General features: G+C 43.3%; 22 protein-coding genes across 33 annotated transcripts; 9 read left to right on the forward strand and 13 right to left on the reverse strand.

Moving 5' to 3' along the window:
• Positions 1-1431: 1431 nt before the first annotated feature.
• Positions 1432-11858, forward strand: pah (phenylalanine hydroxylase; the record flags this gene model as incomplete). The annotated part of the gene is made up of 12 exons (XM_083691994.1): positions 1432-1533; positions 4964-5147; positions 6523-6611; positions 7104-7171; positions 7608-7804; positions 8097-8232; positions 8810-8879; positions 9241-9297; positions 9425-9520; positions 10341-10474; positions 10598-10713; positions 11025-11858. The coding sequence occupies 12 exons, from the start codon at positions 1432-1434 to the stop codon at positions 11066-11068; spliced, it is 1293 nt and encodes a 430-aa protein (XP_083548120.1). The 3' UTR covers positions 11069-11858.
• Positions 11859-12510: 652 nt separating this feature from the next.
• th2 (tyrosine hydroxylase 2) lies at positions 12511-15836 on the forward strand (the record flags this gene model as incomplete). Its single annotated transcript, XM_083691812.1, has 12 exons — positions 12511-12741; positions 12829-13003; positions 13230-13318; positions 13467-13534; positions 13649-13699; positions 14107-14252; positions 14546-14681; positions 14781-14850; positions 14948-15004; positions 15193-15288; positions 15377-15510; positions 15677-15836. The coding sequence occupies 12 exons, from the start codon at positions 12511-12513 to the stop codon at positions 15834-15836; spliced, it is 1413 nt and encodes a 470-aa protein (XP_083547938.1).
• A 3936-nt stretch (positions 15837-19772) lies between these two features.
• Positions 19773-29227, reverse strand: nup37 (nucleoporin 37). Of its 2 annotated transcripts, XM_083691949.1 has the most exons (10): positions 29185-29227; positions 27816-28013; positions 27413-27537; positions 25165-25237; positions 24558-24652; positions 21002-21092; positions 20490-20671; positions 20327-20377; positions 20106-20199; positions 19773-19966 (listed from the first exon to the last, which is right to left on the reverse strand). In XM_083691949.1, exons 2-10 carry the CDS (start codon positions 27969-27971, stop codon positions 19853-19855), a joined length of 981 nt encoding a protein of 326 aa, XP_083548075.1. In that variant the 5' UTR covers positions 27972-28013; positions 29185-29227; the 3' UTR covers positions 19773-19852. The 2 variants fall into 2 exon arrangements, with proteins under 2 accessions (XP_083548075.1, XP_083548076.1); XM_083691950.1 differs by lacking the exon at positions 29185-29227 and having other exon boundaries at positions 27413-27530; positions 27816-27942.
• Positions 29228-29956: 729 nt separating this feature from the next.
• parpbp (PARP1 binding protein) lies at positions 29957-38812 on the forward strand (the record flags this gene model as incomplete). The annotated part of the gene is made up of 10 exons (XM_083691743.1): positions 29957-30106; positions 30503-30733; positions 30870-30974; positions 31552-31722; positions 31871-32025; positions 33597-33774; positions 33864-34045; positions 34247-34328; positions 37129-37330; positions 37946-38812. 10 exons carry the CDS (start codon positions 29957-29959, stop codon positions 38269-38271), a joined length of 1782 nt encoding a protein of 593 aa, XP_083547869.1. The 3' UTR covers positions 38272-38812.
• Positions 38813-38979: 167 nt separating this feature from the next.
• pmch (pro-melanin-concentrating hormone) lies at positions 38980-40633 on the reverse strand (the record flags this gene model as incomplete). The annotated part of the gene is made up of 3 exons (XM_083691867.1): positions 38980-39029; positions 39334-39451; positions 40385-40633. The coding sequence occupies 3 exons, from the start codon at positions 40631-40633 to the stop codon at positions 38980-38982; spliced, it is 417 nt and encodes a 138-aa protein (XP_083547993.1).
• An 8113-nt stretch (positions 40634-48746) lies between these two features.
• igf1 (insulin-like growth factor 1) lies at positions 48747-59610 on the reverse strand (the record flags this gene model as incomplete). The annotated part of the gene is made up of 4 exons (XM_083691769.1): positions 59555-59610; positions 58025-58184; positions 50339-50520; positions 48747-48806 (listed from the first exon to the last, which is right to left on the reverse strand). The coding sequence occupies exons 1-4, from the start codon at positions 59600-59602 to the stop codon at positions 48747-48749; spliced, it is 450 nt and encodes a 149-aa protein (XP_083547895.1). The 5' UTR covers positions 59603-59610.
• A 6197-nt stretch (positions 59611-65807) lies between these two features.
• washc3 (WASH complex subunit 3) lies at positions 65808-69064 on the forward strand. The gene is made up of 7 exons (XM_083692423.1): positions 65808-65954; positions 66326-66424; positions 66680-66745; positions 67032-67166; positions 67354-67470; positions 67566-67630; positions 67838-69064. Exons 1-7 carry the CDS (start codon positions 65904-65906, stop codon positions 67929-67931), a joined length of 627 nt encoding a protein of 208 aa, XP_083548549.1. The 5' UTR covers positions 65808-65903; the 3' UTR covers positions 67932-69064.
• A 151-nt stretch (positions 69065-69215) lies between these two features.
• On the reverse strand, positions 69216-72323 carry dram1 (DNA-damage regulated autophagy modulator 1). Of its 2 annotated transcripts, none has more exons than XM_083692422.1 (7): positions 71729-72323; positions 71077-71144; positions 70661-70806; positions 70437-70491; positions 70159-70217; positions 69971-70063; positions 69216-69869 (listed from the first exon to the last, which is right to left on the reverse strand). In XM_083692422.1, the coding sequence occupies exons 1-7, from the start codon at positions 71857-71859 to the stop codon at positions 69825-69827; spliced, it is 597 nt and encodes a 198-aa protein (XP_083548548.1). In that variant the 5' UTR covers positions 71860-72323; the 3' UTR covers positions 69216-69824. The 2 variants fall into 2 exon arrangements, with proteins under 2 accessions (XP_083548548.1, XP_083548547.1); XM_083692421.1 differs by having other exon boundaries at positions 70314-70491.
• A 265-nt stretch (positions 72324-72588) lies between these two features.
• On the forward strand, positions 72589-89778 carry gnptab (N-acetylglucosamine-1-phosphate transferase subunits alpha and beta). Of its 2 annotated transcripts, XM_083692214.1 has the most exons (21): positions 72589-72766; positions 73089-73174; positions 73315-73434; positions 74516-74566; positions 75042-75250; positions 76044-76108; positions 76330-76464; positions 80474-80635; positions 80911-81090; positions 81463-81633; positions 81899-82022; positions 82193-82405; positions 82499-83610; positions 84099-84298; positions 84504-84723; positions 84815-84928; positions 85077-85162; positions 85310-85408; positions 85548-85715; positions 86905-86995; positions 87834-89778. In XM_083692214.1, the coding sequence occupies exons 1-21, from the start codon at positions 72635-72637 to the stop codon at positions 87903-87905; spliced, it is 3810 nt and encodes a 1269-aa protein (XP_083548340.1). In that variant the 5' UTR covers positions 72589-72634; the 3' UTR covers positions 87906-89778. The 2 variants fall into 2 exon arrangements, with proteins under 2 accessions (XP_083548340.1, XP_083548341.1); XM_083692215.1 differs by lacking the exons at positions 86905-86995; positions 87834-89778 and adding an exon at positions 86540-86894.
• Positions 89381-96984, reverse strand: chpt1 (choline phosphotransferase 1). Its single transcript, XM_083692216.1, has 8 exons — positions 96563-96984; positions 94079-94226; positions 93685-93826; positions 93448-93532; positions 92775-92906; positions 92318-92476; positions 91931-92056; positions 89381-91657 (listed from the first exon to the last, which is right to left on the reverse strand). The coding sequence occupies exons 1-8, from the start codon at positions 96800-96802 to the stop codon at positions 91541-91543; spliced, it is 1149 nt and encodes a 382-aa protein (XP_083548342.1). The 5' UTR covers positions 96803-96984; the 3' UTR covers positions 89381-91540.
• Positions 96985-98020: 1036 nt separating this feature from the next.
• Positions 98021-127293, reverse strand: mybpc1 (myosin binding protein C1). 6 transcript variants are annotated; one of them, XM_083692254.1, is made up of 33 exons: positions 127048-127293; positions 122244-122270; positions 120637-120693; positions 118414-118503; positions 117209-117253; positions 116289-116330; positions 115670-115711; positions 114558-114668; positions 113962-114110; positions 113733-113850; positions 113574-113625; positions 112779-112835; positions 110183-110346; positions 109784-109916; positions 107024-107148; positions 106799-106904; positions 106448-106614; positions 106132-106297; positions 105658-105764; positions 105406-105542; positions 105127-105286; positions 104787-104891; positions 104398-104586; positions 103652-103786; positions 103191-103358; positions 102743-102831; positions 102408-102603; positions 101985-102124; positions 101555-101714; positions 100671-100807; positions 99972-100158; positions 99135-99173; positions 98021-98153 (listed from the first exon to the last, which is right to left on the reverse strand). In XM_083692254.1, exons 1-32 carry the CDS (start codon positions 127067-127069, stop codon positions 99157-99159), a joined length of 3600 nt encoding a protein of 1199 aa, XP_083548380.1. In that variant the 5' UTR covers positions 127070-127293; the 3' UTR covers positions 98021-98153; positions 99135-99156. The 6 variants fall into 6 exon arrangements, with proteins under 6 accessions (XP_083548380.1, XP_083548382.1, XP_083548381.1 ...); XM_083692256.1 differs by lacking the exon at positions 118414-118503; XM_083692255.1 differs by lacking the exon at positions 112779-112835.
• Positions 127294-132677: 5384 nt separating this feature from the next.
• On the reverse strand, positions 132678-134751 carry LOC310820569 (transcription factor Spi-C-like). The gene is made up of 5 exons (XM_083692271.1): positions 134674-134751; positions 134329-134416; positions 133906-134027; positions 133667-133769; positions 132678-133501 (listed from the first exon to the last, which is right to left on the reverse strand). Exons 1-5 carry the CDS (start codon positions 134674-134676, stop codon positions 133020-133022), a joined length of 798 nt encoding a protein of 265 aa, XP_083548397.1. The 5' UTR covers positions 134677-134751; the 3' UTR covers positions 132678-133019.
• A 3404-nt stretch (positions 134752-138155) lies between these two features.
• LOC310820789 (uncharacterized protein) lies at positions 138156-142206 on the reverse strand. Its single transcript, XM_083692575.1, has 2 exons — positions 142107-142206; positions 138156-139455 (listed from the first exon to the last, which is right to left on the reverse strand). The coding sequence occupies exon 2, from the start codon at positions 139261-139263 to the stop codon at positions 138478-138480; it is 786 nt and encodes a 261-aa protein (XP_083548701.1). The 5' UTR covers positions 139264-139455; positions 142107-142206; the 3' UTR covers positions 138156-138477.
• Positions 142207-143281: 1075 nt separating this feature from the next.
• On the forward strand, positions 143282-147568 carry atp6v1e1b (ATPase H+ transporting V1 subunit E1b). Its single transcript, XM_083692029.1, has 10 exons — positions 143282-143367; positions 143470-143531; positions 144369-144434; positions 144926-145035; positions 145538-145604; positions 145727-145816; positions 146019-146087; positions 146234-146328; positions 146484-146571; positions 146773-147568. Exons 2-10 carry the CDS (start codon positions 143499-143501, stop codon positions 146833-146835), a joined length of 681 nt encoding a protein of 226 aa, XP_083548155.1. The 5' UTR covers positions 143282-143367; positions 143470-143498; the 3' UTR covers positions 146836-147568.
• Positions 147569-148277: 709 nt separating this feature from the next.
• On the forward strand, positions 148278-152820 carry ada2b (adenosine deaminase 2b; the record flags this gene model as incomplete). The annotated part of the gene is made up of 9 exons (XM_083691868.1): positions 148278-148533; positions 148658-148877; positions 149000-149210; positions 149411-149538; positions 149785-149875; positions 150025-150133; positions 150383-150540; positions 150659-150861; positions 152693-152820. 9 exons carry the CDS (start codon positions 148278-148280, stop codon positions 152778-152780), a joined length of 1464 nt encoding a protein of 487 aa, XP_083547994.1. The 3' UTR covers positions 152781-152820.
• A 22-nt stretch (positions 152821-152842) lies between these two features.
• Positions 152843-158866, reverse strand: LOC310820499 (putative polypeptide N-acetylgalactosaminyltransferase 8). Of its 3 annotated transcripts, XM_083692160.1 has the most exons (11): positions 158604-158866; positions 156944-157187; positions 156229-156395; positions 155914-156097; positions 155607-155804; positions 155326-155440; positions 154953-155138; positions 154293-154430; positions 153870-153965; positions 153604-153771; positions 152853-153450 (listed from the first exon to the last, which is right to left on the reverse strand). In XM_083692160.1, exons 1-11 carry the CDS (start codon positions 158800-158802, stop codon positions 153316-153318), a joined length of 1830 nt encoding a protein of 609 aa, XP_083548286.1. In that variant the 5' UTR covers positions 158803-158866; the 3' UTR covers positions 152853-153315. The 3 variants fall into 3 exon arrangements, with proteins under 3 accessions (XP_083548287.1, XP_083548288.1, XP_083548286.1); XM_083692161.1 differs by lacking the exon at positions 153870-153965 and having other exon boundaries at positions 152843-153450; XM_083692162.1 differs by lacking the exon at positions 154953-155138 and having other exon boundaries at positions 152846-153450.
• A 4084-nt stretch (positions 158867-162950) lies between these two features.
• On the reverse strand, positions 162951-170684 carry LOC310820288 (dual specificity tyrosine-phosphorylation-regulated kinase 4-like; the record flags this gene model as incomplete). Its single annotated transcript, XM_083691869.1, has 14 exons — positions 162951-163219; positions 163371-163555; positions 163720-163849; positions 164037-164097; positions 164212-164384; positions 164492-164573; positions 164699-164837; positions 164999-165139; positions 165327-165463; positions 165576-165739; positions 165858-165972; positions 166204-166356; positions 167349-167429; positions 170607-170684. The coding sequence occupies 14 exons, from the start codon at positions 170682-170684 to the stop codon at positions 162951-162953; spliced, it is 1908 nt and encodes a 635-aa protein (XP_083547995.1).
• A 2368-nt stretch (positions 170685-173052) lies between these two features.
• rad51ap1 (RAD51 associated protein 1) lies at positions 173053-176623 on the reverse strand. Its single transcript, XM_083691770.1, has 9 exons — positions 176543-176623; positions 176386-176432; positions 175948-176092; positions 175069-175172; positions 174784-174858; positions 174505-174642; positions 174133-174414; positions 173877-174014; positions 173053-173753 (listed from the first exon to the last, which is right to left on the reverse strand). The coding sequence occupies exons 1-9, from the start codon at positions 176557-176559 to the stop codon at positions 173626-173628; spliced, it is 1074 nt and encodes a 357-aa protein (XP_083547896.1). The 5' UTR covers positions 176560-176623; the 3' UTR covers positions 173053-173625.
• Positions 176624-188530: 11907 nt separating this feature from the next.
• fgf6b (fibroblast growth factor 6b) lies at positions 188531-190814 on the forward strand (the record flags this gene model as incomplete). Its single annotated transcript, XM_083691870.1, has 3 exons — positions 188531-188870; positions 189376-189479; positions 190614-190814. 3 exons carry the CDS (start codon positions 188531-188533, stop codon positions 190812-190814), a joined length of 645 nt encoding a protein of 214 aa, XP_083547996.1.
• A 5073-nt stretch (positions 190815-195887) lies between these two features.
• fgf23 (fibroblast growth factor 23) lies at positions 195888-197094 on the forward strand (the record flags this gene model as incomplete). Its single annotated transcript, XM_083692574.1, has 3 exons — positions 195888-196122; positions 196220-196323; positions 196654-197094. The coding sequence occupies 3 exons, from the start codon at positions 195888-195890 to the stop codon at positions 197092-197094; spliced, it is 780 nt and encodes a 259-aa protein (XP_083548700.1).
• A 2390-nt stretch (positions 197095-199484) lies between these two features.
• Positions 199485-203002, reverse strand: tigarb (TP53 induced glycolysis regulatory phosphatase b). Of its 2 annotated transcripts, XM_083691948.1 has the most exons (6): positions 202932-203002; positions 202496-202533; positions 202035-202156; positions 201235-201312; positions 200771-200881; positions 199485-200521 (listed from the first exon to the last, which is right to left on the reverse strand). In XM_083691948.1, the coding sequence occupies exons 1-6, from the start codon at positions 202961-202963 to the stop codon at positions 200108-200110; spliced, it is 795 nt and encodes a 264-aa protein (XP_083548074.1). In that variant the 5' UTR covers positions 202964-203002; the 3' UTR covers positions 199485-200107. The 2 variants fall into 2 exon arrangements, with proteins under 2 accessions (XP_083548074.1, XP_083548073.1); XM_083691947.1 differs by lacking the exons at positions 202496-202533; positions 202932-203002 and having other exon boundaries at positions 202035-202385.
• Positions 203003-203827: 825 nt separating this feature from the next.
• On the reverse strand, positions 203828-215093 carry ccnd2b (cyclin D2, b). Its single transcript, XM_083692442.1, has 5 exons — positions 214615-215093; positions 213495-213710; positions 211218-211377; positions 209241-209389; positions 203828-207675 (listed from the first exon to the last, which is right to left on the reverse strand). Exons 1-5 carry the CDS (start codon positions 214807-214809, stop codon positions 207514-207516), a joined length of 882 nt encoding a protein of 293 aa, XP_083548568.1. The 5' UTR covers positions 214810-215093; the 3' UTR covers positions 203828-207513.
• Positions 215094-227571: the final 12478 nt, after the last annotated feature.

Genomic DNA, 227571 nt, shown 5'->3' on the forward strand with positions numbered 1-227571 from the left:
GAAGTAAGGCTTTATCATGACTATAGTTCTATTATAATATAATCTTATACAATGCATCCGAATATTAAATATAAATATATAAAACGTATGAATAGCCCTTTCAAATTATGGTTATATAGTTCATTAAACGTGTTGTTATTATTGATAGCCTGCTTTAGGCTATTATTTTTACCTACTAATATCTACTGTTATTACATTATGATTAGCATCATCATAATTATTGCCATCGCAAAAAAACGTCAGAGGAAAGTGACGGTAAGGGGTGCACTACACCTGAGATAGACCCTCTATTACAAATGTTGCCACTGTATAACGTCTATATTTTGTGAAACGACCAAGAAGGGCAGGTATGTGGTTCATTGTCCTTACCATAGGTGCTGGAATAGTCTGGAGTTAGAATGTGGAATGGCAGGTATGTGGTTCATTGTCCTTACCATAGGTGCTGGAATAGTCTGGAGTTAGAATGTGGAATGGCAACACAGATAATTGTAAACATCTCATGAATAAAGTTGAATAGCAGTGACAATGAATTCGCATTATCAACATCATTAAATTAACAATATCAATTTAATCTTGAATTTCATTTCAACAACTGTTGCTTGTGAACACCATGTTATTATATTGTTTGTATCTGCTGATTTATGATTTCATATTGGACTGGAAAAGAGTGACAAAAGGGTAGGTTAGAAATTAATTGCATTTATCTGTTTTGAATATTTTAGCTTTTCGTAGAGGGCATAATTCAAGGAGGTGTGCTGAGTAGGGAAACAACTCCCTTTGGAAAGAGGGGGTCATGTTTGGTCATTACTACGGAGGTCATAGTGGAAAGGTTAAAGGTGGGAGAGCTTTGAAGAGATAAGTCCCTTGGAATGGAATTGTCATGGGTTATAGAACCACAATTTTCACACACGCATGCACACACACACACACACACACACTTATACAAAATTATGCTGACCTATTAAAGGGTTAGGGTTAGGGTTAGGGTTAGGGTTAGGGTACGTGCATGTATGGGTTGAGTATGTGAGTCATATTATGCATAGTCAGTCGTGAGGGAGAAGAGTGAGCAACATGTGTTTGCAGTTCGAGAGATCAGAGAGAGAGAGAGAGAGAGAGAGAGAGAGAGAGAGAGACCGAGGAGAGAGGCAAAGGGTCACCACACTACAGAAGGTTCACTTTAGGAAAGCACAACCATGTCGATCAGTGTTTCATAAACAATCCACTGCTGAAGCTACAGGATATGAACTCTCCCCACTAAAACACCCCTCGGCCCCCCCTGCAGCATGGTGCTTAGACAGAGAGACATGCACTTGTATTTTTCCATACGCATTGTACAGTTATTTTATGTTCTGTGGAATGTGTGTTGTTTGTGCCTGCCCAGTCACATTGCTCTTCCTCCTCTTCTCATATCTCTCCCAGAGAAGAGGTTCCATGTACCTGGAGGAGCAGACCAATAAGGTGGGGGTGCTTTCCTGCTTCTTCTCCCTGAAAGAGGAGGTTGGGGCGCTCGCTAAGGCCCTGAGGCTGTTTGAGGTAAATCCCCCCTTCGCATTCATAATATGCACAGATAGTATACAGTACACAATACAGACACACACACACACACACACACACACACACACACACACTCATGCATAACAACATAGCAATACACAATACACATACTGTACATATAGACACTAAAAACAGCAAAATGTCCCTCACTCACTTTTTTCAGCTCAAAAACGTCTGATTCGACTATCACTGACACAGAAGTGTGAATCACATTACATCTATGATTTTAGAGATCCAATAGTCAAGGACCAAAAAAGCCAAGAAAGCTTCTCACATCTTATACCTTCTGCAGACCAGAAGTAAATTCATCATCAACTGGTTGTCAGAGGTAATAATCCTGACCATCACACAGAGGAAGATCAGACAAGACGTTTACGACGTTTACCTGCCATTTGTCAGTCAGACAGACCATTTAAAAAAACCTTCTTGCTGACTTACCCAGACCTTTCCTCTTTTCCTCACCATCTAATAATTTACAAGGCACTTAACGTTTCATGAGACGGTCTGGTTTCAGTTAGCCACAGATGGTTAGGGAAGCCACTGACCATCCTGCATCCCAGGGACCAGCCTGATGGAAGGACCTGTGGAGAGGAATATAAAGTACCCAGCAGGAACACATTGCACCCTGCTGAACTTCCTGGAGTACTGGAGTTACAGTAAAACTGTAAAACCTCGCTCACACTTTTTTCAGCTAAAACATGTCTGATTCGACTCCTACTGGCACAGAAGTGTGAATCACATGACATGTATGGTTTTTGCCAGGGGGTGTGGAGGTGTGGAATGTATTGTACTTGCAGTGGTATTGTAACTCTCTGCTCCACCATTGCTATACGCTTTATACAAGGACTAGAACTGGACAGGAGACTGGTCTTAAGAAAGGCTGATATTAAACAGTCTCCACAGTCCCTATTGCATCCCTATGTCCTTGTTTTACTTTACTGTACTACTAATATACTGTTCCCCCTGAGGAAGAAATAATGAAACTTTCTGCCGATAGAGATCTTTTCAGAATTCCCAGAATAACAATTAGCTCACATTTAACAAGGCAAAAGTTAGAGGGATGTTTTTTCAGAAAGCATTGTTTACATATCATTAAATATGGCCAAATATCACACCCCCTAGATAGTGTTATTACAGTACCCAGGGTACCACACAGTTAGAGTAGCCTACTATAGTATAGTCAACGCATCAGTACAAGCTACCACAACTTTGAACTCTCTGTGATGTACATTCTGTTCAGAGTTATGGCCTCTGTAGGGAATTAGCTGTCTGGATTATACACCGTAGTGTGTGTGACTCCAAAGCGGAATAAGATGAAGAGCTTTTAGAGGCATGACTCCATTAAGGATAATCTATCAGTGTTAGTTTGACATGTGTTGGGTTACATTGACCACTTTATTTTAAGCCAGGCAGTGGGTTGGCTATTCTGTTTGTGAAATAATCAAATAGTGCGTTGGAAATCACCCATCAAGTCCTGAATCAGGTATTCAGTTACTTGTATACTGCCACTGCATTGATTTTGCCCAAGTAGTGTTGTGCCACCCCCGGAAGGTCAGCCTGTATCAAGGTACATGTTTTTATTTTCTGTTGACTCAATGGACTACGTGCTCCAGGGCATTGCTGATTGGCAGCACTTTCATTGTGTAACCTTCAACAATTAAGCGATTTATCAAAGTTCAAAGTTTGGTGTCTAAGTCAAAACTGTTCAGATTGGAGTGTTCTGTTTTTAAAATGTTGAGAGAGAAATAAGAGAGAGAGAGAGAAAGAGAGATAGAGAGAGGTGTGTGTGTGTGTGTGTGTGTGTGTGTGTGTATGTGTCTGTGTCTGTGTGTGTGTGTGTGTGTGTGTGTGTGTGTGTGTGTGTGTGTGTGTGTGTGTGTGTCACAAATCAATACCAAGTATCTGCCAAGTTCTGAGAAACATGAGAAGCTCCTCTGGACCTATGGGCTGCCATTCCCCAGATCCACCCCCTACTCCACCTCCTCTCCTCACCGCCACACTCCTCCGGCAAAAAACCTCCCCACCAAACCCTTTTTTTTTTGTCCAACCATCTCCCTGCCTCCCCCCACCTCCCATTCTATAAAACAGGCCATATACATCCAAACCATCAACACACCCCTTTCCCTCGGACAACCCTCCTCTGTAACAGTAACATCTGGATCCCCCTTTGTCATCCCTTTGTCACCGGATGTATAGGATCACCTGGACAGTCTGGGAACGCAATGTTCCCTATGTGAAGTGCAGTGAAGCATCATAGCTTTGCTCACGTCCAACTCTGCACTCTTATTAGGGTTTGAGGTACTGAAAATGACCAGCACTGCACTGTAACTGGAATCACAACAAAAATAATAATTGGATGATTAACTTAAACAGTCAAGAGGAATTTAAGCGCAGTTGCGATCTCTACATCAAGCTGCTCTGCTCACTGTTTATCCGCCTGAGAGCACATGTGACCTGGTCTTGTGTGGAAGTCATGTGAGGGGTCAGCTTCTCCATCTGTAAGCTTGACATGACCACACCAACATTTCTGACCTGAGGTGTACGTTCCTACCGTTCCAACACTCACCAGGGTTAAGTGACATCTCTGAAGAGAATGGCGCCCAAACGGTTCTGTGTCCCTATTGGTTAAGGGGCCATATTTGGCCCAAATAAGCTGACTCATTGTTTTGTAAGTGCTGGGGATCCATATGGCCTTCATAGCGCCAATGTGGTGGAATGGGATCCAGATGGAGAGGGAGAAGGGGGCCCAGCCCTGCCTCTCTACTGGACCTATGGCAGTGAGCTATTCCTCTCCCTCCCCTTCCCCACAGTTACATAAATAAACAAAAACACATTTTAATTATAATTACCCCTTTAAGAATGTTGTTTGTCTCCTGGAACAAGCCACTCAAGTCTCTCATAGATAGAAATATTGGAATTGATACATACACGTATGTGCACACACACAATTTCTAGCAAAGGTCTCTGGAAAACATTACCTGGTTTTGTTTGGTTTCTAAATTAGAGGTTTTTTGGAAGCTTCTCAACTATTTTGGAAAGTGATGCATACTGTTGTGAGCCTGTTCAGTGCTAGAACAGTCGGACTCTGGTTAGTTCTATAACAGCCTACAATCAATTAGCTGAGCTGTTATGACCCCAGGGCATGGTAGACTCCAGAAAGTCTGCCAGCTGACCTTGTTTAGACATGCACTTAGCGCCCTCTAGTGGTAAAACAAAAGGAGATGTTAGAGTCTCGTTTTTTCTAGAGGGGATTTTCAGGGTACAGTAATCATTTTAAGGTGGTTGAAATCAACTTGATTTTTTATTTTATTGTTGTTGTTTTTTTAACGTAAGGAACAAAATAGTGTACTAATCCATAGCATGGAATGGACAGTGTTTTAATAGCCTCTCCTGTCTCTGTGAATGGCAGGAAAAGGGGATCAACCTGACGTACATTGAGTCTCGCCCCTCACGAATGAACAGCCAGGAGTTTGAGTTCTTCATCGACGTGGACTCCAGCTGCTCACAGGCCTTGGATGAGGTCATCGCCGGCTTACGCACAGAGATCAGCGGCCACGTGCATGAGCTCTCACGCAACAAGAAGAAGGACACAGGTGTGTGTACAAGGGCGTGTTTGAGACCGCAATATATGCATAGCAAGATGTTGATCAATCAAATCAAACAAACTAGGACATTTTACATATATTCAAAATCATCATGAGTATTCTTGTTGTTGTTGTTGAAATATCTGTTTGAAGAGTATTTTACAAGCTTAGGATAGTTACTTTTTTTTCCTCCAAAACATATATACTCACTATTATTTTCCAAATTCAAGATATAGTTTTGATGATATTTTGCTCTGGTTTTACATATAAGAGGGAGATAGACAAAGCCAGTGTGTCACATGCATTGAACTCCGGGCGGCGCTTTACCAGACAACCAGCCAGATGTGGTGATGGGTGACCAGTCGTCGCCACGGTGACTGATGGCCTGTCTCTCACCCCCCCCCCCCCCCCCTCCTTTATTAGTTGTTTCCAGAATGACATTAGTTTAGTTACTGAGGACCAACAGGCCTGTACAGAACAGAGGTTCAGTGTCGCCATGCCCCCCCCCTCCCCCCACCCACAGAACAGACAATCTCTGTCACAGGCTCGGAGCGGGGAGACCCTAACAAGGTCATGGCTCACCCAGGACACAGGCAGACAGGCAGGCTGAGACAGACAGGGCCACCACGGAGCCTCCCTTGACCCCAGCCTAGCCTACGGTCTACCGGACAGGGTCAAGTGGATCTGGAGATATTTATGGCCTGGGATGCAGACAGCCTGTTTTTAGAGGAGACTGGTAGGGGTCTATTGTTCGCTGAGCCCCAGGCTGGACCACACTGCCCAAATGTAGATTAATGGTTCGACCACAGTGTGTCTGACTGTTATAAATCCACATGATTCAATGGATGACCTCGGCTGCTGCTCTGTTCAGTGTCAACGTTTCTCCGTTCCACAAAACATCCTATAGGCAAACTCTCCACAACACCATCCACGTCCATATTAATTTGCGCTCTACTTGTTTCCATCAATCTACGTTGTACAGTTGTACACTGAACACAAGGCAGGCTGAGGGCACCATTAGAGAGAATGAGAGAGAGGGACACAACAAGAGAAGGCTTTTTGGTCCTCTCCATTCATGTTGCTATCAAATAGTTGTGCTCTTTATCTCATGAATTTGATCCAAAAATCATTATTACTGTAAACTGACTTCACTTTGCCATCTACTGGTCTGAATTGGCTCCATACAACTATTTTACAGCTCAAATTCTGATTTGTCAAATAGCTCCATTGCAAACACTTGATCAAGACATGTGCATTAGCTCTACAATTACTATTACCTTTCTGAACATTATGAATTATGATATCACATATATCATATTCAGTTGTACCACTGCAGTTGTTATAGTCATGTGAACTGGATGATGATTCATTCTCCCCCCTACAGTCCCATGGTTCCCCAATGACATCCAGGAGTTGGACCGCTTTGCCAACCAGATTCTGAGCTACGGGTCGGAGCTGGATTCTGATCACCCAGTAAGGACCAAGCCATTTATCTCTGTCTGTTGACAACATGTGTGGGTGGGTGTATGTGTGTGTGTGTGTGTGTGTGTGTGTGTGTGTGTGTGTGTGTGTGTGTGTGTGTGTGTGTGTGTGTGTGTGTGTGTGTGTGTGTGTTTTGAACACGTGTTTTTTTATGACAGACTCACACAAAGATGACAGCCCCACTCGGAATGGAAATTGTCCAGGCCCACAAATTGATTTCATTGCTTTAATTGGGCCCCTATAATTATAGATAATTGCTCCCTTTTGCCACCGCCATTAAAGTGAAATGTATTCATCATAAGCAGCAAACACTGTACAAAGGCTTCATTTGAATATGCATTTCAGTGCTCCTATTAAAGTGGGAGTGCATAATGCTGTCAAAGGGCACAGGGTTTAGTCCCAGATCTCCACTCTTTGATTTGTGACGCTCTGCCACTGCTGGCAAGATCTAACATCGCTGTTTCTTTTTGTCTCCCCCATCAGGGCTTCACAGACCCTGTGTACAGAGCCAGGAGGAAGGAGTTTGCTGACATTGCCTACAACTACAGACAGTAACTAACTAACTAACTAACTAGAGCCTACATTTCTACCATTTCTCTAACAATAGCCTATAAACGTGCACAATGAAGCTCCACTCGCGGTGCACCGTGGTTCTCTCCTCCGGCCCATTTCATTCCCCGCTTTGCCTTTTATTGAAAATTACCACAAACAAAAGGAGGACAAATGACAGAGTGGAAGTGGTGGATTTGAAGCCTCTGGCTTTGTTGGAATAATTGAGATGTATTATTCACCGGCACTACAAAGAGCACCAGCCCCAATGAAACGCCCACAGAGAGGGCTCACATTTACATAGCAGTGGGATCGCACTGGTCGCCCACACCCCTCTCTTCCCCATAGCCAGCCACTGTGTGTGTGTGTGTGTGTGTGTGTGTGTGTGTGTGTGTGTGTGTGTGTTTTAACACTACGTCTCTCTATTTTCTATCTCAGTGGCCAGGTCATTCCCAAGGTGGACTACACTGTTGAGGAGAAGGCCACATGGGGCACGGTGTTCACAGAGCTGAAGACTCTGTACCCGACGCACGCCTGTCGTGAGCACAACCGGGTGTTCCCCCTGTTGGAGAAGTACTGTGGCTACAGGCAGGACAACATCCCCCAGCTGGAGGACATCTCACGCTACCTGCAGTGTAAGAGGACAGACAGCCCCATCGCAGCTCCACTACCACCATGCACGAACCCCGGCATGAGTTTATGACCCCAATTTTACCAATAATGTTGTTTCCGTTTTCCATATTGTTCTAGCTCTGGATTTGGAATCCTTATACAATCCATTCCACTTTGGAACTGAGAACCCTCTGTGTTCTAGTGACTGTGGGAAGGGAGCAGAGCATGTCTAAGTGCCCCATTTCCTGTTTGTCTAGCAGTATCCCATATACACTCATACACTCACATGACGCACTCCCCCTCTGTCTGTTTCAGCATGCACGGGCTTCCGACTGCGCCCCGTTGCTGGCCTGCTCTCCTCCCGTGACTTCCTGGCTGGTCTGGCCTTCCGAGTCTTTCATTCCACACAGTACATCCGCCATGGATCCAAACCCATGTACACACCTGAGCCGTGAGTATCAATCCCTATCACACCATAAAGCAACTCTCTAATGACACACTATACCCCATAAACTGGAGTACTCTATTTGAGGAAGAGGATGTGGTTTAAGACTGTGAGGGAGACAGATGGTCATCTACAGCAGAAACAGGCTTGTGGGTGATTTTAATGTTCATACAACGGGTTGATGAAAACAAGCATTGTGATTGGCCGAGAGGCGTTCAAAGCCGTGATTTAATAACGATAATGTCACGATTACATCACCTATTATGATATTCCTACGCCGCAATAGATTTGTGTATCACGTTCCCTTGACAACATATCATAAAAAAGTGCAGGGCAGAAACCACCACAGTCTATCAGCGCAGGGCAGAAACCACCACAGTCTATCACAAAATAAATAAAATAAATCATTGTTTTTTTGTCCCAATTTTTGGATTTCTTGTGTAAGTGTTAATAATGGGCATTATTGCTTGAATGTAATATTATATATAAATAATACAGAGCACAGTGTATCGAATTTTAAAAAGAGCAGTCAATGATATGCTGTAGGCATTGACTCTGTTCCCATCTCTCTCCATACATGTAGGGATGTCTGCCATGAGCTTCTGGGACATGTTCCTCTGTTTGCTGACCCCAGCTTTGCCCTGTTCTCACAGGTAAGCTCCCCACCGGATTCATCCTAATGCATGTACATCAGTATAAATCAATAACTGCTAGTGTAGTTATTACTACAGTAAAACATATTACCCATTGATGGAGTGGGAAAGGACGCTGTCCTGTGGAAGTTCAACTGCAAACACAGGCATGCTTCGCCGAACAGTAGATACAATACACCAGGTTTCTTCTGATATTGTCTTGACAAATGTAATCTAAATAAAAATCTTTTTTTACTCCAGAATATTTTTGTCTGTGACACTGAGCAATACCCTGAAGCAGGTACACTGTATCACTGTATCATCTTACATCTACTTACCAGAGACAATATTGTTGATGTTTATTTGATTCTGTTCTGAACAGGAAATTGGTTTGGCTTCCCTGGGTGCCCCTGACGAGTTCATTGAGAAGCTTGCTACCGTAAGTTTTGAAGACTTTTCATATCTTTCACATGAACGACAATTACAAGTTGACTGTGCACTATGATTGCCCTTATCCAGAAACAGAAATTCATTGTAGCCCTCGGCTACCTTGTGTCTGTCTCCAGGTCTACTGGTTCACAGTGGAGTTTGGACTCTGCAAGCAGGGCTCTGAGATCAAGGCTTATGGAGCGGGCCTCCTCTCATCATTTGGAGAGCTGCAGGTAAATGGCCTGTGATGAAGTGTGTGTACTTCTGGTTGGAACCACTCTATAGCAGTAAGTGTTTATCACTATGGCTATTTTGGGGTTGAAGGCCAGGAGTCCTCCACCTCCTCTGTATGTTTCCCTTTCAGGTAGACATGCACTATAGCTCTGTTACAGGGGGGGCTGGTGGAGGTAGAAATTGGAGGACGGGCTCATTGTTATTCATGGAATGGAATGAGGAATGGTATCAAACATGTGTGTTTGGGACCATTCCGCATTACAATGAGCCCATCCTCTGATTTCTGCCTCCAACAGCCTCTACTGCTTTGTTATGTCCATGCACTCCAAGCACCAGCCTCTACGGCTCAAACCCACCTCCTGCAGACCATCTGCGGTTGTAAAAGCCTCTGGTCTGGCCCAGTGGGCTGTCTGGCAGTGGGTTAGTGGTCCATCTTGGGCTCAGGTTAAATGCGTCACTTGGGGAGAGTGGGGTGGTGTGGGGAGTGGGTTAGTGGATCACTGGGGAAGTGGGGGAGATAGAATGTTTTGTTACCACGGTCATATGTTACATCAGAGGCTGTCAGTAAAGGATGTGCAGTTTACTGAATCATATCAATGTCTCATGCTGTGACCGGATTCACACTGCATTTCCTGTGTATGACCAAGACTTAATGGCAGCCTGAATTTCACTGAGGAATTTAAAGGACTCTCCCTCATACCTCAAAACACACCCATTGTTTGATATTGTGGAGTCATTTATACAGTAACAAGGTCACTTTCATATTACTGAAATGCATTAGTTGGGATGCAGGAATCACATGTGATTGTTGTTTTCCAGTACTGTTTGACAGACGAGCCCAACCTCCAACCCTTTGACCCTGAGAAGACCAGCCTCCAGAAGTATCCAATCACAGAGTTCCAACCTGTTTACTTTATTGCCGAGAGCTTTGAGGATGCCAAGGAGAGAGTGAGGTAGAGACAAACCCCTTTATGTTACAGGTTAATGCCCTCCATTCACATTCACGTGTGATATGATATCCCTTGCTCTCATTTATTGCAAATGTTTAATAATAATATTATATTTGTTTACAACAGGAAATTTGCAGACACCATCCCCAGGCCTTTCTCGGTGCGCTACAATGCCTACACCCAGAGTATTGAAGTCTTGGATAACACTCAGCAGCTGAGAAACTTGGCTGATAGCATCAGTGGTGGGTAACACATTAGTAGTTCTGTGAACCTTATTTTTTGTGTATTTTATGCAATTTGAAGTAGTAACTCACTTAAGCTACCACAGCAAGACTAGACCCAGACACTAATAATATCTAATAATGTCACCAATACACAGAAATAGATTTGAATGAGAATCTTTTTTAAGTCCAACCATTAGCCTAAGTGACTGGAAATAGCCAAAGGAGTATTGCAATTAAATCCAAAGGAACTGAATAGATAAATATGTCTGTGAAGATCCCCTTTAGACAAGATACCTTAATGTACCGCTATCATGTTTTATTTACTTCAGGGGAAATCGGGATCCTGTGCAATGCCCTGAAGAAGATGGAGTAAGGAAAACACTTATCGATAGCTTCGCTGAAGCGCACAATGATGGAATCTCTCTTTGTACTTATCTGCATGCTTGTCCTCTGTAACATTTATTAATTGAGATATTAAATATTTTACTGTGCTCTGCTGCTTCTATATTAGTTGTCATTCAAACAAGTTATGCTAATATACACAGGCTACTGCAAATCAGATAATTACAGTAAATAGTCATTTTAAGTAGAACATATAAATATCGAATATGTACTATTCGCAGTAATCACACGAATGCTAGCCTACTACTCTCATTGTAAATATAAGCTCCATAAAACAAATATAGACTCAGACTATTAAAACGAAATATTCGATGAGCGTTAGATTTATGTCAATTAATTGAATTGTGTTAACTGTTACAAGGAAAAACAATTCACCTGCATATATTCCAGATATCCAACTGTGCCGCATTCATTGACAGGTTAAGTGGCGTAATTTTCCAAAACCAGCTGGGACCGATGCATATAATAACGAGCTCTTTGAGCCTTTGAATATTATGCCTACTTCAGTTGTTTATAGGCTCTCTGTAGCGTTTAAATTGGCTTTTATTAACAAATGAATACTTGTGTATTCACTGTGTACGTAGAACACAATATAACTATGCAATGTGTATTTCAATAAATTGTTAGATAATGTCACATTTTATGTGTTTGATTATCCTTCGATTATTGATCTCTGAGGCTGCCAGGTCCACTGTTTTTCTATACTATGATATCTCTTACATTACCCGTTTTTATGGTATAGTATGCATGAAATGTGTTGTAATTAACTTGCCTAATAAATGACTTTACTGTATATTCTTTGTCATAATTCGGTCATTCAATACTTTAAAAAAAAGTATTATTATTATTATTATTATTATTATTATTATTATTATTATTATCTGAGAACATTAGGCTGGCCCACTTTAAACAGGGCCTTTACAGTACCCTGGACAGCACTCGATGACCGATGTTACCCGTTTTATCATGAAATTATGTAAGTGGAAACGTGGGCTACCTATAAAGGTCATGGAATGAAAAACATTAACATCTATAAATGATATAATTCAGCCTTATCTTTGTTGTCTATAGGCTACACGAACCTATTTCTATTCGCTTTTATTAGCTATTCTATTCTATTCAATTATCTGTTTTTGTACCTTAGAAAAGAGAAGCGATATCATGACGCATAACACCTAAAATCAGACGTACGTATTTGCGCAACTAATTTCCATAAGAAATTCTGGTGGCATGGTATATAAACAATTCTCCCGGCTGATGGCACAGATTCGAACACACCGTTGTGCCTTGAAGAGCCTCAGTGTGTGTCCAGCATACTCGCCATTTAGAGCAAATAAATCATAGCATACACATATCAAATATCAAATATCAAATATCATCTAGAAGAGAGTCAACAACACCCAAGGAACTTCGATGAAGACAGAAAGTGCAGTGTCAAACGTTCCGTTCACCGGCAGAAAGCGGAGCCTTATCGAAGATGCCAGGAAAGAGCGCGGGAGCGGCTCTTCCGCCTCTCCAGGTCCATCAAGATGCGGGGACAGCTTTGTGTTTGAGGAGAAGGACGGGACTGTGACATTAAACATTATTTTCGCACTTAGCAATGAAAAGAGTGGAGGGTTTTTTAAAACTGGCAAAGTTTTGGAGGTAAGCATGCATGTTAATTTATTAATATGGGTTACCTTGCAAGTTTCATATTGAATCGAATTTGATATCAAGAATTGTGCCTTCCAGACGTTTGAAGCCAAGCTTCTGCACATTGAAAGCAGACCAGGGAAGAAGTCCAAAAACAGTGTGACGGATTTGGAGTACTTTATGAAGTGTGAAGTGCATAGCTCTGACATCGACATATTTATAAACTCTCTTAAAAGAGTTGCTGACGATGTACGCACGATTCCAGAGGAAAAAGGTAATTATTATTATTATTACCAATTGATTATATATGTATTATTATTATTATTATTATTATTATTATTGTTACTAATATTATTAGCATCATCATCATCATAGTAATCGCTGTTGCAGTTGTTGATAGCACAATAACACTAATTGATATTGCATACAATCATATTCAGCAATTATAATATTATTTGTTATTATATTATAATACTATTTTTTTCCTCCCCATATTTTAGTTCCCTGGTTTCCCAGGAAAATCAAAGATCTGGACAAATGCAATCTGATGATAACTAAATATGATCCTGATATGGACCAGGATCATCCTGTGAGTATTTCTTTTCATGCAAAGTAACCTCACCATTTATGTGACACTGATAAACAAAATGAATGGCTACTGCACCATATCTACAGACTTAATTGGAGTAAATATACAATAAATAATAATCAATAAATAATCAATCTCTATTTTACAGGGGTTCAGTGATCCAGAATACAGAAAACGAAGATCTTTCATCTCTGAACTTGCCTTCAATTTCAAACAGTGGGTTGATCTCATGGTTATTGCATTAAAAACATTTTAATATTGGTCTCATTCAGTCAAACAAACTGATGTTGAAATAACAGTTAATTAATGCATCTTCTGTATGTTTTACAGGGGGGACCCATTACCAAGAGTAGAGTACACACCAGAGGAGGTGGCCACATGGTGAGATTCATAGTTGCACATCAGGAGAGGCTGGTGGAGGTAGAAATCGGAGGACGGGCTCATTGTAATGAGGAATGGTATCAAACACGTGCGGTATCAACACCATTCCTCATTCCATTCCATCCATTACAATGAGCCCGTCCTCGGATTTCTACCTCCACCAGCCTCCCCTGTTACACATATGCCATAGATCCGTTTTCTCCAACTCCTTGTGGACCTGGAGAGCTACTGATGTGTGTTAGCTCTAGTGCAGCGCTAGTGCATGTGTGTTAGTGCTGGGCTAGCAAAAAAAAAAAAAGCTGTTCATGACCAAAGCTTCAGACCCCGGGGGGGGGGAGAGGAATGTGTCTATCTTAAAGACGATGGAGATGTGAGGAGGGGGTCTCAATGACTCTGGTCTTGTTCAGGAGAGAGGTGTACCGGACCCTGCGGAGCATGTACCACAGCCTGGCGTGCAGACAGTTCCTGGATGGTCTTCAGCAGCTGGAGAGGGAGTGTGGCTATGGGGAGGAGAGCATTCCCCAGCTCAGGGACGTTTCAGCCTTCCTCAAAGGTGAGAGACGGCAGTTTGTCAAGCTGCGTGACCAGCCTCGTCACGCATGAAACACCGGCTGAGGGGAAACCCAAACCCTGCACCTGCACGCTAGCTTTTTTTTCTGGAGTGTTTCAAACCCTCCTGGTTGTTTTGAGACTGAATGCTGTCTTGTGTCTGGTTATTTTCATGTACAATAGTGTCACAATAGCCATGCCAGTGTTGCTGGGGTAGTACATAGTGAACATGTGAATGTGGCCATTGTGAGTGTGTCTGACAGTGCTGTTCTGTTGTGTGTGTTCTGGTGCGCTCAGAGAAGACAGGCTTCCAGCTGCGGCCCGCGGCAGGCCTGCTCTCCGCCAGAGACTTCCTGGCCAGCCTGGCCTTCCGGGTGTTCCAGTGTACCCAGTATATCCGCCACTACTCAGCACCCATGCACTCCCCTGAACCGTAAGGCAACGAATGCTTCAGCATCTAGCATGATTATTGAACTGTATATCTGTGTGCACTTACATATGTATTCACTACTGTTTCAATTCGATCCCATAGGGATTGCTGTCACGAATTACTTGGCCATATTCCGATGCTTGCAGACAAAGAATTTGCCCAGTTTTCCCAGGTAATAATATCTGCACTTTCAATGTTGTCATTGTGCAGTAGTAGGCTTATCAAATGTGTATCTCTGCATGGCACTCACAATTCTTTGTCAATTCCAGGAGATTGGTCTTGCATCACTTGGAGCGTCGGATGAGGATATTGAGAAACTCTCAACGGTAAGAGCCAACATTTGTGCTTTAATAATAAAGAAAATTGGTTGCCGAAATGTAATCTGGATACTGTATTGTTAATAATGTGCCTGCACTGCCATCTTGTGGTTAAATAAAATACTGCAGAATGTGATCAATGGCTTGATGCCCTGCTATGGGGTTGGTTGGCTCATCCCTTGTCCTTACCCACACAGCTGTATTGGTTCACGGTGGAGTTCGGACTCTGTAAGCAGGACGGAGCAGTGAAGGCCTACGGAGCTGGCCTCTTATCCTCATATGGCGAACTCATTGTAAGTTGGATTTATTATTTTTTTAGGGTTCTCTATGCTATGCTCATTTTCTGAGTCTGTCACTAATACTCTCTGACCTCTCTTTTAGTATGCTCTCTCTAACGAGCCAGAGTACAAGTCTTTCAACCCTGAGGAGGCTGCTCTCCAGCCTTACCAGGACCAAACCTACCAGCCTGTTTACTTTGTGTCCGAAAGCTTTGAGGATGCTAAGTTAAAGATGAGGTACACAACTGCACAGTACATGTTGTGTGTCTATGTAAGCACGTGTGTGTGTGTGTGTGTGTGTGTGTGTGTGTGTGTGTGTGTGTGTGTGTGTGTGTGTCAGACTTGTGCTAGGTAAACCCCACTGCGTAACGTGTATTAAGATGTGTGCATCTCTGTGCTGCAGGCGGTACTCCTCGTCCATCCAGCGGCCCTTCTCTCTCCGCTATGACCCGTTCACCTCCAGCCTGGAGGTTCTGGATCAGCCCAGTAAGATTCAGAATGCCCTGGGTCAGATGAGAGAGGATCTAAAAATCCTGTACAGCGCCCTGGAGAAGCTGGGCTGAGTCCACATTGAGCCAGACCATGATTGATACACAATACAGCCAGAAACCCCATTTCGAGCCTCTACATGGATGGATGTCAACTGAAAAGCACAACATAATATATTTATTTACCCGAGTCATTAAGAGCCCATTGTACAGTAGGTGTATTCATTGATATGTAAAGTATAAATGTAATGTGAAGAGAATCATCAAAAGGAATAAATCTATTTATTTTGAAATATTTCTCCGAAAGAGCTTCGGTCCAATCCGAATAGGTCAGAGTGAGTGGGTGAGATTGAGAGATGTAGAGAGAAAGCACTAGTACTTGTGTGTGAGACAAAGTGAAAATGTAGTCCAATGTACATGCGGCTATGCTGGGAGAGAAAGGATGCGACGTCGTCTGTGTGTGTATTTGTGATAGACAGAGAGGGAGAAAGAGGGCGGGACCTCTACAATATACTGCAAAGCCATGTGCTTCTCATTCCCAAACCAACTGTTTCCATTTGGAAAATTCTTGGAACCCATTTGTCGTCACGTGTTATTAAGCAAAGGGAAGGAGCTAATTATGAATGATTTAAGTATCACGTTTCCTCAGCTGGCCGCAGCCAGAGCCAGTACTGAGGCCCAGTGGATCAGAGCTGGACCCGGTCACTGGGACCTCACAGCAGAGCAGAGTGCGGTCAGTGGGGCTTTACAGCTGGCAGACACTATCTTTCTTTCTCTTTCTTTCTCTCTCCCCCTCCCCCCCCCCCCTCTCTCTCTCTCTCTCTCTCTCTCTGTGACATTTCCTCAATAATTTAGCCTGTGAGGTTTCAGAGGGTGTCTTTCCATATCGATGACAATGCGTCTGTGCCTCAGTTCCCTTCTAAAGCTTGAACACAAGTCAGTCCATCTACAGTGACCATAAAACATTATGATGAACACAGTGGCTGTGAAAGCCTCCAGCCACCCGATGTGGGAGGCCTTCCTTCCCTGTGATTCCACTGTAAATCAAGCTCCTTCACTCTCTCTCAGAGAAACTCAAATCTTGTGTTTGCAGTGCGGAGGAAATGGTGCACAAGAGGGGAGGACTGATCTACCGCTTGACTGGAGTGCAACAGTGCACACATCCACTTCCTTCAACTAAAGTCCAACACTTAATAATTTCTAGCGTCTCATCTTACATGCAGCGCACTCAAATCCACAAATCCCTCCGAAACCGCTTCTGGGATTCAAATCTGCTGAGCTCCAAACAAAAGTGTGTTACCATGGCAATAAGATAACCACCATGGGTTCCAGCAAAATTCTTGTGCCTCAAATACTACCCACAAATCCCAAATGCTGCATCATCCTGCCTCCAAACGTAAGTGTTCCCTTTGCTAATGTCATGGCCATCATTACCTTGGCATGCCCGCCCTCTCCAAGCTCAGCCGAGGGTCATAGGGTTCAGTCCTCCGGGCTAAACACACAGATAAAACAAAAGAGCACATAACTGTCTGTGAGACATTCATCAGAAAACATGCTGCCAAGTCCAATGATTTCCTAAGAATCACTTGGGCACTGACAACCAAGATAAAACAATACACGTCAACGTGTTCCAATGATTTAGTGTACGCATATTTATTCTGTTGTGGCATTCTACACATTCATCCAGGTCAGTGCAGATTCACTTCAGAGTACGGACTGTTTTCCACACCATGAAATAAAATCCTCATGGGAATAAAAGAAAGTATTTTGCCTCAAAGAATATAGCCTACTAATCTCTTCCTTTGTTTTCTCTCATCTCATACTCCTCACTGCTTGCATTTCTTCTTCTCTTCTTGAGCCCCTGGCTTAACGTGAGCGGGCTGGGGAAGAGCTAGCTGAAGGCACCGATGTCTGAAGTGGTAGAGGAGATTACAGAGACAGCAGTGGAGAGTTCACACCGTCTGATTTCTCTTTGATCTCTTTGATGGTCTCTTGGTTTGTTATCACATCACCGCAGGAGATGAGGTTCGATGCCAAGCGCTACCCGCCCCGGCCTTGTTCAAAAATGTGCAAGATAATAAGTGGTCATAGGAGCACTCATGACGATAACAAAGGAATTGGTTTCCCGACATATCTATTTACAAACCAATAAAAGCTTTAAAAAATTAATTAAAAATAAATAAATAAAAATGCCTCATGTTCTAAAGGGCTAAAAGAGGACGAAGCAGCAAATCAATGCAGGCAAGGGCCTTCAACCTGCTTATCTGTCTGTAGTCTGCCACCAGGTGGGGCTCTTGAGTCATTTTGATTCGGGGAGAGACAATATTGATCAAGAGAGACTCATGACTCACATTTCTAAGAAAATCTCCTCTCACTTCGCAATGCTAATTCTCTCTAAAAGAGGTTATTATACCCTTTGGAAAATGGTCTGTGTGTGCGTAGAGAGATGTGGCAGCGTCTAACTCTGACATTGATTTCTCTGTGTTTCATGCAGCTGTTCCAGCACAACTTGGGTTCAGCGCTGCAAATGTACGGTGGAGACCACAGTGGACTTGTTCAAACAAAGAGAGTGGACCTGGAGAGCGGTAGCATGTTATGATTGTAGATGGTGGTTTGTGCGTGCAGTCCAAGAAACATACAGGGCTGTCTAACGGGTTTGAAAGAGTGGAGGTCTCCCCCCCCCCGCCCCCCAGCCCCCTCCCCTCCTAATACCTGCCCCCACTCTGTCGTGCAGAAACATCACTGCACAATCAAACCCACTGTTTCAGCCTCACACATACATTAATGGAGTACAATAAACCGCTCTGTTACTTCCCTAGACACGCACCCAACTCCATCCAAAGCTGCACCCTTGAACTGAAAAGTACATCTGTGGAAAAAAGTGATCAGTTCTCACTTAGAATGATTCATGAATACATCTAATGTGTGCCCTCTGTAGTTTCTAACATGTATAAGGGCCTCATAATGCAGTAAGTGGTATTCTTACACATGGGCCATCCAACATGGTACAATGAGTCCTTGTTTTTTTAACACCGAACACTACAGGCTCCCATGCTCCACCTCAGCATCACTGATCATCCACACCCTCTCGGATGATGATGATGATGATGATGATGATGATGATGGGGTGTGTGGCTCTCCTCTTTTCGCTGCGTACTCCTCTTCTCTGGTGAGACCAATCAGTCATCTCCACTGCCAGCCACTAGTATCTGACCTGAAAGGACCCTCGATTCCCAGTTTCCTGCGCTTTTCGTAGAAAAACACTTTGAGCCCTTTTTTTTTTCCGTTTCCTGCTCTTGTCTTCTCTGGGCTTATGGAGGGTTTGATGGAGCGGAGCCAGGTCGGACCACAGATGTCTCCCCCTCTCTGAGGCTTCACTATAGGCAGGTGGAATAGGACCCATAGGGGTTAGCTGTGACTGGGCGTAATGTATCTGTTGTGGATTGTGGGTGTGGGTTGTGGGTGTGGGTGGGTGGGTGTGTCTGTCTGTGTCTGTGTGTGTGTGTGTATGTGTGCGTGTGTACGCAAGTATGCGTGAGTGAGTGAGGGAGTGAGTGCGTGCGTGCGTGTGTATGTATGTGTGCATGTGTGTATACGCAAGTATGCGTGAGTGAGGGAGTGAGTGCGTGCGTGCGTGAGTGTGTGTGTGTGTTTGTGTGAGTGTGTTTGTGTGTGAGAGAGAGAGAGAGAAAGAGAGCAGAGCACCTGTAGAGTGATCTTGGTGTTGACCAGGAGAGTGGTGTGCTGGCACGGTTCAGCTCACACATTCCGGTGACCTGCGGCTCACCCTGCGCCGCTTGGCAGAACATCAGAACAGAGGACTGATACAACGCTTCTGAGAAAGAAAAAAACGCTTTTCACAGAAGCCAGCTCGCCTCTTCTGTTTGTCTGGGTATGACCTGAAGGGCTGGTCTGATATAAAGAACAAAAGTCCAGGATGTCTCCAACTCGCACGGAAGTCCACTCAATCAAACAGACACGACACATGAAAAAGGAATAATTTATCGGAAATGTACAAAATAGAAATATCAGACCCTGTCAAACACTTTTCAACTGTTGCATTGTCATCCAATCCGGAGGTACTTCAGCGCTTACATTTCAGTCATCCAAAAAGAGAGCTTTCGGTCTCCACCAATCACGCAGAGTGGGAGTGTCCTGTGCCAGCTAAGCCCTGCCCCCACCATGGCCGATCCAATCATGACTGGCTGCAACAAAATAATCATACAATAATGTGAGGCCCAAGCAGAACATAACATTATCCCACACTCTTCCTCAACATTACCTCAGACTGACTCATAGTCAATATTGACCAATTGTCCCACACCCAACATACAGCTCACTGACCTGTGGGTGGCCCAGGTGATGCACTAGCAGCTGGCTGCTTATCTTCCCTGGACATCCAGTGGTGGAGAAGAGATTCTCATTGGCTCGAGACCATCTGTGCACGGCAATAGAATCCATAATTACCACCCTTGTCGTCATCATCGGTACTATAGTATCATCATCATCATGTAAGCATAATCTGACCATCTATCTGAGGGGTAAAGCACGGACAAAGTTCTTACCTGAAGAGCTGGGCTCGATCTGCATGGGCAGGTCTTTTCTCTTGTGGGTAACTACATGGAAACAAAGAATTAGTGCAGCCCTTCATACAGCAATCTTCATACAGAGCACAATTAAACGGTCCCAAATGCCAAAAGATAACCATTCATCCCATCTCCCACTCACCTGGAGCGGGTAATGTCCCAGATGACCCAGTCACTTCCGGTCACGGCGCCAACCTTGATTGTGTTGGTGAGGCACCAGTCAGCTGACATGAGTGGCGACTGCCCACAGTCCAGAGACAGAATGGCCTGCTGGGTAACGAGGTCGTAGAAGCGAATCGTCCCCTTCTTCTCTGCCACCATCAACTGCAGAGGATAGATGTGAGTATCGGTGCAACCAGGAGGGAATTTTCTGGAATATCTCCCAGCACAATGGACTAAACATCATCTTGAAGCTACAGTACAAATGCTTTCTGGACACTCAACCAAGGTCTCTTGACATGTCAGTTGATTCACCAATACAGTAGTGTGAAGAGTAAACCAGGGGAGGCTGGTGGAGGTAGAAATCAGAGGAAGGGCTCATTGTAATGAATGGAATAAGGTGATGCCGTTCATCATTCTGTTCCATGCATTACAATGAGGCTGTCCTCCGATTTCTACCTCCACCAGCCTCCCCTGGTATGTACAGTACGGTACCTTGAAGACCTCCTCGGGATGCCAGCACACACTGATGCCAGGAGAGCGCAGTCTGAATGTAGTGGTGTCATTACCCTCCAGGTCCCAGACCCTGTAGGGACAAACATGACCAACCTGGTGAAGAAAGGCTCAGACAGGAGGGTGAGACAGGAGGGTCAGACAGGAGGGTGAGACAGGAGGGTCAGACAGGACACTAACAGCAGATCTGATATTTTTAGAGGAGAGCAGTAGGAGGGCAGATCATTATGTCAAATTTGAATGAAAAATAAAAAAACAAGCCCTTGTTTCACGAAAGAACATAGACAGGAAGTCTGGCATTTAACAAAAACAGGTGGGTTTGTAGACCAACCAGGGCAAGTCCAAAACAAAATTAATAAGCTCTCATTTAGCTGCAGAGTGGGCAAGCAGCACAAAGTACTAAAAATAGCTTCCAGAGTCCAGCCACCCCCCTGTGTGCAGAGACGACGGAGGGACGCCTTGGTGTTGACAGCACAGAAAACAAAGGATTACACACATTAATGGCAGCTAAAAATATATAAATAAACGCATGCTGGCTGTTTTTACTCTCCAGCTAGCAGTGGTGTTTTTTTTATTTATCTCTGCATGTCATTTATCTCAACTTCTTCCAGTTGCGGCCAGGAGATGCGCAGAACTCCCAGTGCTGTACCTCACCTCTTCCAGGGGAAAAAAGGGATCTTGCATCTAATCTGGCCCTTGAGCTGTGAAGACAGACAGGCCTTGCGCTGGGAGAGAAGACACCAGGCAAAGCTGCACATGGAGGTCATAAATCATTTGCAAGGAGAAGACTTGCTGCCCCCTGAGACCAGGATCTAGGGTTAACCACATCTGAATCCCTCCGCACACACAAGCCTAACACGTTCCCTGAACGAGGGGGGTTAACACTTGCAAGGGTTTCTGGGAATAATAAAAATCTAAATAACACGATTGGTAACGATGTGAAGGTGTTGATTGATGAGGCCATGCAGAAGACATCATCTAATAAAGCCCCAAAGTACTGCAAAGCCCGTCTAAATGTCAAGCATGGAGTTGGAGAGATTAATGTCCTCAGTGGTGCAGCTGAGAGAGGATGTGCCCCATTCCCAGATGAAGACCTCAGTAAACACTCAACATTTCCCTACGTCTCCCTACAGGAGATAAAATACTGTCATGTTTCTCCGGGCTTCTTGAACTTGCAATGTGCAGGGTGCAGACCCTCCTCCATGGAGCGTGAGTGAGGTTGAAACCCTCAGACCACACCACACAAACAAGACAAACCCTCCGCTCAGACCACTAGCCAAGCTGAGTTCAATCGCACGCTACACCACCACCGGCCAAACCGCGGTGAACCACTCTGCCCTTCACATGAAGGGGAGGGGAAAAAAAAAACGGCCAACACAACGTAACCCTTGCTGAACGAGGTGAAAGGCATGGAAACACACAAACAAGACTCACCACTAGACTGACAAAGCACCATATAATTGCAGAACACTACAACTGACACAGCATCAAGCAATAAAACCCTGCTTCCATGTACAATAGAGTTGAAAGGCTAGACAGACATTTGAAGTTATGTAGATCTTAGTGAGAAAACAGCGGCCTTGGCGTTTGGTCTGTCAATGTTTTCCCAAAAGCGGAGGAAACGGGAAATGTCGTGTGCACTGTGTGATGTGATTTATCGGAGAGAGCAGGGTAAATAACCATGGTGACTCTCCAGGGAGTGAGGGTTGAGCAAGACAAACAAGAGCCCCGCCTCAGTGCCTCACAGGGGAGTCCAGGCAGAGGTGCGAGCTGTTTCCCCCTTCCACCACATCAGCATCCATCTTAATCGGACCTGCTCAAGTGTCTTTAACAATAACATTATCTTTAAACATCAGACATTTGGACTGCTGAAATAATTATCTCGGCCATTAGTCATTTTTATTGCATCAGCTTGCTCCTCTCACCAGGAGCCTGTGATGGGATCCCTGAGCACTGACCGAAAAAAAGGAACTACTTCCAAGCGCGTGAGAACATGTTCAGAAATGAACTGAGGGATTAGGGCGGTGAAAAGTGAACACGGGGTCACAGGTAACATGCTTAACTGACAGGTGAGCTGAGTAGATAAAGCCTTGAACTGTCACGATGATTTCTCATCTAAAATGTACAATGGATTATCTCAAAGTAGGTTACATATGAACAGATTTACACAGAGCTATGGACAAACTGTTTAGATCCCAACCAGCAGTAGCAGCAGATGTGTCTCACTTTTCAAGTTCATGAGCAAACCCAGTCAACTCTAAATCCCCTTGTGTGACCTGTATTCTCCTGGTTGGTCTGTAGGTGGCATATTCAGACATGCTTCTCTGTTCATGGCAATGAAACCAGAGCTGGTCACACAGACCAATCTCACTCATTGGAACAATAGAAACACATACATAGTGTAGGTACTGAATATCCCTGTCGGCTAACATTCTCTCGCTGTGTGTGTGTATGTGTGTGTGTGTGTGTGTTGACAGAGCACAGTAGAGTTATAGCAGAACAACCTGGCAAAAGCAGGGATGACAGGACTAGAGACGCACACACACAGGCAGCAAGCCGCAGATTCGCCTTTTCATTCCCATTCCTATCAGTGGTTGGGTTTGTGTGGGCTGACTGGAAGGCCCTCTCCTGTTAACTTGATCTTTCTCTCGTTCCGCCTCTCTCATCCTGCATCCCATATTTGTCTCAACGTGACAGAATTTAAATCTTTCTGCAGATGGAGCGCACGCCTGTTTTCTCTGGCCAGACGGTAGAGGGAGGCTGAGCAAGCGGAGAGCGGATGTTTCTTACAGCAGAGCTTCATCCCCCTGCTCCGGCCTCATCCTCCCCCGGAGCCCTCATCCTAACCAACATCTCAATGAGTCAGGCAGGACAGGAGATTGACCAGATACAAACCTGCTTGTGATGAGTGGAAGACCTGTGTTGTGTTAGCACTGTAAAAGCTGCAAACCTGTTTCATGGTCTCATTCAAGGACTGAACTGTACCTGTAATTGTATGAGACCATCATCGAGACACAGTCTCTACAGCTTCAGCTGGCTGCATATACAGTAAGATATTACATTCATTGAATGATGATGAAACGTTGATATAAGATAAAATACACTTTAGGGTTCTTCTGACCACAATAACAACACATTACAGGTGTGTCTGCGGGAGAACAAGCCCAGTAATTTAACAGGATGTGTCCCTGAGGTTACCTCTGGCCACTGACGCACTCTTTCCTTCCCCTACTGATTGAAACCCAACTTTGGGGACCTTGTTAATAGTCACCCCTAGGAGAGGGAAAAAAAAAAAACTTGGGCTAATTGGATTTCCATATTTAACCAATTAGTTAGAAAAGCTTGAGAAGCAGTGGTGTGCCTACGCACAGTAACACCGGGGCGTGTTGTGCTTAGCGTCGGGTTTCACTGTGGAAACACGGTCAGGACTTTCTGCACCATTAACCGAGAACAGAACACAGAATCAAGAGCAGGGGAACACACACACTCGTATTCTCAGCCATATTGAACAAGAGGAGGGGAAAAAAGTGTTTCTGACCTGCAAGTGTGGTCATCACTGACGGAGGCCATTTGTTTCCCCTCCGTGGGCTCGAACACTATGTGATTGATGTAGCTGGTGTGGCCCTCCAGTACCTAGACAACACAGAAATATACACAAAAACAAAACTAGTGAACATAAACAAATGCGCGCACACACACACACACACACACACACACACACACACACACACACACACACACACACACACACACACACACACACACACACACACACACACACACACACACACACACACACACACACACACACACACACACACACACACACACACACACACACACAACCAACCAACTGTCAGTGTTAAATATGAATGTCTTTACTAAGGGAGAACTGGACACCCCGACAGGAGCAGGTCCAGGTGATCTAGTTCAGAGGGTACAGGTGATCTAGTTCAGAGGGTACAGGTGATCTAGTTCAGAGGGTACAGGTGATCTAGTTCAGAGGGTACAGGTGATCTAGTTCAGAGGGTACAGGTGATCTAGTTCAGAGGGTACAGGTGATCTAGTACAGTGGGTACAGGTAATCTAGTATATGTGATCTAGTACAGAGGGTACAGGTGATCTAGTACAGAGGGTCCCATTACCTTGACTTCATGTTTATTCTGAAGATCATATGTCAACAGTCTCAGTTTCTTGTCGGCTGCTGCAGTGCAAAATCTGGAGAGAAAGAGAGCGATACAAAAATAAACAAAGAAAGAGAACATCAAAACAGCAACTTACCAGAGCCCATCTTACTCAGACACACAGCCATGTCTATGCATGTGTCTACAGTACACTGCAGGCTGGGCTGACACCTTTGGATGAGAGTTTGTGTGTGTGAGAGAGTGTGTGTGTGCGTGTGGTAAAGACTTGGACATCGATCAATAGAAACACTGCCAGGGAGATTCTAATTGCAAAGATAAACAGGGAGAAAAACAAGATTCCTCACGCCATTTGAGCATTTCTCTGTTCAGAAATGAAGCAGAGCCCGAGAGAGGACTTTCCCTCTAATCAGCCATAGCACTGTATATACCAGCGGCTGCAATTATTCACACAATTACACTAACTCACTTATGACAAGAAAAACACACATATCGCAAGAAAAACAGACAGCATTTCACACATTTTCACTTGCAGGAACAGATGGATTTTGGCATGATGTCACGACACACACCCAACATATTCTCCTGAGCATACATAGTGCTAATACAGGAAATTATATAATGTTCTATACTGAACTGTAACTGACACATAGGAGTGACGTATGGAAGACCTTTTCTTCAACTTTGTTGACCCTTTCTTTCTTCATCTCCATTGTTTTGAATGGCCAATGCACCGTCAAATAAGCTCTCATCATACCTGGACCCAAACATGCAACATAGTACTATATTGAAGTAAATACTGAACAACAGAAGAACAGGTGCTGAGGGAGACCATTTCAGTGAAAGATTAGCAAATGGGGTGAGCTGATGCCGGTGAGGTGTGAAGAGGACTAGGAGAGATTTCCAGCTGCATGGAGCCCTGTACATCACATGGCTGGCCTGGTAGAACCTGGCACCCTCCCAGCACAATCCCCCCCCCCCACCCTCCTCTCCAACCCCCTCTCCGGCCCCCGGCATGCCCATGAGAACACTGCACTTTTCCTGGAAGGCACGGCTACGTGCAAAACTAGGGGAGGGATGGAACTTGAGTGGGGGAGCCATCAGCGCAATAACATGTGCGCACGTCACACGGCGGCCCCCAGGGCCCTGCAGACTTAACCACAGAAGGCCAGGAAGTATCACTGCCTTTCCCTTTCAATTAAAGCAACTTGAAACATCTCCCATAGGGATTGCCGCATTCACATCGACCATTCCAATTAAGAAGAAACCACTGCTTTCTAAGAACCTTGAAACCTATTTTAAAACAATCAAACCATCTGGATCAGGGGAGGGTGGGCTCATTGTAATACATGCATTACAATGAGCACGTCTTCCGATTGCTACCTCCACCAGCCTCCCCTGGACTAGATGTAGGACTGCTGCATTGCCTGCTGTTGCTCTACAACCACACCCTCTTATCCAGGTACTGTAATTACTGTGAATGTAAATGTCTTCTCAATAACTCACCTCGTCAGATAAAGGTTAGAAATACAGCATCTCCCCAAAGAATGTAAGAGTGGCGCTGTGCCACGCTGTGAACTTGGCAGCGCCACTATGTAAACATTTCTAGGCAAATTAAATGATACATTTCGTAATGATAAAGTATCTTTGATCGCCAACGATACCGTTGTTAAAAACGAAAAGAGCAAGTGAAAGTGTTATGATATTCCTCAGTGAATTCAGCGTTTTAGTGGTATTTTTTGCGCATTTTGACATGAATAAACACGCGTCAGGTTTTGATAATACAATCAAGCTTTTACTACCACTGTCACTGTGAAGTGCTATAGTGAGATAACTCAACAGGTGGCAGGGACAAAGGGAGGAGGTGAAGATGCAGCAGTTTTGAAGCAGGTGTGAAGGCAGGTTGTGTTGTTAAAATCACAGGTGTGTGAGGAGAAAAACTGTGCAGGTACAATATGGTCTGTTTGGAGCAACTATATACACTCACCTAACACTTTATTAGGAACACCTGTACACCTTCTCATGGTGGAGGTGGTGTAATGGTGTGGGGAATGTTTTCTTGGCACACTTGGGGCCCGTTAATACCAACCAATCATCACTTGAATGCCACAGCCTATTGGAGTAGCTCCGTGAGTGTATATAACATAGAGAGCTGACTGGATTTGACTCTCTTTTCCAGAGAAGGTAAAGAGAAAACGGGTGTACAGGTGTACTGGAAATGAAAAGGACTGAAGAGTGTGTGATGCAGTACCTGATGAGTGGGGGGAGCTTGTCCAGCCGGGATTCGGGGCTCCAGGCGAGTGCATCAACTCGCAACGCATGATGGAAAACCCACAGTGTATTGAACTCAATTCCCTCTACTTCCATATCTTCCTCCTGCAAAAAAGCATTGGTTCATATTATCACATCAAAACACCCCAACAACAGGGTTCCCAAGAATGTGTGGAGACTGGTGGAGGTAGAAGGACGTGCTCATTGAAATGCATGGAATGGAATAAAGAATCGCAAACACACGTTTGATACCATTCCTTGTAATGCATGGAATGAAATGGGGAATTCATTCCTTATTCCATTCCATGCACTACAATGAGCCCATCCTCCAATTTCTACCTTCACCAGCCTCCCCTGATGTGGATCTGGTGTAATACACTCACCTGAAAGCGGCAGCTGGCCACAACCACATACTGGTTTCCTCCATAAGCCAGGAGGGAGGCGGCCGAGCCACTGTTGAAGGGGCTGAACTCTACCACATGTACATAATCCTCACATGGCACTGTGTAGCTGGCACTCCGACTCGAGTCCTCCTGCATCCTGGCAAATCCTCTGTGCGCGCAATTATTTGACTTTACCACCTGCATCCGGATTGGAGAGGAGTGGATATTTCATGTCAATTTCGGAATGACTGGACACAACATTTAGAACAAATGATGGATGTCAGACTAAATCAAAACTTGTGTTGCATCTAAAGTACGGACATGACACTTTTGGCTCATTTGCAGGCACACTAACAAAGACTCATTTGGGGGGACTCATGAAGTCTCAGCAGTGTATTAGTGTACTGTTCAGATATGTCTCTGCTTAATCTCTATGGTCACTGAGGTCTAAGTACTGCAGGGTGTGACAATCAATCAGGTACGGATATGAGGTCATTGGGACTGCTCCAATAGCAAAAATCTGTCAAACAGACCCCTTCTTGCATTTCCACAAGGAGAGTTTGACCAGACAAACACAAACGTGTCCAGTGTTTCCAGGCGGATGTGGTGCAACACCCCTCTCCCCACCCATGTGGGTCAATGGGCCATCCAGATAGAAGCTGTGTCCATTTTGTGAAACGGACTTAGGTGACATCATTATTGCTGCTATAGTGACATCATGTATTGGAGTTCAAAAGGAGTGATCGACACATGGATCCACCGGCCAAGTGAGGGAAACGGCACACACGTTATATATATATATGTATATATATATATGTACAAAAGCTCAATCATCTAGGCTAATCTACTCTTCTCTAATAATCAATATGCCTTCAAACCATTAGCTTAGAAAAGATTAATGTTTTCAAATGTCCACATGTGCAAGCTAGCTAGCAACTGCTTGGTGTGAAGAATTGGCAAGTGTGTGACAGCACCCACTAAGTCAGTGCCTTGACATCTGTCAATAACCGGCGCATGTGGCGTTTGTGTCAACTGTCATCGTCAGGAAGGGGGCTGGCTACAGAGCAAGCTTGCTGGCTTTATTAAAGTGCATTCGCTTGCTCATATGAAACTTTGAAAGGAAACTGAATAGCTACCGGCTGAACATCTAGGCTGTTAAAGCAGATCAATTCACGATTCATTATTGGTCCTAGGCTAATTCCTTGACAGCTAGCTGGTAAGCTAGCTACAACATGCTCTGAACCATAGTTGTAAACTAGCCAAAAGCAAGCCGCCTACGGACTTTGGCGATCCAAATTAAGGCAATGCTTCCTTTGTCTGTTGCATAACATACATCAAAAAATAATGTTCTCAAATGTAATAACCATACCTAAGCCCGCCTTTCAGTCGTGTGTGTGTGTATACGCGTGTGTACGAATTTGAGCTTTGCTAAATTCATATCCGGGTTGGGACGTACCATATCGTTTCAATTTGAAATCCTAGGGGGAGAGCAGAACCAAATGGTCAATAATGTTGACATATTATAAGCCACCACAAGCCTAATTATTATTATTATTATTTTAATAATACGTATTTTCATACTCTGCCATAATAAATTGCAACTTAAGCCAAAGAACAATCTTTATTGTTCATATGAGATGACAGCCATGGTTAGTCATCCTAACATCTAGGCGTGGTTAATGACCATACAGCGTGTCATTGGTCAGAGGCGTAATTATGCCGGAGATTTAAAATTTCAAAACATCAGCTGCGTGTGGTGAGTGTTGATGTTACTTGTAGCACCGTGTAATATCGTAACAGTACATTCAATACGCTAGACACTTTTGAATAAGGTAATATTTGTGTGCTACTTTGTTCTATTGTATTGTTCATGTTTCTATTTTGCCAGTAGGCCTATAGTTGACTTGCTAGTCTGGTCGGCCTTGTTATTTGTAGCCAATGTATTACTCGCAGCCGTTGCAAGATGATAAAGAGGAGGAATTGCACAGATGGGGTGAACGCTACACTAGACTATAATAAAATTAGCAGTTTTGTTGCTTGATAGTGTGCTAATGTTTATTTGTAGAAATATATTTTTAAGTTTAAAAATAATAATAAATCAATTATATATAAATATAAATTTATTTTGTGTTATAGCAACAATGGAGACTTTGGAGGACAGTCTGAGGATAATGGTTAGGACCTTCAGGAGAGAATGCCACCGCATTCTCGAGTCGGAGAGGACTACCATCCATGGGGCAGATGGAATGTTGATGCTTTTACAGCTTGCCATTGCAGAGGTTAATAAACAGGTAACAATGATCAGATGGTTAATTCTCCCTTTTCACTGACTGGGAGTTTAACCTGGGTCTCTTGCTACCCAAGAAATGTTATACTGCTGAGCTAAAGCCAATATGCATTAGCTCTTAGGCGTTAGGGTTAGTCCTCAGGCAAGGTTGCTAATCACAAGCATAGTTCCGCTGAACCATCTCTGCTCTCACTCAGCTCATTCGACATCAATACTGTCATTATGTTCACAAAGCAATGACATAATAAACATTTCCTATTGTAACTCCCAAAGAAACTGCACATTTTCTATTAGACTAAAGGATAATCCTCCGTCTTTGAACTGTGGTTGACTTCCATCACAGTTCGATGAACAGTCATGACTGATGCCCCCCTCTGCTTATGCTCTCTCTCTCTGACAGGAGTGTGGAGAGTTCAGCGTGATTCTGAGTGATGTTCTCATGGCCTGGAAACACTTACTGTTAGACAAACTTCACATGCCCCATGATGACTCCCCTCCAGGGAACTATGACCTCATCCGGCAAGCATACGACTCCTTTTTGAAACGCACCAACACTGTGGACCTGATTGATATACACTCTATGTACAACCAGCTGAGAGTCGACCCGGATCCTGAGGAGCCCCTGAGCACAGTGAGTAGACCTGATTGAAACCAGAACGATGGAACATGACTGGGAGTGTTTCGGTAACTGTTTGAAATCAGCTGCCATCTCAAAGGCCAGTTGCGGCCAGTTAACTGCCAAGTCTGTGTTCATTTTGTTTGCCAAGGTCCAGCTGCTCCAGTTTCTGTCAGGTAAAACCGAGAACTATGAGGTGAGGGATTTCCAGGTTCCATCTACTCCGTCTAACAAGTCAAGGCCCTGCAGCACACAGGTAAAAGTCCTGGCTCATGTATAAATCAGTCTACAAATGAACCTCATGAAACCTTTTCCCCCCTCTCTCCACTCGCATAAGAGAGTGGTTTGTCCAGAATATAAAATGTTGGCTCATGTCATTGTGCAACAGAGGAACTTTGTGTGTTCCTTCTCATTTTTCTCAGTCTGGCAAGGATTCATTCATCTTCTCTTTCCCACTCTTCTCAGCACTCGTTCAGCCTCTGGAATCTGTCTCGCTCTTATTAACAGGAACATTAAATCATATCACTCAGATTTAAGAGCAAAATGTGAATTCAATTACCAGGCTGATGTTTTAAAATGCAACACAACGTGGGCTGAGACGGGGGGGGGGGGGGGGGGGGGGGGGGCGAGAGAGACTGCAGCCCAGTCTCACCTCCAGCTGCTCTGTCATCTGGTGATTTATGAGTGGGTAGAAACGGGTTGCTACTGTAATACCAGCTAGGGTGACAAGGTTTATGAAATATTGGTTTGTGAAGATGGTGTGAAAGCTGAAATGGGGCTGTGTGGTTGGTGCCATCAGCTGGTACTAAAGGTTGTTTTTAAATCTGTTATAGGTACGGAAGGTGGTGAGGAGGGTGTTCTGCTCCTATTTGGATCTTCTGGTCAACTCCAAGAACGACATGGCCCTCGCACACGTCCTTGACACTCCCAGTCGCTCACTCGGGCGTACAGCTTTTACAGACCTAAAGCATGAAGCGCACAGTAAAAACATGTCACTCTTCTTGGTAAGAAATGCAAATGGTGCCCCAATGCTTTCAGTATGTATCAGTTGCACATAATGACACTGCTGTATGGCTTTGTTTTAAGATGGCTTCAACAAATGAGTTAATCAATAACCGTGACATGACCTGATTGCATGTCATTACATTTCAGGCTGTGACCTCATTTGTGAGGGCCGTCCAGCTTGGAGGAAAGGGATATGCCCCTGCTGAATCAGACCCCCTGAGGAAACATCTGAAAGGCCTGTCTGAATTTGTTAATTTCACAGACAACCTGGAGGAACTCCTGGGAGAGAACCCTGACGCCAGGTACTGTCTCACCCTTCTGTCTCACCCTCAACCATGCCCAGTCCCAGCTTTGGGATTGATACTTACGATCAACCTTTAAGTGATTCCCCAATCTATAAAACCTGCCTGCCCCCACATATTTAAAAAGCTAAAAAAACACACACTGTAAACATGTTGTTTCGCCAGTGGTGTTCTTGGGGAGTTGACCGGTTTTTGCCCTTCTGTCTCTGGTAGCTGACTCTTCCAATTGTGAGTGCATGCAGAAACGCAACAGCTAATGTCTGACAATGCAAGTCCATTTCAGGGGTAGGGGTTATATTTATTGTTATTATTAGGGAGGATGTTTGGAACTTCGAACTGAATTTCGCTGCGGTGGCAGATTTCCAACAAGCTTAGGCCCTGCTCCTTTAACCTTGTCATCAACCCCACCTGCCCCACTGCTGTGTCCAGATCTTATTTTCCTCCCTTCAAATAACCCCCTAATGACGTCTGACTCAGGTCTTCATGATAACATTTGAATTGCTAAAACCTGTTTCTCTTTACTACATCAAAGTACAATTTTGTAAAAGTCAAAAGATAATTTGTTCCTTCCTTGGTCTGATCACTTAGTTGAATTATCATCAAACTTTGAGATTTCCTTAATCACTCTCATGACCTGTGTGTTATTGCAGATCATTTGAGATATTCTTGATCAAGCATTTGGCAATGCAACAAAAGTGGTTATCAGAAATTGTTATGTAATGGATTGGGGGAGCTCTTGCTCTGACAGCTATTTACTCTCCCTGGTTCACAGTAGGGACTCCAGCTTAACTTGATTGTAACACATCATGCATGGCATTACAGTGGCTGTAGAATGCATGATATTAGACATTGTCTCAATTTCCCTGTAGCAGGCTCTTCTGACTGTATGTGTTGCTGAGGGCTGTGTGGCCCTTCTCTGATGAGACAGTGGATGATTCCAGCCTTCCCTGTACCCCCACCTCCCCCTTCACACCCTCAGCAGAGTACTGTATTTCCCCACACAAACATCTTCTATGGAGGCTTCAGGGCCTCTTGTTCAGCTAACATCTGTTTTCCCAGATGATTCTGTTACTGGGTCTCTCACTCTCTCTCCTTCTCTCTCTCTTTCCCCCTTTCTCTCCCCCCCCCCCCCTTCCCCAGAGGAGCTGGGTCAGGGATTCATGACTGCTCATCCCCACCTTACTACAATGTTTACACTCCCTGATCTTTTCACACACAGAAACATATTGCAGCACCGTGCACTTATTTCATGCTCAGTGATTAGAATGATTCTATACAAAGACAGCAACTAGTACTACTTCATCCATTTGGTAATGATCAGTCGGGTGTGTATCTTCTTTCCACTCAAGGCCTTTAAGCCGTATGGCACAAGTAGCCTTGGAGGCTTAGGGGTCTCAGTGGTGTAACAGTGGTTACTTATCCTCCTCACCTGTAACCTATAAGGTGTGAGTATTTTTCTGTAAGCCTTTATTCCTTGATTGGACCTCTGTGATGTTTATCTGATAAAACCCTGATTAGACCTTAAAAATCTGAGGCTATAGAGAAGCTTTCAATGTCCTATCCGTCCACAGTATCGCTGGAGCTAGACTGGTATCCAGTATGAGGGCAGCTCTGGTGAAGGGGCGGAGCAGTGAAGATGTGGTGTACACCGCGGCCGATGAGACTATGAAGGACCTGAAACAGAGAATCTCTCAGCTCCACCTGAGCCTAACACAGGCAGCAAACAGAACCGGCATCAGTCCAGCCAGGGTAAAAAAATAATAAATAAAAAAAAACACATAATATTCCTACCCCTTTTTTCTTCATTGACATATTACCGTGTTTGTGATATGTTCTAGCCCAGAGCACATGCAGTTAATCATGCCACTGCGTACGGAGGTCGGGAAACTGTGAAGCTCCTGATGGCATTGCTTGATGAGGAGGCTTTGGCCCCGCCTTGCAGGAACAAGGCAGACCTGCTGTCTGAGGATAAGGCTGTCCTCAACAGAGCAGAAGGAACCTGCATCCTAACACTTTTCCAGTAAGCTTGATTATACATCTTTTACGAAGCATCTACACTTTTTTCCGCAGTGTTTATACTTTTAATGAGTTAAGCAAGAAAGGTTGTGCGCTCTTCATCAATGTGATGAACTTGATTTGCAGATGAGTGGCTCTGTACAGCTTTCCTAACCTGAACTCATAAACAGCTTCTCTCTGCCTCTGATTTCTCCTGTGTCCTCAGATCCCCCGAGGCTTCCACTGGAACGTCTCCAGAACCCTTGAAGAAACGCATCCAGAACGGACAAGACCAACTCAAACCCAAGGTATTAAACTCCCCTCTCCCATAAAGCACGACCAAGAGACCCAATCCAAAAAACATCAGTTAACCCAAATTTAATCAGATGTACAAACATTGAAAATAATGTCTTTACGTCCTGTAGTTTCTCCCCAGTATTATATTATTTATTTTCTTAGCTGACGCCCCTCATCTTAACTGGCTTCCACCATGCACATTTGTACAGCTGTGTTTTTGCTCCCAGTGTTAGTCCAGTGTGTTGCTTAAATCTAGGGTATAAAACGACTCACCTACAGGGGATTCAAACCATCAACCTCCTGATGACATGTTTGTTATCCTAATAATCATCGGGGCTCCACCCTCTTTATTCCATCAGCAGACACCGGTATAAAGACACTATACACCGTATCTCCATCAGGGGAGTCTGGGTGAGGTAGACGTGGAGGACAGGCTCATTGTAATCAATGGAATGAGAAATGGTATCAAACGCTGTCCCGTTCACATTATCTGGCTTTGCAAATGGATTGATATGAGAGACTGATGTAGAGTCTGGAGTCGTTTGGTGGTTGCAGCCAGGGCAGCTGTGGGCTGTGGATTTGCTTCTGTGTACAGTTTTATTGCTTCAATGTGTAGTTGAAGAATTGTTTCAAGGGAGACCTCATTCTAAAACTGTTTGTTAACAAATACATTATACCTCAAAAAGTTGGCCATATGAAAGTGAATGATGTCCGGTTACAAAACTGCCTACTCATCATAAAATGCTGAACAATATGGCAGTTTTAAAATTAAAGGTGTTGGGTTGTTCCTTCAACATGAAATAAACAGCTTAAACCCCTTTCAAACATGCATGCTAAACACATTTTGCGAAATGGCTTCTTTATTTGATTGCGCTAGCAGATGTCACTTTAGCTCCCCACAATCTGGCCGTCTTCCTGTTTGAGTGCGCTGTAATGGTCCCAGGGCAGCTCACCGCTTCCTGAACTCAGCGGGCGGAAGCTTTCTGCATCAATTTCACTTTGAAGACGCCATATCAGTCGCGTAACTCGACTAGCAAGGGAAACTTGAAATGTTATTGTTTCCTGTTGTCTGCTGAATGACTTTATCTCAGACCTCTCCCAACAGTTTCATCATACACTGACGTCAACTGGCACACGAAAAGATACCCAGATTTAGTTTCTGCATTGTGGCTCTCTCTTTCCATGCTTTTTTGTCTTTCAGGCATGCATCAAACTAACCAAAGCAGTGAAATCACTGCATATTTGGTGATGTTAATTATGTTGTGAATTGTATTTGAATGAATGCCTGGTAATTCGAGTATTTGCAAAAAAACGGGTCTGTTACATAGGCTGTGTGAGTAAAATACAGATCCCAAGAAATTGCTTGCACCTGCTTTAGCTAGACGTCTACAGTAATCAGGGTGGACTCAGTCAGGTGACTGCAGTGTTACTTTTAGCCCAGACATTTGGTTGCCAGGTCAACCAGTCTGCAGGGGTTGTGTTAGGACAGCCCCCACAGGAGTGCCCCTGTCGTCCTCCTCCTCCATCAAGGGAACGAGGTCCCACCATCCCACCTGCTCTAATTGGATTAAAGGCCCACGCCAGCCAGTTTTGCTTCCTGACTTTTCTTGAAAGAAATTCTCAAAGAACGGAAGCACCGAGTGGTGACGTTAGTCATTCAGAGCTATTTTTTTCTTTTTCTTTTTTTTTTCCAGGCAGGGGATCCTACTGAGAGCAAGGTCTCTCTTCCAGAGGAGCCCTGCTTACAAACATGGAACATTCAAAATGACAAACATGGAACAGTTCATTAATTAAAGTCAAATCAATTACATCAACAATTTATACTAGTAAATTAAAACAGATTTGTGAAAGTAACACCAAATATAGCTCGGAGTAATTCTCAATAAAATGTGTTGAAAGGTTGTTTTACTCCGTCGCAAAACAGCTGGTGATGGATTTGGAGGGTTATATTTGACTAGGCGCTAACTTTATAAACAGGATAGCCACGTCACACTTCAGAGCTCTGAAATGTCATGCATCACAGGATGTTATAAACCGCTTCAGGAGGAGCTAAGAAAATAGAATTACACAAAATACTATTACTTTTATCTAAATGGCAATTTTCTGTCTTGAATCATTGTGCAATAACATTGTTCAGCACCAGGATGTCATATACAGTATCAGCAACAACAAAAAAAAGTCAATGACTAATGTTGGCCTGAATTACTACTTTTTTTTTTTTTTTTGTACCCTGCCTGTCATTGTGTTGTAATAACCTGCCCTCTCTGTCATTCTTTCTGGGGTTCGAGGTGTGTTTTATTAGCATGCAACAAGGGCAGCATGAAGCTGACATTTTTAGCTCCATTATTCAAGCACCTTGTCTGAGGGTTATTGTTGTTTTAGGTGCTCTTTTGAGAACTTCTTTGAACAGCCTTCTCTCAGGCTTTGATCCTGCCTTGCTTTACAGACCCACCCAGCTTTGCACACTATTTTTTCCCCCGGATTCCTCCTCCCAACTGCGGCCCACTAGCCTAGAGGGAGAAATCATTGAGTCCTGATAATCCAGAGCAGGGGTAGATCAAACAGGGGATGAAAGGAGTGGATCATTGTGCCCCTGAGGCAGAGATTGAGGCCCCTGGAGGTCTTGGACTTAATTTAGGCTGTCCTGAGAGCAGTACCCACTTTTTAATGGGCTACTAAGGTTCAGGCAATTTGTCTGATGGATGGTCTGGGTGTGTCTACATGTGAAATAATTGTGTATTTTTCCAGAACTCTCAACGAGCATGCTTGGTTAAAGATTGTGGAGTAGTGATCAAATTTCTCCTCACTCAGGCCAGAGAGCGAGTTATCCGGTCTCAGTTTGCATGCACGTACAAGGATGAAGAGCTACCACTCAACCGCGTCCTCGAGTTCCCCAGCACCAGTCAGGTACCCACCTGTGTGCACCCTGCCCCCAAACGAACCCTCACTCCAGTGGTAGACCAAGAGGACTTGGAGCCAGAACCCACCTCTGTGGCAGAGGAGCCGGGCACAGGTACAAGTTCTAGTTGTGTTGCAGCCATCTACATTTTCACCAGAGACTTGTAACTGCATGTACTAGGCTGCGTGCTGAGAATGGGTCCAGATTTCATCACAAAAAGTGCAGCATACACACTCCCACCACCCCCCCCTTTTCTTCTGGGATAATGTTCTATTCCCTCTGACGCCACACATTGGGATTGATGCCCAGCCCCACCTTCTGAGCCCAGGCCTCGAACCCTGCCCAGTCCCAGCTTTGGGACTGGTACTTACGATCAACCTTTAAATGATTCCCCATTCTATAAAACCTGGCTGCTCCCACATCTGTAGTAAAAACCTAAAGAACACACACACTTTCTCTCCCCCCCTCCCCTCCCCTCCCACTTCTTCACTCTCTCTTTCTGTGGGAATCCAGGCTCTGCTCCATCAGGTTACATGACAAATGTTCAGTTTCAGCTCTCTAGAATAAACACACTGGCTGTTAAACTGCAGGCTAACGTCAGCAATTTCATCATAACTCATAGTTCATTTCATAACTTTTTTTTTTTTTCCTCCCCTTCTTCCTCTCCCGGCGTATTGTTTTTTCACCCAGATTGTTAAGCTATATTATCCTTTGTTCCCCTCTTTCCAGTTGAGGTGAACCCAGAGTCTGTGAGAAAGGAGCGAGGAGGCCCCATCCAGGGGGTTGCACTGGGGCAAAGGTGTGGAAATGCCCCAAACAGGGGAGCGGGGACGGGCACTCGGAAAACCGGCATCCAGTCAGGAGGCAAGGCCTGTAAGAGGAAGCAGGTGGATGGGAACGAACACAGTGGCTCAGAGAACCAGCCCCCTCTGAAGAAACCCCCTACAAGTGCCCCAAGCACAAGCAGAATGTCTGGGAAGAATCCTGCTAAAGCCCTTAGTAAGAAGAAGCTGATTGCTGGGCAGGGCAAGCTTACCAGCTTCTTTAGACTGTAACACAGCTACTTAGCCGTGTGTTGTTTCTTGGTACTGTTGTAGACTGTGTTGATTAATTAATCTTAATGGTCTAAAATCATATTTGAAGTGGAAGCTGAATGTTCCATGACCAGTTGCATTTGTTTACTGAGGTTTGTTTTGGGTGGGCCTTGGACTGATTCCTGAGGCTTAACTCTCCTTTTTGCTGGGCTCCAGCTATTGAGAATACATCATTATTTGAAATCAGTGTGTGTTTGTGTTGAGGGAGAGTGTAATACAATGATGCACAAAAGCTGTTGTTACTCATGAGGCCATATGGAAAGTCTGACCACTGAGTGCTTGAAACCCAAGCAGGATCTGTTTGGTACCAGATCAATGGACGCTTGGACTGGGGTGATGCAGTTTTATCTTCCTCTAAGACACACTGCCAATAGCTTCTCCTTCCTGTCTCAGATGTATCCTCACTATTGTCATGGATCTTGTGTTGTTTATTCTGTCAATCAATGTGCAAGGGAGAGTCCAGAATATGTCTGACCGTGAATGGAAGTGCACACACTATACATATTATGCTGCTTTAGTGTTTTAATAAACTTTTATTTTTTAACATGTTTGTTTCCTTTACATTTCTTTTTAACAATGCAATACATTTTTAATGGAACACATTAGGAAGAGAGGTCTTGCAGGGATGTGATGAGGAAAGATCAGCTGTGCCGAAGCAGCATATTCTTCTTATGATTGCCAGCAGGGACGGTAGACTCTTCCAATCATACATCTGAGCACTAGACGAACGGAAGTAAAGATAAAAATCAGGATAACTGAAATAACAGTCAAGCTTTTAACTAGTTGTGCTTTAGTTTTTAAAATATATTTTATACATATGAACTATATATCTACAAAATTTGGCAGATATAATTCTTCTTTCTAATATCGGGTGTCATGGTAGAATGGTTTGTGGGGTTTTTTTATGACATGACTTCCTGATGACATTTGAGTGAGCATGTTCTTCACCTTTTGATGCATAAATACATTAACTGTAGAAAAAAAACAAAAAAAACAGGTGAAGCCAGCCAGGTGGATACTTACTGTCAAGGTCGGCCTCCCTGCGTTCTATTTTCAGAGTATGGTCTGTGCCTCGCTCTGTGAGCAGAGGAAGGGCTCTGGCAAAGACTTGGTTCAGGCTGCGTCTGCTGTGCCCTATGTTCTGTGATAGAGGGATGGTCAGTACAGTATGTGGCAGGCTTCTACTACAGTAGATGCATTTATCAGCTAGCCTCAATATTAGTTTTACACTATGACTACTGATTACTGTATTTCAAAATCAGAGGACTTCTGGGGAACCAAAACCACAGCAAATCTGTTACAGCTTTGAGAGATGATTAATACAAGCACAACAGTGCACATGAAGTAGCAGCACAGAACCTCTGGGTCTCAAACCCCAGCCCCTGGCGCAGGGCCAGTTCATATGAAACCCCACATGGAAGAAATGTGTCAAACTGCGACAGAGTTTCCCATGCCTCACCTAACCCATTTTTACATTATCACAGAGGTCCCATTTATCCAAAGCCTTGGTTTTACCCCAATGGCTTTATTCTTCCCGGCAACCCTCCCCATCATTTGTCTGTTCCATTACAGCAGCGATAACCACGTCCATGACACACAAGACAGACACAGCTGCTAGACGAACCCCCTCTAGATCCCTGCCAAACATTTGAAGAAGCAGAGACATTATCCTACAGTCTTGCCTCTGTGGATCTAATGAAATAAGTGTATTCATATGCTTGTCCTCTTCACCTGATACGCATCTTGTCAAGCCCTTATTTTTCAAGCTTCCAGTTTGAGGAAATGAAATGTGTGGGAGTATGAATGAAGCCCCTTGTGCTGATGTAGATGGTTGAGATAATGGTAGACATGGATGACATCCAGGGCCCAGTATTTCAAAACTTTTAATGTGGATCAGAATCATCCGTATTCTTTTTTTTTTTTTTGCTATCCAGGATCAGATCGAGCCGGCTGATTTCCCTTGAACTACTCAAAATCTGCCAGATAGATCTGATCCTGGATTGCAAAAAAAAGAATCTAGATCATTTTGATCTAGATTAAAAGTTTTGAAATACTGGGCCCAGGATACACTTACTGAGAGGAAGATGATCTTAGGGTTCCCGTCTTCATCGCCCAGTCCGTTGTCCAGGATGAGGTTCCTCCTAAGCACTGTGGTGGCGAGGGCAGGGTCACTCATGGACTCTTCGCCTAGTATCGAACTTAAGCTTTCCTGTTCTGTCCTGCCTTCCTCCAGCTTGCCTGTTGGTACGGCCAGGGAGAGGGAGTGGGTGCCAAACTCTGAGAAAAGCACCAGTGTGACAATCACAGAGTACAAGGACATCATGGTTCCTACGCTTCCTGGACCTCTGTCTTGGTAGTGAAGATGATGGTGGACTGATTCGCTCTAACCTGTAATGACTGTTTTCAGTGGCCCATTTAGTCCCTTTTATAGCGCTAAATGTGAAAAGGGTGGATTTTTTCAACATTATACCAAAGTAGTCAAATACGACTACTTTGGTATATAAGGTTTAAAACCTCCTGCTGAGCTTGGTCCATCTTGTTGTTGAAAAGAGGACTGACAACAGATCAAAGGAAATGTGTGAAACAGATTCCGCTTTAATAAGACTCGACAGTAGGAGAGGAGTTGAATAGCTGGATTACTGCCGTGTCATGTCTATAGCCCTGATGAATTTGTGAGAACGATAACATGAACACCTTTTTGACAAAATCCCCACCCCCTCCCTGTGGAGCCAGGGTCTTAACATGCCCCTTGAAGGTCAGAGGTCACAAATTGGTGGTGCTCTCAATGGTGGCGCTCCCTATTCTCAAAGGAATAAAGCAGGAGGCAGAACACAGACCTACTGTGCCATTTGAAAGAGCTACACTGAATGCCCACGGTGAGTTATCATCACTGGATGACATCAATGGCAATAGATGTCAGTATTCTTTGTCAGGGCATAATATCACCCAGTATGGACTGTCTGGGCCAGGCATAAAAGCTGTGCAACCAGGGTCATGTCAAAAGAACCTAATGAGAACCTGAAGAATGGAAGAATGGAACCTGAAGAAACTCACTCACGTAGTACCAACCTAAACAGACCTATTGGTTTGACTTGCAATGATGTACTGTGGGCCTGATACAATGTTCTGTTTGGCTATTGTTTGATATTAAAAAGTTGACGTGTTAGTAAGCTCCATTGCCACGGGTAGCCTGCTGAGCTGAACACCTGTGGTTTACATGGATGATCACCTGATGTTCATAAGGATATTAGTCATCAGTTAGGGAAATGAATGTGGAGGAGTTTTACAAATGAAACAAAAGGCCTTGTTGACATAGCTCTCAGAGTCTCCTCTTTAGTTCTTAGGAAAACAGAAGAGAGCTTACCTTATTAACATCACAGAAGCCATAGCAGAGGGACGGAGAAATGGGACATGAATAATAGTTATTGAACTCAGCTGAAGTGATTTTACTTGGAGCGCTCAGCCTTTATTTTGTGAGTATTTTTGTTGGAGGGAGAGGGGCTCTACCGAAGGACTGAACTGGTCCACAGGGGCACGAGGGTTCCAGCAGCAGCACAACTGAACTTCTGAGCTTCGAGCTCTGTTGTTCTAACCTCTCTCTCTCTCTCTCTCTCTCTCTCTCTCTCTCTCTCTCTCTCTCTCTCTCGCTCTCTCTCTCGCTCCCTACGCTCCCTCTCTCCTTCGCTCTACAACTCTCCATTCTCTGTACTGTATGACTCCATTTAACAGAGATCTTTATTATTCTCTGAGATCCGAAAAAAATATGGTTCGATATACGTCTCTCCTCAGGCTGTGGTACTGTATGTCTCCTGTTTCAGTAGGGTTTGAACAGTTCACATTGTTTGGAACAACCCATCTCTGGTATCTCTTGGAGGTCCCAAGGTCCTGCAGGGAAGCATATGCTGACGGCTCTCCTTTCTATCCGCCTCCTTGCTCCAATGAACTTTGAGATGGGGTGAAGCTCTTTATCTGGTGGTTTTGCTGTTTTTCCCTGAGCTAAAATTCTAGGAAAAACATTAACATAATTCCAAAACTAAGAGCATTAGCATAAAAGAGAAGAGACAAACAATCTTAAAAGGGCCAGATATGATTCCATTGTCCTCAGACCATATTTGTGAGATCTCCTTTGAAGCGAGACTGAGATTCCAACATGAGTATATATCACCTCAGTATCTCCAACTGTTGGCTTGTAACACATCATGAAACAAGCTCATAACATGTTTATGAAACTGTCGATTGATTTGTCATGATACTACTATACCAGTATTTTCATTGGGATGTCATAATTTAATCTAGATTAGATCTTTCCCTTTGAAATGTTTTACATTTTCATTTCCCATCGTAACCTGTCAGGAAGAGAATAGACTGTGGGACACTTTTCTCATCATCTCCCTCCGCTGGTTGCGTCACCTGTCAGGGGCCAATGTTGTAACTCGATCAATTCCGTCTTTCAGTCAGTGCGAAAACCCTCTGAAGTCAAAGCCAGATGACATCAGCAGCAGCATCATTTTATAGTCCCCAGTGGAACAACACATTATTTCTTTGTCCTGTTTTAACACACTGTCTTTCGTCACTGACCCTCCTATAGTAAAAACAGCAACAGCGTCACAGCTGAGAGGACGCCCTCCAGGACTGTGTAATACTATGACTCCAGGATGCTCATTGTGTACTGTCTACCGTGGTATGAATGCACGGGGCAGGGAAGGGGAGCCTTGTGAGCTCTGGAGCTGCAGAGACATGCGTCAGTGGAGGCTCTTTGACGTAGAAATCGGAGGAAGGGCTTATTGTAATGCATGGAACGGAATGAGGAATGGTATCAAACCTCATTCCATTCCATGCATTACAATGAGCCCGTCCTCCGATTTCTACCTCCATCAGCCTTCCCTGATGTAAGTGTAGTAGGGGGCTGCGATTGGGCAGGCCTCTTTGTTGCCCAGAGAACAGACCATGGTTTCCTGGAACAATGCAGCTGATGAAAGGCTCTCCAAGGAAAATATGGGTCTGACATCATGGGTTCTTAAAGCACACAGCTGAGCCAACACTCTCCTGCTATAATCAGTGCTCAGTGAATTTCCACTGAAGGAAATGGAGGAAGAAGAGAGAGAATCTCCAGCGAGACACAATCTCTACCTGCTCGCTTTCTCATTCTAACATCAGAACACAAGTGTTTGATGCAATTCCTCATTCCATTCCACGCCTTAGAATGAGCCCGTCCTCCGATTTCTACCTCCACCAGCCTCCCCTGAGATGAGTGTAGGGTTAAGCAGCGATGCTGAGTTGGACAAGTAGCCTACAGTTAATAGAATGCTAAAATTGCCAGCCCATCATAGTACAGCAGTGGTAATTGAAACCCAGTATTCATTAGCCAAAAAAACAACAGGATTTGGCCAGTAACACAGAATCCACTTTTTCTTCTAAAACAACCAGGAGGGAAAGTAGTGAAATTGGAGAGTGTATTAGAATAGACCACAAGGTCATTCAAAAGACAATAGCTTACGTAAGTAGTGTGGGCCCAGAGCTTCTATTTCAGGTTTGGGTCCAAAATCTGTGTCCTTAGATGCATTCAATCCTGAGAGCAAAGAGTCCATTAGATCAATTTGGGAGAAAAAAACTTGAGTCTGTTCCCTTCAGAACCCTTGTGTTGAAATAGTAGAGATGCACTGGGAACAGCACAGTGTTCAGACTTGTACTCCTACTGTAAATTCAATGTGTCATTATCAAATTTAACATCAGGAATACGTCTAGACCTCAGAAATGGAGGATAATGTTTTAGTAGCATATTGACTCAATTATATTGTAATACATTTTAATTTGATGATAAATAGGTATAATGATTGGCTGATTTGTTATAGTTTGGTTCATTTTAGTGTTGCCATTGTGGTCCAAACTACTCCAGCATCCCCAGCCTCTTGCATAGCGTTTCCTACGGCCTTTCCTGCACATTTATCTAAACTAATAATTGATCCTATATTAGTCATAGAGCGGGTTGGATGAAATAACAGCTAGGATAGCTGGGGCAGACTCATGCCAGCCCCCTGTTCCACATTTCAAACTGTAATGTCTGCTGAAATCAAGCCAGACGGCCAATTTATCTGTGAAAAGGACTTGATTGTTCCACTATATATTCATTAAAAAGTGCTGACAGCGAATGAGAGCTCTGTCCTGTCACTGCAGCCGTTTGTCCTCCAAAGAGCTGAATACGCAGCTCTCCCCTCAGTGAACCCACACCCGACTCTGTTTGGCTTGGCGGGACATGCCATCCTTTAGGAAGTATCACTTTGTCATTCAGAGTGCGTTCAGTTTCAGACTGGTGAAAAGATCTTCAATCTGAATTATAGGCTGATATACAGCCGACGGTCATCGTCCTTTATGGGATTTGCACATGCTCAGACACACAAGTCAGCTTTGTTAAAATCCAGCACAAGGATCTGAGTCAGTGTGATTTTTCACATGTGTGTCTGATACTATCCCTCATTCCGTTCCATGCATTACAATGAGCTTGTCCTCCGATTTCTACCTCCACCAGCCTCCCTTGCATGGAAGGCATCCTTCATTCCTATTTAGTTAGAACAGTACAGTGTCTACAGTACAGTGGAGGCTGGTGGTGGTAGAAACCGGAGGACGGGCTCATTGTAATGCATGGAATGGAATGAGGAATGGTATCAAACACATTTACACTGAGTTATTACATAATAGGGAGAATGGTGTGTTTATATGATGTATTGATGCTGTACAGTATTTCCTGCACCTCTATCTATCTATCTTTCAGTTTCATCCTGCATTTAATGGATCTTCACAGGTGCCGTTCATTGATTGGTTTTCCATGCAACCGAGCATGGGCACTGCAATCAATGACTGTGCATTTTAAGTACTGTTACCTGTACATCAGTGGAGGCTGGTGGAGATAGAAATCGAAGAACGCGCTCATTGTAATGCATGGAACGGAATGTGATACCATTCCTTATTCCATTCCATACATTACAATGAGCCCGTCCTCTGATTACATTCAACTTTTCAGCTGACTGCTCATGTCAAAGAAGAATTTGATCTTCGTTGTTAGTTGTAGGCAGAATGTTTTGGTTGCCAAGCCAGGAGAGATTGTTTCTGTGATTATTGATATTCAAGTGCATATGATTTGAATGAAATAACTGCCCAGTCATTGTCATAATGTTGACAAGTGGTTTATTCAGCAGGAATGGTGAACAATCTGTCAGTATTTAAACATTTTCTACAGAAGGCAATCAGCACCAGAAATAACAGCGCTTTAATCAAACAGTTTCTTTGATAGTGAACTTTGGAATCCTATGGCAACATTAATTCTATTATTTTCCTATTAAATAGCTTGATATAGTCACATCATGGTTTTCAATTGTATTTTTAAGTATCAGTTGTCCTTCTTATTTGTGAGATTGTATCTTCATCAAAAATGTGTTTTTTTTGGGGCCCAAAGACTCAAAGCTAGAAGATACTGTAACTTAAAAGTGTTATCCTTGTAGCGCCACTCCTTTATGACTCCAAAAATGCCAAGGTTCCTTTGAGTCTGCATACCGACTAAGTCCCACTATAGCTTACCTCCATCCTCAGCTTGGTTTCAGGGGTAACTAACTGGGGTCAGTCAAACCAGCTTATGCCTCAAGGGAGGAATTAACTCTCAGGCAGCAGTAGGATATCTGATACGAATCAGATGGGGACAAAATCAATCAAAGGTTATAGCTCATCAATATCTTGATGATTGAGTGACAACACTGCTGGTTGATTTACAAAGCTGACAACATAAGCAAGTTGAGTGAGGTTGTGTTTTTAATTTAGTAAAGGTCTTTGGTATAATATAACTTTATCTGGTGATATGACACTGGTGGACAATCACTGTTGTAGTTGACTGTAGCTCCAACTCAATCCTTCTTGTCAGAAACAACATGCATCTCGATGGGTGGAAATATGAGGCGTACCCATATATGGGGTGCATTCATGGAAGTCATGGGCCATGTCCTAAAGTTCGCCTGGCAACCTCATACACTGTATGCTCTTCCATGTGAATGTACTGTGCACGATGGATTCCAGATCATAACTACACAACTACAATGAAAGTGATGATTATAACAGTTGTGGGTTGCTGGTGGATGTCAGATGTTATGAATTTCCAGGTTAATTATTATGTTACTTTATGTTAGCAAAAATGAATGGGCCAGATCTTAGCGAAAATACTTTTGCTGATACTTTCTCAAAGATTTGAGTTTGTTTTAGTCCAAATATATCAGCAAGTACAGTAGCAACCCACAATTGTATCAATGAGTATAATACTGTACATACAGCATTATTTTCTTTTTGGGGACCTGTAAGAACAGGATATGATACACTGTGTCACTTATGGACATATGAATATGATTTTACCTCTGGCTTATTCATCAAGAGTCAATGCCTAGCCTTTCTGATCAACGAGGTGCATGTACATACATTTCAGGACAGACAAAAGTATACTATGACTTTTAACACCTTAATATTATTGGAGGATCACAGTTCACAGTACTTTTTGTCAAGTTATTTGGCATAGGGATCTATATTGAGTCATAACAATAATTTAAAAACAGTAGAAAAAATAGCGTTTTGCCTTCTTGGGACCACAACATGATATTTTTTTCCATGCATTCACAGATTTCACACAAATACATTTGCTCGCTTACACTACTACCTTATTGAAATAGCTTACAAATAAAACACTATTAAAATGGTGGCCACAAGGCTGTGCAAAAGGGAAGACCTCCAAGACCTCCAAGCTTTGCCATCTCTCTCTTCTTCTTTTTTTTTTAGCCAACCCTTGCAAGTAACAAACTACAAAATAGCACCATTATACAGTGGATAGGATTTTCTTAATACGGTTTTGCTATATGATACCATCATGTACAATGATAGTAGAAGAATGCATAAGATAACATAAATGGGAGTATTGATTGATTATACACAGACAGAGGAGGCAGTGTCAGAGATGAAACGTACTGTCACTTTAGTAGAATGGGCTAAGTGTCATCCACACGGAGGATTGTGCAAACAGCCATTCCTTTCAAATATCCTGAGGCAATCGCAGGACTTCTCAGAACAGGGGGTTTAATGGCGCCAGTGTGTGTGAGTGTGAACCTTGTTCACAGTAGCAGAGCTCGGATTTACACTATGGTCTGTGTGACGTGTGTGTGTGTGTGTGTGTGTGTGTGTGTGTGTGTGTGTGTGTGTGTGTGTGTGTGTGTGTGTGCATTTTTTGTCTGCAATTAACATGTTCTTGTGTGTCTTATTAGGGTCTTAATATTTAATATAATATTTACTTACAGTATGTGTTTTGAGTATACTTTTGTTTGGATGCTGTTAGAGCAGAAAAACCATGCAGTCCAAGTTGTTACAGAAGAAGCAAAGGTCCCTCCATAAGCTAACGGAATAGAAGGATGCAGGCCAAGTTGAATCAATCATTAATTGTCTTCCTGTAAGTGGCTATATTTTAGAACCCCTCTGTCCTCTGCACTACGCCTCGTCACACTAATAATACACAGACACAGAAAAGTCTTGCCATTGAAATGTAATTAAAATCGAGTACCGTCATCTCTAGGCATCTCTCTGTTTGCAGTATAATGTTGCACTGTCAATTCTACAAGAGGGGTCTTGGAGTATAAGAACAATGTATATTTTCATCAAGATGGATTTCTGGTCATTTTGAGTTTCCTCAAAGCATGTGTGATCAGGTTATTTTTTTTATGGTTGAATATTTTACCTTGTTGTCAATTGAAGTAGATAATAGTATGCATACGTACCCTCAATAAAGCATCTCAACAACGATGGAATTATCTGATGGCCAGAATGAACTTAAGTTGAAAATAATAGTCTCTTATAACATGAGGTGCTTAGATTTAATTGAAACAGTGGTTGTTATATGTGACTAGGGAATTACGCCTCCTACCTCAGGCCCTACCTTACAATACAAAGTATAAACTTTCCTTTTGTGGCCTCAGCCTCTCAGTGTAAGCTTTAAGTCTTCAAAGTTCAGGGGAAGAGGATGGACCATTGGCTCCAATAGACAGACAGGAGACAGACGTCTGTCAGCTGCTCTCCCATTGCCTGTAGCACCGAACGTGTCTGAGAAGGACACCAGGAGCCAGGGGGCGCTATCGCTCACACACAGAGGTATAAGAAGCTCTTGTTCGTGTCTCAGCAGCTAAACTAGTCTGTTACATTGGTTTGACATAGAATTCCTCCCAATATGGAATGGTGCAGTGTATAAAATAATCAGAATACCTCTCTTCTACCCTCAGCACTTGACTCTTGGGTTTCTATCATACATAGAGCTTATTGTACCATTATCCACTTTTTAGTTTTACAGTGAACCATTCCACAGGGGGCACCAGGTAAGGCCACACCCTTCTCTCTTCCCAATACTCCATCTTCCGTTCTGTCTTCTACATTCGGTAGTTTCTGCCTCCTGTGTTACCTCGACTTGAATTCTTCTGATGTACCTCCTGAAACAGAGAGGAAACAGATTTCAGAGAAACACTAGCGTTACGGATTAAGAGAGTTGGAAAACAGCTTTGGGTCAGAAACCTGCGTCTGTGCCTAGAACAACACAGCTGTACAATGAATGGGTGATGATTCATAAAAGCTTTTTTTTTTCCTCATGTAAAATAGGCACAAACAGTATCCTCCCAAACTGGAACAGAAAGAATGATACGTCAATAATAATCTGTACCACAACGCACCAGAACTGTATTGACAAGAAGCCACTGCATAGAGGAAAGTGTGATTACACCTATGCCTCATCCCTGGACCCTGCATGCACCAATCTGTTACGACCAGTGGCAAGAATTTCAGCACATGATGTACAATATGAAAGTGGAATATGTCCGGGGAGAGAGTGCCCAAGGGTTTACCACAGAAACCACTTAGTCCCCTCTCTCACTAATGGCTTTCTTTTTTGAGAAGAGAGCCGTAAAAAAGCCAAGTCAAATCTTAAAAGGATGACACTGGCACACAAATGGGAAACCAGGGAAAATGAAAAAGTGTCTACATCTGGCAGTGTTCTCTTTCTTTTGGTTCCCTTGCTTTTGTTTTAAAGTCTAGAACACACTGGTTTTGGTAATAGAGTGCCTCTTTGTTGTACTGGGCTTGACAACTGACAGCTCGTATTTCTTTCCCTCTCACAAAGAAGTCAAGACTTTGATGACTCAGCAGATGGCTACTCTATAATAATGCTTGCATGGAGTCATTGATTTTGTATATCTGACATGCAAATAATGAATACACACTGTGTATATCAGTAGAGGCTGGTGGAGGTAGAAATCGGAGGACGGGCTCATTGTAATGCACACGTGTTTGAAACCATTCCCTATTCCGTTCCATTGAGCAATGAGCCCGTCCTCCGATTTCTACCTCCACCAGCCTCCCCTGGTGTATACCATATATGGCAATGATCCAAGCATGCATCATCTTTGATGGGACCAATCAAAGCATGCTGCAGCCTACTTCACAAAGTCCCATCACTGCAGTGGGGGAGTGACATACCTTGCAGGATGGGTGACTATGCCCAGATAAAGGTTTCTGTGGGGAAAATAAAGCGTTTTAGGTATAATGGCTTTGCTATCCATTGTGACTGATGATCTACTGTCCACAATGGAAGAATAAGCTACTATTTGAGGGGTGAATATGAGAATGAAGTCAGTTATTGGTGCTTTTCCCCTTCCTCAGGGAGAGTACAGTATATGCAGCCTTTCACATGAAACAGTTATTTTGAATACATGCTCTGAGGAAAACCAAGACAAGCAAAATACCAAAGCAATCATATGAATTGGGTGCCCCACAAGATTAAACACTACTGTACAATCTGCTATGTTACTGTCCACTCTGTCACCCTGATGTCAACTGTGTAACCTCTTTTTTATTTTTTTTTGGTGTATCTGTTTGGGGCTGTGCTCACCTTCTTGGTTTTAGTCTTGTCTGGGTGCTGTGCTGTCCTACGCTCTGTGCTTCTGTCCACTTTGTGCCCTGCAGTACTAACCTTAGGTGTTCTTGGCATGTCTGTGTGGCGCTGCGCCCGCACAGAGCGAGCTGCCTTGCCAGACTTGACAGGTGCACAGTACATCTCGAGCCGCCGCAGCTCACAACTCTGGAAGCAGCACTCGTCCACAATGCCACGGTTATGTGACCGCCGTGAACTGGGGCCATAGCCTGTCGGTTTACCTGAGGAAGAGAAGAACACAAGAAGAGTTTGTGTTATTACCTATTAACTTATTAACCAAAGCCAGGACAACCTTGTATTGCTCTGTGGTTCATGCAGGAAGCGAAAAAAAGATACTTGTTAATGACTCTCCGTGTTTAAACCCTCCATGTTACAAAATAATTCAGATGTATCTGCATGTTGATAAAGGTTACAGGAGAGTTAGTGCCATTGGTACGTTATGCTAAGTCAGCCACAGGTGCTCTGAAGAAAGTCAATGGGATCACATACATAAGCAGATGATTGATTAAGACCAACATCTATAGAGCAGGTTTTTCCTCCAAGGCATTTTATCTGTGAGCAGTTTATTTTATTACTAAAATAAAAAAAAGAAAAGCTCTAATGTTGTGGCTTGCAGCCAAGCTTTAGGCCCTGTACTGTAATAGCTGAATGCTAACGGCCAGGTCGTGGGCCTGATTATTCGGATATATAGACAGCATTAATGACATGGATTTCTTCGGTGTACAATTTACAGGGTATCACATTGCACTGTGTGGACCTTATTTGGCAGCTCTTCCCCAGTAAAAGGAGGTCACAGTCACCTAAATGTTGAGAATATCACATTCAGCCTGGTGAAAAACCCTCTGGTGGCTGGGCTCCTCTCTTCATTCACATTTTCACCTGGCAATCCAGCAACCCTTTACTGCTGACACTGTCACAGCCCAGTTGAACTCTATCTACAGTTGGAGTGTACAGTTGTAGCTGCCTTGGTGCAAAGGGGGGCTTTCCACTTTGGATTGGGTAAGGTGGATTTGATATTCCTCAAATATTAGGAATATATTGGATAGGTTGAAATTGTGTATAAAAGGTGGCAGCTTGTTGATATCATAGTATAAAGTAAACTATTCACTGGGCATATATATAGAGATATGGGTTCCATTGGAATGATCCCTTAACAGGTGTTCTAGTGTACATTACTTTTGTATTACAACTCTTTCACTAAATCCTTTGATTTTCAGTGATTTAAAGACACACTCCAGCATGGGGTTAGGGTGATCAACTAATCACTGTATGACCTTTCTCATCCACATTAGACAGTAGACCCACAGTTCCCATGACTAGCCACAGAGGGGGTCTTTCAGTAGATGTCATGGAGGTCTGGTTCAACTCAATATTGCTGATATTTCTTTCATGAATTGGAGCACTGGTCACCTGAAGCATTTATGTATATGGAAGGGAACTCCTCTCACACCTGAATGTCAACAGCGTTGGACTCTCATCCTCCAAACCCACCTGCTTTCAGTGGCCTTTAAAAAATATCCCACTCTCTCCATTTACAATTCCCCACTCACCTCGGGCAATATAGCTCTGATAGGCTTTTCCCTGTTACCAAATGAAATAATAATAATTTAATATGGCATTTACAAGGAGGAAATGCCTTTCCCTTTCAGAGTTAATAGCTCTTGGCTCGGAAGCCTGCCAGTGCTGACAAAGTGCATTAACTTCTGCTCTCTGCTTGCCTTATCCTGACAATGTTGTTTTGGAAGGAGAGGAGCTCCAATTCAGAAACAGATGCATCTCTTCACAGCCCTTAACACCCTGGGTAAAGTCACACTACAATAGGATGATGGAGTGAGCTGGGGTGGGAGGGGAAATTATAGCAGGGAAAATTGTGAGATACTGTATGTGGCCATCATGGACACTGAAAGGTGGGCGGGTTTTAAAGGTACGTTGGAGGGTGCTGCAGATACTAATGAGCAACACTGCAAGGTGCTCAGGGGTCCGGCAGAGGCATACCAGTCTGAAGGACATAATCAAGGGGGAATTCCTGCATCGACAGTACTGTACTGTGCCACAAGTTCGAGCCACTTCCTGCAGGTCATTGAGGGCAAACCAGTCAATCATTCCGTTGCAGTGTCCCTATTGAGCTATTGGGTACTCATCTCTTTCTTGTCTCCAATATCACTTACCTAGGACTAATGTTTTAGCCTACAGTTGGCTGACTCATGAAGAGATCAGGGTATGAGGTGTCCACTGATGCATAGTCCAATTAAGCCAGTCTGAGCTCTCTTTTGGATTGTCCTTTAACCACTGGTCTTGATGTCTGACATGAACTTTTGGGAGAGAAACATGATTGTGAGCCCCTAGTCTGTGATTATATAATCAGACAGGTTGTTTGCGAGCCAGGAGTCAACTGTGCATAGCTCTCTGGCCTGTTTTCCAATCCCTTCAAATAAAGCCTTACAAATTAAGATCCGCTATTATTCTCAAAATAACCCGTAACCCTGCTGAACAAACAGCTGGAGAGGAGAGAAAAATCAGCTGGAAGCAGGTTTTAACATGTAGAATAATCAGCTGAAGCAGGTTTTAGAACAGCAGAATAATCAGGTGGAATAGGTTTTGAAGGTTTTAAGTGCCGCATTTCAAGGGATCACCACTGTAATCCCCATAAACAAAGAGTTGCTGTCCGTGAGCTGTCGTAAACAAACAGGGAAAACAACTTTGCTGCCAGGGCCGTCCGGCCCAGTGGTTTGAGACAGCCAGTTTGAGGGGGGATCCGTGGTGAAAGCCATTGTTTTTTAATTTGGCCACAGCCATTCAGGTCAGATTAGTAGACACATCTTTTGTTTGTGTCTGTGCTTGCTCTTAGGCATGCATGACAGATTAGGGTGCATTTTTTTGGTTTTGGTGTTTGTTATGTTGCATACATCTATTGTGGAGTGGGGGGTCATATAATCTGTCCTGTTTAGTATTAGTCTAAGCATTAATACACAAGGGGTGAACCAAATAACAAATTGCTGGTCTACCAAATAACAATTGTTTCCCCTTCTTTACCTGAGGAAGACGCACTTCTAGATAGAATGTCATGATTGACCTCTGGGTACCATTACAGGCCAGGGTTTATATGTTTCATACATGTAAATCACATGTGGGGGTCAAAAACCTTCAGTTCACAGGTTTTCAGTACAAGCCTATCATCGCAATATATCTATTATAGATTTTGATTATTGATTATTGATCCCCCAAGGATGATTGTCTAACAACACATTTCAGTTGTCCCCTTTTGGCACTTCTGATTGGGGGGGGGGGGGGGGGGGTGTCACTGCTCCATCTGGCCACTTGGGTATAGTGCTTTGCTGGATGCAGCACATAGCGTACATTCCTCAAAGGAGCAGCACTGGAAAGAGAAGGCTGGATTCCCCTTCCAGAGTGGCACAGCAAGGATCTGAGTTTTACAGCCTCGCCGTGGTCAATAAAAAACTTTGGATTCTTGGAGCCGGTGCAGCGCACTGCCTGCAGAGTGTCAGGGAGTTTATGGCTGGACGGGGACTACGAAAGCTGCTATAGACCTGGAAACTACCTCTTTATCACTGGTACCACAAAGAGTTTATAGCCAAACTAAATTTCCTTCACATATTCTACTGAGTTTCGTCTTCTTTTGTTACGCAATTAAAAGCCTAGTATTAAAGGACATGGAGGATCTTTCTCCAACAGACACAGTCCCAGGGCATACGATATGCTGAGGAGCCCGGGCATCTCTAAATGATGTGACAATGAATTGGCAAGCTCTGAGAAGATGCAACTGAACATTTTTATCAGAATTATATTGTTTCGGTTTTTGCTCTAATAGAGGCCCATGATCTCTAGGTTATAATGGATATATGAATGCCTAAGACAGTCTTAATAAAGGTCAAGTATGGTCAGCATTTCCGATAGCTCCCCAGGTGTACTTAAAGCCCTGGTGTGGTGACTCCTCCACATTGACAGGACTAAATCTAGAGGCTCCTTGCCTGTCCTTTTCATGAGTTGCCTCTTTGTTCTGCTGAGTAGCAATTCAGAGAGGGTCAAAGATTTTATTTCAGCCCTCATTGGAAAACGACACCTTTTTGCAGTGATGAGGTGGACACAGGAGGCCTTTCTTTAGCGCTGAGTGCCTTCCGCTGTGTGTTCAGGTCCAGTGTAGAACTAGGGAGAAGGAGGAGGGGGGCATCCTGATCATACTGTAATCCTCATAATCCCCTGCTGCTCAGGGACAAGGCCTAGCTCTGTGTGTGTATGTGTGTGTGTGTGTGTGTGTGTGTGTGTGTGTGTGTGTGTGTGTGTGTGTGTGTGTGTGTGTGCGTGTGTGTGTGCGTGTGTGTGTGCGTGTGTGTGTGTGTGTGCGTGTGTGTGTGCGTGTGTGTGTGCGTGTGTGTGTGTGTGTGTGTGTGTGTGTGTGGGAGGATGGGTGTGTGTGTGTGGGAGGATGGGTGTGTGTGTGTGGGAGGATGGGTGTGTGTGTGTGTGTGTGTGTGTGTGTGTGTGCGTGCGTGCGTGCGTGCGTGCGTGCGTGTGTGCGTGCGTGCGTGCGTGCGTGCGTGCGTGCGTGTGTGTGTGTGTGTGTGTATGTGTGTGGCTGATGTGCTATTTACACATTCTACACTCTCACTCTCCAGCTGCTTCAAATATAACAGACACAGGCAAACAAGACTGAGAAAGGAAGTCTCATCAATGGCTGCTTAAAAGTCGCCTCTCCTATTCCTGATTCTTTTCACATGTCGTAGGTAGGGGGTTGGGGTTGGCACAGTTCCTGACACTGTCTTCCAAAGACATCTTAAGAAACCAACATTTTTGAATACATAAACGTGTCTCTCACTGTGAGCTCATAGCTTATTGTGTGACACAAAGGCCAAACCCCAAGCCTGGGAAACAAAGACAATGCATTGGTTTTCCTATGCTTTGTGTAACTGAATATCTATGCCCCCAAACATGGTTTGAAACACTGGCCATGACATATGGCTCTGCATAACTGACAAGCAAAAATGTGCCTGACTAATATTCCCAACATCTACTCTAGAGATTTGGACATAACCTTTTATCATACAGTGGGTAAACAAGATACTAGGAGACTAGTACCATGGAAGCAGTGGAGGCTGGTGGAGGTGGAAATCGGAGGATAGACTCATTGTAATGCATGGAATGGATGCATTGCAATGAGCCTATCCTTAGATTTCTACCTCCACCAGCCTCCCCTGCATATAAGCCATCCCTCATTCCTATTCAGTTGTAATTCCACATATCCCAGTTCACTCAGGAGTGTGGGTGCATCCCTGGGGGTTCACAATTAAACAGCAGGACTACATCCCTGAGTCACTCTAGAATTAACATTATGCAGGGTTAATTTCTGCAGAAAATGGATGTGAGTTACTGGACAAGGGCGGGAAGAGCTGTTTGATGGCTTCCAGAGTATCTGCCCCCACTGATCTGGGGTTTTCTCCGCCCATGTGGAAACATATAGGGTACCCAGACACTGACCAAGACACCCCAACCCCAGACATGATTCATACTATAGAATGTCTATCTACCTCACTCCACTAAACCCAGGATGAGTTTGCCTGCTAAAGCATTACAAAGACAAGTGAAGATTTCTAGGTCAGGCTAATAATTGGAAAAACTGACTACGGTTGTGGATTTTATTTTCAATAAAAAGATTTTTCCACCGAGTAGTATTTCACATTTCTGTCAAGGTAATGAAATCTGAAGTCTTGAAATTCAAGTGCAGTGACTTTACCAGTGACATGGGTAAGGTGGACTGGTGCTCCCTCCGTCTCTCTCACCACAGAAAGCCCAGTGTCCCTGCAACACTGTAACACTCTCTGAGGACACATCATCACTCTGGGGGCTGCCAAGTTCAACACGTGCAGACTGGAGGGGAAGAGTTCAGGGTGGGAGCAGACTAGACCCAGCTGTCACAAACTCCCTGGTGCAAGAGACAACAGACCTCCTGAAATGGATTCTCCAGATATCTCACCTAAAGAGTCACCATTCTACGTGTGGTTCCTTCTGACAGCAGGAGAGAGACATATTTTCCACGGCAAGCACCCTGCTGCACATACCTCATTGTTTTTTCAAGAAAGTATGGAGTGTGCATGAAATGCCCTTCTTTTTTTTTTACTATGACTCAAGAGACTGAGGCATTGATGGATGGACGCTTTGCAGCTCAATGACTGCTCAGTATATTCATACGGCATATGCAGTCAAGACCCAAACGTCTTTGAATAAATTCTCAGAGACACAAGACAGGTCAGTTAAGGTCTATGATTGGCCCAGAGAGTTCGTGATTTGGTTAATTTGCTGCTTTGTCCACCGTTCAATTCATCAATCAGTTCACATTTGAAGATACTGTTATATTTCAATAGATTATGTCAGGTTATGTTAACTCATAAAAAAGACTCCAAATTCATATTAACACTCCAAGAACACATACAACTCTAACACTGTCTCACATCATCAAATCTCTCTGACACCCTCACACCTCATCAAAATCTTTACACATATTGAATATTTCATCAAGTTTTCCAAACGTCATCACTCACAAAGAGTTCTCAACTGGTCAAAAGCAGCATCAACCTCCTACCGCTAAATCATAACAGTGGTATACCACAGTGCATAATTATGCATTTGTCATTTATCTAACACGGAACACCATTATGTAACACATAATGTTATGTTCTTTCTCAGGAAGATTGGCATCCCTCAATACTGTGTTGGCATGTCAGAGATACAAATAGAAAGTGCCCACATTTGTTTCGCCTTGGAGAGGTGCAGTGGAGGCTGGTGGAGGTAGAAATCTGACGATGAGCATGGAATGGAATGGGGAATGGTATCAAACACATGTGTTTGATACCATTCCCCATTCCATTCCATGCATTACAATGAGCCCATCCTCCGATCCCTGGAGAGGTGATACTTGAAAAGAGGGCTTGATACAGTACTTGCATGTGCGGTAGTTTCTTTGGATGCCACTCATGGGTCCTACAACATTTGAAATGCCACTATTCTACAGTACATGAATGCAAACCCTTCTGAGTCCATGGCATGGTTCTAATGGGTACTAGTCCGTGAGAGGGGGATCCGGGTGCATGTCTTTAGGAACACTGGCTGCTGCAGAGTGGGAGAACATAGCACCTTGCCTCAGCTGCTTCATATATCGTATGCTGTTCTGGCCTTTGTGCCTCTAATGGAAAATAGGAGATTTAAGTCTTGGATTCTTAGTGGAGGGTTTTCTTTGGGTAGCTTTCCCTTTTCTGGTGGAAAAAAAAAGTTCACTGCAACATTTTTTTTTTCTCCTCCTCTCTCTTACAGTTAGTCAGCCAAATTCCAATTAAAGCCTTATCCCCATGGGCAACGCAGCGATTCGCCATGAGCATAATATACATGTAGCTGTTTAACATCAATCTACACTTCATTTACTTCTCAGCAACCCCTAGAACCTCACTGCTTCTTCAAGCGTCTGGCACCATTTCATACTGTATATTCCATTAATAAAATCCGTCACAACTAGGAATTAAGACAAATGTACATGCACATCAACTCTCCTCACTGATAAGACTATAGCAGACATGTTTAATAAGAATGAAGAAAGAGACGGAGAGCATGCAGTTAAGGCAAGTTGAGAAATCTGCTCCTTTTTTATTTATGAGGTACGCATTAGCGCTTTGGGAGAGAAGCAGCAATCCTTTATGAATAAATAAAAGGTGCACTTACTGAAATAAAAGCCTCTGTCTCCACACACAAACTGCAGCGTGTCGACCAGCTCCGCCCCACACAGGGTCTCTGGCCCCGCCCCTGTTGCCGCCGGAGTCAGGGTTAGGACGCACAGCAGTAGTGAGAGGGTGTGGGTACAGGAGATACAGCACATCGTACACTGCGTTCAATGGGGAGAAGGAGACAGTTAGACACTGAAAGAAGAATGAAGTAGAGTAACAGTAGCGTAGTGTAATTCATAACATCAGTATCTCTGAACAGCAGTGAATAAACGTCATCATCATTTCAATAATCACTGAAAATATGTAAAACAGTCAGCTCTCCGGTGAAGGAACAGGTGGCAACATGACAGGGAATTGTGACAACAAACGCGATAACAGAGAAATGGCATATGGGTAGATAACCTGCTTATTGTTGTGACCATGTCATTTTACGCACATAGCCTAGACTGTATAGGCCATTTGGCACACTGGGGAAGTGACTGCACGAGCCCTTACCTGGTGCGCGTTCCAGTGAGAAGCAAGCTAAATGCACACCTATGTAAGGCGATGGGCTTGATGCCATGTCTCAGATGATACTGCATAATGCATAATCAAACGTTTTGGATGGCAATCAATAAAGGATATTTCGTATAGCCTAGGGATTGCACGCAGAACTATTCGGGCTGCTCTAGTGCGCAAACCAATCAATGAGACCAGATGTCTTTCAAAGCGTCCATATTCAGAGACAGTGGTTTATCATCTTCGTAAGATAACGCAACGATGCCCTTCCCTGCTTTCAGTCTGAGCACAAAACCAACGGACCATGAGCCAGGGATAGCCTATCCAAATGTGAGATGGAAAACCGCTCACCCGCCAAACCCAGCAGAGGAAGCTAAGCAGGCCAAATTTACATAATAAAGATAATATACACAGGATCCATCTACATCACAACCCTTTACCACATACACCCTATGTCCAAACCTTTTAGAGTTCTTAAGCTCTTCCTTATTTCTAAAGTTTTTCTCATGAGCCAACGATGTGCTGTAATGCAGTGTCAGCAGTATTTACTTTGAAAGTTGAGTAATGTACGCAGCATTAGTGGTTTATAATGATGGAAATTGCACTGACCAGCGCGCACTGCGCAAACGTGTTGAAACTCTTATTGCTGGAAACGCATTCAAACATCCAAGGAGTGTGCTAACTCATGCACACAGGCATACCAGCAGATATAAGTAATTTCAGAAAGTCAAGGAAAGTAAAGATTCTATATAATTAAGATACTATGTGAAATAACTCATACATGCACTCAAATAATAATGAATATAGATCTACCTTCTGACATATTCTCATAAAGGAATGTTGAAACAGTCTATATAAAACGGATTTTACCCTTAAAAAAACCCCGAGCCAAAATCAGCAGCTAATACATTAGTCTTTATTAATTTATGCATTTATCCTGAAAATAAATCAGTTTTTTCCTAGTCAATAAAACTCAATTATTGAATAACCAAGGTGACAATTTGGTGTCAAAGGAAATCAGTTAAGTTACCTTGAAGACATCACATAAATGCCACTGAAAGAAATGACCGCTAGACATCCCCACGGGTCTCCGCACGACAAAGCCCAGCAAAAATGAACTTGTTTGAAGTCATTAAAAACAGCGAGAAAGAGGATGAGATGCAGGCAATGTCACATCTCAATATTCCGACTTTGTTCCATTGCGCAGGCTCGTTTTTGAGAAGTGAGATTTAGCGAACAGGAGACGGATTTAGAGAGAAAATCCCTCACATTTATCTACATTACACAGACATGTTCAACAGGAAACAGCTGGGGCAGCATTTGCCTTCTCCTCGTCCTGAGTTATTCATTAAGGATTTTGGGCACATATTCAAATAACGTCATTTCTTTTTTTTTTCTTAGAATGGGATTGAATTTTGATCTCTTTAAGACTTGGTTAGTAGTTCAAGTCAAGATAGAATTAGATATACCGTGCCACCCGTGCAGATCAGAGCTTGTTAGGTGTAGAAATCTCATGGATGAGTTGTTGCAGCTTGGAAAATAGAATTAATGTTCACGATGCGCTCGTGCGTAAATTAGGTGCCATATCTTGGATTTTCATGGAAATGTGTTCATCATTTACATTGGCTGCCTGTGTTCATTTTCTCTAACTTTAGATTTAGATATGTCATCAATATGACTCAGTGATTATTACTGTATTGCCTACACTATTGCATAGTGTGAAATGTTTAGGTTATTTATTCACATATGCGTATTGCACTGGTATTACACTTGCTTAGATCATACATTTTGGTTTGAATGTGTTTGACAAAAGTGGCACATAACGGATGTTATGTTTATTTTCCATCAAGCATGTCTAAGTACTGTGTCCTAGTCCTGAACTCAACCCAGTGATGTCACTGCACAACACTGCCACTTGATAACTCAACCTATATGGAAAACAGTAACATAATTGATATAATATTAATAGAATTATATCATTATTTTTATTTTCCAAAATATGAAGCTTTACCTTTCTCTCCTATCTGGTGACATTAGGCTCAGTATTTGCTAATAACATGACTTATTGCATTGCATATATGCATTACTCATGGATAGGGAAATCCTCTCTTTTTCCAAGAAGGGCCAGTGTTTTGAAAGAGGCAGTGTTTTGAAAGACCACTGCCTAATTGTGCCAGGGCTTAAGGAGAGTTGAGATCAGCAATGATCCAATCACGAAACAGGAGATCAGTGCTGACGCAATCATAAAGCAGGACATCAGCACATATCCATCTAGCTTGGACAGTGTCATGACATAAACAAGGTCGTATCCACCGACAACTGTGGACACAGTCAGGCGAAGACAACACCTAGAAGCACCAAAGTGGGTCAAAACCCACAAATGTATCCATCTAAACACTTTCCTACATCAAAAGAGGACACTCAAGTTACCTATCCACACACCCAACAGGCTGGACTGATTTGTACATTCACTTAAATTATATTCACAAATTCTGCCATGCAGATGCACGGTTTTGGAAACAGGTTTTGTATTTCCCTTAATCTAACATGTGATGCTGTATATCCGTGTGGTATCTCTTTCCGTTAAATTATCACAACACTAAGGCTTTGGCGGATTACCAGAGTGAGAAATATCAAAGGTTTCATGAACCTCAAGACTCCCAGAAGACTGAGATCACGCCCCAGCCCAAACACCCTCATCTCAAATCCTTTGGTCTCCAGAGGCCCTGCATGGCTTATCTACAGCCTCCTAGCAGATGGGGTACATTGTCAAGCCTGTAAGTGCATAACCCTAGTGGCTCTCTCCCTTCAGGACATTTGACATCATAATCTCAGATGTGCTGACTGGCACAGACAGACAGAGGCAGGATGTACACCACTTCTCCATTACCAGTCCCTGATGGATTGCGTCACAGTCCAGAGCTGGCACATGGAATATACGATGATGTACCAAAGATGAAAGACAAAGCTGCTTTCAAAAACCAGAGGCTGACCTTGTTTAAATCAGGAGATTCTGGTGCCAAACACATAAATATGTCTGTCAATTACTGTGTTTTAACAAGTCAAATGTCTCAGCAATTGTCCTATGAGGTGTTTACAACCAGTTATAAGTTATATCAGTGAATCATCACAAACTGTTACTGCGGTCTGGCAGTAATGATGGAGCTCTTGTCTCTCTGTGTCTGATGCAGTGGATGCAGTAGGCTGACCTTCCCTCTTTCCCCTGCTTTAATATGCAGTATTCAGGGCTGTCCCCCTGCCAGCCTGCTCTATCCTCCCCTCTCTCTTTCTCCCTCTCTCTCCCTCTCTTTCTCCCTCTCTCTCCCTCTCTCTCTCTCTCTCTCTCTCTCTCTCTCTCTCTCTCTCTCTCTATCTCTCTATCTCTCACTCACTCACTCACATTCTGTCTCTCTTTGTCTCTCACTCTCTCTTGCTCTCTCACTCAATCACTCACTCACTCTGTCTCTGTCTCTGTCTCTGTCTCTGTCTCTGTCTCTGTCTCTGTCTCTGTCTCTGTCTCTGTCTGTCTGTGTCTCTCTCTCTCTCTCTCTCTCTCTCTCTCTCTCTCTCTCTCTCTCTCTCTCTCTCTCTCTCTCTCTCTCCACCCCCCCTCTCTCTCTCAGGAGGCGCCTGGCCCAACTCATTGAAGTCATTGACCAGGAAAAGGCTTGTTTTCACTCCCAGGGATTCTGGTGAAGAGGGAAGGAGTGTTGACAGTGTCCTCTGTCTGGCCCACTGTGCCAAACATGCCCACGTTAGGCCACAGAGGTAAAGACAATGGTCCAGAATACAAATGGGTCAGGGAGAAAGAATAGGCATTGGAGAGCAGACTGTGGTTGTTAAGCCAGTGTGAGTGCACTGAACACTGTGCATACAGAGCTCTGAGAGGATGGAGAGGTGTGGGGATCACACAGGGCTGGTACCCAAGGCCGGGGGGAGGGGATACGTGGCTGGGGATGTGTCTGGGCACACAGAGAGGTTCACATGAGGACAAACACTCACTGAGAAGGCCGTTTCATTCCTCCCTCACAGCCTCTATCCTAATTGGAAGAACTATCCTCTTACAGTATATTCCCTTAATTAGTTTGAGCCTTTTCCACTTCAGTGAGTTCTCTGTGCTATATTTCTCTGTGGCTATATATCTTTGTTCAGTAATTTAACCAGAAAAAGCTTTGTTCGCAACAATGAAACGTGGCTTTTTATTGCACGCAGGACATGGACGGGGTCATTTGGGGCTTCAATTTTTTTCTGTTCATAATCTACTCACTCAGTGATGTTTTGTGGTTTTCAATCAAGAAAGAGGGCTGTGGAGCTGATATGTGTGTGTTATCAAAGATATTCTCTGTGCCATACACGTCTTATATGTCTGTTCATATGGAAGAAATAAAGGTGAGTCATGGAGCAGAGCGAGAGAGGGGTGCTTGTTTTGATATTCACCGTTGCCGCAGCAACATGTAGGGGTCAAAATGTTTTTCAGTGAAGTGGGCAGGAAATTCCATGGCGCCTGTTGATAATCAAACCCCAATCTAAATGCTTTTCTATGATAGTTTAACTGTCTGTGTCTGATTGATGACCTTGCTGGATTCCCGTAAAACAAAGTTTCAGAAATAGCTAAGTGTTCTCAGAAGGCATGCAGAATTTATTGTAATAATAGCTTACAAACCAGTGTATCGGGTCATTTTCTCCAGACATGGCCCATGTGAATGTGAAAAAAGCTATTGTTCAACAGAGGATCATAGCTCTAAATTACAATTCTATGATAGTGGCATTACTCTGTAAAAATGCCAACATTCTCTCTATTACAAAACAAAGGGAAGTCCCACTGAGACAAATACAAGTAGATACAGGATTGTGTGTGTGTGTGTGTTTGTGTGTGTGTGTTTGTGTGCAAAACACCATACAAATCATTGAGTGATATAATGCAAGCATGCACAAGTTACTGGGAGGTGGACGGTTCATCAAGTGCACTTGCTAGAGGAAAAACCCTGATAGTTCCAAGACATTTAGGAATACATTCCTTTTTAAAACATGTGTCTAATAACATGTTTATTGCAACCAATTGAAGAATTCTAGATGACAAACACACAAAATGACATGACCCAGTTTCCAACAGGTCAAGGAGGGGACGTCCTATTGTCTTTTGCTTTGTTTAGTAAGGGATATAACAAGATAACATGCTCAAATGGTGGTATTCTGCTACTTCTTTTACCATACTCCATTGGCTACCTGTCCCTCAACGAATTGACTTTCAAATTCTCCTCCTGGCCTACAGCGCCCTACACGGCATCGGACCTGCCTACCTGTCGGATCTACTCTCCCCCTATGAACCTCCATGCACCTACGGTCAATCCACGCCAAACTGCTTCCTGCACAATGGGGGACCGTGTCTTTTCCTCCCACGCACCACGCCTTTGGAACTCTCTTCCTGACAATCTAAGGCCTGCTCAGACTGTTTGGGCTTTTAAAGGCCTTAAGCAAGATTGCTGCTTTTATGATATGGTTATATACATATACATATACAGTATATATATATATATATATATATATATTTTTTTTTTTGTGATCAAATATTTATTGAAATGAATACACGCAGTTTACAACCAAAAGTGTGACTTGTTTTTGAAGTTTCACAATAACAGAAGAAAAAAAAAAAATTAGAAAAAGAAAACACAACATATACAAAATGCATTTTCATAATGTATTAAACAAAACAAAACAAAAAACAAGGAAAAAGAAACCCCAAAAGCCCCACCCCTCCCTCCCTCCCTATTATTATTATTATTATTATTATTATTATTATTATTATTATTATTATTACTATGCCATACACCATAGCCCACTCTCAAAGCCCCCCTAACAAAAAAAAAACCTGTTCATACTGTAATAGAGTACTACTGTAAGGAAAGTCCTGTATGCAGAGTGAATGTGTTTCTATGCTCTATCTGGAAGTGAAATGATCCCAGTAGAAAACTCTGTGTGAACGCTGTATGGGAGGCTCTGACAGAGAAGCTTACTCCTCACAATTGAGGTTATGATAAAGAGAGAGAGAGAGAGAGGAGGGGGGGGGGCAACAATCTGCTGCTCACTGCCTGGCTGAGGGGAGTGGGTGTGGTTCTCCTCTGCCCGCTGGCTGGCGCAGGGTATGTCCAGGGGAGAGGGTTTGCCAGGCCTCAATTATGGGGGAGTCATCCAGGACACACTGAAGCAATTACAGACCCATATAAATCAATATGCTGCTAGTTTAAAAAGTGATCTGCTCCCAACACTCTCTGGATACGGTCTGACTCAGGTCGGCTTTGATTTTTTTGAGTTGAGAACAGTTCTGTTTGAAACTGGGCAGAGGCTCAGCTCTACTGCTGAACTAGGTTGAGTTGGCATGAACAGGGCTTTCATACTTGTTTACGATCAGGTGGGTATGGACTATGGCTTCAGTTTGATCTGTGGTCAGGTTGGAGTGGACTGAGGTTTCATTTCTGTTTTACATCAAGTTTGAATTGACTGGGGGTTCAGTTGCATATAGAGTGAGGGCAGTTTTTTTTTTGTGCAAGTCACTTTTGAATGCTTTGAGTTGGAATTATTTTTGAGTTCAGATTGAGGTCAAGGCAGAAGCCACATGAGTTCTGTTTTTTCTTAGAGAGTATGTTTTCTTTTGAAAGTTTTTCTTTAAAACTAAACCTTGGACAAAACTGTATCACTGACAATGTTGTCAAACATGATTATATTATCTTTGAAGCATCTTCATAGATGAATATTGGTGCAAACCCAGTTGCTACTAAGCCGTGCTTGCCTGAGACATTTGTTCAATCTCCAGTGTTGTACTCCCCTCTTCTGGTTATTGGAGAGTACTGCATCTGGAAAACACTGCGAATACTAATATCAACAACTGATTGGTTTATTCAAGTTATTTATTAGTAATTGTAATGTTATTGTACAATGTAGATATAGTAACACTATTTGATTTGTGTTATATCGTTCAGCAGAGGATACATACAACATACATACACACATGAATAATAGTGCACATGCAGTAATAGTGCAAATGTATCCGATGCTATGGTGACTTCCAGGGCAAGTAGACATACCCACAGCCATAGATCCATGGATGGTTTTACAGTTGAGCACATTGTACACTCCAGGCCAAAAGAGGGAGAAATGCGCTCTAGTCAAAGCAATGGTTTGTACTTCCACTAAAGAAGAATACAACCAAGCACCTCATTGGCTGATGCACCCGGAAAAGCAAATTATTTACGTCACAGATTTGGTCACAGTTTAGTCACATGAAACATCTAATAGCACAACATTTTCATTCGTCGTCTGCTAATTGTTTTGTTTCACATTGCTGTTGTTAAAAGAGTGTCAGTTTGACTAAAAGATAAAACATGGACGAGGACGGGTTACCGATAGTAGGATCTGGAATAGATCTGACAAAGGTCAGTGTTTTCATGATATCTAGCTAGAAGTAGCTAGCTACCTGGCTTGTTCATGGAAACTTGAAACAGTAGCAGAATAATTGTATAATTGTGTTAGTTGGTCCAGTTTCATTAAAATCTGCTCATCTTTTTGCACATTACAGTCGCATATATTGTAACTAGCTGCATTTTCTTTTAAGCCCTCATAAGATTTAGTTTTATTGATATTCTTCAATGCAGCAGTTAACTTAGTTTATATCTGTCAGTCAAGACTTTCAATCTAACAACTAGCCAACTATATGCGATAATAAGCATGTCATAACTGGTGATAATTAATATCAGATACTTTATTAACAGTGCCAGTGGTCTTAATAACTCTTGTTTATTCACAGGTCCCAGCCATACAGCAGAGAAGGGTCGTTGCATATCTCAACCAGTTCATTGTACACACTGTTAGGTTCCTCAATCGTTTTTCAACTGTTTGCGAAGAGGTGTGTTGTAACTACCCACAGTATAACCAATATGTTTATGTTTATGTTTGATTGGTGTATACTCCAAATGTTGTTCCAAAGCATTTCATTGTCTTGGGATCACCTACTGTCCATAGTATACTGGAAGGGAATCAAATACAAATCGTACTATATCGCAGCTTTATAGGCCATAGGATATGGAGATGCAATCTTGTCCAAACACTGTTCAGACAATCGCCTTTGCAAATCACAAACTGAACAAATTTTTTCCTTCAGAAACTTGCCAACATATCTCTCCGGATACAGCAGATTGAAACTACCCTCAGCATCTTGGAAGCAAAGGTGACGTTACCCAGGTCCCCCATATGATGTACACCAGGGGAAGCTGGTGTAGGTAGAAATCGGAGGACAGGCTCATTGTAATGCATGGAATGGAATAGAATGAGGAATGGTATCAAACGTGTGTTCATTCCATTCCATGCATTATAATGAGCCCTTTCTCTGATTTCTAACTCTACCAACCTCTCCTGAAATTTAAAATGATTTTGTACAACGTGAATCTGATTAAACTGCTCTTATGGTGGCAGAGAGTGCAGAGTGATGATGTGTGTGATGTTGATCTATGCAGCTGTCCTCTATTCCTGGTTTGGAGGACGTCAGGGTAGAGGGGCTTGGTCAGCGGCAAACTACAGAGTCCAATGGTCCAGTGACCATCCCAAGCCAAGCAGAGACACCTCCAGCTGTGTCATTGCCTCCTCCTGAGGTAGCCACACACACACACACACACACACACACACCCCCCTACCTTTCAGTCAATAGAGGCTACTACATACTAATGACATATCAGTCGTATTTTGAAATACATTTATGGAACAATATGGTTAGAGATGTTTTTAATAGTTGTGCTTGATGGAATAATTATTGAATTTGTAGTATTTGCTGTACTCCAGGCCTCTCAAAACACACCAGCAACTGTCCAGGAGCCAAAAGCAGAGGCCGTGGCAGACAATTTGATGACTGTGGCTAAGGACCCACGTTATGCCAGATACCTGAAAATGGTGCACGTGGTGAGTCTTTTTTGATATATTACAGTTGACTTTCTGTTAGTTAACATTAATTTATTGATAAGTAATATTAAATGACACGTGTTGTTGTACCACAGGGTGTTCCAGCTATGGCAATAAAGAATAAAATGGTCCAAGAAGGTTTGGACCCCAACCTGCTTGAGTGAGTGTGTTCACATCACACATCACACTCAAATTCCTAAGCCACCCTTCTTCCTCATCTTTATAATCTCTCGACAGTCTTTCTCACCTTTTCGCTCCAATACAAATTATATATTTATTTATTTATTTTAGCTCATATCTTTATTTTTAATGAAACATTCAGTGTACTGCTGGTGAACCGATATTTATTCTCCTTTGCTGTATGCAGCACACCAGATGCGCCTGTGCCTGATGGAGACAAGAAGAACACAGAGGAACAGGATGACGACAGCTCTGGCAGCGAATCATCTTTCAGCGACTGATATTTTCTCTTCAGCACCATGAAGCTGCCTCTACAGTATCTATGGAGCGCCCCTCCCCTCATCTCAAGGCCTTTGCACTGTGTCATCAGCGTACAGAAGGACCAGTATGCCAGTATGCTTTACAGGCAGAACTACAGGAAGGAAGTCAACAGGAAGTCCCCCTTCTGTAGATGACTTGCAGGAATGTGTGGGACTAACAAGAAGCATATTGTTGAGTAGCTGCAATGTGTCATAGATTTCAGTGAAAAAAAAAAAGAGTTAGAATGTTCATATCCAATCACTGACCTCGTGAAAGTTTTTGTAGCCTTTTTTCATCATGACAAAATCCTGTCATTTGTCATGATGTTTCATTGTTAAAACAGCTTAGCAACCATGGAAAATACGAAACTTTTCTTTTTCTTTAAACTGGGAAAACATGCGTCATCTCTCCTATTTAACTACATTCCAATGCCTTTGAAAGAGATTGTCCTTCAGCCACATGCAATTGACTTATTGAGATGTCAGTAAGGTCTGTGAAGTCAGTGATGTGAGTGAGATAGGGATGACTGTGTGCAGGAGTGTCTGATGTCTATGGTAATGTTTTCAAAAACCTTTGATGGGTTCTAATTTACATGACAATTGATATGAAACTGTTACTGGAGAAGAACATGTGAAGGAGAAATGAACTAATTTGCACTGCTAGGTAAGTATATCATGGAAAAACACCACTATATATGAGCAAAATGTACATTTTAATGATAATGACAACGACAACATGATCAACAGTACCAAGTGTGAATTCCTGACATAATCCTATAATTAATGTTCATGAACTGTGTGACTGAACATGTTAGCAAGCCTTTACATTTTTTGAACCATTTGTTGTGAGGGCCCAAAATCTAGTGCCATAAAGAATGTTTTTGTTTATGGAACAAACAAAATCAAACCCCAAATTAAAGTCCCTGTAAACCGACTTGGGTTATAGTTGTCTATGGACACTCCACTGAAGGATTCTTTGAACTGATTGTGAAAGAGTATACAGGGGGGTTTCCAGAGGACACAGGAAAGCACTTTATCAACAAAGTCAATTGCATTTAGTTCTGTGTGTTTGTGCAATTTTGCCTGAAATAAATAGTAACAAGTTTTGATAAAAACTGTACATATCTTTTTATTTAGCACTGCAGTACCATTCACAATACTGCTAACACACAAATATTGTATAAAAACATATAAAATTGTATAAAATAAAATAAAAAGTATAAAAATACTTTTGATTCCCAGAGGTTAGCCTCTGTCAATAAGATGGTATTGCACAATATAAATTGGCCATATAAACTTAATCTTGTGACTTTCTTGCACAACTCTGGCCTACTGTACCATAAGCAAAATGATCATGTGTTTGCTTTGTGATTAACTTCTAAGTGGTCACATGTCAGAGGGTGTGTGCACTGGGTGTGTGCACTCAAATCGTTGACATATACAGTAGAAGCATGTGGTTACAGTATGTTTCACTGGATACAGTATAGAAGTAATGACATCATTCAGATAATCTCATACATACACAGTTGGTAATTACATGGTATACAGTATCAGGAGTCAATGCCCTGGTGGTCAGTTTTGTTTGTGCATGAGGTCAACAAGGAAGTTGCTTGATTTACCCCGCTAAAAGACTGCAAGCAACAGGCAATTACAGTCCGAAATGAGTTAAATGGAAGTTTTCTCAATGAAAGAAAAACATTTTCTGATGCTCATAAGACTAATATACTGTCTGAAGACAATTTGTTTGATGAAAAATACTTTTACAGTACACTAAAATACAGTCATATTTTGATTTGAATAACTGCTTTATAAAAGTAGAAAATATATAATATTTCAAACTGCATACAAAATGTTCAGCTCAAATCATCAGGTTCATCAGGAACATTCCACAAACTCTGTTCTCAGTCTCAGTGTAAATAGCTGTAAGAAACAACAGAAGGAGAAATCAAAAACCCACTCAATAAATTATAATAATTCCTACAGTACTACATACAACGACAGATCAGTGACTTGAGACTCACTTTGAAGTCAGGAATGTAGGTGAAGAAGAAGAAGACAAAGCTGAAGGCTGCTATCCACTCGCTGACAGCACTCACAAGGTAATAGATATAGTCCTGTAATCACAGTGACAGTGAGACATTCTGATATATGTCCATGAGTCGTGCCAGTTCTGTTATAGACTACTATTAAAGGTGTGTTTGTACTGTACCTTGTCTTGTGGGTCTCTATGCAGTTTGGTTTGTGTCACAAAACCTGCACAAATAATACCTGGAAGGACATTTAAGGAAGTATTGTTTGATGAAACAATTATTATTATTATTCCAACATTCCAAGGGTAAGTAAGTATCTTGTTTCCAAGGATACAGGGGAAAGCTGCCAGTAGGGCCATGGTGGCGATAGCTGTGCGTGTATGACACACAGCCAGGGAGGATCCATAGGGATGGGCCATATATGATATAGCAGACTGGAAAATGGTGTACAACACACCAGAAACAAAGAATAGTAGTGCGCCTGCGTCATGGACCGACGTAACCGTTGTCTCCTAGAGAAAAAAACAAACACATTAGAGACTGTCAAACTGTTGCATGTAAATAATGGCCCATAATGGTCTCTTTTATAACTTTGGATAGACAGGTGACTCCAAAGTGAATACAAAATACTTCTAAATGTCATTGATTTTTTAATTAGGATGTAGTATGGTGAAAACATACCTGAAAAGTAGCAACAAAACACATTCCCAAACAAGAAAGCATTCCAATCCAAAAAGCAGTCTGGTTAAGTGCAGGGTGCACAGTCCTCCCTGACTTCTCATTCAACTTCTCCACAAACTTGTATCTTGTATACATGGTGGCCATAGCTACAGAGGATTTAGAATGATGCATAGAGTGACATTTATTAACTCTCTTTTTGTGTGCTAATCCAACATAAACATAAAACCTCTGCAACATATTTCATATACCACATCTTTTTTTCCCAGGCATGTCTAAGATTCATTTCTACTTTCATTTTCTGAAAAATGGGAACTGTGACTACAACTTTTGCCTTAGTAGTTCCCCTGGGGGAAAAAGGGGATTGTCTCATATAAAAAGTGATAATTATATTTAACATTATACATATTTCTGCTCACCTGCATATGCAGTGATGACCGTCATCAAGCCAAAAATGCAGCTCTCTGGGGGGTTCGCCCCAGTATCACTAAAAAAGAATAAGATTTCATATGTTATCTGTACAGTTAAAACTGTAATTAATTACATTATTCTGGGAAATTTTAGATGATAGAATGTAGAGGACTTTATGTCTCAACAATAATTGTCTTTATAGGAGCAGCCTTAACGCAGGCCTATAATGTTATTGACTTGTTTCAGTAATTTCATGTTATCATGTTATTGACTCACAAACATTTCAGATCAGAAACATATGGAATCATTATCTTTGTCACGCACAAATGACTAGGGTTTATACCGTTTTTAGACCGGCTTTGTCTCGTTAAACGTATGTTATACTAAAAGACTAAAAGACCAAGGAGTCATACGAGGACAACGGTGTTACAAGTTCAGTCTCTGCAGCTGCGACCTGGGCACTAGCCAATTGCAGCGATGAACTCAAAATCGAAACTGATTTATTTTCGCAACAACGATGCGAGAATAAGGTCTATAATCGCAGATTTTGATTAAGTTTAATTACAGATAAATCATTTTCAAACACCTTTAATGAGATGAAGAGACCATGTCTATAAGAGAGCATCATTTATTATACACCATCAAAATCATATTACTTACCTTATATAGGGAAAGATGATCTCAATATGACCATTGTAAAGCGCAATTAGGTAGTTAATAATAAAAGTGCTGGAGCCCCAGACTACCAAAAAAGCTGGTAAAAAGCACATTCCCTTCGTGAACCAAAACATTGTCAGAAATAAGGAACAGTTACAGCGCACGACATAGGGCGAAAAATACCATGCAAATGACAGCGAAAGTCACTGCCAGTACAGTCCCAGGTCATGAGGAACACCATTACATAGGCTACCATAAAAGTGACTTATTTTACTGTAAACTGTTCTTCAGTCACGTGTTGTGGACACCTCTTCCTCAAAATTTCCGCATCTGACTAATGAAAATACTATCCTACTATCTTATTCAATGTCATTGCCTCTGATGAAGATTTTAGAAATCTTTCTTTCTTTCTTTCTTTCTTCTACCCCATTTATATTATCAATGCTTCTACCCTATCTCTTTCTGACAGTGTTGCCAAAGGTCTAAAGTCTATGTACAGTTAAGTAGACCGAGAAGTATTTAAGATTTTAGAAATTGTCCTTTGTCACAGATCAGATCCAAGCTCAGTTTATCCTTCCAAAAACCCTACATTTGAACCATTTTCGGGATACTACGAACAACTGTCCTTAGATCAGTTTTAGGGGCCGGACAACTTCATCATCAGCAGTACTTGGGTGTGAGATCGGCAGAGCCCCCTAACCGATAGAGGGCGATGTACAGTTTTTGAAACAGCATCGTTTGACATAAAGCGCGTCATCACCGTAAAGGAAGTGTAATGTTTGGTCATGTGTTTGACTGTCTTGCTAACTGTCAGGTGACAAGACATCCTTCGTTTTGTAGTGTTTATTTAATGTTAGTAATTTTAACTTTGGTGAATGGCTGACGAGATATGTATTGCAAAGGAGAACCATGGTGATCATCAATTCAGCACTCAAACTCCTGCAAAGACAGACCTACACCTGTCTGTCTCATCGCTATGGACTGTACCTTTGCTTTGGTGGAATTGTCCTCATGATCGTTTCTGCCTTCCAGTTTGGAGAAGTAAGTAGCTAGCTAAGCTTACAGTAAATGCTCAATCATAAACACAATGTGAGTGTGAGTGTGAGTGTGAGTGTGAGTGTGAGTGTGAGTGTGAGTGTGAGTGTGAGTGTGAGTGTGAGTGTGAGTGTGTCTGTGTCTGTGTCTGTGTCTGTGTCTGTGTCTGTGTCTGTGTCTGTGTCTGTGTCTGTGTCTGTGTCTGTGTCTGTGTCTGTGTCTGTGAGTGTGTGAGTGTGTGAGTGAGTGTACAGTAGGTAAGAGTGTGCCCCTGGGTAGTTATTGAAGTATTGGACAGCCCACATGATGATATCATCTTCCTGTGTAGGTGGTGGTTGAGTGGAGTCGAGATCAGTACCATGTACTGTTTGACTCATACAGAGACAATGTCGCAGGGAAATCCTTCCAGACCAGGTAAGAGAACCATCCCCTCCCAGTGACCAATCTTCTTGACTTGCATATCTCAACCTCCCTTGCCATAGAGTGAGCTATGAGTGTGTCTGTACGCTGTTTGAAGGTTGTCTCTTGGTCATATTGTTGTGTTGCTGCTGTAGGCTGTGCCTGCCCATGCCCATTGACGTGGTGTACACCTGGGTAAATGGAACCGACACAGCCCTGCTGAAGCAACTGCGTACCGTGAGAGAGCAGCTGGAGGAGGAGCAGAGAGAACTGAGGTATCTCACGTCTTTCCTGGACCATACGTGTAACACATTGCACACGTTGTACTACATTGATGAATGTTTTGGAGAAAATGTTTGTGGGTGCAATTGAAAGGAGTCTGTAATTTGCATCTATAAAGGGAAGCGATTGTGGGGTGGGTCTTTATTTTCTAAAGAGTATTAGGACAGTGGTGCATTAGCATACCAAGGTGGAGGATATCTGATCCACAGAAGATGATTGAATCATCCCCATTTATCCTTTGGCTCAGAAGTACCAGTTAACTAATCATGTCATAGTTCAAAGGTTGGTTTTTATTCTGATTACTAGAACAGTCTCCTACCCATTCTACGCTATTTTATGGCTGGCTTGGCCTTTTGTTTAAAGTAAATAAGTAGCCTTGTGTGCCGAACACACAAGCCAGAATGGCCCTGTAAGCAAATAAGGGACAGTAACCATTGATGTTGATCATTCACCCAGTCTGAAGCAGTACACAAAGAATTTACATCTTCATGTCATACCAACCTGTATGTTATTTGGTTTGATGGTTTTTGTCACACTTATCTTGATCACTCGCCATCACTCGTGGTGCCAGTTCCAAATGGTTGGCTTGTTTAAGTCTATATCTTACAGCCCATTGGGCAGGAGCCTATCTCCTGTTTCTGTGGCGTGAGGCAGCTTGATGTACAAGTACACCCCCTGGACAGGACACTAGTCTGTCATAGGGCCTTACCCCCAATCCATCTCCTTAATGCTGAGTGCCAAGCAGAGAAGCATTGGGTCCCATTTATCTAGTATGACTCGGTCAGGGATAGAACCCCCCCCCCCCCCCCCCCCAGCCGTACGATCTCAGGGCGGACACTCTAACCACAAGATCACTGATGCCCTTCGTTTAGCATTCGCAAAAGTACCGCTTTGCAAAAAAAAGTATAGAAATTGTATTAGTATGCCCCTCAATTTCATCCACAATTACTTCCCACACTGCTGCTTTGCATGAGAATGCAGCACATGTCGACTCCTCCACTACGTTAACAGATGGCCTCGGCACCGTTCCATCACGTTTAAAACTGGAATGACTTTTCAAACTGTTCACCGTAGGGAACGCCTGGGAAAGAACGCCAGTGATACGACTGAAGCGCCGAAGGACAGGTGAGTCCGATAAGATACCAAATCCTGTAACTGTAATTACCATAACGACTGTGTTACCATAACGACTGTGTTACCATACCGACTGTGTTAACAGATGCAACTCGTACTGATGCTGCCAGATTCTTTTGTGGAAGTGTAGTTGAGTTGAGACGCCATCTTACTGAGATTCAAACCCTGTATCACCGTCTTGTACTTGAGTGGGTTTAGGGACATGATAGGCAGCCTATTTCCTCTTTCTGTAGTCTAAACCGTCAATGTATGTGTGTCTTCACTCTGTAATGGCAGGGGGGTGGTTATGACCACAGTGAGATGTAAGCTGCAGCCTCGACACAGAGTAAGGCCTGTGTAAGGGGTGCAAACTTCAGCAAGACAGAGCAGACCATGTTGTTTCTGAAGTTGTGGTTTTGAGTATCAGGCTACAGGAAACAAAGTAGTCATGTTTTATTCTGTCTTTGTGTCTCTTGTTTGTTTTCAGTGTGAAACCAGAGTGTCTGCTGTCCCACTGTATCCTAGCGCCCATGCTGGCCTTGGACCCAGCCCTCCCAGCCAACGTGACTCTGAAGGAGCTGCCTTCTCTCTCACCCTCCTTCACCACTGCCAAGCAGCTGCTCCAAGTGGCCAAGCCCCTTCACCCAGGCCCCTCCATCACAGTATCTGTGATTATCTTCCACTCCCAGGCTGACGGTACAGTCTAACGCTGCCACCCCGCACACACATGCTATTGCAGTTATCACACCTCATCATGCCTATGCGATATGAATTATTCTTATTCTCCCTCAGTATAACTCCAACCATGATGATGATGATAATAATAACAACATTATCATGTCACCCATTCAGAATTATTCTACTTGCGTATTCATGTCAAACACGGCCACATACCGGACACCTACAGTAGGCATGAGACCCACCAAGAGATGCTTTTCGACAGCGGTGCCAGTGCGTGCCCAGGCTTACCAGCGGCCAGCTAGTGCTCAAAGCCCGGTGCCACAGCTGGACTTTCCCATCCCACCTCCTACCAGTTTGTTTACACACTGGTTTGTTTACCTCATGCAGTTCATAAGGTGGCGAAATATATGGAGACACTTAGCATCATGTCAAATCCTCCGGTCTCCTGACAGGTTCCGTTAACGTAAACACTTTGTGACAATTAGTATTCGTAAAAGCGATATTCAAATCAATTAGATTGTGTAGTTACAGCATGTGTTAACTTGGATTATGCTTGCCCACCAAGTTTGCTAGCCAACTAAAGCACTTGGATAATAAGAATATCCCGCCCTTGCTCTAAACCGCATTGGTAGAGGTGGCTAATAGCCTGAGTTTTAAGCACCAAATAGGCCCAGAGTAAGTACAGCGGAAGCACAGGAGTGACCATGGAAAAGCCATAGGCCTTGGCACGCACAACATAAGCCCTGCTGTGGAATGCCAGCTATTAGTACCCATTGTAATGCCCTCCCTCCCTCCTTCCCTTTCATAGCGGATAAGGCCTACACAGATGTGTCGCGCGACGCCCTGAAGCGCTCCGTCTCTAGATGTTACCTGGTGAGTTACCTGGCTTGGCCCTTCAGCTTTCCCATAGGCCTCAAAGCACTCTTGAAAACCCTTTCTATTCTTACATGAGTTACATTTGTATTTTCACCTCAGTGACAAGTATATGAGGGAGCTTACCAATTTTCCAGGGAAAGATGTGAAAGCATTGAGCACATGACCATTCAGTACCTGTCCTTAACAATGGGGATATTGTGTTATTGTCTCTCCTGTAGACCACAGATAAGGAAGCGCCAGGCCTTGTTCGTATGCAGACAGTGGCCTACCTCAGTGGATTCCCAGCCTCCTTCAAGGAGACAGAACAGATGAGGGTCAAATTGCCCTCCGTCATCACCGGCAAAATCCAACAGGTGAGCCAGAACCTGGGACGTAAATCAGGGGAGGCTGGTGGAGGTAGAAATCGGAAGACGCGCTCATTGTAATGCATGGAATGGAATGGTGGAGGTAGAAATCGGAGGACAGGCTCATTGTAATGCATGGAATAGAATGAGGAATAGTATCAAACTAACTTGTGCATTACAATGAGCCCGTCCTCCGATTTCTACCTCCCTTGACGTAAATCATTTAAGGTAAAGAATATGGAGTCATCAAACAGATATCACAATCCAGATACTGTGATCCCATGAGACAGAGAGGTGTGTGCAACTGTTGTTTCACTAGAGGGCAGTGTTGCACAGATATTCATCACTTCACAATAGGGACGGTTGGTAATCTTTGTATAGTAGGCTGCTAAATATGTCGTTGGACAGTTAATGGTCTTAGTACAGTACAGGTCAGGTCATTGGGTTTTGCTTACATGAGTTGATTTCTTTAAGCCATTTTATATGCTTTTAACCCTGAATTTTGAACAAGAAAAAAATAATGTAGGGATGTGAATAAATATCTTGGTTAGTATTGCCACAAGATGTCTCCCTTGCTGTATCTCAAAATCACGGCATAAATAGGTCAATAGGTTTCATTGTGGTTCTTCAAACTAAAGAAACACACTGGATCTGTTGTAATGCAGAACAAAACTATGGTTCTACCAAGTACGAACCTAAAGGACATCATGGAGAAGTGTACTGTCATTTCATGTGTCAAAGCACTCAAGCAAAAGGAGGAGCACCATAGTCTTTATATGGTCTCTTTCTATTTTAAACAGTTACTCTGCGAGTACAGAGCCGTTGTTTGGTTTGGCGACGGCTTGTGTATCTAATAATTTTCTCTAATCAGAACTCTCCATGAGATATTTCGGGAGGAGGAATGCCAGTAACGAGCTTGGATTACTCAGAGATAATCAAAGAAAACAATCCAGTGACAGCAATCCAGTGACTAGACCTGTCACACAAGGCCCGGGTACGGGCTGGGAGCCTCCTCTCCTCCTCCTCCTCCTCCTCTGTCTTGTCTGGAAACACTGGACCCACACGGCAGGTTTCTTTGTCGATTTGTCAGGCAAAAGGAGATGGATATGAATAGGATTTGAGACTTCATATGAAGATGATATTATATAATGGGACATGTAGAGTGAATCAAGGGTTTGTTAGTGAGATGTTCACAGTGTGTGAAATGTACACACTGGTGTGAGGTTAATAAAGAAAAATAGTGTGTATGCTGCTCCCATGTATTCTAAATAACCTGCATATCTATCAGATTATATATGATAAATCCCAAATCAACTCCCACTTCCCGAACTGTATAGGTGTTAATAACAGGCCTACCGCCAGCCCTAAAACTACCACAGCTTTGTTGTCTAGGGGGAAACATAGGCTAACCTGACTGCGTGAATGCAGTAATAATGGGGAAGTGAAATATGTCCGCACGTGTGTGTCATGCCCGTGAGTGACATGTGCTCAGAGTCCTGCCTATTCTGTGCTCAGAGTCCTGCCCCTCTCATTTCTACCCTTCAGGCAGGAAGTACACCTGACAGGATGGGACTCCCGAGCAACCCTGCCTTCTGGGGCTGTAGGGTGTGTAGTCCGCTATGGAGTGTCTAGGCTAAATGCAATCTAATCTACCTAGACCTAGGGTCGTAACAATAGGTTAGCTATGTATGTAAGTCAATAAATCACCGTCTTCATTGTCTTCCTTTGGGAAATGATATTGCAGTCGGGGCGCAGAAAACAACAACGGCCTATATGCTGTCCCTGTATCTGTGCAGTGTTCATCTGGCAACCATAGTGGGGTGTGCAGTCCTGCTGTCTGTCTGGTCTGCTACTTCAGGTCTTTGTGTGGAGGCCTGTTGCCTGTGGTCATGTGATAATAGCAGGGGTATTAGGGTGAAACCCTAGCTGGAGGAGCGGGGGGGGGTTAACATTAGAACAACTGTTTGGGGTGGCATGGCGCCAGGCAGCACACAGAAAGGTCACCAGGATTTTACTGACCTTCCCTGCTCTATCCCTCTCTTTCTCTATCTCTCACACACACACACACACACACACCTCCTTTTCTCCCCCGGTGACATCCTGGGTTTGTTGTCACCCCTGAGTACATGTGTTGTGTTGCCAGTAGAATGGTGGTGTGGGGGGGTGAGGGGAGGATGGTGGAGGTTGTTGGTCAGGTTGGGGAGTGTTGTGTCGGTGTGGTGTGAGGGGGGTTCAGGATGGAGACTGAGTGGGGGGGTGGGGGAGGGTCGGGTCGTTGTGTGGGTGGTCACACAGTGACAATGCAGGGATCTTGTTTCAGTGTGCTTCCTGGTGCCGTCGGGATGATTCTGTGAAAGGGGGATGAGCAGAATGAGGAGAGAAAGAGGGGTGGAGAGAAACAGGGCCAGCATTGCAGTGCTGAGAGAGCGCCTGTATTTATAGACAGTGTTAGACTGAGTGCAATGGTGATGAAAGCTGCCCCACGACTCCCTGTCATCTGCTCACACTGTCACCTATAAAATACTGCCCTGCTTATGCATGTTTTGTTTTGACCTACGTGTTTATGTTTTGCATTTGCATTACTGTTTGTCTACAACTTTGACTGGCTTTATCATGTTTCATTCCATCAGATGAACATATCAAGATATGTGTATATGTTTGCCTTGTTTTCGAGATGGTGAAAAGCGATAATATAGTTCTACTTGTATACGTTCTACATAGGCGATATCATTTCCTATGTCTACCAATAACCGAATGGTAACATTTTTGACACGGCATGGATTGTGTCAGGTCAGGTGCAAAGTTAAAAGGCAGACATTTGGATTGTCTGTTCACAATTGACTGACTGATACTGGGTATGGCATTTACATACATTACTTAAACTAAACTGCAGGATATTTGACTGGCTGTTGACAGGCAGGTGTAGATGGGATTGTTAATGTTACTAGAAATACCCTTCCTAGTAACAACTTTGTGTGTGTGTGTGTGTCTGTGTGTGTCTGTGTGTGTCTGTGTGTGTGTGTCTGTGTGTGTGTGTGTGTGTGTCTGTGTGTGTTAACTGCACTATAAAGGGAGCTGTAATAAAAATGCCAATGTGATCTGTGGTTTGCTGTCCCTGACTCATCTGTGGTGTTTATATGGCTGGCGTGACAGAAAAGTCAAGGCTGAGAGGGAGACACACGAGTTTGTTTGGGTTCTGGATTAGTGGAATGTGTCTTTTCTAGGAAGCTTAGAGTTGGATGACAGAGATGGGGGACACAGATGGTTGGAAAAATAAACACACAAACACACACACACATGCTTAGCATACCATCTCCTCAGATCAGAGGGACAACCACCTCCATCTGTCCCCCAGATAGATGACATCACAGAATTTTCCAAGAGCAACCCCATTCTCTTCGCCTCCCTTGTGTAGACACACACACACACACACACACACACACACACACAGAGAGAGACACAAAAAAAAAAAAACACAGACACATGTACACACCCTCCCTCCCATTCCCAGGTCCAGATTATCGTCATCACTGAGTCCGATCAAAACTGATCATAACTACTCTGTCTTGGAGGGTACAGTAGTTGTGGAGAGAGCGGTGATGAATCCATAGCGTGTTACTTTGATCTGGCCCCTCCTTTAAAACTGGGCACGGCCGAGAGGTCAGAGGTCAACATTGTTGCTTTGATCCCAGTCGACGTTTAGTCTGTGTGTGCAGCGTCCATGTGGTGGCTCTCACTCTGTCATCGCTGCCACTGGGAATTCCTTCTGGGACAGAAGGGGTAACCGAAGTCACAATTTATGGATTTTGGGACTCCATTAGGAGCCATGTAACCTCTACCATGGCAGCATCTGTGACACGCTTCACTTCTGTTGTCATAGCCTGTTGTGGCCTTTGGCTTGAAATAAACATGCTGTATTTTCTTTCCCGTGGTGCTACAGTATGCTGAGTCGTTACATTTTTCAATGTTGAGCTCTCTGTGTCCTGTCACCCTGACATGTTTGTCTCTCCCACATCAGTTCCAGTTGTACTCTGAGGCCAGCATCGCCCTGCTCCACCTGAACAGCCCCCAGGACTTTACTGACCTGACCCAGCAGGCCAAGAAGAACCTGACCCTGGACGGGAAAGAGCTGACCATCAGCCCTGCATACCTGTTCTGGGACCTCAGTGCCATCACACAGGTAAACCTCTCTTTCTCTCTCTTAACCTCATTATCTCTCAGTGCAAACTTGAAATTACGTTGTCTTTACATACATGTGCTTGTATGAGTTTATATGAGTTGTATGAGTGTATATACTCAGCCATACAGTTTGTATGACAAAGTGGGAAACAAGCACAATGGCATACACTGTAGTGCTAGTTATCCAAGCGGTATTGGTTTGTGTCTTTCCAAGCATGTTAACAGCTTGTCCCTCCTCAACGCCCCGCCCTCTGCCCTCTGCCCTCTGCCCTCTAGTCTAAGCAGGATGAGGACGTCTCAGCGAGCCGCTTCGAGGACAACGAGGAGCTACGCTATTCGCTGCGCTCGGTGGAGAGACACGCCCCGTGGGTGCGGCACATCTTTATCGTCACCAACGGCCAGATTCCTTCCTGGCTGAACCTGGACAACCCTCGTGTCACCGTGGTTACACACCAGGTGACCCCTGAGCTCCTGCTCGCCCTCTGCATACTCTTGATCTACAGTACATCACTGCTGTCATAGATACTGTATAACAATATGTTTAGTATAAAGAAATATGATTGCCTTTGGATTTTCTTATACCATTGGTTGCACAGCAGTAGTAGCCTGGTCAAATAAGAATTATTATTATAATTGATTACATTTATAAAGCGCTTTTCATGATACTATAATAATCTCAAAGGGCATAAAATAAAAGATAAGTAGACAAATGGTTAAAAAAAACTAAAGCAAAACTAACATATATAGTTAAATCATAAAAGCAGCAGTCGAAGTCTAGGAGGAAGGGTATAAGGCCTAACATGCCATCTGTTTTTCTCTCCTGTGTAGGATATCTTCCAGAATGAGACCCACCTGCCCACCTTCAGCTCACCTGCTATAGAGACCCACATCCATCGTATCCCGGGTCTCTCGCAGAAGTTCATCTACCTCAACGATGACGTCATGTTCGGCAAGGATGTGTGGCCCGATGACTTCTTCAGCCACTCCAAAGGACAGAAGGTCAGGATCTAGTTGGGTTGATACTTCAGTTAAAGTTCGGGGGGGGTCATATTATTATTAGGGAGGATGTTGAATAGAATTTCGCCACGGTGGCCAGAGGTGGCAGATTTCAAACTTACACCATCCTCCTTTAAGTCTGAAATTGCCTTTGTACTATGAGCAATGTTCACAAGCTCTCTAGCTCAAATGCGTGCTGTTGTTTTAATTTTCTGTTATATTATGATATTGTCTCATGTTTCTTGTCACCTGTCTCCTTTCCCCTCAGGTGTACCTCACATGGCCTGTCCCCAACTGTGCTGAGGGCTGCCCGGGCTCCTGGATCAAAGATGGCTACTGTGACAAGGCCTGCAACAACTCAGCCTGTGACTGGGATGGTGGTGACTGCCAGGGTGAGAAGCCTGTTCTCTCCCTCATTGACCTGATCTTCTTCATTCTTCTTTACCACAAAGAAAACAACTCTCCTTCATTCTTCTTTACCACAAAGAAAACAACTCTCCTTCATTCTTCTTTACCACAAAGAAAACAACTCTCCTCATCCCTTCCCTGTCTTATCTCACAGGAGCAGGAAGCAGCCGGTTTGGAGCTGGTGTGGGAGTGGGCGGGGCTGGCGGTGCCGGTGGGCAGGCCTGGCAGTTTGCTGGTGGCCTAGGGGGCATTTCGGGCGTGTCGTACTGTAACCAAGGCTGTGCCAACTCCTGGCTGGCAGACAAGTTCTGCGACCAAGCCTGCAATGTGCTCCCCTGTGGGTTTGACGTGGGGGACTGTGGACAAGGTGAGTGAGTTACTCTGTGTCTTTTGCTTCCTAGTTCACTGTTGAAGGTGCACTCTTAAAAACCCTGTTCAACATACCTCTTCTCTATCATAGATCACTTTGGCCAGCTGCACCGCGTGACCCTGCTCAAGAACCAAACTCTGTACACCCTTCCCTTGGGGGAGATTAGGCCCTACTTCAGCTTTTCCGGCGTAGCTCGCAAGGTGACTGAGGCTCAGGTCGGTGACAGCCCTGTGGTACGTCACACATCAGTGGCCAACAAGTGGAAGACTATCCACCTGCTGCTGCACTCGGGCCACAACGCCACACTGGTCCACTACAACATCACCTTCCAGGGGGAGGACAACAAGGAGTTCACCATGAGCTTCACTGTGGCAGTAGACACCCGCCCGATCCCCCAGTCCAATGTGTCTCACCCAGCCAGCAAAGAAGGGGGGAAAGAGGCCAAGCCCACCATTGCCAGCCCTGAGCCGGAGGTCCCTTTCGTGGAGGTCCCAAAGGACAAACAGGGCCCCAGGGTCCGAAAGAGGCCCCCTGGTGAGCCCGAGGTGGCCATTGAGGTGCCTGCACTGAACATGTCCCTGCTGCCAACCGCCGTGCGCAGTGAGCTGCAGAGGCTGGAGGAGAAGCTCCTGATTGGTGACATCACTGTGAAAGGTTATAACCTCACTAAGGCTGTGCTACTGGGGCCCTACAAGTCACTGGCCAAGCACTCACTGCACCAACAGGGCCCTGACTCACCACCCACAGGCAGGGCAGATCAGGCCAAGCCTCATAAAGACCTGGAGGTGGGGAGAAAGGCAGGAACGCATCCACCAGTGGAGGCTAAACCACAATATTCAGAGAAGGGAGGAGAGAAGAAGACAAATGAGGCAGAGAGGACAAAGAGTCTTGAAGAGCTAGGGGAGGTTCAGGAGGCAGATGTTGGTCAGAAAACCCAGCAGAAAGCACAGACTCCAATGTCTCTCATCCAAGTGGACGGACAGCTTCCCGAAGCCCATGATGATGTCACCACAGAGAAGCCCCCTCCCTCCAAGCTGCTGAACACACTGGTTGGCAGCATGTCTAGAGCCAAGGGCTCCGAGCACCAATCACAGCCAGGGGCAGAGAGGGGTCTGGTGGGCAGAAGGCTGCAGCACTACACCTCCTCAGACAGAGGCTTCCTTCCCTGGGAGAGGAGGAAGTACTTCCAGGACCTGCTGGAGGTGAGCTGGGCTTGGGGTCACACAACTATTTTATCAGGCGAGTTGACTGCGAACATATTCTCATTTGCAGCAACAACCTGGGGAATAGTTGCAGGGATGAATGAGCCAATTGAAAGCAGGGGATGATTATGTGACCATGATAGTACTAGGCCAGACTGAGAATTTAGCCTACTATTGCAATAAGTGCCATGGGATTTTAATATCTCGGTTTAACATTCACTGCCCTGGGGCGTTGGGGTCCCTAGACCAGAAGGAGGAGTGGTTCTGGTCCTCCAACACCACTTCCAACTGCCTGTTTTGGTACCCCTTCCAAGGATCAACCGAGGCATACACTGCTTAGCTTCCCAGACAAGCCAGCAAAGGGATGCAGGGTGGTGTGGCTACTGGCTGACTAGCATGCAAGCAACTGTGATAGATTTGTGCACACACTTTAATCTAAAAAGTGTTACATTTTCACTTACCAAACAGTGTTTAATATGGTTCTGTAGGAAGAGGAGCGTCTGGAGGTGGAGCTGATGTATCAGGCTGACAGCTCCATCGCTGGCCGGAGGCTGCAGGACACCTTTGCCGACTCGCTGCGCTATGTCAACAAGCTTCTGAACGGCCAGTTCGGCTTCACCTCGCGCAAAGTACCTGCCCACATGCCCCACATGATTGACAGGCTCATAATGCAGGAGCTTCAGGATGTGTGAGTAGCAGACAGACAGACAGACATGATGAGATGAGGAAACACTTTGTCTTAAAACATGAGGAAGAGTTCAGCTTGTAAGATTACATATTTCATATGACCTCTGAGGCGTTTGAAAAAAAAAATATATATATATTTGCTTTTGTTCAGGAGTGCATGAGTCTCAGAACAAATTTTTGTCTGTCTGTCTGTCTATCTGTGTCAGGTTCCCTGGGGAGTTTGACAAGACGTCGTGCCACCGGGTGCGTCACTCAGAGGACATGCAGTTTGCCTTCTCCTACTTCTACTTCCTGATGAGCGCCCTCCAGCAGCTCAATGTCTCCCAGGTGTTTGACGAGATCGACACCGACCACTCTGGGGTTCTGTCCGACCGTGAGATCCGAACACTGGCCACACGGATACACGAGCTGCCCCTCAACCTACAGGTCAGCTCCAGACGCTCACCAATGCAGTTTTAGATCAGAGCGGTAGGCCATCAGTCAAATGTAATGAGTGTTTGTGTGTGGTCTGTTGCAGGATCTGACAGGTCTGGAGCAGATGCTGATAAACTGTTCTAAAACGCTGCCCACCAACCTGACCCAGCTGCACATGGTCAGCCCCACACAGGAGGCCTACTACGATCCCAGCATGGTGAGTACTCTACAGCGCCACCTACTGTACAGTACCTCCCTACCTGGCAGGTAACATGCTCTGCCTCTTATAGTTGACTAATGGAATGTTGCAACTGTAATGCAATTGGTATAGACTTGTGGACCGACTGGTGTGTTTGAATCCACAGCCCCCAGTCACTAAAGGTCTGGTTGTCAACTGTAAACCCATCACAGAGCGCATTCGAAAGGCCTTCCGAGACCAGAACAAGTACAAGTAGGTCCTCTCGCGACATGATGATAAACTGTGTGTTCCATCCACATCACGACACCTCATGTTACTCGAAACTGTGGTGTCTCTTATACCCTCTGATGCTCCAAAATAAGATACTTGTAACATCAATGATAACATCTTCTAAATCAGGTTTGAGATCATGGGGGAGGAGGAGATTGCCTTTAAGATGGTGCGGACCAACGTGTCCCATGTGGTGGGCCAGCTAGATGACATCAGGAAGAACCCCAGGTGAGGAGGGGTCCTCTTGGTGCTGTGGCTGTCCAACCTGTTGCCTGCTTGCTTACTATTCCTATCCTTTGTCCAGGCATGACCATTTAACAATGATTATGCTCCGTAACGGTGTGCCCCATTTCTGTGTTCCTCACAGGAAGTTCATCTGCCTCAATGACAACATCGACCACAGCCACAAGGATGCTGGGACAGTGAAGGCAGTGTTGAGGGACTTCTATGAGTCAATGTTCCCCCTGCCCTCGCAGTTTGAGCTGCCCAGAGAGTACCGCAACCGGTTCCTGCACATGGGAGAGCTCCAGGAATGGTAGGACTTGAATGGATATATGTTGGATATAATGTATATTGATTTGATTGATTGATTTTATTTATTTACTTTTTTAATATATATTTAATATATAATATTCTTTTAATTATAGTGTCATGCGTCTTTAGGATGCCCAGCCGACATGGGCTTACAAGACACTGTATAAGCATATACCTACACACATTACTACAATCATACAATGGCAGTCAAAGAGGAACAATTGTTAAAAAAATAATAATAGCAATAAGGAAGGGTTACTTAAACTACTCAATAAGGAAAACTACTAAAAAAATAAAAAAAACTCAACTTTTCCTCATCTCTCATCCAAAACAACTCTGGTTTATGCTGTTGCATTCCATCAAACAAGTATACAGTGTATTAAGAGTTGAATTAGTTCACTTCACATGTGGACTGCAATCAGTTACACTCTGTGTTCATATGTCAATAGGTGGTGACAATAGCTATACGAATCGACAAGGCACAAATACTAGACTCTTCCAAACAATACAAGTTCCCTGTGTTTGACCCTCATGGAGGGGTGATTTATCAAGTTAGTTTGTATCTCCATTTTTCCGACGGAATAATAAATTATCCTGGCTGTCAGCACCTCAGAGCTCTTTGCATGGCCAGGGTCGAGTGCTGGGAATCCCAGGGGGTTAGTGGGTTTGAGAGGGATCCCGCTCCTGTATCCGTGGGCCTGAGCCGGAGAATGTATCCAGATACAGAGACTTTAAAATTAGACTGCTGCTTTAGATCAGTCATTCCAGTAAGACTTCCCCTCTATCCCCCCTCTGTCTCCCCCTTTTCCTCCTCCCCTTGCCCAGGAGTCACAAGGCTGGTGGTGTTAGTGAAGTAACAGGCAGGTGTCAGAAGTGGCCTCCGATCTGGTGATGTCACCTTGTCGCCCTGTTACCCTGTCGCCCTCCTACTATTGGCATTCCTCTGGGTTACATAGACTCACTTGATGCCCCTCAGGAGTTATGGATTGATGTTTCACCTTGAGATTTCACCCTGTCCACCCAATCAGGAAATATCTCACATTGGAGACTGGGATCTGAATTTGACGTTGGTGACTTTGAGTCACCCGCTTCACATTCGATGGATGAGTTTTTGTTGTTATTTTATGTGTAGTAACTGTGCGTTTGTGTGGTTTTGGCATGTGGTGTGTAACGTGCCGGGTGTGTTTCAGGAGGATTTATAGAGACAAGCTGAAGTTCTGGACGCACTGTGTACTTGTGACTTTGGTCGTCTTCACTGTCATCTCCTTCTTCGCCGAACAGGTCAGTATGACTTCACTGTATGACTTCACTCTGTACAATGCTTGTATTGTTGACATGGTGCCTAGAATGCGATGTGACCTGAGGCGAAGGCTCAGATTTCTCCTCAGTGATTCTTAAGAAAGGTTAAAGGCCCACATTAGCCATTTTGACGTTTTCTTGGCTGATATATGACACCCTGGTGCTGCACAATGTCATTGCACAATGATTCAACTGAGTCAAACAGCCTTTTTTGCAACTTTTTTGCAACTGAGTCAAACAGCCTTTCAACACATTTTATTGAGAATTGCTCCCGCGATATCTGGCAATACTTTCCCAAATAGTTCTGTGAACGACTAACGTCACCACTCCGTGCTTACGTTCCTTGAGTATTTTTTTTTCAAGTAAAGCCAGGAAACTAAACTGGCTGGCATGGGCCTTCAACAGTTGGAGTGACCTTCAGAGAATGTCCATGTCCATCCATACTGGCCACTAGGGAACCTGTGGGAGCGGTCTTGTATCATCCTCTCCTTAGAGACTTCAGCCTGAGCTCCAACACCTCCCCCCACTCTCACCTCTTGCCATAGGCATTAGGGGCCCAGATAAACTGGCTTTATTGCTGCAGGGCTCAAGTTAAACCAGTTTAAATAGGGAACTTCATTCTACTTTTGGTGACTTTGCAGGACTTAAACTTGAATCTGGGTAAAGTTGTGGAGTAATGATTCCCCCCCCCCCCCCCTCAGAGCTAACCTACACACTGACAGAGTAGCTCCAGAGAGCTACTTAATTCCTCTTCCACTGTTTGTGTGTTTTATGATTCACTTCTATATTTTTGTTGTTTGTTTGTTCCTCTTTCCCTCAGCTGATTCTACTAAAGCGCAAGCTGTTCCCCAGGCGCAGGGTCAGTAAGGACATCAACCCAGAGCGTGTGTGAAGAAGAAGGGAAGACTTCCTCATTCTGTCTGCACCCTCCTCCCTCTTCCTACCTCTGTCCCTCCCCCCTGCTGCCCTCCTCCTCCTCCACCTCTCCCTCCTGGGGGGGGGGGGGGGGGGAGTACATGGAGAGATTCACAAATGGCTGAGAGGAGAGCAGTGAGGGCTCTCCTTCTCCTGAAGCTTGACAAGTCCTCACACTGAATTGCATCAGCGGGGCTGTAGCTGTAGGAGAGAGGAACTCTTGTAAATGGCTGTGAACTGTTTGTCGGCAGTTTGATTGACATGCCTCACCTGCTGGGACAAATGCTGGAGACATGCCAGCGGGATGCCAGAAACCCGACACTTCTCTTCCCCTCCACCGGGGGTGCCAGAGAGCCTTGTTTGAACACATCCAGGCTGCAGTCGGATACTGAGCCAACTATGTGCTGCACGCCTCCTGTCCTGCCAGAGCTGTGTTTTGTGATTGATGTGCTGTTAAACCCATGATCTGGATGTGATTGACTAGAAAGACCATCACTGTGGTGTGTGTGTCACCACCTTGAGCCGTAACCGTGTGAAGTGCTCCGGAGGTTAGGGTTGCTATGGGGAAACAAAGGGAATGAATAAGGGGAGGGGGGTTAATGAAGTAACAGAGCAATTGTGTCCCAGATGGGAGAGCCGGTTTCACCATTGTCCTCATGAACACAAGTGCCTTTTTTTATGAATATTTCTTTTCCCATTATGTATTTCTGTACAACCTGGTTTACCCCCCCATTGTCCCTACTAGCCTTTTAAATGTATTTTCTGATTGAATCTTTACATGTCACAGTGGATGTAGGCCTAGTGATTTCCAAGGGGGTTGAGTTACAGGTGATGGTGTCACACTGTGGTTTGTTTGTTTTTAAATCATGAATGTTTCACAAATTAAGGAGTGACCACAGCGATCAGCCGTCCATATCTGTGTCCCTGTGGGACACGTTTAGCTCCGCTAGTGTCTGAAATTCAGATCTCTTTGGCACGCTCTTTCACTCAATAGGGTTGTTATTGTTCAGTCATGAGCAAAGTTGACTATGATGCATCTGCAATGAATGCCATGGAATGTTAATGTAGCTTCACAAATGGTCAACAGTATTCCTGATCCTCGGGTCTTCGATCTCTCTTGATGCCATGCCTGACTTTGGTAGCTGTTGTCTCCTTTTTCTATGAGAAGTGCATAATGAGCAACATGTTGAATGATTGCTAGCAGCAGGAGAGCAGTGATCATGTTTTATTGCTCTACCATAGTTCAATAAGCAGTGCACTGCATGACAAGTACTGTAGGATATGCATGGGCATTGAAGTGTGTGTTTTTAAGTGAATCATTTGGGTCATTTGACAAATTCGACTGTAGATATTTTAGTTTAGCCATAATTAAATCAAAATTAAAAATAAATCAATAAATAAAAAGGTCCCATGGTCTTTTGTAAATCATGAAATCATGACAAAATTATTGAATGGAAAATATTTCTTTATTACAATCATTTTCACTCACATGTATTTATTAGTACAAAGATGTTTTACTGTATAGTGTTGAACTGTGCAAAACCATGTTAGATTCGAGCATGTGGCTGTTCAATGCATAGTTTCAAAGTTCACCTGGAGGAAAACCCTGATTGAACAACAATGGGTGAAAATTAAAAGGTACAGTTTTTTTTTTTTTCCTTTTTTCAGATTCAAAGTCAAATGACATACAGTATGACATCACCTGAAGGCTCTCATTGAAATTGTACCTATCTGCTTCATAGCACAATGATCTTTTCGGACATGGACTATCATAGTGTGCTTATTCCACTAGAGTAGGGGGGGGGGGGGCATGGTTACTCATCTCTTTGTACAAATAATGAAATCAACATTATCACAGGAGGGAACGAGCATGGCTGTCCCCCTAAATACACCCACACCTCTTCAGCACCTTTACATCCCTTTGTCTATCCTAGTATGGTCCAGCAATGACCAACAACATCAACATAATCAACGGTTTTGCCCCATGGACCATTCATGAATACAGTGATGTCACAAAACTGAATTCAGAACCATACCATTCAACAATAAATGAGATCAAATCATTGAGTTTCAAGTTCCAATAGCCACACGTGCATGACTAGGAAGATGCACATACGGTCAAAGTACCAAATGCGTTCACCTATACATTGTATAAATGTGTTTGTATAATGTAGAATGAAAAACAGACAGGATTCCAGTCAAGAACTGTCTAGTGAACAGTAAAACAAAATCCAGTAGTGTTAAGTCTCGGCTAGTGTTACAAATCTTGTATGATACTTCAATGATACTCATAAATACTGTTCCAAATTAATCTTTCTGCAGTGGTTGCAGAAAAAACACAAGATAAAAAGACATCGAGCAATTGTTCCTCAACTGCTTCAGATTTCCACACAGAGAAATCAAAAACGAAATAAAAAGGATTAAAATAAACGTTAAGGCTTCAAACAGAATTATATACAATCACAAAGAATTGATATAGCCCTTAAGGGAGAAGAACATTGAATGCAGGCGGAGTCTTGTGTTAAAGCTTAATCATCCACCACTGACAACCAACACTCAACAAAGGCTTGGACTTCAGTAGGTGAGGGATGCCGGGTAAAACACTTGAGGGAATATTAGATAGGACTCAGTGTTCTTGTAAATGTCAGTGGTTTCACTCAGCGTTAACACACAGACCTTTACCCTCACCTGCAGTCCTTGACAATTAGAAACAGTGTACCATACCTCATTGACAACATGCTATTCCACATTAGAAACTTCATTGGGAGTAAGGTTGAAAGGTTTTTTGTATTTTCTAGCCCTGATTTAGTTAATTTACCTTCAGATTGAGTCACATTCATTAAATAAATAAATATACATGATTAATGAGCATTCCCAGAGCTACTATATATAGTTTGGGCATATATCAAACATGGTCATAACATGGTTAAACAGTTAGGCTTTAAACAAAATGTCTATGAAAACAGAAATTACTATGAACTTTTAGCAACCAGCTTGCTGCCCTGATTATACTGTGGGTGAACTGAATATGTTGTATTGTCTACAGGGATGACATGCCTAAATTGTATTTAGTCCAGAAATTAAAAGCAACCAAATGAAATGGCGAAAAAAACACAAAGCAACACACCAGTATATGATATTTGCCCAAAATGTATAGTAACTCCTACTAATGACATTATTTTGTCTCTGAATTGAAAGAACTGGAAATAATGCAAATAGTGCACTTTTGAAGTAAAAATGTAAAACGTATTCTCTGATGACAGACATCTCATGATGACAGTTATTAAATCTGCCATATTGAATCAGGTAATAACAACCGATGTGGATACAATCACGTTTTTTCCATTCTTATTCCATGGTGTCTACGCCACACTCATCCAGTAAGCTACAGACCAGTGTGTAACCGTGAGGCTACACCTAACCAGGGGTGGTCATGTCATGTGTTGTACCTTCATTAATACTCTTATTTTTGGACAGACTTTAGTCAGAGGTGGTGACTGTGTCAAGGCTGCTTCGGTTTTGGGTCGAGGGGCTCTCGTCTTTGTCGCCGTCTGCTTCCAGGAGCGGGGTGGCGCCGTCGGCCTCCCCCGCCTCCTCCCGCCGGGCAAGGCATCAGTCTCGGTGGACGTGGACCTGCGGCGTGATGCTGAACACGCTGATGCGCAGGTGACCTGCGATCTGGAGGCACACACCTGTGCAGTAGCGTGTCAGGTCCACCAGAGATAATATCTGAGGAGGACGAGGAAGGTGGAGCTGTTTTATGTGAACTGGATAAAGCGGTTTAACTTGTTTTGACACATGCATTTGACACATGCATCATCATTAGACTATTGTAGGAGGTCTAGTCTAGGCGTGGAATGTACAGTATGCGGAAAGTAATGATCTTTTGATAAGAAATACACTACAATGATTCTGGAGTAAAATGCAGACTGATTACAGATGATCCATCTTTGAGCAATCAATTGTTTAAGGTCAATTTGGAGCGAGCAGGCAGGGACTGACCATGGCGATCCATAGGACTATGTGCTCGTCGATGAAGCTGTTGAAGTACTGGTTGAGGAAGAGGAGCCCTGGCCCGATGAAGGCTGTGTCCGGGAGATGGAGCTCACTCTTGGTCATGTGAGCCACCTGAGGCAGGGAGAGAGATATGAGGAACATACTGCATGAGCAGCAGAGAACTACAGGGTGACAATACATGAGGTTGGATTGAGGGAGAGAAAAGGTATTCAGAGTTTGTTAACAGATACTCCCAACAGACAGAAAAAAAAAAAACCTAAGATCTGAATAACTTTCAGTTCCCTCTCTTTCAATTTCTTAAGACAAGGGATTCAGTAGAGGTCTCTCCAGATATAGATATGACTGTAGAATACTGTTGAGAGGAGGACTCACAACCAGCTTGTTGGAGATCTTGGCGATGACCATGCCAAAGGTTAGGATGTAGAGACAGGGGTGCAGCTCAAACAGCTGGCTGGAGGACTTCTTGAAGATGATGAAAGCCAGTGTGAGGATGAGGCCGATGTGCATCCCAGGGGACAGTACACTGGTGTCCTGTAAAAAAGACAGTAACTCCGTTTATAACCTAGATCCTCAATATACGATACAAGGCAATGAATTGCAAGGTAGAAAATAAATAGGTCAGACCATTTCACCACCATTTTTGTTCTTTCAGCTGAGATTTCTAAGGAAAGACAACAACTTTTGTACACAAATGAATAAAGACTCTAATTGTGTGTGTGTGTGAGAGAGAGAGAGAGATAAAGACTAGAGATAGAGAGAGTGTGTGTGTGTGTGTGTCCGTGTGTGTGTGTGTGTGTGTGTGTGTGTGTGTCTGTGTGCAAATACTTACAGCCACAGTAGAGCCATTTTTGCCAACACCTCCATTGAGTATGACGTGGAAGTAGTTATAGCAGGAGAAGAGGGCACCACCGATGATGCCCATGATGGGGAAGACAAACAGCTTCACCCCAAGGCCGGGCAACTAAGGGAAATCAAAACAAAGCTCTAGTTAGCAGAGAGCCATCAACCCCAGTTGCAGTAGCTAGCATAGCTAGTGTAGCTAGCGCTCTTTACACCGGAAGCTGTGGGCATGCTGAGCAGGATGGTGGGAGAAGCCAATATGCGGGGTGACATCATCAGCTGTCTGAGCCAGATCATGTCCATGGGTGACCTGCTGCTGCCATGACGATAGCTACCCATAATTACCTTCTCACTTGTCATTTGACGTTTAGTCAAGCCTCCAGAGGCAGCACAGAGTAAAAGTGAAACAAAAGTTCTATTTAATGACTACTACAGTAGAAGTGAGACTGTGAGGGTTGGTTGGTTGGTTGGTGATACAGTCACTGTTATGGGATTGATTTAGATCCTCTTGATGTGGTCTATATGGTGGTCTTGATGTGGTGATGTAGGTGTTTGATTAAAACCTCCATGACTATAGCCTAGAGATGACAGAGGAATGTACGTTGATGTATGAGTGTGTGTGAACGTGTTTGAGTGCGTGGATTAGTGTGTTCGAGTCATACCCTGCATTCCCAAAGGCCCACTCCACCAAAAGCTGACATCAAATACATGACAACGATGGCAATCTGGACTTCGGTCACATCAACCCTGGGTGAAGAGAATCAAAAGGTGGCTTACAGATAAGATCCAGGCCGTCATGCAGAAACGCCTTTGTCAGACACCTTTGTATTCATGGAAGACAGAGAAATGTGCTGTGTGAATAAAGTTAATTGTTTTAATTATCCACTATTCCTACTTACAGGCCGAAGCGGAGGGTTCCGGAGACATAGGTCTGCCAGTGGGCACAGAAGAACATGAACATCCCCACAAAACCACAGAAGAACATCCAGTCAGGCCTCTCTCCTATCCCACAGGAGATACATGTCCCCACAGCAACAAACACTGCAGAGAAAGCAGACAGGATCATGGTAAGTCATACTACTTAGACATAGGCCACATTGTCTGTCAATGTCATACATTTGTTGCTTGTTACAGCATGTAGTGCTAGTGAGAGAGAGAGAGAGAGAGAGAGAGAGAGAGGGAAGGGGGGGGTTTAATGAAGAAGAACTAGGAGAACAGAAAACAGGTTGCCCGACTGACTGTAACAAAGCAGGTCACATGATAAAGTATAACACAGTGTATGTTCAAAAAAACCTGTGGAGACAGCATCACAGCCGTGGTCAAAGAGCTCCCCCAGGGCTGAGCTGCTTTTGGTCCTCCGGGCCTGCTTCCCATCGATCGCATCCAGAGACTGATAGATGAACAACCCCAATGCACTGAGGATGAAGGCCCATGCTGGAGCCTACGGGGGAGGAAGAGAGAGAGAGAGAGATGGGGGACAGAGGTAAAAAGAGAGAAAATGAGACAGAACAAGAGGAAGGATGGTCTGACCTGGATTCTACTCTAACAAGGACACTCATTTAAACCTCATCCCTCCTTAAAGAGCAAGGCCTCATCCTTCTGTGAGAACACAAATACAGCTGCATGGTTTAAAAGCTTAGATGAGAGGCAATGTTTCTAAATCAAACATGTGAACGGATAGACAGTGATCACACATTGAAAGTTCTTATCTCATCTTTTGTATTGTTTATTCCTCCTTCAGGGCGGAATTATTATTATTATTATAAAAGGCCTGGATCCTCCATTGACACATTGTTCTAATATTTCCTTAAATTAATGTTGAGAACGGCTGTGCAAACTAACAGCAGAAAACAATATCTTTTAGAGGGCAACCAGCGTAACATCACACAGATAATTACTGAGAAAGAAAATGAGGCCCAAATAAGAATGCAACACTTGAGACATTTCTGTAAAGGCTATGCTTCCTGGAATGCTTTTAAAAACACAAGGGATTTATTCATTAGAATGTCCCCCACCCCCACCCCTCTCACGCTCTCACACACACACACACACACACACACACACACACACACACACACACACACACACACACACACACACACACACACACACACACACACACACACACACACACACACACACACACACACACACACACACACACTTAAAGCAATGGTTGTATAAACAAACAGTGACACTTAACCCTAACCCCTTATTTGACTGTGTGCAGATGGCTGGAGGGTTTGTAGCAGACACACAGGGTTTGCAGCAGACACACACAACATACAGTGAAGAAAGTCAAAAGCAAACAAATATAAAGCTTGATTACTCAATGTGGATGTCCAGCTTGTCCATAATGTGACTGAAATGAGACCCAGAAAGCTCATCAAGATTGGTAAAGGACCTTTAAACCATGATGAGCCAGGGTTCAGCAAGGCAGATAAATTGCTTTATTTGTTACCCAACAATAGGCCCTTTGCTTTTTGTGAGTGTGTGTGAGAGAGAAAATGTTTGGTAAAGGCAAGATTCCAGATGACCTGACAGGGTCAGTTCCTCTCTCTGGGGCTTGTAGTATTACCAGCCATCTGGACATCAACAGTGAGCCAACACAGCTTGAATCTCTAATCAAGAATATACAGTCATAACTCTGTTTTGTGTTTTTGTTCAGTTAAAGTTATTCCTACAACTATTTTACCACAACATATTGCCTTGGCAAATGTCCTACTACTCTCCAGTCTCTTCCACTTATGACTAAATTAACTAACTGCTCTTCAATAACCCTCTCTTGTCCTCTATGGCTGCAATTTAGCAGTTTTGTTATTTCTCCATGTAAAGTGATGTATGCTATTGTACTGTAGATCCTTCTCTTTGGCCAGTTCTGTATTGGGTATAGAGCCCTCATCCACCCCTTTTCAGTTGATCACTTACAGTGGGCTACAGCAGTTTCTTATCCGGTCAGTCCAGTATTTTCACCCAGTTATTTATTGGCCAATAAAAACACAGACTACAGTTGGACAAAGGTTATACGAGTCATCCATAGATGAGAGACTGCTGGAGCTGCGTGATATCTTTGCAAAGTGTGGACAAATCTGGACTTTGTGTGTTTGTGGTGGGGTCCTAATCTTCACTGAGGAATCAAGTGGACAAAGGTATATTGAACTGATAAACACACATGAATACCTAGAGCATGTGCCACATATAGACACAAGGACGGACACACACACACACACACACACACACACACACACACACACACAATTGGGACATAGGTCATCATAGTTATGGAAATGGAACACGTGTTTTAGTTTTTGAACTCTTGTATGTTTACTATGCTGTAACTGGTTGGAGGTAGCCTATCTTAATCATGCACAATCTACATGACTCAATTCCAAGATCAATAACTTGCCATAAAACGTTTAGTTTTTCTAAAACATAAAGTCGGCCATATCCTTTATCGCAGTGACGTTTAATTACAATTCCCTTGATTTAAGCCTGCTCAAGCAGGCTGGACAACTTTGTCAGAATAATAAATTAGACTGCATGCTTCATCATGTCCGTTGGAATTACCAAATTATTGTGCTGCTTTGGGCAGCTGAAACTAGTTACAGTAGACATTGTTTCGCCTACTCCATGACAAGCGAACTCTACGGTGACTGTCCTGAGAGGCAGCATATCAAAGCTGTCATCGCGAGTGACTAACTGAAGACACAGTAGACCACCCTGACACACACACTCGGCAGGCTACAGAAAGTTCCCCAAGGTCGCAGTTGCACTTACCTCCTCTGTTGCCGTGGGACAATAAAACACTAGCACTACAGTTGTGAGTATATTAACCACCAGTCCAGTTATAGTCAGAGTATTAGGCGCGACCCAGGTTGGAATTTGTTCGACCAGCCAATTCCAGTATATCTGACACGGTGGTTCGAATAGGGATCGACCAGAGGCGCTGTATTTGTGCTCCTCTAGCCGCTTGAGTTGTGCGGCTGACAGCGGCTCTGGCCACAAGAAATGTGGCATTGTTTTCAGCCTCGGCTCTCCAAAAAGTACCACCCAGCGATACTCCTGTCGTTCCTCTGTGTTTCAGGCACTGTTATCTTCTCGCGTCCACCCAGAAAAGACTTGCTCATTTGGCATTTATCTGTGAATAGTCATTTTTCCAGAGCGGAACCATGAGTTGTCGATATTCTTCCCGTTTCTGATTGAGAATTGCGTTTCAGCAGGAAGTCGGGGTCCGGAAGGGAATGACGCCGGGAAATTCAAACGAGAACGTACTGTATTCCCCTTCACCGCTAGGGGCAGAGTCTATGGATGCACTGGTATAACCTGATCACCATCACATATTATGTTGGTAAAACTCTTAACTGCAGACAACTCCACTGAATATATTCATAACACATTGCTAGACATTGTTTAAAAAAAGAGGGGGGAAAACCTGTGAAAAACACTACAGTATTGAATTTGTTCTGGCTTTGTGTGCAGCATTCTGGATTGAATGTGGTGGATGAACCTGTCACTCAACCTTAAAGTATTTTACAGAAATGAGGAATGAGAAGTTGCCTTCTTCCATGATCATTGGGACTATATAAAAATGCTCATACTGCTATTTGCAAAAACAACTTCTCTCAGTTGGTTTAAGATATTTTCACACAAATCAATGTTCAGTTACATACATGTATATTTTTTTTTATTATTCCATGAGTCATGAATAACAAATTGAAAGTAAACGCATGCGCACATGGCCTGACAGCCGCAGTACAGTGTCAAGTACAGTATTTGCACAAAAAGCATAATTTGTCATGCAGACTCTGTTTGAAAGCCTTCAAATTTTAGCATTCGTCAGCCTATTAGGTAATGTATTAAATACATTTTTCCCACTCCAAGAACAAAAATGAAATCAACAAATCTTATAGACAAATCTATCATTGTTATCCCCCAAACACTTTTCCCCGCAGAGAAAATACATGATACATGGATGTTACTGTTCATCCTACATGTTACACACGACTCTTTTCAAATAAAAAGCTACAGTCAAAACACTGCCGACATGCATCTGAGCATAAACAGAGGCTTTAAATACCAGAAGATGACAAAGCTGATGATGAACTGGCTTTTCTATGGTAACTAGCTCCATACCCGCACACGGCATGCCATGCCAAAGACCAGTAGCCTACAACCCCCCCAACCCCCACCCCCCACAACCCCCCCCTGGAGCAGGTGATTGGATGTGACAGGTTTCTAAAGCCTAGGCGTATCAGCGCTCAGTCCAATTACTTCTCCGCTGTCTCTCCGGTCTTTGTCTCGTTCATGTACTTATCAATCAGGTGTAAAGGCACTCCGCGCTGCATGAGCTCAAAGAAGGTAAACCCCCCTGAGGGCAAGATGAGAGACACTCAGTTTACTGTTTGGAGGGATGAAGGCACATTGTCAGTGTATAGAGAGAAGAGGAGAGAGAGAAAGGAGGAGAGGAGAAAGGAGGAGAGGAGAAAGGCTATCAATCAACAGAGTACAAATAGGGCTCGACAGAGAAAGCAGAGTCAGTAAGCAACATTGAAACAAACACTGCAACAGAGAAAAGAGTCAGTCTGCAACAGTGAAAGAGTCAAGAGAGAAGAGAAGTAGAAATAGGGAAGAGAGAGAACAGAGAAAGGTAAGAAAAAAGGCAATATAGTAGTGGAATAACACCAAGAGGACAGAAAAGGGCAGGAGCAAGACACAACACTTTGAGTCTGTGAGTAAATCTATATCTACTCAGGCTTGCAGAGCTAGGAGCAACGACATGGCCATTCTTCAAGTAGTCTAAACATCCGGCCATTATCTGCAAGCTCAAATATCAGAATAATTTACTGAAGGATGCTGTCTTCTTTAGTGCATACATGATACAGTGGCATAAAGTTATTCTGCCGTGTCAATCAAGACAGGGCAAAATACATAGGTGAACTAGAAGCATTTTATCTTATCACCCCTGTAAATATCATATATCAATCTATGTACAGGACATCATCCTGGAGTAACAGCATCTGGGAAAAAATAACTGGTCACACATGCAGTCACATCACATCAAGCAATACAACAGCCCTCTGAAAGGTTAGGTATACACATGACTTTATACAGACCCTCGAGATTTGGGGAAAGTAACTGGCGATAATCAACCTATCAATACAACAATTTCATGCAGACAAGGCCTGAATTCTGGCATTGCTTTCCTGGTTCCTGCTCTTTGAGACAGGTGGATGTGGATTTAAAGAGACTACCTACTGTACCACTGCTGAGGAAAGCAGGATTATTGGCATTTGGAAGATGCAGAATGAATGACATAAGCTTCATATGACAAAACCATATGAAAGCTTACCTTGGATGAGAACATACATTCATTATTCCTGAGGGGTGACTGAGGGAGAGAAGAGAAGAGGGGTTAACCAAATGTTTACATGAAGGAGTTATGTGTGTTCCGGGGGAATACTGTTGTTGAGTTAATTGAACTATTTTATATGAGGAGTTAAACATGTATCGAAGTGGGACATCACCATCTGTTGAAGGGTACACTACACATTTAAAGATGGAGGCACAAGATAATTCATAATAAGGACACATTGAACTGGTGTTATACAGTTTCAACAACAACACAAGGAGTACATAGTCTAGCGTCGTGATGTGTGTTGAGTTGGTGTGTGATGATGACTGACGTGACACAGGGGAGTGTAAAAGTGGAGCATGCTAAATCGGAAAGAGTTGTTGTGACAGGTGTAAATCTAGCAGTTGTAGTTGGTAACAAAAACATCTACAGGATTCGGGTGGATACAAATGTCATGGTTGTTTGTGCAAACCTAATGTGGATAGTTGTTAAAAAAATGTAGAAAATTAAATAAAAACAAATATATTGAGACGCTGATTGAATAAAGCGGTTGGATCGTCTCGGAAATGTCAAAAGTACAAAAGAGCATTGATCCCTCCTCGGCTTGATTCTTCCTTGGAGTAGTGAGGCTAGTGTGAAGGAACAACAGGCTATACACAATCTATTGATCAATCTATTGATCTCTAATAGCATCTCCCACAGATTACACATTTTTTATGGCAGACGGATACTTACATGTCCCATGCTGATATGGGCAGCCCCTTGGTAATGTACTGAAATGTACTAGTCAGGCATTTCAACAAAGACAGATGTTACCTCATAGGCCAGACTGACCTTTAACCTCCAGCTTGCATTCCACCAGTGCATCACCTAGGTCATTGATGGCTTTGCAGGAGTACATCCCCCCATCGTAAGGGTTAGGTTTCCGGATCTCCAGGCTGCAGACACCTTGGTTGCTAAACATGCGGTAGCGTGGGTCATCAATGATGGCTATCTTATTCTTCATCCAAATCACTTTGGCCTGAAGTCATAGACAAGAAAGTTAGCAATGTTAGTCTCTAACCTGAGAATCATCACTGCTCAGTGAAATCTGAGGTTGTCGAAGGCGCTCCCCATCCTGTTCAATACGTACCAATAAAAGCATAACTATGTTTTAATCCCTCAACAAAGGTCAGGCAGGAGGCACTCTAGAACCCGATCCAGAGTATGTGTGTGTGTGTGTGTGTGTGTGTGTGTGTGTGTGTGTGTGTGTGTGTGTGTGTGTGTGTGTGTGTGTCAGTTGAGAGAGAATGGCTGGCAGGTGTAAAGCCTGTCTGTCATGACTAAGGCCAGGACATAGAGAGCAGGCGGCAGGTGTAAAGCCTGTGTGTGTGTGTGTGTGTGTGTGTGTGTGTGTGTGTGTGTGTGTGTGTGTGTGTGTGTGTGTGTGTGTGTGTGTGTGTGTGTGTGTGTGTGTGTGTGTGTGTGTGTGTGTGTGTGTGTGTGTATACGGCCGTATGTGTGCGTGGATTCTGTAGTGTAGTGTTCCCCTACCCGTGGGTTGGAACGGACACTGCAGTTGAGAGTGGCATTGTAGCCAGCGATGGCGAAAGTGTTGATGAGTGGCTGGGTGAACTTTGGAGGCTCTTTGTCGTCACGGTCGATGTACTCAGGGTTCTTCAGATGCATGCCTGTTGAGGAAAGGGTAGAGGAGTGGGGTTGTACATGATACGGGCGCTGAGCTCTATCATGAGGGAATTTCCCTTTGTGATGAAGGAGAGACAGTATATCTTTATTTATCATCAGCAGAGATAGCAGCACCAGCATCAATATTACATCATTAACTATTAATAAACATATACATTAGAGATGTTTTTTCTGGACACAAAAAAAAACCTAATCCTCGACTAAAATTGTTCTTTAATAGAGATTTTTCTATTGAAAATGTTATTTAGTCCAGTACTAGGCTTAATCTGTATCCGGGAGAGAGTTGGCCTATACAGAATATGCTTATCTCTGAATAAATGTGACTATCACCACAATACTTAATATCTTAATCACACTCTATTATTACGTTGTGTCACAAATGTGAAGAAAGGAAAAGAAAAAGTAAGCTCATGCCATTCTGTTCTCAATAATCTGCCAGAGGGATTTCAGCACCATTCTCTTTAACTCACTACTGCCAAAGAATTCCGGAACACTCACCGCCTAGAGTGTTTTATGTGGTATTTACCTAGCAACAATACCTTGATTGCCTAGAAAATGAAGCGTCATAATTTATGCATTTTTGGTGAATAAAGTCACCCTTGGCACTCTAGAATGTTGACGATTTGGGTGACTTTATTCACCCTCGGCACTAAATGAGTTAACTAATAAAGCCGTCATGGTCATAGTTATGGCACTCCATGTCCTTCTCCAACAGCAGAGCTCAGACATACCTTCTTTGACGATGAGGGCGCTGTCCTTGGTCTGGGTGGCACATTCACTCAGGCCGCACATGTTCTCAGAGTAGATTCTGAAGTAGTACTCATTCCCCATCACCAGCTCTGTGATGGTGATACAGGTACGGTGGTAGTGCTCCACACAAGTGTACCACTCCTGTCACAAGAGAAGAGTTGTGAAACACATTTTAAACACATACCTGTAACCCAAGGGAGGCTGGTGGAGGCAGAAATTGGAGGACGGGCTCATTACACGTGTGTTTGATGCCATTCCTCATTCCGTTCCATGCATTACTATGAGCCCGTCCTCCGATTTCTCCCTCCACCAGGCTCACCTGCTGTAACCATGTACAGGACACACAATAGTACACCCTTAGGTGCAGTACATAGACATGCAACCACTGTAGAAACATAACCACCGTCATACCATGGTCTTCTTGTCTGCTTTCTGAATGGTATAGCCCGTTATGGGGGCATTGCCGTTGTCTTTTGGAGGGGTCCAGTCTAAAGCCACATTTCCCCCCCAAACCTCATCAATTCTGACAAACTGTGGAGGCCCAGGCAAGTCTGAATGGAAACATCAATTAATTAACATCACATAGGGTCTGGCTTACTACATACAACAGGACCTACGTACAACAGGGGGGGGGAGACCAAAAGAAGGCTAAAACCCGGGACAATTCTGACTTAACACTCGATCACAAGATCTTAATCTTTATTAAATGTTTTCTTCTTCCTTTATTGTTTTATTTAATCTGGGAGAAAATAGGAACTCCTTGTAAACCTGGACCATAGCATCTTAACTATATGGGAGATCAGGATGTCAGGATGTCAGTGTCCCTGGACTCACCTACGATCTGGATGTCCAAGATGGCCATGTCCACGTGTTTCTCCACCTGAACACTCATCTCATATTTCCCAGAGTGGCTCCTCTCTGCCTTGCGGATGAAGATGATGCTGTCACACTCTGTGTTGCGGATGCTGACTTGTGTGGGGTCTATGGGGTTCCCCTCCTTCTGCCAACTTACCTTCGGCCTGGGTTTCCCCTACAGATCAGATAGCGGAGAATTAGACTAAAATCAAATCATCACGACATGGCGGAGCAATGATGAATTCAACTCATCACAACATAGTATAGGTTCTGAGCTAAGGTGGTAGTTTGAGTGTTTGCTGTGGCTGTCTTACCAAGAACGGAACCACAAGATTGACAACTTCTCCAACTTTACGAATGTATGTCTGCTTCAAGTGTCTGGGGATACGGATTTTAGGTGGTTCTGGAGAAAGGACACGTAAGTGAATAGAATGTCCCGGAGTATCAATATCTGTTGTCAAACACTGTAAACAACTATCTCAACACGTTTCTACTCGTGCCTTGGAATCATGCATCAACTTTAATGTTCCTGGCACTGTTGCTGAGAGCTTCCTAGTAACAGTAGAGTCCAGGGGAGGCTGGTGGAGGTAGAAATCAGAGGACAGGCTCATTGTAATGCATGGAATGGAATAAGGAATGGTATCAAACATTGTGTTTGATACCATTCCTCATTCTGTTCCCATCCTCTGATTTATACCTCCACCAGCCTCCCCTGGTAGAGACATCAAAATGACAGAGAAGTGGAAAGTAGCCAGGCCTCACCGATGACCTCTTTGACCAGGATGGCGTGCTGGAGAGTCCTGGGTGTGCTGGAACCTGCAGCGTTGATGGCCTTTACCCTCACCAGGATCTTAGACTCTGAGGGCAGACCAGTGATAGTGTACTTGGTCTTCTCTGTCAGCTCCTTATTAGCTACTATCCACTCATCAGCTGTGGAGAAACACAACACATTCAGGACTCAACCAGAAGTCCGTAGACTTAACATTCAACAAGGCCCAGTACTTCAAAACTTTTATTCTAGATCAGGATTATCCAGATTATTTTTTGTTATCCGGGATCAGATCTATCTGGCACTTTTGGAGTAGTATAGGGGAATTCAGCCCGCTCGATCTGATCCTGGATAGCAAAAAAAAAATCCAGAATATTCTTATGCAGATGAAACATTTTGAAACACTGGGCCCAGAGGAATACAATATGTATATTGAACTAGTACAGCCTCTTACTTCCTTCGATGCAGTACTCCACCAGGTACCCATCCAGGCCAGCAGCTCCAATGGTATCAGGAGGACGCCACTTCATGGTCACTGTGTTGTCTGTGACATCATCCACCACTAGCATGGTCGGCTCGCTGGTCACCGCTGAGGGACATTATATTTGAAGGGTATTAAAAAAGGATGAACATTACACAAACATAACATTATGAGTTCTATGACAATGGAGAGCACCATACTGTATGAAAATGGATCGCCAATTGTTAAGTACAATGTAAAGCCATTATAGGAACACCACCATACACACGTGAGAGGGACCACCCCATTGGTTGTCTGGTATGCCATCAATCTGCTCATCAGAGCTCATTAGGGGGTGGCTCGTAACGTCTATTCTTACATCCTGAATCATATTTAACTCCTATTGAACCCTGTGGGAGGCTCATCTACTAAACCTCTAAGCCCAGATGATTTGGCAACCATTATAAAGACATTTCATATCCTCCAAAGCTCCTGCGTTTCCACTGGAGGTCACAGTCAGAATGATTTGAATAGTGTAGTCAGTATCAAGAGGAACAGCTGCAGGGAGGCCCCCGTTTTTAATTTGTCCTCCCATTATTAAGGTATAGGCACAGGATAAACTGGATGTTGTTTTAACATAACAGGATGCTAATGCCTTCAGGACATATCCAATAGGGTGACACCTACAGTATCAGCCAAGCGGGCCGGTCGTCATGACACATACTGGGGGTACTACTCACCCAGGGGCACAAAGGCTTTGGATGGCTCGCTGGGTTTGGACACGCCGATGGCATTCACAGCAAAGACCCGCACCTCATAAGGCACTCCCTCGATCATCTTCTTAGGCTCAAACATGGTCTCTTTGTTCAGGTCAAAGTTCAGCCTCATCCACCTGGAGCTCTGCTTCTTTTTCCTCTCGATGAAGTACCCTTCGGGACATATACAGTTCTTTATACTTTGTACAGGTACATACATGCTCCAAGTGGTGAGTCTTTCTATGTCTGGACAAATTCACAGTCAACATCTGAACAATTCACTTGTGAGCATACGACTTGACTTGACTTGACTTAACACATTGTATTTGACACACACACGCATGCACACATACACACACACACACGCAACTTACCTAATATTGGTGAGCCTCCATCGTAGATTGGGGGATCCCATGTCATAGAGCACCAATCTCCCCCCACCTCTGGGACCAGGGGGGCCTCAGGGGGGTCTGGGATATCTATAGAGAAGACAAGTCTCCTTTATCTATATTGATGTCGAACATGAGGGGCTCAAACACTCACAGATATGTTAATTGCACTATATGGTTGAGTCGCTATACATAGAATCTGAATTCCTTGATGTTTTTGTTCTCTGTGTAAAGCATAAGGTGTCTGTATAGCCCAAACCATCATTTATTTCTCTATTTGAGAGTGCTTGACGTATTATTTAGTTATGTTCTCTGTGTCCCTTACCAACAACCTTGACTTTGACACTGCCTGTGTCCTCCCCTGCCTCGTTCTGCAGGACTATCTTGTAGTTTCCTGTGTCCTCCCTCTCTGTGACCTCGATAGTGAGGCTGGTGTGGTCAGCGAACGTCTCCGCTCGAACACGGTGGCCTGAGTCAAGGATTACCTGCAATGGAGAGGTGTAGAGACTTAACACACTTACAAGTTACAGTACAATAGCATTCACTCTTCCAGTTACTACCGCAACGCTTGCTCATCTCCATTCCATTTTGACACTCCACTCACCCTCTCTCCCTTCATCCATATCACCCTTGGGGCTGGTTCTCCACTTATGGGGACCTCCAAGCGAAGTTTGTTTCCTGCCACAATAGTCACTGTGTTGTCAGGGAAGTTCAAACTATCCAGGTGCACCTTGGGAGGATCTGTAGCAATGACAGGAAGTAAGAGCCTCATTAAAGGCCTCATTATGGACCCACTGATTGTATTGTCATCTAAAAACGTATGTATTTTCAAAGGTTTCTTAAAAAAAAAGAGTACCAATGATATGGATTTTGGCTTGGAGACTCTGTGAGTACCCCTCTGGTACAAATGTATAATCCCCGGAATCATGGATGGAGCTGCTCTCAATTTCTAGTCTGTGGTTCCTGTCAAAACAAAAAGGGAAGAGCTGAAAATGTTAAGTTTTATCCAGATCAAGAGACATATGGAACAAAGCAGGGGGAGAGTAGGACATGGCATGGGGCTGATGAGGTGACTGAAGCAGAGAGATAGGTGAGGCTCAGGGGAGGTTGACATGGCTGGAGGAGGACAAGCTCATTGGCGGAATGGAATGGAATGGAATGAGGAATGTTATCAAACACATGTATGCAGTATATGCATGGAATGGAAACGTGTGTTTGATACCATTCCTCATTCCATTCCACGCATTACAATGAGCCTGTCTTCTGATTTCTACCTGCACAAGCCTCCCCCGATGAGGGTATATATACAGTACACACAGAGAGGACGTACTTGGCTCTATGCAGGATGTTGATGCGGTCGTTGGCCTGGATCAGCTGACCGTTCCTGTACCAGCGCCCGGGGACGTTCCCAGGATAGATCTCGCAGTGGAGCTTAAGAGGCTGCCCCAAAAGCACTGTCACATCCTGAAGATCCTGCAGAATCTTCAGTGGCTTCACTGGGAGAGGGAGGAACAAGGAGAGGAGGATACACAAGATGAGAAAAATAGAGAGTGAGAAGTCATTGAGTGGAGTCATCAATATCATTGATTCTTACAGTAAATTGAGATGAGAATGGGGGAGAAAGTGCAGGGAGTGATGGTACGTACAGTCAACCTGTACTTTGGCCTCAGAGGTGCCCCCAGAGGCCATGATGGAGTAGGTTCCTGTGTCCTCCTTTGAGGCATCATCAATGATCAGCCAATGTTTAAGGCCCTCAGTCTTGACTCGGTACCGTGAGCGCACTCCAGTCGGGACCTCCACGCCATTCTTCATCCTGAAGGGGAGAGATAAAGAGCAAGAGCATCAGACACACGCACAGGCACAGGCGCACACACACACACACACACACACACACACACACACACACACACACACATACACACACACACACACACACACACACACACACACACACACACACTATCTCTGTCACTCTTAAAGCATTCTTAAAGTCATACCATTTAACTTGAGCTCCCTCTTCTGACACTTCGCACTCCAACTCAATCCTCTCATTCACTGTTGTCTTTACAGCCTCTATCTCTTTGGTTATCTTCACCGGTAACTCTGTAAAGATCAAAGAGGCAAGGTCGAATGTTGATCATATCAAAGTGGGACAGGCATCAGTAAAGAGAGACCACAACACTCTATTCATTCTCCAAGAGGCATAAAATCAAAGGTGGTACCTTTTACAAACAGCTCTGTGGCACACTTCTCGTCTCCCGCGGATACGGAATAGGCAGCGTCATCATTCAGACCACAGTTGTTGATGATCATGATCCGTTGTGTGCCCTTGTGCTCAAAGATATACCTATGCAGCAAGTCCATCAATTAAATCACTGGATATGAACATACTGTTAGTGGATACTCACTGAGTGTGAATGTAGTTCATACAGTATATGTGTCTAGCTATGTGTGAATAGCATTGGAGATTATATTTAAGCAATAATGACCTTGAGGCCGTGATTTATCGTCAATATTCTCACAAGTAGGGGGAGTTCTCCGTTGCGCGGAATGCCGGCAAACCCCAACCAAGTGACAATATTGACGATAAATCACAGCCTCGAGGCCAATATTACTTTTATACAACGGTTACACAAGAATTGTGACATGAAAACAATGCTTTTAGTATTTATTTTGTGATAGATTGTGGTGGTTTCTGCTCTGCTCTGCGCTGAGAAATATAGTTCCCAAAACTACAAATGTTGTCAAGGGAACATGATACACAATCTACTGCGGCGTAGGAATATCATAATAAGTGAGTTAATGGTGACATTATTATTATTAAATCATGGCTTCAAACATCTCTTGGCCAATCTCAATGCTAGTTTTTATCAACCTGTTGTATAAGAGACTATATAAGACTGATGAAATACATGTAGCTCTCCTCAGGATAATACATGTAGCTCTCCTCAGGATAATACATGTAGCTCTCCTCAGGATAATACATGTAGCTCCCTCAGGATAATACATGTAGCTCTCCTCAAGATAATACATGTAGCTCTCCTCAGGATAATACAGTGCTTGTGCTTGCTAACTTCTCTCTTCACAAAGCAATATTTTTTTTTCTAATCACCACTTACTGTGCATCATAACAATACAACCAAATCAGACCCATCCCCATTCACAAACCATTCCCAGCATGCAACGGCTTGGGTTGTCAGAGCACACCCAGAGGAAAGACTAGACAGAGGGGGGGGGGGGGGTCACACCAGTGATCTGTGGTGCAGGAAGGATGTAGAGGCGACTTACTTCCTTTGACTTAAGGTCAGCGGTGGAGTCGGAATGGGCCGGAGCACAGTGTGGAGAAAGTAAGGAATGTAGCAGAGAGAGAGAGAGCAGGATGGCATGACAGATAGACACACACAGGACAGAAGGACAGAGAGACATCATGCTTGGAGGTGACTGCAATAGTGCAAACAGTGTTACAACAAAAGAAGAGAGAGAAAGGGCTAAGTGGAGTCTTCGGAACAGGGAATCCTGGGAAATACAGTACGCCACCGGAGACCAGGGACCAGAAAACTGCAATAACCTCCCAGATGGCTTTAACTTTGCTTGGCTTTGAACAAACCCTAACAATAACAACCTACCCCTGCTCAGCTCACTTCTTTCCACAAAAGGACTGAAGTGTCATTTAGATTTTAAAGACAACTGACTGAATTTCTATCTAATGTCCTCAATTGATATGTTAAACAGAAATTACAATTCCAAAGGTAACACGAATAGTAATACATCTGATTTCTGTAGAGAGCTACTGTAAGAAAAGAGAAACATCTTTTAGGTTTTTTGGTTATTTCACAGCTTTGCCCATATTACCATTATTGATCAATTATTTGTTCAACTTTATTTATCCTGGTGGATCTTCCGTAATCAAAGCAGTGTTGACAACTATTACTAATCAAAACAGACAAGATCATCTCTGACGTACTCATACAATACATCATATCACTGCATGATATTAGCCATCAATGGCACACTAATATTGGTGTGATAAACGCTACTGAAATGCAGTAATATGTTACCAATATCTATTTTACTAATGCTACAAAGCCAGGCTCGGTTAAAGACCTGTGAAGGAGGTACCGCCATTTTCCTCTACAGAGAAGGACCTGCAGTTAATAGCAGAGGACCATTATTGACATCATACACTGCATTTCCATCCAAACCCAGCTCAGGGTCATGCACTGCCCTGCCAAACACATAATGTTCCTGATATGCTGCTTGAGATGGTGTGGTAATGCATCAAAGACACATGAGTGCTGAGTGAACGTAATGTGTTCACTGCTGGGCATCAGCTGGCATTGGTTCACAGTGCAGTTGTCTGGCTTGGCCCTGTGTGTGAGTGTGACTGGGCACAGCGGTGGCCCTGTGTGGAGAGGGTATGTAATGTCAGAGTCTGCCCCGGCTTCTAAGGGCTGAGGAAGCAGAGGAAACAACGCTAGCATCACAAGGATAAACACAGTATGACTGTTTAAAAAATATTACCATTCATCATCATTGAGTGGATTGGCATTTTCCGCCATTGTGAGGCATTTTGTCACGTGTGTGTGTGTGTGTGTGTGTGTGTGTGTGTGTGTGTGTGTGTGTGTGTGTGTGTGTGTGTGTGGGTGTGTGTGTGTGTGTGGGTGTGTGTGTGGGTGTGTGGCTTTAAACATTGCCAGACCGTCAGACAAACTGACATGTGAATCATTGCATTTCAGCCCTGAGACGTGACAAAGTACATATACAACCACAAAGTACATATACAACCACAAAGTACAGATACAACCACAAAGTACAGATACAACCACAAATACTTGCAAAGGACCAGCAAAAAGGACCAAACCACGAATGAAACACATTTTTTGAGAAACTCCCAAAAATGCTTTTCATTTGTGAGACGATAATGGGAGAAGAAGAAGACATGTACGATAAAATGAACACATAAAGAAAATAATGTGACATACTTTGGAGTGGGACGGATCTCTTGACCATTCTTGTACCATTTCAGGTCTACTGTGGGGTCTGCAAGGTCCACCACAAAGCGAATCTTCCCTCCTTTGTCCACCTGGTATGCTGAATCCAACTTCTTGGCAAAAGCTTAAAAAAAAAGAAACAATATCAGCTTTACAAAGATACATACTATAGGAAAATGTACTGAAATCTGTGAAATAATTTTTCATACATATTGATTGGATTTATTAGAGCAAAATATCCCATGCATAAACAACCATTTGACCTTTCGACATTCACTGATCAGACGATTTTAAGATTAACAATCCATAGTGAATCTATGATCCTAAACATTAGTGACTAAGCATTTAATCTGCAGATCTAATAAGACCATCTCAAACATGAGTCAACACCTTCACTCTTCTTCTCCTCTTTCTTGGTTTTCTTCAGCCTCTTGAGAAGACCCCTCAGGTCTGTGATGCCGTAGGTGAAGGCGATCTTCTCATACTCGTCTGGCCGAGCAGTCTTCAGGATCTCCCACACATCCACTTCTGGACCCTCCTCCGCCTTGGGCTCCCTGGAGCCGGACACGAGAGGACGGTGTGAGGTCAGGGGTCACAAGCTGGCGTTTGCGACGTGTCCTGAGGAACTGCTCAGTGCTCACTAAAGGTGTGGGGAACAGGAAGGGGAGGGCCACTGACTGTGCTGGAGTGAGACTGTCACTGTGGTGCATCTAGCTATAGCTAAGAGCTAAGGACTATCACACTAAAAGAGTTCTCTTAGATCCCTTTGATCTGCTCTGCTGTGTCGCTATTGTCGTTTCTCTCTCCCCCCCCCCTCTCTTTCTCTCTTTCGCTATTACATATTGTACACACTGTCTATCTCTCTTTCTAGTTCCTCAGGACATGTCACACAAAGGGATGGGCTTGACCTGCACTCAACCTGTCCTATGACATCAGCCCTGGATGATGTGTTACAGGGGAGAGGACAGCAGCATGAATAACACAGCAGGGGTGTCCTATAGGGAAAGTGTAGTCCTACAAGGGAAGTGTAGTCCGACAAGGGAAGTGTAGCCCAACAGGGAAAGTGTAGTCCTACAAGGGAAGTGTAGTCCGACAAGGGAAGTGTAATCCTACAAGGAAAGTGTAGTCCTAAAGGGGAAGTGTAGTCCTAAAGGGAAGTGTAGTCTATGAGGCACTACAAGGGTTTACTGCTGACACACGTGATTTAACACAATCAGTAGAGGGTTCAGACTATAACAGAGGAGTTGAACACATCTTAGTGCAGGGTTCTGACCGGGGTCGGTTTCATTTAGTTTGGTCGTTGTTACTTGCCTTTGCGGGTGGGATTTTGCAGATGAAACAAAATTAAAGTCATGATTTTATCAGTGCTGAATGACAATGAATGACAAAAAATGTCAATTTTTTTTTTTTAATTTAGCTTTAGCTTTTAGCTTTGGAGAAATGACTATCTGGCGATCTAGCTAACTCATGGCAGCATTGAGGGAGACAGTATGACCTCGAGCAAAGAGCTGCTGCCAAGGACATTTCAATCAGTCCTTCTCTCCGACAGTGTGTACTTGCCCATCCCTTTGTCTGTGTCTAAGTGTGTTCAGTCACCACTTCAGAGACGCTCTGACAGTGTTAGAGATGAAGGCGTCCACAGGGGATGTCATGTCTGTGAGATCCAGGTTAATAAGCATGTTGCCCTGGGAGTGAGTAGATCCATTAATATTGGCTATATAAAGATCATTCAATCAGCCCTTTCTTTCAAGGACATTTTACCAAATGTCTGAAAGCTTTGAGGCAAACAAAATTATTATTTCATTCTTTCTACGTATTTTCTTGTATGTTTATTTTCAGGCGATTATCAAGTCTGAAATAAACATTGTAGTATGCGCCTTATATTTCTATATTGAAATAAAATGACAATGTAGCGATAACACTATTTCCCAGCTACATTCATAAATGGTCCACTAGCAGATCATCAATGATCCGAAATTGAGCCCTTTGCATCATACACATTTGTTTAACTTGCTGTTTCTTGGAGAGCGCTGGTCCAACCTGAAGAGGGATTTATGGTGCAAAGGCCATTTCTATCATTGCTGATTGTTAATAGAGCATTTAAGGATGCTGCCTTTAAATGAAGTGTTACCGTGCTACGGTAGGCCAACACTCTTGCTTATCCAGTTCCTAGAGCTACATTCCATGCTGGGGACGCTACAGGATTACTTACCCGCAGTAAGGTCTATTTGTTTAATTACATATGCTTTCTCTACTAACCTGTTCATTCTGAATGTGTAGGGAAGAAGAAGAGACAAGCCCAAATAAATGGGTAATTTTACCTCAGTGAACAGTGTCACTGCCTTTATCTATTGTACTTATGGCTGTACATCAAAAACATACCGTTTCTACACCAAGAAAAATGTTTAAAAAAAAAAAAAGTTCAAAACTCAAAAATGCAGTTTAGTTTTTTTGGAGTGGGAATTAACTTTGCATTTGATTTACTGTAGCACCTGATATCTATTTCGTAAAGAGTGTTTATTCATAATTGATGTACTCATACAGTACATGCAACAGGGAGGCTGGTGGAAGTAGAAATTCGAGGATGGGCTCATTGTAATGCATGGAATGGAATGAGGAATGTTATCAAACACACATGTTTGATACCATTCCTTATTCCGTTCCATACATTACAATGAACCTGTCCTCTGTTTTCTACCTCCACCTGCCTCCACTGATGCAACTTAACCTATGCACTCACTAATATTAAGATATGATTACTTCTAAATATAACATCTAAAGATACTGTAATGCACACAAATACCATGTGATAAAATCTAATTTGAGAGTAAACGATTTACAAAGAGTAAACGATTCAATGATGGTTGCTGGGGCAACACATTTAATTCACAAAAGAAAAAAAAAGAAAGAGAAAAGAAGCAGAGTCCCAAATAAGGGTATAAAAAAAAAATGACAAAAAGACTTGGGAACAGACTGTTGTTCTCACCTATGTTTAAGAAGACCACTAAAGTCAAGCTCCCCTGCATCGTCTTGTCCTTCACTGCTGTTGTTAACAAGAAGAGATTAATAGAGATTTAATCAGAGACAGTAACAGGCACTAGAAAAACAATGCTAAAAGGACAACGCAAAGCATTAGCGCTGACTTCAATCGATGCATTTGGTCCAAGCTAATGCACGATTGGAGGCTTACACAAAAACCCTTCACTTCAGTTTCCAATAAAAGGCTTTGAGCAAACAGGTTTGTGCAAGGACTATCAAGAGCAATCCCAGCTAACGTATAACATTTTCACAATGTTTCTGCTATGTTGCAACCACGTCACTGAGCAGCTACATTGAGATAATGCTATGGGGCTGGGATGTTTTGCGTTGCTTTCTGTCACATTGTTGGGAGGTTCCAAATGCAAGCGTTGGCCTTTGAACAGTTCAACACATTGAGTTGGTTGGTTGGTTGGTTGGTTGGTTGATTTGTAATTACCCTTGATAAAGGTTAATCACATAGAATTTCATGGGAATTATTTGTCAAACCAAATAAATCACACTGGTTTGTCATATTCGTATTTGACAAGTGTCATGGTTTTCATATTGAACCATGATGTTCCTTCTAAACCATGGTCAGGTTTTATGAGTATCACTGGAATCTAACAGAATGTTGGATCATAATGATCTTAGCAAATACTTTCACTTTTTGCTTTACAATTTACAATTGTCATATTTGTCGATCATGACAGATGAGAATACACATCATTCCTTAATAACATGAATATGATGTCGCTCTCATTACCTTCTTTTGAAAGCTGATCGAATATCAATATTCTGTGAGACCTGTTCGATTTCTGAAAAACAATAATGGAGACATCACTCTATTACCTCCTGTGCTTCATTTTGAGTTATCTACAGACATGAAACTCTATAACTTGAGACTAATGACCACACAACAAACCTTTGACTTCCAGGTCAAAAGAACAGCTGTCAAACTTGTCCTTGTAGGTGACTTCACACCTGTAGCTTCCCGCATAGTTATCTTTCGCCTTGATGATGTGCATCTCAAATGTGTGGATCTGCAGGGTGATACATAGGAATGGGCAGGACGGCAAAATTACCTAGTTGAGGATGGGGGAAGGAAAAGGGGAAAAGGATCAACTACTGTACACAGAGCTATAAGTTTGTACCTTGGTGAATCGGTCAAAACTCTCTTTCAGCTGTAGATGTTTGCCGGTCTTGCTGGCAAGGTCCATCCATTTCCCTTTAATCCACTTGACAGCGGGTTTACGTAGTAGATCTTTGGCCTCCACTTTGGCAACAAAGGTGATGTCCGTACCTTGTACACATGTGACAGACAGCATGAGCACAGGGTAGATATTATCCTAGATAGATGTCCTATGCACATGAGAGGGCACTCCTTGTGAAGAGTGTAAATACATTGGCGAGTGGCAGGGGAGGCTGGTGGAGGTAGAAATCGGAGGACAGGCTCATTGTAATGCATAGAATGGAATGAGGAATTGTATCACTTGTGTTTGATACCATTCCTCATTCATTCCATGCATTACAATGAGCCTGTCCTCAGCCTCCACTGGTGAGTGGGTGATAATTGTGAAATCTGGGTTTGGTCCTGGTAGAGGCATTGTTTGGTCTTATCTGGGGGGATTCACGTCTAATACATACATATCTAATTAAGGTTGAGAGTGTCCCTCCCATAGAGATATGGTCCCTCCACTTGTAATTCCAAACCCTCTCTTCAGCTGTTTGAGCAGAAGGAAGCACTCACCCACAGTGATGGAGCCTCCCTGGGGTTTCTCTATGAGCAGGGTGGACAGTGGTGGGAGGTCTATAGGCTTGTCAAGGTCCTCCGGAGCTGTGCCTTCCCCCAGAGACCACACTGGTCAATCAGGAGACACACACACAGACCGTCACACAGAGACCTCGCAATTCATTCAACACAAAGATACTAACGCAAACCTCATATACTCATGGATGGAGATCCAGGCAACCAGACAGCCCCATCTCTCTGAATTCTTCTGAAAGTGATAGAAAATACTTCACAGAGTAGACAGACAGACAGACAGACAGACAGACAGACAGACAGACAGACAGACAGCAAACAACCTCTAACTCCTCCTATAGTATTGTATATGTACAACTGAAAGCTGAAATTAATTTCGCAACATGGAAAGCAAAACATGAAACACAAAGCGAATAGCTCTAATTGGAACAAGGAAAGCTTTACCCCATGTCAAGGTGGAAAAATTGGACTTTTGATGTGAAAAGTGCTCAGATGCGTTCTTCATGCTCCAGTCTTCTTTGTGATGTCAGAGGGCTAAGAAGATGACTTATACAGTATGTGCGCAGTCGCTATGCTCCACATCCAGATGTGATGATGTACAGTAGTCCCAGGGGGTCCCTTCTGCCATTTTTAGGACCCTTTTAATCCATTTAATCCCTGACCGCTATTGACAGTTTACTCAACACTGTTAGAGAGGTCACTTAATTAGCTTCCTACTTATGTGGAGCTGCAGTAATTTCATTCATTTTCCCGTGGGGTATGAAAAAGATGAGAATTTCCAGAAGCCCCATAGCTTCCTACAAGCAGCGGAGAGGAACAGAGTTTGGACTATGACGTTTCAGAAAATGTCATCTTTTTCATGAAGCGCAACATAGTCTCTGGCCAAATGAACCTGAACTTGTAAAGTATGCTAAGCCAGGTTCCATTGGACCAGCTATGTTGGGAAAATGATCACAGCTAAGATTAAACAGTAGATAATGTTTTGGGGTTGGCTTGATCCAGAGAGAATTCTCATATACAGAACAACTCCGCTATTAAATATTCAGTTCACTTCTCATGTTATCGTTATCAGGGCTACCATGGTTACACAGCATTACCTGAGTCTTTCCTCCCCATGGCTGACACAGGGCAGCTATCATCTAAATAAAGGCAAAGACAAATTTACAGTATATTATAAGGAATATTACTGTAAAGTCCATAGAAGCAAGCACACACAAACATACAAGACCGGCAGGCAATAACACAGACATCTAACAACATGCTATACCCAGAGGAAATTTGACATGATGCAGCTGTCAATCAAAAGCTATTGCTCAATCAATAGCTATTGTTTCACCTGGGAGTAAAATCTTTTTAGAATCGTGTTAGATTTGTTTGTATTTCTTGAAATATAGTTTTATGATCAGAATCCCAAATGTATTCATATAAATGTACATTAATTTGTTAAAAAGATAAAGTGAGATTCCTCTTCGTAATATTTTTTTTTATCATAGATACATCTTGTAATTATTGTGTTAATGTTGCATATTTCACCATGAACTATCTCATCTCCTCTTAAGCTGTAAAAAATAACTTCAAAACACACAGAAAACGTCTAGAGATAAACATGTCTGCGAACATGTTTCCTACATCCAGGCAGTTGAACATTCTGGTCTAAACTACCAGTTTGGTCAGAGCTGTAGTGGGACAGTAGGATTATTAACAAAGAGATCTTACTAGGCAGCTCAATAGAGAGTTTCTTGAGTGAATTGGCATCCTCTGTGAAAGAAAGCAGAGTATTATTATATTAATTATACTGTTTTTAAAAGTGAATCCGTTTTTGACTTTATTGACGAATATTACTAATATTGACCCTCTGTAATCGAAACATTAAATTAAATTAAAACTCTAATTACTCTCACGGACAATTCCTATTGAAGTGAAAATGGATTAAGACCATTCAAGACGACATAATTAAGGTATGAGACAGTACAAAAAAACAAATACACGTATATTATTCTCATATTATATGCAAATACATGATGGGCATATATGGCATGTACAATATTCACCTTATGCGTATATATACATGTCACATGTGACCTTCACATTGATACCTTTATTTGGATTAATAATAATAATTAATAAATAAAGGCCTGTGCTTGTAGGAATTATGCTTAGACATTTTGGACACTGCGCACAGAAATGGCACACATAAACTGCATGTATGTATGTGATGTGAAATGCACAGACATACATTGCAACACTTAAAGAGTTGACCCGAATATTCTATAGTTTACGCCACTGCCTGGAAAATAGCCATGTTCAAACAATGTGTATATCATTACAGATTTGGATGAATGGCGTATAGTATGTGCATACTCCAAAAACACTGAGCCAAATGTCTTGCTAGTAAAGTTCTAAATACACTGTATGTGGCAAGTTTGACACCCATTCAGAATCTAGTGTTGGGTATAGTTAGGTATTTCCGACAAGATCTCCAGGGTATTTCTTGCTCTTCAGAAAACTTCCAAAACACCTACAGTATGGGGGACTTGGTGTTGACAGGAGCATAGCCCTATAAAGGAGTCTCCATGGTAACTGTCTTGACAAGGCGGATGAGGAACGAATGAGGATGGTTTGTCATGGTTACCAACCTGCTGGGGGTGGTGGTGATGGGGTGCTGGCTGCAGCATCATCATCTGCAATAAAGGTGTGATTGACACACAGGCCCACCTATCAAAAAGCTACGAAGACTATCACCGGCAGGCCAACAAGACAAATCAAAAGACGAGGCATGCGAGACCAGACAAGACAGGACAGAACCCGAAAAACAACATGCAAGTCTTTGTGAAGTGAATGAATGAAGCGTAAGACCACACACGTGTTCATGAGATTGAAGCGTGTCCTGGTGAGACCACAAACTGTGTCTATTCTGATGGGACAGTGATATGTGAGATCACACTTGTGTGTGAGATCGAGGCATTATTGCTCAACGCGGCAAGCTTGTCGCATGGCAAGAAGCGCACAAGCTGCAGTTCCACACGTGGGAAATAAAAACGTTGCTAGCTAGCGGCAGCCAGAAGACATGTTCACAACGGATGCATGGGACTAAGACCTACAGTAACTATTAAGGGAAGTTATCTGCCAAAGAAAAAAACCCTGTATCCTGTGCAGGGGAGGCTGTTGGAGGTAGAAATCGGAGGGCGGGCTCATTGTAATGCATGGAACATCCTCCGATTTCTACCTCCACCAGCAGCCCCTATATCCTGTGTTACTTAACAGAAAAGAGTAACTGCGCTCCACCTCCAGATGCTGCAACGTTACAGAGAGAGAGCTTTATGCAGCCCCTGGTCCAGTAAATGAAAGATTATACTGAATTGATCATTTAACAGCAAAACATTGATGAGTAGAGAAAACATGTGGGTCTAACATAAGAAGTTGAGAAAGGACACATGCACATGTAGCACAAAGGCACTAGAGTAATGCTGGTGAGGGACAACTGGGGAAAGATAACCTTGCATCCAAAGCGACAGGCGTGTGGCTGTCAACTCTGTGCGTCAACACTGTGTGTAGTGTGTGCTTGTTCCTACTGTACAGTATAACGTCACTGCAGCTGAGAATGAAACCCAGGCCCTCATCTAAATACAGTACAGCCTGCGAGCTGCACTGAGAAAAACACACACACACCCACACACACACAAACACACACACAAACACATACACAAACACATACACAAACACACACACACACACACACACACACACACAAACACACACACAAACACATACACATACACAAACACACACACACACACACACACACACACACACACACACGCACACATTTCCAGTAGCAGACCTGGCGTTGGGGCTGGCGGTGGGGCTGGCGGTGGGGTAACCACCATAAGTACTGGCTGTGCTTCTTCCTTCTCAGCAGGTATTGGGGGTGCTGATTGGAATAAGGCTATCATAGATTAAACTCACCTTCCACACACGTTACGACATCTATTCCACTCACACAACAAACCCCCCCCAACATCTCAGTTATTCGTCCATTTCTTATACATACACAAAACCTCCAATACTGGAACTGTTAACTTAAACTGTACTGTATGCTAGAGTAGTACTATAGTATCTACTATAGAGTAGTACATATAGTATGATAAGCACAGCTTAATCATTAATATTCAACAGATCTAATATACAGCTCCTGAGCAAACTTAATGGATACTTGAATGGTCCTACTGCAGGTACATAAGTCGACTGTATGCTGTATAAGTCTATCGTGAAACAATTTTAGGGGTGCTGTGGCCTTTGAGCACATGTTACAGAAACACTAGTTGATAGTCTAGACGCTGCCGAAAGCAAAGCATGAACCAATGTATGGCCTCTGTCAGTGAATGTCAATTAAGTCCATCACATTGGATCATAGAGGCCATTGAAGCAAAGGGCATCATTGTCTATTCCAAGCAGCGCTTCGATTCAAAAGGAACCCTGACTCAAGCAGGAACAAAGGAATCCCTGACTTGATTAGTATGGCTCTTATCCTGTGAGAGGGGATAAGGGTTGATTGTAAAGAGAGCTTTGCACAGGCCAGGGTCATAGATGTTCAGTATACAGTATGACTGGCACAGACAGGAGGGCGTTCCTTCTGATTTAGAAGCAGTAAACAGCATGCACTTTGACTTGAGACTGAGCGTTACTTACCAGGCGGTGGGGGTGAGCAAGGGGCCGTCTCCTTTACTTCAGAGTCCACTGACTCGACTTGCTCTTTAACCCCGACCGCAACAGGCTCTGGTTCTGGTTCTGGTTCTGGTTCTTTAGACCCATTCTCTACTGGATCGGGCTCCTTAGCCACCACCTCTACTGGTTCAGGCACTATGGGCTCTGGATCCTTCTCCTCAGTCACTACCGGGCCATTCCCCTCTGCTACAGCCTCTGTACAGCAGACATAGTGCCAAGCTGGAGCAGCAAGCCTCAAGCAAATGCACTGGCAGCCATACAAAACACTGCAGTTCATATGAGGTGTACATAGCCAGTGACCAGATTGGCTCTCTCCATTGAAAACTGTTGATTTACTGTACATTTAAGGAGGTCAAAGCATAATAATGGGAAGATTGATCCACAATTCAAGAAGACCTCTAGTTGTCCAGATTAATCTACACATTACACGGGAGGGTTGTCAACAATCTGGTCATTGCATATCTACAGAACGTTCTGGAAGGAAGTTGAGTTTTACCAAGTCGGCAAGCTTCTATTAGATTACATCAAAATGTATCACAATATCCCTAAAATCATACTTTGTATCAATATTTAACAAACCCATTCATATTAGGTACATTTGAGTGTGACACTTTTCACAATTTTGAGACAAATTTGTATTCTGTTCTTAAAGTCGAAATGATGTGCGACTTGATGTTCATACTTCCTCAATCACACTGTACCTCTTCCATATGTTCCATATCTTCTATATTCCAGTACAATATTCCAGTACCTCATACAATCACACAACACTGTGACATGCTTGGTTGAGATAGCCTGAGTCAATGTTAGGGACAGCATCACAACAAGGCGAGCAGGCAAGTGTGTGTTAGTCGCAGTGCAAGCACCTGAACATGTGCAAAGTATGTGCCTGCAGATATGTGTATTTGTATGTCAAGAAGGTAGCATATTTGTAGCAGTAGATGAACTAGTTTGACTTTGCATGTTGTTTCAGTGATTCTGAATTTGCCTTCGTCATGAAGTACAACAGTGAATACACAGAAAACAGAACACGTGATGTCAGTGTGATGTGCAAATTAACATCCTGGGGAGAGTGGGGTGGGAGGGAGGGAGGGAGGGATAAGGGGAGGCTGGTGGAGGCTGGTGGAGACAGAAATCGGAGGACGGGCTCATTGTAATGAACGGAATGATGGAATAAGGAATGGTATCAAATATACGTGTTTGATACCATTCCTCATTCCATTTCATGCATTACAATGAGCCCGTCCTCCGATTTCTACCTCCACCAAGAGGTAAGATGGAAAATAGAGCAGGGGGGAGGGGGAGAAGAGGGAGCAGACAATAGTGCATGGGTACCCACCTGGGGGCGGAGAGATCTCGAGGGATATCTCAGGTATGGGCGGGGCGTCACTACTGTCTGGAGCAACACAGTATGTGACAAATATAGCAGGGATGGAGGAGCTGCTTTTTATAGCACAAAGCTTCAGCATCTAGATAGCCTAACACACACACACTCACTGTTTGTCCAACCTCGCTCTCCATATTTCCATTCAATCAAACACGGACAGGGACACATGAATACACTGTATTCTTAGACACACTCATGCACAATCTCAATCCAGAAGGATATAAGAGAGCAGATGAGGATCAACCAAATACATGTTTGGATAGGAAACAGTCTTAGATCAGTCTTACAACGCCGGAGGAATTTGTCTGAACAAGATGAGCTGTTTATGTGTAAAGACCATGGGCTGCTTGATCATGAAAGTGATTCAGTTAGGTTGATAGATGAAATGCTCACAGGAAGTTTATGTATTTATACATACAGTAAGGTTAATTGTGTGGCCTTAACTTACTGTATGTTCTGCTTATTCAGAATTCATCCATGTGCTTATTTTGTTTGCCTCTTACCATTGCCACCAAGAATTATGTCGTACTGCAAGATGTACAGAATCAGGTTGTAGGGCCACTGAATCCAAATGAGAGCCAATATTTCATTCTGAAGCATTGTTACGGTATTTTCACCGCAGTTGTGAGGAAATATCAGGTATTCACACAAGAGCAATGTTGAAAGTGAGCACCCAGGGACATATTTAGCCTGAACCTGAGAAAGCTCTGCCCCCCTACCAACCACGCCAGCCCAAGATGCTGCTGCTCCAAGGTCAAACCTGGCGTCGGCAGTCAGCCAATTGCATGCCAGTGCTCTGGTCACATGGGGGGGGCAGGGGCATCAGCTGAATCAACAGGCCGGGATCAGCCAGTCAGCCATCGGAATGTGGAGATTCTAACTGCTTGGTCGTCATCAACCGACAACTGAGCGACTCCCCACATTTACACTCTTACACTCTTACACCTTTAAACCACCGCTCCACAGTGACCGTGTTTACACATTCACGCTCAAGTCAGTGCTGTAATACTGTAGTCATATCATGTGTACAGCCTCAGTTTTAACTTTGAAGGAGCGTGCACATTTACACAAACATTTTGAATAGATTCATACATCATCACCTTACAAGCTAGTACAGGTAGGCCTATACCAATTAGTGTTCAGTCAGCTCCACAATAGCCCAAGACTAGAAGTTACATGTCAGTTTGTGGCTGAACATCTTGACTTCCTTGGTGTGTAAATGATCATCTCTGTCCACAGGTACAGTGACAAATCTCAGATAATCTCTTATATAAATATAAGGCTGTTGGTTTAGCAATAGTTTGCTGTAGGTGGTGGTTGTATGGTTCTTTGCCATTGTAATAACGTTACTGCATTGTCTGTGTGTGTGTGTGTGTGTGTGTGTGTGTGTGTGTGTGTGTGTGTGTGTGTGTGTGTGTGTGTGTGTGTGTGTGTATGTGTGTGTGTATGTGTGTGTGTGTGTGTGTGTGTGTGTGTGTGTGTGTGTGGGTGTGTGTGTGTGTGTGTGTGTGTGTGTGTGTGTGTGTGTGGAGCATGGTTGGGCATCAGCCTTCACTCACCTTGAGGTTGGGCATTACTCATCTCATCTACAAAAGAGAAAAGAAAGGAAAAGAAGAAAAAAACAAAGCGATCATGAGTTTTCTTGTTGTGTGAAGGGTTAAGGTTAGGGTTAGGGTTCAATCAAAACGTTACTCTGAGCCTCCTGTTATATAACTAATGTAGCATTCTGAATACATTGTATGTTTACTGTATTATGACGACGCGGAAATAACTCTTGCTGTTGCTTGTCATCACTGAGTGATTGGGCCACATCATCTTGTGGTATTGCACATCACCTCATGTCTAGACACCCTGTAGTCCAAACTGATTAAACGTGCACCTATTGACACACCACTGGTTTGAACTCTGCACTGTCTGGGCTGATCAAACCAGTGCAGGGGGCAACAGTACATATTTGGACATTACACATTCTAAACCAATTAAGGGACTTAAAGCTAGGTCTCACTGGATCAAAGCCACTGCACATCCCTTGGTATGCCGAAGCCTAAAGGGTCTAAAAGTGAACCTTGTGTGTTATTAATGGGTTAGTGGAGCAGAGTCACGTGCATTGTCATCTGGTCCTTATGAGAACGTTAGCAGAAAATCTCTACTCTTATGCAACACTTTGGGGCCCTTCCTCTTTCCTCTTCCTACGGAAAGTCCATGCCGAGCAGGTTTAGTCATCTTCCTAACCCTAACCCTAACCCTAACCCTAACCCTAACCCTAACCCTGTTCTAATTCATTAGGCACACTGCAGGAACAGGACAATTGACCCTATCGTCACATTAGCAGAGCACATGGAGGATGGATTATACTGTAGCATTGTACAAACACAGACATGGGCTATCAGTCGGTGATAGAGGCTGCATGAGGAGTATTCAGACCAAGACTGATACTGTATCAGACCCCAGGGACTATGACACAACAACCAACAGAGTGACAAATCAATAGACAAAAACCAATAAGTTTATTTGGCTCTCATTTGCACATACCGTAAAATTGACAAATTTTACAATAGCTCATAATCTATGTATCTATTCATGCAGTTGGTTTTGATTTGTGTAAGACATACATACAGTGGCATTGCTATGTTTGTTTTTTTATATGGATTAGACCACATCGCCCTCTAGTGGATATATTTCATCTTAGTCTTAGTCAGTTGATTGGCTAAAAAGGGAGAAAACACAAGAGAGAGAGAGAGAGAGAGAGAGAGAGAGAGAGAGAGAGAGAGAGAGAGAGAGAGAGAAAGGACAGAGAAGTGGTTGGGGGGGATTTTGTTTTAGGGTGATGACACTACCGGACAGCTTTGTGCCATCACATGTTCTTGCCTGTCCATTTCTAACCTGTGGCATTCGGTGATGAACACCACTGGCACAGCAACCCTGTGAATTCTGCAGGGATGCCAGCGTTCCCAGTGCCAGGCACAACGGGTGCTTTGTCAATGACCCTGAGGAATACTGGACATTACTGTGCCATTCCTGTCGCACAGACATATGAGACGTCTCTCTCTGTGTAAGACAGCTTGCCGCTGCCCATTGGGAGTTCTCTCCCTGGTGTCTATGTTCCTCTCTTATTACCGTACAGAGACTGCCCCTCAGTCTCTAATTTCTTAGTTTTTAAATACATACTGTAACGCAAACTACTCGCAGCCACATTACTTGTACCAGTACACATGTCTCAAATATCAAATAACAAATATTTGATCAAAATAAAAAAATAGCTAAAATAGCAATATTTACTAGTCTCCTATGGAGCTTCAATAACACTTGTTATGTTTGTCTCCAGACAGCTTAGTTGTCATGGTATTCTTTAATAATGATGCTATCACTTCACCAGATGTGAAGTGATAGCACCCATGTTGACAGAATTATGTTCATGTAATGATTCTGTAATGATTGTCAGTCATCTGTATGATGATGCTCCAGTTCAGATTTAGACTTAGATCAGTCTTACAACACCTCAGACCTCATCCAATACAAGTTATTGTTGGCCTTCTCACCAAGAATCCTACAGGGTCACATCATGCAAACAGAGAGAGAGAAATTCTCTTGTCTCACCATGTCTCATTAAGGAGATGATGAGAGCTGTGAAAGGTATTGTTTTACCTCAGAGAACTCCCAGTGCAGCTGACCAGGCTCCAGGTATTTTCAGCTGTTGCCCCTGCTGTTGCATAGACAGACAGGCTAGGCTCATACAGACTCCAGTGTGAGCCAAACGGCCATCTCTGGTTTTATCTTCTTAATATAGACTGAGATCTCTTTAATACAGTTCCTTTATTACAGCTACTTTGTTACAGTATTGTGTGCTGGTTCACTTATTAGGAGAGTCAGTTTCAGGATGACTGACTCCCCTGTTTCCTAAGAGCTCTGAAAATGAGAGCTGGTGGAAGTGAGGGTCACAGAGAGGAACTGGTGAGAGCCTGAATGTGGCTGTGTTTAGCGATTAGCAGCAGACAGGCCCCCCTGTGTTGTTTACCTAAGGCTTGATTTATGGCGTGGAATTCAGAAGTTGACCGCCATGCTGTCAAAGGCTACAGAGCAGGGAGGGTGAGCAGTAGTAAATATACTGAGGTGAGGAGATGGGCTTTTCTTCCACTGAAACCCAAGACTTTGAGTGAGGGGGGGACACAGGGGATAATGGATCACACTGGCCTCTAACCCCGGTGGGAGTTTTGTGGGTCTGTGTCTGATCCCTGAGTGCCTCATCTCAAATAATGGTGTGATTCTGGCAGGTGGTAGAGAGATGTCTGTGTCATTGCGTGGGGTAAGTGGGAGAGTAAGCAAGAGAGGGAGAGGAGGAGAACAAGGGAAGGGGATTAAAAGTCTGCTCATTCTGCTCTATTCCAGGGACAAGGAATCCAGGTCCCAAGAGCTCCATGGGCAAATCAGCCAGTCCGTCATCTCTCATTCTGCTTTTTAAAGACTGTAGTCTAAACCAACATGGGTCTCCTCCTCTTCAGCTGTTCAGTCATTTAGAAGAACAATACTTTTTACACTGTCATTTATCTAGTCTTCTGTACATGCCAGTTATTTATGGGCAATGGTTGTAGTGGACTGGCATGCGTCTGCTGCGACTCCTCTTCCCTATGGTTTTGTCTCCAAGGGGATCATGAATGTTTATGACAGTGGATGAACTCTCTTGGGGGGGCATCTCTGCTTTACTAATAAAGCACAGTCTGTTGAGGTGAATCATCCTGGGCGCTCAACAAGCCTGTCAGTCATCCTCAGGGTGCCTCATCCCACCATTATGTCACAGTCTCATCTGTAGCCATAAGATATTGAGCCATTGAGATATTGAACTTTATTGAGACTCCAACTATAACGATGTGGCACCACAATAAACTGATCCAAAATTCGAATGCAGACAGTAGAGAGAGTGGTTTTAGATCTCACAGCTGGCTGTTTGAAGCAGCCAAAGGTGGATAAGACTGGTTGCTGCATACCTTGTCAATTCTCCATATTTACTGCTGTCATTAAAATAACTTCCATCTTGCAAAGCCCTCCCATTCCATGCTTTAATCCCCATTGTCCTGAAGCGGAGGGGAATGCTCTGGGAGAATAGCCTGGATGCATGTGTGGAGACAGACGTGCCATTTTTGATGATGTGTGAGGACTACGCTACAGATAGTCCACCAGAGGATAAACAGTTTATAATAAAACTTGTATACGCTCCGTTGGGGTGGTGTCCAAGTGATGAATACATTGTTGCTTTCCTATAGATGGGCATGTGGCGCTGTTGAGCAAACTCCCCAAAGGCTTGATCTAATGGAGGGGTGAAGTACAGCCATGTCATGATGACAGTGACAGACATGAGAGGATTAACTGGCAACACTGATGGAGATGATCGTACAGATGACAAAATACTGCCCCAGAGAGGAGGGGTCAAGGAGTATGGGGATGAATATGGATCTGGGGCCGGGTCTGAGGGGTTTGAGGGGTCGTGTTTTGCTCCAGCTGCACAATAACATATTGCCTATCCCGCTAAACATCCATCAGTCATTGGCAAGAGCCACAACGATAACCTCCATCATCACCCCAAGGCAGACTGTATCCATCATTCACAGGCATCCTAATACAGGATAATCCCGACACAGTCATTGCATCACCCTTCAGGGGTCTTTGCTGGGGTCCAGCTCAGCCCAGCGCCAAATACCGGTGCCCATCAACATTCCTCCAGCAAGGCTCAACATCACATGTCTCCCCTCCAGTACGTTCCACCACACTGTCCATCATGCCAACAGCAGGAGCAACAATAGCAGCTTTTTATAAACCTCTTGCATCTTCATCTCTCACGATGAGGCAGAAACATGCAAGCAGTAATACAACACTCTTGACAAAGTCACCTTCTGAATTCTGGTGAACTAGAGTAGCTGGTTGGCCTTGGTAGACATCTCAAGATATGTTGAACTCCTTTCAACATAAGCTTAAAAATTACTAATTTGCCTAAACAAAACAAAGCACCCAACACGAGATCCAAATTAAAGCGTTAAAAAGTCAACATTGGTGCCCCCCAAGAAAGGTATGATCTACTGAGACATTCATAAATTAACAAACAGGAATTTATAACATCAACTTTTCCTCATGTCATGTGCCATTAATTTGTGGGGGATTATGACCTGAAAGGAACACAAAAATAGAAGCACATTTCAACAACAAATAATTGAGTGCAGGATAGTTCAGATAGTTCAGAGTAGGATCCTAAAAGTACACCAAGTATGTGTTAGATGCCCTCTCAAAAAGCGAAGCTTCAGGTTGTACAATACAGTCCTTGCTGAAATCCTTTCCCCTAGGCTAAATATCATTCCCCTAGGCTAAATATCCTACCTTTCTTTGTGGGTTCTGGCATCTTGAGCCGGATCCCAAGATAGTCGTCAACGAATAAAAAGCTGCGGTGCCCTCAGACCAGCCTGACTGTATGGGAGGCCAGGTGGGGCGTGGGATCCCTCAGTCCAAGGGGGTCAAAGAGATGAAGATGGGGTACTAGTGAAAAGCCTCTGGGACCCTCAGACCAGAGTGATGGGAGATGATCAGGGCACAGTGTGAGACAGTAGGGGAATCTCAATGGGGGCGAGAGCCAGCACAATGACAGATCTCGGGGAGACGGGCTCCCTGGCCTTATATAAAGAGGCGGGAGGCCCCTCCTCTCTCCAGCTGACAGTGCAGCTCCATCCTGCCCCCAGCATCACTGTCCTCAATGGCCTCTACGCCTGCAGCTCTTTAGCCTGCTCCCCCAGGGCTCTGATATGGTGCTGGGTGGGGAGAGTATGAGAGAGGTGGGGTTTAGACCTTGAATGCTACACCCTGGATCCAAATTATTTATTTCTGCAGTTATCCTAAAGCTTTTTAGATGGAACAATACAGTTTACATTCATTACATTTACATTTATGGCATTTAGCAGATGCCTTTATCCAAAGCGACTTACAACAAATACATTTGTTTAAGTAAGTGAGTTTAAGTAAGTTAGAGTTTAGCACTGGCATCCCAGGCTTGTGGGTGGGTCTAAAGAATGGAATGAGGCTTCATTTCATATGTTCTGACGGGTTATGACTATCTACTAACTTACAAACACCTCACAGAAGCCATTGCAGACAATGCATATTGTTCCATATGTGGTAGCACTTCAACTAAGCACAATTTGGCATCATTTGATACCAGGTAGAGTAGTTACAAGTCGGTGCTCCCCCAAGCATGGTCAGGGTTCCAGGCAACAACCGGTGCAGTACAAAAATAAGCTGGTGTGGGAGGAGACAATAAGCTGGTGTGGGAGGAGACAATAAACTGGTGTGGGAGGAGACAATAAGCTGGTGTGGGAGGAGACAACTCCCTTATGAAGAGTGAGAAGTAGGGCATGAAAGGAAGTTACTCAACTGAGTGATATTGGGCGCGAGTCCGTAGGATTCATCAAAGAGCTGCCTGATTATTCAGCTACAATACACTCCGATACCCAACGGGTTTTTTTGGTGACTTTGGATGTTCGTTATGCAAAAAGTTGGGAGGAGTTAAAGTGTCAAGTGTCAGAGATCCGTTTAATCCCGGGGAAATGCTGTCCAAGTTCAGTAGGCTTGTCTGCCGGGCCAAAAAATGCTGGAGAGATGCCTGGCCAATGGTTATATGGCCTATACTTAGAAAGCTGTTATAAACCTTGACATTTGACATATCTGACATGGAAAGAGGGTTTGATAGACAATTCTGGGATTGATGTGGTCACTAGGATTCTAATTAACCTTTTAACACTTTGGGCAAGTGATATATCAGGCCCCTGCTCTCTGGTGAGGCTGTGACGATTTGGTCAACAAGAGTTAAAGCTGTTGGACTTCAAGGGAGAGGTCAGCATGGTGCTTTTGTAACCCACACATTAAGGCGTCTTACCTAAAGCTCCTACTGAGAGACTTAGAACATCATAACAACTGAACAATACCAAGATCCTAATACTGGAGTAGCTCCTCAAAAACCTATTGTAGGCTACATTATAACATGTTATCCTGTCATTCCAATCCATCAGAAACAAGGTAAAGTCAATATCAATCAGCACAGCAGCAATGAACACAAAGGCCACAGGAGAGTCAAAATATTGTTCTTCTGTCTGGAACAATAACTCTGCATGTGTCCATTCAGGCTGCCCTGTTGGAATGGGCACAGTAAAGCCCTTTCAAATGAAACACTGAAACCTATGTATTCAATCCCTCCTCCACACAATACTGCACACCTACAGTATGCACATTGTCTCCACATGACGCGGCAGCCATTAATGATGCACACCAGACAGAATTCATCAAGAAAAAAAGTGGTCCTGCCGACTTAGTGTTAGGTGACTGCTCACACAGTTAGGTTTGAAGTATGTGGCCTTTCTTGGTAACAGACACACAGGGCTCTGTTAGCCCATTTATAACTCAGAGTGGGCTCCAGTGGTAAATGCTAGGCTTAGGGAAGTATCATGTGGGTCTGCTACAAAGAGCACACGAAAACCATTTGGAATTGCCTGGGCTGGGCAGGAGTCCGCATCACAGAGGAGATTTAGCCATGAGGTCACTCTTGAGAACTGGTAGGGACAACAGGGAAATAAGAGGAGCAATATTGACCCCTGCTGGTTACATCAGAGCATACCACCTTTTCCTCTCCCATCATGTACACAAGACACCCCCCCACACACAGACACAGACACTTCTTGTGTGCACGCATGCATATATGTAACCAGACAGTGGGTAAAAATATAGTAATATAATAGACCCACACTCATGAGGGCTGGAGAAATGCAGACCAAACCGGTTCACATTCAAGAGGCTGCTGTTAGTGATATCCATTAGGCTCCTGCATAATTCTGCTCTCTGAGGAGTAGGGCTCACTTTAAATGCCGTGGCTCAGCATGGAACATGTCATTGACAATTGTTGAGGACTATAAATAGACTCCTTTCTCCCTCCCTTTCAAATATGGAGATGGAAAAGCAGCACCCCAAGGTGTGATCAAATGTCTGTCTTCTTCTGAAGACATGTCAGAGAGCAGACATAAGACTCTCTCTGGTGTAACCACAGTTTGCCCTATTTGCTACTGGACAGGGAGCATAAGTGAAATCAAAGAAAAACATCCTATAGGCCACACAAAGTAATATCTGTGCTGAATTACTTTAAATGTGTGGCATTGTTCCTGTTTATTGTTGTGACAATGTATAGAATTACACCAGCCCATACACGTGTGGCATTGCGCGAACCATGATAAATGATTCAGCACTGCACAGTTTTGCTCTGTAAAAAAAACTATAGGTACTATAAAAATCTACCTCATTTTTCATTCACTAAAATATGGTAGATTGAGAGCCTCCACTAATATTTGTGAGAGGTGACACCACTCTCTTGCACGACTGGTTAAAATTAGGGTCAATTTCACTTACGCAATGACATACTGTGCATATACTGCACTACCTGTATATACTGTTCACACTGCACTTTTCTGCTTTTTTGCACTTCTGGTTAGACGCTAACTGCATTTCGTTGTCTCTGTACTTGTACAATGACAATAAAGTTGAATCTAATCTAATCTAATCTAAACATCCCTCCTTGACATCTTGGTGGTTTATTTCATGTAAAATAGGCCACATCGTTGTTCACCTTCTTATTTTGGACAGTGAAGTGTTTTGAAAAGGAACTAAAGAAGGAACGCCAAACCTCACAGTGATTTTACCACAGGCAGGGCAGGCAAAATGTCTGACGCTGCACGCGGTTTTGAAAGCTCCAGTCGTCATGCAAATGAACGAAACCAACACTTTAGATTAAAACAAGTGATAGAATGCCTCGTTTTATGATAAGAACACTCACTTTATTAATTATCAATTTTCCTGGGTTTATCCCTGGCATTATAACATTGTGTTATCAAGGAAGAAAATCTCTCTCTCTCTCTCTTCTCTCTCAAGCACACACACACACATACACACACACACACACACAGATAAGGAGGGAGACAAATAATGAAAACGAACATTAGGAACAACTAACAGTCTTGAGTGAATAATGAGATAATAATCTGATGGGATTGTTTACAATACAAATGTTAACATGTGTGAACATCTGCCCTCTACAGTTTTCCATGACGGCATTTTTTCAGGGCGCTCAGCGTGGCATGGCTGAACTGGTAGGTGAGCTTCTTCTTCACCTTGAAGATTTCTCCAGATCGGGCATAGTTCCTAAGTGCACGAGACATCTTCTGGTAGGTCATGGGCCTCCTATTGCCTTTCCTCTGCCCCCAGAGAGCTGCCACCTGGTCTTTATTCCTGGAGGAGAAGCGGAACACCCCATTGGTTGCTGCGGCCGGGACCCAGGAAACACAGTGGGCCATGTCAGGATCCTCCAGCATCTCAAACAGGAAGTGAAACAGACGCACCTTTCTACCTGTAAGTAGTGACGTTGGTTAGCAGATAGGGTGGAGTTTCCCCACACAATTTGCAACAAACATAAAAAATAAAAATAAATCTTTGTGAGATGATGATGGCGGTGCAGATGGCAGTAATAATAAAGTAAACATTTTGGTAATCTGATATGTAAAACCTGCAGAGATAGCGGCTGAGCCGTGAATGGCTTCATTGTCTTTTACAGTAAAGGGCAGGTCTCTTGCTCTTCAGGCATTGTTCCCTTAGGGCAGCAGCAGCTCCAGTGACAGTATCTATTAACCCACAAAAGGAGAACTCACCTCTCCCAGCAGGTCCAGTGTGTTGTGTTGGCGAGAGCCATGCTGGCACACTGTTTGGCACCAAACCTCTCTCAGACAGTTTTACATTGTTTTGGTTTTGGTCGAGTGTTGAGTGGCCATGTTGTAATGGCATTGCCTGAAAGGTATGTTCCTCACCCTAGGTGGGAAAACAGAGCAACTGGTTAATCAGTGTGCTGCTTTTGACTTAACTACTCATGACAAGAAGGTTATTATGCCATGCTTACAGTTGGTTCATAGCTCCAATTCTCACAATACATTTCAGCCAAATGTTCCTCCATAGACCCTGGTGTAGGCAATGTAAAACACAAACGGTGGCCGTAAAAATGTAGAAATACATAGAAGTCAAGTTATCAATATATAAGGATTATTGATCAATGACACCAACCTTTCTCTCTGCTGTCTTCTCCAGTGTTCTGTTGGTAGTACTCCTCTAGAAACTCCAAAATCACCTCCAGATCTGTCTGGCTGTCTTGGAAAGAATTCTGATAAAGATAGTAGATAGATAGTCATTTACTTTTGCCTTAAAGGATCATTTTGTGTCAATGTGCATTGGTGGGCACAGGTGTCCATTTTGCTTAGAAGGGTCCCATATTTACCATCACTGTCTTATATTGTGGTCCTCTGTTCCAAGTCCTTATTGCAAGTATTTCCCAAAGTCTCTGAAATGAAATGCATAGGTGCTCTGAGACACCCAGTCTTTTATTATGCCCCCTGACATGAGAACCAGTTGGGCTGCTTATCACCTGGCCTCCACCACCAACCACAACCGTCCCAGTGAACCCCCACCACAGCACAGAAACAATGACCACCACTCCACAAACCCCACCATCAGAGCAGCACAGTCTCGCAGTACTGACCACATCCTCTCCGCTGGGCGAGATAAGAGCATGGGCCACTACACTCAAAACTCTCTCTCTGGGAAAAACACACTTGTCACCATGTTTGTCTTTTGGGCATAGACATAGTATAACTTTTGTTAATGTTTTCCAGGGTTTGTATTGGGAGAGATATGACTTAGGATTAGACAGTGGCCTGTCATTTTACTACCAGCAATATTTGTCTTATTAAAATTATGGAAATAGATCAAAGTTCATGGTTTATTATTTCTATTCTGGACAGGGAAGTTGTTTAATTCATTAATTTATTCATTCGTTTGTTTGTTTAACCAGTATTAGGTGAGGGACAATACCACAGTAACAATGTTGATGTTGTGTTAATGTTGAGTTGAATGACTCATTGTCTGTATCCCAAAAATATTGGTAAGTAATTTATTGAAATATATTTTGCAGAAATACAGGTGATACATTTGTTCATTCATGTTAACATTTAAAACCAACATTGTATTAAAATATTTACATTTAAGTACAAAGCATGCTTATCACTGGCAGATAGTTCTCATAGGAAAAAAAAGACCTATGAACATTCATTACCATTGGTAATTACACAAGCCAAATATTTTCTCTATCATCACTACTTTTGGTAGAAAAACAATGACTATGGCCAAGCCATTGTGGTAGGCAGCCTCAAAAATAGAGTACATAGAAGGTGTGGTATGATTTGACTATAGACCATTTTTCCATGAAACTGTATCTGGGATCACAACTTGCTAACACTGGATGACGTGAGGCTTGTGGTCTGATCACAGTCTGTTTGGAGAGGATAATGTCCATACCAGCTGTGCCACTCTGGTGCCACAGAGCCATAGTAGCCCTGTTCAGCCGGACCATGCTGCTGGTGGAGGAGCACATCTCGGCCACAGTGGCTGGAGGGATGCCCAGAGATGTGGGTGGTGCCAAGCCTCTGGATGATCACTGGGTTAAACTGGTAGGTGAGTTTGCGGCGCACTTTGACGATCTCGCCAGTGCGGCTGTAGTTGCGCAAGGCCCGCGCCATCTTCTGATAGGTCATGGTCTTGCGGTTGCCCTTGCGCTGGCCCCAGCACTCGGCCAGTTTCTCCTTGTTCTTTGAGATGAAGTGGAAGGTGCCACTGACGCGGTCGGTCCACTGGATGGAGTCCACCATGTTGGGATCACCCAGAGCCTCATACAGGTATTCATAAAGACGGAGCTTTTTGCGACCTGACAACATCAAGAGTTTGGGTTTCGTATTTATTTAAATAGTCAAACCATAAACAGGCAAAGATAACATTTGAGTGACATGAATTTGATACTCAAAAATTAACGTTAAATGACTCTCTTACATGTACAGTATATTGTCAGCGCTGATGGCCAATGCCTGCTCACCTTTTCCATTCCTTTGTAGGGTTAGGATGGAGGAGAATTGTGGAGTCTCCACGGTAACAGAGGGACCCAGAGACACATCAGGGACAACATGGGGCCATGACGACTGGCGAGAGGAAAGACACCGGTCAGGTGACTCACATCACATACTTTTATTTACTTCACTTAACGATACTGTACTCAGTCTCAGGTACGGCAGAGTAGAGCAAATAGCAAAACAGCTGCTTGCTCTGTATACTTACAGGAGTCTCATTCCAGTCATATATGCTGCTTGGTACATCAGAGGGGTGTGTGAGGGAGTAGCAGTTGAGGCTCTGTCGCATAGGAGCCTGCTGGTTACCTAGAGTCTCATAGTACTTATACTCTGAAGAGAAGGGGACAGATAAAATCATTCATTACTGCCATGAAATCTAGATCTGTAAAGGAAGGAACAAATATACACTAAATATATATACCCCCCCCAACAAAAAAAATAAGAAATACAAAATTACCTGATAAAAACATATTATTTTAATATTTAAGTTAAAAAATAATTATATTTTTTGTAAGTCTCAACAATCATGTTTGTGCCTACAAAGCTGACCCTGTGTAATATTTGCGGTGTGTGTTCTGGAGTGACGTCTGCAAGGTCTATTAATGAAATAGGTGTTGTAATGTTGCTATACCTTGTTCATAATATGGGTTGTCAGAATGCCGTTGAATCACATCAATTGCATCCTGGAAGTGCTGGTTGATGTCATTATCCAAGGAGCCCTAGGAGTTGGTCACATGAAGAAAATCAACACATTTACCACATATTCATCAGAAAGAAAATGTTATATCATATACTGCACAATATACTACTTGTTCCCAAATAAAACAAATGTTGATATATCATATTAAAATTTCAAATTTAATTATTTAAAAAATGAATAAATAAAAAAGACACTTCCCTGAGACAACAAGAATTGAAACAAAACCATCTGTATTTCCCAAATAACCAGCAAATATTTCTAATGTTCATGACTCACCATATTATGTTTCAGCGTAAACTTCTGCGGAGGCTAGTGTCTGTGTCTAGAGCTAGGAGCAGGTGGATGCAGGTGTTCAGTGTTGGACAGGTATATATAGAGCAAGAAAAATGTTCACCGTTCGGCTAAACTAATAAAGTCGTTGGAATAAAGAGGTTGGTCGATTTAAATGTGTCAACGTCAACTCCTCACAGCACAGCCTATGTTGAGGAATACTTCTCTTTTTGGAAGAACAGATCAGATACCTCCCACAATCACTCTTTCATTTTGTTCTGAGATCACAATCCATGTAAAACAAATACCTCTTTTGTCATCTCACATTCAGGAATATAATTTACTATCATTCCAATTTGCATTTGTAGATATTGATGACAAATATACATGTAATTATTAGAATAACTCTTCAATAAACATAGACATTTACTGTAAATTGAAATCTGATTTTTTTTTCCTTTCTAACTCAAATTTATGCCTCCAGTGTTTCAAGAACATTGCCTAAATATTACTTTAATTTTCCCAGTCAATCATGTAATCTCAAATGGTCATATACCAAAGGGACATATTTACCTTATTTGTATGCACATTTGGAGGGTGCATTGCATACAGGTCATTTATATGTTGAAAAGTGGGTTTCCGCCTTATCTGTCATAACAAGGCAAGATCACATATCTACTGTACGCATACCACATGTCCGACCATTATGTATTGTATTGGTACCATTGGGAATGGTCCCTATTGCATCAAAATAAATAAAACGGTTTGCAAAGTTTCTTCTCTGTAGATTACTGTGCCGACATTACTGTGATATTAGTTAGTGTAGGCCTGCTGTGTCCAAGACACACTTCATAAGGTGAAAATGAGCCTAGATTACAATAAACTCATTAAAAAGCATGTCAATATTGAGAGTCATACTTCTCTTATCATTACAAGTAAATCATACAGTGAAGTGTTGTGTATGTTGTTAACCTCTCAGCCACTAGGGACTGCTGAAGTACCAACCACAGTTCATTTGAACACCAATTTTGCTCATTCAATTTACAGATTTTTTTATCTAATTTTTACATGAAATACTCTTTCATGTAATCAGATAGATGGGGGGTTTGTGTCATTGACAGGAGCAGATTAAATGTAACCCTTCCAGACTCATATAGTTATGAAAATGTCATTTTATGAACAGTATCTCAACATGGGCCACATTATATGGTATGGACATTCTAATTATAAGCTTTCACAAGGTCAAAAGTCAGAGACACACAGTACCAAGCAAATCTGCAATAGTGAAAGAACAAGTTTGATAGGTCCTGAGCAGAATGTCTCTGACCTTTGACCTAGAGTACCTGTGTTGTAAAAGCAGGAGTAATTTTGAGAAATGTTGCAAGCAAACATTAATGTTTGACAGTGACCATTGTTAAGGACATGTACAGTGTCTTGTCCACCTAGCCAGCTCCTCCCTTTCCAGATAAACATGGTCTTTTTGAGAAGTCAATGTATTACATGGTGACGACATGAGTTTTAAATATCAACTGACTGACTCCTGAAGTTCCCCTTTCAGGTTTACTGAGTGAATGCAGTGGTGATCATGGGTGGATGGTAAGATGAAAAGATTATGGACATTAACATTAAGTTACAGAATAACTGAAAAGTAACTAATGTTCGTAAAAAGAAAATGATGAGAGCATGTGTGTTGAGCTTGTGTGTGCGTGTGTGTATGTGCACACGATTGTGCATGTGTGCATGCATACATGTGTGGTTCTTCCTGTCTGTGTGCATACTGATAACATTTTAGGATTTATTGAAGGAAAGGAACCACAGTCCTTCACCTTTCACATATTTTACCTTCTCTCCATTCATGACATAACAATTGTCAAATTTCTGTCAAATGAGCCCAATAAATCAAAAACCACAAACCTTTATTTGGGCCAACATCATGATCATACTGTAGTTACATATTTTAATCATAACACCCTAACTCTGAGAGCAGGTGCAAAATAAACATATTGTACAAAATCTACAAAGCTTGTAGTAAGCCATGACAGGATACATGTCGATAAAGTATTGGAAAGCTGGAGGTGTGTTTGATCGCGTGTGTCAGTCTGAGCATGGTGCCTGTGTTGAGGCGTTTACATTCTCTGGTAAAGCAGGCGTGAGGGCCCTTTATCTCTCCAAACAAAGAAGCACTTTCCTTCCCCTTCTTTGCACTCCCTATTCATAAGCTCTATTTGTACCACCACGATGTGGGAAAGGCTGTGTAACCGCAACACGCTTGACACCTATTTTACTTCTTTATTTACCGGCACTCAGTGAAAATCAAGAAGTGACAAAGCCACCCAAAGCCACAACAAAGATACAGATTAGCAGTGGAAAACGTTTGTCAGGCCAAAGTTGTAAAAGCTCAGTGAGATCATGTTATGATCAGGTGGTGAACACTTTTATGAGCAGCAGAAACAATGATCATATTGTACATGTTGCACGATTCAGATAATAGGTTGACTTTCTTTGGCCATTTTCTGTCATAGGCTACTATTTTCGGTTGAGATAAACTACCTCTAAAGCAACCATGAAATCTAATACCAGCACATGCGTCACCACTGATTTTCTTAAGGTGGGTTTAAGTTCACTTCTTCATTTCATTCCTTCAAGATGACTTTATATTAGATTTAACCACAGGTAAGCCTACTGCACAGACAAAAGAATGATGTAAACATAACAGTAATTTTGCATCTACTGGCAATCTGGCATCTTCTTGTTCCTCTCGAAGATAGCCATTGAAATCAGTCATGGAAAATGTCAATTTGGGTCACTGCTAGTTCTATACATGGCCACTGGATTGTGGTCAAGACGAATCACACCTTGTTCAATGATGAGAGGCCAAGTGTTGTCAGTAATGTCTTCCAATATATCAAACTATCTTTAGGAGTGCATATAAATACGGTTGGGAAATGTAGTTACAATACTGTGTTTCATGTACAGGAAACCTGCAAAGGGACACTTAAAAAGCTATATTTTCCACACATACACTGATGGAAAAAATAATGGAGGTCGGAATCTAAAATGTAAAACAATTTAAATTCCATCTTGAATGTACAATACACTGAGACATGTAGATGAATGGCTAAAGTTGATGACAGTGGTGGCTAGCTGGCTGTATTGTAGCAAACTGAGCAACAGGTGGCAGTGCAGGGCAATAATTTAGTTGACGTTGAAGTCAGTGTAGCTATCAGCTATCTAATTTTCAGGAGAGTTTTTCCACCACCCTAAAAATCCACCAGACCTAATCTCAGATCAAATAATAATATTGAGTTATCCCCTGCTGCTTAAAGTTAACTGAATGGTTAAATCTAGAAGCATGCTCACTGATGGAAATGTGTGTGTGTGCGCGCGCGCGTGCGTGCGTGTGCATGTGCTTGCATGCGTGTGTGCCTGCGTGTATGCTTGTGTTAACATAATGAGGAAGAGACACAAAAATAAACAACCAACAAAGGTACGATTTTCCAGATACTTTAAAATTGTTAAAATTGCCACTTCATTTGTGTCATTTACATTTCTGGTTTACTTTTAAGAATCTACAGAGAAAAAGGCCTTGCCATCAACCTCTATAAATTCTCTGAAAAAAAAGCTCTGATGTGTACTGAGGTAGCACAGGAAGATGAAAAATCTAACCAATGTTCATCATACTACACATACAAAGAACAGTATACAGTAAAATCCAGTATTTAGTAGAAGGGGTGGAATAGTTTGGAATACATGAAAAAGATGTGGGTTATATGGGTGTTGGGGGCTTGGGGCTGTTAGGATGGAGCTTTGCTACTTTTTGCAGTAGGCTACAGCCCCATAAGCTGCCACCCCAACAATGGCCACCAGGGCGGCGCTCCCACACAGCAGCCGAGGTAGCCCAGATGGATTGTGTTTCAAAGAGGGCTCAGGCTTAGCCTCAGGCTCTGTCTTCTCAGGGACCACGTCTGACACTGCCATGGGAGGCTCCTCCACAGCGGGGAGCAGGACAGAGGACTCGGAATGGTCATCGGTTTGGCTCTCCACTGGTGGCTGTGCTGCAACTGGTGCTAATACTGGGGGAGGATAAAGCTCCTGCATGGAGTTTAGGTTCTCTGTTATCTCAGCGAGTGTGAGGGCTGAGGGGACAGGAGTAGAGGCAGCAGAGGGAGGCTCCAGCTTTAAAACTGGCAGGGTCATACGTGGGACGAAATGCATCACTTTAGCAGGCACCTCCTGGACGAAAGGGTCCTCCACTGACATCAGGAGCTCCATAGTCTCTGGAGCTTGGAGGCCTTGCTCGGCTTCAGGTAGCCCCTGGGCTCTCAGCTCATCACTGAGCTCCTCCAGCTCCCTCTCCCCTCCCAGCACACTCAGCACACTGGTCTGCAGCTCCTCTTCCTCCTCCTCCTCCTCCTCCTCCTGGGTCCCCTCATCCACCTCAATGTCTGCCTCCTCCAGCATCTGCATCTCCACCTCCTCCCGCTCTAAGTGGACCATGTCTGAGATGGAGGAGTGGTTCTCACTGCGCTCCTCGGTCAGGACCACCTCATCGCCACTGTCCAGGCTCTTGGTATCCTCTTGGTCCATGTCTCCCATTGTGGACCAGGACTCAGCCAGCAGGCTCTCTGTCTGCCAGGGGGCTGACCCGCCACTCTCTGCCTGGCTCAGAGGTAGGATCGCTGGGCTTAGAGAGTCCGGCTTCTGGTCTCCAGACAGGGTACTAACTTCACCACTGTCCTCCCCTCTGGACACAACTGGCCTGTTCCCCTCCAGACTGAAGACTGTTTACTAGAAAGAGAGAGAGAAAGAAAGACAATGAATCAGCAAGATGAAAGCATAGCATACTGTAGGGTTACACTGTCTGACACAGTTAAAAAAAGCACTAAATATCCAGTCAATCCACAAACGACCAAGCAACTACAGAGAGGTGGATAGAGTATTTGTGGTTATGTTATTTTATGATATAGAATTTCATAGCTGTGGTTCCTGGAATATGAACCGATATATGTTTCCAATTAAGTCCTTCAGTGACGTGAACCGATAATGTTCTGAGTGGAAAAAGCTGCACTCTCCATTCCGTGTTGCAGCATTCTTGTCTATGTATAGCCTCGTCCCCACATATCTGGCTATGTATAGGCACTATATACGTCTCCATCTGTCACCCAAGAGCGGAAGCTATTTCAAAGATTTCACATGACGTCACACTTGGTCAAGAGAGGAAATAGAAAGGAAGTGATGTTAGACGTTGGAATACCAGTAGTGGGGTAGAGACTTCTGCCTCTGCTCAACGTGTCTACGCTCTTACCAACACAGAGGACAGGCACCACCAGCTTTACAAAGAGCAATGACATTCATCCAAGAGATCCAACTCACACACGTCTTTTAGAAATGGCAGTAACCCCCCTACACACACCACCACCACCACCACAACCTACAACACCCCACACCACCACCCAGAGCAAACATTCTTCCAAGCCTTCCACTACACAGTACTACTATAAACTGTAGTATCAAATACCATGCACCCTGTGCCTGAAGTGTGTCATCCTCATGTTTTTTCAATCTTTTCCAGGGAATAAATGTTCTTGTACTGTATGTCATTTTCATCAACGCCTGTATTCAGGTCAAATCCATCTGTCAATCGTTGAGTGTCACTGAATAATCCCCAAGCACGCGTGTGGGATGTTTTCACATGTAATCCCATCTCAGGCAGAGAGTCAAAAATCTCAGATCAAGGAAGAGCTATTTATTACATGGGCAAAACAGCACAGCGACTAACTGATACACTGATTAACAAAGGAGAATGATGATTAAATCACTTTCCCCTATAAATATAAAGAAGATCCGGGTATTGACAGTTGTCCTTCAAATAGATTTGTTATCATCCTCATAGACCATACTCCACCTTTTGGGAAACATAGGCTATACTTAAAAATAAATGCAAATCTGTTCATAGTTGAATTCCAGTCAAGATCATAACTTTTATCTAGCACAACAGTTGGAACACCAATCCCCGCCCTCCCAGGCCTGACAGCTCCAGGCCTGACAGCTGCAACACATGTGTTAAATGCTTTATGATTTTTCCCCATCAAGTACCCACTAGACCATGTTACAGCAAAACATGAGCTCACTTCTTTTGACCGCTACATACTAACTGGACACTGTAAGACTCTTATTTAGTCACAATGTCATATACTCACACACACTGATTGTCTAGTATCCATATTCTCAGATCTGGCATTTTGCCCATGGGCTGCGGGAGAGGATGCTGACGTACAACAATTTGATTGGACCACTGCTTTAAAACAAGAAAGTCCTTTAGACAAACCCGACCCATAATGGCCACCCTAGTTAGCAGCCTAGAGGTGAAGGCCATAGAATAAGTGACATAGCCATCGACTTGCGAGTGATTCAGTGATTGGTCATGCTCTCATGTGACAAGTGTACCATGCCCTGGGGACTGTGCTGTTTTAGTGTGCTGATGTATTGCAAGGCATCTCCGCACAAGGGCAGAACAGCAATATGGCAACAACATCCTCACCAGCAAAGACAGATGTCTCAACAGACTTGTTTATCTGACAGGTTTCTACATGTTCAAAAGCTCAACAACCTTTCACTCTTCCCCATAATCCTAACACACTTATTAGCCCCCTTGAGTAATAGGATTCCCATTGATCCTCTCAATGACAGGCTTTTGACATTTGACAGGGTCAAAGCCAAGGTAAACAATCCCTCCAGTATGTGGAATGTAATAGTCCTGCTAATTTACTCATGCTGATATCAGTGTCCATGTAGGACAGTGATGTCAGAGACACAGGGGAAGGGGAAGGTCAGTCTGAATGTCAGACCCAGGAAGTAAATCACGTTCAATGACAAATCCCTGTCCCATGCAGTCACCAAGTGATTGCTTTAGCAAACACTCATTGCTTTAGCAAACACTCATCCCACACACACACACACACACACACACACACATTAACCCTAACCCACACACACTCGCATGCACACTCACATGTATAGCCTACACATGGAAAGACTTATGATGAGGTGACCATGTCACTGGCCAATGGACATAACAACTACAATAATCCTTTCCATGTAGATTTACTTAACTAAGTACCCTATAAATGACAGCATGACTAACCACTGCCCTAGTAACAGGCTTGTCTTTATAGACAGGTGGTAAACAAGGTCCAATGTTTGCCCTTCATGACAACAACTATGTTCTATGATGTCTGATATTGACCCTCACCATTAAAACATAGGAGCTTTTATGGAGCTCAGTCACCTCAACCACATACAGTATCTAAGCTGCCGTTCTCCATGATCCAGAGTTGTTGATCAATTCCTCTTAAACAACAAGATCTCTGAGGCCGGGTGTGGAAGGTTCTTTTGGAAAGGTTACTTTCCATTATGAGCAAAATAAAAAAGTGTCCTACCTGGCTCCTTTCTGTGAAGTGTTGAAAGAGCAAGAGCTGTCAGGCGAGAGACAGATGTTGAAACTGAGTGAGAGACGTGCACCTAGACATGGAGTCAGGGACACAGCGACTGAGAGGCTGACATACAGTACACGCTGTAGCTGGCAGTGGAGCAGAGCCCCCCCCCCTCTCTCTCCCTCCCTCCTTCTTCCCCTCCCTTGATCCCTGCCCTCTCTCTCTCTCTCTCTCTCTCTCTCTCTCTCTCTCTCTCTCTCTCTCTCTCTCTCTCTCTCTCTCTCTCTTTCTCCTCCTCCCTTGATCCCTGCCCCCCCTCTCTCCTCTCTCTCTCTCTCTCTCTCTCTCTTTCTCCTCTCTCTCTCTCTCTGCAAGCTACGACGTTAGCACTTGCTTGAGTGTGTTGGTACATGTCTATGGTGCCGAGGAAAAAATAAACATATTCTGTTTATGAGAGGCTGCTATGAAATCACTCTTGGTTGCTGAACTATTCACCAGTCTGCTAGTAAGACCAAACGACTCAGATGACTTGTATCTATTGTCTTGCCCCGGGCAGACATCACTGTTGTACCAGTCAGTCATCTCAGACATAATAATAGGGTTAGTTTTGGTACACTGTTGCCATAGTATTCTGATAAAGACAGACAGTCACATGACTCACTGTGCTAGTACAGAGGAGAGGTTCATGCTCACTGAGATTGAGAGGAAACTGTACTACAAGCCTTCTTATGGAAAACATTTAAGCTCTAGCACTCTCTGCTGGCAAGAGAGTTTATCCCTGAGGGCAATGAATAAGCCTACAGTTGGCCTATATTGTCATATCCACTGTTTGATTTTCCTTTGATAATATTATGTTTGAATGAATATATATCTATACATGCATCAACAACATATGTCTAATTCCAGAGAGATAATTTTCCCAATGAAACATGTTTGGCAGTTTTCATTCTTTTGATGAAGTACTAATAATAGACATTGAGTTGGAATATGTTTCTGTTCTCCAACAAACATTTGATTACATGGACATCACATGCTGAATTGCTCCCCATGGAACCATTGCATGAAACTTGCCTCCTCGCTTGCTGTCAAAGTATCTGTCTGCGGTCTCCACCGCTCAGCTGACAGCTGACCAGGCGCACACTCGAACTGCTAGTCTGTACCGGAAGTAAACATCATGTGATGTTGAAAATCAGCTGATCCAGCGGAGACATCTTTACGAGTCACGACTACGGCGATTAATTCATTCGTTGCTACCTGTAATTCTCTGGTAAATTTTCATTGATTTATACATTGCATTAAACGAATTCATATATTGTCAACCGGCTGCATATCTTACCTTGAAATGTGTCCTGTTTTTTTCCCCTTCAAGGAGCTAGAAGATCACAGACTGCCGCGACCATGGCGCTCAGCGATGCCGACGTACAGAAGCAGGTACATAACCTTCATAACCGTCCATCTCCTACTGTCGTCCATCTGCTGCTGAGAATTTGGCATTATGTCTCATTTACGGATGTAGACTAAAACAAATTAAATTGTAGCAACGTTGATGGTGGTCAGAATTCTAATCTGCCAGGTTGACATTGAGAAAATAATGGAAATATCTATCTTAAAGCATACAATGATCCTTGAAAATACAATATCACAATCCTCTGGTATAATCAAACATTTAATTAGTAAGAAAATGAAATTATGAGTAGAAATAATCAGTCATGTTGGCTGCTCTGTATTTGTGATGGAGAGATGGCCTTATCATTGCAAGCGTTGCCACATGATGGTTAACCCATGGTGTGGTGAGGGACTTGGAGTGAACCGTGTTTTTTCTCACCAACCAATCTTATGTATTGCATAATGTGTAACCGTTGAATAGAGATTATTGCAGATGCTAACATGACAGCTGTGAGTGCAATTAAGCCATGTAAAACATGAATAGGTCTCATCATTTCAGTTTGATTTAGAAATGTTGATGAACATGGCTGGGGCAACTTCTAAACTTAAATGTAGACACTAGGCAGACACATTCCACACCAAAGTGATGGAACCTCTAGAGAGAGAAGTTAATACACTTGTGACAGGGCCAAGCTACTCACTTCACTAATTTCTCTTCAGTATGAAAATAAAACAACTGAACAAACCAACTGTATTATACAAATAACTTTACAATACTGCTTTGTTATTTCAAATTGTATGAACAATAAATGTGTTGACATGTTAGTAGCCTGGATGCTACAGCTTTAATGTGAAATGCTCATGTATCTTCCTCCTGGATAGATCAAGCACATGATGGCCTTCATTGAGCAGGAGGCTAATGAGAAGGCAGAAGAAATTGATGCTAAGGTACAGTTTTCATTCACCAGCGTCTAGAGATTGATTCCAGCACACACAGATCCTAAAACAAAACGATATGTTTACCTTCTATTTGTATGCTTAGATTGAACTGATACTGTATGCCACAGCATGATAACTTTCTTGTAAGATCGCATGAGAATTACATTCAGGAGATAAGTCATGTTCATCTTGTTCTTTCGCATTGCACTGGTTTGATACTGTGTGGAATGTTACCTCCATAGTGAGGCATTGGACATGTCTATGCCATGGGAGGCAGGTGGAGGTGTAAATCGGAGGACGGCCTTATTGTAATGAATGGAATGAGGAATGATATCAAACGTGTGTTTGATACCATTCCTCATTCCATACCATGCATTACAATGAGCCCGTCCTTCGATTTCTACCTCCACCAGCCTCCCCTGGTCTATACTGTCAGTATGACCAGGGCTCATCATAGCTGCGTGCTTGGTCATGTGAGTGATGAGTGTCTCCCTCTGCAGGCGGAAGAGGAGTTCAACATTGAGAAAGGCCGTCTGGTTCAGACCCAGAGGCTGAAGATCATGGAGTACTATGAGAAGAAAGAGAAGCAGATCGAACAGCAGAAGAAAATGTGAGTCACTCTCCCGGGAGCCCAGACAGTTCTGGAGATTTTACCCTTCTCAAATAGTTCCTCTATCTCCCTCTTTCTTAATAGAGGAATTGCCATGTTCATGACACACAACTTCCTCAAAGGTCATTGTATTTTATTTGAGGTCACATTCATCAACTCCTCCATTGACTTGGCACAATGTCAGTTACAGTAACCTACGAGTAGAAAAAAGAGGCTCCTGCACACTGTCTCTGCTTTAGGTGTGTAATAAGTTTTAATAGGTGCAACGTTGTGGTCAGAGACCTTCATCAGGCATGTCTCTGACTGAAGCATTGCACCTATTAAACTTATATATACTTATAAAGTAAATTATACACTTATAAAGCTTATTAGACTTTTTTTTTTCTACTCCTAGTCTGTTTTTCCTATGAACCTGTTGAATAAAGAATACAAGTGTGCGGAAGCTGTTGCAGTAGCCTACCACTTCTTATATATTTGACGTTTACCTCTCTCCTGCCCTCAGTCAGATGTCTAACCTGATGAACCAGGCTCGTCTGAAGGTGTTGAAGGCTCGGGACGACATGATTTCAGTAAGTCCCGTTCATCATAGGATGTTGTGTCATAATGCTGGTTTGCTATACAGACCCCATGCCAAGTTGGCAAGTTCGCACCCACTATGGAAATAATAACCCTTCTCAATGTGTGCTCTCAGGAAATGTTGAATGAGGCTCGCCAAAGGCTTGTCAACATTGCCAAGGACCCATCCAGGTACTCAGGGCTGATGGAAGGCCTCATCCTGCAGGTTAGGCCTCTTCACTCTACCACTGTGGATTATTATTACTGTGTAGATTATAGACATGGTATTGAGATGGTTGTTTTGCTATGCAGATACAAAAATTGTGCAAATCTCTGGTAGAGGTAGGGTTTTTTTGGCGGGTGGGGGGGGATTCAATCTATCTATCTCTTTATTGATTGTCTCTCTGTTATTTGTTGTTTGATATCAGGGTTTCTATCAGCTTCTGGAGCCTAAAGTGACCATTCGCTGTCGCAAACAGGACCTGCAGATATTACAGGTCAGGGCTCTTCTTCTTACCTGATCCGAATGCTCAGTTAAATGTCTTGAATCAATTGTTTGTAACAATTGTGTGTAATTGTGTCTTCTGGGCTTGTGCATGCAGTAGGGTGATTCTAATTGTGTTAATGTGTGTTGTCTGTACAGGCAGCTATCCAGAAAAACATTCCCATCTACAAAGCAGCAGTGAAGAACAATATTGAGGTCCGCATAGACCAGGACAACTTCCTGTCCCCAGACATGTAAGGACCACCACACAGGGTTTAACATTAGTTTAATAAGTATTGATTAACAGCTTCTTCTTTCTTTTTTTTAAGAAAACAATGTGTTTTTTTTAAGTTGCCCGTCATTGTTTATTTGTTGAAGTTTGTCTAAAGATGTTCCTGTTTCTCCTCAGTTCTGGAGGTATTGAGATCTTCAATGCTGATGGGAAGATCAAGGTTTCCAACACCCTCGAGAGTAGACTGGACCTTATGGCACAGCAGGTACAGTAGTGAGGCTGAGGGACTGTCTAGGGCACTGGAGACAACAGCACTCAAAAAGTTTCCACATCTATATATAGTAGCTTGTCTCGTCCAACTATGTATATTCTGTCCTTTAATGCGTAGAAATAAAGTTGCAGGCTTACTATTATTCTTCAAAGGCATATTGCTCAGCACTAATCCAGTGTCTGTTTTTTTGCTCAGATGATGCCTGAGGTCCGAGTGGCCCTCTTCGGTGCCAACCAGAACCGCAAGTTTTTGGACTGAGTGTCTCTGTCGTCTTCGAGAGGAGTTGTTATTTTTTATTTTGTTGTGTATGCTGTAATATTCCATTCCTGTGTCTGTGAAAGGAATTTCAAATGCAATTGAAGCTGTAAAGGACACCTTGTTTGTCGTGTTGTGATGTTTTGTTGTTGTATATCTGTGCAACATGGGACCGTGTTGAAGTTGTAACTTTCTTTTTGTTTTTGCAAACGTGAGTAAGAGGTACTTTGGCACAGTGTTAACTGCTGATTTACTCTGCTGCTTCAGGGGTCTTGGTTTACACACATTAGTCAAGGATTGTCTTATGATTGGCTGGACGTTTGTCATTTCAGGCTCTGATTGGATCAGACTGCATGAGAGAGACAGTAGCCATCTCACTTCACTTCCCTATTTCCTCATAACCCCCAATGTTAACCCTACCCTACCAATAATACATTTAAAGAACTGCTGGACGGAGCATGGTCTCACCAAAACCTATTTGCTACCATCATCACAATGAAATGAAGTGTTATGGAAAGACCATTTGTCCTTACTTAGTTTAATTTATTAAACTTAATTTATTGATGTTAAATCTACTTTCCATATCGTAAGGGAGAAAGATGCAGTCATTCTATAGGGTGCATATTAAATTATATGTACAGTATGGTGGTGCATTACTTGTTTTGTTGTTCATTTTGATTGAATATTTCCATCTGAAAAGATTATTGTGAGAATATATGATGTAATAAAAGTATAAATCAATAGTTATCTGGACCTTTTTTTCCTCTGTCTTTGTCTGTCTGTTTGCTACGGGTACACAATGCAGCAGTGAACTTATATGCCATGTGTTATTTGGTCACACTGCCCAGTCATGGTGTATCACATGGTCAATTGTTTAAAAATGACACACTTATCTGACGAATTGGAATTCCGCTGACTGGTGACATACAACAGCAATTAAGGAAGTGCGCTTCTTAGCTAGCCAACCCAGAACAAATAGCACATTGTTAGCCGGCTCACTGGCTCACTGGTCGTTCACTTGTTCAAGTTCCACTAAGATGACTAGCGATGTGAGTTATCGGTTATGAGATAGTGAGAAGATGCAGCTGTGAATTGGCTCCTCCCGGAGCCTGAGAGCAGGGTATTCTAGACTTCATCAATGGAGACGTTTGAGCGGAAGGAAGAGCGAAGCTGGGAAAGATAGCAGACCTCACTCATCTTGGTTGTCATTCGTTAGTAAGTTTTACTATTAAGATACATACATGTACATGTATATTGACTGAATGCCGTTTTATAAGCCAGGTTTAAGGGTACAGGCTCTATGAGCTACATTTAGTGCCTCAATTCCATGTAAGATGAACTAGCATCACAGAGAGCATAGACACTTCCCCCCAACCAAACTACAGGACATGGCAGTTTCATCCTCTAGAGGGAGATGTACAGCCATCCTGGTGTTGGTAGCATTGATGTCCTTTGTAGTAGTCCAGGGTGAGACCCCTGACCCCTATCAGAGGGATGTGATGATGCGCCAGGAGGCATCCAGGCAGACAGGGGGCAGAGTGCAGCTGACAGAGTCAGAGAAGCGGCTTGATGCATACCTTCACTCACTAAAAGAACAAGAGATGGCTGCAGCACAGTTCCCTCCTGCTATTCACTTTTTCAAGGCACGGCCTCTCATCCAGAGAAGCCCCATCTTCAGCCTGCTGCAGAAGATGCCCAAAGGTAATATAGGCACCACACCTCCCAGGTGTGCTTATGGTGCCAAAGACAAATAGCTCTCTGCACAGATATGAAGTCTGTTATTAATTAATTGTTTCGATGATTTTTTTTTTTTTCTGGGTCACAGGGGCAGCCCTCCACATCCATAGCACATCTCTGGTCAGTGTTGATTGGCTGGTGAAGAACGTCACCTACAGACCACATTGCTACATCTGCTTCACATGGGGCAAATCAGTGCAATTCCTCTTCTCCAGTCACCAACCCTTTCCTCGCTGGGACTGCTTCTACTGGTACCTGTTGGAGACCTTGAGAGCCAAAATGGAGGATCCCACCCACTTTGACAACAGGTTGGCTCCAGACCCAAGCAACATACATGGCCATGGCCCATCGTCTTTGAACAATAATGGACAATGGTTTATGCAATGATAGTAGTATCATTCTGTACTGTATGTCTGTGTATGTTTTTCAGCTTGATACAGAGCCTCACGTTGTTCACTGACAATCCAGATGCCGCCTATCCAAACCAGGACACAGTGTGGGATAAGTTTGAGAAGGCATTCATGGCAGCATCTGGACTGGTCACCTACGCACCCGTGTTTAAAGACTACCTCTACAGGGGCTTAGAACAGCTTTTCAATGACAACATCATGTACCTGGAACTCAGGACTGGTCTATCAAGGGTTTGTAAGAGAGTACTGTACAATGAGTTGTTAGTAGCCATTTTCTCTGCGTCATCTATTGTTTACGGTAGCTGCCAGACAGAAATTTGCTTGGCCGTTGGTCATTAGGTTGCCTAAAAAAAGCTCGCATTTTTTGTTATTGTTCTTTTGGATTTTAGATGGTGTACCTTGACCAACCTTTGTATCTGTATGTACTGTAGACATATGAGCTGGATGGCAGTATGCATGAGAAAACCTGGTCCCTGAGAGCTTATCAAGAAGTTATACGTCAGTTTGTGGCTGAACATCCTGACTTCCTTGGTGCTCGAATGATCATCTCTGTCCACAGGTACAGTAACACATCTCAAACAATGTCTTATATGCTGTAAATATAAGGCTGTTGGTTTAGCAATAGTTTGCTGTAGGCGGTGGTTATATGACTCTTTGTCATTGTAATTTATTGTAAACATTACTGTATTGTGTGTGTGTGTGTGTGTGTGTGTGTGTGTGTGTGTGTGTGTGTGTGTGTGTGTGTGCGTGTATGTGTGGTGTGCGTGTGTGCATGTGTGTGTGTTTACCCATCCTCCTCCACCAGGATTTTGACTGTGTCTCAGGTCAAAGAAGCTGTGAAGGAGGCCATTCAGATGCAGAAGGATTTCCCTGATATTGTGGCAGGATTTGACCTCGTAAGAATTAGTTTCTAAGGGACACAATTTAACCTTTAACCATAGCCCATAGTTTACTTTTCTGAAGGGAACCATCTGTAACAAAAGTTACTAAACTGTACAGTATCTACTTTGTAAATACATTTTAAAGATTGCCTTTGTGGGTTTAGGTTGGCAGGGAGGACAGTGGTCGGTCTCTCTGGTACTTCAGGGAGGCGTTATCACTCCCTTCAGAGCTTGGAGTTACACTGCCCTACTTCTTCCATGCAGGGGAGACGGGTGAGCATAGGAGGGTCTATCCAACAATCACCATTATCAGGAACTTAATGACTGTACTTCTTCATCCTACATATGTGTGTGTGTGTGTGTGTGTGTGTGTGTGTGTGTGTGTGTGTGTGTGTGTGTGTGTGTGTGTGTGTGTGTGTGTGTGTGTGTGTCTGTGTGTGTGTGTGTGTGTGTGTGTGTGTGTGTGTGTGTGTGTGTGTGTGTATGCCTGTGTGTGTATGTGCATGTGTGTGTGATGTGCAGTTGTGGAGGGCACTGATGCAGATGACAACATTCTGGATGCCCTTCTCTTCAACACCACACGCATTGGGCATGGGTACGCCTTAGCTCACCACCCATTGGCAAAGGAGCTCTCCAGGAAAGGGAACGTGGCTGTGGAGGTGTGCCCCATCTCAAACCAGGTGAATCCACATGTAGCAGCCACACACCACACATCTATCAGTACTCAAAAATACACAGAAATTCAGTCCTACTGATTAAACTCTATAAATTATAAATATCCCTGTGTCTTCACCCTAGGTGCTGAAGCTGGTGTCAGACTTGAGGAACCACCCTGCTGCAGTGCTGATGTCTGAGGGCCACCCCCTGGTGATCAGCTCAGATGACCCATCCATGTTCGGGACCACTGGGCTCTCTTACGACTTCTATGAGGCATTTGTGGGCATCGGTGGCTTGAAGGCTAACCTGGGCACTCTCAAGGAGCTGGCCATCAACTCTCTAAGGTGGGTGCAGCGGTGGTTTGAGCTCTTGGTTCAGCAGTGAGGGCTTGTCAGTGTGTTATTCAAGTACCTCAATGCCTCTGTTTGTTGTGTTTGACTCACTAACAAGATAATATTTGGGAATGGTCGTTGGTCTTGTGTTTGAGGGTGTGATATACAGTGCTTCTTTAAAGTTTGTGAACCCTATAGGGATGGATGGTCATTATTTTTGTATAAAATATTAAAATGAACTTATAAAATCTTTATCTAAACCCCAATTCGTAATAGAGACATTCCAAATAAAGGACACAAACAAAAAAAATATGATATATTTTCATTGTTTATTTAACGAAAGTGGTTTATTTAACAAAAACTCAGATTTCATGTGTGCAAAAATATGTGAACCTCTTCAGTCAATAGCTTGTGGCACCTTCATTAGCAGCGATAACTTGGAGTAAATGTCTCGTATAGCCACTAATCAGTCTCTGACATCTGTTTTGAGGGATTTTTGCCTACTCCTCCTTACAGAACTCAGCCAATTGAGTGAGGTTTGAGGGGTGTCTGGCATGAACTGCCCGCTTCAGGTCCTGCCACAGCATCTGGATTGGATTTATGTCAGAAATTTGACAAAACACAAATCTTTTTTCTCCTGAGCCATTCTTTGGTAGATTTGCTTGAATGCTTTGGGTCGTTGTCTTGTTGGAAGACCCATTTTCAGCCCAGCTTTAGCTCCTTGGTTGATGGCTTGACGTTCTGTTCAAGAATCTCCTGGTAGGGGCGCTTAGTGGCGTAGCACACTAATGCGCTTACCACATAATCGCAAGGTTCCTGGTTCGATTCCGACCCTCGACCTATCTTGCATGTCATCCCTCCTCTCTCTCCCCCATCCTTCCTGTCACTCTCTACTGTCTCTATCCCAATAAAACAGAAATGCCCCAAAAAAAAAAAAAAAAAAAAGAATCTCCTGGTATACCTCAGAATCGTCCAGGAAAAGTCGTCCAGGAAAAGCAGCCCCAGATCTTGACATTCCCACCACCATGCTTGATTGTTGGGATAAGGTTCTTTTAGTGGTAGGCAGTGTTGGGTTTCGCCAAACTTAATGGTTTTGATTGTGACCAAAAAGGTCCATTTTGGACTCATCTGTCCAGAGAACGGGCTTGTCCAGGCGGTCTCTGGCAAAGTTGAGATGGGCAGTTTGGTTCTTTTATGACAGCAGAGGCTTCTTCCTAGCAACCCTCCCATGAGTTACCAGAGATGCAGCAAGGGAGGTCTGCAAATATATAGATGTTATGTTTGGGTTGGCTTTTATCAGATTTTTCTTGTGGCTCTTGGGGATATTTTGGAAGGCCGTCCACTTCTAGGCCGAGTTGTTGTCATGTTAAATGCTCTCCATTTGTAAATGATTTGCCTCACAGTGGACTGATGGAGCTCAAATCTTGTTGAGATGATTTTATGACCAGAATGAACTGACCAGTTATCTCTATTTATCCCTCCGAAACTCTTTCAATCAAAACATTTCTCTTTTGATTGGTTCATTTGGTACTCAATTATCTACCCACCTGATTCTACTTACGTACTTGATTTAACCAATGCAACTTGGGGTTCACTTATTTTTGTACCTGCACTAATTTCGTTATAATAATTTTTTTCTACTACGCACATGATTTCCTCTAAACCAACATATGGAATTGGTAAATATAAACCTGTTATGTCAGTTAAAAAACACTGGTTCTGATTAAATATAGATTTCATGGTAAAAACTAAAAAATCTATAATTGCACAAGGGGTTCACATACTTTCAAGCAGCACTGTATATAATTTGTCCATTAATTACCCCGGCCCTCCTATATTGTAGGTACAGTTCACTTCCCCCTGAACTGAAGGAGAGAAGTCTGGCCATGTGGCAGAGGAAATGGGACAAGTTCATCTCTGAGAACTCATAGAACCCTGAGCTCAACAGTATGATCTTCTTTGGTGATGGACAGAATTTATCAACCAATCATCAAGCAAGAGACATGGATCGTGTTGACTTTTTTTTGTATTTGCTGTACAACATTCAATACCAAGGAAAAATAATGATACAGCTCAATGAATGTCACGTTCTTCTTTTGAGGAAATATTAAACTTTGAAAAATAAGACTTTCAACTGCTCACTATCTCCCCATTGTTGCTCTGCTGCTCCCACACTGTTGCCTTCTGCCTGAACTTCCTCCGGGTTAACATTATTTACGCTTTACAGTTTTAACAATGTATGGTAGCAATGAACGCATGTCCAATGATAATGATGTAAGTGCATGATTAATGTTATCCCATGGGAACTCATACTCGTAGGCTGCCATTTCTGGAATCAGGTTCAGTTTAGGTCCAGTATACTTTGGGAATTTCTTTACATGATGTACAACAAGTGACAAAGCATTTTAAAGGATGACTATAACCTTATTTCCTATCCTGTCTCATGTAACCAGGCAACTCCGTATTTCAAAAGTCTTTGATCACATGCTGTATTTTCCAGTGCTGCCCGCTGCACTCCTGAATAATGAGCTTGTAGTAGGCGTCTTCCCCTGTGGCGATCTCCAGACATCTCTTCGTACCTCTGTTCTGGATGGATTGTCCCTGTGAAAATCAACCAATTCTCTAGTGTACAAGTCACACACAAACTAAAAAAATTACAGCTATTTTATTAGTTTTAGGGGTAGCTGAAATCTCAAGTTTCTCTATGTTAGTTAGTGATTGTTATACAAGTTGATGCTCTAATGGGAACCTCACCTGTTTAAAGTTCCAGAGCATGTTGAATCCCTTCTGCTTTGCTACCTTGCACTCATACAGTCCTGGGGTTCTACCAGTACCAGGGTCCACCAGACAGCGATTGCTGTTGTACTTGTGAGACTTGATGCCCCCAATGTAGATCTCTCCATTCGTTCTATAATAGCAGGACTGTAGAGGGAGGAAGTCACAAAGAGGAAACTTTCAGCACACATATGTTCACATGCACGTAGTGTTCTGTTGTTAGATCCTAAATCACCTCAACAAACCTGTGGGGCGTAATAATGGCATCCATAGAGAATAGGTGTGTTCCCTGGAATTGGGCCTTGATCAATACAGGCATCCGTGTTCAGATCATTGACCAGCTGGTGATAAACGAAGATTACGTGTTATCGCCTACAAGACCAGCTGTCAAGCTTTCTTAGAATGACATGACATCTTGGGAGGGTTGTTCATAACTACTGCCACTGGCTGCTTTCCCACTTTATGACAGTGTCATTGTAAAAATTACTCTTCTGTAGAGTATAAAATATATGGTAGCCTGACAACATTAGGTTAAAGCAATCAGATCCAATTATTTTTTTAGCGTTCATAGGATGTTGTCACTAGTGAATTATGATGCTACTAAAAGCCTTGAGAACAGCAGGAATGATGTCAGAAACGTAATTACATTGTACTGTAGCATCACTTACAGCTCCATAACCACTCAGATTATCAAGGGGGTCCAACTGGGGATACACGTTGTCCAGATACCACTGGAAAGGCTTGCAGTTCAGCCTCTCTCTCAGCTTCTTCCTCTCTGAAACGTCCCCAATGTCTATACCATGATCCTATGGGGGAAACAGTTTTAGAGACACAGGTCAGAGACAGATGAAAATGGATAAGGAAGAACACAAACATGAACAAAAACACTTTGCCCATAATACACTTTTCCTTACCTCCAATTTTTTTCATAAAGTAGATCTAACATCATATATATTACTTATCGGTGGGGAAACAGAGTCTGGTAACTCTTCATTTTACAGCCCGGCATTAAGCAGGGACTAACTACATATTAATTACATTGTTTCTTCAAGATTCACTGACTCAAGCACCTCTACAGTATGTGCCATTTATTACCAGGTAGTTACTGCCTTGCCTTACAGCTTGTTACAACATTACTAAAAGGTAAATACTAGGTAAATACCGGCTGAAACAGGGCTGCAAAAGTCTTACATACAGTAGAACAAACTGTAGAATAATAACAACATATATGCAGCTCAACAAATATACTGTAACGACCCTGTGTAAGGCCCGTTAGCAGCTCTGCCAAGGGAGTTAACTCTTCACTACAATTTGCTAGCCTTGTGTACCTTCAATGGGAGGTTCCAGGCGATGTTGACATTGTGTTTATAGTCATCCATCCAAACCTCAGCCACCCTCAGGGCATTTCTCTTCATTGTAACGCTCAGGTCCGGGAGATAGGGCTTGTGGGCCCTCTCAATGTGTGCTATTTTAGAGCATGGTATGATCTCCACACTCCCACCGCATAACCACACCTGGACAAACCACGAAAGAATAAAGAGTTTATTACAGATATGAAGTTTCCTTTGGATATTGACACAGAAAGATAAGATAAGTTTATATTAACCTAAATGACTCTAGACCCTAGAATAATTATGTTGGGATACACAGTAGACCTGCTTAAATCTCAAAATTAATTGTGCAACTGTAACAGTGACTCACACGGATGCCCAGTTCGACATTTTCACCACCATAGATCTTCATCCCGTCATCAAGGGTTCCAATCTCCCCAAAAAAGAGACGGTCAACCACAAGTATTCCCATAATGGAGGGACTCCTGAAGACACAGGGAGAAGAGTACAAACATTGACACAGATGGTAATGAGAAGATACCAGAAGATACTATTACTATTTAATAGTAAATATTTCCAATGAAGTGCCTTCTCCTATTGCCAAGACCAGGGATATTCAAGAGACATATGATCAAATAAAAAACAACTCACTTTCCAGGCAGTGACTCGTCTTTTAGGGCGTACCACTCAGGCCTGAAGGACTCGTACATACACCACAGCGCCCAATCGAAGGCATCCGCTGAAGGCCCATAGCGTGTCACTTCCAAGTCATCAAAACCAACCTTGTCAAACACAGGTGTCAGCACTAATGTGCGGTCCTCCTTGATACGAGCCAAGAGAGGCTCTGCCCTGTGCACACAAAAATTGGGGACAGCACTTTAGTGTGAGTGACTCAAAAAATGTGGCATATCACAAGGTCCCATAGTTTTGGTCACGTGAAAACTCTGTAGCCTCTAACCATTCCACATGGACTTCTATGTGGGCGTCCAAGATGGCCACCACGTCCCCTGCAGCTTCCCTCCACCCTGAGATACGGGCCTGTGTGAGGCCCAGCTGCTCTGAGTGTCTGACTCTCTTCACCAGGCCTGGGCGCTCCTCATGGACAGAGTTGATGTAGTCATCCAGTTTCTCCTTTAGATCCTCTGTGAAAGTAGAGGGAACATTTGAAAGTGAGCCAAAAGCCGCAGCTCAGTTGAACTAAATGGAGATAGATACAGTATGTATCTTAATGTTTCTGTGGTTACTCTGTTGAAGGATAGACTAATGGGCAAACCATTGGTGCTGTGGTCATCCACCAGTATGATATCTTTCAGCAGGCGTGTAGGTGTCTTGTCCATGATGCTACGAACGGCCCTCTTGATGATGGACAGGGCCTCATCTAAATAGATCAACACCACACTGATGGTGGGGAGGTCATGTGGGTACTTTCGCTCAGCACACCTGAAAAGATAAAACAAAGGAGGATGTGTGTCCCCTGGAGTCTGGTTCCTCTCAAGGTTTCTTCCTCCCAGAGAGTTTTTCCTTGCCACTGTGCCCTATAGTTGTCTCCCCTCTGGGAAATCTTTACCTTGGCTTGCTTTTTTGGTGTCTGGTTTGGTGTTCATCTGTCTCTGACCTAACCCATTTTTTTTGTATTGCATTTTTTGTTTATATTGTTTAATATTGTTTTTGTGTGAAGCACTTTGCGACATTTGTCTATGTAAAAAGTGCTATACAAATAAATGCGATTGATGATTGACTGAAAGCAAAACTGTAAACCATTTAGCCAAAGTGATATTTTACAAAGTCATACTGAGTAGTGTTTCCCAGAATGTTATGTTGAGAATTATTCCACATGTTCTAGCTCCCATGCTGTAGGTATACCCAGGACTATATGCTGGGCAGTTTTCTTATATTGTGCTTTATTGCGCTTTTACATCCTCGGTAGAATATACCTTAGATTACCCATGTTGAGCACATGTAGTGGTGGAGTGTGTGAAATGTTTCACCTGCTATCGCGGGTATCAGGGATCTCTCTGTTCAAAGGTAGCCTGTCACTGAGGAAGGCATTGTAGCCGTATCTCTGGAACAGCCCCTCTGCTTCCTTCTGTTCCTCCTCTGAGAGTTCCTCACCCCATTTTTTAAACAGAGCGCTGTTGGGGAACAGCTTCTTCACCACTTTCCTCTCTTTCTTCACCTCAGGAGCCTTGACAGCCAGCCCCTCTTTGGGGTTAATCCTCTGGATCGACTCCACTGTGGAAACACAAGTCAGCATTATAGCCCCACTTAGCCAGTGATTATAATGTGCTTCATACCAATGTGCCCCAACTGCTCCAGGGTCGCCACACTATTTGTGATCCTGCCCTCTGACCTCTCCATGTACAGTATGTGTGCTTTTTACCTCTGATAGTAGAGTGGTCAAGCCAATAAATCATTCACTTTTTGATAAAAGTACCAAATTTGGCACACAGGTAAATGTATGTATTCTGAATATATTTAGATATGGACGCACCACAGATTTGACTCCTGGGGGCCGTAGCAGCCATTTTTCTAAATGGCCACTGACTGTACCACTATTTTACAAACCTTTCATTTTCAGAGGGACTATTTGGTGATAATATCTAAAAATTTGGCACATAGGTAGATTTATGTACCCTGAAAAGATTTAGATATGGAACCACCACAGATTTGTCCCTGAGGGCTGCAGCAGCCATTTTACAAAATGACCACCAATTCAGGATCAAATCTGTGATGGCCCCATATCTAAATCTTTTCAGGGTACACAAATCTACCAAATTTTGTGATATTATTCCAAAAAAGTGGAAATGAAAGATTTGGAAAATAGTTGTAGCCTACCATTGGCAAGCATTTAGAAATTGGCTAATAGATACAAATCTGTATGTTTACCCAAAGCGACTTACAACAAGTACATTTGTCTAAAGTAAGTGAATCATATGTACATCAGTCATCAAAAGCAAAAATCTATGCTAAGACCAGGTGCCATTGGCAGTCACAATGCTAGAAGAAGCATTGTTCATGATACATTAATCTAATCTGCTTTATATTTTATAGATTAACTGTGTAAATAGGATATGGGCTCCAAATGCCTTTCCCTAAAGTCAAACATTGCATGCCTACGTATTTTGTCAATATTTTCATTGGCTACATAAATATTATCTCATTTGTGCGGTATGCTTTTTTGGAATGCTAAATGAAATTGCTCTAATGGGGAGGCAATCTAACCTGCAGTGAAACCTTTTAGTGCATAGAATTCCAAATTGATAGCATTGTTGTGCAACAATACTGCATACAATATTGAAGCACATTCAGAAAATGATTATACTGTATGTCATTTTACAGTTTTATACAACTTTGTTAAATCATTGACAAGAACTAAATGATGAATACAATAGAACAGAAATTAATAATTGATTTGAATTTGGCCTCACAGTGAATTTTCATTTGGCCTCAGTAACAGGGTAGCCTATACATAAAGACAGATATCATAAACCATATGATATAAATTATATAAAAAATATATAAATCTATGTATGTGTGACATGTCTTCTGTCCTCAAACATTGTTCACTCTACTCTTCCATTTACAGCAGTGCAAGATAAAGGTGAGAGGGCCCAAAGCCACCATCACATAAAGGAGGATTGGACTCACCCAGGTTGATAATGTGAACTTCCATCTTCTCCAGTCTCTTGAGGATGTCCTGGCCCCTGACTGAGTCATTCTGACTATGCAGGGCCCTATGCAGTCGCTCTCCATGGGAATGTACCTCCCGCTTAATGGAGGTAATGTAGAGTATGACAGCGGCCATGGCCAGTACAGGGGCCAGTCCTCTGAGCCAGCCTAGCCTCATGGTCGCTCTGCGTGCGAGTGCTCTGCCTGGGGATAGAGACAGCCTTCCTGTCCTTCTGAGATCCAGGTACACCTCCTGGCACTTGCTAACATGTATTGAGAAACCAATCACAGTTTGCCCTCAGAATATCATTAATCCCAGTAAATGTCCATGCCCTCACTGCTTGGATGGAGGAGGAGCACCCTAACCTGTCTGCATTCACACACCCACTGTGTGTTGCTTGCCCCTTCACATACTCTCCACCTGTGTTGCTTGCCCATTCACATACTCTCCACCTGTGTTTGCTCATTTCTAAAAACCTGTTTTCGCTTTGTCATCATGGGGTATTGTGTGTAGATTGATGAGGAAAAAAATGAATTGAATCCATTTTAGAATAAGGCTGTAACATAACAAAATGTGGAAAAAGTGAAGGGGTCTGAATACTTTCACTGTATTGTATATTGATGGTCAGGTAAGGCAAGGTATCTCAAACTCTTGCCAAGACAGAGGGCTCTCTTCTCCAGTCAAAATATGGTGAATGATCACCTGTTTGATGAGGTAATGGTGCATTGAAGTAAATACTGGTAATACTGTGGCTAACCTGCTCTCAGAGATCAAAGGAAGCAATGCATGATTGGCCACTGGCTTGACAGAGAAGATGGTGATTATGTAAAGTAGGTAAGCTCAATAGAGGTAGGGAACAAGGACACCTTGTTTATTCTGATAAGACCATATTGTCTACTTTGCCTAATATTTCTCTGACCTGTAATTCAACCTCTTAATCCAGGTGCATTACTATGTCAAAGGCTACTATTGTTTCATCAAATCATAATGTTTTTTCGCTGTGCAACAAGTAGATATTTGGATTACAGATTTATTTTTTTATGTAAATATGCAGGCTTACATTATGTCATGAATGTACAGTAGTGAAGGGTCAAATGATGAGCAAAGGCAGAAAATATAAAACATCAATTTATTCAACATTTTAAACGTCATTTTCATTTGTCCTCTCAATTCAATGTATCACCTGTATTGTCCAGGATCTATGCTTTGCAAACAGTGTTACAACCACAAAACTAGAAAAAGAAGTTCCAGGAGAAACTTTGTGGACTTCCAAAGTCTTATTTTAGTAGTGGAAAAGGTTTAAAGATGTTTCAATAGATAGATTTGCTGGGTAGTTGAAAGAAAGTGAGACAGTCTTATTATGGTGGTTGCTGAAACAAGCTCACTAATTAACTCTACCTTCTTGTTGTGTGATTTGTTAAGATTACACATGTAAAAGTGTCTGTAAAATACATCTCTAACTTACAAAAAAATGCATTTTGTGTATCAATTGGGTATAGAACCTTAATGCAATGAACAGTATCAACCTATTCTAATACTTACAGTGCCCTCCATCAGTAATCAGACAGTGAAACATTTTTTCTTCTTTTGGCTCTATACTCCAAAAGTTTGGATTTGAAATCGAACAATTACTATGATGTTAAAGTCCAGATTTGATGGTGTTTGTGTACATATTGGTTTCACTTTTTTATACATAGAGTAGTCCCTCTATCTATCAGGGCACCAAAAGTAATGGGACAACATGAGTGCTTAATGTGGGTTAGGGCTAACCCTAACCCTAATCCTATAAATCAGTCCCATTACTTTTGGTGCCCTGATGTTATGTAATGCTTCACTGTCCCATTACTTACGGAGGGCCCTGTATTTCATTACAGAAACGTCCTCCACACTGAGGTTTTCAATACATTACATTCAATACAGACAGTAATCAGACAGTAATCATAAGACTGTACAAACTGATTTTACATTAATACTGTTGATAAATATTGAGAGAGGATATGCCTCTTATGCTGGTTAATTATTGGAAACGTCATCAGCACACGATCAGAGTAGTGTTCAACAGCAGAATGTTTGATTCAAAATGTCAGGAAACATCATAATTCTCATCATAAAGTGCAGGGTTTCTAATCCCAGAAGGCACCACCTATCATCATAAAGGCTTTCTTACATCTTACACCAGAACATGAGCAGTGAAAGGTAAATAAAAAACACTATTCAAAATGTAATTTACAAAACATGGTGGTAAAAAAGTGGATCTTTCATTGAAAACAAAAGAACATCCTTGACACACTTGAGTCATATAGCATTTCTAGTATTTCATGAACAGGTCACACTGCGAACAAATAACTTATCATAGTTATTGTATAAAATGCCATTGAAAAGTCAATCTATACAATTTCTCACCATGTTACAAATAGGACAACATGGTAGTACCATTTTCCATAACTGGAATACATACATACGTAGAGCACCATAACTGCCTTAAAGATGCAAAGAGGGCAGTAAAGCCACCCTCCTTCATTTGGCCCAGGTTTTGTTGAAAAAGCTCAACAACAACTTTGATAAAATTGTCCCTTTGTAAGAGTAGGGTGAAACTGTATCAACATACACATAACTGAATTGTTGTGCTGAATGGATAAACAATTTATTGTTTTTGTTTTTTGTAGAGAGGAGCATAAACTGTAGAAACAGTATATGCATGAGGGTCAGTGGGGAAATGGCTGGATGCTGAAAGGCACATTTGAATAACTAGTGCTGAGGTCGGTCGGAATAATCCCGTTTTGTAGACATTGGTGAGACTAAACTTGATATCAGACAAGGCCTGCAAACACGTACAGTAAATGCCACATAGGGGCATCCCACCAATCTATGGCTTTAGTTTACGCCATTCGAACCTAACTCAAGTGACCTGTACTACTTTCCATGACTATGACAAAGAGGCTACTGGAGGCTTCTATGCCTGGAGAGCACAAGCATCTAATTCCAGCGCACTTCGGAGTCCATCTCAGATGCAAAGCTCATTCAGCTCTGATCACATGCGCAGCACGGACCTACAAGTCATAGAAATAGAATTCATCTATGCCCAAAATGTTTGGTGTGGGGTGGGTGGGGGTCGAGTAATGTAAAGTCTGTATTGAGGTGGTTGGGTGGGGGTGTGAGTATGTCTCTGTCCTTGTGGGGGTGGATGAGTGTGTGTGTTGGGGGGGGGGGGGGGGGAGTGTCTCTCTCTGTGTTTAGGGACAAGTGGGCATGGGAGGAAGGTGGAATGGGCAGGGCGAGGTGAGGTGCTTGTAGGGGAGGTTGGGCTGTGTGTGGGGGGCAGGGTGAGGGTCTGCTCCTGTAGGGGTGGGCAGGTATGGGGGGAAGGTGGGGTGGTTGGGGTGAGGTTCTTGTAGTGGGTGGGGTGGAGGTGGATGCCAGGGGAGGTGGGGCAGGCAAGTGTGAGTATGTTTTCTGTCTCTTATCTTCGGTTTGTTTATGTCTCCTTCATTCTATTGTTAGCGTGGTCAAACGTTCTGGCCACAATACTATCCAATGGGGACGAGTTTAGAGTTCTAAGTCCGCTGTCAAGCAAAATAACCGTTTCGGGACTGTTCAAAATATCCCAACTAATACGAAATAGTGTACATTTACCTGTCAGTTCATGTTATCATTACACTTACTGCAGAAAAACTGTCGGTGTTTTCTTCATAGAAACAACAGCCTATAAGCAGTTGGCATTTGTTGACAAGCATAAACGGTAGTGCTTTGCGCAGCAAGCAAATCAAAAGACCAAGCTTAATAATAAACACGTATTTATAACCAGGGATTTGGGGATTTATTACATTAAAAGTAACTGTGAAACAAACTACTCTGGTTGGGCCACGAACTACTAAGTAAATCGGTATCTAATCGGTATCGGTATCTGGTTATTTTGGTCTAAAAATATGGTTTAAAAAGCACCGTAGAGACGGTGCCAGGCAAGACTCTGTTAGAATTCTAGGCCCGTGTGTAAATAGCAGACGTGCGCCCTCGTTAATTTATCAAGCCAATCGAATTTTCCATTCATTTCAGCGAGACGGCTTCACTCGGAATTTCAACCTCCTCCGCCGCTAGGTTGTGAAAAAAGCCTTTTATCGCGTTAGCGGTTTTCGGGTACTTGTTTAACGTGGCCTTGTTAACCAAATACTAAGAACTGGATGAACCACAATATCTACAAACCAGGATTTATCCTAACCATGACCCCAGTATACTGAGTTATATTGTGTGACCTCTGTTGATATGAACCTTAATGTGACCAATGCATCCCACAGCCTCACCCGGCCAATCCCCTGTCCCTGGGCCTCTCATGTGATGGGGGGCAGGCCCTGAGACTTCTCTAGCCTGTTGTCTGCCTCTGCAGTGGGCTCCATGGAGGGTTTGATGACAATGTGGACGGATCGCTCCCTCACCACTTCCTGCTTGCTGCTGCTAGCAGCCCTGGTGTTCTTGGTCCTGCCCTCGCCCATCCTCTCCTCAGCCGAGGCCCCAATTGGCCGCAAACGTTCAGCTGATGCCAGCTTCCCAGAGTTCTCCCTCTTGGGTCTGTCTATGCCATTGGAGAATGCCTTCTCAACTACATAAAGGTGAAAAAGACAACTGTTAGTTTGTGAAAGCCACAGTTCTTCAAGTCTCAAATATGTCTTGGGAATAACCAAATAAGGGGTAACATGGGAGTATCATCGGGGACTGATCATAGGAGTATCTTAGAGGAATGGTCCTCTTACCTGGCCTGTTGATGAATGGTTTGTAGGAGCTGTGCTCAGTGTTGTTGTCCACGTTGCTGTGGCTCTCAGTGGGCCTCCTCGAGCAGCGGGTTTGGGTCCTGAGCCTGGTTTTGTGGAGCCGGCCTTCCTGGATCCACCCATGCTGCATGGCCTCATCTGGCGTCATGCGCTTAGTTGGGTCCCACCTATCAGAAGGCACACAGAGTCAGTCTGAGAGAACATGAGGTAAACTTACACATCACAAAAGGCAACTTGATTCTCCTGAACCTTTGTGCAGTAAAATACTATTAGTATTTATATTTGAAGGTTAAGTTCTTCTAACACAGTTTTTTTTATAGAGTACACATACGTGAGGCAGCGTTGAATGAAGTCCAGAAACAGAGGATCCGTGGTCTTCAGCACACTGGTCAGATTCTTAGAGTTAGGCCGTCTCTTTCTCCCCTTGCTGTTGGTGATGTTCCTGAGGTTGCCCTTGGAGTCTGCACAATCATCAATAAACCATAGATAAATCAACAAGGAGATCTCTTACTGAAAATTACACACCATCTGACACTTGCTGAGATAACTAAGTATGTCTCAACAATCAATGATGATACTTTTTCATCATATGTCTCAGAATTGTCAGACGAGAAAAGCCATTTGATTGCACTCAATGAAGATACTCACCAAAAAACAACTTCTTTCTGGTCGCTGTCTCCAAGAAATCCTTCGGAGGCATGCCCAGCACCTGAAACAACATCAGACCCATTATAAGTTATTACATTATAAGTTATTATACAGTAGCCTTAACATAAATGGTGTATGAGCCAAGGATGAAGATATTGCATGGCAAGGCTGGTACCTCCGTCATGCAGGCGATCTGCTCCACCTCGCCTTCGCCAGGGAAGAGGGGGAAGCCGGTGTACAGCTCTGCCAGGATACAGCCCAGGCTCCACATGTCAATGGCCATGCTGTAGGGGTGGCCCATGATCACCTCTGGGGAGCGGTAGAAGCGGCTCTGGATGTAGGTGTAGACTGTGGAGAAGGGGAGGGATGGGGAATGATGAGACACTGGTAGGTAACAGACACAATAATGAGTTTTGTTCTTGATTTATAATAGGGAAGCTCGCAAAGACACCTACCTCTCTGCTGCTCGTAGCAGCTGGACCCAAAGTCAATCACCTTGATGTTTCCTTGGCCTTTGTGTGACAGAAGGATGTTCTCCTGAACAATATAAACATATATACAAATAATGACCACATTCACCATATCATGAGCTCTACATTGCAATACATGTGCCCATATGCTTCACTCTTCAGTGTGTGGAGCTAGCTATCCTGGGGTCCTACCGGTTTGAGGTCACAGTGGATGATCTTCTCTTTGTGCAGCATCTGGAGGCACTTGAGCAGGGAGTGCGCAAAGCGCCGCACCAGGGCCTGGCTGAAGCCCTGAAAGTTGTTCTTCTTGATCAGCTCATACAGGTTCACTCTGCACAGTCAAAGAATGGGAAACATCCTTCAGCTTTAGGTGTCAGAACAATCATACAGTACATTCCCCCTTTCTGAGTTAAAGTGTTCTCCCCTGACCAAAAGAGGAACCAATGAATAATAATAATGTCCTTATATTTGCTGCTATAGTACCAAACTGACCCCAGGAGCTCAAAGGAGATGCAGAGGTGGTTGCGGAAGTAAAAGTACTCCTTCATGTGGATGACGTTGTGGCAGTTGTCCCTGTCTTTCCTGCGCAGTGCATCCAGGATCTTCAGCTCAACCATGGCCTGGTGGTGGAACCTGCACAACATCAGAGAAACAGAGAAACACAACATGAGGAAAATGTAAAGTATGTAATTGTTGTTGTTAATAGTTTATAACAATGTTATAACAATGCTATTACTGTTTTATGTGATTATCAGTGAGAGGATGTGTATGTGTGATATCACAGTGGTACAACAGTATACAACTAGCTGGCTTTTGTCACCTTTTCTTGTTGCGGATGACCTTGATGGCCACAAGCTCCTTCGTCTTATGATCCAGGCACTTCAGGACCTGACCAAATGATCCTTTCCCAATCACTTCCAGCACCTCATACCGGTAGCTAATGTGGTCATGCGCGACCTACACACAGAAAGGCATCCTTTATTATGGCACTATAGCGATCTTGACTGCTTTAACAACATCACTGAACTGACAGACATTCTCAGATAGTCTTTCATGCAGTATATGTTACCTTCAAGTAGCCTCCCTGATCATCATCATAGCCAGAGTTATCGGGCGCCTCAGAAGAGCCCTCGATCTTCTTGGCATCAAGGCCCAGGTACCAGACCTCTGAGTAATCCATGATCTCCTCCTGCTCAAACTCAGTCAGACGGTCCTTGAAGTGCTTCAGCACCTCTGTAGGGACGAAAAAGGAAACACCAGGCATCATAAATGTCAGCCATCTCTTTGCAACAAAGGGTCAGAAAAACCCCAATTCCAGCAGACCTCCTCTTGGCCTTAGCCTTACACATACCTGCAGGAGACATGGGCAGTATGTGTCCCTCCCAAGACCTCTCCTCCTCCTGCTTGTTCTTGCTGTTATGGGACTCTGACCGACTCTCCAACGTGGAGCTCCGTACTCTCTCCTCCTGTCAAACAGAGGAACCACAGGGTCAAGTCACTCTTAATGTCACTGGCACAGACGATCACCTGGCTGCAGGAGTCTTGCATGGTAAAAGCTAGAGGCAATGACACTGCAATGGGCTCTATCTGGTCTAGTGTGTCTACCCTGAGGAACGTAGTACTGATTCAAGATACACGCTTTTAACACACAGAAAGAGATTAACCTACTAGTTAATCTAATTCAAACAAAGACTCACCTGAAAGCTGCCCTGCTGGCAGTTGTTCTGCAGGCCCTTGCAGGTTATCTGGGGCAGGATGCTGTCGGACTGGTGTTGAGTCTTGGCATTGTTCACTGCCAGGGGCTTGGATTCCAGCTGAGGTAGAGTGGCTTTGCCTGTGCCCAAGTTATGCTGCCAAGAGAGGAGGTACAACAATTTAGAGGGAAATCCGCCAGAGATGTTACAAGAGCTTTTGCATTACACAATAAAGCTTGAGACCAAGGACAAAAAACAGGCAGGGGAGAGTTTCTTGTTTTCCTGCTGATCGGTAACAAGGAAGCAGTAACCAGCACCCCCCTGGGGGCGAGTAGAATTACCTTCAGGGTGAGAGTGAAGCAGGTACAAAAGCCTTGAGGTCTGCTCTCAGCTTTCACTGCAGCCCCAGTTGAAGGGCTTAATTTGGACAAGATTCTGTCTCTATCTACTGCTTTTTCCTTCTCATTCCCACTCTCTCCTTTCTCTTACAAATCATATCTACCTCTGTTCCACTACCCAAAAGGTCATCCAAGGACAGTACTTCTCACTAAAGGACAAAGCTTTGCTGTGGTATTGCTCTCTCAAGAAATCTCACCCTTATTGATTTCTAACTAAGAAAGCGGTGCCAAGCTGAGAGAGGCGGTCTATTATTAGCTCCACTGCTTAATCTCCAGGGATTGATTTACTGCGGTATCTGCCAACTGGATTATTATGCATAGAGTGAAAAGCTATTTATAGCAACAATAACACAGATTTGACTCTGTATATATTATGTTATAATAAATAATGGCGGAAAAATATGATTTTATGAGCGTTCAATCCTTTGGGACTAGGTAGGCAATGTACATTTAATGTAGATACTCAGAATTGGGTGGGTGGGTGGGGGGGGTGGGGGGTAAACAGTCACTCACTGACACCATTAAACATGAACACTGCTTCTGTCAAAGGTGTGGGCTGGGGAGTTCGGTCATCATAGTATCACTCCACAGTTACAGCTCCCACTACAGTCATAGTACTCACCCACACTGCCAGATCATAATACATAGTATTCCCCCAACTCGCAGACAAGAGCAGTGCTGAAGGAGTCCCCGTCACTTATTGGTGGTGGTTACCCAGCAGATAGGGCTTCAAAATGGGAATAAGCTTACCTGCTGGTATGGCCGGCTGGATCCCACGCGAGTGCCGTCAATCTGGATTTTATGTTGTGGGAAGGCATCAGGCCTCACTGCCTGTGGGGATTGGAAGAGAATATTATGTCTTACAATATGCGCTTAAGATCACACACTCATCATGCACACACCTACACGTAGACACCCACATTATTTTGCTTTCTTAAACACACACACACATGCAATGTGCGCATGCACGCAAACACACACACACACACACACACACACACACACACACAAACATACACGCACACACACACACACGCACACACACAATCTACAAAGGCCATTGCCCTAATTAAAATGCAATGTATTTTTAGAACAAGGATTCTGAGCTGAAATGTGGTGCATATTCAAGTCAACGCTGCAATAATGCATAGAGGGATTACCTTCACGTACCCTCACTATAGCCTACTATTGCCCTCTTTAGACACACTAATCCCACCGGTAAATACTGCAATAACAATGTGCAGTAGTAGGAATAAATCAAAAACATTTGCAACATTCTTAACCAAACAGACTCCAGGAGACCAATGATCCCAGAAAGCTTCATTTAGGATCAGTCGAGTTCAAGTGGCATCTTCGATCTGAAGGTCAGTAGCAGTATGAAGCCATGGATAACTCAGTCAATACAATGACAACTGATTCTGAAGCCCAAGGCACTTTTGGACCCAATAAAGGTTACTGTCTGTATTGCATAGAAGTGAGACAATATGACAATGCCAAAGTTGAGTAGGGGGTAGGATGGAGGGGGAGCACAACATGTCTTCGTGAGGTTCCAAATGACATATATACATGTACACTGTGAACTAAAACAAATGCAATATAGTCCTATCCAAAAGACAATGGAACACTACTGTATCTACCAAATAATCTATAAGAATCCTCACCTTGATATTCATTTCAGGAAACATTGTGTTATAACACCAGGTCCTCCAAATATCAGAATATCAACGCGATATGCACTCCCTACTTATTCCATGTGGACGCACAGTGTGAGAAGTTTCAGACACTTCCAATAATTCTTCAATTGGCTATCCCAGGTGCAGAGATCGATATTCCACGTCACATCAATCGCACGTTTGGCTCCGTGAGAAATGCAGCGTTGTGCGCTCCTAGCTACAGACTCACCATTGAGCTAAAAGCTTTCGTCAGCCGAAGATTATAAAGAGGATGCAAGCTGTTGTTATTGACGCGTCTATCGTCGGACAAGCCACCTGTTCAGGTATTCTAGCCTACAGTAAAAGCTTATTCCACATCGACAGCTTGGGCTCCTGATATAGACTTTTTGTAAACTCAACACACCTGTCCAACTATGTACTAATGCTCCAATTCACAACCACCGAACCTCAACCAACCATAAATAACCGTTATGCCTGTTAGAATCTCCAAGTCCTCCAGAAGAGAGAGGGAACTCCCTGTTAGACTGTTTGGGACCTGTCCGTCGAAGTGTGACCTTATTTTTCTTTACTCCTACAAATCCTTTGGGTCTGTCCTCACGAAGTTTTCATCTTCATCTTATCACGTAGCGAGGATGAGCTGCGCTCCTACACTGGTTCAGTGCTCACGTGTCACGTTCATGGGCTGGGGAACCCACGCTCAGAGCAGCGCTGATGGCAACCAAAAGCATAAGCTAATTATTAGGCCTATATGCATACTTCATTTTTACCTCCCACGGAGTAAGACAAGGATAATAAAATTACTAGATTAATAATAGATATATATATATCAACTCAATAGCTGTTACTCTAAGGTTAGGATAAAGTGAACAGGCTGAATAACTTAATCTTAATCATTTCAGTTATCACTTTCTGTCTCTCTTTCATACACACACACACACACACACACACACACAAACACACACACACACACACACACACACACACACACACACACACACACACACACACACCGTATAATTGAAAGGAGCACTGAATGACACATTAAAGAAAAACATAGGCTTCTCTGTATACTTCCAAAGAGAAAGATCATTTGAGAGGCATATTCACTTTCATGCAATGCACCATACCCCACGCAATAGAAGTGGGTGATATGTTTCACTGAAGCCTACGTCAGTCAGCATGGACGAGTCATCTCTTAGAGAAGCCAGTCACCCTCAGAGAAGGGATGCCTGAGACAGGCGGGAGATGGACACGACTACAGTGGTTTCATAACAAAATAGCATTGTTCTCTTCTCTTTGAAGTACAGTAGCCCAATTGGAGTCAAAACTGAATGTCCTGGAAAACCCTGTCAGTGCATAGTTATGGTGCTTAATCAAATTTCCTGTCTTTTATGCCGTTTGCCAACTAAATTTTTTGTATTGAGTACAATACAGTACGTGATGCCCGCCATGGCTAGTAGAAACTCCCAGTGACCTAATCTGACTAAGGCTTAATCCCATTATCAGCCTGGACTGCCACACAGAGAGAGAAAAACCCTCCGGTGGGGCCAGAGCTAGGAGCATTAGCATTAGCACAGCGGCTGATGTGAACAACAGCAAACAATGCAGTGTTGCAGACCTCCAAAAATATGAATTCCTCAAAAGGATTATACCCCTTGATACCCCTTGATACCCCTTGAGGTAGCTAAAATGGATGAGGGCTTGATAAACGTGGAACTACTGTAATATCAGTAAGGGTTTTAAATACTGTAACCGTATCTCTTGGGTATATGTGGGAGGGGCTTGCACTGAAACTAATGCCTGACCAGATTCTGCGTAGGTGAGCTTTCAGAAAACCTCCTATGCTCAGATGTGTCTCTTCAGCTATATGGAGAAAGCAGTGGAGGCTGGTGGAGGTAGAAATCGGAGGACGGGGTCATTGTAATGCATGGGACAGAATCAGGAATGGTATCAAACACACGTTTGATATCATTCAAACACGTGAGAAAGATGTCAGTCCCTTTCATCCCATGCTAAATATGATTCTAACATTGAAGGATACATACATGCAGCCTCTTCTACATTTAGTATATGGCAGTTGCAGTGAATTCTGACACTTGAGGTATCATTTGCCACTTTCCTTCCTTACATCACACAGACAAACCTAATAGGCACCATGCAATTTTAATGGCTACTATCAGTCAAAGGTCTAGCCACATACAGTATAATACCATCCGACAACACAATGTGCAGCATTAGCAGATCTGCATAGCTGAATCTCTTTGACCATCACAGCAAACACCAAGCCAAACACCTTGGACTGACAGGCAGTAACCAGCCCTCCCTTTGGTCTTACCTCATCATCCGCTTCCATAGGGACAGGCTTGGGGCAGGCAGACTTGGCCGGTGTAGGTGGCCCTGCCCAAGGACCCATAATCTTACTGCTTCTATCCACTCACTGACACACCTAGAGAACAGTGTTGTCTTAAGTAATCTTGGTGCTGCTAGTTGGCTTCATAAATGTGCAGGCTACTGCACCAGGGGTCAGAAGCAGTACAAACTGGCTGGTCAGAGTGAACTCTATCCTTTCCCGCCCCGCAGTGGTGGTGACACAGCTGTACCAGACACTTCAGGCAGACAGACAGTGACAGAGGAATAGAGAGTGACTGACAGACCGTAGGCATCCTTTCAGCTCTGTTTCTATCGGTTCAAGCGGGTTGCTTATTCATCCTTTTCTTTTCTTAGTATAGAAAAATCTGATAATTTACTCTTTGTAAACAATAAGGGAAATTGAGGAAAAATATTTGCTACAAAGACAAAATATGTATTCTGATTAGCATACTAAATCAAAATGTTAAAGAAAAGCCCTGAACATAAACACAGACTAAATTGAAAGCATGTCCATTGACATGCTAAGAACCACGGCTCAGTGGACTGCTTAACATGCTGTTCAGCATGACATGTCTTTGGCTTTACATTGCTCCTAAACCCTGAAACGGTGTAAGTGACCTGTTTCCATTGTCTACCACTCTGAGCCATCTGCCAGCACATCCGCCAGTGAGCCGCTCTGGCTGTTCCACTGGCCACTGTCCATGGTGCTGAAGATAAGAGTCAGTCTGGCTCACTGTCAGCCAGGTAAGCCAAGACACGTCACCTCCCCCCCCCCCCCCCCCCCCCGAGCACAATGAGCAAGCGGTGCTCGTACACACAATGCAATGTCCATTCCTCTTTCATATTGCCAAGGGCTTACCCTAAGCCTAGGACCATTGACTAAACGATGTCAATCAAGCTAAATATGACTGTTTTGCATATTACCATCGCAAGCAACATGTTGACAATATCCTGCCATATCTGAGCCATAATACATGTGATACAATCATAGTATTAAGATTATCTGAAATAGCTAGAATAATCTGTTAGCAAAACTGATGAGAAATATCTTGTATGTTTGACAAATTGGTGTTGATTGGTTACTCTTTCATCATAAGCCCTTGTTCAGTTCTGATTCAGGTTCCACAGTTTGTGGCAAGTCGTGACTAAGCAGGCAGCCTGAAATAGACACATTTCATCAGAGCCTCTATAATGACATCTCCATTAGCACCGAGAGAGAGAGGATGGGGTTGTGAGAATGAATTAATATCTCATCTCACAATTTTATATTCCTTCCCTCCAGGCTCCCTCTCACTGCTGTGCTGCAAGTACTGAAATAGCAGCAACTGAACAGAGTGTCTCCCCCTCTCCTTTTTTGGCTCTTTGATATGGAAAGTGTAGATGGCAGTTTTTTCACTCCATTGTTCCTTTGGTGCAGCTATTTTTATCGCAAATCCCAGGTAGACCTACTGCAGGAATAGCACTATAGGGAGATATGGCCTACCAAGCATTCCTTACGTTAGTTTGGCGATGTACACACAGAACTCAATCAGCTGAGCTGAGAGTAGAGACACTGGGCTGCCCAGAGATTGATCATGGGCCATTTTAATTGTCAGGTCCAGGGGATTGAGTCATTGAGATGTCACTTCGTACAAGGCCTCTAATCATAGAAATACAGACACACACTCATAGACACACACACTCACTCTCTCACACACACACACACACACACTCACACACCTCCAGTGAATACTAGAACACATCTTTCAGATTGGCCGTTGGCCAATTTTCTTTAGTTTCTAAATGGTTCCCTACCTTTTTCGCCTGTGGGAGGACATGATTCCTGTCTTTTATAATTTTTTCCAACTTCTTTTTGAGCTCTTTCCTGTTGAAACGGAAAGGGCAGTAGCGTATTTTGAGGTTTAAGAAAAAGTGTCTCTGAATAATATCCGTTAACTAAAAGATCAGAATATTTTTTGCACTTACTTTCGATCCGCTGGATTCGGTGTGCTCATGTTTCCATCTGCGAGTTCATGCAGAAATTAGTCAAACTGCAATGACCTCTGTCAATTTGCCTAGTGTCAGTGTAGGCGAACTAAGCGCAATTTCATTATGGTTATGATGATGTCATAATGGGGCCAAAATCGCTACAAAGATCGCATGACAAGGCAAAGGCGCTGACTACGAAAGAAGTCTCCATGGCCAAACATTTGGCGAAAAGATGTTCTTTATTAGACCTATACAGCCGTGATTTAATAACGATAATGTAATAATATAATATTACTAATATAATGTAATAATAATTTCTAAAGCGCTTTTGTTGGGTTTATATTTACATTACATCCACGAGGTGTAGAAAAGTCTTAGCAAAATCTCCCTTGGTTAGACGAGCATTACTGTTCAAGAGCATCCGATAAACAAAAGTTTGTGCAGTATCTGTGTGCAGGCTGATGAACCAGTCCAGATTTACATAATATTGTAACTTATAGGAAATAATTAACCTCACCTCACTTCACTTAAACATATGCAACGTTTTATTCTATCATATTCAATGTTTCATCTATATACACAATTGTACAAATATTTCGCCAAGAAATCATAAAACAGTACTTGGTAGCTGAGGTCATAAAATCAAGGCAAAAAACAGTTACGAGACATGGGATATTTACAACCAGCAGAGGGAGTCATTGTACCATGATGGACACTTATGACAACGTAGACAATTTAAAGCAATAACAATATGAAAATATTACACTATATAGACATTCAGTCTATATATGAAAACAGGCCTTTATATTCATTTAAAATTCCAAATACATACATTTAACATTCCAGTAAATGAGAGCAGCTGCAAATATAAAATAATAATACATTGAGACAAGAGACACAGAGAGAGACCTGCCTAATAAATAACAGATAATGACTCAAATATTTTTTTTAATTGACTGACAAAGTAATCTGCCACACACACACTTGTCAGCAGAGGCACTGTCCATGTGGTGGTGTCAGTGACCTGCAACACTGGGGTGTAGGGGTTTGACCCGCACCAAGCGTGACAGTCCAAGACGTAGACCCTGCCCTGGAGACTTCACTGAAGCGCTCTGTGATGAGCCGGGACTTCTTCCGACCTGGGCTGAAGAGAGTGTGTAAGAGAAAATGTGACCGAGCTGGTTTTTGAAATATTTTAATGCAATCCTGCGACTCTAAACATCCATGTCTGCTTTTGAGATAACAATGACCTATCAGTCAGTTTTACCTGGAGGATTCCACTTTGGTGTTCTGCCCCCTGCTGGACTGACAGAGACAGCAGGTTTGGATTGGATAGGAGTGGTAGGAGGCCTCCTTGGCACAGATGCAGGCTTGGGGGCTGGACTTCTTACCTTTGTAGGATTCACTGTCAGGCAGAGACAACAAAATATGACTGAAACTCATCAGCCTGTAAGCATTAAGATATTTTAGTAAAATAATGCCCATGAAACATATCACTCATTCTGAATCTCAGTCCTGGTTACCTGAAACCTTTGGTTTGGCTTTTGATGGTGGCTCTTCTTTCATTAAGACTGGTGGCTCTTCAGTTCTCTCATTCTTGTTTATTGTTGTTTTCTCTGCTTTCTGTACTGCGAACTCCCCATCATCACCTTTTGAAATCAGCATCACTATATTTTCTTTCTTTAAGACCGGTGGCTGTTTAATTGTCTTTTTCTTGTTTGTTTTCGTTTTCTCTGCCTTCTTTGCTGTGAACTCCTCGTCGTCAGTCTCCCCTTGATCACTGAAATCAGCATCACTTTCTGAGTCTAAGTAGAAATAAAAAGTCAGAAGACACAATACTGAATACATACACTTTATAAAGTATAAAGAGCCCATGACATTGTTGGAGTAACAACCTGGTGTTCCTTTCGGTTGGTAGTCCTCATCGTCGTCCTTCAGCAGACATCTCTGCTGCTCTGTGGCCTTGGAAGCAGCCTTTCTCTGTCTGGAGGGGGCGCAGGGGGACCCCTGCTCATTGATGATTTTGTCAAGGCCTGTGAAAGGAGATCAGCCAATCACAAAGAGTGCAATGGACTGTCTGTCATAACATTACCATTACCCCCCAGGATCTATAATAGCCATAACGTTATTTATTTATTAACTATGGAGACATGTTTAACAAAAAAACGAATTACCCAAAAGGTTGGTGTCCACACTGCAGTTTGAAAACCTCAATGGATCTGCATCTCTTTGTGGTTGATCCTTGACATCTGTTATACAACAAAATAAAACACAAATAAGATATGTACACGCACAAAAATGCCATCTCAAACATGTTGACAGTGAGACGCATGTGATCTATAGTGTGCTGAGTGTAACTCATATTTCTGTGCTTATTTCTATGATCAATAGCAAGCAACACAGCCGTTTGTGGGGTTTGTATCACATCCTTCAACACCAGTTGTAAAGAAACAACTAACTTTTATTTTCTGGGCACTGTTCTTCTATCTCCCCATTCTGTAGCAAGGAAAGAGTCATAGCTGCTTCCAAATCTCTCTCATACAGCTTGTCACCCAATGGCACTCTGAAAAACACAGAGAAAGAGCAATGTTTAAATTAAAAGCCTTCTCTGGAGCACATGTGAATGACACATTGATTGGAATTTATAATAATAATAATAATAAGAAGAAGAATTGATATGAGGCATACAATCAATATAATAACCATCCTGACTAGTAGGGCAGGTTTAACCGCTGTAACACTGCCTGGTACCAGGGTTCCACTGATGAGGCTCATAAACGCAGGGCAGATTCAGCACATGGCTACTGTACATTCAGTTTTACCACACCATGTTGTTCTTTGTGATTTTACACATGGTAGACTCATTTGAGTTAAGAGCACTGATTTATGTGGCACTAAGGAGTTTTTTTCATTCAATGAGCCTGTCCAATTCCATTCCATACAATGAGCCCATCCTCCGCTTTCTACCTACACCAGCCTCCCCTGGTGAAACTGCTCTGGGCCAGTGATCAGGCTGACATCATCATTACATTGCCAACTTTGCATTTGACATCCACAGAGTATCTCCAAGACTGCTTTGTGATTGTTTATCTGTACTGATATTGTGGACAGTGTGAACCTGTAACAGAGGCATTGGTCTCAGTGTGTTTCCCCTGTCTAAATAATAAAGGTTAAATTACCCTCTACTTAGCGTATGTGTTCTGTATGGATGCTTCGGAGTCTGCTTCTACCCTAACTTTCTACAAATGAAATATTATGTGTTTATTTCTCCACTACTGATTGAATGGGGCACAACAAAACAACATACAACTCTGTAACACATATTGCCCACTCCATACCTGTCCTTGCGGCATATGAGCTGTGAATCACTCTCTTGACTTGTGGACTTGCTTGAGGATTTCGTGCTTTTCACCTGCTTATTATCCTTCACATTCTCCCTAGCTTTCTTGCTGGGCGGTGCTTTCACAGAGGCAAAATCGTCATCTGATTCACATGATGTCAAACAACAGAGGGAGATAATACAAGTTAATAAAGGTCAAATCATAGATGCCAGAGTGCAGAGAGGCTACTGACCAAATGCTTCTACCATGAAATGGTCGTTCTTTGAGCATTTCCACATAATACAGGACACATGTGAAATGCCTAATCTACGGCATTGTTTACATTTTTGCTGGTGGTTCACGTGTGGTGTGCACCCAGTCCTCAACGTTTTGTAACCAATTGAGAGGAGAAGGGCAACACTTTACTATGGATACACACAAATAGATTTAACCCACCATCGTCAACGTCTTTGAAATCGGAATAATTTACAGCCTTCGTCTTCCTGTCAACATTAACAAACGTACACACAGATGATGAGTGAATTCGGCAGGACCAGGCAAAGCAAAGCAAAACAATAGAAAGATGAAAGCCGCTGATAACTGTTAGACAGACCTTGATGGTCGCTCCATATCAGTTGTGTCTCAAAGAAATTGGTATAAATACGAAGTCAGACAGTGTACGTGTTGTTTGGACTCCGTCCGTCCGACTTTTCAACCAGCCCGCCCGAAAATGAACTGTATGGATTCATCTGACGATTGCCATGTATGATTCGTTTAGGATAGACACTACTTGTTCAGGAAATCGCTTTGATAATTAATCACGGATTTGGATACAAATCAGTTAATCGATGATGCTCGCTAGAAGGCACAAATGGTAATATTAAGTTCATTGAAAATGTATACCACGTTGTTGCCAGGTTCTTGCACGTTTCTAGTGGCGAATCCGCTGCATACGAAAAAAGTGCTCTGGCGTTCGAGGTGGTTGCTGTTTTAATCACAGTTCTAGGATCAGATTATCCTTCCCGAAATGCTACCCTTACCTATTATCGGGATGAAAAACTATCTGAACCTGTATCAGTGTTTACGTGCCAACATATTCGATTCATGGTAAAGGTGCTTTCTTCTATAAGTCCTAGAGTTGTATCCACCACATTTTTGTCCATAAACTAGAGCTAAAATAGTGTCAGTGTGTTTAATTTACGTTTACAGATGAATAAACTACCTATTCAACAACATCACCTGACCTGGTCTAGCTAACCAATTGCTAGTTAACTTTCTCTTTCTGAAAATGTGAAGTTGGTAACTTGCTTTTGTGTTTATTTGTACACTATTCTAGACACTATTGCATTATTGTTATGTTCTTGTATACAGACTAGCTCGGCTGCTCACAGTCAGTCAAGCAGCCTAGACGCCGAGGAACAGGCAAGCGACCGAGGTGGTGCGCGGAGGAGGTGGTGAGGTGAACTACCTGGTGATGACATCATTGGGTGATGCTGGCAATGCCCCTGGCAATACACCCAAAAGAGTGTATCTGATGTATCAGGCCTAGTAGGCATAGATTACTGTAGGCTACTGTAACTTTTGCACAGGTTGTGTGCCATAACCTATAACTTTTAAGTGTATGATTATAACATATCTTGCCAACATTGGGGATTTCTGATGGCTTTCTTGGTTTGCACTGTTACAGGCCCAGACTTCACAGAATGACATCCACAGTCCCTCGGATGAGCCATGGTCCAGTAGGTGGCACTATGTGACTTGTCCTAGACGGCTGAGGAGATGATAGAGCCACTGATCTGGTGAGAGTGACATGAGAGTGACACGTCCACAGCCCGCCTACACTCAGGCCGGAAGCAATCACAGGTCTCTCATTTTCTCTTTAACGGTACCTCTGAGAGAGTGCCATTCTTCTGAGGGTTGTCATTTTCTAGTTTGTGGGTGGGAGACTGTCGGGTGTGGTTTGTCACGCAGTGGACCTGGCGGAGATGCGTAGTGATGGTAATATTCTTGGGCCCAGACAAGGAAGACGTGCAGCCATGGGGCTGAAGGGATTTGCGGTCACACATTCCTCCACTCCTACAGCGCTGCCTACAGTTCAGACCAAAATATCAGACCCAGTCATGTGAACCCTGCAGTCACATCATTTTTTTATTTACACATGTAGGTGTTTTGATCTTCCGCACAGTTGCATGATTGTGATGGTTGTAGTGGGTAACATATTGTTCAGACGAACAAACCAGACAAGACCACAATAGTCTTGGCATAAACATCAAAAATTGGTCCACTTACATTGGCCCTCATCCAAAGATGAAGCTCTTTTTAACTCAGTACAGAAAGGAACTTTGGTGGTTGTTGTAAAAAAAAGAAAAGAAAATAGCACACTCCACGACCACTGTGTACCCAAACAAAGTCATATGATCATAATATGCTGGGCAGAACATACAACTTCTATGTCTGCTAAGTCTGACACAAAGTGAAACCATGGGATCTTAATATTGGGTGACACTAAGTGGTACTAATCAATTGATATGGTTATTACATGGGGAGGTACAGTGCAACAGTGAAGGTAGACATTGTAATACAATCATGGAAAACACAAGCAGCTATCATATGTTACAGTGTAATTGCATTGTAATATAATAATAATATATGCCATTTAGCTGATACTTTTATCCAAAGCAACTTACATTGCAGTGAGTGCATACATTTCAGTATATATGGTCCCAGCAGGAATCAAACCCACAACCTAAGCGTTGTTAGCATCATGCTCTACCAACTGAGCCACAGAGGACCATTGTACCTGCCTATTGAACCAGCATGGGAAGGATACCCGCGTTATCTCATATTTGCCATGCAAAACCAATGTAAGAATATCCACAGGGGAAACACATGCAGGATAGCAGTGATATGCTTAATATATTAATTTTAATGTCAGAGCCAGCACAAAATGCCAGATGTTTCGACAAGTGTCTTTTTCAAGGGTGTACCAAAAAAACATTGAGATGTCAAGTCTTTTGGAGGGTATTAGTTGACAAAGTCACTAAATTAAGTCATTCAGTCCCTTAAATGTTTATTTACTCGGTATAGTGATGTCATCTATGTGCTTACTTTCTTTGAGCATGTAGTAGGGTAGATCGTTAGTGGTTAAGAGGGACAGCAGTTCTTTTTTTCTTCTACCGCTGACGTGACTCAGAGAGCGTGGGGCTCTCTGAATGTACAGATGTGCTAACTGACCATCCTTATATGGATGTTCCGCAGCTTGGGATGTTGTTGTTTACATTCTTTAGAATGGTAGAAAAAATAGAATCACACATTGCTATAGTTAGCCCTTATTTATACGGGGAGATACAGAAGAGCCCTGTTATAAATAATGTCACAGTCTAATTGAAACTTTCCTTAAAATAGGACAGGTCTCTCAGTCAGAACATGTAGGCTATTTGATAATGGTGATGAAACTGCTTTGTGCAGGGCACAGATCATTTGTGGAATTTATCATTGACGATAGGGAAAGTGAAATTTATGGGCTCAGAACAGAACCGTTTGTCTGACCACAAGGTTTTATGGTTTGGCTTCCAAAGCTGTCTGTGAATACAGTTTTAGATGACCCTTTTTGGTTGTTTAGCTGTCTCAAAATCGGTGCAGTTTACTAAATAGGCTAGTTAGTGGTTGAAATGACAAAGCTCAACAAAAGGGTAGCCAATTTGTCCAAAATCCATCACAGTTTTTCAGGAGGAGGCAGAGCAGAGCTTATGATTGCACGTCAAACACACTGATATATCAATTGGCATGAAATACAGTGTTTTTTCCTTTTTCCCTCCGTATTGATAGGCATGACTGTGTCATCTCTGATCTGTAGGGGTGCTGATTAAATGTAACCCTTTGCGGATAAGGATCGAGGAACTCATAAGCTGTTCGGATATCCGGTACTGAGGTTCTGTTAGCGTGGTGTTATTGTAACTCAGAAATGGCCTTGGGTCACATGTCTATGGACACAAACCAGTTCTAACCACAGCAAAACCACAGCAGCCACTGCTCTAGCCCTATGAAGAACCAGAGTGGGCAGACAAAGTCACTCGATCAGTGTGTTCCGGAGTTTGTTTTCTATGACTTCTCTTCTTAAGTGTATGCTTTCAAAGATTTTTCTGGGGCCCACACTCAGCAGCCACAATGCTAATTGCTGGTGGGCTGTGAGGCAGTAGAGCAACAATCACAGGGAGACTGAAGGAAGTGTTCTCCAGGGCTTCACCGCAGCCTCTGAAGTCCATCAGTCCTGTGGTGTTTCTGACAGAGGGAGGCGTATTCTGGTCCCAGAGCTCAGTGCAGCTTATGAATGTCTGTACACACATTATAGGGCATTTGATGTATCGAAATGTTAAATGTAGGAGATACTTGTTGAATGCATGATATAGAAAACACTTAGTTAAGGTAGCAGGCATCATGTATAGCACAGTAAAAGTAACTTTATTCTGTAACATCTGAACAGTGAACAACGAGAGAGTTTTATCTTTGACAATTGAACAGAATCAGAATAGAGTATATGAATAAAACATCGGTGCAGTTGTTTCATTCATAAGTGCTGAAGAGGAATATAGTCGGCAGTCAGCACTCGACCTGGGGAAGGGGATGTATGGTTGTTACCAGTGTCAGCTCCTGGGTCAGGCATCTGCAGTATGATTACAAGTGTTGACAGCCTCAGGGGATATAAACAGCATCAAAGGCCTTGCAGCCATTCAGGGCTGCCAGTCTTACACTCTGACACCATTCAAAATAGCATCTCTAAAACAGCATTGTTTTCTACACTTCAGCCTGGCACTTGAAGGGCACCCGGGATCAGTCTCATTAGGACATCTGCCCAGGGGAAGTGTTGGGCTGAATTCCAAACACTCCAGATCCCATATTAATGGTGGCTGGCCAGTGTTCCTGAGTAGGAAGTGAATGTAACATTCAGTATTGGCGATAATTATGAATACAATATTCAAAGAAGACGTCAATCTTCCCCATTGTTTTACTATGATGGCATTCTTTGCATGGTTCTGTATATTTGAATGTCAATCATCCTTCCTCATTGAAATCTGTAAATGACTCTCTAAAAATGCGGTTTTACTGTATGAAAGAAAAGATGTGTGTAGGCTATGTGTTTACATGTGTGTGCACAAGTGTAAATGCGTGTGTACAGTAATTGTGCCCAGCAAGCTAAGCTAGCTGTCTGCTGTGTTTGACACGTTGACAGTGTATCTCCGAGGACCTTCCTCTCGTTGACAGACTGGCTGTCTCAGACCCTCTGGGTCGTCTTAACCCTCACTCTCTACTCCCCTCTCTGCTGACATAGAGGGACACTCCCAGCCATACCAGCCAATCAGAGCCCCCACCAACCCACTTACACAGCAGCACTCACTTCCGATGTAATCAAGGAATTTGCTCCCTCCACACCAGATGACTCACTCCACCGTGGTCACATTTTTCTGTGAATTATTCACACGAAGGTTTTCAGCTATGAAATGACCAGTATTTTAAATTCCTCCATTCAAAATCATTAGAAGAGATGAACAAATAATATCTTACGGTATTACTCTCCTATAGAAGGAAACCCAGTTAGTGGTACTGTAAAGCTTTTGATAAGACAAGGCTGCTGTAGCTGTAGCTGAGGCCTGCTGTTATAGATAGATTCTGCTGGGCGGTTCCTCACTGTTGTTTCAATATTCCTCAGAGACCCACTGCCTGCAATGCAGGGGCTGACATCGTTTTCAGGAGTAAATGTCATACTGGTAAAACATGTCTATGTATTGGTAAAACAACTCTGCTTTTTGTTCACGTATTGATAGGTTGTATTTATCTTTGAATACCAATCAGAGATATTAGCTCTTTGGAAATACTTTTCTCAAGTCACCAAAAAAGACTTCACTGGATGCTTAGTCAACCCACATGCTGGTGTCCCAATGAATGCTGCAATGCAGTGAATTATTATCCCTATGACAGGGGTGGTTTGTCTTTACTCCTTTTCCACACCAGAGGGCGATGTTCACATTAGAGAGTGACACGCAACCTGATATGGAAACTCATTCTAAAGTGCTACCCAAGCACTTTCCAGCAATGTCATGCATTGCCCTTTGACTTTGATCCAACAGTGCTTTCTGACAATAACGCTTACTCTAAGCTTTTACCAATTTTAGAAGTTCCCTAATCAGATTGAGTCAGAAGGCAAGGTGGGTATATGAATATTTCACTGGATTCACCGTTTTTTGGGATTGGGACTCAAGATTAAGATTGGGACTCAAGATTTCAAGATTTGGGATGTCTACAATTTAGCAGAAAGTAAACATCGGTCATATTGTCTAAATCAAAATGGTAAATCATTATTAGAAGACTATAGTATTGATGATTTGAGACATTTTCAGCAGGCCTTGAACTTGAACTAAACCAGTGTTTAGGAGGAGGCTTTTATTTATATTATGTGCGCATGGATATTCTCTCTGTCCTATGGAGGCTGTGACAGACAGGAATTATGTCAACTTTGGCTTGCTGGCAGAATGACAGAATCGGTATCTAGGATGACTCACACCCACAGCAGTGTGCCACCCCTAAGAATCTCCTCTCCTCTATCAGCCAAATTACCTTGATCGACACCTACGGCTTCCTCTGCCTGCCCATGCAACACAAATCACTCTGCAGAGCAAGGTGGTCACACCCTCACACCGCACTCAAGCTGGTGGCACAGTTTACGTCCTGTGGGGGTGAGAACGTGCGAAGCGGTGAGTGAATGTGTCACAGAATGCCTTACATTCCTGGGCTAGGTCTGCGCGGCCTGGCTCGGTGTTGGGTTCCTGGGGGTAAGGGAAGAGGAGCTCGGGGAATCGGGTGCCGATTCAGCAGCTGACACCTCCTCTGATCTCTCCCTTGGTTCAGCCTTAACCAAATAGTAAAGCCATGTGAATATGATAGACATACAGTACATGAACCTCTCACCAGGCCTAGCTACGGCGGCTTACACCAAGCTGGTAGTTTGGGCCTGCAGAGGCTCAGTGGAGCTGAGCTAGCATACTGGGAAGACATTGTGCCTATCAGCCCTCTTGGGGTTTTGTTGTGATAACTTAGCTTAAAGGTGAATCAATGGCCATGGCGTGATGCATCCTCTGTCATTTGGAGTGAAAGCCAATCCATTAGTTAGCCTCAGAGTGATGTGGTTTGACTGGAATTGCTTTGGACCACTCAAGCCACATTGGGAATGAAGTAAATGAAGTGATTGACCACTCGCAAGTTCTCATGTTGATTTCTGTGAGATGGCATTCCAATGTAATATGTCTGTTTTCTCAGTGTGTCACGTTCTCATTTTGGGTGTTGGAACATGATATTGGTATCCTCAAACGATGAGATGATCCTCTATTTAACACTGGCTTTTGTGAAATGTATTTCTGAGTACTTGATTATGTTGATTATGAAAATGTATAATTGATCAATTTTCATCTGTTCGAATAATCAAAGTAATCGTTTCAGCCCTAGCCATAAGAGACGTTCAGGTCATATACTGTACATATATAGAGCTTTGCTTGCATTATATCGGTGTTGTGTCCATTGTTGTTGTATGCTGTAAGATAAACGTATTTATGAGGAACTTGGTCTGAGATATTGGATAGCTTGTAGTTACCCTCCAACCACAGACCAGCCCAATCTGGGTCATTTTGCTGAAGGCTTGGCTAATTACCATCTGTAGAGACAGAGGTTGATTGTTTAAATGGTATATTTGACTTAAATGAAAAACCCAATGTTTTTTGCTGTGTGCTAGTTTATAGTGAATCAGAGACTGAACCAGCATGAAAGTCACCTCTGTCTTGCTTGATTTCCATGTGGTCACTCATGCCCATTTTAGCTGTGGCACCAGGAGGGGCACTTTTCTCTGCAGGGGGCAGATGCTGTATCCTTGAAAACTGCTCTTTACTCAGAGAGCACTTGCCTCTGCCAAGCTGCACTTTGCCATATAATGCAGCCAAAATGAGCAGCTGAGCACACCACTCAAGACAGGTTTTTATTATTGATTACATTCAGTCATAGTTAGTGGCAGCTTGTCCTTTTTTATTATTATAATTAATACATACTTCTTCTGCAATTTGACTTTGGCATTATTTGAAGGATCTTAAACAGAACAGTTTGGTTAGCTGTGACTGACAAATATGGCTGATTGTATCAAGTATGGATGTAAGTCTATTGATATCACTACTTTCACTGTTCAGACCTGGAGTTTTTCACATACTGTGTTATGTCAGTAGCCTCATCTGATACATTGCTAAAGTAGTCCACATACTAATCAGTGGAGGCTGGTGGAGGCAGAAATCAGAGGACAGACTCATTGTAATGCATGGAACGGAATAAGGAATGGTATCAAACACACCATTCCATGCATTACAATGAGCCCGTCCTCTCAATTGCACTGCCAGTTCTTGCTGGTTTTGTGGATTCTAGAAGGAAAAAAAAAATACATTTTTTGGGCTGTTGAATTATAGATCAGCTGTATCAGCAAGGAAATAGTCCACAAGCTGGATCCACTGTAGATGCCTTTTATTTACTGACCTATATTACATTAAAGTGAAATTCTTCTAAACGTAATGCATATTGATTACAGGGCATCCTTATTTTCACTATTGTACTGCCATGAATGCAAGTAACATGTTTCATTTTCATTGATTATAGCAGAAGCCATCCAGTTTTGGGTTCATGTTCAAATGTACCTCCCACTGCCAGCCCCTGTATTGTGATGGTCAGTGTTACTGCTTAATAAGATGGGAGCCTACTATGTAGCTACAGAAATCACTCACAAACATCCCACTAACAGCCTGACACTATCTGAGTTGATTTTAGGGATGGTTCAATGCAGTTTACTTATACACTACTTAATTTACTTATTAGCTTGCTTCACCCTGTACAAATATAGGTTAATAATTGATCTTATCTTAACAATCCTCTAACCTTCTTTCATCTATTTTAAGCTTGACACCTTAATTTAACTTTAAAATGCGTAGACTGAACCCACTTAAATCATTTTCATTCAGACGTTTTTAACTGTAAACATTTAAGTCACATTAATGAACATGGGTTTCTATGAGAACCGTTGGATTCCTATGATACACTTTAAAATGCATCTCCTTTTTCATCTTTTAAGCTTGACACCTCAATTCAACTTTAAAATGTGAAGACTGACTCCACTTAAATAACTTTCATTCAGATGTTTTGATACTGGTTAACATTTTTGAGCATATAAATTTGCATGTATTGACATTGGTTCCAAAATAATACTTTGCCCACAAAGTTAAGGTTAAGGCTGGTCTACAAGGGCTGAGTACACTGCTAGTGCATGCTAGTGGTTCTGATGTCATGCTTGAACAATTCTCCTCCGGTGCCCACTGGGTCTCCCCAGCTGTTGTTTCAATATCATCTAACCCCACGTTAATAAAAGCCTAATTGAAAGAGCTTGATATCCCAGTATATCCAGTTACTTACACTTGTGTAATGTACACAAAGCCTGTTTGTATGGCAGTACTCTTCTCATTGATTGTGTGTGTGTGTGTGTGTGTGTGTGTGTGTGTGTGTGTGTGTGTGTGTGTGTGTGTGTGTGTGTGTGTGTGTGTGTGTGTGTGTGTGTGTGTGTTGTGTGTGTTGAATAGACCTTATAATTGGCATAGAGACAGCTGACCTGCCAATAACAATGGTAACCACCCTGGTACCTTTCCCTCAGGGTAACTGCCTTTTTCTACGTTCCATCTCATTATGCCTATTTCTTAATGCCTGAGGTTAAGGCAAGTCAATTAAAAGGCTGACATGACTGGATTTATTCATATTTAAAACAGATTCATAAAGATAAAGTGGAAGAGTGGTGTGGGCTTTAATAAGTTTCCAAATGAAAACATAACATAATTTCCTGTTATGTGATGTTGTGTTTGGTTAGTCGTGTACTATATGTGCTATCATACTCTTCCACCTTGCAGTGTTGAATGAATCCTCCCAACTTTATTATTATGTTTATTCAAAATGTAAAACAAACCTCTGACTCAAAATGGTTGTGATTTTTTTTGTATTGTCGAGGAGGACAGAAAAGAAGAAGAGACAGTGATGTGTGAGCTGGAACGAGGTTTAGCCTTTTTTCTGAGTGTAAATGTCACTTACTGTAGATGGGAATGGGATCTTGAGCTTTGTTGTGTATAAGAGATGATGAAAGCGAAAATGTTCGAGACCCAGTTTGTTTGACAATGGCTGTTGCTGTTGACCTGTTTCCATTTTATTTTTGTGCAGCTGTGTGGAACTGCCTCTTTCTAGTCAGATTGCCATGGATAATAGCTGTTGATAGATAGGTGAAGTGCAGTTTTCTTTGTTTAGGCCTCATTCATCTGAACATGTTGCCTTTTAATATTGCTATGTGATATAGGCTGATCCATCCTATGTACTGCTGTGGTAGAAAGTATGTCAGAACACACTGGGAAATGGAGACGTCATTAAAGTTATCTTTAATCTTGTTGGGGCATTGTGGCATTGTAAATCTTGATGGAGTTCGCAATACGGTGGCCAGGGTTGCTGGGCACTCCTATAACAAAGCAGGGCACTCCCATTAAGTAATGTAACACTACACAAATGAGAACAAAACGTCTGCTTATTGCATGCCAGTGCATGCCTGCTCAAACAATCCCTCATTTATTTGGCTTAACAGAGTGATAGTGGCCCAGGAAGGAGCTGGTTGTTAAGACTCACCACCCCTTCAGGCCAGTCATTACTCAGCAGTTTTAGGTTCACTTTAATCGGACTATTGAAAGCTTGCTGTGGACCACGTCTGTGTGTAAGAGCTCAACAGTGTCTCAGCTTGGGCCTCATTAACAGCGCTCATTGATTTAAGGTTTACTTTGTCAATGCTGCCTGTTTTTGCCTATTCAGACTATTAGTTGACTTTACAGGATCTGCCTACCATGCCAGTTTTAAATGCTGTCAGAGATAATTTAGCTTTTCAACTAGGTTACTGTCCCTATGTGAAACTAAGGCTATCTCTTCTTGTTTTCATAATATCATGGAATGTTGCATACACGAGGTTGTGTTGCATAGCCTTCCAAAGTTTGCACCTGCCTTTTCTGAGGAATTCCATCTTACTGTAGATGCAAATGCTTAATGAACATGGCCCCTACTGAATTGTTTATGTTTATTGATTAACATTAATGTTTATGATTATTGATAATCGTGCATAACATAATTACATTATGAGCATTAAAGCGGCAATCTTTAACGCCTCTTTAATGATATATAGCCATTGATTCGTCAATCATATAACTTATAAACGACTCGTGAGCTTAGTTAAACTTTATTACCCAATCAGAACCCAAAATATAAGCTTGTTTTACTCCATTGTTTGTAAACAATGTTATTGTAAACAATTGTATAGCTTCAAAACATGGTTAAAACTATAATTTGGATCTCATGTATGGTCAGTCCTTGAATCCATAGCTCTGTCTATGACATTTTCCAGCCCCATCCCTCAGATGTTTACCAGTTGTTCGAATTACAATTGTTCTTAGAATAAATCAATTTGAAACAAACAAAAGTTGTTAGGTTATTCGTAACAATAAATGTGTCGTGTTTCCTTAAACTAAAGCGAAGCAATGGTGTTGTTTGCCCATCAAAAACAGCGCCCCTCTAGTTGTTACTAAGGAATGACTTGTACTCCTTGGCACCCGGAGCACCTGGGGGAACACGTAGCATGCTATTTAATGACGTATGGGCATTCCCCGGGCGTGTGCATTCTGTGCAAAGCTGACAATAACACCACGTTATCCCCGTCTCCCGAAGTTTGGGAGTTAAGAGACTCCAGAGACGATCACTCTTATTCGTGTGACATATTACTTTTTTTTTCTATCGGTGGCAGGTGCATTCTCACTATAATAACCGGCACTGTGTCCTGGCATTCCAACGTATCTCGCTGTGTAAACTTCCTGAACAAACAGCGAAGGAAGTGACAGACAGGATTGCCATTGCTCTCCGGTGACTACTGGACTGTTTTTACACCTTCCTTCTAAATAAGGAAGCAGGCTGTCAGACATATGACCACCGTCCCAATTTGGGCTCTGTCAAAGTACCCATCGCATCCCATGATTGCTCAACGCTATCCAATCAAACTCCTCTATCCCCATCCCACATGTGAGGGGACAGAGTCTGACCACACTCTGTCTTATCAGACTTGCGGTTCTGCGTTTGCTGCGCTTGCTGCACTTGCTGGGTTGCAACTTTCTCTCTCCCTCCCCTCCCTTACTTTTACGGGGCAGAGTGAGAGTGTCAGAGTGATGTCATATAAGGATGCGATTGCCTGGCATGGTATAGGTGTTTGGTAGTGGTATTCTCCACGGCCAGCGTTGCCTATCTTGAGAGGCGCGGAGCTGCAAAAGATGGTAATCACCACCACCACCACCTCAAGCTCTGTCGCGCTCTACTCCTCAGCTCTCGGGCTATCGTTTCATGCCCGAAGCCCTGATCTGCCTTCCAAAAATAAGCCTTTACCACCATGCCGAAGGACGAAAAACAAGAAGAGTGGTATTTTTAGGGCCATTAACTTTGACCACGTGCCCCGAAGGTAAACCGGATGGCCATTGCGCAAAGGTTCCTCATCAGTATGTCCTACGAGGCCAGCACGCACTGGACGTTGACGGCAATTGTTCTGTTGGGGTCTCTATTGGGAAGTGTGTCATCATATCCGATTCCAAGCAGGACTAATGCAACTTTATTGGAGAAAAGATGGGAGACGCTCTTCTCCCGCTCCTTTCTGGGCATCTCGGGAGAGAAATCGGACATGAACTGGGAGAATGACTATTTGCTGGGCATCAAGAGAGTGCGGCGACTTTACTGCAACGTGGGCATTGGGTTTCACCTGCAGGTCCTCCCAGATGGCAGGATAAACGGTGTACATAATGAGAACCAGTACAGTGAGTTACATCCTGAAATGTAATTCTATAGAGGACATCTGATATGAGCGGTCGCAAGTAAAAGCGACCTGATCAGCATCGATACCCTTGTCGTCTTGTCTTGCATGATATTTAATCGGTGGGGTCGGCAACATTGAATGTCTCTTAAAGCAAAGACAAATCTATTAAAAAACCCTGTATCCGTCAGTGCTAAATATCTTCCCAGGCCAAAACATGACATGAATGCTTGGACCAATATAGACGGCAACTTATTTATACACTGGCTCCTTCTGCGGCCCAGAAACGGATTGCCATTCACGTCAGAAAGTGTAGTTATGAGAGATATTAATGTGGTTAATAATGAATACCAAGGGCTGCAAATAATTCAGAACAGAGACAATACATCCTGAGTCGCCACCTGCAAGGTTACACCCACCGCTGCATGTGCACGTCATTGTTCCCAGATGCATAGACTGCCAATATGACAGTGTTCTTCTGTATAACATAATGTTTTGCTTGACTATAGGTCTAATAGAGATCTCTACAGTGGAGCGTGGAGTGATAAGCCTATATGGGGTGAGAAGTGAGCTGTTTGTCGCAATGAACAGCAGGGGAAGGTTGTACGCAACGGTAGGTGTGCGCAATTGTATCGCATGTACTCGCATGCAGTTTTGGTGAGAGATGGGACGTCATGTGTTTTAGAAGGGCGAAGTGATTTCTTAACATGTTATTACTAGTGAGTTCAAACACTTATAAGCGAACTCTGTGTTCGTTGGTGCTCTGTGAGTGAAATAGTAGCCTCCCATTCACGAAGCACGACCTCATTATTGCGTAAATTGTTCTGCCCAATTGCACATCCTAGAACAAGTAAACTTGTCTTCCTTCGCGGTTTAATAACAGTGGCATTCTGTAAACGATGGAACGAATGACAAAGTTATTGACTGAATTAGTCGCTCAACCTTGGTAGCCTACTAAAATCAAGTGATGTGAATATGGCATCTATGGTGTTAATATTGTGATGAAGATATGTGCGGTTTTGAATCTCTTTTTTTAGTACTTTTCCCGTGATGTATATATCTAGAATGGCTCTGCTACTGCAGAGAGGACAGTTCCCATAGGATGCGCATCCCCAAAAACGAAGAAGAAAAAAAAAGGTCCCCCTGGGCCTATGACAAATGAATAGTGTCAGCAGCAGTAAAAACGTCAAAAGCCGTCGCCATTGAGGAGAAATATGACCAAGATTAGTATATGACCCACTGAAGCATATACCATGTGTTCTACCTACGACAAGAGTCATATGATTTGTATGAAGTTGAAATGAGGGGGGCATGTCAGAACACTTTTCTTAACATTGTGTTGGGGCTCCTGTGTATTTATGATCTCAACTTGAATTATTGTATGGCTTTTTAAAAAAACAAAAAACATATTTTCTACTTATATAAGCTTGACAGGACATTCACTTGAATGCAGATCTCTGCAATTATTTGCTATCGATGCATGTTTAACCACTAAACTTTAGAAGATGGTGTCAGCGTTTGAAAGGGTTGTTAATGCTGAGCAAAATGCCAACCTCCTCCAATTTCTCCCAAAAAACATTTGGCCACTGCAGAGTGCAGTGTGCTGGTGTGGTGACGCAACAGACGCATGCCATCTAAGCTTTTGCCAAAGGAAAGGTCATGTTAAAAGCACCCATGTAGTGTGATGTTCATCAAGTGGTCCACACGTCAGAATGTTGACGTTGTCTCTCTGCTTTGCCATTTTTAGACAGTCTTCCGGGACGAGTGCAAGTTCAAGGAGACCTTGCTGCCAAACAACTACAATGCCTACGAGTCTTCTGTTTACAGGGGCTCCTACATCGCCCTCAGCAAGCATGGACGCGTGAAGAGAGGCAACAAGGCCACCACCGCCATGACTGTTACACATTTCCTCCCCCGATTATCAGCGAAACGTTCAATAACTCACTAATTTGCACATGTGGATCTTCTCCAAGGTAATATAGAACCATATATACACATTATACACCATTATGAACAGACTGCAAAAACTACACAAGTATTTATTCTATTTATATATGTATATTTGGATAGCTAACTTTGTATTAGAACATATGAATATGCCATTCTTTGCTGCTTATCGTTTTTATCATTATTGATTGAGGAGTTTAAGGCTTTGCCTGTCTCTTCATTTTACTTTGGTGCTTGCTGCAACTCTTCACCTGGTCTTTGGGATGAATGAGTAATATCCTTTGCTTTTAGGAGTGAAATGGATACTTTTTATTACCTCAAAGAACCACTTGACTGGATAAAGGGATGCATGGAGTTATGCCCAAAAGAATACCTGTTAATACCTGTTTGTTGTTTTTTTCTGAGACCTTTGAGCGCTTGACATTTCACTCCGCTTTGTTAAAGATTGATGTCCAGCAAAGGGGAAACAAGCCAACTTAAATGCACTTCCCTTGCTGCACGATGTGAAGGTGCCTTGGTGTTTCCACTTATGGCCCCTTTAAACTTGCATGTAAGAGACACCCAGTGGAGTCAGAAATAGGGCTGACACTCAGAGGAGGCCTCATGGGGGTAGGACTATCTCCGGTTTATATTATTTTTCTGTAATTAGATCGATTAAGTAATATTCAGTCTGGAACAGAGACCACTGCCATCAACTATTGATGTTGAGAGGTCGAGCTAGAGAGAAAGCCAGTGGCCCATCTGGAATGTTTTCTATGTGAACTTTTACTATATTTTCATCTAAACAGAGTGGCACAGTTGTATATCCAAGACTGGATTAAAATGTGTTTGGCTCAAAGTTGTCTAATAAATACATGTCTTGTAATAAAAAAAAGGGATTAAATGTAAACGCACAGAAAAAAGAAAAAAAACACAGACCACCAAATGGGACACTGCTGGAATACTACCCTACAGCTGTAGGTGTCTGGCTTAGGGTAATTGTGTATAAAATGTAAAATTGCAAGCTTTGTGCATCGCAATGGATGAAGATGTCAATAAAGCCGATGAAAAATAATGTAAATAGTGACAATGTGAAACACTGATACAAAAGAGACCCAGGAGCTTTACTTTGCTTATTGCAAACGCCTGAAAGGGGCTAAACTTAGTTCAGGTTGCACAATGGTTATCAATGATGGTGCCTGATGTTTTTTTTAGTAAGAATCGTTCCCATGCTATTTATTTATTTGTTTGTTGATGTGTTTGATGAGTTTCCGTAGACTGGGGAGGTACTGTGGGCTGTGCTTAGTGGTCTTTTCTGCAGCACTGCAGTGGCAGGGAGGTGTTGGAAGCTGTTGGATGGTTTTAAATGTAATTCTGGGAGAGTCAGTAATAGAGACTCGATCTGTGGCCCCGGACTGAAGAACTGTGCGGCTGGTTGAGTGGTTGTTTTTTTTTCTTCTTCTGCTGCCGTTAATGTGAAAACATGAGGTCCTCACATCAGCCCCTAGAATTGTTCTCTTTGGTGGAGCAGAGAAGGAATGGGGCTATTTTCATCTAGGAAAGACTTCTGGGACATTGTTGCCTGCTGTCTCTGTTTGTTGAATCCCCTGCTAGAATGTGGACCTGCCAGGATGACAGGCTGCCTCCCACATACCTGAGCACCCCCCACCCCCCACACCCCCCCCCCCCTGACCAGTCATCCCCCAGACTGTAGGGGTCTTGAGATTCCAGCAGTAACCCAGGAGATTCCTTCCTTGCTTTAATCCTTTTTTAGTTCAAGGTCAGAGTCACGGACCAGTCGTTGGCCCCAGCTCTGTGTCCAGGGTGGTCTGTTATTTAGGTCACCCTTGATCCCTTCACAACCTTGTTCTGTCAAATTAAATGTCTCTATCTCTGCATTTTATGCATTTCTACTGAGTTAATTGTTCAAAGATTGAGTTTGTTAGTGAGGACTTTACAGACATACAGGACTGTTCTGGGACCTATTATTTATTTATTTATTTATTTATTTAGGGAATCCCTCAATAGCACAGTGGCCTCCAAGACCTCCCATCTTCCATCCTTAACTTCTCCTATGTGGCTTCTAAAAAGGAAATACAACTGCCGCTGTTCCTTTCCACATCTGATTGCCTGAGAATGCGTGCCCCGTGATCTATAGTGCTTAGAATCATTCTCACATCGCCCGGTGGGTTTCAAGCGCTGATGCGCCTGCATCGATGTGAAATGCAGATTTCTTGTTTGCTCCTCACACTCCTTTCCTCTGCATACATCTGAATATATCCAGGGAGGGGACATCTGCAGTCTTGATGCAGAGTGTGAGGAGGCGAAGAGCAGAATCTCTCAGAGGCTCTCTCTCTCCTCCCAGTGCAGCGTACGGCAGCCCCAGTGGGCCACTGTGAGGACAGCTCACTGCTCTTCAGGAATCACCTGACTTGCCCTAAAACACAGTCTCCCGTGACGGATTACAGAGCTTCCAACCCTCCCTTACCCTTCACAATCTTAACAGAGAGGTCTTGAACTGTTATTTAAGGATTTTGGTGGCACATTGGAATAGCGCAGGGGAGTTTCATATTACAGTGGAAGTGTTAAACAGTCTGTAAGATTCCCATTTTCTCAGATGGAAATTGTTTTGTTGAAGGGAGATCGGACTGGATCAAAACTCCCTTTCTCTTGTGAACTCTGTAATGGAAGCAAATCACATGTATTGTTACTATGCCAGAATTGATCCCAAAGAGTCATTTTCAACATACAGTTTAGTACAGAAGACATTGTAACCATATCAAAATGCATATATGCATAAACATGCATATAGTCTATGAAATTTAGGATAAAGTATTTCAACTTTGTCAGTAAACCAGTCTGTGGATTCATAGCAACAGCTGTAGAGAAAGAAATAATCATTTGAAATGTCTCTCATTACTGTATATAAGAATGGGAGATTCAGTTTGGCCAGAGAGAGGTTTCATTGAGCAGAAAAAGGCTGTTGTGGGATGAAAATGGTATTAAATGAAAATCAGAAATGTATCAACACATTGATAAAAAGTGATGGAAAATGTATTGATTTATTCAAGATGTTTGAAACAAAGATGTTGTTTGAGTAAATGTTGCCGAGTCAGGCAGCAGAGTGCTATACAGTACATGTCTACGTGAGAGGATGTGAACTGTGTGTGTCTGTGTGTGTGTGTGTGTGTGTGTGTGTGTGTGTGTGTGTGTGTGTGTGTGTGTGTGTGTGTGTGTGTGTGTGTGTGTGAGTGCACATGCACTGGAGTGTGAGTCTCCCCCTTCTTCAAAGTCAACACGATGTCAAATGTCCTAAGGTGCACCTTATCAAAGATCTTGAAATATTGAAAGAAGTGATAGAAATTGTTTGCTCCCTTGAAGTACAAAATGTTGTTTCCCTATCCTGGGCCATGATTATAGGGTTGTAAGGAAATTGATAGCTGGACAGTTCAAATATTAGGCCTAAAGGTTCATATTCTGTATGGGAAATCCCCTCAGCATTGACCAAAAAGTATGATCCAATGAACTCTAGTTTCTTTTGAGAAAGAATAATTTGTGAAATGTGACATGATATCATGTTAATCTAATGAACAAGAAGAGATCATGTTATTATGCTTTAGCTAATGCTAGAAACTGTCTGAATCCCAGAGGCTTGATTGGGAGTGTGTATCTGCATGTGTTGTGTGTCGGCAGAACTTTCTCTCTCTTGGTTTTGTAGCCCTGCACTAAGGGGAGTGAGCTTCCATCTATTCCCCTCCTCTCTGTTAACATATACCTCACCTTCTGCCTTAGTTTTGATTTGTTATGATGATTGTAAAACAGTTAGAAACAACAGACTTCTCCAATCATTTGTTTCTGAAAACTGATGATGCTAAGTAAGAATACTAATATATTGAAAAAAATGTTTTTCCTTTTATTTTTGTACTTATGTGCTGTGCACAGCAGTCTACTGTATTCCTGAGATACCATTAAAAGTTTGTTTTTTACAGGTTGTTGTTGCCATGGTTTCTTTTTATGCACTGTCCTGCATGAGTTTATGAAAGGCGACCGACACATAATACGCCCCTCTTGGAAAGGAATGAATGACTCAACAAATGTACGGGGAGCACTGAGCACTGCTCAATGACATAGTGTTGAGATCGAGACCTATCCCCTCAATGTAACCCCTTGCCAGTTCACAATTCTTTTGTGACAAGGTTAAACATCAAAAACGTTAATATGCTGTATAATTTGACTATATACATACGTACAGTAGGCTTATGGGAAGTATCACAAATTCAAGAGTTGAATTAAGATGTTCATGATAAAATGTATGATGGTAAGCACTGGAATCTGCTGTGCCTTCCAACTGTCATATACAACTTGTCCAGACATACATCATACGCAATTGAATCAAATCTGCTCTGTAAAGCCCATCAGCAACTCTGCGCGTCATCTGAATGCTAGAACCACTGCACAGTCAGTTCTGTAGGCTATATAGGCCTATAAATGAGATTATGGCTCCCTCTGCTGTTGAAGGTTGAGAATCATAGAACTGTCTGCGAGACTGGCAGGTGCCGCTCACCAGTGCGTAAAATGATGGTAAAAAGGCACAATAACGAATTAACGAATGCCTTCCAACATGCTAGGCAATTTATGAGCTAAAGTGATGTTAGTTCAACCCCAGGCCTTTCTTCAGGTAAACCAACTACTCTATTTCAACGTCTCAACATGATATTCATGTTTTTCTACATAGGCTGTAGGTCTGCTCTATCCAGTCCAAGCCCAGTGATCATGATTGTGAAGTTTGTCACTGTAAAAAGATACGTCACAGATTGCTCAATGTGACTACGCCATAGCTATGCTTATTGACCAATACCTTCAAGATAAATAGACAGATTTGGAAAGGCCCCCCTTCCTTCCGCTGCTCGAAAGCCACACATCTGCTTTGGGGGCGAGTAAAGGATGTGAGCAGGAGTGGCACTTGGTGCCTTTAAATAGAGCCGTATTCAAACTTTGGGAAAACAGACCCGCTGAAGTTTCCAAACAGGTTGCACCAGAGCGCACAGCACATCCCGAAATATTTGGAGTCAATTTTCAGTATTTTTGTAAAAAGATGGAAGGAACAAAGAAATCGGAGATGAGGGACACTGTCCTTGCGCTCTTACTGGCTGTGTTTCAGGGATTTCGACTTGTGGATTGTCTTCCAAACCCATCTCCACTCCTTGGATCCAACTGGGGGAATCCGAGAAGATACGTGCACCTGCAGACATCTTCAGACGTTAACAACTTCTACTTGGAGATCAGTTTAAATGGCCACGTGCGCAAAACTACTATTCGAAGCTCATACAGTAAGTTCTTAAATTCTTTTCTTTTTTTATTTATTTATTTTGTGCAAACATTTTCTCCTGCATCGTTATTTAATAACTTATTCCATTCTTTCAACAGGTGTGATATTATTGAAGGCGGAAACAAGAGACCGCGTTGCGATACTCGGCGTCAAAAGTAATCGCTACTTGTGTATGGATGCTGTGGGAAATTCTTTTAGTTCTGTAAGTATAAACACACGTTTTCATACTTTAATTTATTGAAATGCATGCATCATTGACATCTTCATTTCAGACCCGACAGCGAATTGAATTACGTTTGTTCATGTTTGAATTACGTTTGTTCATGTCAAACCCAAACGTGCGTTTTTACGCACTGATTTCAGACCACTTGTATCGGAAGAATTTTGATTTGGTCGAAGTGTACTTGCTTAGGACTCTGCAGGCATTATTTGGCACAACAATGTGATTAATTCATAGGAATATATAAATCCTGATTTACCTTTCTGAGTTTCTTCACTTTATGTTGAAACTGAATTAATCTTTTGTTTACAGCCTATTTGCCACAAGGAGGACTGTATTTTTAACCACAAGCTTTTGGAGAACCACCGCGACGTGTACCTCTCTTGTAGGACTGGCATCTTGCTTAACTTGGAAGGGGCAACGCAGGTGTACTCTGTAGGTCAGAACCTACCGCAAACCTCTCTCTTCCTGTCGGAGAAGAACACGGTGCCACTAGAGCGCCTCCTGCACAGGGAGAAGAGGAACCGAGTTGTTGATCCCTCTGATCCGCACGGTGTGTTTGGGCAGACAGAGGATGGCTCGGACTCCCGGGCTATGCCGGAGCTGGAGGAGGACACGGACCAGGAGGTTGAACTCTCAGACGGAGTCGTCAATGTCTCCAGAGAGACACCTATGTCCCCGTCCAGTCACGACCCCTGGAACGTGCATTCCTCCAACCCCATTAGCCCCCGTATTACAGGAACAATGGGATGAAAAGACTAGGTCTGTATTTGTACACTTGGGTTAAACATTGTTTGCTATGTGTGTGTTCACGTTGGGTCTTTTACAGCTGGTCTGAGAAACCCTAACCCTAACACTTTTTAACCAGATGTTTAATTGCTGCTGTCTAACGCTGACATGCGTGACAGTGGCTTGCCGTGTACATGTTTTCCTATTTGTACGTATGTCTTGTGTTACTAAACACAAGGCATAACATGATTCAATTCATTTGAATTAACTAGGTAGACCTAGTTATGGAATATGTAAAGGAAAATATTTGTTATGGTTTCAGCTTTTTAATTTAAGGTAAAACATTCTGTGCCCTAGCCCGCTCTGTTTACTGAGTCGGTTTTTATGAGAATCAAGATAAAAATCTTGAGAAATCAAGATAAAACCTCTTGTTTGAGAGGACAGCTGAAGTCACTGTTACCTATATTTTACGTGAAATCAATTAGCAAGTAAACCCAGCGCTTTCTTGGAAATCGGCGCGCCAATTTTCCTATTGACTTCCATTCATGATTTACGCGAGCAACCAAATTACGCACGCGTGTCTTTGGCTCTCTATGTGCAATTTAAACATAGTCAATTCAGCATTTGGTCACAACGTCCAATATGTGTGAAATGGCATTATTCCTTATGTGTTACATGTCATCATGAATTAATTTATAGCGGTCTACTACAGGGTATCATAAGGGCTTTAATAATGAAAATAGGCTGTTTTCATTGCTCTCCGACTTGAGACGAGATGTTTCAGGTGCTGGGCACCACCAGCAAGCAACACAGCCTATATAAACGTATTTATTTATTTAAATCCATTCATGTATTGTTATTTATGGTATTTATGTGGATGCTCCATAGATAAAAACGTATTTTGTCATTGATGTGTTGTGTATATGTGTGGGAGAGTTGGTTGGGATAATCTTGGAAAAGAATAAATTACATTCATACAGAAAACATTACAGATTGTTTCGTTTTTCATTAGTTTTACATTCTGTTGTACATATTTGAGACATTAAGCTTCAGTAAAAGGGTATTTCTTTATACCTTACCTTTGATGTACCGTAATTACCGTAATGTAAGCATAATTTAGGTACAAAGTAAATGATGTCATGTGAAAGGAAGCTGTCTGTCTTACATTAAACGCATAAGCAGGTTTAACATTGACTCACTCACTGGCGTTGCTGTCGTTAGGTGAGTAGCCTATCCTACGCTTCCGCACCTCACAGGTAGCCAGGTCTATCTGAGTTCCGGCTGAATCATCGTCGCATTCTAAAAATAAACATTTCCACATTCTATTTTTGTTTTACTAACTGAGTAACATTGTGGAGTTATTTTTGACCAAGGAACACATTATCGTGACCACTAACCTTTGTCCTTTTGAGCTTAGAGGTTAACCAGATTGACCTGTCATTTGAGAGGAGCCTGATTGCCTTTAACGCCCTCAGAAAAAAATGCCTTTAACACCCTAAAAAAAAACCTCTGATGTTTCAAGACCAATAAGATACTCTAAACATTGTTCAATATTTAGTACAGTTAATTAAAATATCCATACATTGCAATATGGCTGCAGGTTGCAAACAGTATAACACATTTATCAACAAGGTACATACAAAGTGGGCCCTTCTAAATAAAACATGCCTCATGTATTTATGCTGCCACTGGTGGCTTTGGAACAGGTCTTCTGGTTGTTCCTGGACACAGGTCAGTAAATGTAACCTTCAGGTGCTTTGACTTATTCTTGTCACGCTCGGCCTAGACTATAAAGAAACTAGTGATTTGTATCAGGTCTAACTTACACTGTGTGAAAAGTCTGAAACACTGAAGTAGGATAGGTAGGGTTGTCCTCTCCTTCACTCCCCTCAGGGGGCCAGTGCCCCACCCCCCCTCTCAATCAAATTGATTTTAAGAGGTGATTTGTGGTTGTAATTCAGCACTACAGTGCTGAACATAAGATGCTTTACAGGAAAATATCAATGTGTTACAATAACGAGAAAATACATTGTCAATGTCTATAAATAAGCCTGTTGGTAAACAAAAGTAAAGTCTGTGTGTGTAACATTTCTCTCGGAGAACAAGCATGTATGAGTATAATAAGAGTATCATAAACTATGGTTAATAAGTCAATCAGCAACAGTCATGATACAATTATGGATTTCTAGCAGTAACAGGTTGACGGGGAGGCCAACATGCATTTGTTCAGTGAACTGGTATGGGAGCACCCTCCTCCACCCTATTCCTAAAGTGAAATACTGTATGTGCTGTTTGTGATTGTTCCACTTGCACTCATGGACGGATGGATGGGTGTGTGTGTGTGTGTGTGTGTGTGAACATTTTACAAATTAAGCAACAAAGTACAAAATGACACTAAGACTGTATTGTTTAGGAAGGCATTTAAACACGGACCACAACCAGAGACATCTCAGTCTGTTGAAATGTAACTGTCATAAATTCAACAATTTTAAAAACAACGACAAAATGCGGCAAAGTTCAGTATTACTTTTCTGCCTTTGGTATAGCATGACAAAAACAATACAACTCTTCAACATGATCAACTCTGAAGTGGAAAAATAATACAAATAACAACATAAGTCACATTTAAAAAGTGCAGAGCGATTTCAACAAGATATTTCATTACAGTATGACACATGGAGGTACTGAGTTGTACAACATCTCTACCCTATTGAATGATTGGAAGACAGTCAATGCCTTTCACACAGGATATACAGTACATCCAGTGACAGTAGGTTTGCACTGAGCAATGATCTACTGCAAAGGTTCAATGACAGTTTAGGAGAAATCATTTACCCAGTGTATGACATTGTTGTGCGTGCTTAGCATTAAGGCACCTCATTGGTGCAGTGGGTAGCTTCTAAGATGTTTTTGAGGCCCTGCCTCCATTTCAATTAGTGTTTCAAACAAAGATCGAATCAATCAGAGAGACACTGCACACAGACCTTTCCTTTAATCCTCTCTCCACTTTCTTTTGCCTCTACTATTTAGCCTGCTACTAATCAGCGTCTTCGCTGGCTCTAAGGTGGTCCTTCCTGTTGGTAAAGACACATCGGACAGCAGAGAGTGTCACACCAGACTCGCCGTGAGACAGAGTGAGGACAAAGCGGCTTATGCCCGTGTTAGGGCAGGGTGAGAACACCTGGGACATCCTCAGACCATGAGGCAAAGAGCACTGCAACTCCTCCACAAAGTGACGCACCGCCACGCGGATGTAGGCCCCATGGCTCACCACCAGGGCATGGATAGAGATTCCCTGGAGTCCGTCATCAGGCAAGCCAGGAAGAGGTCCGGCAGCCGGCTCAGCCTCAGCCTCTGCCCCCTCGGTGGGAGAGCTCTGTTCCGGCCAGCCATGGTCATCCACCATCCGCTTGTAAAGAGCCTTTAGGAATTTCTTGAATCGCAGCCTCACCTGGACGCAGGTACACCGACACACCCACATTATTGTTCATATTGTGAAATTAATTATTTCTGAGGTGGAGAAAAAGTAATGTGTTGAACCACAAATTAAATAGAATGTACAACCGCCTTAGTTGAACCACTGTGTGGCGCTGCTGGACATAGAATGCTTAGCTGTCTGATGAGAGGAAGAGAGCTGGTGGCTGTTAGCCAATCGCAGGAAAAAAGGGTTCAATTTCCACGTATGAGGTTCCAGACTCACCTGTTCTAAGGTCTCTCCTCCTGGAGGGGTGAAGTCACGACATGATTGGCCAGCAGCATTGGCCATGTTCTTCAGATGCTCCTTGGGCCGTCCCTCTGCGATCCCAAACCCCTGTGTGATGAACCACCAAAATCAACGAAAATGCAAACTATGCAAACTGCAAACTATGTTTTATTTGAGTGTCAAATTCAAAGACCATTGCATAATTTTGATGAATCTCTCCACCCCCTAACACCCTAATGTACATTACCTGAACTTAAAAAAAACTTTCTCTTCCTTTCTCTAGCACTGTGTCTGCTAATGGCCCTTGTTTTTAATCAAAGGCTATTATTACGACTGATGTATATTCACTTACTTTGACTTATTATAAGTCGCTTTGGATAAAAGCGTCTGCCAATGTAAACATAAAAAAATAAAAAAAAGAGAACAATAAAAGCCATAATGATGCTTAATGCAGAACTTACCCTCTCTCTGAGTAAGGGTTCAAACACCATTTCAGTGCCAGAGGAGTGAGCATTATTCCTCATAATGCATTCAGCAGTCTGAAAAAAGGAAGAAAAACATTCATGATAATTAGGCCTGCATGGCGAAACATCAATATAATTCCCCATCTCTTTTATGGCAGTTCTCAATGTTTTCTCACCAAAAGGGAGTTAAAAGTATAGAGAGTGGATGACACTGATACAGTATGTAAACAATGGCAGGTTGTTATTATTTACTTTTATTCATTAGCACCTTTACCCAGTGACATTTCTCGTATCATTTGGCACCTGGGGCGTTTGTTTAGCATAACCCCTGTTCTCCTTCTTCTCAACAATAGCATATATACAATAGAAAGGTATTTCTTTCCAAATAATTATTTGAGTGACTTCCCTAATGTTCTGTCTGAGTGTTTTCCTGGGACGTACTGCATGTAATTCCAAATGCTCTCTGGGAAAAGGTGGTGTAAGTGGGTCTGGTTTAGGAGAACGCTGAAGAAGTTTAAAATTGCCAGTTCCTGAAACAAAACTCTTCCCATGTGTGGAATTGATAAGCATTGATTGCAATCATGTGATGAAATAATCGACAAAGGCAGCATGAATCTGAGGACACAAAACCAGGGATAGTTCTGTTGCCAGGCTAGACACAGTTTTTGGAGCCAACACAATACTTGGTGTGCCAGACTACAGGAATCTAAAGGTAATATCTTGTGTGTTTTCTGGTAGTAACCTAACCTAACCATACCCAAAGTGGGCATTACCTGAACACTGACATCAGGACTAACCTGCCGGGCACGTTGCAGGTTACTGACAAACACGTTGTTGAACCTGACCTCTTTGAGGTACCGTCCTACCGCCTCCGCCTGCTGCAGTCCCGTCTCAGACAAGAGAGTGTCCACCCCTTGACCTGATGGCACAAGACCAGCATGTGAATCTACCAGCGGAGGTAGACATCGGACGACGGGCTCATTGTAATGCATGGTGTTTGAAACCATTCCTTATTCTGTTCCATGCATTACAATGAGCCCCGTCCTCCGATTTCTACCTCCACCGGCCTCCCCTGGTTGGTACAGTAGACTCAAGTTACATTAAGCAAAACTGCACAGAATGTCTGATTGATGGCATGCTGCTACATGTACATTTTAGTCATTTGTCTATTTACAATTGTAAGTTGTTTTTTTGTTGTTGTTTGTTTTTGGTAGGCTACAGGAACATTGTTTACTGTAGCCTATGCTGTTCAACATACCTTGTAGCAACTTGTCCTTGTTGTATTGCGTCTCCCCACTGGACATAGATATTACAGTTAGTCCTACAAATTAGAACTCTTCTTGCCTGCTCAGATATTTCATTCATTTATCTGACGTCCAAAAAATATGAATATCAATGAAAAGCAGGAGGTTGTCAACTGTGAGATGATTCCATGTGTAAGACATGATACTTGACAATATTTCAAGGCCGTTTAACACAGCAAAATCATCTATATAAGAATAGATAACGCATTTGTATATGTACTGTATTGCTGGTGAATGACAGCATTGCATGCTTGAAGTGCTTCAATACAACATATAACAGAATGTTCGCATGCAGTGCACTGCGTGCGAAATCGAAGGACATTGCTACACCCAGCAGTTTGAGGTGCAGGCAAAAAAGCGAGATAGTACGTTTAACCATTATTCACTTACTGTCGGATGATTGTCAAGCTAAATGTAAGCATTTTAAGCTATCTAGATAAGAGTTATTTTAGAGGTACTTCCTGGTTCGTGGCAAGTGGTTTTAAAAAGAGGCCTGCCCTGCCCCTCGTAAAACAATCTGATTCGTGGGATATGCGGTAGCAGTGTTCGAACTGTGTGTGATGGTAGCCAATCCAAAGAACCGTGGCTATCTCAGGCCAATGGCATTGCATTAAGGTCTTCTTGATACTCTGTCATCGTTCAATAGTACACTAGATAACCCCCCTACACACACACACACACACACACACACACACACACTAGAGGGAAAATAACAGAAATTACCATGGGAACTCACTAAATAAGACATTTTGCAGGACTTAGTCGCCCTCCTGCGGTCACAAAGGATATAGCCTTTCAATAGAACTTCATACAACTGCGCCCCCTGGTGGTGAAAGAGGATAGTGCTGAAAGGCCTAGACAGTCCAGTGTGCTGATAAAAGCAAGCCTAGCCCGTCTATAGAAATTATTTGATTATACTCAGCAGCAGCAGCAGCAAAAAGCTGTCATGTTCAATGTAGGAAACATTTTAAAACCGTACAGAAACCATCAATAACTTGCTCAAACAAATCTATGTAATTATTCGAGGGACCTATTAATCATCTTGAACTTTTCACCCTTGAGTGAGTTGAGTTGAAGTTAGTCAAAAACATATTTATTTCATTGCATCTTCAATGAAATGTGAAGCCTCTTCGTGCCCTTGAGCTTCATCTCAGCTCCCCAACATGAACCATCTTGCAGAGTTACCGCATAAAAACACCAATATCATCACTCACACCAACATCATCACCACCTCACTCACATTTCACCATGAACACATCTCAACTAACATAGTGCAATGAAACACATTCTTTTTAGCTCGAATTTATTGAACAGAAGTTTTGGATCAGACACTTCTGAGGTACATAATGTGGTTTACAGAGAGGTGAGGATCAAAACAAACTGGAAACCCACACAGTTATCCACATTTTGTGAACAATGATACACAAACATTCTTACAAAAACTTAGACTAAATGGGTACCTCACAAAATTAATTCCACTTAATCCAATGCATTGATCCTAGATGTGCCAATTATTTGCCAAGTCAAAAGTAGGAAAAATAACATTAAAATAGATTTGTTTTTTGTCTTCCAAATACATGTTCTATAGCCCTGTCTCTCATTTAGCACCAGGTATATTATGAAATATGGTATGTTGCAGTGGAGGCTGATGGAGGTAGAAATCGGAGGACGGGCTCATTGTAATGCATGGTATGCATTCCTCATTCCATTCCATGCATTACACAATGAGTCCGTCCCCCCATTTCTACCTCAACTGGTGTGTAGTCCTTTCGGCCAATGAATGATCAGTGGAATCTGACAAATAAGTAAGAGTTTCTGTTGTCTAAGAAGAGGAAGTGACTTGTGGATCTCCTGCCTCTCATCCAGGAAAGATTCTGTCAAAAAAAACTGTCAACAAGCTCAGAGTCAGAGCCTTTTCCCCTTGCTCCCTGATAAACTGCTGAGTTGTGAGGTAACACGAGATGCCATCTCACTTTCTTTGCCCAATGAACCTGAGGTACACAAACATTATAGTTGTAGAATGCAGCAAGGAAATTATAGGACACAAGATACATGGAAAGACGAGAATAAAACATGCTATTAAAGAAAACTGCACAAAGTACTTCCAGTACAGGACTCGCCCTGTCCTCCTACCTTGCCACTCTATCCAGTACACAAACAACAAGGAAAAGCAAGGAAACAATTACATATTCAAAAATTCATAACATAGCAGCACACTGGTGTATATCAAAATAAGGCAATTTGTATAGGCTAAGACTGAAAATAGAATAGCTTAATAGCAGCAAGAGAAAAATATCAAACAAACAAACAGATCTATTTTGGCTTTTATCACTTAGGAATTACATCTCCTTTCAGTATAATAACAGAAACAAAACCTTAAAATGCATAACAATATGTTTTCTCTGTTTAAAGCAGGTGTCATTAGCAATACAAGAAAGGTTCAGTTGAATTAGTGAGGAGCAGAGCTTTTTGTCCTCACATTTAAAAGACTGAGTATTCAACATATCACCCATGAGGAAAATGGGTAACTCTGACATTAAGCTGAACTCCCCCCCTCCCCCTTATCAAAGATGTGGCGCTCAACAAAGATTTTTCTCATCATACAAACCCTGTCCTTGTCATCTTTTTCAAGATGGTGGAAACTGAGAAAATGGCTGTCTCTGTACATGAGCAAAAATGAACCAGAAACAAACATTTAGAACAAAGTAACCCTTTCTTAAAACCATTACGTTCATTTGGCTATGAAGCAGGCAAAATAAAATTCAAGTAAGTTAAATGGATGTAATCAATTCTTAAAAATCAAGTCTAGGTGTGATTTTAGCTTTCCTAGGTTTGCATTGCAATTGATTTGGTTCCATATTTCAACACAACTATAAAATGGTAAACCCTACTCCTACTCACTGGTCAGGGAATGCTTTCTAGACAACGTGCATCACCCCAAGTGGGAATCCAGCCCAGAAAAGACCAAATAACTTAAAGAAAACCAAAAAAAAACTAAAAAATATTAGAAAACACCCCTACTACCCCACCAACCCCCCTTCGATCATCATCCCCTTCAACTTTTTAGGAGTGTGTTTTAAAAGTGCATTTAGGTTGATCCAAGTCCCATTTTGACCATGACTTAAATATCTACTATCGAATTGATGACAGGAGGCACGGATGGGAAATGTTACAGTACAAACTGCTCCCTCGTGATCAGCTCCTATCAGAACCTGGCAGTGACCACTGAGGCTGGTTCCGGCATGCCACTCAAGTATCATGTGACTCCGGAGAATTAGAGCTAACTTTCCTTTCCTGTCTTCATCCACTTCCCAATCATTTGAACTGTCTACTGTCTTCTGTCCATCATTTCACTGCACTACTCCCATATACTTCCACTCCTCAAAACACTTATCAATCCAATACTTTCACCCTCCACCATTTCCTTTCCCAGATACTTCCACACTCCCTTAGGCTACTAACTAATCTTACACAAACACACAAAACCTTGTCTATATCTCATCTCTCCTCCAATGTTCAGCCTAAGACCCCTCCAACATGCCCAGTCTCTGATCTTTAGTATTGGCTTCAGCTGACCCATAACACAACAGAACATCACTAACTCTACAGAGACTAACACAGTGCCTAATCCCCCCCCCCCCTCCCCCAAACAAGATAACCTTATCTCTCTCAAAATAACATGCAGGAGCAACTCAGAGCACACACACCAATAACATCAAATTAAATAATTACAATATTGTAACAAAAATAGCCTCATTCAATTCAAATACATGTACTGTAAATATTGGCCTGGTAACTTGGCAATGAAATTAAGACCTTAACAGCTGATTGCTGAGGTTTCCTCCTCCATCTGGCCCTTTGAAGGGCAGTAGCCACAGCCCCAGACCCCTCGGGGCTCCTCACTCTTGCCTATCCCTCCTCCCTCCCTCCCTCTCTCTCTCTCTCTCTCTGTGAGTGGGCCCAGCCCTCTCCTGGCCAGCATAGATGAGCATAAATAGTAAGCAGTGCTACAGGTGCACAGTATAGCAGGTAGGAGAAGCAGCTCTCCTCACCTGTATAATAGCTTCGCTTAAATGCCTTGTATAAACGCTGTGCACAACCGATCATACTGTATGCACACAGCACACAGTACGCCTCCTGTATAGTTGAAACTGAACAGATGTCACAGTTGAGGAAAACCCACTCACTGTGAAATTGATAAATGCTTAAAGGTGCAATCTGTAATTCAAAGAACAACAAAGCAGGCTTCCCGTCACTTTTTTGGTAAACAGCTAAGGGGTGGGGCCGGGGAAATGTAACCACTCTCAATTTCATAGACAGAGCAATGGATACAGAGCTATGGATATGAAGGACTGACCATACATGAGATACAAATTTGAGTAACCCTAACCCTAATTTAAAAGCCAAAAAATGTATATATCAATTACAGATTGCCCCTTTAATATGGATGAAAAATAATAACCATCTGATAAAATTATAATAGTAATAATAATAATTATAAAATGTTTTTTTTTTTTCCACAAATAATTGTTTGCACTATATAATGATAACATCCATCTAGTTCTTATAGAGTGATATAATTTCAAGTATGCAAATCTATTCAGGTTTCCTCTCTGCAAACCTATCAAGTTTCCAAAAACATTTGGTCTAAATTAGCTTGTTTGATTTAATGTGGTGCATACTGTATGTCAATATGTGACCAGCTAGATATAACTGTAAGCCTTAAAAGACTGAGTTGCTGATGGCAGCTCATAGATTTTCCTCCCATTCTTTGTGGGAGCTCATTGGTTGACGTGACGTCACAGAAAAGGATGTGAGCTCATTGATTGCGTTGAGTGGTGGGAGCTCATTGGTTGAATTGGCAGTTCGTTGGTTGATATGGTGAACACTGTGGTGGCCCTTTAGATTGGCATGGCGTAAATGGTGGGAGCTCATTGGTTGACGTCATTAGCGTACTGCGTGTGGTGGCAGCTCATAGGTTGACGTCGCATACATCTGTTGGGGTGCTGGATTGGTCCTGCTGCTCCATGGCCTTGCTGCCTGCCCTGCCCCCGGCCTCCTGCCTCTGCTGCACCTTCCGCAGACTGCTGACCAACACCCTTTCAATCTGCTCCTGACACGCCTTCAGGCAGTCCTACAACACAGACAGAGAAGACTCATCAACACACTGATATATATACACACACACACACACACACACACACACACACCTGTGTGGACAAACAGAAAACGCTGCCTTGCACAGTACAATGTACAGTACTTCATCTGACTTCTGTTGTTGAACAGCTACCGAACAGTCACATGCATGGCGTGCTGGCGGGACATCATGGGTCTTGTGCTAGGTGGTCCCGTCCCTTTCATGACCACAATCTCCTTGAACAATGGGTGCCAGCACACACAGACACCAGCGAGAGTGTGCCGCGACTCAGGGGCCACTTGAATCCTTTCAAATACGGTACATACTGTATATGAGGAATGGGGGGCAAACAACTACAGTACGAGACCCATGATGTAAGCTGAACTCACTGAGGCGTACTGGGAGGAGTCCAGCAAAGCTGAGACCATGGACACCACAGTAGAACATCACTACAGAGATATGGAGAGCGTCCAAGGGGATCACAAGGAAATAGCTTTGACCTACTGACTCTTAACCCTCTGAGATGGGATGTGAAACAGAATATAGGACAGGATGTTATGGATGTTGTGTCTCTAAAGGTGCCCTGCAGCCCTTGTCAAAAGGGGATTCTGTCCCTGTCTCTGCCTCTGCCCCTGTCTCTGTCTCTGCCTCTCTCCCCTGCACAGGTCCAGAGAAGACGACTGATGTGGGAGGTCTGAATCTACAGGGTCCGACAGCGGGGGCCTTGAAGAATGCAGCTCGCAAAGAGGCCAACATTCCTTTGAAATGTACGGATAATTAGAACCCGATGGGCCGCAGTCTGAGCGCCTGTTGTGACGGCTGCACAAGACCAGCGTTGCCATGGCGACATAATAACCACAGTCCATCGGGGGATGGTTGTTGATCTGACTGGCGGACTGTGGCCTCCGGTTCCTGTGCTTCTGAACTTGCCCCTGGTCCATTATACCAACTAGAGGTGCACAGTGGAAAAAACATTCATTCAAAACGTGTGGCGTTATTTACGCAGCACAATGATGCGTTTTTATGTTTCGAGTGTCTGTATAGAGTTCGAGTGAAGTGAGCTGTCAATGTGGGCAGACGTCGGCTTAAAGGGTTTGTGTTTGCTTCTCCGTTGCCGTTTCCCCCTTGAAAGATGGCCCTCTGTTAGACATTAGAAACAGACTCTACTAGAGGAGACGGGAGCTAAAGTGGGAGCCATGCAAAGGAACTGCCTGTGTTCTACCACAAGAATGTGGGCCCTGGGTTCTAAGAAGACATTCCCTCTCCGCTACTCTTTATAGCAGCAGTCTGGATCCCAAGCCAAGAGCCACAGGCTCTCTCCGTGAAAAGTAAATAGCTTCAATGTGGGAGACTACTGCAGGCAGGCATCGCTGTTGTTTACTAGAAAAGTGATCCATGCTCCAGCCAAGAGATGCAAGCAGGAGAATATAGAGTTTGGTGCCCAAAAGTGAACTCATACTCAAAAGTCCTTCATACGGTCGCTTGCAGACAATGACACCAGTGATACCACTTCTTCAACAGACTCAAATGTCCTGAAACATCTCAATAACTGCAGCACTCACCACCTCCGTGTTAGTGATCTTGGCCAGCAGGTCAGTCAGGTTGTCCCGCCTCAGTGTCGGGTCAGCGTGATCCAGCTGGAGGCCGCAGACGGCTGCTCCCACGCTGCCCGTGGCGATCATGGAGGGAGGGTTCATGGCCAAGCTGAAATCTGGAGGACGGGAGACAAGACAACGTGATCAAATCAGCAGATCCTCCGTCTGTCAGAAAGCAGCTCACTACAGCAGTTGTCGACACACGTCAGGGCCTCAGTTTAACCACAAACAGGACTTCTTGGGAAATTTAAAAAAGAAATGAGTTTCAAGTCACACCTTTCAGTCCATAGTAGTCTACAGGAAATGAGAGGGATGTTGTTTCTTCGGAAGGAGTTATGCAAAGCTGAACCTGACTTTCTTTCCCACAGTCTAAAAGTTTCACCGTGGCTGTGGTGGAACCTGTGTGGTTTCCCTCACTATGCCTCAGCTCTGATTAGGAAAACAGAGCAGGAATCCTCCTACTCAGTGAGCAATGAGTTCCAGGAAGTACTCCCTCTGGTCCCCCATCGCGGCCCAGAGACATGAGCGACAACAGGCCGGCTGGGCTGGGGGGGGGGGGGGGGGGGGGGGTGAAGTAGGGCATGCCTGGAGGAAATGGCCTTCGCTGGGACTGGGGCAGATCCAGCTCCAGCTCCAACTCCAGCACATTACAGCACATTACAGCACATAGCCTAGCACAGACCCTGGCCTTTGTGGCTTTCTTCTCTTTATAGAGAAGAGGATGCGACTGATAGTTGTGGACAAACCCCAGGGAGTAGCCCGGCCAGTTCTAGAGCCCAGCTGTGCAGAGGCAGACGTCCCCTGTCATGAGAACAACATTTGGAGCTCACATAAAACCCCAAACATTTACATTACTTCAAACCACAGCAGCCTTTTTTTTTATTGTGGCTGTTTTGTGCTTGGATATAAACGGGCTGCTTATGAATAGTGGGGAGACCGCTGAAACACACCCAAATGAAAAATGCGACACTAAAATGGCACTAAACAGGGCATGAAGCTGTTTGAAGGACGCTATGGCTCCAATAACACGCTGCAGTAAACAAGTGCTTATGGGCCACATCTGATCAGAGACACAAGCCAGACATCTCAACACCCAAAAGTGGCCTAGTTTCTCACTATTTTCTCCTTCTAACTTGTCTGAAAGGCACATTACACAAGTAGAGGCCTACAGATGAGCTAGTTTGAGAGTTGTCCCATATTGCATTACCATTCCTTGAAATGAAAACAAGGAAATAGGAAGAAGGAAAGGAAGCTAATTAATTTGGGATTCACCCCTAGATAAGGAAAGGCCTGAGGGGACATTCATGCAGCTCCACATCCACCAGAGTTTATTTTGGAGATGTATAGAGGCGGGGAGGGGAGAGGAAGGAAGGCAGATCGCTGGCTGCCAACTCTGACTAATCAAACCTGGAAGCTCAACGGTCAACAAACAATACTGAGAGAGCAGCCCAACTGTCCAGCTGCACCTGAGTCACGGTTCACAGAAGGGGAGGGGGGCGGGGAGAGGAGAGGAGGGAGGGGGAGGGGGCTGTCATCAGAGAAGGAGACTTATGTAAACATTGCACCGCATTGAAACTATTCTCCCAGGCTCCTCTCAGAATATCATTCATGCCTCAATATACTCAAGAGGTCCAACACAGCTTTCAGCAGCTGGACTAATGTTAAGACCAGTTAGACCCAGTTAGCACCAGCTGTGTTCTAGACATGGAGAGCAGAGAGTAGAGAGTGGAGAGTGGAGCCCAGCCAGCGGATGCCTTTATAGTCCCTGCCCTTCAACTGGGGAGTGTAGGGTCAGAGGAGTATAATATCAAAGATGACTCACAACGTGAGAAAGTTTGGCGTGTGTGGGTGTGTGTGTGTATGTGAGAGTGATGGGAGAGAGAGAGAGAGAGAGAAAGAAAGAGAGAGAGAAAGACTGTAGAGGGGGAGGGTGGATGACCCTACCTGTGGCACAAAGGGCGATGAATGTCTCTGTGTGCTTGCGGACCAAAGCCAGCTTCTCTTTGGGGAGTGGCAGCCTGCGTATGATGTGCTCGATAAAATCATTGGGGATAACTGCGGCCATGTTCCACTTCAACTTCCCCAACACCACCAGCTCCCACTCCTGGAGGACAAACACAGAAGGAGAAGAACACAAGCTCCATCAAAGACGGCAATGGCTTGAACATCACGCATTCACCTTACCTGTGGAACAACCAGATGATAAACTGGGCCTTAAAAGCTCATGCTATTCTCTCCTCAGACTTTGTCCACTGTACTGACAGTAATTGAGAAAGAAAGAAAACTTGCCAAGTCTACCACAAAACACCACGGTCTTACTCAATTCTAAGAAGAAACCACCCCATACCAGAGAGATATTTCCTCTCCATCCCTACTCTCTCACTCTCTCATTAGCTGCATGCCTCTCTCATTCTTCTCATCCTTTGAGTCACACTGTTAACATGTGACGAGCCTCGCCCCTGGTTGGAGGGGGTCCCAGCCAGAGACACACAGCAGCCACTTCCTTCCTGTTACGAGCGTCCGCTAGCATCTCTGGTTTGCACCACTTTGGTAGCTGTGGGGAGCCTTCACATGAAATCTCACCCCCAAGGGGAAAAAGAATGCAAAAAAAACAGATGTGACTAATTCAGCTGTTCCCCCGGTTTCCTTTTTTCTTCATGTGTCAACAGAGAGGCGGTCATTGTGAACACCCAGGTTTACTGAAACCACAGTGCTAGCTGGGACGGCCCCCCTGTGTTTCTCTCTCAGGTTAAGGGGCAGCTCAGGACACAGTCAGTGAGCCTTCATCCATCCATATGTATGAATTCTTCCCTAGCAGAGCACACATGCTAACGTTTAACCTATGCTAAACCCGTGGAGAATGTTGACAGAGGATGAGCAGGGAGGAGGTCCGCTGTTGCTGTGCTCACTTCCTGGACAGCTGCCCTGACAGAATCCCCCTGATTTCCCCTCTCTCTTGCTGAGGCACCAACAGTGGCTCATTGAAGAAAGAAAAAAAAAAAAAAAAAAAAACTCATCATCATGTCTCCTCCTTCTCTGTGTCAAAGTCCCCTCTCGGGTAAATAACCAGGGGTCCATTAGCTTAACACTAGCTTAGCAACCCCCCCCCCCCCCCCCCCCCCGGCCAGTACATGATGTGTGGTGCAAGCTTGGAGTACCAGCAGCTGGAGTGCAGAAGGAGAAGGAGAAGAGGAGATTCCTGAAGCTCTCTGTGTATGTATGGTGATTCATATTTGGCCTCTTGGGCAACCTGGGTGGGCCGTCAACAGCAGAAGCAGTTATGTAATGTTGGGGAGGAAACACTTCTCAGATGTAAGGGAGTGATGGGTTTGGTTTGTTGGAAATGAACATGTAACGGCTGGTATTTCCCCTCTCGTGGGATTACCTGCACACTGTCCCTTAGGTGAGAGAGAGCCTTGAGGAAATCAATGACATAAGGAGGTGGTGTTACAGGCCCAGAACTGGGTCAAGATACGATTTGAATTCCCTCAAATACTTGAGGTGTGCTTGGTTTATTGGCTGGCAGTTGAGTGGGGTTTCCACTTGGGACTATGCCATTGTTTTTTTGTGCCTGGCAATTTATGGCAAATCAAGCGCACCTCATGTATTTGGGAAAAAATCAAGTAGGCTTTTGACCCAAGTCTACAAAGGACATAATTTGATGTGAATAAGCACATATTAGGTGTGTGGCCATAATATGAGAATTTGGCAACATGAAAAACTAGATGGATTCTATACCAGTTCGGGCTATAGGCCTACATATTGAACAACACCAGGCAGGAATTCCATCCAAATGACTTTGAGATATGATTCCTAATCTTTATCTGCATTGTCTCACTACAGAATGGAAGGTATGGTTCAGAACATGGAATTTCTGCACACATGCACTTGAACAAAATTATGGAGAATTACTGCTGGAATCCACATGTAGGCCTAGTTGAAATTCTATACTGCATAATTGCCACTAGATGGCAGTGGCAACACAGGCCACTTTAGCCCTAGTGTCACTTAGCATGTGTCCAGGGAATCTTCTACAATAGCCCATACTGTATGATGACTCAACCAGCCAAACTTGTCAAAGCATAGGTAAAACGTATTATAGAATCAAACAATTAATTAGGCCTACATCAAAATGTAGGAGCTGAATGATGTTCAAGGCTTAAGCTACTTTTCTACTCCATATGACATGGGTATTTGGAGTATAAACTAAAAGTTTCTTACCAGCAGCTCCTGAAGTGTGATGGAATTTTCTGTGTACATGCACAGCTTTTCTGCAGTTATTGGACGACTATCCTTCAACTTGGATGCAAGAAACATGCACACAGCTCCTAGAAGTTGCAAAAAATACTTTCTGGTGGGAACCACTGCTAAAAATCTGTCCAAATAATTAATGGCCAAAGGAAATACGTCTTCCTCACTCTTCGCCTCTTCACAAACCTAAAGGAGAGAGAAACAATATTACAAAGTAGGCTATCACAAAGCCTATAATACTCATCAAATTAAATATGTGGCATAAATTCTATTTTAAAAAAGCCAATGAATTACATAGCCGACAACAGTTATTATAAAGGGAAAACCAAAAGTGATTGAGAAATGATGTCAATAATGGTTTTAAAATGTTCTATTCATTAGGCTTAGTGTAATAGGAAGTCGAGCCAAAACACCCACGCCGAGCGCCATTCTTAGCCCGTCGTATTTTCAAAAAATAATTAAAAATATAAATAAATTAGCCACATGCGTGAAATGATGTGCACAATGTTCATAAGTCTTTACTTAACTCATCCCGAAAATTGCTAAACAAGTTTGTCAGTGTTAGACAATAGTAACTGCAAAAATGAAACTATGTAGGCTCTGCGTGTTGTCTGCATGAACAACCCAGCTTATGCTAACATTTTTAAAATAATTATCGTAATTATTTGGAAAGGAAAACATAGATGAATTTAATATGGAAATTAAGCTTAGAAGGTCGTCTTTCGTTTGAGTTCTTTGATGAGCGAAACATTCCTGTTTGTTGACATTTAGACAACTTAAATCTATGGTGATGACTTTAGCTGAGCAGCCTTTATGATGGAACTTCCGAGGCCCACGCCTACGGTGAGTCATTTCTCAGTCAATTGAATTGTCAAAATGTCATGCATGTCACCTCTCAAAACTACCACGTTATGAAACTAGCAAACAATTAGCAACATATACTTTTTAGGCCTGTGGAACTACTAAAACTTGCAACTTGCAAAATGTGCCGTTAAACTACACACTCCTGGAACTGAATGGAGAACTTCGTAACGACAGATGTAATACATAAACAACGCACTGTAGGCTATATGTAAAAAGACTTACAAACCTCGTGCATCCAAGATGCAACCAGTTGCCTCATATACGGCTGAATATCCTTCTGGACACATTTAAAATACGAACATTGGGGAAGGAACCTGTCCTCAATGGTTAACAGATTTTGCAATACTCTGTCATCATACAGAATGTTTGGGTCAGACTTGGCTCTCACGACTTTGTCCACCTCGAGGCAAAGAAGGTCCATGGTTCGGTTCTTTCCTTTGCAAAAAAATAAATAACGTCAAAATAATGCCGACAGGAGTGGGGACAGAGTAAAAGCGGAGAATTGCTCGGGAGGAAGCATGAGGGAGACTGCAGGGATTATTCCAACGTAGTCCTGCCTCACGATTGCTTCTTTTTCCTCTCCCTCTGCGCTGCTGAGCTACTTTCCTCTTATTACATTAAAGCATGAATAGAAGCTGGGTCGGCGATATGACGCAAGCATATCTCACTCTGCTCAACAATTGGCTATAGGGATATATTTTACAGCTTGCATTGCTCTCTTTGCTCTGTTGCTGAAAGCAGGAACCGGATGAATGCCACCTCACTTGTTCTACGACGATTCAGCTCTCTATCTCCACCCCAACTGTGGCCTCACACATGCGCGGATGCATTGAAATAGACAATTATAAATTATTGATATCAATATTGTCATCAATATTGTCTAGCCACAAATGTCATGATGATCAATCTGTAACCTGGTACTATGTAATAACCAACACTGAGGTTATTAATCAACTATTTAAACAAAACAAAATTAGGATTATACTTTATTGACACTAAATTATAGTTCAATAAGAGCTTAGAATCAAGCAATCTAAATTTCAGTGTGTCTTAATTACTAAGTAGTAGGCTATTAAGTTTAATTGGACTGTAGACCGTACAGTATCTGATTCTCTCAAGGTTCATAGGACATTCACTTACTTATTGAAAGTGGAATAAATCATACTTTGGCCACAGCAACTTCTTGCTGGGATGACTTCACAAACTTCCTCTTTCACAATCATGACCAAAAGAGCTGAATGAGATATTGAGTTTCATTGAGAAAAAAAGACTTGTTATGAGAACGGAATGCATGCTGAGAGGCGGAATTGTCTCCACGGGAATGTCAAGGTTAGCCAGACTTCAAAGGGGAACGGCTATAAACATACATTCCGAATTAAACTTTCACATCAGATAGATCTGTAATTACTACCAGGACTATTGTCATTGTGCATGCAGGGGTCTCAGCTGGAGACCATGCACAGTCACAGGACCCAGCCATACCAGACAGTCAAAATCCAGCCCCTTGAGGGAAATGGAGGTGTCAGACTGATAAAGCTCCCTTGTCCTGCGCTGCTGTTTGTGCATGTGTCCAATGATAACACATGTCAGCCACTATCACACACTCCAAGTCGCACAGAGGTAACAGAGAACGGGCCAAGCCCTGGGAAAGCCTAGAGGAGCGTGAAATCACCTTGATCCAAAGATTCCTGCTGCATACCAGCCCACTGAACCCACTAGAGCAGGGGCCCTGAGACAAGCCTCCAGAGCACAGGGCAACAGGAGAGTTAGGAGGGGGAGAGATAGAGAGAGTATGTGTGTATGTGAGTGAGGGAGAGCGAGAGAGAGAGAGAGAGAGAGACAGAGACAGATAGAGAGGGAAATGAAAGAGAGAGAGATAATGTTCCAGTTCAGTAATCCCTGTAATTGGCCTGAAGGTCAACATAAACGTACTATGTACTTCCTGTGATAAAGTGAGTAATGATACCCACAAGTGGGGGAATAAATACAATAATGACTCTTCGTGCTAGTTACCTTCCAAACTTGATTATGGTACAGTAATAGCCAATGAACAGGGAACAATGAGTCTGTTCGGGTTTATTGACAGACGAGATGAGGATGATATGGCTGGAATGCTGTTGTGTGAACAGTCGTCATGTGATCTATGCTTTCACATCTCTTTCTTACACTCATTCGGGGGTAGATTCCTCTTAACACATGCAGTGCTGCACACATGCAGTGCTGCAAACATGCAGCGGAGCACACAGAAGAACATGATGGTCGCATGGACCTGTGTGCTATTTCTGTGACGTTATCAGCATCTCAGTGTGGGCTCTTATCTCCCACGTCATACAACAAAGTAATGTACAGTGTCATTCCTGCTTACTGTGCTTCAGAGAGTCTTGTGCATAGGCCTACTGGGAAGGTCAGTGGTTACTGGGAAAGCATACTGGGAAAGAAGGTAATTCCTAAGTGAATTTATACTTGTGTGGGATCTGACAGATCTCTCCCAAAATCTGCTATCACATGTTTGTTGACATCCTGTCAAGCCTCTGATAATAACATTGCAAATATTGGGTTACAGACATGAGTCATGGTTTATAAGCACCAATCGTGTAGGAATGTGCATGTATACAGTAGACTTATTACGATACTCAACCCTCTCATTTAGATCAAAAGTCCTGTAGTGCAAACAGTTCATTTTCAGTCTGCTAAGCTAGATTGCAAGCATTGGAAAAAATAACAAAAATCAGCACAGGAAAGGGTGTTTCCCGTCCTTGAGTTGCTCAGTCAAAATGAAAGCCATCATTCAAAACCAAATGCCAGGAGACAAAATGATGAGACAGTAAGCACATCCGGGTCTGGTCTTTGGCCTTGAACACAGGGGTTTCTTCTCTGTTTCTTGGACCTGGGTCAGTGCCTCTACTCTAGTGCCCCCCCCCCCCCCCCCCCCCCCCCCACACACACACACCCTCCCTTCTCTATACACACATCTGCCTCTCTCTAACATCCACCAGCTTGCGTCCCTCACTCCTACCAGGGCCTCAGAGAACATTGCCCTACTCTGTTCCATGCACTCAGGAGTGAGGGAAGGAGAGAGGGAGTGAGAGAGGAAGACGGGAGGAGGAAGAAGACGGGGAGGGGGGGGGGGGGGGGGGGGGGGGGGGGGCGGTTAGAGAAAGCTCTTAGCACAAAGGGGAAGGGGGAAGCCTGGATTAAGTCATGAGCAGCAAGCGACATAGGTTGGATTTTTAGCGGGTGAGATCACATCCTCTTCTCTGTACAGAGAACAAACTCATCCCCATGGCATCCATGGGGATGAGTTTGCCATGGGCTATGGATGGGCATGGGCTATGGAATGGGCCTGCATTGTTATATGACAGTGTCGTATGTACAGTATGCGTATGTGAGTGTGATATGTGTGTACAGGAACGTGCACAGGCTTATTGAAGGGCTGGTCCTCCTTAGGTTGTGGGTTTGATTCCTGCTGGGACCATATATACTGAAATGTATGCACTCACTGCAATGTAAGGCGCTTTGGATAAAAGCTTCAGCTAAATGGCATATATGTACTTCATGCAAATGCATGGTCTGCAAGGGTCTCTGTGTTATGTAACCTCAACGAGAGCCTGTTCCATACTTCCTCTTCCTCTCCCTTCTGTTGCCTCTCCTTACAGCATAGACATCTCGAGGCAGTGGAGAAGAAAGCAGTCTGGGTGAGAGCCAAGTGGATGAGTGGATGACTCTGTGTGGTCAAAGATTAGGGAAGGAAGGACACAAACAGACATTCCGGTGAAGGAGCTCCTGTCAGCAGCGGTGGCTGTGGTGGCTTTCTGAATGGGAAGGATGCCGTACAGCTGGAGCCAGCCGATTGGGCCCCAGGGTGATGGGCGTGTATTCACGACCACCAGCTTCCTCTCCGAATGACAAGAGTGACAACTGATCAGGGGCAGGATGTCCAATAGAAAGACAGACCCCCGGGGGGCAGAATGAGCACAGCAGCTGGCCATGCAGTGACCTTGTACCAAAACAAAAGTTGCTCTCTCTGATTTCTCTCTTAGCCTATAGAAAAACATGGTGGCGTCCATTGACCATTATTTTAAGGCATAGGACCTCACTAGTCTACAAATAACACGCTTTCTTCGTTTCTGACTTCCCTTCCGTCTTTGCAACATTTCCTCTCCAGCACAGTTACATTCCCCTCCTGAGACAAAGGAGGAAACAGGGCCCTCGCACTGGCGAAGAAAGTGCTTTGAAAATGGCTTTAGCAAGGTGATACCACTTCCATAAATCGCTAGCAGGGAGAGAGCTAGACAGCTGGAGCCTACTCTGAGGGCTGCCCAGTGCCTTCCTGTGTGTGATGCATAACCCTTGGGCCTCCTACTTCAACAAGGCATAAAGAGGCTTCTGTGAGGCTGACTCAGCTCAACTCTTAATTCACCTGATTGGTCTCATTGCTTGATTAGATTCAGAGGGATGAGTGAGCCAGCCTGACCCTGTCGCCAGCCTGACCCATACAAACAGGAGGATGGAAATCATCCTGCCGTCAAACGTGGGACTTGGATTCCATCCCAAGAAGGGATGCAGTGTACAGCAACCACAGATGCAGCCCTGTACTGTAACTGCATCAAACACAGTGGTGGACACTGCTGGGGTTCAGCCATTCAATGAAGCTAAACCGGAAGGGGAAAAAAAGCCATGTCTGTGAGGTAAGTCTTGGCTGATTTCCAAAAAAGATCTCTCCCTGAGAGGCTAAAGCCTTTCTAAGAATCTTGGCCGAGTACAGTACAGTTTTGTAGCTCAGGCTTGATTGGTCCACTCAGGGACAGAGAGAAGTGGGGGGGGCAAAGGGTGGGCGTCAACGGCTATCACCCAGACATTGCAGTGACCACCACAGTTCAACCACAAAATAACAAACCGGTCCAGCATGACCACCTGATGACCTCAACGCAGCAAAACAAAACACTCTTTTGGCGATGTGGTAATCAAACCTTTCCCCCCACAGATTGCATAATCTTAAATTCCGAGATACCCCAAGAAGAAACCAAGAAACATGAGGCATACTAAGCTTATCTGCAGTAAATGCCATGATATGAATTATAGAGTGGTGTGGCGGGGGTGACCACTCTGCTCTCCCTGCCCTGTCCCCTGCCACATGGCCTGGCTGGCTTTGATCCTGCGACGGAACAGTGGAGCAGAGGGGCAGACCTGGCTAGCAGGCTCACCAGTATGACAGTCTCACTGGGGCACAGGTGGCACCATCGGCTGGTAAGTCAGTATTGTATGCACCACAGCGTTCCTCTCTGTGACCAAGCCAAGGGATTTCACATACACTACTGTCTGAAATCTTCTCATTTCAACCTCAACTGGGGAAATATGAGACTGAAACATGCATGGTATGGAGCTAGTGTAGATTGCCCCATCCTCAAGCTGTCAAGATAATTTCCTTGTCTTCTTCCCCTGATCCTCCTCCAAATGATGCAGTCAAGACACTGAAAATATGTCTCCCATCCCCCAATATTGTTCTCCCATCATTCCCTCTGTCCCCATATAAATTATGGTCACCATTTTCCCATGTAATTTTCCCAGGACAAATTACATCGGTTACAACCCCGTTTTTTTGCATAGAGAGCTTAAAATCCAGTTGAACAGGCTAAACCATTATTTAGGTTCCACCACAGTGAAACCTAGAGATTGAAATCCAAACCTAGAGATTAGCCTTAATTAAACACCAACCTGGAAGGACCAGATACTGGGGCTTTGTCACAGAGGGGCCCAGAGCTATCGGAGGTGTGATCATGACTCAACATGTTCTCCACACACATGATCATTTCACATTTCTTTTGAAAAAGTGAAATACAACCCGACTAAAACATTCCCACAAGCACCGTTCTGTTCTATCCACTCTATTGGGTCTATTTATAACAGATATACCCCCCAGAAGAAACCTTCGCCTCGCCTCCTCCCCAAGGTCAAACAAGAGGAAGTCATCAATTCTTCCCACCAAAACTCTGGGAAGAATAGGGCCCTTAAACATTATTATTCTACTGTCAGCCAGAGCCGGCCCACACCGGTCCACTTGTGTGAGAGGAGAGATAGCAAGGTTCACAGTGCTGCGGGGTCTCCTCTGCGATGCTCCGGCTGATCCTGGGCCACCGCTTCCCAGGACCGAGGCCTCTTCCCTGGGGATGGCTCTTACAGTTCCGGCCATATCTCTCTGCATCCCCCTCAGCCTCCAAACTGGGAAAGGTCCCTTCAGACTGACCTACATATTGCACTGTGGATGAGCATCAGAGCCATTAGACATAGAGAGAACTCAGGCATACAGTATACTTACAGTAGATCACAGGGGAGGCTGGCAGAGGAAGAAATCAGGGGATGGGCTCATTGTAATGCATGGAATAGAATGAGGAATGGTATCAAATGAGGAATTCCTCATTCCATTCCATGCATTACAATGATTTCATTACAATGATTACATCCTCCGAATTCTACTTCCACCAACCTCCTCTAGTAGATCATCTTTGTCCAGTAATTCACCCCCATTCAGAAACATTTCTATGAACAAGAATTTGACATACAGTACAGTAGGCTTACTTAGAGAGCTACAGTTAATGATAATAAAGCCACGTCATCAAGTCATACACATCAGAGTATACAGAGATTTGTTTCTCGCAACTGTGCCATCATCGGGTATAACGACATTCTTCTCTCAGACACTGTTTATAACAAAAAATCTGAACTGACATTGAAGCAAAAATAATTAAAACTCTCTCTCTGATGCCAATCTCTTTGGAAATGAAGAGGAGCCTGCTTTTCACTGCAGAGACAACCTTGGATGTCTGTGTTTCCGATCGTTATGTAAGCATCCACAACAGGAAGTAGTGAGCCATATGTTATGGTTGGAGCGATGGTCGGGGCTCAGGCCCTCACTCAGGATTCCCACTGTCACTGAGGAAATGAAAGCACAGGGAGGCTCTCTTTATGGTTAGCCCATGTAGACATAAATACTCTCTAGGAGAAGGAAGGACTTTTAATGGGAAGACTGAAAAGTGATGAGTGAGCAGGCATTGCAAAAGACTTAAATCACGAGGGGGAAAAAAAGATGATATGGATTGTATAATGTATTGCATAATGAGGTGGAACACAATGCTATGGGACACATTCATTCTAGTCCAATCAAATGGTGACTTGCAAAAAAGAACAAACATGTTTGAGGAATCTCTGCAATGCAAGATGTGGGAGGAGGAATGAGCAGACAGGGCTGTTTCTAGACATTTAACAGTCAGTGCATGTCAAGGTGCGGCTCTTTCTTCCACCCTTTGCTGTTTTTAGTTGTCATTCTGACATGTGCTTATTGGTGCGTGGGGGCAGGGATGTACACAGGGGAGCGGGTGGGGGGGAAACCCTGTGCCCTCCCGGATGGTGTTTCTTTTCTTTTTTTTCCATCGCGTCTGTGATGTCCCTGCGGGGCTGTGTGTGTTTGCGCTCTGTGGGGTTCTGGAGCTTAGTCTGCTACCCCGTGGGCACAATGGGAAGCTCTCTTCAAGAGCATGGCTCTGTCCTGCCATTGTTGGTTTGTTACAATGGAAATACGTGGACACACACCTCCAGACAGACAGACAGACAGACAGACAGACAGACAGACAGACAGATAGACAGACGGACGGACAGACAGACAGATAGACAGACAGATAGACAGAGACAGACGGACGGACAGACAGACAGACAGACAGACAGACAGACAGACAGACAGACAGACAGACAGACAGACAGACAGACAGACAGACAGAAAAGTGAACAACCAGACTGAGAGTAGTGTCCTACTTGCACCCGCTATGGCAGTTATAGAAAGGAGGAAGAACAACAAAGGTATCCATACCCAGCACCAGCTGTGTCTGCTTCCTCAAGAGAGTGGTGTACTGTAGTACATGCAAAGGGAACATGATACAGGTCCTTTCCACTGGTGACCGCAAGAGCCAACATGACATTTGGCAAATGTGTTTCAATACAAATGACCAAAGCACTTGGTTGACATGACATCAGGAACTACTCAAATCAGGAGGGACAGAAAACATATGTCATTTGGTCAGAGCTGATAAGGAATACAAGGAAACCAAGTGGGTTGAAGAGAACGAGGGATCTACTGGAGAAGAAAAGTGATAACACATTCCCTTATGCTACAATCATTTCCTCCCTCTGGCACTGGTGTTGCTGCGACAGCTAGCTACCCAGCTGAGAGGGGATGTGCTGGAAAATATGCCTCCACAGTGACTTACAAGAAAAGGAAAGATGCTCAGCATATTGGAACTGCTTGACTTGCACTCAAGTCGACAATACCCTGTCAACAGAGAAATGACGGCCCACCTAATTTCTACCGGCTCTGGCTGCCAATCCTGAACCTTATGTTTGCCATGAAAAGGCCAGTCCCAACCACACTCAAACCAAAGATGGCCCAGTAGATACAGGAACGTATCACATTCCTCATACCAGACCTGGCCCACAGCAAATTGCCGACTTTGCTGTGGGCCTTTATAATATGTGCCACCATAAGACCAGATTTGGCCCACAATTGTCTGCTGACTGGGTAGGTTTTGAGACTAGAGCTAGCTGGGTCATCAGCCTGCACACACTGCACACGCTACACTTCCTGTCCCTTGATGACTTGTTATAAGAAGTCAAGAGGGTTATGTCATTATAGTGACTGAGAATAAACCAGCAAAGCAATATTGGAGAACATTTCCAGTCACAGACTCAGACTCACCAAAGTTTGTCAGCATAATACATGAGCAATTCTGTACTTGAGGCTACATTTAGAGATTGGAGTGAACTAGGTGGTTACTAGTGACAATGTCATGCGACACTGATGAGTTCAAGGCTGCCTGCATTACACAATTAAACACTCTCTTGTTCTTAAAGAAAATAAACCCTGATGCCTTTTGATAGCAGTGAGACATCTGCCCAAAGTTGGCCGGTCTGGGGTGTTACCAGGGGAAGCTGATGGAGGTAGAAATTGGAGGACGGGCTCATTGTATTGCATGGAATGGAATAACGTCAACGCATTAGAATGGAATCACGTGTGCTTGATACCATTCCTCATTCCATTCCATGCATTACAATGAGCCCGCCCTCCGATTTCTGCCTCCACCAGCCTTTGAGAGCTCTGCAGATTTAGTTCTTTGCCCACAGAAGCTGAGTTGTACTTTCTGTTTGACATGAACTGTGATGTTCTTGCCTCCTATGAGCTCTCCTCTGACTAACCCTAACCCTAACCCTAACCCTAACCCTAACCCTAACTCTAACCCAGCCAGACTGGTCTCACATGTGGGGCCACGCTCCCCAACAGACAGGCGGGTGGACGGACACGTGCCAACATGCTCAGCTCATCATCATACCGTACGTGTTTTCCCACACAGGCCCAACGCAGCAAACGTGTTCTCACAACTCTCCTTCAGGTGAAGATTTGAAGACTTATGCAACTTCTCTGAGAACAACAATATCATATGATCATCACCATGCCTCTGGTGCTGCCGACAACAACCACATAACAGGAAACATGGTGGCATAACAGCTCAGCCCTCTGTAACACTGCTTTGAAAGAGCTGGAGCTCTGCAATGGCCCATATGCTCAACGTATGACTGGCCAGAGGGAAAGTGCATGCTTTCATTCACAGATTCACTGCAGCCAATTAGCCTGTGCTCACGTTGCCACATCAAATAGCTAGTTACAAAGCTAATGGGATTAGTTGTTTTTGCATGTTATTGTCCCACTGATGTGATTTTGATCCCCAAGACACACATCTGAACTCTGAAAAAACTGTCTAATCTGATTTCCAGATGTTTAATCTCCTAACCATTAACAACATGTGCAAATAATTTCAATATAAGAGAATGCCTTGTGGACCTTTGCATCATAAAGAATATATACACAATGTGCAGCATTCACGTCATCAGACATTTGAACCACTTTCGACAGAATTCTTCGACTCGACAACCAAGAGTTGATTTTTAATATCACACATCGTTATTGGCCACAGATCTACAGCTCCCCAAGGGTGCAGAGCTTCAATCCAACTACAATGGAAAACTGTGTGGGCAGAAAGCACATTGACGTCTGATTTAAAAAATGTCCAAGAACACATGCAAAATGCTTTTTGCGATGTCATAACATCCAGAATATTCAGTGCTCTATCCCTTCAACGACAGCAGTGAATTGTGGCCAGATCAAACGGGCTGGCCTGGGGTGCCTTATATCAGATTTCATTTTGGGTTGAGGCCCTTCATTCATTTCTGACATTTACAGTTGGACCAGCCCCCCTCTCGGAGGCCTCTTGGCTCCCACTCTCGCTGAGGCCCCAGCAGCCTCTCTGGAAAAACCCAGTGCATCTGACTTGCATTGCCTGGCTCCACTTGTGTGTTCCGCTTGGCCCACGTCGCTGGAGGACGAGAGCGGGCCAATTACCAGCCCCTGCTCTGAGACGAGCATGATGTCATCCCCCCGCTCCGCCATAACAGGCTGCAGATGAACAGAGTCTGGAGAGGGCTGGGTCTCACAACCCAAAGTGCTCCACAGAGCAAAGGAGCAGAGATATGACTGTAAACTGTAAAGATATATATTTTGCTTCGTCAATAATACCCAGTCATTATTGTTTTGCTGCATTGCAGTCCCTTAAAAGAAAATATATACAGCACACTAATATACTAAGTTGGAGAAGAATTAGAAACACACAGACTATTGTTATTCAAGTGTTATTAACATGCTGAATAGATGGTTGGCAACCCAGGTGAGAAATTGGCAGGGCTCACCAAATGGGTGTTGTGATGTCATTGCTGAACAAAAAGACAGAACAAAAGCTTTCTAATTGGGCACACCCATAAAGACACATGCGTCTGTCAAAAGGAGAGAAAACACCTGTCTGATAGTGTGCCCTCATGGCCTCTTTCAACCTTGATGGCATTCCCTTTGTGTGAAAGCCACAGGCAGTTAACTGACTCCTCAGATATCAAAGGGAGGATGAACAATGCAGGAAGGCACGCGCACACACACATGCACACACACACACACACACACACACACACACACGTGCACACACACACGTGCACACACACACACACACACACACACACACACACACACACACACACACACACACACAGAGCTCTGATGACTGCTTTTGGTATCATCCCAGAGGGCTTTGCGCTTTCTAGGAAATGTGTCAAAGCCACATCAGAGCCTATACCCCCTCCCAGAATGGGACTGTGGGCTACAGCAGACCTCCACTCATTTCCCTATGTAATCCATCTAAAACTCCTCAACCACCCACTCTCAGCCCACCAGGAGCATCGACTAGACTCTATAGTATAGACTCTTACCGCTCTCATCTGCTCTCCAGTGTCATGCTTTACCCTAAATCAGTGGCTTGAAAGCATGGGAAATTGCAAGCATTACACAACATCAATTTGAGCCAACAAATAAATAACACCTACGGTTGCAATGCCTGTTACAGTGAAGTGAGAGGAAACAACTGGAAAATGTTTCATAAGATAAACAAATCAGACAGGCTTTTATCATCTGCTCAGGATGTCTACCAATGACCTTGGGTGACACCAGGTCAAGTCCACTGTGTCTCACCCTTCCAGGCCGGCAAGGCTTCCCATGGTAGCTCATGTAGGCTACGACTTAGATACAGGTAATTCACGAAGGACATCGTTTTTCAATCTTGAAACATTTAAAAGATGCATAGCTTCATGGTCTGTGGAGGATATGACAAAAAATATAAATACATTTGACAACATTTGGCAATATAGTCCAGCTAATTTCACTTCCCTAAGCATTTTCAAGAGCATCTGGGCTTCTATGTCTGCTGTGAGAGAGCGGGATGCTTTGATGTAAATTCCTCTCTAAATCTTCACAAACCACAGCTCAGATACGGCCCAAAGGAGGGTCAAAATCCTCTCAATGACGAGGAGGTCAGACACTAATAATCTCCAGCCCTTTCTTGATGTGTGAAGATCCACAACATTGACCTCTCCCTGTCTCCATCTCCCTTCATTTAAAAAAGGGGATTTGGTAGAATGCAAACAGGCAAATACGCCAGGTCAACAACAATTTGACATCCATCTTTAAAAGGAGAATTTGGACATCACAGAGAAGACTCAAAAGTCAGCCTGCGAAAATGACTTCAGCTCCAATAGAGACACCCAGACCAAGCGCTATCCATCAATACTTGAAGGATTGATGGTTTGGTGAATGTGTGTAAATACTAAAGGGGGAATATATCTATTCTAAACAACTAACAACTCTGCTTTGCTCTTTTATTTGCACTTTCATCATGGCCTATTAATTCGCTAGCTGCCATTCTCTCTGCGGACTGCCACCCTGTCAGTCGGCAAGCCTGTGTCATAGTAACTGTGAGCTATGCCCCGTTTCACATTCCTCTGCCATCCACCTCTGTCCTAGCTGGACTTTCCCACAGAACTTTAAACCCTGTGAATGAGAGTCCGCCTTTGTTTCAGGCATTTTTCATCCAGATCCCAGCAACTTCCCCATAGAGGAATGCAGCAGGAATGCCAGGACTAGCTACCTGGCATTAGAGTGTCTTTGTCCGGAAATAGGAGAGGCTAGAGGAAAGAACAGGTCAAAGAGTTTTGACAATGGATACCTCACTATAAGATGAGCAAGACGAACAGTACTACGGCCTGTATCTATCTAGAAACATGAACCGTAACAAGCTCAATCCTGGAGAAGCAAAAACATAACAGTATTTGCTGAGGCCAGTTTCAGTTTGAGTTCTCACTGTCACACTGAGTTTCCAGCAAGAATCATTAACTTGTCTGCTGATGCAGCAGCTGATTGCATGCATATTCTAACACATTCAGTTGCACATTCAAAATGTGTTAGCTGCAGTTAACAGGCTGCTTTGAGCTTATCACTTAACCCGACCTGGAATGGCAGGCATTAGCCTCAGGTTGTAATTCCATACGTTCCTGAATGCTGGCACTATGTGTGGAGACATACTGTATTTACACCATATAATGTCTTATTCAAAACATAGGCCTAGATTTTACAGTTAATGGTTACATTTGTCATATTCTTTCAAGGTTGCCATCTGATATGTAAAAAAGACACAACAGTTCCAACAGTAATGTGTGAACTTCAGAGTGATTGTGGCAGAAGTGTGTTCTTCTGATAGCATATGAATGC

The sequence above is a fragment of the Argentina silus genome, assembly GCF_951799395.1.
Source record: "Argentina silus genome assembly, chromosome: 20".
Taxonomy (NCBI): Eukaryota; Metazoa; Chordata; class Actinopteri; order Argentiniformes; family Argentinidae; genus Argentina; species Argentina silus.

Coding starts and splice junctions, on each gene's coding strand:
- chpt1 (XM_083692216.1), bottom strand. CDS start 96,802: ATGCCACATTTCTTGTGGCCAGAGCCGCTGTCAGCCGCACAACTCAAG. Junction 94,227..96,562: donor GTCCCACGGCAACAGAGGAG/GTAAGTGCAACT, acceptor CCTCCCCCGTAG/GCTCCAGCATGGGCCTTCAT. Junction 92,477..92,774: donor AAAATGGCTCTACTGTGGCT/GTAAGTATTTGC, acceptor TCTTTTTTACAG/GACACCAGTGTACTGTCCCC.
- nup37 (XM_083691949.1), bottom strand. CDS start 27,971: ATGCAGGAGGACTCGAGTCGGAGTGCCAGCTACACAGTGCCATGTGAG. Junction 20,672..21,001: donor ATCCCGAGGAGGTCTTCAAG/GTACCGTACTGT, acceptor TATCCTCTGCAG/TTGATGGTGGCAGAGAAGAA. Junction 19,967..20,105: donor ATCACCTGGGCCACCCACAG/GTCAGTGAGCTG, acceptor ATTTTGTTGCAG/CCAGTCATGATTGGATCGGC.
- gnptab (XM_083692214.1), top strand. CDS start 72,635: ATGGTGATCATCAATTCAGCACTCAAACTCCTGCAAAGACAGACCTAC. Junction 74,567..75,041: donor ACTGAAGCGCCGAAGGACAG/GTGAGTCCGATA, acceptor GTTTGTTTTCAG/TGTGAAACCAGAGTGTCTGC. Junction 75,251..76,043: donor CTTCCACTCCCAGGCTGACG/GTACAGTCTAAC, acceptor TCCCTTTCATAG/CGGATAAGGCCTACACAGAT.
- LOC310820789 (XM_083692575.1), bottom strand. CDS start 139,263: ATGGGAGACATGGACCAAGAGGATACCAAGAGCCTGGACAGTGGCGAT.
- LOC310820569 (XM_083692271.1), bottom strand. Junction 133,770..133,905: donor ATGACTGGAATGAGACTCCT/GTAAGTATACAG, acceptor TCCTCTCGCCAG/TCGTCATGGCCCCATGTTGT. Junction 133,502..133,666: donor CCTACAAAGGAATGGAAAAG/GTGAGCAGGCAT, acceptor TGATGTTGTCAG/GTCGCAAAAAGCTCCGTCTT.
- rad51ap1 (XM_083691770.1), bottom strand. Junction 174,859..175,068: donor ACAGTGCCCAGAAAATAAAA/GTTAGTTGTTTC, acceptor GTTGTATAACAG/ATGTCAAGGATCAACCACAA. Junction 174,415..174,504: donor CCAACCGAAAGGAACACCAG/GTTGTTACTCCA, acceptor ATTTCTACTTAG/ACTCAGAAAGTGATGCTGAT.
- tigarb (XM_083691947.1), bottom strand. CDS start 202,244: ATGGTTTCAAACACCATGCATTACAATGAGCCCGTCGTCCGATGTCTA. Junction 200,882..201,234: donor AACCCTTACTCAGAGAGAGG/GTAAGTTCTGCA, acceptor TTCATCACACAG/GGGTTTGGGATCGCAGAGGG. Junction 200,522..200,770: donor GAGGAGAGACCTTAGAACAG/GTGAGTCTGGAA, acceptor ACCTGCGTCCAG/GTGAGGCTGCGATTCAAGAA.
- dram1 (XM_083692421.1), bottom strand. CDS start 71,859: ATGTTTTGGTTCACGAAGGGAATGTGCTTTTTACCAGCTTTTTTGGTA. Junction 70,807..71,076: donor GGTCATCACTGCATATGCAG/GTGAGCAGAAAT, acceptor AATCCTCTGTAG/CTATGGCCACCATGTATACA. Junction 70,064..70,158: donor ATAGAGACCCACAAGACAAG/GTACAGTACAAA, acceptor CTGTGATTACAG/GACTATATCTATTACCTTGT.
- atp6v1e1b (XM_083692029.1), top strand. CDS start 143,499: ATGGCGCTCAGCGATGCCGACGTACAGAAGCAG. Junction 145,605..145,726: donor CTCGGGACGACATGATTTCA/GTAAGTCCCGTT, acceptor GTGTGCTCTCAG/GAAATGTTGAATGAGGCTCG. Junction 146,572..146,772: donor TGGACCTTATGGCACAGCAG/GTACAGTAGTGA, acceptor TTTTTTGCTCAG/ATGATGCCTGAGGTCCGAGT.
- washc3 (XM_083692423.1), top strand. CDS start 65,904: ATGGACGAGGACGGGTTACCGATAGTAGGATCTGGAATAGATCTGACA. Junction 65,955..66,325: donor CTGGAATAGATCTGACAAAG/GTCAGTGTTTTC, acceptor GTTTATTCACAG/GTCCCAGCCATACAGCAGAG. Junction 66,746..67,031: donor TCAGCATCTTGGAAGCAAAG/GTGACGTTACCC, acceptor TGATCTATGCAG/CTGTCCTCTATTCCTGGTTT.
- ccnd2b (XM_083692442.1), bottom strand. CDS start 214,809: ATGGACCTTCTTTGCCTCGAGGTGGACAAAGTCGTGAGAGCCAAGTCT. Junction 211,378..213,494: donor TCACACTTCAGGAGCTGCTG/GTAAGAAACTTT, acceptor TTTGTCCTCCAG/GAGTGGGAGCTGGTGGTGTT. Junction 209,390..211,217: donor CATCGCCCTTTGTGCCACAG/GTAGGGTCATCC, acceptor CCCGTCCTCCAG/ATTTCAGCTTGGCCATGAAC.
- LOC310820499 (XM_083692160.1), bottom strand. CDS start 158,802: ATGAGGCTAGGCTGGCTCAGAGGACTGGCCCCTGTACTGGCCATGGCC. Junction 157,188..158,603: donor AGTTCACATTATCAACCTGG/GTGAGTCCAATC, acceptor GTGTTTCCACAG/TGGAGTCGATCCAGAGGATT. Junction 155,805..155,913: donor ATAGAAGTCCATGTGGAATG/GTTAGAGGCTAC, acceptor TTGTGTGCACAG/GGCAGAGCCTCTCTTGGCTC.
- mybpc1 (XM_083692254.1), bottom strand. CDS start 127,069: ATGCCAGAACCCACAAAGAAAG. Junction 106,905..107,023: donor CACAGAGCTGTTTGTAAAAG/GTACCACCTTTG, acceptor TGATCTTTACAG/AGTTACCGGTGAAGATAACC. Junction 105,287..105,405: donor TATGGATGAAGGGAGAGAGG/GTGAGTGGAGTG, acceptor TCTCCATTGCAG/GTAATCCTTGACTCAGGCCA.